This window comes from Schistocerca gregaria, chromosome 1, assembly GCF_023897955.1.
Source record: "Schistocerca gregaria isolate iqSchGreg1 chromosome 1, iqSchGreg1.2, whole genome shotgun sequence".
In the NCBI taxonomy this organism is placed as follows: domain Eukaryota; kingdom Metazoa; phylum Arthropoda; class Insecta; order Orthoptera; family Acrididae; genus Schistocerca; species Schistocerca gregaria.
In genome coordinates, this window is record NC_064920.1 from 302,900,204 (window position 1) to 303,161,349 (window position 261,146).

General features: G+C 40.0%; 2 protein-coding genes and 2 non-coding genes across 5 annotated transcripts; 1 reads left to right on the top strand and 3 right to left on the bottom strand.

Moving 5' to 3' along the window:
* Positions 1-22,225: 22,225 nt before the first annotated feature.
* On the bottom strand, positions 22,226-22,300 carry Trnas-cga (transfer RNA serine (anticodon CGA)). Its single transcript has one exon. It is a non-coding gene; the product is annotated as a tRNA-Ser (tRNA).
* A 2,030-nt stretch (positions 22,301-24,330) lies between these two features.
* On the bottom strand, positions 24,331-24,405 carry Trnas-cga (transfer RNA serine (anticodon CGA)). Its single transcript has one exon. It is a non-coding gene; the product is annotated as a tRNA-Ser (tRNA).
* A 52,667-nt stretch (positions 24,406-77,072) lies between these two features.
* Positions 77,073-216,871, bottom strand: LOC126342343 (lysophospholipase D GDPD1-like). Of its 2 annotated transcripts, XM_050001847.1 has the most exons (8): positions 216,824-216,871; positions 214,547-214,701; positions 214,333-214,375; positions 166,757-166,938; positions 158,711-158,931; positions 93,486-93,628; positions 92,649-92,763; positions 77,073-77,716 (listed from the first exon to the last, which is right to left on the bottom strand). In XM_050001847.1, exons 2-8 carry the CDS (start codon positions 214,686-214,688, stop codon positions 77,588-77,590), a joined length of 975 nt encoding a protein of 324 aa, XP_049857804.1. In that variant the 5' UTR covers positions 214,689-214,701; positions 216,824-216,871; the 3' UTR covers positions 77,073-77,587. The 2 variants fall into 2 exon arrangements, with proteins under 2 accessions (XP_049857804.1, XP_049857805.1); XM_050001848.1 differs by lacking the exons at positions 77,073-77,716; positions 214,333-214,375; positions 216,824-216,871 and adding an exon at positions 83,491-84,441 and having other exon boundaries at positions 214,547-214,634.
* Positions 216,843-239,000, top strand: LOC126342281 (tRNA (uracil-5-)-methyltransferase homolog A-like). Its single transcript, XM_050001842.1, has 11 exons — positions 216,843-217,167; positions 217,478-217,825; positions 224,462-224,632; positions 224,836-224,982; positions 230,181-230,373; positions 230,970-231,097; positions 231,527-231,777; positions 236,021-236,252; positions 237,213-237,405; positions 237,503-237,838; positions 238,113-239,000. Exons 2-11 carry the CDS (start codon positions 217,499-217,501, stop codon positions 238,811-238,813), a joined length of 2,679 nt encoding a protein of 892 aa, XP_049857799.1. The 5' UTR covers positions 216,843-217,167; positions 217,478-217,498; the 3' UTR covers positions 238,814-239,000.
* Positions 239,001-261,146: the final 22,146 nt, after the last annotated feature.

Genomic DNA, 261,146 nt, shown 5'->3' on the forward strand with positions numbered 1-261,146 from the left:
TTAGCCATGCGGTCTAACTCACTCCTCTCCGGGCGGGAAGGCGTGCCGGTCCCCGGCACGAATCCTCCCGGCGGATTAGTGTCTAGGTCCGTTATGCCGGCCAGTCTGTGGACGGTTTTTAAGGCGGTTTCCCATCTGTCTCGGCGAATGCGAGCTGTTTCCCCTTATTCCGCCTCAGTCACACTATGTCGGCGATTGCTGCAAACACTGTCTCCACGTACGCGTACACCATAATCACTCTACCACGCAAACATTGGGTTCACTCGTCTGGTGAGAGACGTTCTCTGGGGGTCCACTGGGGACCGAACCGCACAATAACCCTGGGTTCAGTGTGGGCGGCGGTGGGGTGCGTGGACTGCTGTAGCTTGTGGTGGGGTTGTGAACCACTGAGGGCTGCGGTGGGGACGAAGCCTCTCCGTCGTTTCTAGGTCCCCAGTTCCATACAATACAAAAGAGCAGCTTCGGTATTTCTCGGTGACGCTCGGCTGAGTGGCACTTGGCGGTGCACTCAAATGATCAGCAGCACAGATGCACTAGGCTCGGAAGCGCTTTGCCGTGGCTTTTGTCACGTTATCAGTCCTCTTACACTTGTTTTTGTTTTAAATTGTGTACTTGATACACTCGAAAAATTTTACGTAGGAAAACAAAAATTATTCGAGAACTAGTTCCCTGTTAATGGTTTCTGTCATTATCTTTCGCGTCCATATTTTACAAATTAATGCTTAAATATGAGACAAATAATTTGTGTTAGGGGCAGCACAGCCAAGTCAGCAGACTTTATGTATCTGAAAGTTCCGCTGTCGCAGGACACAATGTTTTCTGTCATCTAACCTACTGCTGACATACTATTAGTAATCTGCTACTAGTAACGATTTTAAACACTAAGCCGCAACAGTGATAGGACTAAAGTTGGAAAAAATGGAGTATCGTTTCGAATTAGATGTCGCTGTTTGAACAGAATGATGCTGAGGTAATCGTCGAGCTGTCAATGCCTACAAATGGCAGACGTTTCAAAGCCACATGATGTCACCATTTCCTAAGCATTTTGTAACACTACGATTACCGAAATAGTTATCTACCGGTGTAGGATCAGTTTGGCGAAGTTACCTCAACTGAAACCTACATGCACAAGATTTGATATGCAGGACGCTCACAACTGAGACAAATGATAATTTAGAGAGATTCGCTTCAGCTGTACTAATTAATTATTCAAACCACAACTGCATTTGGTAATACATAACATACAATCGGGCCAGTCAGTGCAAGGTCTCCAGTCACTGCAGATTGAAAGAAACTGTCAGTTACCAGGCAGCTGCCGGGTAGGAACGCCAACTGTGACTGAAAACTGTATGTTGTCTGTGGTCTATGGGCAATCATGATAAGAATTTGTTTTCATTCCAGTGTCTTATTTAAACGTATTTCTTTGGTTTGCTCTGCCTAGTGTGGTGTCATATCACTGACAAAGGGCAGGCCACCAGCATGGCCAGCTGATCCACCTCATATTTGGCAGGTCACTTGTATACAAGCTAAAACGCTAGACTAAAAGTTATTTTGGCTCAACATTCGCCCCATCCCGTTCCTGGGTGGACCACCACTAAAGTTCATGATATGCAACACAAAAGCGGCCCTACTATGAGAAGAAATGGCACCCCAGACCCTCAGTCCTGGTTGTCGAGCCGTATGGTGGGCGACAGCCTGTCTGGTATCCCACCACTGTCCAGGTTGTCTCCATAAACTTCTTTGCTGGTCGTTGTGGCTCAGTTTGAAGCAGGAATCATCACTGAAGATAATTCTCTTCCAGTCAATGACATTCCAGACCGAAGACGTGTCTGGAGACGCCGCAGACAGTGGTGGAATACCAACCTGACTGTCGCCTTTCGTAAGGCCTGACAACCAGGAGTTGGTCTGGGGTGCCATTTCTTTTCGTAGCAGGTCCCCTTTGGTTTTCATTCACGGCACCCTTACAGCACAGTAGTACGTCAACGACATTTTATGCCCGTTTTGTTGCCCTTCATGACAAACCATCCTTATCTTACATTTCAGCAAGATAATCCCTGCCCACACACAGCGTGAGTTTCTAGTGCTTATCATAGTGCTTGGTTAACCTTACGTTGGCCACAAAGGTGGTCGGATCTCTCTCTAATTGACAACGTTTGGAGAATTATGGGCAGGGGCCCCCACCACTTGAGATTTTGACAACCTAATGCGTCAGTTGGACAGAATTTGGCAAGACATCCCTCAAGCGATCATCCAATAACTCTACCAATTAATGCCATGCCGAATAACTACATGCATGAGGGACAGAGGTGGACCGATACTTTATTGACCTGCTCAATTTGTGAGCTTCGTTCTCTTGAATAAGTAATCCAATTTTTCTAAAATTGTAATCATGTATGTACGTCACATATATATATGTACATCACATCTACCGATTTCTGTCCCATTCGCATAACTCCCTCGCGCTGCATCGTTTTTTTCTCTTCGAGTGCATGTTTTGTAAATTTTGTTTGTCCATTTAATGTATTTGGAGTAACAGATATAAAAATTTTTTAATTTCATTATTTTCTTATAAGTACTGGGAAACCTTACGCAACAATTTCCCAGAGGCTATGATGGAATATTCCGCCGCATAAAAATGCATTATTTTGTTTATCCTAACATGTGCGACAAGGATTCGTTTTTCTCCCTTATGCGATAACGTGCATCGAATGCTCGGCTTTGCAACACTCTTAGTGGAATTGTTTTCATACAACAAAGAGTAAAATTTTAATTCCTTACTGAAACAAATACTTCGGGGAATTTATTTGCCTACCTTGTTCATTATTCATTATTCCTTACTCATTTACTTACCTTATTAACCCTCCTACTCCCATTAATTTCGAAACGAAGAAGAACATAAATGAAAAAAGAGAATGCATTTGGGACTCGAATACAGGTTCATTTTTTCCCAGGGCAGATGTATTGGTCGCTACACTATCGGCGCTTTCATTGCGCGCTGTTTACGTTATGGATACATAGAGTCAAAAAGGTTTCTTGCCTTGATTTCTATGAAAGTACAGTATACGTTTGTGGATCCCATATACGATTATAAAAATGCTCAGTTTTCAGTTTCCTTAGGATATCGTCAATGATGAGTCGACTGCACATCATGAGCTAATTTAGGTGTGGTTTTCTCAAAAATGATTCATTTTAGGTTGTACACTAACTATATGCCCAATGTGAACTGAATCGGTTGGGCGTGTCTGAAGCCTTCTCCTTGTGAGTAGCTGGCAACATTGCTATAAAATGCGAAACGCTCTGAGTTCGATAAAATAGTTTTCAGATTTTTTGGATCTGTACCCCAATGGGCACTGAGGAAAACGGTATTTTGCGTAACTGGCGGACCTCACATCCAAAAATTTTTAACTGCAAACACGGCCAATACAACGAGCTGCAAATCAAAAAGATTGATGGTTTCCTGATTGTTTAGTGATATGCCCAGATTATTTATCCAGTGAAGAGCAAAAGAGAGTCGTACTTCGATGTTGGGAAGTTACGTGCAATAATAATGGACACAAAACCAAGTACACAGCTTATCATATATTTCAAAAAAGACTCAAGGACGCCAGCAAATGAACATTTCGTTGTAAACAAGAAGACAAATATACGATAATTAGCTTAGTACTTGGCGTCGCCTATGTATATTTTCTCCACTCTTCTATTAGTTCATTCCCTCCCCACCCCCTCCCCTCTTTCTGCCCATCCACTCCCTCTTCCTTTCCTTGTCCATCTCCTCCTTTTCCCATTCTGTGTCCATTTACTCCTCCACCTCACCCCGTCCATCCTACATCCTAACTCCCACAAAGAATCGATACTATTTTGAAAATTTATTATTTAGAATTTTATGCCTGTGTATTTTCTAAATCTACATCTACATATACACTGATCAGCCCGAACATTATGACCACCGCCTTACTACCGATATAAAGCAGTCCAGGCGATAGCACCGTCACCTGGCGAGTAATGTCTTCTTCTCAGACTAGCACAGTGAAGTAGTATCAATGGACTTCCCATCCATGTATAGAATGAGGAATGTGCGTGATCTATCTGAATTTCACCAGAGGTTGCATGAGCACTTCGGAAACTGCAAGACTTGTTGGAGGAGTGCTGTGGTGTGCCTATTCAATACGTGGTGAACCTAAGGTAAAACCACGTCCAGATGTGGCCACCCCTCGTTACAGATGTTGGACATTGTAGGCTGGGCAGACTGGTAAAACAGGACAGGTGGCGAACTGTGGTGGAACTAACATCAGACTTTATCTCAATACAAAGTGCACTGAACGCTCCTAACGATGATCTTCCACAGCTGACGACCCATGCAGCTGCCAATGATATCACCACAACATCAGCAACTGTGACTGAAATGGCCACATAACTACCGGCACTGGACGTTGGCGCAGTGGCAAAGTGTTGCACGGTCTAATGAATCCTGATACCTTCATCATCATGCTGATCGCAGGCCGCAAATCTGTCCAGGGAACAACAGCTCCTTGACACCTGTACTGCAGGCTGCAGACACCGTTATGCTCTGGGGATCATGCAAATGGGCATCCACGGGTCCAGTGGGGCTCGTGTAAGGCACCACTGTGGCCAAGGATTATCGCACACTGGTTGCAGACCACATACACTCCTTCATGAGGTCCATATTCCCCGATGGCAGTGACATTTTTCAGCAAGATAACACTCCATGACACAATGCCAAGAGTGTGATGGAGTGGTTCAAGGAACTCAGTGGCGAGTTCCAATTGACGTGCTGACCCCTCAACTCGCCAGATCTGAGCCCGATCAAACACGTGTGGGATGTGATTGCAGGTGGTATCAGAGCTCATAACCCCCCCCCCCCCCAGAATGTATGGTGCCTAGGTGACTTGTGTGTGCAGATGTGCCAACTCCCTCCAGCGACCTACAGGACCTCATTGCTTCCATGCCATCACATGCCGTCACTGTTACCTGTGCCAGAGGTGGACATACTGGCTGTTGGGTAGGTGGCCATAATGTTCTGATTGATTAAAGTATATTCTACAAAGTACCGTGATGTGAATGGCAGAAGTTACTTAGTATGGTAAATGTGGGAAGACCAACTGCTTAAATGCTCCGTGTGTTCTGTAATTGTCTAATCTCGTCTGCACGGATCCAACAGGAGAGATACGTAGGAGGCTCAAGAATGTCTCCTAGGCTCTTCACTTAATACTGGTTCTTGGAACTTTGTAAGAAGGCTTTTGCGAGATAATTAGCGTCTAACTTCAAGTGTCTGACGTTTCACATGTTTTAACGTTTCCATGATGCTCTCCCGTGAATTAAATGAAACTGTGACCATTCATGCTGCACTTTTTCTCAGACATTCAGTATGCACAGTTAGTCCTGTCTGGTATGGGTCCGACGCAGTTGAGAAATATTCTAAGATGGAACATGCAGATTATTTCCCTGCTGTCCAATGTATAATTTGATCCGATTTTCCCAGTATCTTGCCAATGAAATGAAGTCTGCAAACTGAGTGACTTACTATTAAGCCTATGTGATCGTTCAGTTTCATACCACTACAAATTACAACAACCTGTTAATTGTAAGAGTCAGCTGATTCCAGTTGTGCATAATTGATATTGTAGCGATATAGGCACAGACCACTCGAGATGGATGACAAAGCAGAAGAATGACGCCATGGAGAAGGGAGCTGTTGACGACACACAGTGAGGCAATAACACCTATGTCATACGCAAGAATGACTTAACACCACGCTTGACTGCAGAAATAACTAAGCTGAAAGTGTGAAAGCATGAGTTGCAACAGTGCAGTGTGGTATAGACCGTTGGCAGAGTTAGAAAACTATAGCACATTCACTCATTCTTGCCACAACATAATGTCATCTGCATAATCAAGTTCTGTTTTCTGAAAAATTTTATATTAAACTCTAAATGTACATTTATACTGCTTCCTGCTGAGCTGACTAACTACTATCGTTCCAGGGGAGTGCAGTAGCAGCCACCTCAACCTAGATCTGTAAGCAGACTCTGGTGTTTTGGGCTGTCTTCTCTCAGAAAGGTTGTGATATAATACTTCAAAACTATGGCTACTTCATGTAGAGCTGTTCAGTGCCTTTTTTTTTCAGGGCACAGTCTACGATGTCAACAAGAGGGGCCCGGTAATCTGCTAACTGAGTTGCTGGCCACGAGGCTTTGCACACAGAATCAGGTCGACAAACACTTGTGACATAGCTGCCACTGCACGAGCAGACATGCTGCAGTCTCACCAAGACCACAAAGACAACCAGCATGTACCAGCCTGGCACGCACTAAATTGTCCTGCCAGCGACCTGGGGCGGATAGTTGTGTATTTGTGATTAATAAATGTGTATTATGATAACAATGTTTCTTTAGCACCTTCGGAAACACATCAGTTCTTCACCTCTGGACTCTGCTATCCTGACAATTGTAGAGGCCACTGCCCCAGCCCTCTTTCCTATGAATACTCTCTGTTATGCCACTAACATACACAACATGAAAAGCAAGGCTCCCAACACGCTCCTTGGGACACCTGAAGGTACTTCAACTTGTATTGATGACTCGTTCTCCAAAATAACAGACTTTGTTCTCCCTGTCAAGAACCTCAGTCAGTCTCAAGTTTTGTTTAATAGTAGTATTCTTGCAAATAAACGTTAGTGTGGTATCAAATTTACAGTAAATACATCTCGTTCGGCATGAAATAGGATTTGCCTGCTAACGCTGATTGGCAATACTAGCAAAACATCTTGTTCTGTGATGCGTGTATCACAGGCCACAAAAAGCTGTGTTAGATGGGTCGAACGGAATGACTAAGTTAATAAAACTAAAGAAATGAAACGATAACGAATCATGTTTTGTGTTTGGAAAAACTCTATTAAACTATACCAGTTACCGGTTTCCCTAAGGGTATATTTAACCCGCACTCTCACTGCTGGCAGATCACACCTCGCTGCTTGCCGAAAGCTTTGTTATATGCTGCAGCCTTGTTGTTAGCACATTGCTGTTCACTTGTCGTGCAGGCATCTTCCAGACAGGCTTTACCCTGTGGCTGTCCACATCGCTATTTGAGTGCATTACTTGAAGTCTGTGAACCAAATACAATGTTCTGTGCATCATCTGACGACAAAAACGTGGTTATTGACAACGAGGTATGAAAGTTCACTTTGAATATAGACTGTCCACACTGCAGATACTTTCATCAGTTCTAAGAACAGCTCGAAAATTATCCAGAGCTCTTTTTCAGGCAGTTACGAATATCGTAATAAATTTTCTAGTTCATTTTAAAAATCATTAAACCAGAATCCCCCCTATGAACCATGGACCTTGCCGTTGGTGGGGAGGCTTGCGTGTCTCTGTGATACAGATAGCCGTACCGTAGGTGCAACCACAACGGAGGGGTATCTGTTGAGAGGCCAGACAAACGTGTGGTTCCTGAAGAGGGGCAGCTGACTTTTCAGTAGTTGCAAGGGCAACAGTCTGGATGATTGACTGATCTGGACTTGTAACAATAACCAAACCGGCCTTGCTGTGCTGGTACTGCGAACAGCTGAAAGCAAGGGGAAACTACAGCCGTAATATTTCCCGAGGGCATGCAGCTTTACTGTATGATTAAATGATGATGGTGTCCTCTTGGGTAAAATATTCCGGAGGTAAAATAGTCCCCCATTCGGATCTCCGGGAGGGGACTACTCAAGAGGATGTCGTTATCAGCAGAAAGAAAACTGGCGTTCTACGGATCGGAGCGTGGAATGTCAGATCCCTTAATCGGGCAGGTAGGTTAGAAAATTTAAAATGGGAAATGGATAGGTTAAAGTTAGATATAGTGGGAATTAGTGAAGTTCGGTGGCAGGAGGAACAAGACTTCTTGTCAGGTAACTACAGGGTTAGAAACACAAAATCAAATAGGGGTAATGCAGGAGTAGGTTTAATAATGAGTAGGAAAATGGGAATGCGGGTAAGCTACTACAAACGGCATAGTGAACGCATTATTGTGGCCAAGATAGATACGAAGCTCACACCTACTACAGTAGTACAAGTTTATATGCCAACTAGCTCTGCAGATGATGAAGAAATTGAAGAAATGTATAATGAAATAAAAGAAATTATTCAGATAGTGAAGGGAGGTGAAAATTTAATAGTCATGGGTGACTGGAATTCGAGTCTAGGAAAAGGTAGAGAAGTAAACGTAGTAGGTGGATATGGATTGGGGCTAAGAAATGAAAGAGGAAGCCGCTTGGTAGAATTTTGCACATAGCTAACACTTGGTTTAAGAATCATGAAAGAAGGTTGTATACATGGAAGAACCCTGGAGATACTAAAAGGTATCAGATAGATTATACAATGGCAAGACAGAGATTTAGGAACCAGGTTTTAAATTGTAAGACATTTACAGGGGAAGATGTGGACTCTGACCACAATCTATTGGTTATGACCTGTAGATTGAAACTGAAGAAACTGCAAAAACGCGGGAATTTAAGGAGATGGGACCTGGATAAACTGACTAACCCAGAGGTTGTACAGAGTTTCAGGGAGAGCATAAGGGAACAATTGACAGGAATGGGGGAAAGAAATACAGTAGAAGAAGAATGGGTAGCTTTGAGGGATGAGGTAGTGAAGGCAGCAGAGGATCAAGTAGGTAAAAAGACGAGGGCTAGTAGTAATCCTCGGGTAACAGAAGAAATATTGAATTTAATTGATGAAAGGATAAAATATAAAAATGCAAAAACTGAAGCAGGCAAAAAGGAATACAAATGTCTCGATAATGAGATCGACAGGAAGTGCAAAATGACTAAGCAGGGATGGCTAGAGGACAAATGTAAGGATGTAGAGGCTTACCTGACTAGGGGTAAGATAGATACTGCCTACAGGAAAATTAGAGACCTTTGGAGATAAGAGAACCACTTGTATGAACATCAAGAGCTCAGATGGAAACCCAGTTCTAAGCAAAGAAGGGAAAGCAGAAAAGGGAGATACGATACTGCGTGAAGAGTTTGACAGGGCACTGAAAGACCTGAGTCGAAACAAGGCCCCTGGAGTAGACAACATTCCATTGGAACTACTGACAGCCTTGGGAGAGCCAGTCATGACAAAACTCTACCATCTGGTGAGCAAGATGTTTGAAACAGGTGAAATACCCTCAGACTTCAAGAAAAATATAATAATTCCAATCCCAAAGAAAGCAGGTGTTGACAGATGTGAAAATTACCGAACAATCAGTTTAATAAGTCACAGCTGCAAAATACTAACACGAATTCTTTACAAACGAATGGAAAAACTAGTAGAAGCTGACCTCGGGGAAGATCAGTTTGGATTCCATAGAAATACTGGAACATGTGAGGCAATACTGACCTTACGACTTAGGTTAGAAGCTAGATTAAGGAAAGGCAAACCTACGTTTCTAGCATTTGTAGACCTAGAGAAAGCTTTTGACAATGTTGATTAGAATACTCTCTTTCAAATTCTAAAGGTGGCAGGGGTAAAACAGAGGGAGCGAAAGGCTATTTGCTATTTGTACAGAAACCAGATGGCAGTTATAAGAGTCGTGGGACATGAAAGGGAAGCAGTGGTTGGGAAGGGAGTGAGACAGGGTTGTAGCCTTTCACCGATGTTATTCAATCTGTATATTGAGAATGCAGTAAAGGTGAAACGTCCCCTTAGAACAATTATACAGGACTGGGCTCAAACTGACACACAATATTTTTAGCGCAACGCAATCTGACTTTCAAAAATCCCTACGAAAGAATGGCCCTGACTAACATTAACCTATACGTTTCACAAATCACTTACCTCACAAAAATTTTCCTTACTCAAGCTACTGCAATACAGCGAGCGCCACTACTGCCAGCTAAATAAAAGATTCAAACTACTGAAGGCGCTAACTACTGAAAGGCATAGTTAGCAAATGAAAGATTTTAATACAGAACAAACAATGTATTTACCTTAATAGTCAAAATATATATAGCAGTTCATGACATCCAGTCTTACAAATTTCAAAACTCCGCCATCTCTCTCCCCACGTCCACCACTGCTGGCGGCTCACCTCCAACTGCGCAACGCTACGCGCTGTTAGCATCCAGCTGCCGCTGCCCAACACTACAATGGCGAGTATTACAACAATGCCAACCAGCCACAGAGTGCACACGGCACAGCCAGTGATTTTTATACAGAGCGCTACGTGGCGGCGGCGTTACCAATAAAAAAAAACTAAACAGCCTACTTACATAGCCTTCATGCTCCCCACGAAAAATTTTTACTAATTGTTTTGGGCAGTGGCCAATAATGATTTGATAAAATTTTTCATAATTACTATAACAAAGATATCAAATGCACACACTTATTGATACAATGTTGGTCAGAAGCTAAAATTTTCTCACAGTCCATAAAGACAGTCCTGATCGTTCATCACAGTAAAATTGCAGTGCTTTTTTCAAAGTCTGAGCAATAATAGAAATTGCACTTGGAAGTAGTGGATTTCTAAGCAGTCTTGAAGAAGTAGTGTTGTCCTTCCAACGAAAGACAGTGCTGACCCTTGACATGCAGACAGGTAATGGGCCACAGCAGAGTCAGTCGACGTTGAAGACTATCGGTAGGTAGGTCATCATAGAGCAGACCCACTGTAGTCCTGGTAGGATTACTATTGGTGGGCCACCAGAGGTGGAGACCCACTGCAGTCCTTGTAGAAATAATGGTATTGGTGGGTCATCAAAGGTGTAGACCCACTGTAGTCCTTGTAGAGATGGCCAGCAGCCATCTGTTTGACTGTGCAGGTGCACAATCACCATTGAAGAGTCTTGCAGATAATATAGCAAGTCCATGAACCACCACTTGTGCACTCACAAAAATTGTTTTTGAAATGTCCTTACAACCAGCAATGCTGTTATCCAGTCCCTCACTGAATTATTAACACACGTGCAAACACTATCAGTCCCTACTTTCTCACATATTGTCCATATACTATGACCAACAGAAACGTGTGCAGTGAAATGTAATTTACAAGTTACTTAATTTGATGAACTGGTGTCAATTACAATTTTATAACATAAGAATACAATAACAAAGGTACAAAATACATCTTTAAAGAACATAACAATACAGATAACATTTGCAGTAGTACAGGCTTTACAAAAGAATCGAAATAGCAAATACATCAGTGTTACAAAAATTACGACATAAGTACATACATAAAAGATCAGAATAACTTTTGAAACATCAACTTCACACATGAGCATTAGAACAAAACAGAATAAATAATGTGTTAACATCTTTACTAAGTAAATAACATGTTATTAATGCAAATTATATTTGAGGATAACAGTATTCCTCATCATAGTGAATGTAGCTTAGTATTAGAAGAGAAAAAATTCTATGAAACAGTACACAGAGACAGGAAGAAAATAAATACACAAGGGTACACAAACACATAGTGGGATAACACAAAAGGAAAGGACAGGGTTTGTTTTCAGGGTAACATTTGGTACTGGAGTCCAACCCAAAACTTCATTCCATAGATCGCCCCTCTTATTTCAACATTTGCTCCAGCCAAAAAAAAAATCCTATCCAAGCATGCTTTCTGTATTCTGTTCTCATCCACTTTCAAAAATAGTTTTCCTCCACTGTACACTACTTTTTTGGCCAAACCATTTTCTTATATCTTCCCAATGCTTTTCTTCCAATTCATCATAGTTAGTTTCTTATATAGTCTACCCCCTCTTAAGCTAACTTAAACCTACTGAGCTCAGATGCTAAACTAAGGGACGACGCAATACAGCAGCACAAAACAAATTAACACAAACAGCAATGACCCAAAAAAATGCAGATTTGCAAAGCAAGAGGCAGTAAATGTAATAACTTATATCTAAACATGAAAAAACCCACAAGCAGAAAAAATAGTGTACTAAAGACAACAATGCAGATAAGGGAAAGTTATAATCACATCTTAATGTCTATGTAATTAAAGTGGTGCACCACAAAAACTAATGCTACAACAAATTACCAAGTACTTGAAAAGAAAATTATATATACAGTTACTGTTATTAGTCGCTTCTTATTGCTCTTTCCATTCCAAGAGCTCCTTTTTCGAAGAATGTGGATCATAAAATAATTATTTAATAGAACTGTCGACAGAAAGTGTTCACATTAGCAAATGCATTTAATTTTATAAAACCAATGCTGCAACACAGCTGGAAAACAGATATCAAATGAAACAAGCAACTATGGACAAAGCATAAAAATATCATTCAATAGTCATGTGACATTTCATAAGTTAGTAGAATTCTCTCAACTCTCATAGAAAGACGTTTGTTATAATCAGGTGTCAGATGTAAGTATCTTTCTCAGTAATGAGCGTGTCGTATTTGCGGTGCTTTCTACAAAGGAATGTCAATAGCGAGGACAATGGCCTCCTTTTTTTTCACCTGTGCCTCTGAAAGGCACACACTAATGGCTTTCTTTTGTCAGGTGGTTGTCGCGCAGCTGGGTGCCCACGACGCATTACGTGCAGGTGCTCACTTAACTGTCTTATCGAAATATTTACGACACCAGTTTCCGCTACAGTGACAGTCTCATATAAAAATATTTTCAAAGGTTGAGAATTTGCGTTACAAATGTGTAGAAAATAAAATCCTATAAATATAACAGTGTCCAAAAAAATTTCGTCGGCATTGTAATACATTCACGCACTTACATACATTTCATAACTCTTAAAGTACGATTCTTGGTTTCCAACAACCTTTTTCACAAACCAGAGTCCCTAATCACTACTCATTATTCCTTACCTTATTCGTCGACACTTCTTCAATATTTCATCATAACAGATACATAGCATAATCAAATAACTCAAATAGCGTCAGCTTATTGATCATAAACATACAGCAACAACATAATACATATCGTCATCATAACATCATAAAACCTCAGCTAAATCTCAAAATCGTCGTAGCTTCCTCCAATAATTTCAAAACCTAAAAAAAAAATTCTCTGCTCATGTCAAAAGTGTCATTTGCCTCAAACGTACTTTAAAAATCATGATCCCATACCAAATACATCATTCAAACCTCTCATAGTATCACAATGGTTCCAAAAAAATATGAACATTTCACAAAGTACAGACAAAATAGAATTTCATAAGTGTGAAATTATCCAGCTGTGTAATTGCGTAAACATGTGTCACTGACGTAGTAAAAATAAATATTTGTCTCTCTCAGTTAAATGATCACATAGCTGTGTAATTCTGTGATAGAGAAATATGGTACCAATGTGTAAAGTTGTATAAGCAAATACCATATTAGCTAGGGCTCCTTGTGCTTGCCACACACATGGTACACAAAGTAAGCGTGTACCCCACTGAGGATTAATGCAATTATATCCTCAGGTGTTGCAGATTACAGCAATGGAATGAAATGTATCACGGAAAACCTTTGTATCATTGTACTTCAAATATCTTTAAAAATAAATGTTTTAAGTACAAAATTAATCACTCAAATACGTGTACTGTAGCGCTAAACTGTGCGTCTTGTTGTAAGATAATCTCTGTGGAAGTGTCGTAGTTATCGTCCTCCGAAAGCTAAGTTCTGCAGAAGTCAATGTACTTACCTCATGATAAACAAAAGTGAAATGCTTTGCGTATAGATATCGTAGTTACTACGCTTATTGCCGTGATGAAGTAAGTACTGTACTGTAACGTATTGTTGTGCTACGATAAAGGCTGTCTCATTGTAGCTATACCCAAAAAGTTACTACTAAAACATGTTTTACTTTCCAGAATAATACAGAAAAACTGTGCAGATATAAAACAGATACACCGCGAAAGCAACAATGTAAATCGTGTCACATATTAGTAGCGTCGTGATATAATCGTATAGCTATCAGAGAAACCAAATGCTAAGTCATCTTTAATCTCACCGAATGTACTTCAAATAAAGAATGTATTTTCAAGTAAACCAAAATGTTGCATTACAATCTCATTGGCAGTACTGGTAAATGTTCTAAGTATGTAAGCCTTATAGTCGTTACGTAATAGTGCAACTAACAAGCAAGAATGTACACACACAATAACACTGTGACGTCTGTTCACTATAACAATGCACTCATAAATACTGTCTAAATAAGTTCTCTAAGTTCTAGACTGGATAGTTAACTTCAAAACATTGTTGCATGTTAACAGATTCTAAGTCTGACAAAAATACTAGTGACGTGAAGTGAACAGCTTTATGGCAAAGACAAAGTTAAAAAGCAGATTATCTTTCAATAAACGGTTTTACATGTGAAATGTGGTGTACACCTTTACTCTTCCTAGTACGCAGAGTTTCAACTTCAACGCAAATATCATGTGGTATACGTTGGATTCTGTAAGGTCCTTCGTAAACTAGAAAGAATTTGTGACTCAAGTGTTTCTTCTTATGTGACAATGAATGAGCATTAATGAGAACTTTCTGACCAATATATAGTTTCTTTGCATTTGCTTTACCGTGTAATTTTCTCCTTTTGTCTGCAGCAGAATTTATATTTTTAATAGCCAAATCAATTATGTCTTTGTGTCGAAGTTTACGTGTATTCGGAAAAGGTACAAGCTCTCTGATTCTGTTCGGTGGTTCTTTATTCTTCAGTACAAGAACAGGTGGTAAAGCAGTGGAGTCATGAGGCATTTCATTCAGCACGTTTTGAAATAAGTGTAAATATCTGTCCCAAAGCTGATGCTTTCTGTGACAATAGAGTCTGCAAAGCTTATTGATTTCTTTCATAATCCGTTCAGACGGGTTACAATGTGGTGAGTACAATGAAATAAAAACAGATTTGATTTTATGGTTACGAAGCATGCGTGACCAAACAGCAGATCTGAATTGCGGTCCGTTATCTGAAATGACTTTACTAACGTGTCCAACTTCACGTAAGAAATTTTTAACAAAGGCGTTGGATACAGACCGTCCAGTGGCTTTACGTAACGGAGTGAAAGAAACAAATTTTGAAGTAAGTTCAACAGCGACTAGAACGTACGAAAATCCATTAGATGTTCTGACAAGCGGTCCCAAGAGATCAACACCACCAAATTCTTTTAATTTAGAAGGAATGATAGGAAACAATGGAGCACGATGCGAGACAGTAGATGGTCCTTTTGACAAAGTTTACAAATAGACAAGACTCTTCGAATTCTCTTTTCCATATTGTTAAAATAACAAGTCGTTCGAAGAATATGATAACATTTTTGTGAACCAAAATGTGCATAGCTGAAATGAATGTACCAAATGAGCTTATTAACGAAATCGTCTGGAATGCAAAGTACCCATAGCTTGTCATCAACAGTGCATCGTTTGAACAGTATGTTGTTTCTAACCAGATAATAGTGCCGAATCTGTGTGTGTGTCTTTTCATGCCATTTACTTTTGATGTCCTTCCAAATCGGATCTTTATCTTGTTCATGAGCAATGTCCTTTAAAGATGTGGTGATGAAGTTATCAAAGGCGACTTTCTGAATGTAAAGAATACTGAAATTTTTCTCGGGGTTGCTTTCTGTGTTACTTTTCTCACGCCCAGCCAGTGACAGGACAGTGCGTCCTTGCCGGGAATGTAGACTATTGTGAAGTGGAATTCTTGCAGAAACAATGCCCAACGTTTTAACCTGTCATGATTTAATTTTGAAGACATAAGAAATTGTAATGCACGATGATCACTGTATACTTTTACGTGCTTACCATAAAGAAAGAAATGGAATTTGTTAAATGCCCAAACGATAGCTAAAGCTTCTAATTCAGTAACGGAATAATTTTTTTCAGATTTTGTTAGCACTCGGCTAGTAAAAGCAACGGTTTTCTGAACGGTAGTGTCATTTTCTATGGCTTCTTGAAATAAATGGGCACCAAGACCGACTTTAGAAGAATCTGTGCTAAGGCAGAAATCTTGTGACAGATCTGGATGAGCTAGTATTGGCGCGTTAAGTAGCGATTCTTTCAAAGAATTGAATTCCAACTGTGCTTGTTCGTCCCAGTTCCAAATAGTATTTTTTCCAGTGAGGTATCCTCGGCTAAGGGTCGACATATGAAACGTCCCCTTAGAACAATTATACAGGACTGGGCTCAAACTGACACACAATATTTTTTAGCGCAACGCAATCTGACTTTCAAAAATCCCTACGAAAGAATGGCCCTGACTAACATTAACCTATACGTTTCACAAATCACTTACCTCACAAAAATCTTCGTTACTCAAGCTACTGCAATACAGCGAGCGCCACTACTGCCAGCTAAAAAAAAGGTTCAAACTACTGAAGGCGCTAACTACTGAAAGGCATAGTTAGCAAATGAAAGATTTTAATACAGAACAAACAATGTATTTACCTTAATAGTCAAAATATATGTAGCAGTTCATGACATCCAGTCTTACAAATTTCAAAACTCCGCCATCTCTCTCCCCACGTCCACCACTGCTGGCGGCTCACCTCCAACTGCGCAACGCTACGCGCTGTTAGCATCCAGCTGCCGCTGCCCAACACTACAATGGCGAGTATTACAACAATGCCAACCAGCCACAGACTGCACACGGCACAGCCAGTAATTTTTATACAGAGCGCTACGTGGCGGCGGCGTTACCAACAGAAAAAACCTAAACAGCCTACTTACAAAGGAAACAAAAGAAAAATTCGGAGTAGGTATTAAAATCCATGGAGAAGAAATAAAAACTTTGAAATTCGCCGATGACATTGTAATTCTGTCAGAGACTGCAAAACACTTGGAAGAACAGTTGAATGGGATGGACATTGTCTTGAAAGGAGGATATAAGATGAACATCAACCAGAGCAAAACGAGGATAATGGAATGTAGTGATGTTGAGGGTATTAGATTAGGACATGAGATACTTAAAGTAGTAAAGGAGTTTTGCTATTTGGGGAGCAAAATAACTGATGATGGTTGAAATATAGAAGATATAAAATGTAGACTGGTAATGACAAGGAAAGCGTTTCTGAAGAAGAGAAATTTGTTAACATCGAGTATAGATTTAAGTGTCAGGAAGTCGTTTCTGAAAGTATTTGTATGGAGTGTAGCCATGTATGGAAGTGAAACATGGACGATAAATAGTTTGGACAAGAAGAGAATAGAAGCTTTCAAAATGTGGTGCTACAGAAGAATGCTGAAGATTAGATGGGTAGATCACATAACTAAAGAGGAGGTATTGAATAGAAATGGGGAGAGGGGGAGTTTGTGGCACAACTTGACTAGAAGAAGGGATTGGTTGGTAGGACATGTTCTGAGACATCAAGGGATTACCAATTTAGTATTGGAGGGCAGTGTGGAGGGTAAAAATCGTAGAGGGAGACCAAGAGATGAATACACTAAGCAGATTCAGAAGGATGTAGGTTGCAGTAGGTACTGGGAAATGAAGAAACTTGCACAGGATAGAGTAGCATGGAGAGCTGCATCAAACCAGTCTCAGGACTGAAGTCCACAACAACAACATAAACCAGAATAGTTAAAATAATCCACCCCAGCTAGAGGAGTGACATAAGTCAAAAAAACGACAGTATTTAATTTACCTCACTGACATGTAGGAGTGAAGTGGCCCAATGTGCATGAAAAATGTATTGGAATTTGCTGTCAACAGTATTTCATTGAAATTTAAAGGAAGCCTGTACGATTTCAATGTAAGTTTTATTGATTTGTAAATCTGTTCTCAACCATCACTAGTTGTAATTGTTTTTTCTGATAAAGACAAAGATAGTCAGACTCGAAAATAGGTCGTTAAATCTTGTTGCGACTGGTTAGTTGTATTGTACAAATCATAAAAGTTTTACAGAATTACTAAGTTTTAATTTCTCAAGTACTGAATTTTTAAGTTGTGTTACTGTTCTTTCCAGGTGCAATATGAAGGCTCAACCCAAAATTATTAAATTAATTCCTGCTGCAAAGCAATTCGTAGGCCTAGTCTTTCTGAGGTAATATTTCATCAGCCTTTATCCACATCCACATTCGTACACACATACGCAACTGGCAAATTTTCGTGTTGGTATTGTAACGAAAAATAAACGATAAATTAGATGTAATAGAGGAAATAATAATGTTAGCAATAATGAAACAGCTATGGTGATCTGTATGCCTTTGGTTCCAGATAGATTTGCATAAAAAATACCTGTTTAAAATCGTCACTTCTAGTTCTCACAACATTACTTTCTTCATATGGTGGTTTCATTGGTAGAATACTGGGAAAATGAAGTCAGTCTACAAATGGGATAGCTTATAAACTCTTTCTTGACCCATCCTAGAATATACGAGCTTGTACTGAAAAGTAATGTCTCCAAAAGTTTTATTCTGTTCTTAAAGTCGATTGAGGTGTCATGCATCTTAATTGGTGGCCTTTCCATAACACAAGTTGTAAAGAACTGCCACTAGAGGGCTCTTACAATGTGTGCCAGGCAAGGTCGTGAGGGCTGGAAAAGACCCACTATGGCTCAATAGACATCTCAGAAATTTACTGAAAAACGGAAGAGAGATATGTCTCTGGTTTAAATGGAGTCAAAGCCTGATGGACAAACAAAAGTTACATGAACCCGAAATGTATGTGAGGAGAGCTACAAAGGTATCATCAACATGAGTTTACAAAATACCATGTGAATGTGGCCTTTCTTACATTGGACAAACAACCCATTCTGTCCAAGAAAGATGTACAGAACACCGGAGGTACACACGACTTTTACAATCTAACAAGTCGGCAGTGGCAGAACACTGTATTGACCCTGGTCACAGTATGTTGTATGACAACGTCGAAATTTTGGCAACTACATCATATTTTTGGGACTCGATAGTCAAGGAGGCAACTGAAATTCGCTTGACGTCGAATTTAATTAATATAGGTAGTGGTTTCAACTTTGATAAATCATGGAATCCGGCACTTCTTGTAATAAACTCACAAAGATGCCGTCACAGTGCAGCTCACAATGACATTTCAACATGCCAACACAGCTCGACTGCGAAGTCATGGATGTAACTCGCGCATTGTGCAAGTCTCTGCCGCCGACCAACGCCTCTCGCGCGTTTTCAACTGTGGCCGCATGCGCAGTTGCGCGGTAAACGAGTGCAAAGGGGAGAGGCGAGCACTGGAGCGGCAGTTTTGCGGCTCACTCTGAAGATCGCTGAACGTTATACGGTCGAAATATAAGAAGAAGAATTCTTGCGGCTGCACACTTAATGGAACAGTCTTTAAGCCGCCAAAACCTGAAGATTCACGTGGTTCGTGTTGATTGACAATATCATGGATAGACATGTCATATGCAATGATGAAGCCAAACTCGTGTGCCTCATAAACCACCTATGCGAACATATAAACTTGATCAGTGACTTGATTTTGACCCATCTGTCCCCTCCAAAATATGCCAATATGCACTTGATTATCACTGAACGCTTGTCTCACCTCCCCAAGGATGCTTTGTGCCCCATCATCCATGACGAGAACCTATGAGACAACTCCCCTTCACAGCTCTGGCAGAGGTTAAGTGCTCTTGTGGACGTGGAAGTGATGCCTGATTTTGCTCTGTAGACATGGTAGGTCAAACTGCCTAATAACCTCCAGTTGTAGCTACTGTCACATTCCATGGAGTCATGGAACACTTGGCTCTGGCTCAATTATCGTGCTTACCACATCATTCGCAATTGTCAACTCCCGCCTGCTACAAATCGTCTCAGACTGACAAGGGTGGTAACAGTGGTTCAACTGCCACCCTGCGTCCACACTTGTATGGCAGAAGTTGCATGAGACCTCACGCAATGCCCCTGACGGCGTCGTGCTGCTGTCTGGGGGGAGGGGGGGGGGTATCAGCCTGTGGCACATCTCCTGCTTCCCACTGTTTCCAGCTGCTAACACACACTCTGCCACTGCTAGTCACCAGCATGTCCCAACAGATGGTGTGGGCACGACACCAACCTCATCTATGCACCATGCCAGCTTCACATGAGTTTAAGTGATGCTGTAAAAAGTGTTGACCGCCATGCATGTGGCAGTCCAACTTGGGCTGGTTTGGGGGCCTTGTCCCACATTGCTGCACAGGGCGCCATCTCCAGAGACAGTCATCATCCTCAGGATCTCGTTCCACTGGCAGACTTTATGCACTTTATCGAGAAAATAGTATTCAGTTTCTCATCAACATGCATGCAGTTTCGAGTGCTCTCCCTCCCTTCTAGGTTGGTTCTTCGAACAGCTAACAGATCCGATATCACCATGCACGGCGCTACAGATGTTCAGCTTCAGTTTATATGGCCCTTTGGTTCCCTTGGACATTCTATATGGCGAGCATGGTGGACCCGGTCCTTGGGATCGAGTTTCTTAAACAGTTTGGTCTCTAACTGACCTAGATTCTGTTGACTTACTCCACCATGCATTGGACATGTGCATTCCCAGCTCCTTCACCTCCTTTCAGTACCTCATCTGATGTTCAGTGTGAGCCACTTGTTCACACTACTTTTGAGTGCTCCTACTTGACAGCTAACCACGTCAACTCATTTGTGGAGCTAGTCATGCGCTCAGTGCCAACAACATCCTCCATTCGCTGATTGCTGATGTGTCAGCCAACCTGGCGCATGCTCTCTGCACAGTCAACGACCTCGCCCCTGCACGACCACTGCTTGTTAAGGGTTACGACTGCACATCTGCCACTGCCTCATCGCCGTCTTTGCCACACACATTTCAGGTCAGTGACTCACAAACTATTAATGTGTCATGTGAAGATTCCCTCCTACCTCATGCAGCTATAGTATGGCGCTACCAGCGAACTCTAAAGCTACCTGCCGTTTCATGATAGAAGATCCTCCCCTCTTCCTTCTGGTTTGAAGAATGCTGTCCAAATGTGACAATATATTATCGACTATGTACTGTCTTCTATACCTTTTTGCTACACTTACTTAGATGATATTCTCATCTTCTCCCCATTTTCTACCTCTGCTGAAGAGCATGAGTGGGACTTATCTCAGGTGTTCAAAGTCTCTTGGACCATGACATAGAGATCAACCATGACAAGTCACGACTTCGACACCATATTGTTACCTTCCTCGGTCACACCATCACTTCAAAAGGAGTCTGTTGTCCATGTAGGTCTCTACCCGAAACTTCTTATGATCACAGGCGGTCTTGGCATGATGAACTTTTTCTGACATCATGTTCCTCGCGCTGCTTCACTTTATCCCCCCTGACAGACGTCCTGGCAAGCAAACGATTTTCAGTGTATGGAAGGTGCAAGGGTCCCAAGGTATGAAGTTTGTGTTCAACGACCTCAAGATAGCTCTTAGAAACACCCTCACTCTCGGACACCCAATTGCAGATCCTCACACCTCCATCACTATAGATGCAAGCGAATCTTCGATCGGTGCGGTTTTGCAACAACATATTGGTGACACCTTTCAATCATTATGCTTCTTTTCCAAAAATCTCTCCTCCTCATTACACAAATGGTCGACCTGTGATAGAGAATTGTAAGTGATCTACAAGACTCTCCATTACTTCTGGGAGGACATAGAAGTGCGAAAGATTATGGTTTTTACCGATCACTGGCTGCCTGTAGATGTGCTTCATATCCCTACAGCTAACTTCCCACCACGCCATTTCTGGAACATGGATCTTGTCTGCCAATACGCCACAGACGTCCATTATAGTGAAGGAGCTGACAATGTTGTGGCTGACTATATTTGATAATGCACGTTATTTTCTCCTTACTCGAATTAAATGAACTAGATCATCTGCAAGTGCAAGACCCTGATGTCCAAAACCTGTACATGATATCTCTTCATCTTTGCCTGTGCAACCAGGTCACCTCCCCAGTTCTTCATTGCCGATTTTGTGCAACACATCTACCTGTGTTCACCACATCTCTATGGCATAAAGTTTATATAGCCATTCGTGACCTGGCATACCCCAGCATCAAGTCTACCATGTGCCTTGTGACCGAACGTTTCATCTGGCTAGATATTAACAGACACTGTCGTGCATTGGTTCGTGCATACTTACCCTACCAACGCAGCAAAGTTGATCGACATACCCAACCTCCTCTGGGACATCCTGAGATCCCTAAAAGTCGGTTTCGTCATGTACATCTAGATCTCGTAATCCCCTCCCCCCCCCTCTTCGGATGGTTTTACATACATTCTCTCCATAATTGACTGCGGCCAGAATAGGGGTGGTAGTAACGCCCTTGAAACTTCCTGGCAGATTAAAACTGTGTGCCCGACCGAGACTCGAACTCGGGACCTTTGCCTTTCGGGGGCAAGTGCTCTACCAACTGAGCTACCGAAGCACGACTCACGTCCGGTACTCACAGCCTTACTTCTGCCAGTATCCGTGTCCTACCGTCCAAATTTTACAGAAGCTCTTCTGCGAACCTTGCACAACTAGCACTCCTGAAAGAAAGGATAGTGCGGAGACATGGCTTAGCCACAGCCTGGGGGATGTTTCCAGAATGAGATTTTCACTCTGCAGCGGAGTGTGCGCTGATATGAAACTTCCTGGCAGATTAAAACTGTATGCGCGACCGAGACTCGAAATCGGGACCTTTGCCTTTCGCGGGCAAGTGCTCTACCAACTGAGCTACCGAAGCACGACTCACGCCCGGTACTCACAGCTTTACTTCTGCCAGTATCTCGTCTCCTACCTTCCAAACTTTACAGAAGCTCTTCTGTGAGCCTAGCAGAACTAGCACTCCTGAAAGAAAGAATACTGCGGAGACATGGCTTAGCCACAGCCTGGGGGATGTTTCCAGAATGAGATTTTCACTCTGCAGCGGAGTGTGCGCTGATATGAAACTTCCTGGCAGATTAAATCTGTGTGCCCGACCGAGACTCGAACTTGGGGACTTTGCCTTTCGCGGGCAAGTGCTCTACCATCTGAGTTACCGAAGCACGACTCACGCCCGGTACTCACAGCTTTACTTCTGCCAGTATCTCGTCTCCTACCTTCCAAACTTTACAGAAGCTCTTCTGCGAACGTAGATGAACTAGCACTCCTGAAAGAAAGGATATAGCGGAGACATGGCTTAGCCACAGCCTGGGGGATGTTTCCAGAATGAGATTTTAACTCTGCAGCGGAGTGTGCGCTGATATGAAACTTCCTGGCAGATTAAAACTGTGTGCCCGACCGAGACTCGAACTCGGGACCTTTGCCTTTTGCGGGCAAGTGCTCTACCAACTGAGCTACCAAAGCGCGACTCACGTCCGGTACTCACACCCTTACTTCTGCCAGTATCCGTGTCCTACCGTCCAAACTTTACAGAAGCTCTTCTGCGAACCTTGCACAACTAGCACTCCTGAAAGAAAGGATATAGCGAAGACATGGCTTAGCCACAGCCTGGGGGATGTTTCCAGAATGAGATTTTCGCTCTGCAGCGGAGGGTGCGCTGATATGAAACTTCCTGGCAGATTAAAACTGTGTGACCGACCGAGACTCGAACCCGGGGCCCTTTGCCTTTCGCGGGCAAGTGCTCTACCATCTGAGTTACCGATGCACGACTCACGCCCGGTACTCACAGCTTTACTTCTGCCAGTATCTCGTCTCCTACCTTCCAAACTTTACATGAGTTCTTCAGCGAACCTTGTAGAACTAGCACTCCTGAAAGAAAGAATATAGCGGAGATATGGCTTAGCCACAGCCTGGGGGATGTTTCCAGAATGAGATTTTCACTCTGCAGCGGAGTGTGCGCTGATATGAAACTGCCTGGCAGATTAAAACTATGTGCCCGACCGAGACTCGAACTCGGGACCTTTGCCTTTTGCGGGCAAGTGCTCTACCATCTGAGTTACCGAAGCACGACTCACCCCCAGTACTCACAGCTTTACTTCTGCCAGTATCTCGTCTCCTACCTTCCAAACTTTACAGAAGCTCTTCTGCGAACCTAGAAGAACTAGCACTCCTGAAAGAAAGGATATAGCGGAGACATGGCTTAGCCACAGCCTGGGGGATGTTTCCAGAATGAGATTTTCACTCTGCAGCGGAGTATGCGCTGATATGAAACTTCCTGGCAGATTAAAACTGTGTGCCTGACCGAGACTCGAACTCGGGAACTTTGCCTTTCGCGGGCAAGTGCTCTACCATTGGAGCTACCCAAGCACGACTGACGTCCGGTACTCACAGCTTTACTTCTGTCAGTATGCCGTCTCCTACCTTCCAAACTTTACATGGGCTCTTCTGCGAACCTTGCAGAACTAGCACTCCTGAAAGAAAGGATATGGCTGAGATATATCTTAGCCACAGCCTGGGGGATGTTTCCAGAATGAGATTTTAACTCTGCAGCGGAGTGTGCGCTGATATGAAACTTCCTGGCAGATTAAAACTGTGTGCCCGACCGAGACTCGAACTCGGGACCTTTGCCTTTCGGGGGCAAGTGCTCTACCAACTGAGCTACCGAAGCGCGACTCACGTCCGGTACTCACAGCCTTACTTCTGCCAGTATCCGTGTCCTACCGTCCAAACTTTACAGAAGCTCTTCTGCGAACCTTGCACAACTAGCACTCCTGAAAGAAAGGATACTGCGGAGACATGGCTTAACCACAGCCTGGGGGATGTTTCCAGAATGAGATTTTCACTCTGCAGCGGAGTGTGCGCTGATATGAAACTTCCTGGCAGATTAAAACTGTATGCGCGACCGAGACTCGAACTCGGGACCTTTGCCTTTCGCGGGCTAGTGCTCTACCGACTGAGCTACCGAAGCACGACTCACGCCCGGTACTCACAGCTTTACTTCTGCCAGTATCTCGTCTCCTACCTTCCAAACTTTACATGGGCTCTTCTGCGAACCTTGCAGAACTAGCACTCCTGAAAGAAAGGATATAGCTGAGATATATCTTAGCCATAGCCTGGGGGATGTTTCCAGAATGAGATTTTCACTCTGCAGCGGAGTGTGCGCTGATATGAAACTTCCTGGCAGATTAAAACTGTATGCGCGACCGAGACTCGAACTCGGGACCTTTGCCTTTCGCGGGCAAGTGCTCTACCAACTGAGCTACAGAAGCACGACACACGCCCGGTACTCACAGCTTTACTTCTGCCAGTATCTCGTCTCCTACCTTCCAAACTTTACAGAAGCTCTTCTGCGAACCTAGAAGAACTAGCACTCCTGAAAGAAAGAATACTGCGGAGACATGGCTTAGCCACAGCCTGGGGGATGTTTCCAGAATGAGATTTTAACTCTGCAGCGGAGTGTGCGCTGATATGAAACTGCCTGGCAGATTAAAACTATGTGCCCGACCGAGACTCGAACTCGGAACCTTTGCCTTTTGCGGGCTAGTGCTCTACCATCTGAGTTACCGAAGCACGACTCACCCCCGGTACTCACAGCTTTACTTTTGCCAGTATCTCGTCTCCTACCTTCCAAACTTTACAGAAGCTCTTCTGCGAACCTAGAAGAACTAGCACTCCTGAAAGAAAGGATATAGCGGAGACATGGCTTAGCCACAGCCTGGGGGATGTTTCCAGAATGAGATTTTCACTCTGCAGCGGAGTGTGCGCTGATATGAAACTTCCTGGCAGATTAAAACTGTATGCGCGACCGAGTCTCGAACTCGGGACCTTTGTTTTTCGCGGGCAAGTGCTCTACCAACTGAGCTACCGAAGCACGACTCACGCCCGGTACTCACAGCTTTACTTCTGCCAGTATCTCGTCTCCTACCTTCCAAACTTTACAGAAGCTCTTCTGCGAACCTAGAAGAACTAGCACTCCTGAAAGAAAGAATACTGCGGAGACATGGCTTAGCCACAGCCTCGGGGATGTTTCCAGAATGAGATTTTAACTCTGCAGCGGAGTGTGCGCTGATATGATACTTCCTGGCAGATTATAACTGTGTGCCTGACCGAGACTCGAACTCGGGACCTTTGCCTTTCGCGGGCAAGTGCTCTATCATCGGAGCTACCCAAGCACGACTGACGCCCGGTACTCACAGCTTTACTTCTGCCAGTATGTCGTCTCCTACCTTCCAAACTTTACATGGGCTGTTCTGCGAACCTTGCAGAACTAGCACTCCTGAAAGAAAGGATATAGCTGAGATATATCTTAGCCACAGCCTGGGGGATGTTTCCAGAATGAGATTTTAACTCTGCAGCGGAGTGTGCGCTGATATGAAACTTCCTGGCAGATTAAAACTGTGTGCCCGACCGAGACTCGAACTCGGGACCTTTGCCTTTTGCGGGCAAGTGCTCTACCATCTGAGTTACCGAAGCACGACTCACGCCCGGTACTCACAGCTTTACTTCTGCCAGTATCTCGTCTCCTACCTTCCAAACTTTACAGAAGCTCTTCTGCGAACCTAGAAGAACTAGCACTCCTGAAAGAAAGGATATAGCGGAGACATGGCTTAGCCACAGCCTGGGGGATGTTTCCAGAATGAGATTTTAACTCTGCAGCGGAGTGTGCGCTGATATGAAACTTCCTGGCAGATTAAAACTGTGTGCCTGACCGAGACTCGAACTCGGGGCCTTTGCCTTTCGCGAGCAAGTGCTCTACCATCTGAGTTACCGAAGCACGACTCACCCCCAGTACTCACAGCTTTACTTCTGCCAGTATCTCGTCTCCTACCTTCCAAACTTTACATGGGCTCTTCTGCGAACCTTGCAGAACTAGCACTCCTGAAAGAAAGGATATAGCGGAGATATGGCTTAGCCACAGCCTGGGGGATGTTTCCAGAATGAGATTTTAACTCTGCAGCGGAGTGTGCGCTGATATGAAACTTCCTGGCAGATTAAAACTGTGTGCCTGACCGAGACTCGAACTCGGGGCCTTTGCCTTTTGCGGGCAAGTGCTCTACCATCTGAGTTACCGAAGCACGATTCACACCCGGTACTCACAGCCTTACTTCTGCCAGTATCTCGTCTCCTACCTTCCAAACTTTACATGGGCTGTTCTGCGAACCTTGCAGAACTAGCACTCCTGAAAGAAAGGATATAGCGGAGACATGGCTTAGCCACAGCCTGGGGGATGTTTCCAGAATGAGATTTTCACTCTGCAGCGGAGTGTGCGCTGATATGAAACTTCCTGGCAGATTAAAACTGTGTGCCTGACCGAGACTCGAACTCGGGGCCTTTGCCTTTCGCGGGCAAGTGCTCTACCATCTGAGTTACCGAAGCACGACTCACGCCCGGTACTCACAGCTTTACTTCTGCCAGTATCTCGTCTCCTACCTTCCAAACTTTACATGGGCTGTTCTGCGAACCTTGCAGAACTAGCACTCCTGAAAGAAAGGATATAGCGGAGATATGGCTTAGCCACAGCCTGGGGGATGTTTCCAGAATGAGATTTTAACTCTGCAGCGGAGTGTGCGCTGATATGAAACTTCCTGGCAGATTAAAACTGTGTGCCTGACCGAGACTCGAACTCGGGGCCTTTGCCTTTTGCGGGCAAGTGCTCTGCCATCTGAGTTACCGAAGCACGACTGACGCCTGGTACTCACAGCTTTACTTCTGCCAGTATCTCGTCTCCTACCTTCCAAACTTTACCGAAGCTCTTCTGCGAACCTAGAAGAACTAGCACTCCTGAAAGAAAGGATATAGCGGAGACATGGCTTAGCCACAGCCTGGGGGATGTTTCCAGAATGAGATTTTCACTCTGCAGCGGAGTGTGCGCTGATATGAAACTTCCTGGCAGATTAAAACTGTGTGCCTGACCGAGACTCGAACTCGGGGCCTTTGCCTTTCGCGGACAAGTGCTCTACCATCTGAGTTACCGAAGCACGACTCACGTCCGGTACTCACAGCTTTACTTCTGCCAGTATCTCGTCTCCTACCTTCCAATTTGCTAAGTTGGTCGAGGATTCTGCTGCCTTTCTCCACCTGAGCTTCCAACGCTAGTCGAGTGTGTCCACTCTTACATCACCCACATATGTATCTCCTCCACATGGTCATTTCTGTGCCTCATGTGTTCTTCCATAAGGAACTCAACTGTTGTGAGTTTGTTACACTCTATGATGACTCAGTTCAGGCAGCTTTGTAGCCCCTGTACTCAGGACTGCACAGAGTACAGCAGAACCCCAGTAATTCAAGCCCCAGTATTTCGAGGTTCCATCTACATTTTAAGCGCTTTCGAATGTGTTATATTTTGAAATTTCTTCCAATTTTCCATGTATAATACAGGTAAAATTGTCTCGCATACGGTTTTTTTTTCATAATGCACAGAAATAACCTTTGCTGAAGACTGCTAATACATTTCCATTACAGATGGGCAAGTATCATTTGGTTTCGATGAGTGACTTGCTCTCTCTTTGTCGACCCTTCGCTAATTGTTTCTCAGAAGATGGTGCGACAATCTACTAAAAAACTAAGCTTTGTTTTAAAGCAAAAGAGTATTGACAATTTACTTAATATTTAACATGTATTTTTGCGACATGGACATGTGTGCCCATATATTTACAAATAACACATGTATATAATATATTGGTTTTTGCTTATTTTTAATTATTGCTGTGGTCATGAAACTTTTATTCATGATTTACCCACTGGTCAAGTGATATTTCTGTATTATACGATTTTTTTGTAATTTAAGATATTGTAAGCCCCAATTAGTTCGAATTACCTGAGCTATACTATACTTCATTGTCGGTGATCAGACAATACGATGAACATTTACGTGGACGCCAAGCGCCAAACTGTATCACTCAGTAGAGTCAAACTGGCATGGACACTCAACGAGGACCCTCTGCGGCCTCTGGTCTGGGCGATCTTGTTCCTAGTGCCTCCTACTTCGAGTGTCTCAGCCTGGAGTCACCCATGTGCGATTTAGAGAGTGTGGCCTCAGATTCGAATGTTGTAGCTGCCATGTTCCTCCTAGTGCTCTTTCTTCTGAGTGCTGTAGTCCAGAGGCTCCTCCACTCTTCCGCCACATGTGCTCATAGATACAAGTGCTGCATGAACTGCCTTCTCCCCTGGTACCTTCTTCAACAACATCGCTCCCCAATCCATTCACTGTGGCGACTTTTTGCATCGGTGTTTCATCATGCTTCACCAGGGACCTCTCCCTCCAATTAACGATGGCACACTTTTTGTGCACTTGATGCCTACCCCTGCGCTTTTTCAACAACCCATCCATCAGCCATGGTATGCTCCTCTGTTATTATCACGTTCCACCTGATGCTGGTGATAAGCACATTTTGGCTTCGATCGACGCCAATTGCGACTCTATGGTCTTCATAACCCTCATCTTGCCCCCCTCCCCCCCATATATGGTGTTCAACCAAATGATTCCACTTTCCCGTATGGGCCGTCTGCTACACTCACCATGTGCCTTCATCGTCTCGGTCTTCAGCATTGAGTTGCCACCGCACTCTAGAAGAAATGGTCCAGCTGTGGCTTCCCTGGGGCCAGCCATGACCTGACCAGTCACACAGACATTCCGAAGCTCTTTGACTGCACGTTACTTGGCTCCATCTTGCTCATGTGTACTGCAGCGTATGTCTCTTGCATCAGTGTATTGTGTAATAAAATCTCAATCGTACAAGCATCCTATTCTTTAGCAAGTATAGGACCCAATTTCCCAAGGCGAAGAAATCCACTATTGTTACATTACATTCGTGACAGCAAATAAGTGAAAACTAACCACCATAATGTACCTAGGAGTAACCACCCAGAGTGATTTACATTGGAGAGGCCACAAAAATAGAAGAAAAATCAGATGCCAGATTGGGATTCATTGGAAGAATTTCAAGACAGTGTAATTCATACACAAAAAAGTAGCATACAGAACACTCGTTTGACTGATTTTTGAATAATATCCGTCAGTCTGAGAACCTTGCCAGATAGGATTAAAAGAATGGGTGAGAAGATCCAATGAAAAGAGGCACGTTTCGTCAAGGGATTTTTTTTGTATTAGGGCGTTACAGAGATGCTTCACAAAATGGCAGACATTACAACAGAGCCATTTCGGATCATGGAGAGGTTTACAGACGAAATTTCGAAAATGAATGTTCGAAGAAGAGTTGGTTGACATAGTACTTTCTACCACAGACGTCTTAAAAAATAACAACGAGAAAGTTAGAGATATTATATGCAATATGGAGCTTCACAATAACAGTCTCTCTCACGCATCATTCATGAAGGCAACATCTAAGAGTGGGTAGTACAGTTGTACCGGAAGTACCCTCCACCACACACTGTAAGATGGCTTGTGGAGTTTAGATGAAGATGCATTGATTTATTATTTTCTTCACTGAGTATATCAAGGAGTGGCACACTTATCTTTTTTGGGAGCGGGTCTATGCCTTTCATTTTACGATAGATCAAATTGAAAAATTAATTTTATTGACCTGTACTAATTTAAACATATTTCATGTCCAAAATTATATAAATAAAGAGTGTCATTGGTTTATAGTTGTTAGAATACTAATGACGTTACGAAAACGATTTATTGAGGTTATCAATTACACCATGAAATCAGTTTTATAAGGTTATGATGCCGGAATAATTTCAATAAAACATAATCCACTTGCTATGAGAATTTTCCGCACCGATTCTATTAACTGCCTATTTTGCAGTCTAGGCCCAGGTTAATTTACTTTGAGGAGTATGAAAGCTGCTTTTGTGTGATGCTTTAACCCACATAAATAGAACAAATGATTTAACTATTTACTAGAAATTTGAATTACGAAAGAAGACGGCAGTCTGTTTGCAGTATCACTTACCACAGTTTGAACATTAATCCCTTATTCTCGATGAATTGGCGAGTCCATTCAGACGTGCCTCACTATTTGTATTCCTTAGGTATGTGTTTATTCTGTTAAGGGCAGGAAATAGTGACCATTGTTACTAGTAGAGTTGTCAAGAGTTATAGAGATCGAAGCACATTAGGATAGATCTGTCAGTCCAGACAACAAAAATTCCATTGTGTTTTGAGGCAACTGCTCCAGTCGACTCAGGAGTTAACGAAAATATTTCAACTGAGCCATTATAGTTGTCAAATCGGTGACTAATGGATCTGAAGCATAATGAATGATACTTATGTCTTCTTTTTGTGGTAGAAGACAGTTAAAATAGTTTAAAAGTTCACAAGACGATACGAACCAGTCTTGCTGTGAACCAATGAATGCACCCAGAAAGAATATGAACACAGACACTTTGTAGCAACCCTCCAATCAACACCAGTATTCTGATTTGTACCATGTTTTTCTTAGCAGAAGTGCGTGTTTGCTTGGTTTCAACTCCATTGGCCAAAGGTAATTCCTTGGCTTATAAGAAAAGCTGGCTGAAAGTATCATTAACATTTTCTCTCATTGCCAGCAGTTCCTTTTTGAGATCCCTGACAATGTTGATTAACTCTGCAAAATGTATATTTTGGCGCTGCAGTTGACAACAGATGGACTCATCCGGTGAAAACACGTCAGAATGTATAATCGAGCAGACGAAAAAAATCTCCATTAGTGATGGCTACTGAGAGAATCACGGTATCGTGGGATGTGGTCTTGTTGTCGAATTCTTAAATCTTCCCCAGAGCTAAAACAAGACAACCATGTATTTTATTGAAGTGTTGTGTGCTGCAAAGACACTCATTCCGTCTAGTACGTGTCGTATATTTCAAACTCCTGATTCGGATTTTGTTTAATTATTCAGAGCAATGTTTTCATATTTGCCCAGACTTCGATGGCCCAAATAGTTATGTAACATTTCCAGTGTTCCTAATGAATTCCTGAAAAGTGTAATCTTGTATGTGTCAGTGACTATCAAATTGAAATAATGAATTGCAAAATGAGAATTTACAGCTAAAGGGTAGTCCTGTTGTATGAATGCATGAACCCCATGGGCTTTTCCTGACATGGATGCTGCACTGTCATAGCCCCGTCCGCATAAAAATGACACATCAAGACCAAATTTTACCAAGTTATCAATAATTATAGATCCACCCTTGCTCGCATGGACGTTGAAATATTAAAGAGCATGGTCCCATGTCCCAAACTTGGAGGTTACTAGGGCCCCAACATTTTGATGACTATCTTCACCCTACTTGTCTTAGCGCAGTATTTACAAAAGTCACTGTTCTCTTTGGGAGGGTATATTGATCAAAAATATTTCTCCATCCAACTTAGGTTAAATCTATTATATTGGCCACTTTGCAAAGTGATGGGATGTGTCATGAACGAAAAGGTTTTGGAAATGTTGTAGCTTCATGTGGTCACCAACTTTTTTATTATTTGGTACCAAACGATCACTTATGTCATACTTACAGCGTGGTGAACGATTGTCAGAGCTTGATTTGTCAATGAAAGATGTGATTTTGTCTCAGGAGTCAACAAAGGTGAGTTTGTATTACCAATAATGCTTCTGTAGTTTGGAAACGGCAGTGGCGGCAACTGTGGCATATCATTGAGTTCCTCGGCCTGAGAGGACAGAATTTCATCTGCTCATGGTGTTTTGGAGAAGTAGTTCAAAATGTTTTCACTTTTTGTTTTGTGATGCTTTGTCTTAGCTCTCAAAATCAAGATATCACTATAGAAGCTATAATAGCACTGGTTTTTGCAACACTATCATACCAACAATTTAACAACTGGCAACACAGAGAATTGTGTACAAAACAAGCTAGGACATTTCCTGGTCAACACATGCACCAATAATGAGTCCACCACTTCTATAACACTGATTGGTTCTGTATTCATTAACGTTCATTTACAAGTATTGTAATATACTGAGACTGAGCTCATTAACTTTGTATTTAATTCACCATTGATGTTTTAATTGATACATGTTACTAAAAGAACCAGGAAACATGAAATGTTACTATGCAGTGGAGCATTTTTTTAATAAATAAGCCTTATTGTTTAAAAAGCTCTATTTACCATTAACAGTCACAATGTACAACCACACCAGTTATGCATGATTGTCTTTTGTGTGAGATTCGTTCGGAAGCCGTCTGCTGTTGGTATTTTGCAGCAGCACACAGCTCACATTTTCACACACTGAAGCAGAGATGTTGTTAACCCTTGTTTTCTACCCTTACTATTACGATATTGTGTGCGGAGATGTAAGATAAACATATGTATAATTCCACATGTGGGCAGGGGAGGCATAAGCCCAGAAGCCTACTCCCCCCCCCGCCCTCCCCACCCTTAAATACAGGAAGAATAATGGTCAGAAATTGTTAAATAGTTTCTCAAATTCTTCAGAATAAGAGCTGCAACAGGCACGAAAGACAGTTTATTAACACCATTCTTGTGATTCGTCTCAAGTTATTCACATGTAAATTAAAGAAAATAAATGAAAACAGATTTAAAATGGAATATGATATGGAATTTAAAGCTTTTACACAATTGTAGCATGAATAAAGTTGACTTAAAAAGACGTTAGTAATAAGCGAAAAAAAAGTTCACTGATTTGGGAATGATACTATGAACTTGGCATTTGGAGTCTCACATGCTACCAGTTATGTCGAAGGTGATATTGTGTTGCAAGTGCTAAGTAATGAGATATATAAATTAATTGTTACATAATCCGCAATGAAGAAATGTTTATATATCTCAACTATTCCGGCAGACTTGTATGGGAATGAATCTTTCCTTCCAGTTCAATGTGGCCATATCTTGCACCTTTCCACAATCCTTTTGCCTAGTGAAATTTGAGAAGAACTTCTACCACCTTCTGGCCTTGAACAGCAATTTATTGCGCAACACTGTGGCATTCTTCACATCCAGAAAACTTGACATGTTTTGTTAGGCTCTTAATTTAATATAAAATGGGTCTGTATGTTTCACACACCTCCATATACTAAGATAATGGCTAATTAGATCAATTCTCCCATTTACTCTCAGGTAATACTTGGGTCCTAATGGCTGCTTTGTACCATGTGATGTTCGGCTGACCAATCCACACATAAAAGGCTGTCACTACTTCCTTTATGCAGGGCTTTACCATGTGTTGCTTCGTATCAGCCACACTGAGCTGCTCCTCACTACACAGCCTACACTGTGAACTGCCATTCACAGAGAGGTCCTGAGGACTCGAGGGTGACCAAAGCTTCCCGTCGCTCTACAGTTCCATGACACAAGCAGCAGTTGGTAATGAGAAGTAGCAGATGTTAACCAGAGAGTCATAGAAGAAATGTGTGGGGATCCTGTAGAGTCCTTAAGCTTGTGAGAAAATTTGCACTGTTACCTTCATAATATGAGGTGAAAAGTGCAAACTGTTGTACTTTCATAATACAAGGAGTAAATTACAAAATGTTGAAAATTTATTTATTACGTTTCATGCAGTGTCAAAGAATAAAACTACGTCTTATTCTACCAAGTGGACCATATGTCATTGTTGCTATTGACATATGGAGAGCATTTCCTAAAGACAGAGCAGATGTGACATATGGAACTGCTTAACAAGCAAGGCTGGGTTAAGCCATGTGGATGTCCATTACTAGAAACATATGTGCGGCCCATGCCGACTTCATGTACGCCTAATACATTTATGGGGAAGTACAGTAAGAGAGTTAAGGGAATACACATAGATGGTATTATATGTAATGGAACTTTCCAAAAGCTTAAATAGACACACAAATTTACCTTATTATATATAAAAAGAGTTCTTTTCTTCTCACACAACACAAAGAATATGTAGACCAGAAACCTACATATGCAGTGACGCCATATGTAGGAACAATATCACACAGAGTAGTGAAAATATTCAGGAACACAAGTGTACAGGTAAGATTTAGGACTGAAAATCATCTGCAGAATAACATCCTACATACTACCAATACTTCCTCACCATTTGCGCAATCCGAGACATACAAAATTAATTGCAATAGCTGTAATAAGTTCTACGTAGAACATACAGGATGGAGTTCAAGGTACAACGTAAAAGACACACTAGTGAGGGGAAAATGCGTTCTGGGGCACTTTGTAAGCGTGACTTGCATACATTTAGGGACGAACTTGACTGATTTAAGACCTCCTCCTACTCCCCGTACCTACTGTTCTGCTGATTGATTTATGACACCTGGGGGTTGATTTATCAGCCCCTGGGGATAATCTGTCCTTCTGATAAACCCCCACAGTCCTCCCACCCCTCTGGGAAACCTCCTTGGGGATACAAGCACACCTTAAATATCAAATTTATTGATCAATTAATCAAATCAATGACTTAATTAATCGCTCCTCCTTTGAGGAAACCCCCAGCTCTTCCATCCTTCACTCACCCTTTCTCCCTCGCCCCCTCTGGAAATTGGCAAGAAAAGGACTCAATCTGTGCTGGAGAGAAAGGATCTCACGACAAGTAATTCAATTACGTAGCAAAGGATATACTGTCTGTTTATAAAATTCAATTCCCAGGGGTTGGAACTCTTATTTCCTTGGTGGGAAAAGCTCATCATTCTTTCCTGTTTCGAAAGATGCCGGTCTTGTATAATACACTGTAAAGAAGTAATTAAAAAGATTGCTTTTTTTCCCGATCGCGCAAGGAATACTGTCACGAAATCAACGTCAGCATAACTCTGTTGTGGCCTAACCACAAAAGCCTGAACGAAGAGGCGGAATGCAAGACTAGAGATGGCTGTGAGGAAACGGCGGTCAATGGTGCGCGGAATCAGACCGCGGCGCGCCAGCGTACCCCCTGCAACAAGTGCGTATAAACGACGCCCCTGCTAGCCTCGACCGTTAAAGATCGGCCCGAGTCTGCAACGTGATCCGTATCAAGTGTTTCCTTGGGCTCTGTGTATGGCAAGAACTGTACTGTTCTCATGTCGCCTCTCGCTAGCAACATTTGCTATAGTGAAGTTTACTACGGTCAATATGCTTTCTGGAAATAAACTGCTAATGTTACTCGATTGAATTGCTGTATAGCATTCCGAGAACGCTGCATCCCGTAGCAATGAGTGGGCAAGACTCCACATACTCTAGACACGCAATTACACTGTTAAAAATCTTCCAACTGCATCTTTACACCTACTGCAGGACAGGGGGAGAGCCTCCACTACACCTGCTTGCAACCGAACGGCTGTCGGCTGTCGCACCGTCAGCTACCTTGCATATTACTATGCATTCGTGTCAGCAGAGAGGCACGCAGACAGGAAGTCACATTAATTCCCAAACAAAGTGTAAGTGATGGGACCCTTTGATATTGATACCCATTAAATTCCTGTCGAAACACATGCTCTCTCTCCTTCTCCCCTCCCCCCTTTCTTTCTCTCTCTCTCTCTCTCTCACACACACTCGCTCAGTCTCAAGTAGCCAGGTCCCGTTGTGTAGCACTTCTCGGCATGCACCCACCATCAGAAGTGGCCGGACTGAACTGCAAGCAAAGTAGCTTTTGCCTGGGAAACTCCAAAGCCTTCTAGTGCTACAACGATGAAAATTAATATTAAGACGATATCAAACCTTATTTTCATCATTTAAAGAAGTATTCTTGATATTAAAAATGTAATTATAATTTTATTATTTTCATTTTTGTGCTCAGTGTATCAAAGACTTTCTAGTGCACGGAATACATTAGCATTGTTTGTACTACGAAACTATATATGATTGTTAAGTGTTAAGCATGTAATAATTCGATGTGAGGCATTTAGTTGAGTCTGAATTTTGTTCTCGTACTGGTCGGTAGAGAAGGAAGAGATCCTTAATCGATGTGAAGGTATAAAGGCTGTAAAAAGGAGAGAGAGAGAAGGTAAATACAAGCTATTCAAAACAAATATCTGTAAAGTGTAACGTCTTGTGATTTCCTATAACTAAAAATTGCACGGTTTAACCTGAGCCTGTCCTGAATAACAGCGAAGAACATTTGTGTTATCATATATTTTCTTCGTTTGATCACGGTTGTGATTCGCATGTTTCTTTTTGTTACGCGACGTGTTATAAATATTTTCATTATACGCGCAAAAGTGCACACAGCTTTAATCGAACCTGCGTCTTTCGGAAACGATAACTTTTAATCAGTACAATTACGCGAATACCGTCTAAATCGCAACCGTGATCGCAAAAGTGTTTCCTGGACCAAATAATTCTTATTAAATGTGTATTCTCCAAAGCGAGCAGCATTGCACTATCGCTGACTCGCAACAATTGAAAGAGTAAAAACAGTGCTTAAATAAAATTGCCACCCTTTAATAATTATTATTATCCCATTAAATAAATAAATAGCAATTCAGTGGCTATCCAATCAATAAACAGAGAAAGCAATCCAGTGGCAACCTATTGACAGGACTAGCTTATATGTGTGTGCTAATGTGTGTTTTTTCTATTTGTTTCATGCTGTAATGAGCGGAAATCTACGACGACCCTAAGCACGATATTTTTGCTGTACCATTCCATCCCAGTGGCAGCAGAACGAAGCACTGCATAAGGTAGGCACAACATCTTCTTCAATCTGGTGCTGTATCTTACTAAAAAAAATTACATTTTGTGAGTGTGTCCTCTTAGGAAGCTATAAGATTCAATTATATTTAAATAACTGCCAGAAGAAGCAGTAAAATACAGCATCAAGTGTTTTCAGTAGTGGTTAACTGAACGAGATTTGAACTGAATTTTAATCAAACGAAAGTGAACATTTATAGTACTGATTCCAATCTGGTGCAGTGTAGTAATTATTTTATGTTTTGTGTGACGGAATAATTGATGTGTTGCGTGTGACGTTTTCCCGATTGGACTTGCACCCAAACATTTGCAAAAACATGGTGAAAACAGTGCGACGTGTAAGAAAAGCTACACCGCAGGAAGTAACTGTAGAACATTCAGAGGAGGAAGGAATAATTAGTGATAAAGAAATTGATAATATTTTTTTCAGATCAGACAGAGGATATAGAACTGGACACTAATATTACAGTCAATGATCAATCTGCTGTAGAACACTCAGGCAGAATACAGACAGTAGTTCAAGTGAATACTGAAGCAGAACCACAAGAAACACCAGCTACAGTCGATTTACCACCGGTAGAGCCAACGCAAACAGTAATGGATCTATTTTCTCTCTTAATGATGAAAATGGAACAAATGTTTAAAATACAGGAACAATCACAGATACAGCGTGAACAAGAAACTGCCAAACAGCTTGCGACTGAGATTAATAATAATTTAGATAAACGTATTAGCAGAGTAGATGAACGGATTAGGACCTTGGATGAACGCATCAGTCAGTTAGACGAGCGTACGCAGTTGAACTTTTCACAATTCTCAAAAAGAGATAGATCGAAAGCTTGAAAACCGGTTAAAAGAACACGATCACCACTGCAACAGCAAATAGATGCCCAGTTGTCTGCTGTACAGAACAACATTTCAAGTATGCAACAAACATACCATGACTTACCAGAGAGTGTAAAGCAAGTAACCCAGGATGTGGACAAATTACAACAAACACACACTTCTTTGGAAGCAGAAACACGCAACATAAGTACACGTGTAGAAAACCTTATGGTTGATAATCAAAACGTAATAGAACAAAAATGCAAAGAACAAGAAGAGCGCGTTGTGACCACATTCAACATATGGCTAAATGCCAACGACAAACAAATTAGCACTGTTATACAGAACGAACTACCTGTGATGTTACAACGAGCAGAACACAACTGATACATGCGAACAACACAAAGATTCATGAACTCCAGATTGAATTACAAAACGTGCAGAAAGTGCTTAATGAAACACGTATGCAGACAGCTCATAACAGTTCACCGGAGTGTGTTAGTATCACAGAAACACCCTAATCATTATGAAACGCCTTTAACTGAAAGAAGGGGGCAGACGGGCAATAATTTTAATCCAACACGTGGAGTAACATCCGTTTATCAAGACCATACACAATCATTGGTGAGTCAGGAGGCTTTAGTGAAGAATTCACAGTTTCAGAAGTTTACCAATGATAAGAACGGACCCCATCCAATTGTGTTTATCAATGGGACCCGCGGAATAATGACAAAGACTTGGAACGAAAGGGAGAAAATTGTCTTTACCATTACCCATATTCAAGGTGAGCCAACGTTGTTCGCGACAAAGAAAGCTGAACAATGCAGCTCCTTCGATGAATTTGAACAAACTTTTCTAAACAAGTATCGGTCGCGTGGGGTTCAAGAACGATTAAGAAAAAAAGTCCTGAGCCATTTAATAGAAAAGGCGGTACTTTGTGGAAATATTTCGAAAAGTATCTGGCCAAAGTATAATTCCTGAGTGTGATGTTTTAAAGATATTAAAGGAGAAGTTACCACGTGCTCTAAAGGAGAAATTGTTTCATATTCCTGAAGACAACGTGCAACATTTTCTATCTGTACTGGACTCTTTAGATTTGGTTATCGAAGAGGACAGACAACATTATGGGAATAATTCGTCGAATAATGGTAATGATAATGGTAATGGCAACGGGCGAAACCACAAGAACAATAGTAATAGAAACACCTACTATGGGAATCAAAATCATTGGAATAGTCCGAATTACTCAGGATGGCAGAACCACAATATGAACACAAATGGACAGCACGGTAATGCACCGAATCACAATTATCATCCACAGATCAATAGTGGACAAAACAATAACGGAAACTTTTCAAAGAAACTGAAACGATATTTTAGAGCTAATGCCAATTACAATAACGGTAATTTTTCAAATAATCAGCAAAACATGCAACCACCACATAACTGGTCAACACAGAATTATGCACAACAGTAATGGCAGCAGCCTAGGCCACCGCAATATCACAACTACAATCATGTACAACCCCCGTACAATACAAATATGTCAAATAACATGCAGCATCATATGAATGCGTAGCCATGGCAACCACCGAATTAAAATATCTAGATCATTGCGGTAAGTGAACCGCAACCATCAACCAGTACCAGTCAGTCAAACTAGATGCGACGACATTCTGCTCCCGTGTGTCAGTCACAGGGTGTCTAGGGGGCACTTGCATGAATGATGTTAGTAATAACGAGCAACCAAGCGTGCAGACAACCAGCTGTAGTAACAATGAGAGTGTGTGTCGCAGCCGGCCGTTATGGCCGAGCGGTTCTAGGCGCTTAAGTCTGGAACCGCGCGACCGCTACGGTCGCAGGTTCGAATCCTGCCTCGGGCATGGATGTGTGTGATGACCTTAAGTTAGTTAGGTTTAACTAGTTCTAAGTTCTAGGGGACTGATGACCTCAGATGTTAAGTCCCTTAGTGCTCAGAGCCATTTGAACCATTTGTGTGTCGCATAGAATCAGCAGCGATCGGGTCGAGCGACGCAAAAGATGCAGTGTGTAGGAATAATTCTGTTGATGTTGCTCAGCAACGTAGTTCAACTATGCAGATGTTAAGATATAATGACGGAGTCGATATACGAGAGGAATTATGTTAAGATTTTCGGAAGAAGTATAATTTGTTTGAGCGGGAAGTTGTACAAGCAGCTATAGTTTGTGATATTTATGGTATTCAAACTACGGTGATTTTAGATACTGGAGCATCTGTTTCTGTGCTGAATGAATCGTTCTTTCTTCACTTAAAGAAAGATTCCGGTTTTTCCAGTCACTAATTGTCGAGTTACAGGAACCATTAGTCAGAAAGCCCAACTAGTTCGGGAACAGACAGGGATTTGTATTAATTTTGGAATGGGAGCCAAAGTGTGCACCTTCCTTATTGCAAAGAATTTAGCCGTGAACTGTCTCCTGGGATCTGATATTTTGCGAGAGACGGAAACTATAATCGATCTCGCAAAGGATGAATGCAGCATGTGCTTCGGTGACACGAGAGTCAGGTTAGACTTGGTAAAGACCAAAGAATTGCATGGCAAATATTGTCAAATTTTAAAGATAGAACCGATTCGCGCACATTTATGGCGGCTTCAAGATAGTTTCAATTGCAGTACATTCCCGGTCATGGAAGATGTGAAGGACGAGGAGAATATCCACCTCTCTGAAATAGTAGAAAAAGTACAACAGTCCTCTGGTCTTGACAGTCTGCAACAAAATCAATTATTAGACACACTTACTAATTATCGTAAAGTATTTTTGAAACAACCTGGACTAATTAAAGGTTACGTGTACGACATGCAAGTGTTTCCCCATGAAAATTTACTGTCATCAGACGTACTCAGTACCCGGCGCGAAAAGGGAAGCAGTAACAAAAGAAATTAGACGAATGCTGGAATGGGGAATTATTGAGACCTCGTTATCACCATATAGTAACCCACTTTTACCGGTAATGAGAACGATGGAAGCGTAAGGTTGGTTCTCGACGCTCGCCGGGTTAATCAAGTTATTATGCCTGTCAGGACGCGGCCTGAGAATTTAGAAGAACTATTACAGAAGTTCCATGGGATAAAGTATCTATCAAGCCTCGACCTCCGCGTGTCGTATTGGCAGGTGGTCTTAATGCCAAGATCTAGGAAATATACAGCATTTATTTTATAGAGCAAGAAGCTATCAATTCAGAGTATTGCCATACGGATTGAATGTCAGTGCGCTTGACACTGTCCTAGGCCCGGACTTGTTAGAGCAAGTTACTGTATATGTGGACGATTTATTGATTGCTTCACCAACGTGGGACGAGCATATCTAACTAATTAACTTGGTGTTACACAAATTTGAACTTGCAGGTGTTATGGTTAACCTTAAGAAGTCCAAGTTTGGAAAGACGGAGATAAAGTTCACATCTACATCTACATTCATACTCCGCAAGCCAACCAACGGTGTGTGGCGGAGGGCACTTTACGTGCCACTGTCATTACCTCCCTTTTCTGTTCCAGTCGCGTATGGTTCGCGGGAAGAACGACTGTCTGAAAGCCTCCGTGCGCGCTCGAATCTCTCTAATTTTACATTCGTGATCTCCACGGGAGGTATAAGTAGGGAGAAGCAGTATATTCGATACTGATTCAGACATTAGTCGAGTCCATTGCGTGTCGTGTTGCCGCACTTCTGCGTGCGCACGGGGGCCCTACGCGATATTAGGCATGTATGTCAGTTTCTTTGGCTCTTCAGTGTATTTGTTTGTTGTAAAGTTAATTATTTGTGATTCTGTGAGATTGGAACTTACTGTTTACTGCGAGCCAGTCCAATGCGTAATTTGTTATTCTCCTAGATACGTCTGGTAAGAATGTGAGCGCTTAACCAGAATACTGCCATAATGGGTAAACATCACTAGTTTTGATACGTCCTCTAGTGTCCCGGCTATAGGACTGTTTCCCTAACATCTCCACTTGTCAGTATCATCTGAGTTTCTTATCTTTCTGTACGTCCACGAGCTTCTCCCATGGATCCCCACACAGTTTATGTACATTTATGTATATTTATGTCACATTTTACAATAGCGTATACTCACGTTCGACTTGGTTCTGTTTCAGAACTCGGACGCAGATATTGTGCTAAGTCGCAATCGCCATATTTGACACCTTAATGAAATGATGGGGACTGTCGCTGTTTATATCATATATCGAGTATGTTTCTGTTGCACACTCCCAGTAGCTAGTTTATTAACTGGCATATTACATTTTTCCATAGGCCTACCTCATTTCAGGGCACATCCTAAAATAATATAAATATGCTGTAAAATTAGGCAACTGTAGATTCCGTAGTTTCAGGTTCGTTCCGTCGCAATGAATCATTGTTGTGATACCATACAGGTTAAGCGGGCGTCAAACGTTGCCTTTACTGTCTCACATCCCTGACAAAAAGAAAAAAAATGTCTCTGAGCACTATGGGACCCAACATCCACGGTCACCAGTCCCCCAGAACCCAGAACCACCCAAACCCAACCAACCCAAGAAGTTTCTAGGACATATAGTATCATCAGAAGGAATCTTCCCGAACAATACGAAACTCGAGGCTATCAGAAATTGTCCATATCCGGCCAACAAAAGACAAAGGCATATATGTGTCTTGTATCCTTTTTCCGAAAGTTCGTGCCTAATCAATGGCTTAACAGCGAACATCTATTGGGGCTTCTGAAAAAGAATGCTTCGTGGGTGTGGACTGACCAGTGCGCACATGATTTCGACACGATCAAGCATTGCTTGTTAAATTCTGAAATCTTGCACCATCCAGATCTCAGTAAGGATTTTTGCATAACCTCATATGCTTCATGTACTGGATTAGGAGCGTGTTTATTTCAAACAGAAACAGTAGACGTACACGAGCAAATGAAAATAATATCTTTCGCAAGTCGTGTATTATCGGAATGCGAACGTGCATATTCCACTACAGAGCTTGAAGCTTTGGTAGTGGTATGGGCGTTTCGAAAATTTCATTATTATGTTTATAGTAGACACGTTCGGGTATACTGTGATCAGGCTTTGAGTTTCCTGCTGACCTGTAAACTTCTCCATTCACGTTTGGCAAGATAGACATTAGTGTTGCAGGAGTATGATTTCCAAATTATTTACGTCAAAGGAAGAAATAATATTGTGCAAGATGCTTTGTCTAGGCTACCCCAAGGTCTACCTCAATTTAGTGAACTCACAGAGCAAGCATCGGAATTTAAAGTGTTACTAATGGGGGACAATGCTAATCGTAAATATTTTCTAGACATGTGTAAAAATATGGCACAAAAACAGGATACAGATAATATTTGACATGAGATCAAGAATCAACTGAGGACAGATCCTACTTCGAAATTGCATAAATATTACATGTTACATCAGGATGTGTTATTCTTTAGAAGACATGAGGATTCACGAAACTGGCTAGTATGTATTCCGCAGCAATGTGAGCAAAAGTTAATAATATATACACATAATGTTTGGGGTCATTTCGGTTCAAGGAAGTGCCTGGCGAAACTAAGAATGTGTTGTCATTTTAATAACATGTATAGAAAGATCCTACGGATGACGCGAGCATGTGACATTTGTCAGCGTGTAAAGCCGTGTGCTTTATCATCGCAAGCCATTAATGCAGTCAATTGTTCCAACTGCTTCGCGCCAACTTTCAAGTATTGACATCGCTGGACCTCTGCCAACTGCCAGAGGAGGGGTCAAATACATCGTAGCAGTGCTAGATAACTTTACTAAGTTTGTAAAGCTATTTGCTACAAAAACAACAGCCACGAGAATGATAATAAACCGATTGGAAAATGATTACATACCTCATTTCGGAATGCCAGAAATATTACACTCTAACAATGCTTCAAATTTTACGAGTGGTACCTGGAAGAAATTCTTAGAGAAACATAATATAAAACCAATTTTCGTTTCGAAGTTCCACCCCTAAGGTAACCCCGCGGAATGTGTGTTCCGCGAGTTTAATAGCTTTGTGAGAACGTACTGCTCAGCTAAACAAACTAAGTGGGTAGAATACATAGAGCCGTTTGAAAGTGTTGTAAACTACATACCACATTTATCGACAGGTTTTACTCCAGCAGAACTCACATTAAAAACAAAAGAGAACAATAGTTGGGTCAACCCACTTCCAAAACTAAATACCAAACATTGGTCACACTATACGAGAATGCACAGAAACAGCAAGAATCACACAACCGGAGACTACAGAATACTCAACAATTTAACGTGGGAGATATGGTGTTAGTAAGGAATTATCTGAAGTCGTCATTATTAAAGAGAAAAATAAAGAAGTGGTTTCCGTTATATTCAGGACCATTTGTGATCTTAGGTACACCACATAAAAATAGTTATTTCTTGGTCTATCCCAACTCAAATAGACAGAAAGGACTATACAATCACAAAGACTTGGAAAGATATGTATCTTAAGTACAGTAGATGACCTTTTACGTGTGTCGTAATGAGGTGAAGTCAAACATCAAAGACTCAAGTACTGTGCGAGTAGGCTAAGTGACAATTATTAATTAATGGACTAGTGTGTAAGTATTTCATGGACACACTGTGATGTGGCGTGTGGGAGAATAGGAACATACAATATTGGAAGCATTAGTACTGCTTGGAGGAAGAGACTCTCAGAATACCAATTAGTTGTAAGAAAATTTCAGCTCCAGTTCAACGGAGAAGAGGACGCCGAGCTGCAGCAAGGAAAAGAAGAATTGCTTCAAGATGATTCCACCCTAAGACACTTAATCAAACATAATACAAACTTGTTGAGATTTAGTAAACTTTCAGGAACTTATGCGTGTGAAACTACGAACAGTGAACAGAACTGCATATTTCACACAACAGTAGGATATAGTGACTTTAGAAAATAAACGTTTCATTTTGTTGATTGTTTACTATTTTAAACCCACTAGGCTGAGCAGGTTATGTTCTTTTGTTTTTCTTTCAGACTGTGTACAGGATACACTTACAACATGTGAAATTTACGCGAGTTACGTATAGGTTTAACAAATTTTCCACCGTAAATTAGTGCTCGGACTTGCATGAGCTATAAACCAGGTCGAACAAGATGTTGTCCATGACTGAACAGATCATTACACAGACAAACATATACAGACTTGTGTTTATCACTGCAAAATTCTTTGTAAGTCCAGGAACACCTTTTCGAGAAAATATATGACTTAGGATTTGCTTTTATATTGTAAATGACTACAATTATGTACTTCATTTGATAAGTACAATCATTCAGTTATTTATCATTATGTAACTAGACTGTGCAAAGACATTCTTATGGGTAGCACAAGGACTTTACCTTGTCAGACTTGATAACTGTGATCAAGTGACTACGTGGTAGAGTGAACATGTCACAGATGACCTATGAACAAAGACTTCCTGTGAACATTATCCTCTGCGCATACGAACTTAATTTCACTGTCGAAAGAGTGGAATTTAACACAAAAGTGGGCGCTCAATGAGTGCGTTGTGTTAGCATGATTTCGTTTTCAAATTTTGTGCTACGAGTGTTTACTAATGCCAAGTATTCAGAGTGTTTTTGGGACCACATGCGTGGACGTAATATTCCAGGCAAACTAAAACTCAAGAGCAAGTGTTTTTATCGATAAGTCAGCAACAGTGGTGAGTCGTAACAGTGTTGGGAACTGCTACTGACTATATCATTAAACCCGTTGCAGAACTGTATCAATGTTGGAACGTAATTACACGAACCTTTAATTGCAGATAGTCAGTTATGGACGAATGGACTTACATCATGATAAAGAAACTCACAAACAGTCGAACACCTCACAAAAAAAAAAAAACACGTTCTTCTTGTTGAGTGAAAGAGTGCGTGCAATATGATGTAATTTAGATGTTAATTTAAGGAACTGATACTGCTGTTTGAATTTTATGTGACTATATACTGGGATGCTGAGCACATGTGTCATGAGGGCAGCATACTACAGTGACATCATCCGTCATCCCTTGCCGCACCCTGCCACGTCATCGCAGTCCATCACAGACTTACCTGATGGGGCGAGACATCGGTGTTGCAGTACACCAAATCGCCAGCCGTCGTCACCAGCAGCACTATCACGAAACTGTACCATTATTAAATGTCATACGAAGTCAATATTCAAATATTGAAAATTAAAAAAGAGGGTATGGAAGATGTGCTCGCATCGCCATCGTTTTTTACCGGGATTTTTCCCATTGGCCTTTGCCCGAATGGAGGAGCGTAACTCAAAATCCCTGAGACTTAAAAGTAAACAAAGCACATGCTTTCAAGTGAAAGAACACGGTGAACTTTAAACAGAACAGACAAGGAAAATAAGCCTGCTTGGGTGTCCAGTCAAACAAGTGTGACTGTACATCCAAAGGGGGCAATATAGTGCTACAACGATGAAAATTAATATTACGACGATGTCAAACCTTATTTTCATCATTTAAAGAAGTATTCTTGATATTAAAACGTAATTATAATTTTATTATTTTCATTTTTGTGCTCAGTGTATCAAAGACTTTCTAGTGTACGGAATAAATTAGCATTGTTTGTACTACGAAACTATATATGATTGTTAAGGGTTAAGCATGTAATAATTCGATGTAAGACATTTTGTTGAGTCTGAATTTTGTTCTCGTTCTGGTCGCTAGAGAAGGAAAAGTTCCTTAATCGATGTGAAGGTATAAAGGCTGTAAAAAGGAGAGAGAGAGAGAGAGAGAGAAGGTAAATACAGGTTATTCAAAACAAATAACTCTAAAGTGTAACGTCTTGTGATTTCCTATAACTAAAAATTGCAAGGTCTAATGTGAGCCTGTCCTGAATAACAACGAATAACATTTATGTTATCATATATTTTCTTCATTTGATCACGGTTGTGATTCGCATGTTTCTTTTTGTTACGCGACGTGTTATGAATATTTTCATTATACACGCAAAAGTGCACACAGCTTTACTCGAACCTGCGTCTTTCGGAAACGATAACTTTTAATCAGTACAATTACGCGAATACCGTCTAAATCGCAACCGTGATCGCAAAAGTGTTTCCTGGACCAAATAATTCTTATAAAATGTGTATTCTCCAAAGCGAGCAGCATTGCACTATCGCTGACTCGCAACAATTGAAAGAGTAAAAACAGTGCTTAAATAAAATTGCCACCTTTTAATAATTATTATTATCCCATTAAATAAATAAATAGCAATTCAGTGGCTATCCAATCAATAAACAGAGAGGGCAATTCAGCCTTCCCTTGCTGGATACCAGTGCACGGCAAATGCCTAACTGGGAATCTATTGAACTGGGTGTCCGCATGTACAGATCAGTACAAAACCACCGAAATACTTGACAGACAGGTATAAAACATGTTGTCCAGGCATAGAACCAGTTGTTTGTCGTTGCAAGTCATTCTGCATATCGATACCGTCGAAAAAGTAACTCCCAATCATATTGCTGACTGCCACGTAAATCACTGTGCACAAGGAACGTCGCAGCTGCAGAACCACACTAATCCTCTCCTAACACATCATCAGGTAGTGACATCCCTCTGAAATTTGATACCAGACCCACTTCCTGCCACACTCTCTCCCTCTCTGTACCTCAAGTGGTTCCTTCCTGTTTGTGTAAACCAACATAAGCAAACACACACAGACCAAGATGTCCTTCCACCTCTCCTCCTTTTCATTCCTCTCCCCTGCCCTCCTCGCCTCTTTAGCAGGCGTTAGTAGCCGGTACATCCCTTTGTTCTCACACTTCCACTCCTATGGGAACTCGTAGTACATGGAATAAAGGCATTCAAGAAGAAATAGGTAGCATGTGTCACGTGCTACACTAATCCTACATTTGTCCTGAACAAACTAGAGGGCACCTGGGAAATCCCCAGCTATGGCTCTCTTGGAAATATTCCCTCACTCTGTCAGACTGGTCGACTAATTAACTAATTAAATCGATCCTCTTTGTGTGTGGGCAGTTTTCCGTTGCATCCGATTGGTGGATATTAGGACTGGTTTATGTGGCAGGATTCCTTCCTTCAACCGCCCCTTTGCCAAACACTTCCAGACTTTCTTTTCCTTGCCTGCTGTTGATGTATAATGCCACATTGATGTCATCAGGCAGTAGGTCCATTACGTTGGAGGTAGCTGAGAATTTCAAATTTCAGCTCAATTGCATGCCATGTTCTTACACAATCTGCTGAGAGGTTTGGTTGATGTGTGTGCTCTCAGTAACAGTATTGGAAACAATAAATTGGCCAATCAGAGTTTTGAAGTCTTGATTGGAAACAGTGCTGTATGAAATGATAAGTGGAACTTCAAACTTCGGCGTGAATTTATACCGTCATGGTTGTGGAATTCCCGATCACTTTATGTCTGCTCAGTAGTTGTCATGGCTAGATGCCTCGGATCACTGGAAACTCGTGTACATACAGCCCACTCACTCACCAGATGTCCACATGCGTCGTGCCGGTGCCCTTGTACACCATCCGTACCAATCCTCAGAGTTTGGGGAAAACATCCACCAAGACTGCAGTCATGGGCGCGTGTGCATGCCACAGTACAATGCACCAGCCATGGAGGACATCTGGGGATGATTGGAGTGATAGAAATTCGAATGTTATCAGTATGTCCAACGCCAACAATTGGCAGTGATCGATATTAAATTGCTCAATTTCCCACAGAGAATACATGCAACACACACAATCACAGACGCAGCCCAATTACTACTGAATATTGGTCCGCTGTTTAGCTACCCAGAGAGCGCCGTGAGGGCCACCAATGGGACTTGCCACAACTATGGGCAAGAACGGATTATCCGGCCAGGTGGAACTTGTCTTTGTACCCACCGCTCATGACAGTTAAACCTGAAATGTCATTTTGTTCTGGCCACAAACCTGAACAGTCGTCCTAAGAAATCCAGCCACATATTTATAACTGTAATTACAATCAAATATTACGATTGGAGCACCTATCTGGTGATATTCGACAATGAGTGAAGTATTGAAAATACCTCCTCCTGACAGTTGTGGCTCTGGGACGAGTCTCACGTTGAAATATCACTGTCTATATCGTCCTTATGACTGGACATAATTTCCATGTAAAATCTTTCATCCTCCTCATGGCTATCGATGGGCTGAAATCGCAGTTTTCTACGTCATATCCATACCGCCCTTACGACTGGAGATAGTGTTTTTCTTGGCACGTGTCATAATACACCACAGTAACTTGACACCTCAACAAACTCTTTATAAACTTGCCAATCACAGCGAATCTATCATATATCCTCTACTAAATATAATACTTTCTGGATAACTGACTACTGGAGATGCAGTTAGGCTTCTGCCGCCGAGCAGTGTGTCAGGAGTGCGCAAGTAGCAGCAAGTGGTTTATTTAGCGTTCATATAAGTGTTGTAGTCAAGTTCAAAATTTGTTGAGTGTTCTTAATGCACTTGTAGCATGGATAGGAACTTCAACTGCTGTGTTCAGATGAGGGTTGAATTGGCATCCCTTTGCTCCCAGCTTCAGGCAGTGTTGGATTCGGTCACACAGCTTGAGGCTGTTGCCAATGGGCATCACTGTGGGGGTCCGTACGGGGGTTTGTGGGGGACGGCCAGCTCGTCCCATGCATCCCCCAATCGGACTACGGCTGTGGCTGCCCGGGATACTGCCCACATTGAGGCTGACCCTTCACCTGTGGTAGAGTGGGAGGTCGTCTTGAGATGTGGGAGGGGGCGAAAGACATTCCGGAAGGCTGAATCGAAGGCCTTTCCAGTTTGTCTGACGAACCGATTTCAGGCTCTGTCTCCGGCTGATACTGATCTTTGGCCAGACATGGCTGCTTGTCCTGTTCCAGGGTTGTCCCTCAGTCTACAAGATCTGGGCGGTCGCAGAGGGTGGGCTTACTGGTAGTTGGGAGCTCCAACGTCAGGCAAGTAATGGGGCCCCTTAGGGATATAGCTGCAAGGGAGAGGAAGAAAACCAATGTGACTACTAATGTGTTTTGCATTCACGATATCGAGAAGAATAAAGCCAAAATATACATTTATCATAAGGGTATTGCCAGGAAGGGATGCAGTGAGGTATGTTCTTTCTTGTATAATTACCTGCAGGACATTCCTGCTGAAATTACAGAGCTACATTTGTATTCCATTAACTGTGCAGGGCATAATAAGAACCACGCTTTAGGAATGCTGCTTATTTTTAACAGACACTGGCCAATTTAAACAAATTGAGCAGTCAGAGGTCATTCTTTTCTGCCCTGTGACAGGGATTTTGATACAATCAAAAGCACCCTTTGAAGGTATGGTCAACTACATTGTGTACATGAAATAACCAAACTGATCATAGAGAGTACCACATCAGTGAAATTTAAACTATGTGACGTGAAAACAGAGGATATCATGGATTTCAAGAACTGATGGCGAATTCTTTATAAAAGAAACTGCATATCAGAAGAAACTATACTGAAGTCAGTACCATGAGACCAGAAAGTACACTTCGGAATCAGTACAATGATGTACTTTTCATACAATAGCCAACTCTGTCTATGTATAACAGCATCTCAGTGTATTGATGGTAATGTGAAACACACATTCCGTCTGCCTCAACCTGTCCATATGTCACATTCTACTATTCCACCCAAATGTGCAAATCCCATGGGGAAAGCTCCAATAAAAGCAGCAAAAATAAAGGAAATTACTAGATTACTACCTTATATACCGAATGAGCATTACGAATTCTACCACAAAGTGACACATTGGCCCACAAGGGACGTTGTTAACAGTGAAGAGCAAGATGACTAAAGAAACTCAAAATGATGTATTGAATTGTTTTTCTTCTCAGTTATTTTCTTAACAAATATTAATTGAAAACCAGTTGTCTTGCTTTATCTAATGCTCATGATCCTTCCACATTCCTAAACTATAAGCATATCCTCAAAGTAATAAAGGAATCATTATATTTTCTTCAATAAACTACTAGAAGCATGAAAATCTATTTTGGTCCATGCAGAAAGGACTTAAGTCCATCACCAAAAACATTTTTTTCCTAAATTAAAACACTTTACATGCCTGATACTCAGTCGATAAACAACATATATTTTTTCTCTTAGCTTTGATCTCACACTCTAGAGTCTAGATTTTTTTTTCTCGAAACGAGGTACAATGGACTGAGGCCCTCTCTGCATGGAGTGTTATTTCCTGGTAAAGCTACAAATCTATTTTACACTTCAGATTCACTTTTATGATACATCATTTAATCTCTGGAGTCCTCCTCTACTTCTCAACTCCTATACGATTAGTATGTACTATGTCTACCTACAATTCAAGTCTCACTATCCTACTATTCATCAATTTATCGGAGTAATTGCTACACTGACTTTTCTTAAATAAGCATCATGATTAGATAAGATGTACGTTATTGGAAACCACGGAAAGCAGGAAGGACTGCTGCGATAGAAGTAGATGAATATGGGAAGAGGGAAAAAATAGATAGGTCCTCAAACGAGAAGTAAGAAAGGAGATAAATAGAAACGGTTATTAAGATCGAAGAAGAGAAAGAAGATAGCCCCAAAGACAGGAAACCCTTCCCAGCGCCCTTCCCCAGGATCCCTACCTTGTAGGTACTGGAGTGAGACACTGCAGGAGGTTTGGTGTTAAATTATCTCCTACAGAACAGACATTCCCACCATCACCCTTGAGGTCCCAGAAAGAAATCTTAGCAAGCCTACGGAAACGGCAAGTGATGAAGAACCAGGCACCCTTGTTTGTGAGGGTCGTTTGTAAGGTGCAGTGTGTGTTTTGTGTTAGTCATGATTTATGTGTTCTCATAAATCATGTTGTTATCCACAGTACCCAACCCTTTCAAAACTGATATAAACCCTCCCATCTACAACACATCTCATAAAAGGTATTCTGTACAAAGCAGAAAATCTATATACAGTGTTATCACAGTTGTTTAATTAGTCATCCAACATTATACGTTTTGCTAACTTATATTTCCTTCAGTTCACTACGAAAAATATGCATCAAGAAATATAAATTGGAACTCTGGCCTGATTATATTACATTCAGTATGAGAATAGTATTCTCATGACTTCAGAAATTACTTTGAAAGTTATGCACCAGGACACGTTTCTCCATATTTACCTAGAAATATGTGACCAATGAAGGGATTACCCAGCATCTTTCAAGGAAATCAGTGTTGAAGTCATCGTAATGACACCTTATATCAATAATACGTAAAAAATTGATGACACTTATTTACCAAGACCTCTACAAACAGGTTTTCAAAGAAACTGGTGAAGAGATTATGTATGAAGATCATTCCAAGGAAAAATATGACTTAATTATACGTGGAGACCACACCAGTCAAAACCAAGGGAGATAAGAGCTCACCAGGCGCACTTAATATATCTTGTCCCAAGGCTGGCTGTGCCAAATGACAGAGATTGGAGACAACATGTGTGCAAATTTCCACCTCATGCTGCACCTGAGCAAAATTGGGACAAATCTGGATTGGGGACAGTTAGGTGCGAATACAGTGTGCAAATCCCTACCTCATGCATACATAAGAGTAGTACCAGAAACACATATGCAGAAGCTTCTTGAGTTCCCCAAGTGATTTTATAGGGGGTCAGAGGTTGTTAGTAGTCTGACTGAATGGAACAAGGAAATCCCCCACCAGGAATCATTGGGGATGACGTAATCACAAATGCTATTTAGTGCTTTTTCTTCGTAGTATCTTTGAGTGTGGGATGGTAGAGTAGCTTAAAATTTTGAAGAAATTCGGTGCATAAAAAATATTATAGAAGAAACACCGAAAACAACTCGGGACTCGACGGTCGTCACTCCGCCCGTTAACTCAGAATGTTAGCGTCCCTGGGGGATATATGACTCCGCCTGGGTCCCATTGATCTGATATTAACTTTTCTTGTGCACTGGCAGATCAGTATTTCTCTTCAAATTTCCCTAGTTAACCCAACATTAGGTGAAGATACTCTTTTTTCTAAACGTTCCTGGATAACTTAGACTTCTCTCCAGAGTTCATCTATGCTCTTCCTGGTATCAGTAAATTCAGAAGAAGCCATAGGCAATGCATTCCCAGATGTTATTCTCTCTGTGACTTTGCAGTCTATAATTTACTCTACCTGCTCCTCCAGACTACTCACATTTATGATATCAGAGCTTGCTATCTTCTCTTTGAAGCTTCTTTCTACACTGTCTACTCGTGTATTTACACCTGTAATTTGCGACTGAATGACAGGCATTAATTTGCTATGCTTATAAACACAAGGCCCTGGGAGCAGACAAAATTCCATTTGAACTACTGATGGCCTTGGGAAAGCCAGTCCTGACAAAACTCTACCATCTAGCGAGCAAGACGTATGAGGCAGGAGAAATACCCTCAGACTTCAAGAAGAATATAATAATTCCAATCCCAAAGAAAGTAGGTGTTGAAAGATGTGAAAATTACCGAACTATCATTTTAATAAGTCACAGCTGCAAAACACTAACGCGAATTCTTTACAGATGAATGGAAAAACTGATAGGAGCTGACCGTGAGGAAGATCAGTTTGGATTCCATAGAAGTGTTCGAACACAACTTATCTTAGAAGAAAGATTAAGGAAAGGCAAACCTGTGTTTCTAGTATTTGTTGACTTAGAGAAAGCTTTTGACAATGTTGACTGGAATACTCTCTTTCAAATTCTAAAGGTGGCAGGGGTAAAATACAGGGAGCGAACGGCTATTTACAATTTGTACAGAAACCAGATGGCAGTTATTAGAGTCGAGGGACATGAAAGGGAAGCTGCATTTGGGAAGGGAGTGAGACAGGGTTGTAGCCTCTCCCAGATGTAATTCAATCTGTATATTGAGCAAGCAATAAAGGAAACAAAAGAAAAGTTCGGAGTAGGTATTAAAACCCATGGAGAAGAAATAAAAACTTTGAGGTTCGCCGATGACATTGTAATTCTGTCAGACACAGCAAAGGACTTGGAAGGCAGTTGAATGGAATGGACAGTGTCTTGAAAGTAGGATATAAGATGAACATCAACAAAAGTAAAACGAGGATATGGAATGTAGTCGAATTAAGTCAGGTGATGCTGAGGGAATTAGATTATGAAATGAGGCACTTAAAGTAGTAAAGGAGTTTTGCTATTTGGAGGGCAAAAATAACTGATGATGGTCAAAGTAAAGAAGATATAAAATGTAGACTGGCAATGGCAAGGAAAGTGATTCTGAAGAAGAGAAATTAGTTAACATTGAGTTGATGGTCATTCGAATGACCAGCAACAAACGGTCCATTTGGATGAATGGACACAGGCAGACAGTGTTTGTTGGTAATGAGGATCACCCTGTGGCTAAACATGCCTTGGTGCACGGCCAGCACATCATGGGACAGTGTTACACCGTCCGCATTATCTGGATACTTCCCACCAACACCAACCTATCCGAACTCCAGAGATGGAAACTTGCACTTCAATATATCCTCTCTTCTCGTTATCCACCAGGCCTAAATCTCCGCTGATTTGAAGTTGCCGCCACTCATACCTCACCTGTCATTCAACATCATCTTTGCCTCCACACTTCCGCCTCGACTGACATCTCTGCCAAACTCTTTGCCTTTAAATATGTCTGCTTGTGTCTGTGTATGTATGGATGGATGTGTGTGTGTGTGTGTGAAGATGGCCATTGGACAGATGGAGGTCAACGTCAAGGAAAGTAGCATGGGATTTGGAATAGGACCAGGTGAATCTGATGGAATCAAAGGAGTTGAGGTTGGAGAGGAAATTCAGGAGTTGTTCTTCACTGTAAGTCCAGATCATGAAGATGTCGTCAATAAATCTGTACCAAACTTTGGGTTGGCAGGCTTGGGTAACCAAGAAGGCTTCCTCTAAGCGACCCATAAATAGGTTGGCATACGAGGGGGCCATCCTGGTACCCATGGCTGTTCCCTTTAATTTTTGGTATGTCTGGCCTTCAAAAGTGAAGAAGTTGTGGGTCAGGATGAAGCTGGCTAAGGTGACGAGGAAAGAGGTTTTAGGTAGGGTGGCAGGTGATTGGCGTGAAAGGAAGTGCTCCACTGCAGCAAGGCCCTGGACGTGCGGGATATTTGTGTATAGGGAAGTGGCATCAATGGTTACAAGGATGGTTTCCGGGGGTAACAGACTGGGTAAGGATTCGAGGCGTTTGAGAAAGTGGTTGGTGTCTTTGATGAAGGATGGGAGACTGCATGTAATGGGTTGAAGGTGTTGATCCACGTAGGCAGAGATACGTTCTGTGGGGGCTTGGTAACCAGCTACAATGGGGCGGCCGGGATGTTTGGGTTTGTGAATTTTAGGAAGTAGGTAGAAGGTAGGAGTGCGAGGTGTCGGTGGGGTCAGGAGTTTGATGGAGTCAGGTGAAAGGTTTTGTCGGGGGCCTAAGGTTCTGAGGATTGCTTGAAGTTCCGCCTGGACTTCAGGAATGGGATTACCTTGGCAAACTTTGATTGTAGAGTTGTCTGAAAGCTGACGCAGTCCCTCAGCCACATACTCCCGACGGAAAGAATGATGAAGGATCGGTCAGCTTTCAGATCACGGATAGCCTGGGCTTCCGCTGTGGTGATGTTGGGAGTAGGATTAAGGTTTTTCAAGAAAGATTGAGACACAAGGCTGGAAGTGAGAAATTCCTGGAAGGTTTGGAGAGGGTGATTTTGAGGAATGCACCCTGCCACCACCACCTACTCCAGTCCCGTAATCCGGAAGGTGTACACGATCAAAGGCAGAGCCACGTGTGAAAGCACCCACGTGATTTACCAACTGACCTGCCTACACTGTGACGCTTTCTATGTGGGAATGACCAGCAACAAACTGTCCATTCGCATGAATGGACACAGGCAGACAGTGTTTGTTGGTAATGAGGATCACCCTGTGGCTAAACATGCCTTGGTGCACAGCCAGCACATCTTGGCACAGTGTTACACCGTCCGGGTTATCTGGATACTTCCCACCAACACCAACCTATCTGAACTCCGGAGATGGGAACTTGCCCTCCAGTATATCCTCTCTTCTCGATATCCGCCAGGCCCCAACCTCCGCTAATTTGAAGTTGCCGCCGCTCATACCTCACCTGTCTTTCAACAACTTCTTTGCCTCTGTACTTCCGCCTCGACTGACATCTCTGCCCGAACTCTTTGCCTTTACAAATGTCTGCTTGTGTCTGTGTATGTGCGGATGGATTTGTGTGTGTGCGAGTGTACACCTGTCCTTTATTCGCCCTAAGGTAAGTCTTTCCACTCCCGGGATTGGAATGACTCATTACCCTATCCCTTAAAACCCACATCCTTTCGTCTTTCCCTCTTTCCTGAAGAAGCAACAGTCGGTTGCGAAAGCTAGAAATTCTGTGTGTGTGTTTTATTTATTGTGCCTGTCTACCGGCGCTTACCTGCTTGGTAAGTCTTGGAATCTTCTTTTTTAATATATTTTTCCCATGTGGAAGTTTTTTTCTATTTTATTTACATCATTAATTTGAACCCAACAATTACGTTTGTTATTGTCTCTGTTGCATTTCAAAATCTTTTCTATCGTCTTACTTTCTCTTTTTGTTTGTACAAGTACTTTCACTTTGTATTCATCTTCCCTTTTTCCGTAATCTACCATACATTTTATCCTGCCTAATTATACTCAATAATACGTAATTTACTTCCAAACCATAACCTAAAAACTTTTAACGCTTTCAACATTACCGCTGCTATAAAATCCACTGTTCCAAGTTTACAAACACTTCGTGTAAACTCGTGAATACTATTTCACAGCTTCAGTTCCTTTCACCCATTAAACAACCATCTCAGCTATTTCCAACAACTTTCGTCTTATTTCCATTCCCGTTTTTGCCACATAACCGGTCATTTTTTAGCAGCTTCCCACAGGTTTAAACGTTATTATTTCTTCATCAAACAATTGTTAGCCTCATTTTCATAACCTGCCAGTACATAACCAGTCCTTTGAATATATTTACACGCATTTTTTCGAAATTTTCCTGAGTTTCCTCACCCTTTAACGTGTTTTGGAGACAACACAACTACCTAACCTTTGCACCCATTGTTGTTCACCAACCTAAGTTCAGCACAAACTCATCTCAAACCAACACTTCTTCGACTTTTTTCACACCTTTATCTCTCCCTATATATATTTCTATTTATTTTCACTTTAACCTCATATTACCCTTTCCACCTTCTAATACCATGTCAACCTCACAACGTCCCTACAACAACCCCATTAAATTTTATTTACATTCCCTCCGCAAACATGCCTTCACCCTAGCCAGATTACGCTCCCATATTTTATTTACTCAGGCTTGTCTGACATTTGGCATTACCCTCAAAGGCCTCACACTTAAGGTTCCCATCTCTGGCTGCAATCCTTCTTTCCATCAGTCCTTATACTAGTTCCAAACTACACAATCCATAGCCCTCACCCGCCTAATCCTTCACCTATACATCGACTCGGCCAATGAACACACCCGTCAACTCCTATCCCAAATCAAAATCCTCAATCTTTCCTCTCCCACATCCACACCGGCTGTTCATAGCATCCTCCTACAGGCCAACCGCAAATTAGAACAGCATGCCACCCTCCACCTCAAAAAACTATCAAATCTCCTGGTTTCCCACCTCTGGAAAGGCAACTCACTCACCCTCCACAACCTTTCCAACAAACCTCAACCTCCACTCATTGCACACAGATCCAGTCTCTCCCATCTACTCAATCTCCCACTTCCAGCTCCACTCCCCCCAGCACCTCAAAATTCTTGTCAACACAATCTGGAACCACAACACCCCAATTCAGTAGTTAACCTTTCCTCCAAACCTCTCTCCCAATCCGAAACCTCTGTCCTATCCAAAGGCCTCACCTTCAGCCCAACTCCCAGGTTCAACCAAACTGCCCTTGTCAAAGATTTACTGTCCCCTTAATCCTACTCCCAACATCACCACAGCCGAAGTCCAGGCTATTCGTGATCTGAAAGCTGACTGATCCATCATCATTCTTCTGGCTGACAAGGGTTCCACGACCGTGGTACTTGATCATCGGGAGTATGTGGCTGAGGGACTGCGTCAGCTTTCAGACAACTCTACATACAAAGTGTGCCAAGGTAATCCCATTCCTGAAGTCCAGGCGGAACTTCAAGCAATCCTCAGAACCTTAGGCCCCCTACAAAACCTTTCACCTGACTCCATCAATCTCCTGACCCCACCGGCACCTCGCACTCCTACCTTCTACCTACTTCCTAAAATTCACAAACCCAAACATCCCGGCCGCCCCATTGTAGCTGGTTACCAAGCCCCCACAGAACGTATCTCTGCCTACGTGGATCAACACCTTCAACCCATTACATGCAGTCTCCCATCCTTCATCAAAGACACCAACCACTTTCTCAAACGCCTCGAATCCTTACCCAGTCTGTTACCCCCGGAAACCATCCTTGTAACCATTCATGCTACTTCCCTATACACAAATATCCCGCACGTCCAGGGCCTTGCTGCAATGGAGCACTTCCTTTCACGCTGATCACCTGCCACCCCACCTAAAACCTCTTTCCTTGTCACCTTAGCCAGCTTCATCCTGACCCACAACTTCTTCACTTTTGAAGGCCAGACATACCAACAATTAAAGGGAACAGCCATGGGTACCAGGATGGCCCCCTCGTATGCCAACCTATTTATGGGTCGCTTAGAGGAAGCCTTCTTGGTTACCCAAGCCTGCCAACCCAAAGTTTGGTACAGATTTATTGACGACATCTTCATGATCTGGACTCACAGTGAAGAACAACTCCTGAATTTCCTCTCCAACCTCAACTCCTTTGGTTCCATCAGATTCACCTGGTCCTACTCCAAATCCCATGCCACTTTCCTTGACGTTGACATCCATCTGTCCAATGGCCAGCTTCACACATCTGTCCACATCAAACCCACCAACAAGCAACAGTACCTCCATTATGACAGCTGCCACCCATTCCATATCAAACGGTCCCTTCCCTACAGCCTAGGCCTTCGTGGCAAACGAATCTGCTCCAGTCCTGAATCCCTGAACCATTACACCAACAACCTGAAAACAGCTTTCGCATCCCGCAACTACCCTCCCGACCTGGTACAGAAGCAAATAACCAGAGTCACTTCCTCATCCCCTCAAACCCAGAACCTCTCACAGAACAACCCAAAAAGTGCCCCACTTGTGACAGGATACTTCCCGGGACTGGATCAGACTCTGAATGTGGCTCTCCAGCAGGGATACGACTTCCTAAAATCCTGCCCGGAAATGAGATCCATCCTTCATGAAATCCTTCCCACTCCACCAAGAGTGTCTTTCCACCATCCACCTAACCTTCGTAACCTCTTGGTTCATCCCTATGAAATCCCCAAACCAGCTTCCCTACCCTCTGGCTCCTACCCTTGTAACCGCCCCCGGTGTATAACCTGTCCTATGCACCCTCCCACCACCACCTACTCCAGTCCTGTAACCCTGAAGGTGTACACGATCAAAGGCAGAGCCACGTGTGAAAGCACCCACGTGATTTACCAACTGACCTGCCTACACTGTGATGCTTTCTATGTGGGAATGACCAGCAACAAACTGTCCATTCGCATGAATGGACACAGGCAGACAGTGTTTGTTGGTAATGAGGATCACCCTGTGGCTAAACATGCCTTGGTGCACAGCCAGCACATCTTGGCACAGTGTTACACCATCCGGATTATCTGGATACTTCCCACCAACACCAACCTATCTGAACTCCGGAGATGGGAACTTGCCCTTCAGTATATCCTCTCTTCTCGATATCCGCCAGGCCCCAACCTCCGCTAATTTGAAGTTGCCGCCGCTCATACCTCACCTGTCTTTCAACAACTTCTTTGCCTCTGTACTTCCACATCAACTGACATCTCTGCCCGAACTCTTTGCCTTTACAAATGTCTGCTTGTGTCTGTGTATGTGCGGATGGATATGTGTGTGTGGGCGAGTGTACACCTGTCCTTTTTTTCCCCCTAAGGTAAGTCTTTCTGCTCCCAGGATTGGAGTGACTCCTTACCCTCTCCCTTAAAACCCACATCCTTTCGTCTTTCCCTCTTTCCTGAAGAAGCAACCGTCGGTTGCAAAAGCTAGAAATTCTGTGTGTGTGTTTTATTTATTGTGCCTGTCTATCAGCGCTTTCCCGCTTGGTAAGTCTTGGAATCTTTGTTTTGAAATAAGTAGGTACTTTTATTTTACTGTCGGTGTGTTTCAACTTCCATAAAGAACAAAATTATCTTTTGTCACATAAACATTAGACTTCTTGTAAAGTCACCCGTGTCATCTCACATACATTTACCAAATAGTTGATTCGTCAACCACAGATGTTCCTTGGGGCTGCTGTGTTCTTTCATTACAACTTCCTTGGTGCGATCAACAAGTATCTGTTGGTGCCATTCGACCACCGTGTCTACAGTCTTCTCACTACACACATCAAAACTGTACATAAAGACAGGTGATGCATGCAGTAGATAGTCTCTCTCACACTTATATTTAAAATATTGTGTGTTCGAGACGGCAGAAGGCCGAGCGGTTGTAGAATTTACACAGAAATTCTCGAAACACTACACCCTCACCTGTGGTTGAGTGGGAGGTTACCTTGGAAAGTGGCAGGCTGTGAAAATCTTCCGGGGGAGGGGGGGGGGGGGAGGTAATGTCTCCTCCGTAGTCTGACAAACATGTTCCATGTGCTATCTCTGTGTCTGACAATGCCCCTGAGGCAGATGCAGTCACTTGTCAAGTCTTAGAGGAAACCTCTCAGGTAGCAAAATCTAGCCAATCATGGAGGGTGGGATTACTGGTAGCTGGGAATTCCAATGTTAGATGCGTTATGGGACCCCATAAGGATGTGACTGCCAAGGAGGGGAAGAATGGCAGTGTACACTCTGTGTGCATACCAGTTGGAGTCATTTGGGACATGGAATGGGCCCTTCCAGATGCCATGACGAGCACAGGGTGCAGCCAACTACAGGTGTTGGTACATGTTGGTGCCAATGATATGTGTCACTTTGGATCTGAAGAAATCATCTTTGGTTTCAAGCAGTTATCAGAAGTGGTAAAGGCTGCCAGTTGCTTGCAAGATGAAAGCGGAGCTCACCACTTGCAGCATAGTTGACGCGACTGATTGTGGTCCTCTGGTACAGAGCTGAGTGGTAGGAGTGAATCAGAGGCTCAAATGGTTCTGTCAGTGTAGGCTGTAGATTCCTCACTTGCACCATAGGGTGGTGGGGTTTCGATTTCTGCTAAATAGGTCAGGAGTCCAATACATTTAGGAAGTGGTTACATGGGTAGCAGGGTCAATGTGCCATGAACTGGGCAGTTTTTTTCAGGTTAGAAGGCCTTGGGGAGACCAAGAAGGGTTCAGTCTCAAAGGGTGCAGGTCAAATGCAGCAAGAATCTAAATCTGAGAACCACCAGTATAACAGTTGTAAATTGTTGAAGCTGTGTTGAGAAAGTATCAGAGCTCCAAGCACTAATAAAAAACATCAGTGCTCAAATCATTAAAGGCACTGAAAGCTGGTTAAAGCTGGAGATAAATTCAGCTTAAATTCTTGTGAAGGGCTTGACGGTGTTCAGAAAGGGTAGGATAAATACAGTTAGCGGTGGCATGTTTGTTGCTGTTAGTAGTAGTTTATCTTGTAGTGAAGTTGAAGTAGATAGTTCCTGTGAGTTAGTATAGGTAGAGGTCACTCTTTAACACAGTTGTGCTAGAGGCAAGACTTGTTCACAATTTCCGTGGTTGTTGAATCAATTATGTGGTAAGTGTATCTTAATTTGTGTCTAATGTGGGACGACATGGGTGACTTACAAGAAGTCTAATGTTTATGTGAGAAATGATAATTTTGTTCTTTATGGAAGTTGAAACACACCAACAGTGAACTAAATGTATTCTTTGAGTACCTACTTATTTCATTAGTAGAGAGAGAGAGAGAGAGAGAGAGAGAGAGAGAGAGAGAGATCATATATATTCCTTTCACTAGCATCATTCTTCGGAGAAGAAGTTTTTGGAGACTGACGTAGCCGGCTATCCAGAGAAGAAGATGGGCTGTGCATATCAAGTAAGTATACACATGTAAAATAAGTGAGAAGGTAGCAATCCAACATTTCACATTCTTGTAGTCAAAAACATTAGAACCTGGCGACCGGTGCGAGAGGACCGAGGAATTTTAAGACAAAAATGAGAGAAAAAGCTGTAAAGTGGTGTTGTAGCAACCGAGCATAACAAAAGAACCATTTCATGGAACTGGATTCTGCCTAAATATTCGATGGAGAAAATTTGTAAATGTAAATAAGGGAGAAGTAGTGAAAAAGCCAAAATGAGAAAAACCGGAGAGATGATCTTGACATATTAGACTAAGAACAGATATGCCTAAAACGATATGACTAAGATGATCTGGTATGAGGAGTGTACTGTTCTCACACATCGTGGGTATGCAGACGCAGAAACCAGCATCCGATGCTGCCGGCACCAGTTGCTGTTCACTGGTGCTGATCACACATCCACTCAATGACGCAGCCCAAATTCTATGCCGGGTGAGTGTAAAACAGAACTTTATTGTATTAATACAATGTGGTATAAGCTGTTGAATGAACATTATTAGTGTAGTTATTATACGTATAAGTTAATTTTTAAATGCTCACTAGGGCTAAACCTTGTAAAATTATGGATCAGGAACAGCATGTTGGAGAAAATTTAGAACTAGGCGTGGCTATGAAAATTACTAAAGAAGGGCCAGAGTTAGTAAATCTAATCAAAACTCAAAATGCTACTTTAAGAAACGAACTGAGTCTGACTTTAAGTATAGTCTTTAGTTAGACTCGGTAAATGTTCAATTAAATATTAATTAGATTCTTTTACTGACCTCACAACGCAGATGATAAAATTGCTGAAAGGTTCAACAAAACTTGAGTCTAATTTCAAAGACGAACCCAACTCATACAATTATAGTTGGTGGTGACTTCGATTTACCCTCGATATGTTGGCAAAAATACATGTTTAAATTCAGAGGAATGCATCAAACATCGCCCGAAATTCTGCTAAACTCATTCTCTTCTAATTATTTTGAGCAATTGGATCATGAGCCCTCTCAGGTACTGGCAAAATTGAAGCTGTGAGGACGGGTTGTGAGTTGTGCTTGGGTAGCTCTGTTGGTAAAGCATTTTCCTGCGAAAGGCAAAGGTCTCGAGTTTGAGTCTCAGTCTGGCACACAGTTTTAATCTGCCAGGAAGTTTCATATCAGTGCACACTCTGCTGCAGAGTGAAAATCTCATTCTGGAAACATCTCCCAGGCTGTGGCTAAGCCATGTCTCCGCAATATCCTTTCTTCCAGGAGTGCTAGTTCTGCAAGGTTCGCAGGAGAACTTCTGTGAAGTTTGGAAGGTAGGAAGCGAGGTACTGGCAGAATTGAAGCTGTGAGGACGGGTCGTGAGTCATGCTTGGGTAGCTCAGTTGGTAGAGCACTTGCCCACGAAAGGCAAAGGCTTTAGTCCATGTCTTGGTCTGGCACACAGTTTTAATCTACCAAGAAGTTTCATCTCAACTACTATTTTTCGTTATTATTCTTATGACTCTTTTCTGGAGTTTGAAAGTTGTGTTCATGTTTTGTGCATTTGTTCCCCAAAATGAATTATACTATGGCTGGATCTGTATTTTTGCCTTTTCAGAACCCAAACTGTGATTCACTTAAAAGATTGTATTTATTCAGGTAATTCATTAATCTGTCTCTCATAATTGCTCCTATTATTTTTGAGAATGGTGACAGCAGGGAAATGGGCCGGTAATTTTCTGTGTTTTCTGCATTACCTTTCTTAAGCAAAGGTACAACTATTGCCTGTTTTAACTGCTCTGGAAATGTCCCTAGTGTTAAGGATACATTTATTTTACTTGTTAAGGGGCCTTGTAAAATATCTATGCATTGTTTCATGACACACATTGGTACTTCATCTAAGCCTAGTTACTTTTTTTTTAGTTTTTGACCAGTTTTATTGACTTCATTCTCTGTGGTTGGAAGTAACATCATTGTATTTAGTGCAACATTATTTGCAGGTGTTATATTTGTTTTGGGGAATTTTTGTAACTTCTCTGCAATACTTGAAAAATGCTTGTTTACATAGTTTGCTAAGTGTTGTGGATCATTTATTACCTTATCTCTCTCCCTTACCAGTATGTTATTCTGCATTTGTTTGCCTCTCCCCATTTCCTTTTTTATAACATCCCAGACTGCTTTGCTTTTATTCTCTGCAGTATGTATTATCTTGTCATTAAATGACTTTTTTACAGCAATCAGCTCCTTCCTATAGATCTTTTTATATCGATGATAGAAATGTAAGAATTCTGGATCATTGCTACTCTCTTTCATAGAACTGAGATATTTAAGTGTTTGTGAGGACTTCTTAATACCTGCTGTTTCTGTGAGATGTTGATACAGACATACATACTTCTGGAAATAATTTAAATAATGTGGAAAATTTAGAGAATTTCATATTCACATTGGTTTCCTTATACACTTCATCCAAGCTTTGTTTTGTTAGTTCTTTTGAAAAATCTTTTATCTTGATTTATGATAAGATGTTGTTTGTAGGCTTGTAGTTTAGGGAATGATCCAATGCCTGATTTTACTGTTGTTATTTGACAGAGATTATGTGATAGTCCGAGATCTTTTACAGCTACATCAAATTCTTCCCTGACCCTATTTGTGGCCACATGGTCAATTACTGATGCAGTCATTGCAGTAAACCTTGTAGCACTACTGACCAATAGGGACATGCCAAAACTTTGAAGGATATTTATGAGGGTGCTACTGGATTAATTTATGATATTAGTGTTGATGTTAATGTCCCCACACAGAATTACGTTGATGTTTGTACTTGAGACTTCATCTAGAACTTCTGTTAATTTATTGAAAAAAATGTCCATGTTACCACTGGGAGATCTATACACACACACAAAATGATTAATTTCGTGGTGATATCAAGCCCTGATATTTCAAAGTGTTTGTCTTCACTTACTGTACTGAGGTCATGTCTTGATTTGAATTGCATTCCTTTTCTCATATAAATGCATGATCCTCCAGCCATTGAAGTAGTTCTGGCAGGAAGAGTTTGCCCTTTCATACAACGATAATACTACATGTTGGATTTCTGTGTCTCTACACCATTGCTCAGTAACACAAACTAATGTGCAGTTAGAAGATTGGAGCTCAACTTCTAATCATTGTATTTTATTTTTTATTGATTGCATGTTTTGATGGAGGATTGTTAAGTGTGTGAAATGCCCCATGTTACTCTTCCCAGTTTTTTTCTTTTTGACATCTGGCATGTGTGATATTTGTAGTGTTAAAATCTGCCTTGTGAGTCATTGTTTCAGTATTTTTTAAACTGCTGGAGATACTCTTTAGGCAGGGGAACTTATTGTCTGGATTTATCCTAAAAAAGACTAAGTTTTCCTATCCATGACAACAGGTATTTGACCATGTCTGGTCCAAGAATCCTACTATCATGAATCAGCTGCTCCAATCTTCCCTTCCCAGTCCTGTTTAGGTGTAGGCCACACCTACTGATACCCCATCTGTTGATAGCCTCGATGGGCACCATAGAAACATGAACAAAGTCGGCTGCCCTCAGAGCCATCCCCAGCCCCACATTGATTCACTCACAGCTCCATCAAGGTGTGGTCGATCATGATGCCAGAACAGCTCAACAAAGTGTACGTTGGTGCCATGAGTTAGGGAAGCTGTATTGTCCAGGTCACCACCTATGTCATATGCCCCATCCCTGTCCAAACTGTTTCCTGCCCCACCAACTATCACTACATGGTCCTCTTTTGTAAAGTCCTTACATGAAGACCGTAAGTCCTCTATTGCTTGACTTAACCCTGCATTTGGCTTGTAAATACTGATGGTCTGGAACACTGTCCCTAAACTTTCCTGTAACTGAGGGTCTACACCTCACCCATGGCTACTACTAAGCAGCAGCACTTTCTTCTTCCTAACACTTTGCACATTCCTAGGCTTCTTGGTCTCTGTTGAAGTGTGTTGCACATTTCCTGCTCCTCGTTCTACCTGAGGTGCTTCTCCACTTAACTCTTGTAGTGGTAGATACCTGTTTTTGGTGTTGTTGATAAAACTGTCAGATCACGTTTTCTTTCTTCCTATCCTCCTATCAGCTACCAGTTCCCAACCTCCCCTCCCCCCTCCCTCAATCACCCTTTTGATACCATACTTCACAATTGTCAGTGAAGTCATCAGAAGATCAAAACAAATTGCAAACTGATTTACATATCTGTATGGTGCAAAAACTGGCAGCTGACCCTAAATAATTAAAAGTGTGAGGTCATCCACATGAACGCTGAAAGGAATTCATTAAACTTCAATAAAGAGACTGCCACCACTATGTTGTCCATCCTCTTTTGGAGCACTGCAGCATTGTATGGGACCCTTACCAGATAGGATTAACAGAGTATATCGAGAAAGTTCAAAGAAGGGCAGCATGTTTTGTATTATTGAGAAATAGGGGAGAGAGTGTCAAGGATATGATACAAGATATGGGGTGGACATTACTAAAACAAAGGCATTACTTATTGTGGTGGGATCCTCTCATGAAATTTCAATTATCAACTTTGTACTCCGAATGCTAAATTATTTTATTGACTTACTTAAATGGGGAGAAACAATCATCATAATAAAATAAAGGAAATCAGAGCGTTCTATAGATGTTAGTTTTTTTCCATGTTTGAAAGAGCAACAACAGAGAATTATTGTAAAGATGGTTCGATGAACCCTCTGCCAGGCACTTAAATGTGATTTGCAGAGTAGCCATATAACAGCACATGGATATAGGATTGTCACCATATGAGGTAGTATATGGTCATAAGATGCCATACTGTATGTTAAAATCCAAAAAAGGTAAGACAGAAGAATTGGCTGAAGAGTTCGTGAGACTGATAAAGGAAATATGGAGCAAGGTCCACAAAGCTAGTACAAAGGCGCTGGAAAAGCTGGAGGAAGCAGTGCGCTGTACAGCAAGGGTGCTGCAATGATGGTCAAGAGGCAATGTTATTGGCTTTTTACACTCAAAAGGGGAAGATGAAATAGTTGTTTTACAAGGATCAAGGGACATACCAAATTGTGGAAACTATTTCACCATTGAATGTCAAGATTAATTTGCTAACAAGGATGAAAACTGTACATGTGGAACATCTGAAACCATTTCAGGGGAGTCTGGAAGTTACCTGATGAATTGGGGAGTCAGAACAGAAAAGAAAAGTGAAAGAGAAGGCACAGAAAAGTGAACACCAGGTTTTGGACAAACCAATAGGAAGTAGTCTCTTCACATTAAGACCTTGGAGACAAGAGTAGAATTATGTTTTGCGTTTGTTAGGTATAAGTATAGTGAAGGCATAGTGTAGGCAAAATGAACTGCAGCGGATCAGCACCAGACTTATTGGAGAGGAAAGGGTAGTTGGTATCGCTGTCCTCCGGTTAGGCACACCTTGCGACAAGGTGTAGTGTAATAAATATGTGATGTACTGAATCGACTGTGAGAAAGCTAATTGGCAAAGACGTAATCTGAGAGACTCTATGATAATTATATCGTTGACTCGGAATATTACTCTCTCTGTGGTTTACTCGTAACTAACGGTAACTAGAGTTTTCTGTTCGCTTCTTTTGATGCTATGTGGAGTACAAGAGACACAATAAACCGTTATTATTTCATGAGAACAAAGGTGAGCATCACAACCTTTATTAGTATTTTTGGAAGTATTGAAATAGCAGAATTGTTTCAGATTGAATGCGACGTGTACGGGAAGAGACGTGGACAACAGCACTCGAACCTGCAATCTCATGTATGAATATTCCTAAAAATATCCAGCCGTCTCTCCCAAGACTCTTCATACGCACAACAAACAGTAATTCTTTTAACAGCACTATCAGAGACAATTTTATCACGTTGTTACGACCTTTTACTGAGAGCATAATACATCGACAACAGACAACCAAAAAAAATAGACAAACACATAAAAGAATCTACCACAAAGGAGGAGTGGGATCGATGTTGGGGCTGACTTCTGAAAGGTGCGTTTGGAGCAGCTGACGAAGACACATGGAAGATGAATGACACAGTAGAAGAAATGAAACACTGGATAAAAGGAAACAATGCAGAAAGTGAGTGGCACACCACACAGATTGCAAGTTTGGACAAAGATGTTTTAAAACAATGTTTTTAAACATGTGTTTTTCATATTAGGTACATTGTGCTGCCACCTACTGCCCCACGTACTATATATCAGCGACCTCAGTAGTCATTAGACATCGTGAGAGAGCAGGGGGGATGGTCTGTGGAACTCGTTGACTTCGAATGTGGTCAGGTGATTGGGTGTCACTTGTGACATACATCTGTACACAAGATTTCCACACTCCTAAACATCCATAGGTCCACTGTTTATGATGTGATAGTGAAATAAAAACATGAAGGGACATGTACAGCACAAAAGCGTACAGGCTGACCTCGTCTGTTGACTGACAGAGACTGCCGACAGTTTAAGAGGACCGTAATGTGTAATAGACAGACATCTATCCAGACCATCACACAGGAAATCCAAACTGCTGCAGGATCTACTGCAAGTACTATGACAGTTAGGCGGGAGGTGAGAAAACTTGGATTTCATGGTTGAGCTGCTGCTCATAAGCCACACATCACACTGGTAAATGCCAAATGACACTTCATTTGGCGTAAGGAGCATAAACATTGGACGATTGATCAGTGGAAAAACGTTGTGTGGAGTGACGAATCATGGTACACAATATGGCGATCCGATGGGAGGGTGTGGGTGTGGCGAATGCCCGGTGAGCGTCATCTGCCAGCATGTGTAGTGCCAACAGTAAAATTCGGAAGCGGTGTTGTTATAGTGTGGTAGTGTTTTTCATGGAGGGAGCTTGCACCCCTTGTTATTTTGCATGCACTATTGCAGCACAGGCCTAAATTGATGTTTTAAGCACCTTCTTGCTTCCCACTATTGAAGATTAATTCAGGGATGGTGATTGCACCTTTCAACACAATCAAACACCTGTTAATAATTCACAACCTGTGGCAGAGTGTTTACACAACAATAACATCCCTGTAATGGACAGGCCTGCAGAGTCCTGACCTGAATCCTATAGAACACCTCTGGGATGTTTTGGAACGCCGACTTCGTGCCAGGCCTCACCGACTGACATCGACACCTCTCCTCAGTGCAGCACTCTGTGAAGAATGGGCTGCCATTTCCCAAGAAACCTTCCAGCACCTGATTGAATGTATGCCTGTGAGAGTGGAAGCTGTCATCAAGGCTATGGTGGGCCAACACTATATTGAATTTCAGCATTACCGAAGGAGGTCACCACGAACTTATAAGTCATTTTCAGCCAGGTGTGGGTTGAATTGGGCTGTTTGGGGGACAAGACCAGATAGCGAGGTCATCGGTCTCATTGGATTAGGGAAGGACAGGAAAGTTGGCCGTGCCCTTTCAAAGGAACCATCCGGCATTTGCCTGAAGCGATTAAGGGAAATGACGGAAAACCTTAAACAGACCATCGTCCTCCTGAATGCAAGTCCAGTGTGCTAGCCATTGCGCCACCCTGCTCGCTCAGCCAGGTGTCGGGATACTTTTGATCACATAGTGTATGTAGTCCATGCATACCCCATTATGTGGGGTATACTGAAAATGTTTGTCATAGTGAAGGTACAGTGGTTTGTACTGATTGAGGATGATGAGCAGGCATATGAAAATCGAAGAAATGGAGTTGCAAAAGTATTACAGGGGTGAAGTTAGAGTTTGCCCAAACAGAGCAGTTACAGAAGGTCAGAACCCCTGTACAGGGAAGTTACTGGGGAGTCAGAAAATTGGAAATGATTGCAAGAAAGATGTGATTAGGCCTGAGTTCTATTTCTAGCATGTTGAGGCACACTGGTTGTACTCCACTTTTCATAAAGTGATAGTAGTAGCCAGTTGTTTTGAAAAGGGGAAAAAACATGATAACAAAATGATTGGAGCTGAATCGGAGTGGATTGTTAATGAATGGGACACCATTTGAAATAGTGGGATCTCCTTTTCATCTGCCTGCCACAATTTCAAAAATAATCCATCTATGCATCCTGCAGCCTCAATTGTATTGGCCGGAGGAACCCGTGGATGAGTTACCAGCCACAAATCTGACTACATTGAACCAGACATTAGGACCCAACATAATTCGGTCCATAGACAAAATCATTAATGAGCAAGAGGGATAAATCTCTGTGGAGACATTGGTGCAGTATGTGACTCAGTACTGGAAAATCAGTACCATAGCGAAACACTGATCACTTCCATACCAGGTGCCACAGTGACACTTACTTGCTAAGCATAGCCTTTATATACATGTACAAGAAGCAAAACAAAAGGCAAAGTTTGGACCCGGCCACTGTTCAAATCCTGATGGATTGGATTCCCAGAGCCTAGGAGGCAGAAGAGGAGACTGTAACTGCAAACTAAGTGAAACTAAAAGGAAATAACAGAACCTAGGATAAGTAGTGCTTAACAGAATGTGATGGTAAAAGTAATCTTGAATAGACAGCAGATAGTGCCAGTTGCAGCAGCCACCACAGAACTTGTCATTCTAGTTACATAAGAGTAACTTAGTTTAAGGTGATTCGAAGGACCTGGTCTAGGACTTAGGTTGCATCAGTATCAGCCACAGGCTAGCACAGATGCTATACCTTACAAAATATAACACAGCCGTCATAACATTGCAAAGCTAGCTGGTCTGGTGAGGTATGGAAACAGTCTCTCAGCATTGATGGATGCTGTGCACATAGGAGACTGTGGAATGCCACAGCCACACTCACACTGACACTGTCTGTAATGAATCATGGTGAGAAGCCACAATCAAGTCATTTGGAATTCCTGGCTGTCTGTCTGGCATTTTCCTGCTCCTCCTGACTCCATCAGTACTTTGTACATCATTTTGGCACAATATTCATAAAATTGTAAAGCAGAGAAGTATAATGTTTCAAATGCATTTATCTGAAAATTTGAGAGGAAGATTTGTCAAGAAATTAATTTAAGAATTGTAATCATAGCAAACTCTCAAGAACTTAGACAACATCGCAGTTTGTGCGTTACAAAAGAGAAGTGTGCTACCAATAGTATCAGTACTTGACTTTGTGCTACAACTGTGGACCCTGGTTCAAAGACTATGTTTATGTGAGCACTTAACTGTAGGGGAAAACTATTTCTTTCATACATTTACACTTGAGTTTGTGAAGTCAGTCTTTCTCTTAGTGGATGTCTAGGGTAATGTCCCTGACTAGTAATCAAAACATCTTGGGTCCAGACTGTTTGAATTTCGATTAAACACCATAAGCAATGATGGCCAAAAACTTCCAGTTTTGTAGTCACCTTCATTCTACAAATAGCTTTGGTAAAGAGCTAGGGGGAGCTAAAAAAGGTTCGGTGTACCCTCTTACCTTTGGGACGGGAAACTGCCACTAAAAGATGGAAGAATCAGCAATGATCGATAGCATATTGATTCAGAAGGTAACGGAAACCACTGCATTGAAGAGATACAATATGTATCCACAGAGCCAGTGGCCTGTAATTGAAAAGGTGTCATGATATCCTTTCCATTGCTGAAAGTTCTAGATTAGCACCCTATCTGAATCCCTGGGAGATGACTGCCAACAAGCGGACAACCATGAGAAAAAGGCTGAATAATTAATGGAAGGGTGCTGTATTGCAAATCAAAGTGTGGAATGTCAGATGTCTTAATGTAGTAGGCAGGTTAGGCAAGATGAAAATGGAAATTAAAGGCTCAGTATAAAAACAGGGGAGGGGAGGGGGTGGAGGAGGGAAGTTAGTGAAGCAGAATGAAAAGAAGATAAAAGATTTGTGGTCCAGCAAATATAGGGTACTATCACCAGCAGCAGAAAATGATGTAACAGGAGGAGGATCATCATGAATATGTCGGTAAAACAGATAGTAAGTTGCTGTGAACATTCCAGTGATAAGATAATTCTCATCAGAATTGAGAGCAAATCAACACCAACACCAATAGTTCTGCATACATATTGATGTCAGAAGCAGTAGATAAGAGATGGAGAAATCCATAAGCCAAGTACCAAAAATACAATCACTGGAAAAAATGAGTATTTTTCGTCCAATAGAGACACTAGTGTAAAAAGTGAGGTACATTCGCAAGCAACAAATGATATCTTCCCAGTGCCTAATTTTAAATTGCTCCATCAGAATGTTCAATTGCTGTCCAATAAACTTAATGAAATAAAAATAACATTAAATTATCTGAATATTTCTGCCCTATTCTTTACCAAATACTGACTTAAACAAGGTATGTTGGACCTCCCTCAGTTCAAGCTTGTAATGTGTAATGTAGGAAAATATCTAGTCATGACAATTATACTTGGTACACTACTTTTTTGTGATCAGATGCTACAAGCAAGATACTTATTACTGTACATATGTTAAAGAAAATACAGAATTCAACAGTGTAACTGAATACCATAATCTGTCCAGTGAAGAAGATACATAACTGTTTATAGCTGAATTACCAAAGTAAAATACAATTATTATTTGTGTGTAGGGGTCACCAGATGGAGAGAGAGAGAGAAGTATTTTATAATCATACTGTAGCGTACCGACCAAATTTAGTCAAAATTGTGCAACGCAAAGTAGGAAGTAGATTACAGCAGAGCCAGATACAGATGACCATGGGTATTTAGCCTTACAAAACATAACACAGCTGTTGCACATTGCGAGGCAAGCTAGACAGCCTAAGTGTGGAAATAGTTGACACAGCAGCACCTAAGTAGAAAAAGACAGAAGCCTTTCCACTCCAGCAATCATGGAAGTGTTTAGTATACTTGCAACAATGCATAGCAGAGTCAAAGAAAGTGGAGCTCATGAGCATGTAAATACCTAGCCATTTTTGTACTGAAATCATTTTGCATTAGTATTGCAGCACTACCACCATGGGGTTGTGACACTTCGGGTCCCATACTGAATGCTCTACAGGATCCACAGTTTAATCTCGCATCAGAGCACCCTTCTCTGAGAGACGAGATGCAGAGCCACCACTACCATGGTGGCAACTGTAGATCCACATCTGCTGCCAACCTCAAAAAATAACTGTGCTGTAGTCACTACCAAATGCTGTGTTTTGTGAATTGTGCATGGTTTTCTTTTCTTATTTGAAAATAAGTGAACAGACTAATCCTGCTCCATCATGAGGTTCTCGCGCAGCTCTCATTACACCAGAAGGAAATGGTCATTCCCATGACTGTGTGCCAGTCCAGCTTCTGCAGGAGTGCAAATCCTACTGGCCCAGCGAGAGGAATGCAGGGCTTGTTTCCCAGCATCACTCCTCACCACTCAGCTCTCCACATTCTTACTTGTTTATGCTTGGAGCTGACTGCTTCTGTTATCTTTTTATGATCTGAAAGTTGACTATGTAGGTAGATGAGGGTTGCTTATCTATTTATGGTACATTCAAGAGGATTAGTGGTCAAATTCCCATATCTGCTCAAAATTTAAGGTTCATTTATGAAAATGCTTATATGGATCCTTTAAACCAGTCACTGTTGATTTCATTCCCTTCATTGGCCAAGTGGGATGTCGTCCGTCTCAAATGAGCAGCAGGTGTCAATGAGATGTCAAACTAAAGTCTTTGTTCTCTTGTTCCTTGTTTCAAATTAAGCATTACACTAGGCTATTGTAATCGTTTCTATTTATAACTTTATTTTCTAAAAGATGTCTTGTAGTTTTGGTTTTATATTTCCCCTTTCTTAGTTTCAGCTGACTTGCACAGTATTTTGTAATTAAATAAGCAATAATTATCATAATAATCAGTACAGAAAAACCTGTTACCCATAGCATGGAAATTATACTTGGTACACAACTTTTTTGTGATCAGGTCCTACAAGCAAGATACTTATTACACACTTGAATGAAGCAGTAAAACAAACAGAAAATTCATTTCATACTTTTTTTATTAACTGCCATTACAAGTGATAGATTAGGAGGAAAGTTGTGTGACACGAACAACATGTGAAATTCCATATCACAGGACAACAGTTTCAAAATAGTTTCAAGGATCACATTTTGTGAAAATCAGTTTATTACAATACTTTTACTATAGTACTATCACACACTTAAAGAAATGAAAGATGAATAATTTAATACACAACAGCACAATGTACATTATGGATGATGGAAACTTGAGTCAGTTATAGTCTTGGACGGACTGATCATTAGAATTGCAAATATAATAAAAGCTGTGCTTTGTGGTTGGCAATATTCTGCCACATTAGTAACAAAGACTGCAAAACGATAATTTCCCTAATCAAAATATCATCATATATCTGAAAAAAATATATAATTATCCCCATAAATTAATATTGTGCTTTCCAAAGCAGCTGAATAATGTCATGCACTTTATAAATTGTGTACATCTATACCTCTCATATAATATTTACATGTACAACAAAGATGGGAATGAAAAGTTAAAGAAAATGAGTGAAATGAGGGAATGTGGGTTAAAAAGGAACAGCAGAGGTGAGGGAACAGAAATATAAGGTAGGTTGAAATAAGTTCCTGGTTTTGGGGTGCGGGAAGGGGGGGGGGGAGGGAGAGGGGAGGGGGTATGATGAAGAACTTCCAAGATGAGAAGAGAATGGCTAAAACAAAAAAAATTGAAGATATGAGATTTGGAAAAAAGAATATGAATGGGGAGCAAATAAGGTGAAAGGGATAGTGTTGTGCTTAAAAAGGGGAGATAAGTGGTGAAGACAACTTGAGATATACCCATGAAGTCACTGACGTATTAAAGCTTAGTCTTACGTTTATTCCTAATCATGTTGTAGAGCAGGAGCACCTACTGAATAAGTTAATACATGAAAAGTGAAGCCCAGTTTTAAAAGCAATTAAATATCTTCCTAACAGACATTTGTGCTTCCAGCCAAAAGATCTTCCCGTTAAGTAGAAAACATCCACACACACACACACACACACACACACACACACACACACACAAGTACAACTCACACACATGTGACCACTGTCTCTGGCTGCTGTGATCTGATTCCAGAGATAGTGTTCATTTGTATGTTAGTTGTACTAATGTGAATTTGTGTGTTTTTTCTACTTCAAAAGAAGGCCTTTTGGCCACAAGTTAAAATGCATAGAAAACTTTTTGTTGTGCTTATCTGCGACTCATCTTCTCTATATGGTGAGTAGCAATCTATTCTTTTCATAACACTGTTGTTATTCCATCCTGGACCTGCCAGTGTTTAACTGACATTTGCATCACATGATTTCCTACTTATTAGTCAGTGCAGATTCTTTGGTACCAAATGCCAGGAAAGATTTCTGGAACTGATTGCCGCTGTTTTACAAGTTCATAACAATAACAATAACAGTAATAATAATAATAATAATAATAATAATAATAATAGTAGTAGTAGTAGTAGTAGTAGTAGTAATAATGGACCAGAACAAAAAAATCACTGAATGACTAGAACTGTTAATAATGAAAAAAAGAGAAGAGTGATCTCAAAACCGATTAAAAAATTGTGAACATTAGTTTGGCATTAAACATCAGGCAGTTATGGAATATGCAATTCAGAAATTCTAAATGTTTAAGTCTGACATTGTAATACCTTTTATAACTAGCTAGAAGGAAAAAATTGCTCTTATTCTCAAGAGAAAATATAATGTACTATTCAACAAAAAATAATCTAGCTTTGCACAGAACTAACAAACTTTGTAACTGCTATAGACACATTGTGCATGAAATAGTTGGAGAATATGAAAGAAGAGCTATGACTCAGTAATCAAATTACTTTGTCAGTGATACATTAATAAAATTTATAGAGACATTATAAAGTACATACTACAGAGTTTCCTCCTTTTTAATGAGTTAAATTGTCAATATTTGCTGTGTGCTAGCACTCAGTACCTCCTAATGTAGATATTGTATAGTCTATGTAAATCTTTTTCTAACAACTTCTCCTACTTGGTGAATTGTGGAGAACAAATTTTTATTGTAAACTGTAATTTTAATGAAGTAGCTATTTGAGAAAATTTAATACAGGACATATGGTGCAAATGCTAAACAAACTGTGGCCTCTACTTCTAATGTTTGTAAGTACATGTGTATTTTAAATCAATCAATATTACTTGTTTTAAGGTCACTTATGCTAACAAAATACTAATTTGTTTAAACTACTGATACTCTTCCATAACAGTCTTTACTAAAAGCCACAGTACAAATTATCAGCTGATCTATCCTGTCTGTGAATGGAGTAGGAAAAAAATAGGACAAGCAGTGGGTACAATGACTCAGGAAGCATTAAACAACAAGGTTACTCTTGTGTAAATATTTCTGATTGATAAAATGAAAACAAGCAATGAGATGTTAAGTGTTGTATCAGTGAACTGTGCTTGTACAACATATGTGTACTACACATAAAGAATTAACTATATCACTTTATCAATACTGCAAACAAAACAACAATATAATATGAAACTTCCTGGCAGATTAAAACTGTGTGCCCGACCGAGACTCGAACTCGGGACCTTTGCCTTTCGCGGGCAAGTGCTCTACCAACTGAGTTACTAAAGCACAACTCACACCCGGTCCTCACAGCTTTACTTCTGCCAGTATCTCATCTCCTACCTTCCAAACTTTACAGAAGCTCTCCTGCGAACCTAGGAGAGCTTCTGTAAAGTTTGGAAGGTAGGAGACGAGATACTGGCAGAAGTAAAGCTGTGAGGACCGGGTGTGAGTAGTGCTTTGGTAACTCAGTTGGTAGAGCACTTGCCCGCGAAGGCAAAGGTCCCGAGTTCGAGTTTCGGTCGGGCACATAGTTCTAATCTGCCAGGAAGTTTCATATCAGCGCACACTCCACTGCAGAGTGAAAATCTCATTCTGGAATAATGTAATATACTGTCTGGTCCCTTGAAAACAAGTATCAGAACAATATTTCTTTCATGGCAGCTCTTTCTGCACAATAGACTACTGAGATACCAAATAACACCATTATCTCAATAAGTGGCATTATCTTCCACAACCATAAAGGCACCTTTTGTGGAAATAAACTACTAACAGTGACTAGGAATGAGGCACATTTTGTACATTATTTGTGGAAATATTGTAAAAATATAGACTACCAAAATAAATTCTGATGATAAGAAACAAAATTCTCAGATGCCAAGAATGTACACGATGATAATGATAATGATAATAGTAATAATAAAGATAATTACAAAAATTACTTGAGGGCATTTATATAAATTAAACACAAAAATTGTGTAACAGGTATGGCATAATGGAATGACGAGCAACAAATATCACTGATACTGTGGGTTTTCTTCAAGAAACTTCTTGAGCTTCGATGGATAATCTGTCATAACTCCAGATGCACCCAGTTCGAATGCTGTTCTGAATTCATCTTCATAATTCAGTACCCAGAGGTATGTCTAAAACGAAAAAACAAGATAATTTTCTATGTTTCATGTTTCTTAAGAATGATACCAATAAGTAACATCTGTAAAACTTGTCTTGATTATGTAAGATACACACTGACAGATAATGTACTGTACATTACAGTAAACTACATAATTTTTTTGCTATTCCAAAACTCATTTTGTAAATGGAGAGATGTGAGATCTCTGCCCATTGTTGCTTTCATTTCCAGTGATTATTCTCCATAGCTAGAACATTGTTGTACCATTTCTTTAGCCTGAGTCACAATGCTGGAGGAAGAGGCACCATTATCTGTTGTGCTACACATTATAATCAAGTTTCTCACCACAGAAAGCATAAAACCATCCGAATTTTTTTAAAGACTTGCAGTACTGTTCGGGGCAACACCATGAGAAAGACTCAAGTGCGCTCATGGCAAAACCAGCTTTTATGAGGACAAGAAACAATTTAGAATGCAGTATACTGACATCACCAAAAACCATATCTCATGGGAGGGGCAAGGTTTTTGCTAGAACCTTTTTTTGATTTCAAAGGAATTCTTCATCAACTTTCTTCATGAAACTTGGGCTGTGAACACTGCATACTAATGCCAACTTTTGGGCCAGGAAAACATGTTTATCAGAAGAGATGTGCATTTCCAATCTGAGATGTGTCATGCATCCTGAAAGTGCTGGACCCCCTCACAGCTGCCCGAACTTAACAAACAATTTAGGAATTGTTATGGACCACACAATAGAACATCCTACCTACAGTCCACACTTACTGTGCTGTGATTGTCATTTGTTTGGCCCCCTAAAGGAAGCAGTCAAAGGACACAGATCTGGTGATGATGGCACTGTCGAAGTGTTTGTGTACAACCGGCCGCTATCACAGAAATGTTCATTTTACAGAAAGTGGATGAAGAAACTGCCTGGGAAAAATGTGTTTCTTGTTCAGGAGACTACATAGAAAAATAGGTGTGTGCGTGAATTTGTCTGAATTTTTTTTTTTAATGTCTAGTTTGTACCTGATTCATCCTTGTACCCTGTCTGAATTCCACTCCATTAATTGAGTTGGCATCACTGTTATTCGAAGTATAGCAATAAAGTTTCACAATGTCAGTGCCACTGAAATTGAGAACAGATTTTGTGCTCAGTTTGGAGAGATCTTCTTTGCCTGGGTGTTGACCAGTGGATAAAAACATTTTAGATGTGATGTGACAGCCATGTATGTCAGGCAATAAGATAACAATTTATGTCTGGTTTCAATGACCAAAGGCACTTTTGGGCTTTAGCCTCAAAACTAGTTGTGACTAAATAAATATAGAAATAAAGTGTAGCAGTGGAAAAGTTAATTCCTAAAGCTCTCGAATACAAACTTTAAATTTTCACAATGAGAAATTTGTGAAGAGATATAATTCAAAATGCAAGTCACAAACACTGAACAACCTCAATGTTTGTCATATTACTGAAGGTGATTGTTGCTCAGCTCTGATAGATTGACTTTTTTTCCTTCTTCGCCAAGGGATTCGTTATGAGAACAGCAGGGGTGTTCAAGAATATGAAAACAATAGAAACACAATACATTACCAAGCCTAATATGGTGTGGAAAAACACTGGGTTCGAAAACAGCTTCCAGGCTTCTCAGAATATATAAATACATGTCTTGTGTAGTTTTCAAGCGAATCTTGTACCATTCTTCCCGCAAAATAGTAACAAGTGCAGATAACGATAAGAGGCCTCTGTTGAGTCAATCAAAAAGGCTCATAATATGGGCATCTGGTGATTGTGGTGGGCAAGGGAAATGTGACAATTCACCCTCAGGGTCATAAAAACAGTCCTGGATGATGTGAGCAGGGTCCCAATTGTCTTGGAACATGGTATACCCATTGGGGAACTAACAGTGTACCTAGGGATGGACCAAATCAGCCAAGATGGTCATGTTATCCTTGGCAGTAATGCGACCTTGCACACTAACCATGGGGACCATAGAATACCAAATATAGCTGTCCTGATCATCATCGAACACCAGCCATATTTCACTCTTGGGATGCAAACTTGGCCAGAAGTTGGAAACAACATGAAACAAGATTCATTGGACCAAATGATTTTGTTTCATTGCTCCATAATCTAGACTTCATGGCTATGGCACCACATTTTCTGGTTACAGGCATTTGCATCATTAATGAGTGATTTAAAAAATTCCAGCTCACTCTACAATTCCCTGCTTACAGAGCTTCCTTAGTGTTATTTTGGTGCTGACAGCGTTCACAAGGCTGCATACAATTCTGTAGTGGATTTTGAAGCTGTTGTCCTCTTATTTTTTGTCACAATCCTCTTCAATCACCATCTGTCGTGATCACTCAACATGCACTTTTATCCACATTGTGACTCAGCAGATGACTTTTTCCACTCTCCACGTATGCAATATAAATCTTCAATACTATGCCTTTTGAGACGCCAAATACTTTAGCTACCTTAGTTATGGAAGTACCCATCATAAAAATACTGACAATCTGCCCATGTTTGAATTCACTTAGCTCTGACATAATGCACTCACAACTACACAGAACACTCCATTAAATGTCGGGCATGCAGCTGAGCAAATAAAATTTCCTCTACTGATATTTCGGCCGCGTATCGTCCGGCCATCTTCAGAGCGAGTCACAAGACTGACTCGCTCTGAAGATGGTCAGACGATACACAGCCGAAATATCAGTAAAGGAAATTTTATTTGCGCGGCTGCATGCCCGAAATTTAATGGATTATTCTTTACGCCGTGAGAAGTTGAAAATGCACGTACACAGAACACTATTCTGACCACAGCTGACACTTGCAATATATTGAAGACGTTTCACAGGTGCCATTCATGGTCAAACACAACAGTTCAATCTGCAGGCTTCCTAGTTGCATTTATGTTGAAGGATGTATTTCTTCTGGTGTTCCCAAATTTTTGAACGGACTTTTTATGTGACCACAACATGTCTAACTCAAAGAAGGTGGGAGGAAGGTATAACAAAGATAAAAATCTGTCAACTGTCATGTGGAAGGAACGACTTTGAGGATTCTAAAGGTTCTCTGCTAGAAAATTTTATCCTCGGTTGCAACTGATGACACCTACTACTGCAGTCTCCGGGAGGAAGCTTTGTTGACCAATCATTCCAATACATGTGCTTTCCTCATTCAGATAAGATACTGTTGCAATGACTGAAAATAAGATTAATGTGCACTAGGTGGAAAATTCAAGGAAGAGATAAAAGGAAGAAGGACGAATAATTGCAATTCGTGTAAACAAGGGCTCATTGGGCTTCAATGGGTTGGCACGACATTTTCTGTTCCTGTAAATACAAAGAAAAGCCTCATTTCAGAATGGTTCAAATGGTTCTGAGCACTATGGGACTTATCAGCTGAGGCCATCAGTCCCCTAGAACTTTGAACTACTTAAACCTAACTAGCCTAAGGACATCACACACATCCATGCCCAAGGCAGGATTCGAATCTGCGACCGTAGACTGAAGCATCTAGAACCGCTCAGCCACATTGGCCAGTGCCTCATTTCATTTTAAGCAATATCTATAGTTATCAGCTGTGTAATCTGGAATAAAGGCTCTAGGCATAGTACAGAGAGACCCAAGCATTCCTTACAACACAGATAACATAGAGCATACTTTATTTCTCATCAATAGCAGATAGTGATTACCACGACAAACTACCAATGTACCATCCATAAGAGTATTTCAGGCTCTAATTTGTGAGGAAGGACTCATGTTACATGTGTTAACCACTAACCTCTGTGAGATGGCTGCCGAACATTTTGGTGGACATCCCCTCACCTTCTTCGGTCATTTCACCTTTTCCCTTTTTGTGTATCTCTCAGTTGGAATGTTGACTTCTTGCTGTGAAGGCGGGGTGCCAATTGCACTAACTGACCATTGGTAAGTTCACAGTAAACCAGCCCTGATGTCTCGCAAATGCACAACACAAGCTGTGCAATTATTATTCTAAGACATGTTTATCAACATTTCATGTTTATTGCAATGAGTCTGGTGTAATACTGTATAGTTATTATTAACTGTGTTTCTTAATTAATTTGCACAATGTGGAGACTCTATCAGGTCCAGCTCAACTTTCAAATGCATTTGGAAGAAATTAATGAAGTTTTTGGTGACAGTCATATTGGTCCAGATTATGACATAGAAAGTGATGATGATAGGAGTTCAAAACATAAAGTGGATGAGGGTGATGGAAATGGATATATAATGGATTGCAAACGGTGGAAAACTTTGACTCAGGTGGGGCCAATTATTAATGCCGAGAGTAGTATAAACTGCCTGAGAGAAATGGGCATTCTGTGCTACGGATGCATCTCTCTGGAATAAGAAACCAAATATGTATATTTGAGGACTCTGTGTGAAGTGGTTACGGAGATCGGGTGTGTTTTATGTTGGAAAGATTTTGCTATTGTTGTGCGATGCTATTAATGTTTAGTTAGTCGATGGCACAATAAACACAATTGAAGAAAATAATATGCATTCAAGGTGTGTATTTATCAATTTATAAAGATTTGACAAAAATCCTTCAGATATCATCCAACGTAGATCGATCGGAGGTGCAGTGTGGAATGATAGCGCGAACCTGCATCTTGTCACGGTCAATATTCTTCGAGAGAATATCTCAGCAATAAACTTTTCATAGATAAAAAAGTTAGACTCATCATACAACATAGAACCTAGTTGTATGAATGATCTTCATAGCAAACTAAACATTTAAGAGATTTCAGGTGGAGCTATTCCGACTAGGAGTATCAGCGAGATCGACGCTGTGGTATTTAAAACCAAAAGACTTTTATTCTTTAGCTTTTAAAGGACTGAAGCTAAAAACCTAAATAAAACCACTGAAAATCATAACTAATATCCCAAAAATAAAGAAGAAGCAGATAATTTTCTTAAACAAAATGTCTTAAATAAATAAATAAACAAAATTAAAATAAAATATAATAAAGATTGGAGGATATATAAATTGTTGAAGATGACCTGAGTAAAACAACAGTAATGTGACTATGATTTCTACTTTTATGATAGGTGAAACTCCACTTTTATGATATGTGAAACTGATTCAAATGAGGAAAAGCACAATCACCAACTAACAATCAGAACAAGACAATGTAACGTAGTGTTGCATAGTGCTGAAGAACTATGGGGTCTACTTTTTGCTTATAACATTTTAGATGAGATTCTGCAATGATAAAAGAATAAAAGCAGTCAAATAAAAGTTCTCAAAAGAATATATCATTTCTACAAGATATTGATGTTCTTGAACTGAAAGGTTTTATAGGCTTATTTGTATTCACAGCCATCTCCAAATCTGGTAACAAATCCATATATAAGCTTTTCTCAGTATGTGGAACAGAATGTACTATTTTTCATAGTACTGTAACAAAAAGTTTTTGTTCATATTGGTAGCTCTTCTATTTGCAGTTGCATATAAGGAGTCTACAATACATACATTAAGAATGTGTATGAGGAGGAGGAGGGGATTAATATTTAACGTCCCATCGACAACGATGTCATTAGAGACAGAGCACAAGCTTGGAGTTGGGAAGGATGGCGAAGGAAATTGGCCATGCCCTTTCAACAGAACCATCCCAGCATTTGCCGGAAACGATATAGGGAAATCACAGAAAATCTAAATTAGGATAGCCAGAGGTAGGTTTGAACCATCATCCCCTGAATGCGAGTCCAGTGTGCTAACCACTGCACCACCTTGCTCGGTTTCTATTTGCAAACTCAGATGGTAGGGCTGAAAGGAAAAAGGGTAATGTGAATGGCACAGTGCCAAACATTTGTAACAGATTTGTTGTTAACTATGAGTAGTGTTGCTCCCCAGGCTGTACTATGTGCATTGACAAAATACTTGTGCCTTTCCCTATTTGATGTAGATTTCAGGTTTAACAGAAAAAAAAAAACAGTGAAATATGTGTTCAAGATTGTGTGTATGTCAGACAGCAGGACCCAGCCTGCACTATGGCCTGAAAGTTAACATCAAAATGTGAATTTATACTTGAAATTTTCAGTACTTTACATCTGTTTCTGATTCTTGGTCATTCAAGAAAGACTGGCATAGCATTAGATTAACAACTAAAAGTTTTATTTCTATATTTTCAAGAAACTTAGGGCAGTCCACTTTTTTTGGAACATTGTTTGCATATTTTCTTTGTTTTCTTCTTGCTTATTAATCCTTTCACTGCGCATTTACTCTCAGCGACTCCCGCCCTGTGTGCGTTATTTTCACCCGGTGCATATATATATGACTGCAGCAGTCTACTGTTATTACTGAGATAAAAATGATACGCAAAATCCAGTATTGTCAGTGTAAATCGTTTCCTTTTTTTTAAATCTTTGTTCAGACAGTCTTATTTTGTTCAAAAAAGGTACTTTATTAAGTGAAAAAAAAAATAGAAAGCATTACATTAGTAATACTTCAAAGTGTGATATCTCTCGAAACAAAAATTCAAACATAAAGCCTAATTACATTTTACACAAATGTATCTTGTGTCACTTCGTTTATCATGTTTTGCACATACAATACACCTTCACTGGGTGGCCTCCTTCTTTGAAGCTCCTGGGATTAGCGAGATGAAGTGGCGCTCGGTGAGGCATAAGGGGATTGTCACCATCAGCCGATCTCCTTCCACGACGTCCCTCTGTTTGCTTTTGGTGGTGAATCTCCTTGATAAGTTTCTGTTGAAAATCAGATAGTGAAATATTTCGTCCTGTTTGAGTTTTATATAATGCATATGCATTGAGCAGAGACAGATCCACCATTTTACAGTTTTTCGTACACATTCTACTGAACTTAGCATCATGTCACTCCTGTCGACAGCCCCCATATTTTCAGTGGTTTTGTTTTTGGTTCATTCGTGGCTCTGTCAATTTTGTCAGTCGCTGTAATTTCGTTTTTATGAAAAATTGGTAGTATCCTCACTTCCAGGTTGTCCTGCCACTTCAGAGCAAGAAGTTTGTGTGTTGACATGAACTCGATCTCACCTTTTCTATGTTTTTTTGATAAAGCAGGCATCCCTTTGCAGTTTGTTCTCACAGTTCCACAGGCATTAGTCACTCTGTCAAGCAAATAAGAAAATAATGTTGGGCTAGTGTACCAATTGTCAACATATAATGTGTGACCTTTACCAAGGTAACGTTCAATTAAAGTGAGAACAATGCTTCCAGGTATTCCAACATTTACACTAAAGTCAGTTTCTTTTTTTATGTCTGCTGCTGCACCCGCATAAATAATAAAGTCAAGAATATAACCAGTTTCACATTTACATAACACAAAAATTTTTACACCAAATCTGTTGCTTTTGGAAGGAATGTACTACTTGAAGACGACACGACCTTTGAAGAGAACTAAACTTTCGTCAGTGTAGAAATTTTTAAAAGGATAGAAAGCACCTGGAAATACTTTTCTTAAGTGATCCACAATTCGACGTAATTTCCAGATTTTGTCATCTCCAGGGCCCTTACTGTTATCAGCAAAATATAACATTCTAAGTAACAGAAGATATCTATCTCTCGGCATGATTTGCGCAAACATTGGAGTAGACAATAACTGATCATTGGTCCAATAACTGTTTATTTCATGTTTTCTCACTTGAGCCATCAGAAAATTTACAGCAAGGAAACAGTAAACTTCGTCACTGTTTATGTTTTTCCAACGTCGCAGTCTTGATTTTTCAATGGCATCATTGCAAAGGTGTTCATAATATAAATTACATTACTCAGCTACATAGCTCACGATTTCTTGGCTAAAAAAAAAACTTGGAAGCAGTCGTATACAGTACATAAATCATCTAAATTGACGATTTTGGAACCAGAACCACTGTTATCGAAATTATACACTTTAGGGTCCAAATCAGAGCCTTTCCATCTAAAATCAACTGTTGTGTGTCTCTTAGGAGATTTTTCAGGCATACGCTCAGGCTCTTCTTCAGAATCAAAGAAAGAATCGACGCTAACGTCAAAATCTGGATCTGCATTTACTGGTTCAACGTTTGTTGGTTCACAAATATTTTTTATATTTGTGGTGAAAGACTTATCTGCCAGCTCGTCGTCGTCATTATCTGTCCACCCATAATCAGCTGGGTTTGGCACGATGATGTCCTCGTCGTCACTTTGGTTTAGAATACTCAGCAGCTCATCATCTGCAAACGGACGGTAACATCGTGTCATTTTACTCGGTAACGCGGACATGGCCACATGCAAACTAGGTAATATAGCGATAAGAATGAACTCAGCAGAAAGAGAATTCAGCAATCAATAGTCGTTCAGGTATTTCCTAGTATTCCAACGATTAAACTGCATACTTGCGCAACAATTGCCTCCAACTCACTGGCCCGATTGTCGGCGTTATAACTAACTATACGACAGTAGCAGGGAACCGATGTAAGTATTTTTTATAGCAAATAGTATGTATACGTCTGGAGCACTGAAATGATGAGCATATATTTATGTCTGGAGCAGTGAAAGGGTTAATATTCTTTGTGATATTTCACTTTCATATGTTTGAAAATACATGATATGACTAGCAGAGGTCAATAAACAAATAATAAGTTAAGACAATGTATATAAACTGACAATAAATTTCTGAAGTCTGACAGACAATGTGATACCAATTACGTTACATAATTGTATGATATGTGTAACGAGTTAAGCAGGGTTATAGTGTGGTTAAAGTGACATTGATGAACTGCACACTAATTCAGTGAAAGTTAGGAGCAGTTAATGACAAATTAGTCCAAGAAAGAATGAAAAATACTGTAGATTACAGCAAACACATTTATAAAGGTTCACTGAATGACCAGATACAATGTAAAAATACTAATCTGTTAACACATAGCCTAAGAAGGAAGGAATGTTAGATTAAACATCCTGTTGACACTGAGGTAATTAGAGACTGAACACATGGTACAAATGAACAAGGATGGAGAAGGAAATAAAGTGTGTACTTTCCAAAGGAACTATTCTGGCATCCACCTTAATGTAGGAAGCCCATGATTCAGGTCATATTCCTACACTTTTGGTGTCTCATGGAGTCCATTTTTGCAAATTAGGTTGTGTAGATTATATTTAATATATTTATTTATTTATCACAATATTTCAGTTACTATCATCATCATATCGAAACTTAGAACTTGTAAAATAGCAATAAGGATGAGTCAGGCAACAGTGAGTTGTTGTACAAAGAGCAAGGTAGAAGGATTTTTGCCAAACACAGATACATCAGTAATATTTATGAGGTGGTACCTAAACTGGAATTATTTTTTTAAAAGCTATATATTTTCAAATTGTTTACAAAACAATCTTATCCCATTCAAAATATTCTCCATTTTAACTAATACATTTGTCCTATCAGTGCTTCAATTGTCCAAAACATTTTTTGTAGTCATCTTTAAAAATGGATGACAGCTCCTGCCTTGTCCCCCCCCCCCCCCCCTTGACTTGTCAAATTGGTGTCCTTTCATGCCCCTTTTCATGCATGGAAATAAGAAGAAGTTGCATGGAGCCAAGTCCAGCGAGTAAGGAGTGTGGGGCATGCCATTTTTAGCCAAAAACTGTCCGACAGCAATGGCAGTGTATGCAGTTGCACTGTCATGGTGGAAGAACCAGTCTTCTATATGCCACAAATTGGGTATTTTTTGACTAACACTGTTGCGCAATCTACTTGAAACTTCCAAATAAAAGGTCTGGTTGATGGTCTGAGCTAGGGGAACAAAATCTGAATATTTCCACTGATTTTGGCAGTTGATGGGTGTCCAGAACGAGATTTGGCATCAATCGTCATGTTTCCATGTTTAAATCGCACAAACCACTCGTACATTTGAGTTTTTCCCATAGTGTCATCTTGATAAGCTGTTTCCAACATTAAAACAGTTTCAGCAGCATTTTTACTGAGCAGAGAACAAAACTTCACAGCTGCGTCTTGCTCACTTAAACTTGCCACCATAAAAAACGAAACAGCACTAGCAAAGACATTCACAGTAGATGAACAGAATAAATGGCACTGAACTGGCAGTGAGTTGTGCTATGCATGCCCATCTGCAGAAGGGTGTACTATGCAAGCTCCACCCACAGCAATGTTATTCAGTTTTTTTTGAAGGGGGGGGGGGGGGTGTACCACCTTGTATGGACATTTCTTTCTGTTATTTTGGTACATGTCACACACTAAAATTATGAACTAACTATGAAACAGATACATACAAAATGGTAATCATGCATTGACCATAAACAAAAACGTAAACAAATTTCTGGAGTACTTTAAAGAGAATTTATTTTGTGGGCAGTGGAAGTGTTTGAGAAAGAAGTGGAGGTGAAGTAAGAGATGGAGGTCCACTGAGAGGTGGAAGTGGACAGAGAGATAGAAAGTGGAAGTAGAGGTAAAGGTACAGGTAGAGATGAAGACAGATACAGAAGTAGTGCGATATAGATCAAATCAAGAGGATGCGCTAAGTTTTGTATTTGTCACTGCACACACACATAGGTTCGAACGCAGCCACTGCTTGAATTTTGAATACATATCATCAGCAATGGCAGCCAAAGTCTTCTGGCATAAGAAGACACACTCATTGTGCCAATTCTCTTGTCAAAAAGGGTACAGGATCAGACAGAGGTTTAGGGTACTCTCTTGTCTCTGGGGTGGGAAAGTGCACCTTCAAGGTGGAAGAATCTGCAGTGATCATTGACATGAGGAGGCAGAAAACTATGGAAACTACTACATTAAGAACACATAATGTGTATCCAAAGGAAATGTGGCCTGTGAGTGAACAAATGTCATGAGGATCTCTCCAATCACAAAAGATCCCACACCATTCCTCCATTCAGATCTCTGGGAGGGGTTGGGATGGCCAAGGATGAGGTGACCATGAGAAAAAGATGGAATAGTAAATGATGGGATAACATTCTACAAGTTGGAGCTTGGAATATAATAGCAAAACTAGAAAATCTGAAAAGAGAAATGCAAAGTCTCTATCTAGATATAGTGGGGGTCACTGAAGTGAAATGGAAAGAAGATAAGGATTTATGGTCAGGCGAATATAGGGTAATCTCAACAGCTGCAGAAAATGGTAAAATAGGAGTAAGATGCATTATGAACAGGAAAGTATGGCAGAAAGTGAGCTACTGTGAACAACTCAATGACAGAATTATCAGATTTTACAAAAAACCAATGCTGACAAAAATAGTTCATGTAGACACATCAACGTTGCAAGCAGAAGATGTAGAGAGAAAGTGTACAAGGGTATTGAACAGGTAATTTTGAATGTAAAAGGAGATGAAATATAATAATCATGGGGGAATGGAATGCAGTTTTATGGGAAGGAATAGGAGAAAGTGTTACAGGAGAATATGGGCTTGGTATTAGGAATGAGAGAGGAGAAAGCCTAATTGACTTCTGCAATAAATAACAGATAGTAACAGTGAATGTTCTGTTCACAAATCAATAGAGGAGGAGGTACACTTGGAAAAGACTAGAAGGCATGGGATCATTCCAGCAGGATTACATGATCAAACAGAGATTCCAAAACTGGATACCAGATTGTAAAGGAATATCTAGGAGCAGACAGACTCGGATAACAATTTAGTAATGATGAGATGTGTTTCACTAATGTTGAGGATACAGCAACAAGGTATACCATGGTACCCATTTCACTTGAGGAGGAGTGTGCACTTCTAAAAAGGGCAATCACAGATGTTGGACAGATAAATGTAGGTATAAGAAAGTTAACTGAAAAGGAACCTTCACTCACAGAAGAAATATTTCAAATGGTTGACAAAAGAAGGAAGTACAAAAATGTTCAGGAAAACAGCAATATAAATCCCTTAGGAGTGAATTTCAGAAATGACCAGCTATTCAGGTTGGTGTGTAAAATCTAAGAGACTGGAGCTGTACCTTCAGACTTTTGTAAAAATATCATCCACACAGTTCCAAAGATAGGATGAGCAGGTGTAAGGACTATCGCACAATTGGCTTAACTGCTCATGCATCCAGGCTGCTTACAAGAATAATATACATAAGAATACAAAATAAAATTGAGGATATGTTAGATGCTGATCATTTTAGCGTTAGGAAGATAATGGCACCAGACAGGCAGTTCTGGCATTGTGCTTGATAATGGAAGCAAGACTGAAGAAAAATCAAGGCACATTCATAGAATATGTCAAACTAGAAAAAGCATTTGACAGTGTAAAATGGAGCAAGATGTTAAAATTTCTGAGGAAAATAGGAGTACGCTATAGGAAAAGATGTGTAATATACAATATGACCAAGAACCAAGAGGGAACAATATGACTGGAAGACCAAGAACAAAGTGCTCAAATTATAAAAAGGGGTAAGACAGGTATGCAGATTTTGCCCCTACTGTTCAATCTATACAATAATGAAGCAATGATGGAAACAAAAGAAAGGTTGAGAAGTGGGATTAAAATCCAGGGTAAAAGTATAAGACACACGGATGACATTACGATCCTCAGTGAAAGTGAAGATGAATTACAGGATTTGTTGAATGGAATGAACAGTATAATGAGTACAGAATATGGATTGAGAGTAAATCAAAGAAAGATGAAAGTAATGAGAAGCAGTATAAATGAGAATAGCAAGAAACTTTACATCAAAGTTGGTAAGCATGAAACAGACAATGTTAAGAGATTTTGATATCCTTTGTAATGCATCATATTACTTTAACGAAGTGACGTGTTGCACAAGCATTTTTCAAACCAAAGAATGATGATCACCTCTATAAAAAGTTTATTTTCATGATGAATTAGATAACTTGCTGTTTGGATGTAACTTTTATTTATGTACATGTATTACAAGTTGGGTGGATGCAATGTATATGTAAGATGGGACAACAATAAATATTGCACCACATTTGTGGTACCTGCTATCTGGAAACTCAGTGAAGAAAGGAACTTATGGAAAACAATGACAAGAAGAAGGGACAGGATGATACAAAATATGTTATGACATCAGGGAATAACCTCCATGGTGCTAGAGGGAGTTACAGAAGTCAAAAACTGTAGGGGAAGACAGAGTTGGGAATACATCCAACAAATAACTGAGGACATAGGGTACAAGTGCTACTCTGAAATGAAGAGGTTAGTGCAGCAGAGGAATTCAAGGTGACCAGACCTAAAAAAGAGGACAGCTGTTAACAATGAGCCAGTTTTGAAACATTCCAGTAGTTATGAAGGAAGATAGCAACTCGAAGAAGGAATGAAAAACCATATAAATTCAAATGGTCAAAATACTGGAAGCTGTTCAAGTGTGACAAGATGGGGGAATACCTGCAAAGCTAATATGTGAAACCCACAAAAAAAAAAAAAAAAAAAATATATATATATATATATATATATATATATATATATATATATATGCTTCTGAGAATTGCTGCTAGAAGTATAAAATTGAAAAATATTATGTGCTTTGTAGGAAGCTTAAGGTGAGGTTATTGTTGTTGGGAGTGAGAGAAATAAGATGGTATGGACACAACAAAAGCAGCAGCAAAAATTAATCAGGAAGAAGAGCTTTAAAGTGATACAATCATGAGGTAGATGATTGACCAGAATGGGATTGAACAGCATACTAGAAGTGGGACTACTAAAGATGAAATATAAACACCTATGTGAGACTGATAAAGAAAAGCAAAAAGAATGCTGCTGTCCTTTTTCTACTGTGAAAATTCATGGTTATTTCCACTACACCTTTTGCAAGTACTGTATTCTATTTAATGTACTTCATATTTTAAACTATTGAAACAAATATTTATTGTCTTTAATGATTTCTTCTATCGGGTTCCATAAATGTTTCCAATTTTTCAGTGAAACTTAACCCAAAAATTTAAGTCTTAGTAGTGGATGTCACTATTCATAAAAAGTATCATATTCATATTTTCAAGTTCATGACCCTTCTTAAATGTAAATATATTTTTAAAAGTATGTTGTGAATAAAAGTTCAAAAATGGTTCAAATGGCTCTGAGCACTATGGGACTTAACTGTGGAGGTCAACAGTCTCCTACAACATAGAACTACTTAAACCTAACTAACCTAAGGACATCACACACATTCATGCCCGAGGCAGGATTCGAACCTGCGACCATAGCAGTCGCGCGGTTCCAGACTGTAGCGCCTAGAACCGCTTGGCCACACTGGCCAGCTGAATAAAAGTCATTGACAATTTATGGAATTGCATCGTTTCAAAGTTTTTGTGATGATCATAGAGAACAACCCCGCCCCCCTCCTCCACAGAGCACATTATAGAAAATGTGTTTGTAATGTTAAGACAGTGCCAAAAGATATTTTCAGGTTCTGGGCACCACTTACACACCTGTATCAATTTAAAAAGTATGTTGTTAATGAAAGCTCAGATCCATATTCTGGAATAACATTTTTAAATTACACTGGTCTGGAGGAAAAATTGTTAAGAATATAAACAGACACAGGACCAAATCTGGGTGTCCCCCCCCCTCTCTCCATCAAATTCACGTAGTACAGTTGCCTCTATAATCGACTATTACACTCTTATTTTCAAAGTCTCTCTCATCATTACATTCATGTAATTATATGTCCACCATTTCACTTTAATGACCTTCAGCATTGAAAGAAGTGCTAAGTCATGAAATTCAACCCAAATCTCAATTCCAAATTCATCTCAGTACTGTGTTTGTATCAGACAGATGCTCAGCTGTTCGATATTACTCATAAAAAGAATCTAACATTGCTTCTATTGATTCTGGAGTATCAATGAATTCACTTAACAACAATAAATGAAAATGCTTAAATAATCAACAAGACATTACTTGGATGGATCATGTACAGAGTAAGTACTATTTATTTACTATTCAATCAATTACACAACTATAGTTATTAGGAATAACAATAAAAAATAACTTACCTGGATTCCACGCTTTTCTAAGTGGTTAAAAAGAATGCGTCTCATGAGAAGCAAGTCCATACTTCGCACAAAGAAAGTGTGGAGAGGTAAATATGAGGTATTATTGCTTCTTTTCCTGAAATGCAACCTACATTATTAGGTGTTTTAACATAGTATGGGTAAATAACTTACATTACACATGTTGCATACACATTTTTGGACTGCCATTATTTATATTTTCTGCACGAGATAAAATTTAAGTAAACATGTAACTCGGGAGGGGGGGGGGGGGGGAGGGGGGGTGGCGCGCTTATGGGCGCCATGTAACTCAGGTATGGTTCTTATGTTTACCCATGCACTTGAAGCACATCATCTGTGTTTTGCATTTGTAGCAATCACATAACTTGTGCGTGAAGCTACTGAGACATTCATAATGTATACAACACTCAAAACAGTTAATACCATTTATAGAAAATGCAGCTATAACTATGAAGCAGTGGTGGTGTTGATGTTGAAGAACATCCAGATCATGCTAAACAATCACAATCTATCTTTGGAGACATTGTTAAAAAAGTTCTGGAAACTGGAGGTGTGGAGAATAAAATATGCCAAGGAAAAAGAGGAGCAACTGATGAAAGAAACGTAACTAACATTTTAGCATAAGTAACACAGAATGCTAATGTCACTAAGAGCCATCTCTGAAGTGCGAGAAGGATCAACTAAATGAGTGTTCTGTGAACACTACATTCCATCACATTTCATGCTCTTCATTTTAAAAGCACAAAATCAGATCCATTTACTTAACATTTAATAACTAATTTTAGATAATGGCAAGAAACTGGTTATAAAATACATTACCTGATCAACCTTAAATAAATAGCAGGTAGAAAAATTTCAAGATGTGTCTCTTTAATGGGCACAAATGGCAAGAGTCCAGTGTACAGCAGCAATACTAGCAGCAAAACCTGTTTCATTGAGAATAGGAGATTGACTCGTGGATTCTGTTGAAATTTAAAACACTGTTACTGACAAAGTATATTACAGCAAATACAACAGGGAAGTTATTGTCAATATCAACATATTACTTCCAAAAATGTCCATAAGTAAATATTAGCGACTTCTAGCCTTGGAAAACATATAGTTGTGAACATTACAAGTTATGTATAGTTACAAGATGCTTCTTAACAGTCTACACTGGCTAGAAACAGAAATGAGTGTTACAGCTGGATAACAAGTGCAAACAAAGAAAACCAACCTGTGTAGCACAGAAAAGTTATAGCACTGAATATATTGTAAATAACATGAAGCAGAATGAGCTGTAATAATGAATAGATAACACACACACAGCTGTTACCACAATCACTATTAACAATCATTAAAGTAATCACTGAAACATTACTAATCCTATGTTTTTACAAAATTGAAAAAAATATACTGAAAATAATAGGGCAGTTCTAAATGCCACAAAAAGAAAGTGGAACATGAATGTCCTGCTATTTTAGAATAAAATGTTTCTGGATTTTTCAACCATAAGTGTCTAAGCTCAAAAACTTTTGAAGCAAACACATTGTGTCTCAGGTAATTACTTTTATCTTTAGAGGACTTTCACAGCACTCCTAAGCAAAGTACATTATTTATTGAAAACTAAATGGATCTGACCAATGTTAGGCAACATTTGCGCAATATATCACATTGAACAAAACCAAGAAATGAATAGGCTGAAACAACAGACAAACAAATGAAAGAAAAGATCTGCTAAGATTATATAAAAAGATACAGCACAGAAATGTCCACAGGTGTGTGATCACTTCAAGAACAACAATTGTCACAGAATAGACAAAAAATATCAGTATAATATTATGCTGTGGCAACAAAATAAATTAAACTGAAAGACAAACCTATAAACAACTTAGGAAAAGATAAATTGCTACCTACTGTAAAGATGTCATGTTAATTTGCATACAGGCACAATTAAAAATACACTTCCACAAAGGTTTTTGCCACAGCATTTATCAGCAAAAGAGAAACACACACACACGCCATGCATATACACAAGCAAGCACACTTCATGCACACATGACTGCCAAGACCAGCAGCTCAGGCCAGAAAGGAATTTGGTCTGAGCTGCCAATGTTGGCAGTCGTGTGCATGAGGTGTGCTAGTGTCCATAGTAAGACAAATCTATAAATCTGTCAATACAAACCTGATACTGATGGGTGATACATGTTCTTATTTGGAATATTGCTGATGGTCAAACACACTTCAATAAATCATTTCTGAACAGCAAAGTGAATAGTTATTTTAGTGACTCACTCAACGGTGGATAAAGATTCGACTTAACACAATGGTCGCATGCCTCCTATGTGACTTCATGTAACACCTTAACTTACTTTAGAAAGTGTGTAGTACAAGATATTTATTGATCTGGAGAATATTATGCGACTTAGAGAAAACAAGTTACCCTTCAAAAAAGCAATTTACTCTTTGACTTTTGAACTTAATCAAATTTGTAAAAATACATTTTGTGGTTGATATGTTCTACGTACAGAAACCAGATGGCAGTTATAAAGAGTTGAGGGGCATGAATGGGAAGCAGTGGTTGGGAAGGGAGTGAGAGAGGGTTGTAGCCTATCCGCGATGTTATTCAATCTGTATATTGAACAAGCAGTAAAGGAAACAAAAGAAAAATTTGGAATAAGTATTAAAATCCATGGAGAAGAAATAAAAACTCTGAGGTTCGCCAATGACATTATAATTCTGTCAGAGGCAGCAAAACACTTGGAAGAACAGTTGAATGGGATGGACATTGTCTTGAAAGGAGGATATAAGATGAACATCACCCAAAGCAAAATGAGGATAATGAAATGTAGTGATGTTGAGGGAATTAGATTAGGAAATGAGATACTTAAAGTAGTAAAGGAGTTTTGCTATTTGAGGAGCAAAATAACTGATGATGGTCGAAGTAGAGAAGATATAAAATGTAGACTGGCAATGGCAAGGAAAGCATTTCTGAAGAAGAGAAATTTGTTAACATCGCGTATAGATTTAAGTGCCAGGAAGTCGTTTCTGAAAGTATTTGTATGGAGTGTAGCCATGTATGGAAGTGAAACATGGATGATAAATAGTTTGGACAATAAGAGAATAGAAGCTTTTAAAATGTGGTGCTACAGAAGAATGCTGAAGATTAGATGGGTAGATCACGTAACTAAAGAGGAGGTATTAAATAGAAATGGGGAGAGGGGGAGTTTGTGGCACAACTTGACTAGAAGAAGGGATTGATTAGTAGGACATGTTCTGAGGCTTCAAGGGATCACCAATTTAGTATTGCAGGGCAGCGTGGAGGGTAAAAATCGTAGAGGGAGACCAAGAGATGAATACACTAAGCAGATTCAGAAGGATGTAGGTTTCAGTAGGTACTGGGAGATGAAGAAGCTTGAACAGGATAGAGTAGCACATGGAGAGCTGCATCAAACCAGTCTCAGGACTGAAGACAACAACAACAACAACAACAACAACAACAACATGTTCTACGTAATATGATTCAATGTAACGAGTACAATGGTTATGCTATCCTCAATGTGTTAACCCATACTTCCATCCTAATATTATTAAATGCAAAAGTAACTCATGTTTTCATGACTAAACCACTGAATCAATTTTGATAAAATTTAGTGTGAAGATAGCTTGAACACTGAGGAAGAACATTGGCTACTAAAGAGAAGAAGGTGAGAGAGAGAAGAATCAACGCCTGAGAAGGCAAAGTAGAGAATGGAACATACTTTTTTTTTAAAGTTATTATTTTTACATAAACCCTGTTGCATAATATATATGTTGTATAATGTATAACTAATTCAATACCACAATACATAGCTGTGTGGTGGCTGCCATCTCCCTCCGCACACAAGGTTTGGCACTGATGCTGTACATATTGCTGTACTGTGCATTGCATTCAGTTGGGGTGAGGGGGAGGAGGGTGCACATCACAAGCTATGCTTACTCAAATAGTTAGACACATGAGGGCAGCTGATGACTGCACATACAGCGACTTGCTTACTCACAGTCACCCATCATAACAAAATTATGACATGAAAGGGCAGCCACAGATAATGATTACTTCAGTATAAATTAACGGGTGTCGTGTATTTAACAAATTCTATAAGAAACTGTAAAAACTTCAGAAAATTTGTTTCTTTTGGATTAATTTAGTAATTTTGTCAGTTGATGTTTGTCAAATTTTATCACTACAAGTGATATGTTATTCAAGTGATTTTTTTACTTCAGAGATTCTCAACTAATAATAAATTTCATGTACAAAATGTTTGTTGTTTATATTGCTGCTTAAATAAATGTTATGTCTGTGGTATAAAAGAGGACACACAATTCTGAAGGTGGAGGTAAGTAATTCTTTTTGTAGCCGTTTTTCATCATATTATGTCTAAATAAAAGTAGAAATCCTAAATGTAAGTATAGGGAAGGGGGGAGGGGGGGGGGGGAGAGAGAGATAGAGAGAGAGAGAGAGAGAGAGAGAGAGAGAGAGAATACGGAGATTTTGTGAACATTCTTCAGTAGAGGTTCCAGAATCTACAATGTCAACCAAAATAACATACGTTGTAAATCTATATCGGTTATGTATCCATTGTAGGTTGCGCATTCACAGAAACTTTAAATTTTCTGCAGGGGTGTAACTGGCCTGACAGTTTATTTACTGTAACTAAGGGGGTACACCATTCACTTGATGCAATAGGCTGAACAATGCCAGATTCCTTGAGGCGAACCAATTCATCTTTGACTTGTTCCCTAAGTACCACTGGAATCAGATGGGCCCGGAAAAAATGAGGCCGAGCAGAATGTTTCATGGTAAAGTGTGCTCGAAAATTGTTGGAACACCCAAATCCAAGAGTAAACAAAGAGGAAAACACAGAATATAATGTATCGCACAGGGTATAGGATGCATGTTCAGACACTAAATTCACTTCATCTGAAATGATAAAACCAAACAACTTAGAATCATCTAATCCAAAAATATTCTCTGTACATTGTCTACAACAAGAAATGCAAGTGACCGGACCGATGACTTGTACTGGGGCAGAGAACTTGCTAAGAATAAAAAATACTTTGTTTATTGTAATTAACTAACTTTCGTGACAGAGAGAGAAGTGAAGGGGAGCCCAAGTCCGTATAAGTTTGTGAGTTTAACAAGATAACTGCAGCTCCTGTATCCCCTTACACGTGCAGAACATTATGAAAATCCATAACATCAATGAAAACTTGTTTGGTGCAACAGAAACAGTCAATAAAATGTTTATGTCTGTATCTGCATCAGGGTCTTACGCTGAATTTTTACATTACAAACAGAAGCAATGCGACCTTTTTGCTGCTATTATGACAGATAGCCCAGCATTTTGTGCACTCTGGGTGCTAATGGTTAATGAAACAGTAAGGGCCGGACAGGAGTGTGGAACACGTATGAAGTTGTTTGCAGACCTATTTACTTTGTTGGTATGGCTGCTGTTGGAAGCGAAGCCAGCCAGCTTTACACTGTGATCGTGTGTGGACTGCCACAATCATGTCTTCTCCCTGCGAACTACTTGAAGCTTGGTGTGTAGAAGAGGATTCAATTGCTGATACCTCACATCATGACTAAATATGGCTATCCATAACTCGCGACACCTTGAACGACTGTGCAATACCTAAAATCTTGGAGGGTGATGAATTTTCACACTGCAGGGTAACCTCTCGCACCTCACAGTCTGGAGCTAAACAAATGATAGCATCTCCCACCATCTGAGTAGCATTCGGCTCTTTATGCACATCGGATGCAAAATGACAATGACTTGACCGATGGAGTTCAGCCATCCATGCTCAATACGACTGATATTGTTGCTTCCTACAGTGGTAAAATCCAATATGGAATGCAATAACATGGGTACACTTACAGCAGTAATTTGAAAGTTGTTTATACTTTTCGTCATAAGTTAAAGAAGATGGATCCTACAAAAGGATGAGTTGACGTTAGGATTCGATACATTCTTGGGGATATCCATGAAAGGAAGATAACACGACATAAAATTGCATCAGTAATTCCAAAAGCTGGAAAGTGCTGTCAGAGACATTTCTCTTATGTGTCCCATTCCTCAATGGAATATGTAGAAAAGGGGGGGGGGGGGGGCAGGCGACACAGACTGAGGAGCATAACAAATACACAAAACGGAAGCCAATGATTGAAGAACCCAAGTTTGATTGTTCAGCACCTGTGATTACTGGTGCAACGCCATGGTGAATTTCTTGCTGTCCATCCAACCAACATATAATGCCCTCCATAACACCATCCTTTCCGTAACACCATCCTTTCTGTAACAACATCAGCCATCATGAGAATAAATGGAGAACCAAGTAGAATAGAAATTTTTGCAAGGAGCAGGACCACACTCGTAGCCAGTTGTGTTGTAATTAGATATACAACATGACCAGTAGAGTGAACCCAACTTTATTCTATGGAAGCATTAACAACTTGAGCACAGTATTAAAGTAACATTCAGCAGGAAACAATTACGTACACACAGAGCTGTAGCAATACACATGCAGAACTAATGCCCCTTCAAACAAACAAACAAACAAACACACACACACACACACACACACACACATTTACCCAAGTAATACTAGTAATACTCCATTTTGGTGACCATCACAGGACACGAGTTAGAGGTGCAGGTGTAGTAATAATAATAATAATAATAATAATAATAATAATAAGAAGAAGAAGAAGAAGAAGAAGAAGAATCTTAATGAAGAAATTGGAAAAAGATATGGCATCACCCACAGCAACACAAAATCAATAACAGAGAGAATATAAGTGGGCATATGCAATGGTGTAGCTGGGATGCTTTTGATTAATTATGAAGATTTATGTTTATTTTGTGCTAAAACTAAAGAAGTATTAAATATTTTTAAAAAGTTGGACTACAGATGCTAGTTGGCCACAGCAATGGGGCCAACAGCGAAAGATATAAACATGCTTAGTAACTTTTGGCACGTAAGTCAAGAAGAATCTCATTGATGGCCTGAAAGAATTCCACTTGGTGATTTTGTGACTACAGTTGTAGCAGCAATCTCTGATGGCATCCCTGTTTTAGCCAGCCATGATGGCTGCAGTTCAGGATAATTTTGCAGTGCAGCAGACAGTCAGCTGGTTATACTACAGCTAAGCAGCGATTCATCGCTGCATAAGTTCACACATGTGTGATCCATTAGCAGTGCAGTAGTGTTAGCAGTGTGCCTGATTAGGTGAGCTGTAAATAGAACCAACCTAAGATTTTGTTTTTAAGTAATTATTCTGTGAAGAGTTGCAGAATCACATTTTATTGGTTTTATGTAGTGGTGTTAAAACATAGTAACATTATTTAACGAGTGGTAGGTGATAATTGTTGTCTATAGTGTATGCCATGTATAGACCCTCTATATATTCCTTCCACCTTTCAGCTCTCTACTTTCCTTTCTTTAGTTAGGACTGGTTTCTCATCTGAGCTCTTGATATTCATAAAGCTGCTACTCTTTTCGTCAAAGGCCTCTTGAATTTTCCTTTAGGAGGTATCTATTTTTCCCCTAATGAAATATGCCATACATCTGTCCTCTAGCCATACCTCTTAGTCATTTTTCACTTCCTGTCTACCTCATTTTTTAAACATTTGTATTCCTTTCACCTGCTTCATTTACTGCATTTTTATATTTTCTCTTTTCATCAACTAAATTTGATATATCTTTTGTCAACCAAGGACTCCTGCTAGGTCTTGTCTTTTTACATATCTGATCCTCTGCTGCTTTCACTATTTCATCTTTTAAAGCTACAATTACTTTTCTACTGTATTTCTTTCCATCATTCTTGTCAACCATTGCCTAATGCTCCCTCTGAAACTCTCAGCAACCTCTGGTCCTCTCAACTTATCAGGGTCCCAGCTCCTTAATTTTCTACCTTTTCCCAATTTCTTCAGTTTTAATCTACAACTCATGATCAATAAATTGTGGTCAAAGTCCATATCTGCCCCAGGAAATGTTTTAAGATTTATAACCTGGTTTCTAAACCTCTCTATGAATCCTGATGTTTTCAAGTCTCTTCCATGTATACAACCTTATTTTATTATTCTTAAACCATGAGTTTCCCCCCCACCCCACCCCCCCCACCCCCAAAAAAATATCACTATTAAATTTTTGCCTCCCGTAACTATCTCAATAATTTCTTTTATCTTCTCATACATTTCTTTAGTCTTTTCATCATCTGCAGAGCCAGTTGGCATATAAACTTGTACGACTATTGGTGGATGTGGGCTTTGTGTCCGTCTTTGCTAGATTAATGTGTTCACTATGCTGTTTACAGTAACTCACCAGCAATCCTGTTTTTTGTTATTAATTATTAAACCTACTCCTGCATTATCCCTATTTGATTTTGTATTTATAACCTTGTATTCACCTGATCGGAAGTTTTGTTCCTCCTGCCATCGAACTTCACTAATTCCCACTGTACCTGACTTCACCTGACCCCTTTCCCTTTTTAAATTTTCTAACCTACCTCCCTGATCAAGGGATCTAACATTCCACACTCCGATCTGCAGAATGCCACTTTTATTTCTCCTGATGACAACATCCTCCTATGATCTCCGTGTCCGCAGATCTGAATGGGGAACTATTTTACCTCCGGAATATTTTACCCAAGAGGATGCCATCATCATTTAGCCATACAGTAGAGTTGCATGCCCTTAGGAAAAATTATGGCTGCAGTTTCCCCTTGCTTTAATCTGTTTGCAGAACCAGCACAGCAAGGCCGTTTTTGTGGTGTTACAAGGCCAGATCAGTCAATCATCCAGACTGTTGTCCCTGCAATTAATGAAAATGCTGCTTCCCCTCTTCAGGAAGCACATGTTTGTCTGGCATCCTGTGTCATGAACTGTTTGAAAGAGCAATTTTATCAAAGTACTGGTCACACTGTGTAAAAGAGTGACTGAGAAAAGAAGTAAAGTCACGAACAATGCTCATGGGACCATGGAAATGATATTCTTACAGCAGGGTTTGTGACAAAGCAAGCTGGGATCTCTTTCCTTTCTCTCTTGTTTTACCATCTGCCTCCTTAAATTCATTTTATTTTCACTTTTGCCTAATTACCATTAACATACATGAGTATAATCTGCATTTCCATACAAGAGGGAGGTTGCCCCTGAGTCTTGGAATATAACACCAGACCTAATTTTGTGCTTAGTTTTATGTATGTAATTAATTTCCCAATTTATTTGACTATTCCTAGTTAATATCTGTTGTTACTGGGTGAACTCAGTAACTGTTTCATGACTAAATTCTATTGTTGACTTATTAACAAATATAAATTCTGTACAAATTGTAAACATTTGGAAGAAGAGCTACTAGGACTCTTTAAATATTTATTTGGCTCCATTCAAAAACATCTTAGTAAAGACAGCCCTTATTTAATTCCAAAATAATTACCACATTTATCAAAAGTATTGTTTGCGTAACTATATCTGTTGGTTTTCATTATTAAACAAATAATTCGGCCTAACCTTTGTGGTAGAAGAAACTGTTAAAAAGAAAGAATTTTTCAATGTATTCAGTTAACTGAATGAGTTATGTTTTAATTGTAATGTCTGTAGCTTAAACATCGAACAATGTATAGTTTCAGTACCTATTATTGTGAGGATATATAAAGGCCCGAGACAGTCAGTCCACGGCTGATTTTCAGACAGGAAGTCTGTATCAGTTTGAGTAACACTAATGCATTAACTTAACAGTGAAATTAGTGTAACACAAATAGGCTGTGTGTTAAAACAATGACAGTGTCTGTTCAATTTATTTGAGAAATAGTGTCATACATACCTTATTATTATGCAAGAACTGTGAAGTATGTGGTTAGGTATTTACTGCTCATAGATGTTCAATAGCAAACTATTGTAGCAGTATGCTGATGTTTGTCTGCAAACTAGTATGAGGCATAGCTTTTACCAATACTGAACTGGCCATTTAACTGTGTAATATTGGGGGGTTGTGAACAGTGAAAGTAAAGAACTGTGGAATGCAACTGTGCACCTGTCGGCTGCATCATTTACAGCAGTCATCGTTGAACTTCCAGCCCCCATTTTTCAGCCAGTATAACAATGCAGTACGTCGGCAGTAACAAGTACATAAAGGTATTCTCAGAAAAGCCAGGGATAACTAAAGGCTATACATATGATGTTGAGGTTATGCCACACAAAACATTTTGTCATGAAACTTACTCCATTCCATGGACAGAAAAGGAAGCAGTTACAAAAGAGATAAGAAAAAAATGATACAATGGGGAACTGCACAGACTTCTCTTTTGCCATATGGCAGGCATTTACTTGTGGTGGTGAAGCCAAGTGGAAAAGTATGATTATTTTTGTCATTAGAATGTAAGTAACTGAAAATTCTTCAGCTTACAGTAGTATTAAAGTAAATAAAGACAGATATCTACTATTTGTAGTGGAAATGCCATATCTGTGTATAGAATTCTGTGCATTGAGTGAGATGAATGAGAAAACTTTTCCTCTGGAATAATTATTTCGCATAGGATTAGTAAGTTATTTCATGAAAGCAAACTTTAAGAAAGCCGGTTATGAACATAAATAAAAAGTGATTGTGTGTGTCTGTGTCTGTGTCTGTGTCTGTGTGTGTGTGTGTGTGTGTGTGTGTGTGTGTGTGTGTGTGTGTGTGTGTGTGTGTGTGTGTGTGTGTGTGTGTGTGTGTATACCTATTATTTATGATGCACCGTAAGTCATCTCATTTACTACAGGAACTAGAAATAGGTGATTGGTTGGAAAGAAGTTAAATGTTTATGAGCATCTCATTCCTTCACACATAGTTTGTGAAAACAGAAGACTTTTTGAGAGACAGGAGTGGGTGCTTGTGATTTAATGATAATGCAGGAACTTGCACTGCAATCCTAAGATAATTTCCAGATCTAAAGAAAGATATTTTATTTTAAATGGAAATATTAGTTTGATGCATACATTCATAGCATTTTTGTTTTGCATGTTGGTATTGTCATTTTTTATTTGTAGTTCACTGTTGCTATTTGAGTTTTCTTATTTTCATTTTATCACCTGGAGATAGTGAATGGAGCTGTGGATGCTAGAAAATGGGGTGCCAAGTGGAGAAATCAGATCATTTCCAACACATTCTTCTGTTTGAGAATAATGCCGTTGGACAGAGCATGCCTAGAAAATGGTTTTCTCATTTTAAGGATGTTCGTTTTAACATTAATCACTTTTTACATTCAGGAAGACCTATCTGAAGAAGAACGTTTAGACACACTATTCACCAATGATCCACTTTAGTGTACTTGGGAAATATCAAATGTAATGAACTGTGATCATTCCACCATGGTGTGACATTTGCATGGAATGTGGAAGACTCAAAAACTGAATGTATGAGTAAAGGAAGCTCTAAGCCAAAATCATAAAAATCTGTGGGAGCTCATGATTTAATGATAATGTGCGAACATGCACTGCAGTCCTAGGAACATTTCCCGACCTAAAAAAATATATTTTATTTTAAATGTAAATATTGGTTTGTAGCATCTCACTATCAATTGGCTCATGAACAACACCAACCATTCCTATCTTGTATCATTACTAGTGATGAGAAATGGGGTTTTTATGCTAATAAGGGAAAGAAATGAATGGATGAGCCCATAAAAGTAGCAAGTCCCCATACAAAAACCTGTGCACATCTGTAATAGATAATGTTATGAATCTGGTGGAACAGTGACAGTGTTGTATGCTACGAACTGCTTCCGTTAGGTGTAACCACCACTGCTGACATTTATTGGCAACAGCTAAGATGTCTGGCAGACACAATACATGAACAATAATTGGGAAAATGCATGAAGTGATGCTACTCCATGATAATGCCTACCTGCACTCTGCTAGACTGACAAAACTACACAGGAGTTGGGTTGGGAAGTCATTCCACATCCACCTTATGCATCTGATTTTGTGACCTTAGATTTTTATCTTTTCTGCTCTCTACTAAGTAACCTTCAAGGAATCTATTTCACAGATGACAATGCTCTCCGAACATGGTTCGATGAGTTCTTTGCCTCAAAACCACATGATTTCTACAGTCATGGAATCAAAAAGTTACTGCAGCATTGGCAGGCTGTTGCAAATAGTGAAGGAGAATACATTATTGATAACTGAAGTCTCTGTCATGTGTATCTTGTTTGTTTTGTTTTAGGGCACAAAAGTGAACAGGATCATACACACCCAAGTCAAAACTGTGAAGCAAGAACACAAAGAGAGGAGTTAAAAATGACTATACGTCAATCCCAATCGACAGAAGATAAGGCAGCTAAAAACAGGGATGTGGAGAAAGGTGTATAAAATACACCATAGAGAAATGGAGGCCCAGAACTAAAAGTTAAATGGCCTTCACAATATTGCTACAACAGATAAAAAGTAAAATGGGGTTGACAGCTCACGCATCTTTCACTAAAATACCTGATAAGTAAGACAGCGAACCCAAACAGGAATGTAACTGGTTAAAAATATATATATATATATAACTAAATAAATAAATAAAAGAATAAAATAAAAATAACAACAGCATTCCATCAGGAAATGGCGAACAGTTCAAAGTTGGGTGCAATGTTCACAAAGTGGGGGACACCACTTAACAAATAGCGATGGCTAAAATGACCTACTCACAGCAGGAGGAGTGAGAGGAGGTCGTCCAGACTGCTGGGGGAGATTAAAAAACCTGGAGCTTATTCCCATGAACAGAGGGCCAGTGGCAATACCAAAGTGACACCATCTCCTCACAAACAGCAACACAGAGATCATCAGAGGGAAAATAAGAACTAATGGGCTGAGGTGTGAGGACTGCAGCATCAGCAGCCTCGTTTCCTGTTAGACTGACATAAACATCACAGTGGCTCCATCAAGAGAGAGCAAGTGACAGTTTTCCTGGACCCAAAGGGATGGGCAGTGTGCAGCACACACAAGCTTTGAAAGGCACTCAGAGAGTCTGAGCAGATGATGCCTGTGTTGCAACATGTACTGTGTGGTCTGATAAAGGGTGAAGAGCTCTTCTGTAAATACTGAGCAGTGTGCCGGGAGCCGATAGTGAAAAATGTCAGTGCCAATAACGAAGGCACACCCGACACCCAGGTCAATCCAAGAGCCATCAGTGTACACAAAGAAACTATCACAAAATTCCATGTGAAGGTTGTGAAACTGAAGGCGATAGAGCGAGGCTGGAGTAGTGTCCTTAGGAAGCCAAGGTGAACACGGGCTACCACACGACGCCAAGGTGGTGAAACATTCACAACCACCTGGAAAGTTGCAGGAAGCGTGAAGTTAATCTGCCAAAGCAAGAGCCGAACGCAAACTCCAGGAGGTAAAAGAGAAGAGGGATGTACCCCATACTGGCAATCAAAGGAGTCATCAAAGGAGGAGGCATAGGATGGGTGGCCATGCATGGCAGATAAACGGCATGCATATCTGCTGAAGAGAAAGTCATGGCAGTAAGACACCAGTAGTTTGGGCTGCTTCTGCTTACAGACTCTCAACCAGGCTAGCGTAAAAGGTGCCAGTAGCCAAACGGATGCCACGATGATAGATAGTATTGAGATGGCGTAAGATGGATGGACGTGCAGATGCATATACAAAGCACCCATAGTTTAGTTTCAAATGGACAAGGAACCATTTCAAATGGAGGAGGATGGTTCGATCTGCACACCAGAAAGTACAATTGAGGACACATAGGACATTAAGGTACAACGTACAGTGGGCTGCCACGTAAGACGTGTGGGATGACCAAAAGAGTGTTGCCTATCGAGCATGAGCCCCAGGAATTTTTTATGAACGGAAGGGCAACAGGCCCAAGATATAAAGATGGTTGGAGAAACCAATTGCGCCACCAGAAATTCATGCAAACAGTTTTGTCAGTAGAAAAACGAAAGCCACAGTCGATGCCCCATGAGTAAAGACAATCGAGACATCGCTGAAGATGCCGCTCAATGAGCCAAGTCCATGGAGAACTGCAATAGGTGCCAAAATCATCAACAAAAAGGGAGCCGGAGACGCCTGGTGGGAGACAGGCCATTATAGGGTTAATGGCGATAGCAAAGAAGCTCAGGATGGAACCCTGAGGCTCGCTGTTTTCCTGGATAAAGGTGTTCGGCAAGGCAAAACCCACACTTATCTTGAAAACTCGTCCCACACATATCTTGAAAACTCAGTCTTTTAAAAATTCCTCAAGCAAACAGGGCAGGCGGCCACAGAAGCCCCACGTGTAGAGTGTACAGAGAATACCAGTCCTCCAGGAGGTGCTGTAGGATTTCTCCAAATTGAAATACATGGCTACAGTCTGAGATTTCTGCAGAAAACTATTCATGACATGGGTGGGAAAAGTGATGAGATGGTCAACTGCAGGACAGTGTGCTCGAAATCCACAGTGTGCAGTGGTTAGTAAATTGCAAGACTCGAGCCACCATACCAGCCGGACATGAATCAGATGTTCCATCACCTTACAAACACAGCTGGTGAGAGAGACGGGGCAGCAGCTAGAAGGAAAGTGTTTGTCCTTACCAGGTTAGGTATGGGTATAACAGTGGCTTCATGACAGTGTGTGGGAAAAGTGCCATCTCCCCAGATGCGGTTGTTCATATTAAGCAGAAAGTGCTTGCCCACAAGAAAAAGGTGCTGCAACATCTGAATGTGAACAGCGGCTGGCCATGGACCGGAGGATTGGGATGAACTGAGAGCAAGATCTAGCTCCCTCATTGTAGAGGTCGCATTGTAACACTCAGAAATCAGAGAGGAGAAGGGTATGGCCAGAGCTGCCTCTACTCGTTTCCAATGGAGGAAGGCAAAAGTGACATTTCCACAAAATGGCGGCCCAAGGTGTTGGAGATAAGAACAGTGTGCATGGTGACATCAATTGCTACTGCAGACCGGAAATTGGGGAATGGATCTTGGTCACAGGGATCTGTCAGAGGTTGGCTCACGTGACAGAAGAGGGAGTGGAACTTTTAAAAGAACTAGTGGATGAAATCCAGCTACCTTTTTTGCTATTCAGAAGAACGTGAAGGTGCTGTGCATGTTTCTGTTTATAAGGAATGCCATTATAGGTTGATGGCTGAAAACATGGGAGGGCATGTCTTCATGCATGAATTGCGTCACATCTCACACACACACACACACACACACACACACACACACACACACACACACACACACACACTAGCGACTGCGGTTGGAATGCACCCGCTGGCCCCGCCACTGTCACTCGATGCCCCTCAGTCCACCAAGGGACTGGGACACAGCTTGGTAAATAGGAAGGGCGAGGAAAGAAACATTCTGCAGTGGTGAGGTCAATGTTTGTGAGATATTCCACCAAACCGTCACAAATGGGAAAATCTTGTCCTTTGAAGGTCGCCAGGGAGGAGTAAAGCCTCCAGTTGGCCTTAGTAAGCTGCCATTTGGATGCGCATGCAGGTGGGGTAGGAGTGGGCAAACAGGTAGCACACAGGAAATGGTTACTCGAGTAGGTTTCAGAAAGGATGGACCACTTGAGGTGATGGGCAAGCTGGGCAATACGGAAGGATATGTCCAAATGGGAATAGGTGTGCGTGGAGTCTGAAAGATGTGATTGCTCCTGTGTCAAGACAGAAGAGGTTAAGTTGATTAAGAAGGTTAGCCAAGAGGGCACCTCTCAGACAGGTTCTGGGAAAACCCCAAAAGGCATGGTGCGCAGTAAAGTCACTGAGCAGAAGAAATGGGTGAGATAGCTGACCAATAACCTGAAAGGAGTCTGCCCTGGTGACTTTCAATGACAAAGGGTTGTAAACAGTACAATGGGAAAAGATCAAGTGAAAAAGGAAAAGGGAAACTGCAACAGCTTGCAGATGAGTAGTCAAGGAAAGTGGTTGACTAGAATGTCATCCCCTATGAGCAGCATGAATTCCCCGTGAGATGGGATGCCGACATCGGGGGGAAGGTCAAAACAGACCACGAAAGCTCAAAGTGGTCATTAAGATGCAATTTTGCTTCCTGAATGCAGATTACAAGTGGACACAGCAATTCTAAAAGCCGCCATACATCCTCTTTGTTGGATCAAAGGCTGCAAACTTTCCATTGGAGGTGTCACCTCGGTGCCTGCCAATGCCAGCCTGCGAATACTCGCTGCTACAGGTGCAGAGGCAGAAGGAACCTGCTCCACAAGGTCCATAGAAGCATTACTGTCAGTCTGTGGAGCCTAATGCAGAAAAATTGTTGGTGGTGTGATCCAGTGACACGGAGGCCAGCCAGGCGAGGGTATGACGTGGTAATTGGATGTGTCTATAGGCCCCGGGCTCAGCAGCTGTTGTGGCTGAGCACCTGAATGATAATTTGAAAAATATTTCAAGTAGATTTCCCCACCACATTATAGTTCTGGGTGGAGATTTTAATTTGCCGGATATAGACTGGGAGACTCAAACGTTCATAACGGGTGGCAGGGACAAAGAATCCAGTGAAATCTTTTTAAGTGCTTTATCTGAAAACTACCTTGAGCAGTTAAACAGAGAACCAACTCGTGGCAATTACATATTAGACCTTCTGGTGACAAACAGACATGAACTATTTGAAACAGTTAATGCAGAACAGGGAATCAGTGATCATAAAGCGGTTACTGCATCGATGATTTCAGCCGTAAATAGAAATATTTAAAAAGGTAGGAAGATTTTTCTGTTTAGCAAAAGTGACAAAAAGCAGATTACAGAGTACCTGACAGCTCAACACAAAAGTTTTGTCTCAAGTACAGATAGTGTTGAGGATCAGTGGCCAAAGTTCAGAACCATCGTACAATATGCGTTAGATGAGTATGTGCCAAGCAAGATCGTAAGAGATGGAAAAGAGCCACCGTGGTACAACAACCAAGTTAGAAAACTGCTGCAGAAGCAAAGGGAACTTCACAGCAAACATAAACATAGCCATAGCCTTGCAGACAAACAAAAATTACACGAAGTGAAATGTAGTGTGAGGAGGGCTATACGAGAGGCGTTCAATGAATTCGAAAGTAATGTTCTATGTACTGACTTGGCAGAAAATCCTAAGAAATTTTGGTCTTATGTCAAAGCGGTAGGTGGATCAAAACAAAATGTACAGACACACTGGGACCAAAATGGTACTGAAACAGAGGATGACAGACTAAAGGCCGAAATACTAAATGTCTTTTTCCAAAGCTGTTTCACAGAGGAAGACTGCACTGTAGTTCCTTCTCTAGATTGTCGCACAGATGAAAAAATGGTAGATATCAAAATAGACGACAGAGGGAAAGAGAAACAATTAAAATCGCTCAAAAGAGGAAAGGCTGCTGGACCTGATGGGATACCAGTTCGATTTTACACAGAGTAGCGAAGGAACTTGCCCCCCTTCTTGCAGCAGTGTACCGTAGGTCTCAAGAAAAGAGCGTAGCATTCCAAAGGATTGGAAAAGGGCACAGGTCATCCCTGTTTTCAAGAAGGGACGTCAAACAGATGTGCAAAACTATTGACCTATATCTCTAACGTTGATCAGTTGTAGAATTTTGGAACACGTATTATGTTCGAGTATAATGGCTTTTCTGGAGACTAGAAATCTACTCTGTTGGAATCAGAATGGGTTTCGAAAAAGACGGTCGTGTGAAACCCAGCTCACACTATTCGTCCACGAGACTGAGGGCCATAGACACGGGTTCACAGGTAGATGCCGTGTTTCTTGACTTCCACAAGGCGTTTGATACAGTTCCCCACAGTCGTTTAATGACCAAAGTAAGAGCATATGGACTATCAGAGCAACTGTGTGATTGGATTGAGGAGTTCCTAGATAACAGAACGCAGCATGTCATTCTCAATGGAGAAAAGTCTTCCGAAGTAAGAGTGATTTCAGGTGTGCCGTAGGGGAGTGTCATAGGACTGTTGCTATTCACAATATACATAAATGACCTGGTGGATGACGTCGGAAGTTCACTGAGGCTTTTTGCAGATGATGCTGTGGTGTATCGAGAGGTTGTAACAATGGAAAATTGTACTGAAATGCAGGAGGATCCGCAGCGAATTGACGCAGGGAATGGCAACTGAATCTCAATGTAGACAAGTGTAATGTGCTGCGAATACATAGAAAGGTAGATCCCTTATCATTTAGCTACAAAATAGCAGGTCAGCAACTGGAAGCAGTTAATTCCATAAATTATCTGGGAGTACGCATTAGGAGTGATTTAAAATGGAATGATCATATAAGGTTGATTATCGGTAAAGGAGATGCCAGACTGAGATTCATTGGAAGAATCCTAAGGAAATGCAATCCGAAAACAAAGGAAGTAGGTTACAGTATGCTTGTTTGCCCACTGCTTGAATACTGCTGATCCGTACCAGATAGGGTTGATAGAAGAGATAGAGAAGATCCAACGGAGAGCAGCGCGCTTTGTTACAGGATCATTTAGTAATCATGAAAGCGTTACGGAGATTATAGATAAACTCCAGTGAAAGACTCTGCAGGAGAGATGCTCAATAGCTTGGTACGGGCTTTTGTTAAAGTTTCGAGAACATACTTTCACCGCAGAGTCAAGCAGTATATTGCTCCCTCCCACGTATATCTCGCGAAGAAACCATGAGGATAAAATCAGAGAGATTAGAGCCCACACAGAAGCATACCAACAATCCTTCTTTCCACGAACAATACGAGACTGGAATAGAAGGGAGAACCGATAGAGGTACTCAGGGTCCTCTCCGCCACACACCGTCAGGTGGCTTGCGGAGTATGGATGTAGATGTAGATGTAACACTGTCAAAGAGGATCTTCAAGGTAGTGAAGGAGAAGACCTTTCGCCTCTGTTGGACTTCTTCGAACCTTTTCAGTTATCATAGGAAGATGCAGGTGTTGATTGGCTGGAGGGATGTAGGAAGTCTTTGTGAGAGTATTCCTTCTGTCCTTTCTGACCTGCCAGTGGTATAGCTGGTGACTTCGCCCCATGAGGCAAAAGTCTGATGACTTGTTGCACAGCTGGACGAGGGGACAGCGATGCTAGCATGACACTGAGTGATTTCACAACCTCAGAGCTGAATCTGAGGTCACGTGTCCGCACAGCCATGTCCTTCATGGAGTGAGATGTAGCAAGAACAGTACTGCAAGTGCCAGATGGTAGAACACAGGGTTCGTGACTAGCCATTAACTTGCGAGCAACGGGTAAGGTACTGTTTTCTTTACCCAGACCTCCTGGACATTCCGCTCATCAAGATACTCAGGACAATCTCGAGAGGCAGTGGCATGGTTGTCATTGCAGTTGATACAGCTTGGAGAAGGAGACAGACAATAGCTCTTGTGCGCATCCCTACCACACATTTGACCAGGTGTTGACAAGAAGGTCGAATGTGGTTGAAACGATGAGACTGGTAGCAGCACCACGGGTTCAGAATGTACCATCAGCTGTGATAACTTTGTAGCCTGCTATGGTATTAGACGGAAGTACCACTGTATCACATGTGAGAAAAAGTGTGCAGGTGGGCACTAAGGAGGCACCTACCTATTTCATCTCCCGATGGACGGCAATGATACCATGATCAGAGAGGTATGTTTGCATTTTGGCCTCAGTCAGACTGTTGAGTAGCCTAGTCTCAATAACACCACCGAAAGGATTCAGAGTTCTATGGGCCTCGACATGAACAGGACAGCCATGGAGAAACAAAGTGGCAAACAGTTGGTGTGCTTGAGAATCAGAAGTAGTCACCAAAAGCAAAGTGCCACTCCATAAACAAGAGCAGGAGTTCACAGGGCTGGCAATTGTACCAATACCTTTCTGAACAATAAACGGGATTTACAGTTGCGAAGGACTGACTGTCTTCAGTAAGTGAAACAATGAGGAACCGTGGTGCAGCTGGGGGGGTCTTTGAATTGGGAGCTTCATTCCATCTACATTTAGTAGATGTGGACTGCAAAGAAGATGGCTGGCTCATTGCGAGGAAATCCCCCATCTCCAGTGGCGCGCTCTTTCCAATTGGGGGCCCCCTTCACAAGGAGGGGCACCCACCTTAGGTGACTGTTCTCACATCAGCTCACATCTCCTGAACATCGCATTACCCAGTCACCTGTTATGCATCAGATGCGTGGTGTGGCGATACCTGTAAGACACCGCTAGCCCACGCCTCTCGCGGTGTGCGTTTAACCCCATTTAAATGACGCGCCAAGCGCGCGCCCAGCGGCTGTACGATTAATTAAATAATCGGCGTGCTAATTACAGTTGAAATCTCTGGTCCAGAGGGACGTGAAGAGGCTGTGGTCCAGAGAGAGAGTAGAGTCAGTCGAGTCTTGTTCAGTCTTAAGAGTCAGTCGAGCTAGAAAGTGTCTTGTGAAACGATCATTCTGTGGATAATATTAGTGTGATGATTTCTTTTATATGTGTTGTGTTGTCTTCTTCGATGAGTAAAAAAAAAAAAATATAGGTAAAATAAATTTTTGTGATGTCCATCAATAAGTTCATTCCGGTAAAAATAGAACCACTTCCCTTCACCTTTATTAACCCTTTTTTCTTTCTTACCCTACAACAAAAAAAAAAAAAATTACCACCCTCTCCTTTTTTTTTAATTCCGGACATCACACTGGCGACCGTTTACAGGACGCCAATCTTCGGATTTTACTGGAATGAACTTAACAAGGGCAAATTAAAGTAAAATCATGGTAGATATCAAACACTGGCTAAAAAAACTGTAATTTTCTCTTTCATGCCCAATATGAAAACGAGAGCTAACGTTGTTTCAAGATTAGCAAGATTTCTGCAAGCTTCAACGCAGCGCGGTGAGTAGTGCAAAAGCATTTGTTCTGCTATGCCATTGTCCAGCGTGCGCCTCCCGCCTATGCTAACTTTTATTCCCATTTCCCATGCCTTTCCCTAAACAAGAATCATACCCTTTGTCAATGGAATTTCTATTATTGTAACATTGAAATTCAACAGTAAGATATGCAGAAGTCATTGTTATGAGTCAATCCTGTTTGTTACGTCATGTCACCACTTTCAGATTAGCTACGCGAATACGGTTACAACCACAATAATAATTCAGACATTTTTGGAAATTCTATCAAGTAATAGTTATTACCGTCTAACTATTTAAATTTTATTTATCTTTTGTACTTTGCAAGCCATCGCCATTCTGGTAATTCATCAGGTGACACACCCAATAATCCTGACCCTATGGAAAACGATAGTAGACGTGTCCAACTAGGGATTTCCCACTCCGATCCTAATTTGCACAACTCTAGTGAAAGGAACAATGATCCAAACATTGATCCGAATCAGTACGGAATTTTAATACAACTTCTTACGCGAAGTATGGATAGCATCCTTAATGAAAGGTCTGATAAACTAGACACTAGATTTGATAAACAGGAGCAGAGTACAAAAGAATTAAACAGCAAAATCGATCAATTGTCTTCTGAGGTAACATCTACTTTGGAAAAACAGGCTAACCAAATCTCAGAACTTAATTCAAAAACGACACAATTGACCGAAAGTTTCAACGAATTGTCATGTCGTGTAAACACTCACGAAAATTCCTTTGTTAAATATCAAACAGTGACAAATTCCGAAATGCAGTCATGTAAAACCAAGTTGGATCAGGTCACGAACGCTCAGGCTCAGGTCAATGATCTAGTTCAGAATTTCGTGCAAAATCAAACCACCTCACAAAATAAAATTTCGATGGATATCGAAGGTATTACTCAACAAGTTAGCGTAGTATGCTTACAACAATTAGAAATGAAAGAAAAAATTTCCCATTTGGAGGAAAAAACAGAATCGCTTTCTTTAGAGTGTAACGCAAACATTGCAGAAAAATTAGTGCACGAATGTGGTATTTGCAACAAGCTCATTGAGCAAAGGGTAGAAACCGCTACAAAAGAGATTTTACACCAGGCCATGTCGCAGGTGCAAACCGAGACCAACACTTTAAAAAACCAAATTTCTCAGTTATTAACTCCCGATTCTAACGTAGTTACTGTTCCGCCTACAACCCCACTCACAACGAGTTCACCGCCTAATTTCACTGTGCAGTTTGTTCCACAGTCTAACAGCGAATCACTTGCGAGCGAAAAACATCAAACAGAGCCGCTCTCAGTGATCGCACAAAACAGTAATTCTCAACCACCCTTGTGCCATGAAGTTTCACCAGGGAACAATAGTTCAGGCCCTATAGTGCCTGCCGGTATTGTTGACGGTAACATGATTAAACATGCCTATTTTCCAACGTTCAGTTCCGATGATACCCAAGCGGTGCACCCGATTATTTTTATTAGGTCTTTTGACGGAATGTTTCCGCACAACTGGTCAGATGCGGAAAAGATTTTTTTTGTAAGTAATCTGTTGAGGGGGCGAGCATCCAGATGGGGAGCTGAAATAAAAAGGCAAAATTTAACTTTCAAGCAATTTGAAGAGGCTTTTCTGCAGGAATTCTGGTCAGAACATGAGCAAAAATAACTTCGACGTGAAGTTCACAATCCCGAACCATACAACCCTCGTAAAGAAACTTTGCGTCAATATTTTGAAAGATACCTGGACAAAACACTTTATTGGTCAAAACCGGCCGATCTTGCCGATGTGATTAACACCTTAAAAAGTCATTTACCCCTGCATTACCGGACACAATTAATTGGTGTTCCGGAAACTAACATCAAGAAATTTCTAGATTATTTGAATGAAGTAGACCTTGTGTTTAGAGGAGATTCAGGGAACACTCCACATATTTATAATGCTAATTCCAACTCTCGCCAAAACAATTGCCATAATTTCAATCAAAATAACAACAGCGGTAACATGTGGAATGCAAACCCGCTTCCTCAAAATCAGGGGCAAAAATCACAACAGCCCAACTTCACACAATATTCGCAGCAATCTTGCGATCCCCGATTCCAAAATTCCAACAATTACAACAGTTTTGGTAATGGTCAATTTTACCGAAAAAGTAATAGTAATGGCAACAGACGCAATGGTAGTTTCAACAACAATTAGTACTCCAGAGGCAACAACAACCGTAACCGAAACAACAACAATCAAAACAGACGTCAGGAGGGAAGATACAACCCTGGTTATTTTGAGAGAAATTCGCCATATCAGCAGAATAATTCAAATTGTCAAAATTCTAGAGTCAGTTATCCACCCCCGCAGTGGGGAAACCCGAACTATACACCACACAACTACAATTATATGTTTTCGAATGCACGACACTTTGTACCAACAAACAATGCTAATAATCAGGACTGCGGTAATCAGACTCCACCGAATACCAAACATGTCCATGAACAAAGGATAAATATTATTGAGGTAAGTGATGACCAAAATGCGTCGCCTAATAACGCGGCGGAAAACATGAGCAGACCGGCGTAAGCGCCCAACCCCTGGTCGAGAACGTGAGCACGGGCGCAAATAATCTTGCAAATTGTTTTTTGAGATTCTAAGACGGACACACTATGGAACATGACCTTCTTGCCGAGAATAATAAGTCTAGTAATAACGACAAAGTAAAGGTAACGGTTCAGGCAACTGCTGTTTTATCGTTAGAGAAATCCATTGTAGAAGTGTTATTCGACACTGGAGCGTCAGCAAGCGTGATTTCTAGTTCCCTGTACTTGGATCTAGATAAAGGTTCTAAACTTCCGACGTTTCCAGTGCAGAACTGCCGAATCATCGGTGCCACTGGAAACAAATCAAAACATGTCAAATTACAAGCTCTTCTAACTTTTGTTGTTTCCAACGTGCATGTTCGTTATCATTTCCTTGTTGTGGATAATTTAACAGCTCCATGTCTTTTCGGCATCGATTTCTTAAATCAGTATCGAGCAGTGATTGACTTAGGGAATGGTATCTGTCAATTGACGGTTGAAAAGCAAAGAATTTTGATACCTTTATCTAAAACAATTAATAACAACAATTCTTATCGGGACGTACGTCACTTGAAAGTATAATCTGTGCCCATCACTAATTTTTCTATGACAAACAATTGCAATTCTTCTTACAATGCTGATAGTAAAACTCTGTGGGAAAAGTGTGCCGAAGCCTACCATCTAACTGATTTGCAAAAACAGAATCTGTTTCACCTTCTTCAACAATTTTCAGTAGTCTTTTAAGATAAACCTGGTATCATACGTGGGTATGTGTACAAGATGGATGTCAAACCCCACCTAACATTTTGTCGTACACACTACAATATACCGTGGTCTAAAAAACCAGCGGTTATGCAGGAAATTAACAGAATGCTACGTTGGAAAATCATAGAAAATTCGCACTCGCCGTATTGCAACCCTTTGTTGTCAGTTTCGAAACCCGATGGAAGCGTGCGTCTTGTTCTCGATGCACGCGAAATCAACAAAATTATTATACCGGTAAATACTCGCCCTGTAAATCTGGACGAACAACTCCTGAAATTTCACAACGCCAAATTTCTGACTAATATCGACCTACGATCGTCCTACTACCAGGTTCTTCTACATCCTGAATCACGTAAATATACCGCATTTTTGTGCGAAGGACGATCATACCAATTCCGTGTTTTGCCATTCGGGTTACGAATAAGTGCAGGAATCTTTATCGAGGCGCTTGACGACGTCCTCGGGCCAGATTTACTTTCACAAATCACTCCCTATGTGGATGATTTAGTTGTGGCGACTGCCACCTGGGAAGAACATGTCGATCTTCTAAGACAAATTTTGATTAAATTCGCCGATGCAGGCGTGACAATCAATTTGGAAAAATCAAGGTTCGCCCGACAACAGATTAAGTTCCTTGGCCACATCATCACGCCGGAAGGCATCAGACCGGACTCTAAAGAAACTGAAGCAATTCGCAACTTTCCTGCACCCCGAACCAAAAAACAACTTAAAGCATTTTTGGGTCTTTCGTCATTTTTCAGAAAGTTCGTGACACAGCAAGCTCTTAACAGCCCACATCTTCTAAATCTTCTAAAGAAAAATTCCCTTTGGCGATGGACTACAGAATGTCAAGCCGATTTTGAAAAAATTAAACAATCATTAATCCACGCACGACTCCTCTGTCATCCGGACATGTCAAAAGACTTCTGCCTATCGACCGATGCGTCATCTTATGGACTTGGGGCCTTTTTGTTTCAACTGTCTGTTGAACATGATCGAACAATAGTAAAACCTATCAGTTTTGCCAGTCGCACCTTAACTGAATGCGAGAGATCGTATTCAGTTACGGAACGCGAGACCCTTGCAATTATTTGGTCTATGCGAAAATTTCAATATTTTCTCTGGGGAAAACATACACGCATCTATACAGACCACCAAGCTTTATCATTTTTACTGTCTTGCAAATTACTTCATTCCCGGCTCACTCGTTGGTGTTTGTCGTTACAAGAATACGATTTCGAAATTATTTACATCTCCGGCGAAACCAATATTGTTGCGGACGCTCTTTCTCGTCTTCCGCACGATGCGAAAAATCTTTCAGATTTGCATGAGCAAACTTCCGACTTTCAGGTCATGTTAATGTATGACGAATCCTACAACCGCTGCTATCACCGAATCTGCAGGGATTTTGCACAGTTACAAGATGCCGATCCTAGGTGGTCTACAGTAATAACAAAATTATGTCAGAATTCAAATTCTAATCTTCAAAATTACTACAAGATCAACAATGGTGTACTGTTTCATCGTTCCCATCTCGTGTCAGAGCGTTGGTTGGTATGTTTACCGGAAGCTTATGTTGACGACTTCATTTTGTTCACCCACAAAACCTGGGGACATTATGGCATTAATAAATGTGCCGCCAAGATCCTACGCTTCTGCTATTTTCCTAACATGCGACGTAGAGTCCTGCAGGTCATTCGCAAATGTATCATTTGCCAGAAGGCAAAATATTTGAACAAACATGCATCAATTGAATTGCATCCCATTCTTCCAAAGCAACCGCTTGATTTGATTTCCGTAGACATTGGCGGACCCTATCCACAATCCCGCGGTGGTGCTAAATACATTTTGGCTATATTGGACGTTTTTACTAAGTATGTGAAATTGTACGCCTTGCGCACAGCCACTGTTGCGGCTATCATTCGACGCTTTTCGGCCGACTACCTAGCCCGCGTCGGAAAACCTGTCGCTGTCCTAACGGACAATGCATCGTACTTTACGAGTGCAAAGTGGAAATCATTTCTGCAAGATTCCGATATTAAACATGTTCTTACTTCCCGATTTCACCCACAGGGTAACCCCGTTGAGCGAATTTTTAAAGAATTTAATCAATTTATGCGCATCCATTCTTCTACAAAACATTCCAAATGGATAGAATACCTCGCTCCGTTCGAGTACATTGTGAACAATTTGCCACATAGTTCAACCGGATTCTCACCTGCCGAGTTATTATCAGACGAACCAGAAAAAAACTCATGGTCAAGTCCCCTGCCTAAGTTGTCTTCGAACGATATTTCTTTGCAGGAAAAGGTAAGGCAAGCTGCCATTACCCTGGCAAACACTGCGGAGCTCCGGAAGAAAAAATTTGATAAACGGGTCAGACCGACACGTGTGTTCGAAATTGATGATTTGGTATTGCTCACAACCCATCCCAAATCTACGAGGCTAAAACGTTTGCTTAAGAAATGGCAATTAGTTTACTCAGGTCCATACCGGATCGTCGATATTCCTCACCCTGGATGTTATTTATTAGCATACCCTACAACACAGAAAGTTAAAGGACTTTACGCCCACCACCACTTAAAGCAGTATGTAAAGTAAGAGAAAGAGAAAGGATGTGCTAGTTACAGCTAAAATGTTAGTGTTAATTGTTAGTCAATGCAAAGAATCATAACGCATTAAACTATAGCAAATCTACGTTAAACATTACATGCAATCCAAGAACTATTTAATCTACGTTATATTTACTATGCTACGAATAATTTGACTACTAGCCAAGGACAACGAAGTTAGCGACCAAACTTACTCCTTAAACAGGCATTTTCTAGAACAGGAAACTATGTACAAGAAAAAAGATTTTATTATGTTAATAACTGTGATGAATTTGAGAGCCACCAGAATGCTATACTATACGCCAGCATGAGTGAATGATTGTGCTGAAATGAGTGTGAAAGAATGAATGTGAATTTTAGTTTATAAGGTAGTTTTTATGATGATGATGAGGATTTCGTTGTGTGTGAGCCAATGATGCCACCACGTAGTATTATTTGATGATTTGCGATTTATATTGAAGCTGTTCTATGAGAAGAAAGGTGAATATTAATTATATGAAGCTGTATGAATGAAAACGATACGTGTGTATGAATACTGATAGATGTTAATGAGAAATGATTCGCCGTGTAGGCAATAAAAAAGGAGAAAGAAAAACTTATTTGGTATGTGCCCTATTTAAAAAACCATTATCTCACGCTTGGCATAAAGAGTTTGTGTGCTCTCCATCGTAACAAACGTAAATTTTGTACATAGGTCATTGTGGAGGAAAAATGTTTATCAGCCACAGCGAAATAAATAATCTGCTTACGTAGCGAATAAAAATTGCTGTCGTTATAGAATCTCATTCTTTACACAGGCTAATTGTGTAGTACCATGCATGCAGGCTGCCTTCGTAAGATTCGTATTCTACATTTACGAAGGTCGTGTTTAATGGTTACGAACTTATGAACTCACTAACATTAACACCATTTAAAAAAATGTTTTTATCCTGTGAAGTAATTTAGGTGAAATCTAGCACTCATTACTTGATACTGTGAGGACATGGACATATGTATTTGTGTAAGTGGGATAGTATATAAGTTATGCAATTTTATGTCGTTCTGTCTGGACCAGAGTTAAGAAAATGCGACATAAAACATTTGCTAGGATACGAAGTCTCCCGCGCTCTGCTCATGTTCTCGACCAGGAAACAAAAACTACACGACTACCGGTACGACGTACAATTCACGATTACAAGAAAACATACTTTAGTGTATGAGATTTTTCTTTCTCTTTCAGCAAAGTGGATAAGTTTTTGAAGATTTGTGTGTGAAGCAGTACGACGCAGCTGTCTTCGTGGACACAGCGATTTTCTTGTCTTTATGGAAACTAAGGCGCATTCATTTTCCTTTACCTACAGGAAATTCATATATTTATTTTACTACGTGATACTCACTAAAGTACACCTCTTATGGAAGGATCCTATAGTCATTTATTAGTACGTTTACTGACCGATTTTTTTTCAGGAATATAAACTACCGTGTCATTAAGCGCGTATTTACCTAAACATCACTGATTCAACGAGTGAATTAAACCATATACGGTACTCACATTGATTCTTGCAAAAATCTTTGATTTACAGGAAGCGATTGACAATGATCATTGAATTTCTTTTTTGCTTAAACAGCAATTCGGATCAACTTTAAAGGATGAAACTGAATACAACATGAATGGGCTTAAAGTCAGTGACACTTGCGCAATGGCAAAGTTTATGATGCATACGTTACGCAAACAGATACACTATTCGTCGCACACATGTGTGAAAACACTACTGTATTGATGAAGATTTTGTAAATATGAATATAACCCAATCCTTCTATCTTGATCCTACTCCCACCTCCTTGCCCACTGCTGGACGATGGATAGTGGGGTAGTGAGGTTTTTGCACTATTCTTTTGTATATTTTGTCCATTCATAATTTGCAGCACTTAGGGTCTCTCGTCGAGTTTTGCAGAATTCTTGATGGCAGATGCCATAGATTTCAATATTCTGTAAAGAAGGAGATAGTACTCCGTTAGTGCTCATGCACAGCAAGAAATAGATGGCACAACCTGAATTTTCGTGTACATAAATATGTCATGTCATGTCTAATTGTAAAATTTTGTAAATGTAAACAACTAGCAATCTCAATATAAATCTGAATTTTGTAAAGTTTCACAGGACACGACTAGCAAAACATGTCTAATTGTAAGTTTTTGAAGATGTAAACAACTAGTATTCTCTATATAAATATGAATTTTGGGAGAGTTTCACAGGTCACGACTAGCAAAGTATTTCAATGACTATGTAGCAACTTAGCTACGAAGAAGTTCATTTGTATTATGTATATGTACATGTCCATTTTTTCTATGTAAATTTGAACTTGCCTATTCAAAACTTAAATGTCCTCTTGTGAAGGCTACACGCAAAACAGTCTTACTATGTGCACCTAATATAAAAGGAGAAAAGATGCAAAGTGTAATTTTGCTCAAAAGTGAAGTGTCTGTGAAAATGTGTTCTCAGAAGGAACAGGACGTTGAACCTCCCTTCTGAACAGTGTAAAAAAAATCAAATAGTGTTGATAAAGAGAAATCAACCAGTCAAGAGTAAAAATATGATAGAAAAGTGTTTTCCGTACAAAGTGATAAGTTTAATCTCAAATTCTACGATAAAGTGCAATGATGCTTTTCACAGTGATCCCTACCTTGGAAAGTGCTTGGAAGTCTGCGTTGTACGGTCTTCGGATGCGGCTACCAGTACTGTCGCGTCCGTCGTAAGGGGTGGCGCCGCCAGACGTGTCACCGCCTATTATACCTCAACAGCGGACCCGAGCGCGAGGCTGTACGCAGTGCCGCGGTGCGTGGTGGATGGACCACTTTATAAAAATTACTGCACTCGTGCACGCACAGCCACTCTTAAACACCAACAATACTGACATGAACTTTGTTGTCATCGACAACTTAAAACCAAATTGTATGACCTTTTGTGTTCTTTTGTTGTAAGCAGATTCATTACCTATTGTCCTGATGTGCAAACTGTAAAGTAAACAAAGTTGTGGTGCTGTGACTTTTACTGTGCTTCGCACGACCCACCACACTGAACTGAGGCAAAGCATAGTGCTCACTGGTCGACACAATAAGAACTGTGAATACAGGGTAGCAGCTATTGTTTTAATAACAGGACTGCCAACGGTGCAGGCATCTTGTGATGTCCGGAATTTAAAAAAAAGGGGAGGGTGGTAATTTTTTGTTTTTTGTTGTAGGGTAAGAAAGAAAAAAGGGTGAATAAAGGTGAAGGGAAGTGGTTCTATTTTTACTGGAATGAACTTATTGATGGACATCACAAAAATTTATTTTACCTATATTTTTTTTTTACTCATCGAAGAAGACAACACAACACATATAAAAGAAATCATCACACTAATATAATCCACAGAATGATCGTTTCACAAGACACTTTCTAGCTCGACTGACTCTTAAGACTGAACAAGACTCGACTGACTCTACTCTCTCTTTGGACCACAGCCTCTTCACGTCCCTCTGGACCAGAGATTTCAACTGTGATTAGCACGCCGATTATTTAATTAATCGTACAGCCGCTGGGCGCGCGCTTGGCGCGTCATTTAAATGGGGTTAAACGCACACCGCGAGAGGCGTGGGCTAGCGGTGTCTTACAGGTATCGCCACACAGCCCCCTCTACTGGTGCGTAAGTTTTTCAAACTTCGCGGCAGTACCAGATTTGAGTTGACGAACAAGGTTGTGCAGTGTTTGCACCAGCATTATACAACATTTTCAAACATATGACAAGTACATACATATATAAAGAATTATAGCCTAAAGTACAAAGTTTAAGTAAATATACATAAATTGTTGCACATTACAAAATAGCCACTTTGAAATTGATCAATGGCACCGTTGGCAGTCCTGTTATTAAAACAATAGCTGCTACCCTGTATTCACAGTTCTTATTGTGTCGACCAGTGAGCACTATGCTTTGCCTCAGTTCAGTGTGGTGCGTCGTGCGAAGCACAGTAAAAGTCACAGCACCACAACTTTGTTTACTTTACAGTTTGCACATCAGGACAATAGGTAATGAATCTGCTTACGACAAAAGAACACAAAAGGTCATACAATTTGGTTTTAAGTTGTCGATGACAACAAAGTTCATGTCAGTATTGTTGGTGTTTAAGAGTGGCTGTGCGTGCACGAGTGCAGTAATTTTTATAAAGTGGTCCATCCACCACGCACCGCGGCACTGCGTACAGCCTCGCACTCTGGTCCGCTGTTGAGGTATAATAGGCGGTGACACGTCTGGCGGCGCCACCCCTTACGACGGACGCGACAGTACTGGTAGCCGCATCCGAAGACCGTACAACGCAGACTTCCAAGCACTTTCCAAGGTAGGGATCACTGTGATACGCATCATTGCACTTTATCGTAGAATTTGAGATTAAACTTATCACTTTGTACGGAAAACACTTTTCTATCATATTTTTACTCTTGACTGGTTGATTTCTCTTTATCAACACTATTTGATTTTTTTTACACTGTTCAGAAGGGAGGTTCGACGTCCTGTTCCTTCTGAGAACACATTTTCACAGACACTTCACTTTTGAACAAAATTACACTTTGCATCTTTTCTCCTTTTATATTAGGTGCACATAGTAAGACTGTTTTGTGTGTAGCCTTCACAAGAGGACATTTAAGTTTTGAATAGGCAAGTTCAAAATTACATAGAAAAAATGGACATGTACATATACATAAAATGATTACCTACTATAGACATGAAATTCAATATACATAATACAAATGAACTTCTTCGTAGCTAAGTTGCTACATAGCCATTGAAATACTTTGCTAGTCGTGACCTGTGAAACTCTCCCAAAATTCATATTTATATAGAGAATACTAGTTGTTTACATCTTCAAAAACTTACAATTAGACATGTTTTGCTAGTCGTGTCCTGTGAAACTTTACAAAATTCAGATTTATATTGAGATTGCTAGTTGTTTACATTTACAAAATTTTACAATTAGACATGACATGACAAACAGGATTGACTCATAACAATGACTTCTGCATATCTTACTGTTGAATTTCAATGTTACAATAATAGAAATTCCATTGACAAAGGGTATGATTCTTGTTTAGGGAAAGGCATGGGAAATGGGAATAAAAGTTAGCATAGGCGGGAGGCGCACGCTGGACAATGGCATAGCAGAACAATTGCTTTTGCACTACTCACCGCGCTGCGTTGAAGCTTGCAGAAATCTTGTTAACCTTGAAACAACGTTAGCTCTCGTTTTCATATTGGGCATGAAAGAGAAAATTACAGTTTTTTAGCCAATGTACAAGACAATAAATATTACTACACGTATGATTTTACTTTAATTTGGCCTTGTTAAGTTCATTCCAGTAAAATCCGAAGATTGGCGTCCTGTAAACGGTCGCCAGTGTGATGTCCGGAATTAAAAAAAAGGAGAGGGTGGTAATTTTTTTTTTTTTTTTTTTTTTTTTGTTGTAGGGTAAGAAAGAAAAAAGGGTTAATAAAGGTGAAGGGAAGTGGTTCTATTTTTACCGGAATGAACTTATTGATGGACATCACAAAAATTTATTTTACCTATATTTTTTTTTTTTACTCATCGAAGAAGACAACACAACACATATAAAAGAAATCATCACACTAATATTATCCACAGAATGATCGTTTCACAAGACACTTTCTAGCTCGACTGACTCTTAAGACTGAACAAGACTCGACTGACTCTACTCTCTCTCTGGACAACAGCCTCTTCACGTCCCTCTGGACCAGAGATTTCAACTGTGATTAGCACGCCGATTATTTAATTAATCGTACAGCCGCTGGGCGCGCGCTTGGCGCGTCATTTAAATGGGGTTAAACGCACACCGCGAGAGGCGTGGGCTAGCGGTGTCTTACAGGTATCGCCACAATCTCTCTAAAAAAATGAATCATCCATTGATCAATTTCAAAGTGGCTATTTTGTAATGTGCAACAATTTACGTATATTTACTTAAACTTTGTACTTTAGGCTATAATTCTTTATATATGTATGTACTTGTCATATGTTTGAAAATGTTGTATAATGCTGGTGCAAACACTGCACAACCTTGTTCGTCAACTCAAATCTGGTACTGCCGCGAAGTTTGAAAAACTTACGCACCAGTAGAGGGGGCCGTGTGGCGATACCTGTAAGACACCGCTAGCCCACGCCTCTCGCGGTGTGCGTTTAACCCCATTTAAATGACGCGCCAAGCGCGCGCCCAGCGGCTGTACGATTAATTAAATAATCGGCGTGCTAATCACAGTTGAAATCTCTGGTCCAGAGGGACGTGAAGAGGCTGTGGTCCAGAGAGAGAGTAGAGTCAGTCGAGTCTTGTTCAGTCTTAAGAGTCAGTCGAGCTAGAAAGTGTCTTGTGAAACGATCATTCTGTGGATAATATTAGTGTGATGATTTCTTTTATATGTGTTGTGTTGTCTTCTTCGATGAGTAAAAAAAGAAAATATAGGTAAAATAAATTTTTGTGATGTCCATCAATAAGTTCATTCCAGTAAAAAATAGAACCACTTCCCTTCACCTTTATTCACCCTTTTTTCTTTCTTTCCTTTCAACAAAACAAAAAACAAAAAACTACCACCCTCCTTTTTTTTTTTTAATTCCGGACATCACAGTGGGCAATGACACCCAGATAAGAGAGGTATATTTGGATTTTGTCCTTGGTCAAACCATTGAGGAGCCTAGTGTAAATAACACTTAACACTACAGGAAGAATTCAGAGTTCTACGGGCCTCGACATGATCAGGAACTGCGAGGAAGAAGACAAAAGAGGAGCCTCAAATGTCAAAGTGGAGGAAGGATAGGAGAAGGTGAATGAAGAAAGGAAAAAGGAATGAGAAACATTGATGAGAGTGTTCATATGTCAGCTACAGAGAGTGCAGAACATTTCCAAAAACGCACCAGACATGTTCCCCAAGAGGGGAGAAAAAGAATAGCAAGAGGACAGACATGCCGCATGGAAGGTAAAAGATGATGCCAAGACTGGGGCCCTGTGGTAGCCAAGCACAAACCCGACAAAGAGTGGCAAGGCACCAGCCCAATAGAATAAAGAGAGATTATTGTTAAGTCAGGCCAGGGTCTGGATACATGTCCTGAGGATCAACTGATCCAAGATGTAACATAAAGTGCTCTGTATGTAAAGAAGATGTGTACACACTGCACACTGACACTGAAAAGCTCAGAACATGTACAAACATGTAACTAATTTAACGCCAAAAGAACAAAAAGTAAGTGCTAACATGAAATTTAAATGAAGTGTGTTAATAACGTAGAAGGTGATAAACATCTGTGCTAACTGTGACTGTTGATGAACAGCAGTTGATAAATTGTGTGCAATATTGATCGTTGACCAGTACAGTGTACTGACTACGGTGATACGTCGACATAAGCCTGAGAAAAACTAACACAAAAGGAACTGTGTGTCGATATATTTGAATTGGACATGACTTACAGCACAGCAACAATGCCAATTCCTTTCCTCACGGTGGATGCTACAAAACAAACAGTGCATGATTACGGAAAGAATGTGTTTGAAATGTAGTCTAGTATGCAGTTAGCTAGCTGTAGCAGGACACTGAAAATACTGCCTACAGGCACACGAAGGCGTGTGTGAATAAAACAGGACAGTGACTGAATAAATCTGTGATGAACTGTTTAAGCAGTGTCATGTTTACCACAAAAAAGCAACCAAATCACAGACTGAGGATAATTACAAAACTGATACAAAATTTAATGAGTGCATAATGGCAGAAACTGGCTCTGTTCTTAACAATAATCATGATTATGTAATTTCATTCCACAGACGTAACATCTGTCATTGACAAAATTTTGTTATTGCTATGTAAATGTCATTCCATGTTCACATACTGATGAGCTGTCATGCCAAGCAGACCATCATTGTGGGTGAGGACGCCTGCACGACTTCGGCCATCAGCACACGAGCGAAGCAGGCACAAGACTGATGGCCCTGGCATCAATAGCCAATGTCGTGTTCCCACCAGGTGTACCTCAACCACTGTGATGACAAGTTTCAGATGGTGTATGAGGGGTTACTCAAAAGAAACTGAAGTCAGTTTTTGGTGGGCAGAGCTTTCACAGTATCATGTTTTGCTGCTAGGAACAAATGGGGTGAACGTTTCAGAGTCAGTAAGCTGAATGCTGTATCTGGAGGAGGTCAGGACTAGTTTCGGTAGAGTATATAGTGGCAAATGTCTTGTGTGGTGGTCATTTTTGCACTGGCTAGTATTCATGAACAGAAAGTGGTAGTGAAAGTCAGCTTTTTACTCAGAAAATGTGGAACAGAAACTCCTGAACCGTTAAAAACTGCATACAGGGACGATGCTATGGGGAAAACTCAAGTGTTTGAGTGGATTTCCTGTCTCAAAAAAGGTGAAATGTCAATTTATGATAAACTTCATTCCAGTCATCCCTCCATGGTCCGAACACATGTAAATGTTGAAAACATTTGTACAGTCATCAATGAAGATTGACAATGGACCACTGAAGAAACTGTGGAGCCAATGGGAGTGACTTGGAGTTCAGTGCAGCGAAATTTGACAGAAGATTTGGGAATGAAAAGTGTGGCTGCCAAATTCATGCCATGACAGCTAACTGCTGAACAAAAATGAGGCCTCATGGAGGCAAGCTGTGTTTTGAAAGAAGAGTTGCAAAATGATCCAAACATATTTCTCAAAAATTATCACAGTTGATAAAACTTGGTGCCACACTTACAATCCTGGATCAAAGCAATAACCAAGCCACTATAAGACTTAAAGTTTATCTCGCCCCTATGGAAGAACATCAGGTGAAATCAAACAATAAACAAAACTGATATTTTTTTTCAATCTAAGAGGAATAATCCACTTATTCCATAGTGTCAGTAAACCAGGATTTCTACTTGAAAGTTTTGAAAAGATTGTGCAACAGCGTGCGGCAGAAGTGGCCTGATTTGTGGCAGCCAGGTGCCTGGTTTTTCCATCATGGAGGATGTACACGCAGACAAGGAAAAAAACTCCCGGATTATTCCCGGATATCCCATTTGAAAAATATACTTTTTCCCAGGTGAAAATACACTTTTTCTGTGCTAATTGACAGTAGGTTTTCCGCAGATTTTTCCCTTGGAGTTGTAAAACATATCAATCCTTTGAATGGTTAAATGTTTCATACACTGATGTAGAACTTCCCAGAAGGGGGGAAAAAGGAATAAAGGGAGAGAAGTTTTGGAACGATCTTTGATGTGCAGCAACATATAAACAGCATATTTTCGTATTACAAAAGTATAAATTTGAACTGCACCAAACACAGCACGTTAATTTCCGGAGCATTAAAATTGAGACTGCGACGTACTTTTGTATCCAGTCATATCTCATGCCACGTGCTCTCGCCGGCCGATGACAGCAGATATTCAGAGCATAGGACTTGTGTTATAGTCAGTCAATAGCAAAAAAAATCACTTATGTAGCGCGAACACATAAAGAGGAAAAGTTAATGGTTTATATTAATACACATAGTACGGCTACAAGAAAAGCTAAGCTTTCAAGTATAATATTGGTCTCTAAGATTAATAACCTACAAGAGAAGCTAAGCTTTTGATGTAATATTGATCTTTTTTTACGTGTGTTATACTTCAAGATACATCACACAAATGTGCCAGTAAATTTAAAATAATGACATAAATGTCTGGTCTTCTGGGCTCGAAATTCTTGTGAGTGGCTGGTCCTCAAAATGTTCTGTTTTATACACTCTGTAATTTAAGAAATTCATCCCATTTTCTCAAATGTAACATAATTCATCTTGTGTAAAAAGAAATTTACTTTGATAGTAACGCTTTTCGGACCACCATTCACAATACTGTCTCGAGACTCTTAGAAATAGGTTCAATTTAGCAGTTGCAAGAGAGCTCCAGAAAACAGGCATTACTGCGCGCACACAGCTGCAGTGGTGTAGGAAGCCTGCATGTCTGCATGGTTGTATGTATAAAGCACCAAGAGAGCTTACATTACGCCATAAAAGAAGCAAGATATCAGAGGATAGTCCAAGAGCACTGGAGTTTCGTAAACCATACTAAAATACATAATTCGGCTTGAGTGCATATTGTTTTTTTCCAGATTCACAAAGTAGTAGATCCCATCTGATATTAAGCTTTTCAGTGTGGTTTTTGGGATGTGAATTTTCTTGGAGTACCAGTACTGTACTATCTCATAACTGGTTCTTTACTATGGCATAATGCCATACATGGCAGAAGATGAAACTGTGCGCTTGAAATTTGGCAAACAGCTGGCACTAGCCAATACTGTGGAATGAAACATTTCATTTCAAATAAATTGATTGTCTCAGCAGAAAGATTAATAAAGCTAAGAATTGATTGTCTCAGCAGAAAGATTAATAAAGCTAAATTACTTTAGCAAACTGACAAAAATAACTTCATTATTCTGCAAGGCAATTAATGCTTGATTGCTAATAACATGGAAATAAAATAAAATCAGAAAACTGAAACTAGTAATATATTTTTTGCCTCCATAATTATGTGAATGTATTTTAATTCACTTGATAGCACCCAGCCACAGAAATCTGTTTTGTTTTCATTTGATGTGGGAGCTGTAAACGAAGAGGAAACAGCAAAATCACTTAACGCAAACATGGGTCACATGGAGACTAACCCCCTCCCCACTACAACTCAGACAACTCTGCGAAGCCCGCATCTCGTGGTCGTGCGGTAGCGTTCTCGCTTCCCACGCCCGGGTTCCCGGGTTCGATTCCCGGCGGGGTCAGGGATTTTCTCTGCCTCGTGATGGCTGGGTGTTGTGTGATGTCCTTAGGTTAGTTAGGTTTAGGTAGTTTTAAGTTCTAGGGGACTGATGACCATAGATGTTAAGTCCCATAGTGCTCAGAGCCATTTTGAACTCTGCGCATGTGCAAATCTGGCAGCTAGGGCATGCGGGAAAAATGTTTCTCATTAGCATTTGGCTCCTTGCAGCTACTGCCGATACAGCTAACAGCCACACATCAAGTAGCAGGAAGTGAAATGCACATTAGCCCACTGGCAACTGTGACGTCATGCTCATAGGAAGCAGTTTATTGTTATGAAATATTACATAGTCTTCGCCTTAAGGCCTTTGACATATTTTTGCTGTTTGCAGATGTTTGTGCATGCACGGTATTTGTTGCTGTAAATGGCACATTTCCTTTGCCACTAAAGTTTTATTTTTCCCTCTCGTTTATGTTTTTTTGCTGCAGTATCATACACCAGTAGCAGGATACAGTAACATTCTTTGCTAGAGAATCAATTCTTACAAGTCAAAATTACAAAAATCTAACTGAAAGCTAAAACAATGAAAAATTCCCGGAATTCTGAAAAATTCCCTGGTTTTCTCCTGGATGAAAAACTTCCCAGTTTTTTTTCCAGATTTTCCAGTTGTCTGGGTTGTATACACACTGATCATGACAATGTCCTTGCTCAAAACTCCTGTCTGTATGACAATTCTTGACCAAAGTGGTGTGACCCCTGCCCCTCCCCTCTTACACTCATTGGACCTTGCCCCCATGTGACTTTTTTGTTTCCTAGAATGGAAAGAGACATGAAATGAAAGCATTTTGCTGATGTTGCTGAAGCACTGTCGAGCATCACAACAGATGAACTTAAATAATGTTTTCACAAATGAAATAAAAGATGAGACAAGTGCATTAGTTCAAGTGGAGAGTACTTTGAAGGGGATTGAAGGTTTGTGCTTCCGATGTGAATAAATAATTTAAAAATCACAGGAAGTGATAACAGTTACTGAGAATGACTAAAATTGCTTGTAATACCCCTTGCAAAAATCTTTAACATATTTTTTCTGTATATGATTAAAAAATCAGATATTTACTGATGATGAAAAGTGTACATGTAACATCAACACAGTTAAAATATTTACTATTCATGTATCAGGTACTATCTGCAAATATTTTGTGTGTGATGTAATACAGTTTAATATCTGAACTTTGCATAGTGATCAACAATCATTAATTGGAAAAACAAACATTGACACAAATGTTCTTTTTCTCAAACACATAATGATAAATACTTTCAAGATTTGTGCAAATGATAAAAAAATGCTAAATATTACGAAATTACAATTTTGTAATTGAAATGTAAACATGCAAAAGTCAAATGGCATAGTCAGTCTGTTCTGTCCTGGTTTGGTTTAGGATTTTCCACTGACCTAGCCCATATGGGACAGCATGAATAAAGTAATTTGTTCCAAGATAGTGAATAACAATACTGTTGGGTTAAAATGAAGAAATGCTGCATGTAACAGAACTTAATATAAGGACAAAACATAAAAAAACCTGATATAAAAAGTGAGAAATGTGTAATATTTTTTGTTTAAAGGATGTATGCATATGAACCCTAATATGTGAAGGAATACATTAAGACTGGAACTAAGATGAAAAAGAATATAAATCAAAGTAAAATACATACACTATCAATGGAATTCTAGTCACAAGTATTAGTAAAACAAACATATGCTCGTAGAACTCCTGAGAGCTTTATAGTGTCTCCATTATTTGAGGTGGGTGGGGGTGGGAGGGGGGGGGTGGGGGGGGGGGGGGAGGGAAATAAAGCACGAAATAATTCAAATAAGACAATAAGCAATTTTGTGGTGTGTTAACATGTGAAATGAGTAAAGACATTCTTTAATGAATATAGAAATACCTTTTGATATGTCGACATGGAATAAGCAGAAAACTGTGTAATCTGTGAAAAAGACAAATTCTAATATCACTTGTCTTCTTCATCAGGAGAACAATACAGAACACTTATTCTCTGAACTGAAGAGAATACAGTTTTATTGTATACTGATTGGTTGCAAAGGTGTCAATAATTGCTTTAAAGTGAATATATGTGTTAAACAGGTTGTTTGTGTTTATTTAAGTAGCGCTAGAAGACCTGCTCCTTGTCACATAAATAACATAACCACTGCAGAGTAACAGATATAATTATGGTCAATATTAACCACATATCTGATGATGTAGTTGTACAACAAAAGCACCAGAATGCGACAACCTAACAAATTGGTAGTCATAGAACATTGCCTGTTGAAATTACATGGAATGAATTACAACCACACTGAAGTTCTTACATTGTGAGTATGTCATTACAGAGTCTATTGAGATTCAAGTAAGGAAACTGATGATCAGTTGTGCAGTGGCTACATCCTTAGTAATCCCTGGGAACCAGCAATTATTTTGATTAAGACAAGAAAGGGAGGTATCCCACAATGAATTGACTTTGGGGGGCAGGCAGAGGGGAGGAGGGGGGAGGAAATGTTGAGTGCAGAGAGTGGCCAAGTGGCAGGTCAAACAGAGGGGTGCAGGGTGAACGAGAAGAGAGAGAAGCACCACATCAGATGATGGTAACATGATTGCTTGCTGAAATATCGAGCTCATTGGACATGGGCCTTTCACCAGCAAACTATTTCATCATGGAATATAATATTTTTAACTTAATGATTAGGTCCACAGACATTTACTTTGCCCATTACACTGATATGTGGACAAAAACACAGCAGAAGAAATGGAAGAAAAGGATTAAACTAAAAAAATGTGTAATGCAACATTTCTCACTTATCTGTATGTAACTGGATACACAAAGTTTGGAAACATACCTCTTGGAAATTCCCACACATGGTTATCGCATAGTCAGTTTTATAGGAAGTATCCACAGTACATAACATTGTTTTTTTTATTAAGGTTTGCAGACATGACAATTAGTATTTTCAGGTTTGATGATTATTATTGACTTTCTGTTCTTGTGATTTTTTTTACAAGATTTTTCCATATCATGGGAAAATAGGTTGTTTCTCATCAGTGTTTTGGAATTCAACTGGGATCTATAGAAGCCCCAAGTTGACTGAGTGTAAATAGAAACCTTATTAATTTTGCCAAAAACTTGTTTTTTCTTTGCATTTTGCTTGCTGGATTAGTTACCTGTAAGGTGACCAATTGAGATTACAGATTCTATTGTACCACAGTAATTTGAAATCATTAGTGATTTTTTTCTGTTGCTGATCTTGATATAGTGGTGCAATGCACTCACAAAAATCAGAATCTTCCATTTCTCTTTGGGGCACTACTGAGAAGACTACTGTCATCTTTTAAATGAAATAATGGCCTTCAAATTTTATTGCTCCAGTCGAAAGTCTGTACTGATTTTCCGCATGATGCTTAGATGCCATTTAGTTTTAGAGGCAGCCATTTCGAGTTGAAAAAACAAAATAAACTGCCACATATTGCTTATGAGACTTTAAACTCATTCGTAAGACTGAGAAACAATGTCCTCCGTCTGTTTAATTCTGATATTTTTCCTGATTATTTTTGTATTAGTGCTTGCTATTCAGGTCTTAAGCCTTTTGGGTCAAATTGAAATCAGTCCACAACCGATTATACTGAGATACGAAAACAATGATCGGAAAATTATATTTATTTTGTTATAAGGTATTAATGAGTTTTGTATCCTTGGCTGAGGGTCTCCCTCGGTATTTGTCAGGATAACTATGGGCCTCAGGTCCATGAGGTACAGAAATACATGAATTACAAGTTATCAGCCATCACCATTTTGTTTCTATGAAGACTTATAATAACATGCTCGCTACACCAGCTCGTCGTAACTGTGTCTGATGTTCTACCATGAACAAATACAGATTTGTCAATATTCCGTTGTGAGTCCAAAAAGGCATTATTCCGTGTATGCTGACACCATAGCCCCAAGCATTCCACGAAAACACCAGCTCGCACTTGTACCCGCACTTGGCAGCTGTGTCCAAGCCTGTGACTACAATCCCCAAAGAAGATGAGCTCCTGAATGTGGCTCAAGATGACCACCTGGACGTCATAAATCTGTTTCACCAGTTGCTGCATCAAAAGGCATTGCAACGTTGGTCTCATTTGCAGACACAGTAACGATTGGTACTGATGAGCAGGCTTTCAAGTCACAAATTGGTACATGACATATGCTGTAGACACAAGACACACTGATAAAAATAAGAAGAATACAATACTGACAATTAAGTATGGATTAACATTATTTGAAGATTCAAAAGACTTAATCCTATTTGCTGCTTGATTGAATTTCAACTCATTGTTAGGAGTTGTTATATCTTCTGGGATAATCATAATTAAATCATTATCCATGGGAATACTGGACTGGGAATGATTTTCATATGCTAGTATGTATGATACATTATAATAAACTGGTAACATTCTCGTTAATGGGAGCTTTCCAGCTGCAAAGCAGAAGGCATATAAAACAGATCACATGATAAATCACAATGTGTGTCATTTAAAATTAATCCACTAATGTTTCATTTGAGTGTGATAGGTTGATCCTGCATACCAGAGGCTGTACAACTAAATGTGATACTGAGAATTGAATTGAAAGAGTAAATTATACCTTCAGAACATCATTTAAGAAATAGTTGATGCAAATGCATTAACTTCCTTGAGCAATCATCTCTCAGAGAATTATTCATAAACAATTCTTTCTCACAGCTATTCACTCTACTGTCTAAAAATACTGTTGATCCTGAGCAAATTAACTTATGACCACATGTATGTAAAAACAGATCTTGCTCATCTACAGATAAAAAATACCTTCGATCCTTACTGATCAGTAAATAGTCCTTTACCTGATACATGACACATGAGGGTTCTTTGCACATTCCTTAATACACTTATTTCATTAGACAGGCTAATTGAATTCATACTAGGCTGTTGTCCAAGGACTACAATTTTGTCTTTAATGTCCAGTAGATCTTGGCTTGTTTAAGTGCCAAATACAGTATGAAGGACACTTCCTCAAAAATCAAACCAGGCACATTTGCACATAATCAAGATATTGTGTGGTAAAAGGTTTAAGAAACAGTTAATCTCTTTTTCATAATTAGAAAATGTAGACTCTACCTGCATTCTGTCAGTCTTCCAACTGTTATACCAAGACATTCCCATTTCCAAAACAGTGTCATTATCTTTGACTGAACAAATCAAATTAATTTGCTTCTTAACAGAACTGAATTATTGTTGAATCTCACTCAACTTGTATTCAAATGCAATCTTAGCATTATTCGTTGGAACTACCATGTCTGTTTGTGATTCAAACAAAACACCTGTTGTCTGTGGTACTATTTCTATAGCATTAATGAAACACATTGTCATAGTAAAAATTAGAATTGTGGTAAACATGGTTAATTATTTCTAAACACTAGGGTTACACAATGAATAGAATACAAATGTGTCTTGTGTGGTAACCTGTGGAAGAAGATTTTGTTAAACTTGCGCATTTTATGTAACAGCTGCACTCTATATTTGCACAACACATTTGTATATGTACATGGTTGAGAAATAAAACACAAGTTTTACACTCATTCACACTACACATCTCTACAAAGATTGCACGGATGTCTGGGATTGGATCACTCAGTGTATAGTGACAGCTTGTCCTCAAAGTCTCGACTGCGACCTTGCGCTGCTCATGTCCTGGATTTAGGAACAGCTTGTTGGCCCCTAGCTTGGTCCTCACCGTCCTCTCACAATGCTACAGTAAGTCTACCTAGAAATGGCTTTACATAATTGATATGAACGACTATTGAATGAAAAGGCAGTTGGAGCTTAAGAGTGACTGGCAACAGCACCTCCAAGATCAGTTATCCTTTCCAAAACTTATTAAACTTTTTAACCTGACTCTTCTTTAACACCACGTGCTCAGATAGATAAGATCTCTGACTTGGTACTGTCGTGCAACTGCTTCATGATCGTGTTGTTTTACTTGCTGCAGAAAAGATTGATGATTCTGCCGTTTACTGCCTTCCATGCCTCCTTTAGCGTTGCATGCTAATTCCTTTACGTGCTCATTGCTGATTCCAGCAGTCAATCGTACAAAGTCCAAGAGTGAATGCATCCTTCTTCCATATACAATTTTGTACGGGCTTAGGCTATTTGATGAGTGCATTTTTGCATGTAAGCACTCACGACGTATGGAAGACACACATCCCAATTGTCATGCTTGCTACTTATGTAGTGGCTACCATCTCAATGATTGTCTTTTGAACTCATTTAACATGTCCATTTCCTTCTGGGTGTGCCAACGTAGTTCTTAGTTGCGTTATTTGTATTAGCTTACAAGTCTGTTCAAGAAATTCCCTCATGAAATTTGATCCTTGGTCACTAATTATGCTTAATGGTGATCCAAATTTTAAAATCTACTCTTTTACAAAAACCTAGCCACAGTCTCAGCACTCTGATCAGGTATTGGTATCTTGAGAAGATTTCAGGAGAAATGATCTAACATATGTATTTATTCCCATCTTTAGTCTTAGACAAAGGTCCAACGACATCAAGTCCAACTCTTTCAAATGGTTAACTAGTCTCTGGCAGTCATGGTAACAATGCCTTAGTTTTTCCCAAATTATTGCATCTGTTGCAGGAACAAATTGTGAAACAAACTCAGTAATGTCAGCTTTATGCCTTGGCCACCAATATAAATCAGCTATTTTAATGTTTGTTGCTTTCTTGCCGCAGCGCCCAGATAATAAATAATCATGTTGCTCCATCATTATTTGCTCTCTCATGCTTTCCAGAATAAGTAGGTGGTTTCCTTTTGCTAGTGATCTTGTACAGCACTCCATCTATTTAATAAAACATTGATTATTTTTTTCAAAGTTTGTATTGTGGATCCTCCTCCTGGCCTTCTTTTAACTCTTCCTTGTGACTTATTGTAACACAAACGTACCTTTAGGTCATCATGTCAGCATTTACAATGATAACTTTAAACTGAAACTCACCCAGTCTCAAAGCCTACCTTGTTCGTCTGGAACTTGAGTCCTTTAAGCTCAATAGCCATTTAAGTGTGGCAAGGTCTGTCATCACTGTGAATTCTCTTCCTGTCAAAAAACATGTTATGTGTTATACCATAAACCAAAGCACAAAGCTACTTTTCTGTTGTTGTGTAATTACATTCTGCTTTATTTAATTGTCTGGAAGCAAATGATATTCGGTATTCTTGGGCATCAATCTCTTGAGACAAAATAGCACAGACATCAAAATTTGAAGAACCATCTGTTGAACGACTGAAGGGCATCATGAAATCGGGATAGGCTAACATTGGAGCTGTTGTTACGGCAGTTTTAAGTTTTTCCACTCGCTTCATGCATTCTGTTGAACAACTGAATGTAGTTCCCTTTTTCAGCAGCTGTGTCATTGGGTGTGCTATATTTGCATAACCGGCTATGAAACACCTATAGAAATTTGCCAATCCCAAGAATGATTGTAACTTCTTTAAATTATGTGGTTCTGGAAAATTCTTGACAGCTTCAATTAATTTTGGATTAGGACAGATGGCTTCACTAGTTATAAAATTTCCAAGGTAGTTAACTTGATTTTATACTAAGTGACATTTATCTATTGACAAGGACAGATTTGTGCTTCTTATATGCTTGAAAACTGGTTGAAGTCTCTTAGTATGCTGCTTCATGTTTTCACAAAAAATTATTAAGTCGTCGAGGTATAAAAGAGATTGTGTTGGTTTGGTAAAACGGAATCCATCAGGTGTTGAAAGGTGGCTGGTGTATTGTGGAGTCCAAATGGCAAACACAAGTATTTATACACTCTTGTAGTTGTAACAAATGGAGTTTTCGCAAGATCATCTGGACGCACTGTCAGTTGATGATATCCACATGTTAGATAATAAACTGAAAAAATTCAATGTCTGTGCAAGTAATCCAGGGTTTCTATCAGGTTCGGTAAGGAGTAAATGTCAGGTGTGGGTACTGAATTCAGAGCAAAATAAAACAAGCAAAAATGGAACTGTGGTTCTCCGGAAAAAGATTTCTTCTTAACAATGATAACCGGTGAACACCATGGTTGATCTGCAGGATCTCTTGGTTCGATAATTCTCGCTTCCAGTTGTTCTTTAACCATTTCTTCTATCAGCCTTCTCTTACTGAATGGTATTATGTAAGGTCTCTGAGTGATCTGTGCTGCATTACCAGTACGTATACGATGCTGAACCAGATGAGGACAGATAAATTTGAATGTTCTTGGAAAAGATCTGCATACTCCAAAAAACAGGCACTAAAATCTTCTGCTGCTGTCAAATGTTCTATCTTCTGCCAAATCTTGCTCTTTATTTCATTATTAATTTTGACCCCCAACTGCAATTTTTCGGTACCACTAGAAAAATCTGTCTTCGTAACTGTGACATTTGAATCTGTATGATATCAATTTTACTTATGCTCAACACTTCAGCAACTTTATTTCCTCGCAGCAATATAACATCTTTTTGCTCCTGTTCAGTATTGTTATTGGGACTCTAGCTACATTCTGCCTCACTACTATAGCTACTCTAATGCTTCTGGCAACATAACAACACATTTTGTCCAGTAACTCACATTTATCCAACCACTCAGTCAATAAAGTTCCTTCTTTGCACCGGGGTGACTTGACTTCGACATAGATTGTTTTCCCTGTTCCCTGGCAATTTTGCTGAGGCTGATCAATCTGTACATCGACTTGGAGGCGGTTGGGTTTGATCAATCCCACGATGTCAGTGTTGCTGCTCCTTTGAGTATGATCTGAAGAATGATTTCCTAGGTCATAGTTTTCATGGCCTAGTTTGATCCTTCTATCTGTGACAAATACCTCTTCCCCCTTAGTGGACAAGAAATCAAATCCAAGTACACTGTCGTATACATTTCATTATTTGTAACTACTTGCATCCTAGCCATGTATTTTTCTATGCTTGTTCATAATTCTATGTCATCCTGTCTGTGGTTATGTAAATTCCCATCATTTAACCCACGTATCTTTAGCTGTGGATGTCTTAACATACCCGTTTTGTCAATATAACACCACATTAGTGAGGTCTGCACTCCCATGTCAATAAGTTGCTTGATCTGTCGTCCACGATATACAGCTCCCATCACAAAGTCACTATCGATCTGATTTTCGGTGAAGCTGACAGGAATCACTATCTTGGACAGAGGGTGGACAATGTGATAGCCCATATGACCCCGTACTCATTTAACGTTCTGCCAAGTTGTCTGTTGCTCGGATTACCCTTCCTTTTATTGTGTCAATCTTTCGCTATGTGGCCCTGTATCCCACATTTGTTGCAAAGTCAGTTTTCCTTACAGCCTCTAGCTTTGTGACCAGGCTTGTTACATCTGGCTCTACATTTGTGTTGAATAAGTGATGCTCTTCTTTTCGTACATCATTTGGCTGTCTTAATGCATCCACAAAGCTAACAGCTGCTTCCTGAAAAGTCTTACATAGTGCAAATCTGACAGCTTTGCTTACTTCCTTGCCATACAACCCACAAACGAATGTATCTTAAGCTCTCTGATTGACTTTGAACAACTGAATGCGACTCTCATTCTCGTCTTCGAGCAGCTCATATGTTTGAGTGTTAGTGTTTCGAATTCGGTCAGAAAACTGATCAATACATTTGTCCCGTCACATCCGCAGACTATGGAGTAGCTTCCTGTAGAATCTGATAGTATTTTTGTGATTGAATCTCTGAACAGCATCAGTTCACAGCAATTGTAGGGCTTGGCACACAAAGCCCAAAATTACATAACTTAAGAACTTTCACACATTTTCCCCGAAAAGCTGTGTAGAGGAAGGTGTTTATCAACAAGTTACTTTTATTCCAGCATATGATTCCTATAAATGCTGTGACAAGCAATATTTTGAGTTCTTCCAGTGACATGAGTGTCCAAAAAATATTCTAGCTAGCTTCCTTGTCATAAAACTACTACTTTACCTTTGAGTATAGTATACTTTGTGTAACTTTGTGCTACTGTGCCTTTTCTCATCCATGAAGAGCCAGGCACACTTTGCACCATTTTACTACAGCAGCTGATGCATGAAGATGCAGCAGACCGCAGTGTTCCCAATCATTTAGCAGATGAGCCATGCCTGCCAAAGGTTGGTCTACCTTTACATGCCACACTAGTATGACAAAATTGTTGGCAATTGATACATCATGCGGGATTGCCTATATTTGGATAAACATTGAGGGTTATAAACTTGATGTAATGTTCTGGTAATTTTGGTGGATTAAAGTAGTTATGAGAGCAGTAGTCTTTTCTAGTTCTCCGTTTATCTTCTTCACAACGTTTCTCAGTTCAAAAACACCAACTTCTCCTCATGCCCGCCCGTTGCAGCTCTTTTGTACCAAGTTGCATAATAACTTGGCAGCTGTCAATGGCTTTGCTAGAACTTAATGCAGTGTACACTTCAGTGATGGCACATGCTCCTCAAGCTTTTATGTATTTAAGCACTTAGTCACTTGGATAGCACTCATTATTTATATTAGATGTTATGTACACGAATACTTGATTGAAAAGGAGACACTCCAGTGGTTCATGACTGTGAAAGAAGAAGAAGAAGAAGAAGAAAGGTGAGATTTGTGAACGGTTCAGTTGCATCTTTTAACAATTATAAATGCAAGGTTAGGCACAGATTGTTGTCTATTACTACAATTTACCACTCCAGTTTGTTTATTCTGTAGGGTGTGATTACTCACCAGCAGGCACCTAAACTGCTGGAAGCATTTCAGTTAGAAACTGTACACCCCATAAAATTCACATGAGTATTTGGAGGAATAGTGTGCCTATGTAAGTAAGTGGTCAACATGCCTGACTGCTGTGCAGGGGAAAGAGGTTCCATTCCTTGTAGTGCTGTAGATTTTTTGTTGGTGGGAAGATTGAAATGGAGTGCATTCATCTTCATGATGCCAACTGAGGGTGTACTTGAATGAGAAGTAGCTGGTACAAGGTCTGGGACTATGACAATGGTCATGAGAGCAGCATGTTGCCTCTGTCGCCCCCTCCATTCTCCCATACTGATTCTTAATTACGTCACTGCCAGAGGATGACACAGTGGCTAATCGGTACTGATTGGCCTGCTAGGATGATTAGCAGTTCTGGTATCTGGGGAATTCAAGGTCAATCCAAAAAGAGTTCCACATTATCTGTACAAATCTAATACGATTGTTGTAGGTGCACCAGAGGTTACCCACAAACAACTATTTAGCTTCAACAACCACCCATACCATCAGCATAAAGCACACTTTGGAGATGAGTTTTTTAAGTTGAGAACAATCATAGGTAGTTAAGCCAGAACCCTGTGACACACAATGTTTTGCCAGTGTACTTCATTGCAGTCACCGAATCATGCCAAGACACTACAATTATAGTGCACACTAAATCTCAGCCCAGAAACTTCAGGTTCACTAAACTCGTATCCATCCAAAACTAGCTAACATCCCTCAGCTGCTCTCAGCTTGGCTAAAATAATGGCAAAAAATTTGATGCTTACTAGGCTCTCTGGAACAACTGTGGAAAAATTACAAAATGGAGGAAAAATTAGTTTCTTAGAGACATGTGTTAGTTTCAATTATTAGAATGCATAAAATACTTCCTTCTTCAAAGGGATCATACTGTAGTTCATGATTATTTGCCAACAATGAGTATATTTCATTTTTGTATATAACATAAAATTAATTAAAAACCAATATTCAAGTGAGACTGACAGGTATGATATCCCAATCCATTTAGGCACCTCAGTGGAGGACAAAATCATACTTTGAAGCAAAGATAAAGTGTAAGTGTACCCATGTACAATGATGTTTACATCCTTTCCCTCTAAACTACAAAAGACAGTGTAACAAACATCAATTATAGCAGAAAAAAGAAAATGAAAAAATTATAGTTTGGTAATCCAGAGCATCATAAGAAAAGCTGAACAAGAAATATAAAAAGAATTGTTAGAAAAGAGGATTGTTCTGCTCCTTCCCAAATAAATATGATAAAGATCTAACCAGAAGAATTACATTGCTATCTTGAATGGGAAATGTTCGAAAAGAAACAGCCAACACCATGCAGAGCCCTGTCCCACAAACACCTTCATTCAAAACTTATTGTACTCAACCTTTAATTCTGGCAAAATTAAGTCCTGTGCTTCACTGATCTTTGCAGGGGTCTTCTGTATTGACTTGACAATGCAGTGGATGTGGTAACCAATGCTGGAAATAATGATTGCAAAGTGATACATACATCACAGTCTCACACAACGCAATAATTTATATCTCTGTTAGCTTGCCACTCCTTCAATCACTTAGTGCAGGAAACTATTTATTATACTTGTGTTGATGCTCCCAAATACATCTTTACTTTTTTATTACTGTGCAAAACTACTTCTGCAAGCAAGAAACTATACTTTTTAAACTATTTTCTGAAGTTCTAGGATACATTAACATAAAATTCTGCCTTCTCAATAGTATGACACAGATAAAATGCCAACTCACTCTTCTGTCTTAAATCAAATCCATCCAGAAAGCATCTACATCTACACATATACTCCACAACCCACCGTATGGCCTGTTTATGGATGATACACTAGAACAATTACTGCAAATGTCAAATGCATTTTGGAAGTGAAAAGTACGAACATGATCATATCACTGACATTTTATCAAACAGATAATACAACAGTTTATTTACTTCGGATACTACACTCCTGGAAAAGGAAAAAAGAACACATTGACACCGAAGTGTCAGACCCACCATACTTGCTCTGGACACTGCGAGAGGGCTGTACAAGCAATGATCACACGCACAGCACAGAGGACACACCAGGAACCGCGGTGTTGGCCGTCGAATGGCGCTAGCTGCGCAGCATTTGTGCACCGCCGCCGTCAGTGTCAGCCAGTTTGCCGTAGCATACGGAGCTCCATCGCAGTCTTTAACACTGGTAGGATGCCGCGACAGCGTGGACGTGAACCGTATGTGCAGTTGACGGACTTTGAGCGAGGGCGTATAGTGGGCATGCGGGAGGCCGGGTGGATGTACCGCCGAATTGCTCAACACGTGGGGTGTGAGGTCTCCACAGTACATCGATGTTGTCGCCAGTGGTCGGCGGAAGGTGCACATGCCCGTCGACCTGGGACTGGACCGCAGCGACACACGGATGCACGCCAAGACCGTAGGATCCTACGCCTCCAGTGGTGTCGTGACAGGCGTGAATGGAGGGACGAATGGAGACGTGTCGTCTTCAGTGATGAGAGTCGCTTCTGCCTTGGTGCCAATGATGGTCGTATGCGTGTTTGGCGCCGTGCAGGTGAGCACCACAATCAGGACTGCATGCGACCGAGGCACACAGGGCCAACACCCGGCATCATGGTGTGGGGAGCGATCTCCTACAGTGGCCGTACACCTCTGGTGATCATCGAGGGGACACTGAATAGTGCACGGTACATCCAAAACTGTCATCGAACCCATCGTTCTACCATTCCTAGACCGGCAAGGGAACTTGCTGTTCCAACAGGACAATGCACGTCTGCATGTATTCCATGCCACCCAATGTGCTCTAGAAGGTGTAACTCAACTACCTGGCCAGCAAGATCTCCGGATCTGTCCCCCATTGAGCATGTTTGGGACTGGATGAAGCGTCGTCTCACGCGGCCTGCACGTCCAGCCTGAACGCTGGTCCAACTGAGGCGCCAGGTGGAAATGGCATGGCAAGTCGTTCCACAGGACTACATCCAGCATCTCTACGATCGTCTCCGTGGGAGAATAGCAGCCTGCATTGCTGCGAAAGGTGGATATACACTGTACTAATGCCGACATTGTGCATGCTCTGTTGCCTGTGTCTATGTGCCTGTGGTTCTGTCAGTGCGATCATGTGATGTATCTGACCCCAGGAATGTGTCAATAAAGTTTCCCCTTCCTGGGACAATAAATTCATGGTGTTCTTATTTCAATTTCCAGGAGCGTATTTCAGAAAAAGAAAAAAGACAAGAAGAAAGCCTGGGTAATTTGAACAAAACCTATGTTTTGCAAGAAGTGGTTGTATAATATTAGATACATTACAGATCATAATCAGATAATGTTTTGTCTGATCTCCATTTTAAAATTCAGAGTTATAGTAATTAATTTAAATTTCTTGTCTATGATCCATATCAACAGGCTTTTATCTCCGTTGACAATATAGATAAATATTTTAATTTATCACATGAATTTGTTAATGCAATTTTAACAACAACAAAAAAATCAAAGCGTTGTCTCTTAAAACTGTTTGACTGCTTGACCTTCAATACATATACCTTTTCCCCTTGGATGCATCCAAACATAAAATGAGTGGGATATCAACTTTCTGAACAGCATGGATCTTCAAGTAACTCATCACTACAAATTTTCAAAAAGGAAGAACTGATTAATTACTGCATATTCATACAGTGCAGGCTTTCGTGGTAATAAGGCTGGGACAGCCAGAGGCAGTGGTCAAGCAAGCAAGAGGTGTGCTTGCTTGTGTGAATGCGTGTGCGTTTTCCTTTCCGAAGAAGGCTTTGGCCGAAACTTCAATGTGCTTGTCTTTGTTATGCCTTTCTGTAACTGAACGTGTCATCTTTATGATGAGTAGCAATACATCCTTTTCATAATATTTTTTTCGACTGTTCTGCTACCTAATTTTACTTTTGATTATGGACATCTTACAACCTCTCTTCAAGACACTATCAGTCCCATTCAAAAGCCCTTCAAATTCCTTTGTCATCTCTGACGGAATTAAAATGTAATGGAAGGATCACAAAAATTTTTATTCTCTTCCCTTTACAAATTTCTCCTTAGTTCCCTTCACAGCTTGATCTACGTACAGATTGAATAACACTGAGGATAGCCCACAGCCCTGTCTCACTTCCTTCTCAACTATGGTTTCCCTTTTAAGTGTTTCAGCTCTGCAGTCTGGTTGTTGCACAAGTTGTAAATATCATTTTGCTGCCTGAATTTATCCTTGGTATCTCCAGAATTACAAAGAGACTAGTGCAGTTAACATTGTCAAAAGCTCTCTCTAAACCCACAAGTGTTATAATACACACAGATTTACCTTTCTACAGTTAATCTTTTAAAAGAAGTCATAGGGTCAATATCGCCATGCATATTTCTACACTTCTCCTGAACCCAAACTGCTCTTTCCCATTGGTGCCTTCAACCAGCTTTCAAGTCTTCTGTTTTTCTGGAACTAGAATTATTACATTCTTCCTGAAGTTTGAAGGTATTCCCCTGTCACCAGATGGAATAGTTCTGTTATGGATGGCTTTCCCAAGGATATCAGTCATTCTGAGGGAACATCATCTACTCCAAGGCCCTTGTTTCGACTCAGATCTTTCATGCTCTGTCAAATTCAGCTCACAGTATCATGTCTCCCATTTTCTCATCATATATTTCCTCTTCCCATTCTGTTGTCTTAATTTCTCTCGTAGAGCCTTCTCTTCTTTGTTTAATATTGGCTTGCCATCTGACTGTGAGTTGTTAATATTCATACAGCTCCTTTTTTCCCAAAGATCTAGTATTTCTATAGGCAGTATCTATCTTTCCCCTAATTATAAATGCTTCTGCAGCCCTGCATTTGTCCCCTGTCCATTCATCCTTAGCAATTTTGCATTTACTGCCAAACTCATTTTTTAGATGTCTGTATTCCCTTTTGTCTACTTCATTTTCTGCATTTTTAATAATTGGAATATTAAGTAAATTAGTAAAAAGATAGTTACTTTAAAAAAAACTCTGCTCTTCTTCTTAAGCTATTTTGCTGCTGTTTTTATAAACGACTTCATATATATTAATCATCTATGTAACTTAGAGACTTCAGAGTATTTGGCTGTTTAAATACTGGAAAAGTTAAAAACTAATTAATTAGTTAGTTAGTTACTTTCATGTTCCATGACTCATTTTTCATGAAAAATCATTGTGATATGGGATGAATCATTTAACATTCATACTGCAAATTAATTTGTACATCTGTTTGTACTCTAAACATCACCATATAACACCCCTCTCCCCCCCCCCCCCAAACGAAAACAGAACAGAAGGAGTTGTCAGGGAGAAACTTTTTCAATTTATTTTCAAATTTTACCTTGCTGCCTGTTAAACATTTTATATGGGTAAGTGGTCAAAAATTTCTGTTGCAGTGTTGTGTAATCCTTTCTGTGCTTAAGACCACCTTAATAATGAGTAGTGAATGTCATTTTTTCTTCTAGTATTGTAATTATGTACCTCATTGTTCCTTTTGAACTGTAGTGGATTATTTACAACGAACTTGATGAGGGAGTAAATATACTGAGAAGCAGTAGTCAGAATGCTAAACTCCTTAACAGATGTCTACAAGATGATCGTGGGTGACCACCACATATTATTCTTACAGCACGTTTTTGGGCAATGAAGGTCTTTCTTAAAGATGAGTTACCCCAGAACATCATTCCATATGACATTACTGAATGAAAATAAGCAAAATATGTCAACTTACTGATTTCTCTCCCCAAAATTGCTGATTCTAAGTAGAAATCTGACTGACCCAAGTTGTTTTAGAAGTTCCAATTTTTTTTTCTTCAATTTAAATTCTCATCAATATGGACACCTAAGAATTTTGAATTTTCCACCCCTATGTATTATTTCATCACCATGTGTTAAAATTATCTTATCAATTGGCAACATGAAGTCTGTACATGAGTCCATGATCATTTTATTTTTAGCACTTTTATTTTCACAAGTACGTCTTTATCATATAGATTTCTTTACACTTTATGACCGGTTTCGGCTTATTGCCATCTTCAGATCTGTTGTAAATATAAATATTGTGTGAGCAACCAGGTTCAATTACTTAAGATTAAATCTATACAAGTCTTAGTGATGCATGAAGTATAAAATATTTATAGCAATGTATAGCAGCCACACATATTGTTAAAATATTCTGATATAAATCATCGTCAAGTTAAACATGTGCATGCTAATACTCAGATTGCACCAGCATTTATACAAAAACCTAATGCCAGCAAAGGGCACTTTAGCCAGAGTACATAGTAAAACAGTGTTGCCAATATAAAGATTAAAATGATGTATGCAGTGTCTTTAGTTAAAAAATTTTCCCCCTTGGCTAAACGAGTGTCTGTCATTAAACACATATACTGATTTACTATATGTGAAACTAGACTCACACTCGAAATCCATAGGAAGTACAAATAATATACAATACAGCCCTTAGCCTGGTCAGGTAATATGAATTTTTATGAATGCCAGTAAAAAAATTATAAAATTAAAATTTAAAAAATCACAAAATATTCTATCCTTTGATCAGTTAACAGTGAACGAAATCATAATACAATTAATAAATTAGTGACCCTTAATTAAAAATAGAAAACTGATAATCGTTATTATATTAGAGTGCAGTATTGATAGCGAATATCCCGTAGTTTCTCTGCATGACTTCCTTGTTTTCCTGTGGTTGAGCTCATGGAGGACGGTCCAGTCTCCTCTTCGCTGGCAGCCGGCACATGCCAATCTGCTGGGATGCTCCACACTACTCAAACTATTAGGTCTCTGAATATACAGTGTAAAAATTCAGGTTAAACTCGTTCTGTTAATTCAGCAGTAATTCCAGTTGTTGTTTCCTGTGCACAAATCTCCAGTTCTTCGAGCAGGTTCATTAACTGTCCCTTTGGTGCCCTATGCAACACTTTCATATTACTATCTATACATCCTACCGAATGTCTTTCTCTGTCCAAATGTGTACCAAAGCTCTCTTATTTTGATTATATGTATGTTCTCTAAAATGAGGCTGGAAATTTCTTCCTGTCTGACCGATGTAAAATCTTTCGCAGTCCTGGCAGCTAAAAACTTACAAACACCAGATACCATATATTTATTGCTGTCATTGTCAAGTCATTCAATGGGAGGAATAGTTACTGGGTTCTTTTGCCATCATTAATCTATATACTAACATCCCAATAAATGATAGATATGTTGGATATTATAAGGAGGAACTTGCTAACACATACGTAGATTAGCCAGGGTGAAATAATAGAGCTGTTGAAAATTTTGGAACTTGTCCTGTCATTTAATAATTTTAAGTTGAGCAACAAGATTTTTTATCAGAAGGAGAAGCTCGCAATGGGCAACAGTTTGTCTTGTACTTTAGCTGAGATATTTATAAATGAGCTAGAAAATTAGTTTTTTAAACAAAATGCTGATGTCTGCGAGAAAATTGTCTATTACAGATGATATTATACTACTATACAAAGGAGACGAAAGTGAAATACACGGGATAGCAGAGAGAATGGATGGGATGCACGAAAAAATTAAATACACAGTGGAATTGGGAGAAGGAAGTATAAGTTTTTTGTATCTTTGGTTAACTAAGAGAGATGGAAGACATAAAATTAGCATATTTAGGAAGACAACGACCACTGACACTATAATAAATGGAAGGTCCTTTTACCCAGTAAGCCTAAATGGGCATACTTCAGAGCTATGTTTAACAGGATGCTAAAACTGTCACTTACCCCTAATGACGAGATAGAGGAATTTAGTGTGATTAAACAAGTAGCCAGAGCAATTGCATACAAAGACCATGACATAATGAAACTTTATTATATACTAAAATCAAACATATGTGACAAGAAGCAGCCCATAGAACCAGAGGGCAAGAAGTTTGTGGTTGTGTCATACAATGTTTTGTTTTCAGACAGAATTGTACAGGCCTTCAGAAAAACGAAAATAAAAATTGGGTTTCAAACGAAAAATACAGTTGGTTGTAAGCTACGGCACAAAGTTGGCAATGACAGCAATAAATATATGGGGTCTGGTGTTTATAAGTTATTAGCTGGCAGGACTGTAGCATATTTTACATTGGTCATACAGGGAGAAATTCCCAGACTAGTTTTAGAGAACATACATATAATCAGAACAACAGTGCACTTGGTACACATTTGGACAGAGAAAGACATTCGGTAGGATGTATAGATGGTAATACGAAAGTGTTGCATAGGGTGCCAAAGGGACAGTTAATGAACCTGCTCAAAGAAATGGAGATTTCATGTGCACAGGAAACAACAACTGGAATTACTGCTGAATTAACAGAACGAGTTTAACCTGAATGCTTACTCTGATATATTCAGAGACTTACTAGTTTGAGTAGCTTGGAGCATCCCAGCAGATTGGCGTGTGTCGGCTGCCAGCGACAAGGGGACTGGGCCGTCCCCCATGAGCTCAACTACAGGAAAACAAGGAAGTCATGCAGAGAAACCACAACATATTTGTCAACAATACTGCACTCTAATATAATATCGATTATCAATTTTCTATTTTTAATTAAGGGTCACTAATTTATTAATTGTGTTATGATTTCGTTCACTGTCAACTGATTTTAGGATAGAATATTTGTAACTTTTTTTATTTTTTATTTTATACTTTTTACAGTGGCATTCATAAAAGTTTATTTTACCTAACCAGGCTAAGGGCTGTATTGTATATTATTTGTACTTTTTATGGATTTCAAGTATGAGTCTAATTTCACACATACTATATCTGTATATGTTTTTAATGACAGACGCTCATTTAGCCAAGGGGAAATTTTTTTAACTAAAAACACTGCATACGCCATTTTAATCTTTATATTGCTGACACCCATTTACTGTGTACTCTGGCTAAACGCATGAAGTTTTTGTATAAATGCTGATGTGATCTGAGTATTAGCATGTACATGTTTAACTTGACGATGATTTATATCAGAATATTTTAACGGTATGTATGGCTGCCATACATGCCTATACATATTTTAGACTTCATGCATCACTAGGACTTGTATAGACTTAATCTTAAGTAACTGAACATGGTTGCTTACACAATACTTATATTTACAACAGATCTGAAGATGGCGATAAGCCCAAATCATCATAAATTGTAAAGAAATCTGTGTGTTACACTTATCATTGGTGCAGTACCCCTAGAGGTGCCATCATTTCTTCCATTTCTGTATGTATAGTGGGAGTGATTAAAATACTGGTGTCATCTACAAAAAGAACTAATTCTGCTTATTGTAAATTAAACGGTAGATCATTTACATATATGAGAAAACAGTAGTGGACCTAAGATTGAGCCTTAGGGAACCCCATACATGATTTTTTACCCCAGTCAGAATTATGTTGCTGGATTCTGTTGGTTGAATTACTACTAGGCACAACTTTCTGCATTCTTTTGGTTAGATATGACATGATCCATTGGTTGGCTATACCATAAATCCCATAAAACTTCAAATTATCCAGGCATATACTATGATTCACACAATCAAATGCCTTGGATAGGTAACAGAAAATACCTACAGGTGCTATTTTGTTATTTAGTGCTTGTAATATCTGGTGTGTGAACATGTAAATGGCATTCTCAGTAGAGCAACCCTTCTGAAACCCAAACTGTGATTTGCTAAGGATACTATTGTTGCCAAGGTGAGATTCTACGCTAGAATACATCACCTTATCAATAATTTTGGAAAATGATGTCAGCACTGAAATAGGTCGGTTGTTACTGACGTCTCTTATCACCTTTCGTAAAGAGGGGTTTAACAATGGTGTATTTTAGTACCTCTGGAAACATGCCTTGAGTTAGTGACGCATTACATGTTGCGGACAATGCTGGGCTTATTATATGGGAACAAATCTTTAGTAATCTATTGGAAACACCATCAAAACCAGAAGAGCTTTTATTCTTGAGAAAATGTATGACCTCTCTTAATTTCAGAAGTAGAAGTTTGTGGTGCATTCATATGATGTAATTTTATGATAGTTACTTATTCAACATATTGCTGTGATCTTTCTCTTGACCTGTTAGTCCCTATGCTTTCTACTACGTTTAAGAAATGATTATTACATACATTTGCTACCTGTGACTTGTCATTTATAACAATACCATTCAATTCAATAGTAATGTTATTCTCTTCTGAGGGTGCTTGTTCTGTTGCTTGCTTCCTCCTCCTCCTCCTCCTCCTCATGGGCCAGCTAAGGACCACGATATTCAACTTTTCAGCCTGGAGAGGGACTTGATGTTTGCCCAGTTGCCCAGTGAGCCCGCATTCTCTGGCTATGTTTCTCCTCTCTCTCCTTTGTCCAAAGGGTGCCAGTCATATTACGGGGTGGTCTGTCCTGAAACCTCTTGTCTTTTAGTATCCTTCTGAGAAGTGTTCAGTTTCTAATGTCACTTTCAGTTATGTTCAGTTTCCAGATGCCTTTGTTGATTTCTATCAGCCATGGTGTCACAGTCTTCCTGCTCTTCCAGTAGTTGAAGAGTTGGGTTAGTCAGTCTTGTTTGGTCCATCCTTGTGATATGTCCATAGAAAGTGAGACATCTCTTCCTGGCTACATCTGTGATTTTCTCAGTATGATTGTATAGCTCCTGGTTTTATTGACTTCTGGACTCACGATCTGTTCTGATCGGTCCCAGAATTTCTCTCGGGATGTTCCTCTCCTGAATCTCTAATCTGTCAAGCCTTTCCTGCTCAGATTCAAGCATTCTAAGGCATATAGGGCTTCAGGGTGGATAACTGTTTCATAGTGTTTTAGTTTGGAATTGCAAGATGGGCATTTCTTATTATAAATGTTCATGGTTAATGATATGCTAATTGTAACTTATTAATCCGAGTTGTTAGTGCTGTTCCTTCTGGTAGATTAGGTTCAAGCCACTCTCCTAGATACTTGAATCTGTCAACTTTCTCAATCTGACCTTGTTCCAGCTGTAGTTCACTGGGTGTATCACTGATGTGGGGGAGGTATTTTGTCTTTTCTAATGACAACTGAAGTCCTACCTTGGCAGCCTGCATTTTGAGCATACTGATTTGCTTTACTGCTACTTCCACTGAGCTTCCTATAACAGGGTGAATACCGGATTTCCCAGTTAAGTATACATTTTCTCCTGGGTGAAAATACACTTTTTCCGCATTGAGTGACAGAATAATTTTCCTTGGAACAGTAAAACTTATCAATTCTTTGAATGGTTGTGGTTTCATACACCGGCGTAGGATTTGCCGGCCCTATAAAAAAGCAAACTCAGAAAAATAAATAAACAAACACATTTTGGAAAGATCTTTGATGTGCAGCAACATGTACGCTGCATATTTTCATATTACGAAAGTATAAATTTGAATTGCACCAAACACCACATGTTACTTTCTGAAGCACTGAAATCAAGATGCAATGCACTTTTGTAAGCCAGTCATAGCTCATGTCATGTGATCTCACCAGCCGATAACAGCGTATATTCAGAGCATAGGACATGTGACATAGTCAGCCAATAGCAACATCACTGTTAAGTAGCGCGTATACACCAATTGGAAAAGTTAACAGTTTAAATTAATATACATAGTGTTGTTACAAGAAAAGAAAAGCTCCATACATAATATTCGTCTCAAAGATTAATAAGCTGCAAGAGAAGTTAAGCTTTCACATATAATGATCTTTTTTGTGCATGTTACACTTTAAGCTGCATCACACAAATGTGACAGTAAAATTTTTAATAACGACATAATTGTCTGATCTTCTGGGCTCGAAATTTTTCTAAATGGTCATCATCAAAGAGTTGATTTTCAAATGAGAGGTAAACGCTCTATGATTTAAGAAATTCATTGTACACACTCACACATAGTTCAGCTTGCCTAAGAGGAAATTTATTTTGAAAGTAACGCTTTTCAAACAACCATTCACAATATTTTCCTGCGACCTGTTAGAAATAAGTTCATTTCAGCAATTGCCAGAGAGCGTCAGGTAACAGACGTCACCGCGCTTGTGCAGCTATGATGGCGCAGGAAGCCTGTATGCTCGTACATGTAAAACATTAAAAGATCTTACATTATGTCATAAAAGAAACAAGATATCAGAGGATACTCCAAGAGCATCGGAATATCGCGATCCATAGAAATTTGCACAATTCGGCTTACAGTGCACATTTGTATGTCCAGATTCGGATGTAAATTTTCTTGGAGTATCAGTACTGTATTATCTCATATTTGGTTCTTTATTATGGCATAATGCCATATGCGCTACAAGATGAAGAGATGCACTTTTGAAATGCAGCAAACAGTTGAAACTAGCCAATAGTGTGGAATTAAACATTTCATTTCAAATGAATTGACTGCCTCAGCAGAAAAGATTAATAAAAACCAAATTTCTTTAGCAAACCGACAAAAATTGCTTCATTGTTCTGCAAGGCGATTAATGCTTCACTGTCAGAAAGGTGGAAATAAAATCTGAAACTAATAACATATTTTGGCCTTCCATAATTATGTGAATGCATTTTAATTCACTTGATAGCTGCCGGCCACAGAAATCCATTTTGTTTTCATTTTATGTGAGAGCAATAAATGAAGAGGAAGCAGCAAACTCACTAAACGTAAACATGTGTCACGTGGAGATTACACACCTCACCACTACGACTCGGACTGTTCAGTGCATCAGCCCCGGATCTATGATATTTCTGAACTGTGGCAATACTAAATAGTGGTTCCCTCCCAACCCTCTCCCTTCCTCCCTTGAGTGTTTGAGATAGGACTCCAAAACTGGAAATAAATAAATAAATAAATAAATAAAAAATAATATCGGCTTTTCAAAAATTTGTTCATTTTATAGCACACACCTTTCTCAAGAGTCTGATATATACAGCATGTGTTCAAGAAAATTTAAGTGGTCTCAAGTGCATCAAAGTGCAGTGTCATGTCTCTTCACACAGCATTCTTCTATCGCAAGTCATTGTACTTTGCTCTGTGGAATTCAAATGTATAATATTTTGTAATGGATGCCATCAAACTATATTCAGGAGAGTGGAAATTAAAATGTCCTGTGGTGTCTCTCCTGCTCTCAGTCAGCCAGTTTGACATCCATCTGATTACATGTATTTTGTCACTGTCTGGTAGATAAAATGAAATAGGTCTGTCTAATATTGCAACAACTGTAACACACACCAAATAAACAGGCTGTTTTAGCACAAACGATCACTTTCTTTTAACATCACAGAATATAATTCATGACGTACCAACATCAAATGCCTATTAGGCCTACTACAAGCAAAAAGCTTTATGTTTGGAAATAGTTTCACATTTCATTCATACGCTCCAGCTTCTCAAGCACGAGATCGAAAAGTAGTAGTATGAATTTTTTTATATAAATTTGGAATCGTCATATTCTTCTATAATGTGTGATGTCCTCATTTCTTCTCCTCCCTCGTTCTAACAAACAATCTTGTCATCACTAATTCAGTTAACTATTCCTGCCAGTGTCAAAACTTATTCTCTGGTTAATTTCACTAACCCTGCCACAATCAACCGCTTAGTTATCCTGCGTTTATTCTCCGGTTAGGCATTATTACGTGTCCGTACAATGCGTTTTCTGCACTATTCCCAGAATAGAACTTCGGCAGCTGCTAACGGGCCATTCGGCTTTATTCCGTTCAGCTCGTATAGCCTCGTCCCCTTCTGTCGGCAGAAAAGCTTATTTCTAGATGTGATGGGGATTCCCCTGGCAGAGACATCATGTACACTATGCACGCATTCAAAAATCAACTTGTGATCCATTCAGAAATAAACTGAGAATATGTTAATAAATGTTCAAAAACCAACAGGGACGTGTTTCAAAATCCTATGTATAATCAATAGACCAATGTGCACTGGACACTAGGCGCTTTGTGAAAAAAGGCTGTTTCCTCAAGAATATGAATTCTTGCCGCGTGGGGCAGATATCCCAGTTTGCCCTCATTGAATCTGGCAGCTTGCGTGCACCAGTAAAATTTTTACGGGTAGCATCTTGCTACTGCTTGTACGGCTAACAGCCACACTGCTGTAGCCAGAAACGGGTGAAGGTACTACAGATGCGCAACTCAACTGTGCATGCGCATGAGTCGCTCACAACTGCTCAAACGAATCTAACGTCATGCTCATCAGAGGCAGTTTGTTGTTATGAAGTATTGCACAGTCTTCCTAACACCTTTGACATATTTTGCTGTTGGCAGACATTTGTATGAGCACTGTGTTTTGCTGTTGTATATGGCACATTTCCCTTGCAACTTAAATTTTACTTTCAGTTTTTTTTCTCTCATTCATGTTATTCTGCAGTAGTGGGATACCGTAATATACTTTGTAAAGTACTGTTTCTTATCAGTCAAAATTACAAAAATTTAAAAGAAAACTAAAACAAAACAAAAAATTCTCAGAATTCTAAAAAATTCACAGGTTTTTCCGTTTTCTCCCGGATGAAAAATTTCCCAGGTTTTCCTCAGATCTCCTGTCTGTCCCAGGTCGTATATACCCTGTATAAGTGCCAGATCATCTGCGAAAGCTACACAATCTACTACTAGCCCCTTCCATATGTGTCCCAGGTAAGTACCGCTTGGTATATTTTGTAATTCCATTTCTTTCCGCGACTCTCTGATCACCTTGTCCAGTGCACAGTTGAAGTGAAAAAGTGAAAGTCCATCTGTCTGTCTCACTCCTGTCTGCATCTCAAAGCTTTCTGGAAATGTTCCTCGAAACTTTACTCATAATCTGGTGATACTCAGGGTCTTTTGGATAAGGCTGTGGGTTTTTTGGTCCAGGCCCGTTTCCTGCAAAATTCTCATAAGAGTATGTCTGTCGATTGAATCGTATACTTTCTTGAAGTCAACGAAAGTAACTACATACTGTTTATTCACTAGTTTAATTTGACTTAATACTGACTGTATTGCATATTGCCTTAAAATTGTTATTAGCTGTACTGGTTTCTGACATTGTGTGCATGTTTCTTGACTTTTTAATAACCTTGCTTAATAATATTCATTAGTTTTTATAGTCTGCAACTATGGCAGCGTCTCTACTTGTTCTTGCCAAAAGATACATTTCCCTTTTCCTTTCACACAATACTTTAATCCCCTTAGTGATCCATGTTGTTTTACATGGCTGTTTAACATCCTTTCTGATTAGCTTAAGCAAGAAGCTACTTCCAAATGCTGATATGAATTTATCATGGAATAGATTAAATTTTATATTGGCATTTGGTTCTTTATAAATTTCATCCCAGGTTGTTTCTTGTAAACTACTCTTAAAAACATTTGCCCTGTAGTCATTAATGATTCTGACTGACTTCCACTGAGGTGTACCCACACTGTAAAGCACTATGTCATTTATCCTGACTAAATGTGCATCATGATCAGAGACAGCTTTTGTTACTGGGTGAGCAGCTATTTTTCTTGCTCTGTGCCTCATCAAAGAAAACATCAATTAGGGACCTAATGTCTTTAACCACCCATGTTGGAAAGTTAACTACTGAGAGAAAATTGTAGGCTCCAAATAAGGTTTCCAGATCATTTTTCCTATCAGAATCTTTTAGAAAATCTACATTGAAGTCGCCACAGACTATTAACTGCTTGCTGATAGACAGCACAGTAATAAATCCAGATTCCTCATAAATGATTCAAAATTTCCCACTGGGGATCTATATACTGTTACAATTAAAAGTGAACTGTTTTTCAGCATTAAATCACTATCACACATTTCTATGTGCTGATCACTACAAAATCTACTTGTGCCAATGCTTTTCAACCTGTGTTCTGTCTTAATATATGCCACAACTCCTCCTTTTCCCACATTAGTTCTGCATGAGAAAGCTGCTAGACTGTAATCTTTTGTATGTAACTTATCTAACCCTGTGGTTACGTGGTGCTCAGGATGTCTATCTTTTCCTCTAAATTTTGCAAGCAGGCAAGAAGCTTTTCTACGTTATTACTCAATCCTCTAATATTTTGGTGGAACAAGCTAACCTGACATTTCTGTGCATTCTTGTGGGGCTCTTCTGTTATAGTGACTTCTTTCAAAACAGGATGCATGAAACTGGATTCTTATCTAAAAAAGGTGCCCATCTGACACCAGTAACCAATCAACTTAAACATTAGTCTTAAACAGAATTTGCATCACTGAGTCGAAACACACTGATAAATTATAGAAGGGGTGGGCAATACACTATGATTTATCTGAGTATTTGAAATTTACTGTAAAACCTACTGAAGATCATTACAGCAAAATACAAATCTCCACCCTGCATCCTAGACAGAGATGCAAAGTGAATATGAAAGTTAATGTTACTTCTAAAACTGTGGCAGTGACTTTGACAATACATCATGAGTTCATTCTTATTATTAATCACAAATACTGTTAAGAACAAAAATTAAAGGCAGGTGTGTCTCTGAATGGGAAGGTCCCTGAAGAGGCCCGAAGATTCAAGACATACAGAAGGAGGTACTAAATTCCCACATTCAGGTAACCAAACAAACACAAACAAACAATATTAATTGAGAAATACCTAATCTACTGACTTACCACAAGAAAGCAAACTGACGTACCCATAAAATGTTAGGGAGTCACAAAATAATAATGAGCAACAGTTACAATAAAAGGACTGTATGTTTAGGATGTGAAACAGTGATGCTTTCCTAAATACTGACATCAATGGCCCACATCCAAATTGTGATATTTGATCAGCAAGACAGAAGAAATATGAAATTATTTTCTCGGCCTCAGTATATGAAAATTCTAAAATAAAGTTTAGTGTTCTGTCTAGTATCTTCAAATACTACTGACTGTGAATTTTCTTTTGACTGATTTTAAGCCTTAGCAGTCTCTCACCACAGGAACGGTTTACACGCCAGCAAGAGAATTAATTATCTGTGTGTTCTTGTATTGCTACCAATTTTTTCTGTTCATACCAAAAGCAAACTTTTGTAAAGGGTGTTATGTTATACTCTTAAAAGTTATCTACTGCCTGTACATACTACTATTTATAAAAGAAATGGAATGCATGGAGTAAATGTGAAAGAAAAACCTTTCATTTCAGTAAATATACATTCTTCTAGGGATATTCTTATTGTTAAGGGCTTCAAAAATCTATTATTACATGAGAAAAATATATAAGACACACAAATGTTGAAGAAAAACAAATACAAACTAATACTTAACACATATGAATAAAAATTAATAGCACACATACATGAAAATTTGTACAAAAACATGAAAAGAAGAGAATCAAAGAATCTGAGCTTGAGTGTTACAGAAAGAGGATGAAAATTAAGTGGAGTGACAAGAAGCAAGGAAATTCTCTGCAGAATTGATGAGGAAAGGAATTATGGAAAACACTGATTAAAAGAAAGGATAGGATGACAGTACAGTAAACTTTCTTATAAGTACATGTTCAGTGCAATGTGTAAGAGAGGCTATGCAACAGGAGGAAAGTAACTGAGATTAAACAACATTTAGTGTAATGCTGCTTGTTAAACTGAGCACTCCTTTGCTTTACTACTGAAAAGGTGAAAACTGTGAATAGATCACATTCAGTGTAAGAAGACTATGTAAACTGTGAGCATACTGCAGCGTAACTACTATTTTTTGGACTTGCCATTGAATAAAGTTTCCTTGTAACTTTGTCACTGAAGTTACCCCAGACTGTGTATTCTTCCCTATTGTATTGAACAATCAATCTTTCAACTTCTTTCATAAGATTCTCATCATCAATCTTGATATCTACATTTATAGGTACGTTAGGGAACATCTGAAATACTTCTTCCAAAAGTACAATTCTTCTCTCCTCTTCTTTCCCTGAACCAACAAAAGTGTGACCTGCAAAAAGCATTCCTTATGACCAAATAACAATAACAACAATAATGTAGCATGTCCATGTCCACAGCCATAATATTATTAAACTACAAAAGTAAAGCATTACACGACTATGTTTATAAATAAATGAAGCTACCACTCTCAAAAATAAATTAGTTATTTAGTTCAATGTTCCGCAGATCATTTTGTACGACAAATCATAATGATGTGGAACGAGTCATTTTACGTTCACATCATGAATTAATTTGAATGTATGGCTATATTCTGAACATTTACAAGTTACACGCACGCACGGGCGAATGCCCCTCCCCTGCCCCACACCGTAAAGTGTATTTTTCACACAAACATACACTTTTTTTAAAGTGGAACTGTGCCTATTGACATTAACAGACTAAAAGTAGGGTGTATGTTAATGGTGTTTGTTACAGGATTCTAGGGTGAGTCCTTTATGATATACTGTATTTTGAAAAGTTCTCACGCCGACACTTGTACAATACATATGATAGCCGACACTAAAAAGAAAAAAAAAAAAAAAAAACCACAAGTGCATACACTAGTTATGTGCATCCTGACCAGTAACGAGATAACTAATGATTGCAGGTTGTGTTCGAAGTGACCACTGTCAGTGGCAATACACGCTTCCAGCCTGATATGAAACAATGCTGCACATGTGCTAACATTTCAGCACAGATGTCCGAGCCGGCTGCAGTAACAAATCATTGCGTTTAATTTGGTGTAATTGGTGTGTCCTTGCAATAGCGTCTTTCAGCTTTCCCCAAAGAAAAAGGCCTACAGCAATCAAATCTGAAGACCCAGCCACGGAACAGGTCCAGTGAATCCAATCCAATACAATCAAATCAAATGATTTGGAAACAATTTGTGAAGACAACTACAGGTTCCTCCTAATCTGAAGAGGAATTGGGGGGGGGGGGGGGGGGGGAGATTAGTGTTTAACGTCCCATCGACAACGAGGTCATTAGAGATGTAGCGCAAGCTCGGGTGAGGGAAGGATGGGGAAGGAAATCGGCCATGCCCTTTCAAAGGAACCATCCCGGCATTTGCCTGAAGCGATTTAGGGAAATCATGGAAAACTTAAATCAGAATGGCTGGAGACGGGATTGAACAGTCGTCCTCCCAAATGCGAGTCCAGTGCGCTAACCACTGCACCACCTCGCTCGGTCTGGAGAGGAATGTCTTCCAGCATCAATGAGAGGTGGTCTTTTAGTAGGCTGCGGTACCTGCGCACCTTCAGTGTTCAGTCTACGAAAAACAAGCCTATGAGCCTATGGTTTACTATCCTATACCACACATTTACACTCCATGAATAGTGACATTCCATCTGATGAAGTCAATAGGGATTATAGAGCAAATTTGAGAGATTTACCTGGCCATGATTGGTAAATGTGGCTTCATCACTACACAAGATACACAATATGTTTGGAGTATCCTGTCTTAATGCCCATGTACAGAAGGTAACACGATTCTCATGATTGCTTCTATGCAGCTCTTGATGGAGAGAGATGCAATAGGAATGGAACTTATGTTGATGGAGAATCCATACATCATTTGCCTGGCTCTTGCTATCTCCTCATGCAATTGCATGGGAGCAAATGTGCAGATCAATTGCAACAGCAATAAGAATATAAATTTCCCACTTTTTGATTGTTTTGTTCTGTTTTGTTTTGTTTTAGGGTGCAAAACCAAGTGGGGTAATATACACCCAAATCAAAACTAGAGAATACGAAGACGGAGTTCAAAAACGACTATACGTCAATCCTAATTGACATAACAGAAGACTGCTAGAAACAGGGACGTGGAGAAGAGGCTACAAAAGATACCATACAGAAATGGAGGTCCAAAAGTGAAAATTAAATGGCCTCTGCCACATTGCTTTGACAGATAAAAAGTAAAATGCAGTAGACAGCCCCCGCATCATTTGCTAAAACAGCTGATAACTCAGATGGCAAACCAAAACTGGAATATAAACAATTAAAAAAAATTGGCCTTCCCTCAGGAAGTGGCGGAAAGTTAAGACTTGGGCACAATGTGTTCAAAGTGGTGGGGGAGTACCACTTATCAAATGATGACAGCTAAAAAGGTGGTGCCCAATATAATACCTAGTTAAAATGATCTCCTCCCGGCGGGAGGGCCGAGCGAAAGTCATCAAAGCCACTGGGAGAGGCTTAATAATCCAGAGCTTATTCCCATGAAGGGAGGACCAATGGCGATGCCAAGGGGACACCACCTACTGACAGATGCAACACAAAGACCAGTAGAGGAAATATACGAAATCGTGGGCTGAGGTACGAGGACTGTATGTAGCCTTAGCAGCAGTCGGCAGCCTCATTTCCTGGCAGATCAACATGACCAGAAACCCACATACACATCACAGTGGCTCCACCAAGAGTGAGCAAGTGTCAGTTTTCCTAGACCTGTTGCACTAAGAGATGGACAGTGTACAGTGCACAGTGCACATAGACTTTGTAGGGTGCTGAGTGTGTCTGAGAGAGGACACAACTGAAAAGTCTGTGTTGTCAGATGTAGTCTGTGGTCTGGTACAGGGCGAAGAGCTCAGCTGTAAAAACTGAGCATTGTGCTGGAAGCCGATATTGAAAGACATTGGCGCCAATGACGAAGGCACCCCAACACTGTGGTCAGTCCGAAAGCCATCAGTGTACACAAAGGTACGACCGTGAAGTTCCATGCAAAGGTCCTGAAACTGAAGGCGACAGAGCAAGGCTGGAGTAGTCTCCTTAGGAAGCGATTTTGGCCGAAGTTAACACAGACCACTTAATGAAGCCAAGTTTTCTATCGAGCAGGAGCCCCAGGAATTTCATAGTTTCAATGAATGGAAGAGCAAAACGCCCAAGCTGTAAGGATGATGGGAGAAATCAATTGCTCCACAAGAAATTCATACAGATGGTTTTGTCAGTGGAAAAGCGAAAGCCACTGTCAGTGCTCCATGAGTAAAGACGATCAAGACATCACTGAAGATGCCACTCAGTGAGACAGGTCCACGGAGAAATGCATTAGATAGCAAAATTGTCAACAAAAAGAGAGCCAGAGATGCTCAGTGGGAGACATGCCATTATAGGGTTAATGGCGATAGCAAAGTCAACAACCGAACCCTGAGGCACACTGGTTTCCCAGATAAAGGTGTCCGACAAGACAGAACTCACACGCACCTTAAAAACTCGATCTTTTTATAAATTCCTGAAGTAAACAGTGCAGGCGGTGACCAAAGGCCCGCATGTAAAGAGTACAGAGGACACCAGTTCTCAAGGAGGTGTCGTAGGCCTTCTGCAAACGAAGAACACGGCCACAGTCTGGGATTTCTGCAGAAAACCATTCATGACATGGGTGCACAAAGTAACAAGATGGTCAACTGCAGAACACCGTGCTCAAAATCCACATTGTGCAGTCATTAGTAAACTGCAAGACTCAAGCCACCATACCAGCTGGGCATGAATCATACGTTCCATCACCTAGCAAACACAACTGATTAGAGAGATGGGGCATTAGCTTGAAGGAATGTTTTTGTCCTTACTGGACTTAGGTATGAATATGATGGTGGATTCATGCGAACATCCGGGAAATGTGCCCTCTGTACATATTAAGCAGAAAGTGCTTGTCTACACAGAGAGGTGCAGCAACATCTGAATGTGGACAGTGTCTGGCCCTGGGGCGGAGGATCAGGATGAACTGGGAGCATGATCTAGCTCCTTCATGGTAAAGGCAGCATTGTAGCACTCACAATTCTGAGAAGAAAAAGGTATCACCCGAGCCTCCTTCATTAGTTTTCGATGGAGGAAGGCAGTGTGATAGTGAGAAGAGCACAAAATTTCCGCAAAATGATGGTCCAAGGTTTTGGAGATAGCAACAGGGTCCACAATGACGTCATCTGCTACTATCAGGCCAGAAATTGGCAAACGGATCTTGGTCCCAGAGAGCCATCGGACGTTGGCCCACATGACAGAGGAAGGGGTGGAACTATTAAAAGAACTTGTGGATGGAATCCAGCTAGCTTTTTTGCTATCCTGAAGAAAGCGACGACACTTTGCACACATCAGTTTATAATGAATGCAGTTTGCCACTGAAGGATGGTGGCTAAACAAATGGAGAGCACATTTCTGCATGTAAATTGTGTTGCGACGTGCCTCAGTCCACCAAAGGGCTGGGACATGGCATGGTAAAGAAGAAGTGCAAGGAATGGAATGTTCTGCAGCAGTTAGGATAATGTTTGTGACATATCCCACCTAGTCATCATAACTGGGAAAACTTTGTTCTTCGAAGGTCACCAGGGACGAGTAAAGCCACCAGTCAGCCTTAGTAAACTACCATTTGGGTGTGCACGTAGGTGGGTTGGTTGGTTGATTGGAGCTGATGGAACCAAACAGCTAGGTCATCAGTCCTTTGTTTCATGGTCGTCCATTCGGATGGATTTACATCTCAGAAGAGTCAGAACAATAAAAGGCAAAAGACTAAAAAGCATAAAAGTACAGTCGTGTTGTCAATGGTGAATACAAAAGGAGAGAAGTCAGCAAGTGGGCAACCCCAATGCTATGCTGGAGGCAGGAAATATCTCACCTCTGACGCAGTGCAGGCAAAACTACCTGCTTTTCAAAAGTGTTCAACCGCTAGAATGTAAAAGTGCATACTGTAAAAGGAGACTAACCAAATTTGAAAAGTGATAAAAACAGAGTAAAAGCGAGGAAAGAGGATCTTGACCAGGGAGGGGAGTCAGGAATCTCCAAACACAGCTTACAGTGGGAGACACCCCAACCCTCCCGCCCTGCCCCTACTCCTAAAGGAGATCAATAACCTTAGAACTCAAAATAAAAATGACTGTCACAGAGGAAATGAGAACCAGTTCAACCATCCGAGAATCGTCTGCCAATATTGAAGGTAAAGTGCGCGGAAGTCTATACTTAGTACACAGAGCCAAAAGGAGCGGGTATTCCACCAAAATATGGACTACTGACTGGAAGGCTCCACAACCAAAAAGTGGGGGTGGCTCATTATGCAAAAGAAAACCATGGGTCAGCCTGGTATGGTCGATGTCGAGATGACACAGGGATGGGACAGTCATCACCTTAATAGCACGAAGTTTATTAGACAGATTCGGTCCATGATTGTGCAAAGTGGGAAGGGTTACAGAGAAGGGGGTGTAAGTGACTACTCCCCCAGCCAAATAATCAGCACGCTCATTACCTGGGATACCCACATGGCAACGGACCCAACGGAAGTCAACGGAACAAGCAGCATGGTGAAGGTCAGTGAGAAGGTCATGGATGGCCAAGACCAAGGGATAGTAGGCAAAATACCGATCAATAGCCTGAGGGCCACTCATTGAGTCCTTACATAATAAAACAGTTGTGTTGGGACTGTTTAATAAAGGTAAAGGCCTGGGAAATTGCCATCAATTCTGCAGTAAACACCCCACACGCAGTTGGCAGGAGATGACTTTTAACAACTTCATTTATCATGTCTTTTGTTTCTGCATGTATGCTTGGATTGATTACGATACCAGTGCAATCTGCAAAAATAACTTATTCTACTTGCCTATTAAATGGGAGATGGTTTACATATATGAGAAACAACAGTGGACTTAAGATTAAGCAATAGGGAACAACTTATGTGATTTCTCCTTAGTCAGAATTATGTCCCATGCTATACTGGTTGGATTACTAAGTACAACTCTTTGCAGTCTTTTGCTTAGAAATGACACTATCTGTAGGTTGGCTATACCATGAAACCCAAAAAACTTCAATTTATCTAGGAGAATACTGAGGGTCACACAGTCAAATGCCTTAGACAGATTGTAGAAAATAACAACTGGCACTATTTTATTATTTAATGCTCATAAAATTTGGCGAGTGACCAATTAAATGGCATTCTCAATAGATCAACTTTACTGAAACCCAAACTGTGATTTGCTGAGGATATTATTGTTGCTAAGGTGGGATGCTAATGTAGAATACATCATCTTCTCAAAAATTTTGGAAAATGATGTCAGCAGTGAAACAGGTCAGTACTTATTACACCTTTTTTTAAAGAGGGGTTTAACAGTCACCAATTTCAGTCTCTGTGGAAAAATGCCTTGAGTTAGTAATGCATTATATAATGCAGATAAGACTAGGCTTATTAAAAAGGAACATATCTTTGATGCTTCCATATGATTGAATTTTATGAAATTAACTTTTTCAACATATTGCTGTGACTTCTCTCTTGAATTGTTTGTCCCTATACTTTTTACTATATTTAAGAAATGATTATTAAATACATTAGCTGCCTGTGACTCATCATTTACAGCACTTCCATTCAGTTTAATTGTGATGTCACTTGTTCTGTGGATGATTGTGCTGTCTCTAATGTCACTACATTCCATATAGCCTTAAGTCTGTTGTCGGAATTACTGGTTTCTGACATTATGTGCAAGTTTCTTGATTTTTTAATAGCCTTTCTTAGTAATTTTGAGTAGTCTTTATCGTGTGCAACTACTTCAGAGTCCCTTCTTGTTCTTAAAAGATACATTTTCCTTTTCCTTTCACAAGATACTTTAATCCCTCCAGTGATCAATGGTTGTTTACATGGCTGTTTAGTGACCCTTCTGATTAGCTTATGCAGAAAGTTATTTTCAAACAATGATATTGATTTATCATGGAATAGATTAAATTGGTTCGTTATAAATTTAAAGACAGTACTATATTTGGAAGCTTTTCCATTACATATGGCACATAGTGACAGAAACCAGACTCCCTCAAGTGAATGAGCAACTTTAATTGTAATAGAAACATGCAATATTGAAACTTCATTAAAATAAATTGTATCTTAAACATATCATTCTAGAAAAAGAGGTATTCTAGTAGTACTGTTTTCTTCGTATCAATTGTGAAAATGTCTTTTATGAAATTAAATAGTATAACATATAAACATCACAAAATATCAGTTACCTTGTGGTTCTTGGAAATACTGATGTTGGTTGCAACTGTGACAAACTACACTTCAGGAGAGTTAGCTGTAGAGGGTTACAGTTGCCTGTCACCTTTGAACCTACTTTGTAACTATCATGAAAGTACAATGGCTAGAAGATGGTAAGTCTTTATCCCATGTAAACATCACAAGACATTAGTCATAACAGGCAAAATGAGCAAGGTTTAATGAGACACTACATAACTGTGCAGTTCCTATTATGTTTATACGTAGCACTGAAATTCCAATATGATAAAAACAAGTTCTTTACACTAACATTGTATAACAACCACCATGCACTATCTCCATTACAGCACTAGTGCAAAGTTACTGACCTCTGCTGTATGTGCTGTAAAATTAAGGGACTTAGACAAAGTAAAAAAGCATATGCCTTTTAGAAAGCAGAATCCTATGTCTGAGTCGTAATAAAAAAATTCTGATTTTTAAGTAGTATTTGTACTTTAATTTGCTCATGTTGCAGCTTCTGAGAAGTGACACGATAAAAAACAGTTCTACTTCATCCCTAAAATTCTTTCATCTACTTCCAGCAATTGTGTGGGATCAGAATGTATTGATCTGTATTTACTTTTTTCGTAGGGGAACAATAAGTTGTGTAATGTTATTTTGCCAATGACATTTGTGTCATATCATCACAATGATAACAACAAGCTATGCCATTGGCAATACTAATCAGTGCACAAAAATACCCCAGTTTGGATAAATTAACTTTTGTTCGTGACTCTCAAAACATTTTGCATTCACACACTTCCACAGCAGCAATAAAATAACTCCTTACATTCTATTATTTTCTGGAACCATATACTACATTCATAATGGAAAGAAACAGATTTGATACCTGGGTCAAAATCAACAGGTAGTTCTGGTTTTAACAGAGGAAGATCACAGTAATTGAGTTGGGAGATATTGCAATCAACACCAGTGCTGCGTAGCAAGTTTTGATCATGTGAAACAACTACTTTGCTGTCTTTTGTAATTTGACAGTCCAGCTCCAACATATCAGTTCCCAAAGCAACAGCCCTGTAACACACAACATAATCAACTATGAAGTTTCTTTAGTTATTTTCCATGAAGAGATATATACCTGTGGTATTTTAAAGTGTGTCTATACCTTCCAATACTTTGAAGAACAGTTCAGGTATATTTCTCATGTAATCTAAATAACAAGGTTAAAAAAGGGAGTAATTAAACACAGAACAAAAGTGGAGTGTCTTTTTACCAACAGCTGGGGAAAAAAAAAAAAAAACTACAAGCACATGGAAGAAGAAAAGCCAGTCTGAGCCCAGGATCAAAAGATAAAAATAAGGTAGAGAAATTAAGGAGATGACTATAGATTATGGACTATTGGTAGTTCACTGGCACTCTGGAATTTGATTCTCAGTTATTACAATTAATTGTACTTCTGAAAATTCCTGGCAGATTAAAACTGTGTGCCCGACTGAGACTCAAACATGGACCTTTGCCTTTCGCGGGCAAGTGCTCTACCATCTGAGCTACCGAAGCACGACTCACGCCCGGTACTCACAGCTTTACTTCTGCCAGTATCCGTCTCCTACCTTCCAAACTTTACAGAAGCTCTCCTGCGGACCTTGCAGAACTAGCACTCCTGAAAGAAAGGATATTGCGGAGACATGGTTTAGCCACAGCCTGGGGGAAGTTTCAAGAATGAGATTTTCACTCTGCAGCGGAGTGTGCGCTGATATGAAACTTCCTGGCAGATTAAAACTGTGTGCCCGACCGAGACTCGAACTCGGGACCTTTGCCTTTTGCGGGCAAGTGCTCTATCATCTGAGCTACCGAAGCACGACTCACGCCCGGTACTCACAGCTTTACTTCTGCCAGTATTTGTCTCCTACCTTCCAAACTTTACAGAAGCTCTCCTGCGAACCTTGCCCGCAAAAGGCAAAGGTCCCGAGTTTGATTCTCGGTCGGGCGCACAGTTTTAATCTGCCAGGAAGTTTCATATCATCGCACACTCCGCTGCAGAGTGAAAATCTCATTCTGGAAACATCCCCCGGCTGTGGCTAAGCCATGTCTCCGCAACATATTTTCTTTCAGGGGCGCTAGTTCTGCAAGGTTCGCAGGAGAGCTTCTGTAAAGTTTGGAAGGTAGGAGACGGATACTGGCAGAAGTAAAGCTGTGAGTACCGGGCGTGAGTCGTGCTTCGGTAGCTCGGATGGTAGAGCACTTGCTCGCTAAAGGCAAAGGTCCCGAGTTCGAGTCTTGGTCGGGCACACAGTTTTAATCTGCCAGGAATTTTCATATCAGCGCACACTCTGCTGCAGAGTGAAAATCTCATTCTGGAATTGTACTTCTGTCAGTCCTTTCTTACCCATTCAGTAACTCTTGATAAAAAGTTCACAGAGAATCACCTTCGTATCACATCTACTTCTCTTCCAATATCATCATAAGGATTAGACAGTTAACAATTATATTGTTAATTCGCAAGAAAGACACTAGTAGGAGAAACGGCAAAATTTTTTTCTTATAATTATCTCTCTTCAATATCTCTTTGAGAGAGATGGGATTTTACCCTTGACCCTATATTTTCAATAAGACGTTACCACTCTCTTCCACAACTTTTTTGAATGGACTGCTATGCTATGCTTCTCTCTCTCTCTCTCTCTTTCTCTCCCCCCCCCCCCCCTCTCTCTCTCTCTCTGCATCCACCTCTCATCTGCTATTGTTCCACAATCAAAATTATGAATTTACAAACTCTGAGGAGAACTGACAAACATTGATAAAAAACTGAGATTGTGACCTGAGTGTCAATCTCCTTTTGAGGAGGACAGGGGGCACATCACATCACTTGAGCACATTTCACATGTACTGAATACACCACACATCTACAGACTGAATCCTGCCAATTCAATACATTACAAGGAAGTAAACATGTCAAAGTACACACAAGGGGAAGACAGTCCACATCACTGACGCCACCCATGCCCCCTGGTCCATGACCCCAATTTGGGTTTTCAGCTTCACGTTGTCGACTGCCTGCCTTTGTCAAACAGTCAGTAACATTCTTCTCACTTGTGATGTATTCCAAACTTAAGTTGTTGGCTTCCACCTCCTCATGCACAAAGAAAATCTTCAGATCCATACGTTTTGTCCTTTCAGAAGCCTCACGATTTTTAGCAAGTTTCTTCGCACCTAGATTGTCGATGAAAATCTTCATGGGTTGGTGCAGAAAACAACCTTCACCAATTTCACCAAGAAAGCTATTCATCCACTTTGCTTCTCTTACGGTTTCACTCAGTGCAACAAACCCTGCTTCAACAGTGCTTAGTGCGACAGTTCAATGTTTCCTGCTGCTCCAACTTACAGCTGCAACCCCCAAATACTGTCAAATATCGACTAAAGGATTTATGGTGGTTTGGATCAGCTCCCCAGTCTGCACCAGTATACATCACAATCTTCTTAGCAGTCTTACGGAAAACTAGTTCATCATTCATTGTATCACGCAAATAGCGTAGTGTATGTTTGACAGTACACCAGTGCTCCTCACTTGGATTGTTTGCTGAACTGGTTCAAGTATGTCACTGGGCATGCTAAATCTGGCCTCGTACCCATATGCAGTTACTATGAGTTCACGTTGTATAGCATAGTACACACATGGATCAGCTATTGATCACAGCATCTGTTGCTTGCTCAGGAACTCTTCAAGTGTTTTGTTCCATCTCCTGCCCGATTGATTCAACCCACAGATGCACTTTCCTAATTTGCAGATCCACTCACCATTGTGCAGTTCTTCTTGATCTAGTATGCCACTAAATTTTCTTCTTAGTTTGTCAGTGGTATCTGTGAAACCCATGGGTAGTTCCACATAGACCTCATCTCTGATGTCAGCCATCAAATACGCTACAACATCTAAATGGTGAACTTCCCAGTCTTGTTCAACTGCTGTTCCCATCAGTAGTCACATACTTTTCATTTTTACTACTGGACTGTAACTTTTTCAAAATCTATGCCTGGTCCTTGCTCATTTCCTAAAGCTACCACTCGTGCTCTGCGCCTAGCAATTCTTCCGTTTCATCATATTTCCATTTGAAGACCCATTTTGTTCGTATTGTTTATATTGGTGTGTGTTATTGGTATGTGGTACAAATGTCCAGGTTTGTTTTTGCAGTAGTTTTTCCAATTCTTCTAACATCGCTTCTTGCCATTTGTTTCTACCTTCAGCTGATATGACTTCCCGTACACTTTGTGGATCATTTTCTCTTGGTGTACTCTCATCCGCTATTGCATATATCTTCTTTTCTTTTGTCTCATAGTCTGTAGCCATTTTGGTGGATTGACTTGTCTTCCAGAATGTGTTCTGTGGTTTTCATTTATTTCAGATTCTTGAAGTTGATAGTCATTATCCTCTGTTGTGGGGTAAACGCTTTCAGCACTCTCATCCTTGTCAGCACTCTCCTTCTCAATGTCAGTGTTTTCAGAAGGCAAGCACGTTTCCATAGCTTCGCTTCGTTCAGTTTCAGGCGCCTCTTCTGTTTCCATAATATCCATATTCTGTAATGCCTGTTAATCATCTGTGATGTTAGTGGTCTTCAGGTCAATCACCTTTGCAACACTTTCGCTGTTTTGCAGGAAAGAGTCTTTTATCAAATAGCATATCTCTGGCAATAGTTGTATTCCCTGTCATTGGATACCACAGTCTGTAGGTCTTTACAGTTTCTGAGTATCCAATCATTACATAAGGCTGTCCTTTTGGTTCAAATTTGTCACACTAGTTTTTCATTTATGCCCAAGCACGAAATCTGAATAATTGCAGATGATCAATTTTTGGTTCCCATCCATGCCAACATTTGTAGGGACTTTCTCCATCATTTTCTGTTGTTGGACATCTATTTTGCAAGTAATTTGCTGAAGCTATTGCTTCACCCCAGAAATTTTGTGGCAATCCACTCTCTAATAACAAATATTGCACAATATTTGAAAGTGTTTGGTTGAACTGTTCTGCCACACCGTTTTGTTGAGATGTGCCAGGGACAGTCAACTGCCTCTCAATACGTTCTTTTAACAAGTGTGTTTTGAATTCTTTATTCATATATTCATCTCCACTGTCTGAACGTAATGTTCGTATCCTACTCTGTTGACAATTTTCTGCATATGCTTTATATTCTTTAAATGGATTAAACACTTCACTTTTAGCTTTTAATAAATATATCACTGCATATCTCGAGTAATCATCAATAAATGTGACAACATATTTTGATCCACCAAGCGACTGTGAGCCAGACACACACATTACATCACTGGATATCAAACGTAGTGGTTCATTTGTTCTGTTTACAGTCAGTTTGGGGGAAAACTTGGCTTTCATCTTGCCTTCGATGTACACGCTACACATTTCAGTTATCTGGTCATCAGATGCTTCAAGAGTAATTCCACTGCATTTGACTTTTTTTTTTTTTTTCAATGTGAATGTGACCTAGTCTTCAGTGCCACAAATCTAGTTCCTGACTAGTGTTAAGATTTGCTGTATGGTCACGTCCACTCACTGAAGGGCTCGAGCTGTCTTCACAAAAGTGATACAAATTGCCTTTTCTTGGTCCTTTCGCAATTATTTCCCCACATTGTTTCCTCACAATGCCAAAGCCAGAACTCAACAAATATCCACCACCAGCTACCTTTACTGATTCTTCACATTCGGTGAAAGTGATGAATTTATCCCATTGGTAAGTCATGTAGTCTGTTGCTCCACTGTCCAGAATCCACACATTGTTTCTTTTGTTTTCACGGAAAGTGGGGCACATCGCATGTGAATACACAATAGTGCCCAACAAGGACACACTTAATTCCCTTGTAGCATGAAATTTCATGTTAATGTGTTTCACTGTCAGTAATGCACTTTTGTTAGTGGTTAACGCAACAGAATTTGAGGATGTTTTACCTGCTTCCTTTCGCTGGTTTACTTGTTTGTCGTTTTAAACATTATCGCCAAATTGTGGGAAGTTTCTTCAAATGTGTCCATACTCCTGACTATGAAAACATCGTTGACCATGGTCATATGTTTTCTCATAACTGCTGTGACTGTTATCACACTGGTTGTTTCTGCGGCCTCGTCCCCTTTGAATATTTCTGCCACACTTTGTGAGTTGTGGTTGTCCTCTTCTGAACGCTGAAACCTTTAAGGCTCTCACTTCACTTTTGCATTTCATGTTTGTATGTCGTCTTTCTTCTTTTAAAAGACGGCTTTTGAACTTCTTAAGTGAGAAATCCGACTCGACACATCGTCACATATTTCTTGCAAAAGTCTTGTACTTTAAAGGTAGACCCATCAAGGTATGCACAGCTGCTTGCTTGTCTGATAATTCAGCGCCAGAACCCCGAACTTTGAACAGAAGTGCATTGCATCTTGTAAGTTAATCTAACATTGATTCATCTGCTTTCTTTTCAATGTTCACGTATTCCTTTAATGCAAGCATTCCATCACACAAATTAAAATGTGTATGGGAATCTTTCAGCACATCCCATATTTCTTTTACTGTTTACTGTATACAGTCTTGTATATTGTTAAGTGAATTATCATCTACTGTTGTTAGCAGAATACCCATCGACCTTTCATTTGCTTTCTGATTGTCTGCTGTGGGTGTATTTCCCATGCCAGGATCGATAGCACAACAACACTGTTTGCTTATGAGAATCCCCTTAATTCTTTGTGACCAGTGACAGTAAGTATCTGCATTCAACAGTTCGATTTTATATTCATCCACCATGTTAATGCTTTAAATATATTGTGCAGCAAATAAAGACCCCCCGCTCATAACCCTGTGCCCATCCTCAAAGAATTCAGTTGCGCCCACCGCCCTCACACCGATTTCGCAATTTCGCCCAAAAATCCTCTTCGCAATCTGCAGAAGGGAAAAGTCCTCAGTACTCACAGTTTCTGAACATCTTGAACAACTCCACAGCTGAGATGTTACCCTCACACACTGCTGCTTCAGATTGGCGTTCCCAGACCCATAACCTGTTAATCTTCTTTTGAGGAGGGCATGGAGCACACACACTGATGCACATCACATCACTTGACCACACTTCACTTCTACTGAATCCCGCCAATTTCAGTACATTACAAGGAAATAAACATGTCAAAAAACACACAAGAGGAAGACAGTTCACATCAATGACACTGAGGTCATTCTGCTTTGAAGGAGACCTATGGTGATCTGGATACCCAAGTAAACTGTAGAATCCACTGTCTTGGACACAATTTAACTTGTATCCTCTTGTAGTTTTTGAGATTATATCTATCATAAGTTCTATTGTTTATAAGTAAATGTAGTGTAATAGTTAACTTTTGAACATAAAAGGGGTGATTTAAGTTACATATAATAAACTGATATGTTAAAAAGTAGTAGCAGTAATGTAAAAGATGCCTGAGAGTACAAAAGATAAGAAATAAAATATATCTAAAAGAAACACTGATATAAAGAGAGGTAGCTGTCCTAGATGATGTCAGTTGTCTCACTGCGTGGGTAGTCAAACAGCGTGAAATAGCAGTAAAACAGGCAGTGTCACTAGTTGTACATCAGATTACATTTTACTGGGAGTGCCTAACTCGTGTCTATATCGGTGTCCTGTGCAAATATCGTGTAGCTCACAGAATCAAGATGGAAGCTTAACAGGAACTAAACTGTGACTTGATACCCCCACAATGCAATCAATTATAACAAATCTTTGAAAATGTGAAAGTAGGCAGTTTGTGATGAAATTCACATTGTCCATAAAGGAAGTTCTCACAATTATTTTTCAGGTTAGCATATAAGGCGTGTGAGAGAAAAGTAATTAGACTGACTTTTTTTTATACGCCAAAGTTTTTTTCTTTTTTCAAACAATAACACTGACCCCCTGAAAGTAATTCCCTTTGGCAACTTTACACCAGCAGGGTTGTTCCCACTCTTGATAGCATTGATGAAAGGCTTGAACTGGTAGGGCCTTTAACATGTTGGTCCCATTGTTTTGAATGTTCTCCAGAGCCCCAAAATGACATTCCTGTAAGATATTTTTCAATTTTGGGAAATGGAAAAAAATCACAAGACTCATATTAGGTGAATATGTGGGCTGTAGAACAACAAGAATTCCTTTTGAGACCAAAAAATCTGTGATGGAGTGGACATAGGGTGGTGTTATGACGCAGCATCCACTTGTTTGGAACGTCCGGTCTCACTCAATTCACCCATATGTAAAACACTTTAAGACAGTTTGTCCTGGAGGAACACATTCAGAAGAGCATGCACACATTCGATGTTTTTATTGGTTTTTGAAGTTGAAGGTCTCCCTGAGTGAGTCTCATGTTCAACATGTTCTCGGCCTTCCAAAAATGATTTGGGCCAGCGAGTAACTTGTGCTCTTGATAAGAAATGTTCCCCATGGGCCCTCTTCAACTTTTCAAAGGTTACACTCACAGATTCCCCAAGTTTAACACAAAACTTGATGACATAACATTTCTCTTAATACCGCTGATCCATTTTTGTACCACACCTTCGCTTATCCCTCTCTAAGAAATCATGTAATGGCTGTACAGCGCATTTGGAAGGGATGAACACACTAGTATACAGAAGCAGAACAACTCGGCGTTGCCAGATGGCTCACAGTGTTGTCAGTCTCACAACTTTTCTACACAACTCGTATTTCAATTTTTTCCAGTATATGAAGTAAAATACCTTCTTCATCATGTTGTTGTTGTTGTGGTCTTCAGTCCTGAGACTGGTTTGATGCAGCTCTCCATGCTACTCTATCTTGTGCACGCTTCTTCATCTCCCAGTACCTACTGCAACCTACATCCTTCTGAATCTGCTTAGCGTATTCATCTCTTGGTCTCCCTCTACAATTTTTACCCTCCACGCTGCCCTCTAATACTAAATTGGTGATCCCTTGATGCCTCAGAACATGTCCTACCAACCGATCCTTTCTTCTGGTCAAGTTGTGCCACAAACTTCTCTTCTCTCCAATCCTATTCAATACTTCCTCATAAGTAATGTGATCTACCCATCTAATCTTCAGCATTCTTCTGTAGCACCACATTTCAAAAGCTTCTCAAACTATTTATCGTCCATGTTTCACTTCCATACATGGCTACACTCCATACAAATACTTTCAGAAATGACCTCATGACACTTAAATAAATACTTGATGTTAACAAATTTCTCTTCTTAAGAAACGCTTTCCTTGCCATTGCCAGTCTACATTTTATATCCTCTCTACTTCGACCATCATCAGTTATTTTGCTCCCCAAATAGCAAAACTCCTTTACTACTTTAAGTGTCTCACTTCCTAATCTAATTCCCTCAGCATCACCCTGCTTTATTCGACTACATTCCATTATCCTCGTTTTGCTTTTGTTGATGTTCATCTTAAATCCTCCTTTCAAGACACTATCCATTCCGTTCAACTGCTCCTCCAAGTCCCCTGCTGTCTCTGACAGAACTACGACGTCATCGGCGAACCACAACATTTTTATTTCCTCTCCATGGATTTTAATACCTACTTCGAATTTTTCTTTTGTTTCCTTCACTGCTTGCTCAATATACAGATTGAATAACATCGGGGAGAGACTGCAATCCTGTCTCACTCCCTTCCCAACCACTGCTTCCCTTTTATGTCCCTCGACCCTTATAACTGCCATCTGGTTTCTGTACAAATTGTAAATAGCCTTTCGCTCCCTGTATTTTACCCCTGCTACCTTCAGAATTTGAAAGAGAGTATTCCAATCAACATTGTCAAAAGCTTTGTCTAAGTCTACAAATGCTAGAAACGTAGGTTTGCCTTTCCTTAATCTAGCTTCTAAGATAAGTCATAGGGTCAGTATTGCCTCTCGTGTTCCAACATTTCTACGGAATCCAAACTGATCTTCCCCGAGATCGGCTTCTACTAGTTTTTCCATTCGTCTGTAAAGAATTCGCGTTAGTATTTTGCAGCTGTGACTTATTAAACTGATAGTTCGGTAATTTTCACATCTGTCAACACCTGCTTTCTTTGGTATTGGAATTATTATATTCTTCTTGAAGTCTGAGGGTATTTCGCCTGTCTCATACATCTTGCTCACCAGATGGTAGAGTTTTGTCAGGACTGGCTCTCCCAAGGCCGGCAGTAGTTCCAGTGGAATGTTGTCTACTCCGGGGTCTTGTTTCGACTCAGGTCTTTCAGTGCTCTGTCAAACGCTTCACGCAGTATCGTATCTCCCATTTCATCTTCATCTACATCCTCTTCCATTTCCATAATATTGTCCTCAAGTACATCGCCCTTGTATAGCCTTCTATATACTCCTTCCACCTTTGTGCTTTCCCTTCTTTGCTTAGAACTGGGTTTCCATCTGAGCTCTTGATATTCATACAAGTGGTTCTCTTATCTCCAAAGGTCTCTTTAATTTTCCTGTAGGCAGTATCTATCTTACCCCTAGTGAGATAAGCCTCTACGTCCTTACATTCATCATATAAAACCTTTAAATGAAATTTGAAACTGGTTGTAGCATCACCAGTGATGATAATGTGTTCATCACACATTGCACTTAAATTCACTGCAAATCTTGGGGAGAGAGAAATAAGTACGTTGACATATTTTGCATACACCCCCAGGCTGCAGCTGAGCCATGACACTGCAAATATTGTGAAAGTTTCATAGGAGAACTTCTGTGAAGTTTGAATGGTAGGAGATGAGGTACTGGTGGAAGTAAAGCTGTGAGGATGGGTTGTGAGTTGTGCTTGGGTTGCTCAGTCAGTAGAGCACTTGCCCTTCAAAGGCAAAGGTCCTGAGTCTGAGTCTGCGTGTGGAACACAGTTTTAATCAGACAGGGAGTTTCATATTTTGCACATTTTCATTTAATAATGTCATGTGGAATAATGTTCTGGGGTAACTGTTCTTTAAGAAAATGAGACTTCATTGCTTGAAAACATGCTTTAAGAATAATATATGGTGCTCACCAATGATCTTTTGTAGACACATGTTTAAGGAGCTGAGCATTCTAACTATTGCTTCACAATATATTTATTCCCTAACAACAAACTTACGTTTCTAGCATTTGTAGACTTAGAGAAAGCTTTTGACAATGTTGACTGGAATACTCTCTTTCAAATTCTGAAGGTGGCAGGGGTGAAATACAGGGAGCGTAAGGCTATTTACAATTTGTACAGAAACCAGATGGCAGTTATTAGAGTCGAGGGGCATGAAAGGGAAGCAGTGGTTGGGAAGGGAGTGAGGCAGGGTTGTAGTCTCTCCCCGATGTTATTCAATCTGTATATTGAGCAAGCAGTGAAGAAACAAAAGAAAAATTCAGAGTAGGTATTAAAATCCATGGAGAAGAAATAAAAACTTTGAGGTTCGCACATGACATCGTAATTCTGTCAGAGACAGCAAAGGACCTGGAAGAGCAGTTGAACGGAATGGACAGTGTCTTGAAAGGAGGGTATAAGACGAACATCAACAAAAGCAAAACGAGGATAATGGAATGTAGTCAAATTAAATCGGGTGATGCTGAGGGAATTAGATTAAGAAATGAGACACTTAAAGTAGTAAAGGAGTTTTGCTATTTGGGGAGCAAAATAACTGATGATGGTCGAAGTAGAGAGGATATAAAATGTAGACTGGCAATGGCAAGGAAAGCATTTCTGATGAAGAGAAATTTGTTAACATCGAGTATAGATTTAAGTGTCAGGAAGTCGTTTCTGAAAGTATTTGTATGGAGTGTAGCCATGTATGGAAGTGAAACATGGATGATAAATAGTTTGGACAAGAAGAGAATAGAAGCTTTTGAAATGTGGTGCTACAGAAGAATGCTGAAGATTAGATGGGTAGATCACATAACTAATGAGGAGGTATTGAATAGAATTGGGGAGAAGAGGAGTTTGTGGCACAACTTGAGAAAAAGAAGGGACCAGTTGGTAGGATATGTTCTGAGGCATCGAGGGATCACCAATTTAGCATTGGAGGGCAGCGTGGAGGGTAAAAATCGTAGAGGGAGACCAAGAGATGAATACACTAAGCAGATTCAGAAGGATGTAGGTTGCAGTAGGTACTGGGAGATGAAGAAGCTTGCACAGGACAGAGTAGCATGGAGAGCTGCATCAAACCAGTCTCAGGACTGAAGACCACAACAACAACATTTGTTGTAAATAATCCACTATGATTCAAAAGGAACAATGATGTATATAATTACAATACCAGAAGGAAGAATGACATTATTATCTCCACATTAAAATTGTTTATAACAGAGAAAGGGGTGCACAGTGCTGTAATTAAAATTTTAAATCAGTTAACCAGTGATATAAAATGTCTGACAAACACTAAAGTAAAATTTGAAAACTAACTGAAAGCGTTTCACCTTGATAACTACTCCTATTCCATAGAAACATTTCTATTATTTTAATGCGTAAAAGGCAGTAGGTAGAAATCACTAATTCACATCTGTATATTTTTGAATTGCCTTGCAATTTGATCCTTGGAACACAAACCTAACACACTGTGTTCATATATATAAAAAACAAAGATTCCAAGACTTACCAAGCGGGAAAGTGCCGGTAGATAGGCACAATGAATAAAACACACAAACAGACACACACACAGAATTTCGAGCTTTCGCAACCAGCAGCTGCTTCGTCAGGGTAGAGGGAAGGAAAAGGAAAGATGAAAGGATGTGGGTTTTAAGGGAGAGGGTAAGGAGTCATTCCAATCCCGGGAGCTGAAAGACTTACCTTAGGGGGAAAAAAGGATAGGTATATACTCGCGCACACACACACACACACACAAATATCCATCCATACATACACAGACACAAGCAGACATATTTAAAGGCAAAGAGTAAGGGCAGAGACGTAAGTCGAGGAGGAAGTGTGGAAGCAAAGATGTTCATACGTACATTAATTGCATTACACAGTACAGTTTCAGCCTATCTGTCTGATATATCCATTTGCCTGCTGTACATCTATTACAATTACCACACTTTCACCACCTGAACTTGAATATTTGTCATTTCTGTCACAATATTAATCCTCCTACTTATTTGTGTGTCTGTGGCTTTAAAACTGGGAAGACATTGTGCTATTCTGTCAGGATCATGTCCTTTACAACATAATTTGCATTCCCTTCGGTTCACTAATGTTGAAAATTTTGTGCAAAAGCATCCCCTCTTATATAGGTAGTTGACAATATTTGAGTAATAATTGTTATTTTGAACAACCTACACTATTTGATCAAAAGCATCTGCACAGTCCCCGAAAAACACGTGGTTTTCATTTTTGGTGTATTTTGCTGCTATGTACTGCCAAGTACTCCATATCTGCGACCTCAGTAGTCATTAGACATCGTGAGAGAACAGAATAGGGTGCTCCGCAGAACTCACGGACTTCGAATGTGGTCAGGTGATTGGGTGTCATACGTCTGTATGAGAAATTTCCGCACTCCTAAACATCCCTAGGTCCACCGTTTCCAATGTGATAGTGAAGTAGAAATGAGAAGGGACATGTACAGCACAAAAGCGTGTATGTTGACTCACAGAGGCCGTTAACAGTTGAAAAGCGTCATAGTGTGTAACAAGCAGACATCTATCCAAACTATCACGCAGGAATTCCAAACCTGCATCAGGATCCACTGCAAGTACTATGACAGTTAGGAGGGAGGTGAGAAAACTAGGATGGGCGGCTGCTCATAAGCCACACATCACACTGGTAAATGCCAAACGCCACCTCACTTTGTGTGGAGCATAAACAATGGACGAATGAACAGTGGAAAAATGTTGTGTGGAGTGACAAATCACAGTACACAATGTGGTGATCTGATGGCAGGGTGGGGATGTGGCAAATGCCCGGCGAACATCATCTGCCAGCGCGTGTGGTGCCAACAGTAAAATTCGGAGGTAGTGGTGTTATGGTGTGACCATGTCTTTCATTGGGGGGGCGGGGGGGGGGGGGGGGGGGGGGCGCTTGCACCCCTTGTTGTTTTGCATGGCACTATCACAGCACAGGCCTACATTGATGTTTTAAGCACCTTCTTGCTCCCCACTGTTCAAGAGCAATTTGGGGATGGCAATTGCATCTTTCAATACAATCGAGCACCTGTTCATAGTGCACAGCCTGAGGAGTCACGATACTTTTGATCACGTAGTGTATTACAAAACTCAGTTTCTTATTGACTTCCATTTCTTGTAGTGTCAGTCTTAACATACAGTTAATCATGCCTCCAAAATATGTCATCTTGTACTGCATAAATCACTACATCAGTGGTAGTTGGCTTCCGTAAACTCTCGAAGTAGAAGATGTGAAGTTTGTCATAGTACCTATTTCAACATTTTAAAAGAGTCACTCGCTATTGTGGTGGTATCTAGCCACAGTCGGGTTCCCATCATAAACCACCTCCATTCTTTGAGATGCTCAGGTTTTGACACCTGCCCCTCAAATATCAACATGAGTCCGTGGTTCCTTGTACACCATAAACTGTAAAACAGCCTGCATAACTGCTTGTTCTATGGCTACCGCATGCTCATGTACTGCCCATGCAATGAGACAACTTTTTTCATCTCATCAGACAGCCACCTTCTCTTTCATTACATGAGGTGTGCATTTTCAGCAAGGTCCGCTTAGTTGTAGACACTAGTAGTTCACGCACATACCGCAATGAGTGCATGTGTCGTGTAACGGCAAGTCTCAGAAACAACTGTGCTCACTTTCAGCTCTGTAGCTAACCTGTATGGTTCTGTTCTGTGCTTTCAAAATGTTTAAGACTATCAACTCGCCCACTGCATGTGAGATTTGCTCAATGATACGGTTTTTGTCAGCAAGGAACCTATCTGGAGCAGACAGATTTGCAAAGTATACGGTGATAGTGTTATGAGTGAAAGCAAAGTGCATAAGTGAATGCGAGAATTCAAAGATGGCCGTGACAATGTCCATGATGAGGACCCCTCCAGTCACCCTTCTTTGATTACAGATGATTTGATGGCTTCTGTTGAAGCAAGGATTCGGGAGAACAGGTCCCTCAAACAAATTTCCTGACGTGTCAAGATCAGTGCTTTACAACATTGTTTCTGAACACCAAAAGTTTAGGAAACTGTGCTCCCGTTGGGTCCTGAAACTCCTAACAGAGGACCACAAAAACCAAAGATTTGAATGTGCGATGACTTTCTAGACTCATTATCACAAAGAAGGTGATGTCTTCTTGAGTCAGATCGTAACTGGAGACAAAATATGGGTTTTGCATATTTGTAAAGGTGAAGGCCAAACAGACTCTGTCCCAGCACAAAAACATGGTGTCGGTGTTTTGGGATAGGCATGGTGTTTTGTTGGTCGACTTCATGCAACGAGGAACCACTATCAATGCAGAAGCATACTGCCAAACCCTGAGAAAACTATGCAGAGTGATTCAAAACAAAAGACGCAGCATGCTGACAAAGGAAATTGTCCTTCTCTATGACAACGCAAGACCTCACACTGCAGGTCAGACCCGCGATTTATTGGGCAGTTTTGGCTGGAGTTTTAGACCACCCACCCTACATTCCTGATCTTGCGCCAAGTGATTACCATCTGTTCCTCCACCTCAAACAACACCACAGTGGCAACCGTTACAATGATGACGACAATGTGAAAATGGCAGTTAACGCTTAGTCATATGAGTATGCAGAAAAGTTTTTATGAAGAGGGTATTTTAAATTTGGTTGAGAAGTATAATATGTGTTTGAACAAACGTGGCACCTATGTCAAAAATAGAGTGAAGTATGTACTTTCTGAAAATAAATTTACTTTTTTGAAATAACCTTTCATTGTGTACTTATGTTCAAATGGACCTTACTTAAAAACAAACCTCATACCTCTGTTTCCTTTAAGGGGAGTATGCAAGGTGAAATTGGTCAAGAAGTCACATTTTCTAATTATTATCTCTTAATATAATTTGATCTCTCCTGAATAATTTGAATGCATCATTTGTTGATTAATTCCTATTGGAAGTGTACTTTTTATTATTTCAAAGTTAATAGTGCTAGTATAAAAAAATAAGGTCTTTCTGCATTGAATTGCTATCTCTGGAACTATTCAATCTACAAGGCTGTGGTTTTCAGCTATTTATTCCTTGAATTCATGTTAAGAGGTTGGATGCACTGTGTAAACAGAAATGGCAGTATTGCACATGCATCTTGTGGACTTACTTTATGTGTGTGTGTGTGTGTGTGTGTGTGTGTGTGTGTGTGTGTGTGTGTGTGTGTTTTATGCCTCTTTTCAAAGTGACTAAAAGAAAGAGTTTTTTTAAGAAGTGACATTTCCATGGAAATCAGTGTATAACTGGATCTGAATGCAGTGCTCATTCTGAAATAGATGTTTCACAGACACACGAAAAGGACACACCTAATAGTGCTTTGAGGAGGAAACTTGGAAACCATAAGGATTTATTTATTGACAAAAGAGATCATGTAAGTAGTTTAGGTTATGTTTTATTAGATTTGAGAGTGTCAGGACAAGTTTTACAAGCTGCTGTATCATGTTAGGTTTGTGGTGGGTAAATTAACATCTTTGAGGACACATCTGCAAGGACTGGACTAGGTAACAAATTTGTTGTTCAGTGAAAAGTTTGCAGGCTCTCTACGTCATTTTGGACTTCGCAAAAAAGATCAATGTTAGTTTATTGTACGGAATGAGGTGCCTAGGTAAAGGAGTCACTGCACCTTAAGTATTATGAGCGACGCTGAACTTGTCAAACCCACCAACCACATCACGTAAGTACATAGAAGTAATTGATGAACGTGTCAAATATGTTGCTTCTATGAAAGCTGCTGCTAAAGAAGGAGTACAATTAAATAACACAACAGACTTATCTGTTGCAGTTGATGGTACATGGCAGAAGAGAGGCCACCCATCTAAAAATGCAGTTGAAACCATCACTAGTGTAGACACAGGTAAAATTTTAGACATTGAAGTGCTAACTAAATACTGCCATCAGTGTAATTCAGTTGACAATGAAACAAGTGAAAGTCATAAAACAAATTGTGCCAAGAATTATGAGGAAACTAGCGGCGGTATGGAGGCTACACTGAGTACACTGAGTTCTTGGGAGATCGTGATTCAAATGCCTTCAAATCAGTCATGGAAAGTCAACCTTATGGTGAAAAGCATATTTTGAAGATTGAATGTGTGAGCCACATTCAAAAACAGATGGGAACATGCCTTCGAAAATTGAAGCAGACTAAAGGAAAAGAGAAGTTACAGGATGGAAAGACTCTAAATGGTAAAGGAAGACTTACAGATAAAACCACTGATGAACTCCAGGAACATTATAGTATAGAAATAAGAAATAACACACATGACACACAAGGAATGAAAAGAGCAGTGTGGGCTACATTCTTCCACAAATCATCCACTGATGATAAACCTATACTTGGTCTTTGTCAAACCTTTTGCTGATTCATGGTGCAAATACCACAAACCTCAGGCAGTGGGTGCAGAGGAACAATTTTGGCCCAAAAACAGATTCCCATCTGCAGTGATGGAGGTAATTAAGCCAATGTATAGAGTTAGTTCATGCTCATTTCTTTACAAATGTCTCCATGCTCGAAAAGAAAACCTAAATGAGTCTTTCAATAACGTCATTTGGACCCAAATACCAAAAACTGTCTTTGTAGGCATGAAAACTCTATGCTTGGGTGTTTTTGATGCTGCGACAAAGTTTAATGATGACAATAAAGGAAAAATTAGGGTACGCTCCAGGATCCAACACACTGCAAGCCTTTCAGCAAATGGATTGACTTAGGATCATAAAAGAGCAGCATCTGGCAGAGGAAATGACCAAAGACGCAAGAGGCAGCAAAATAAGGAAGCTTCTAGGTTTGCAGGATGATCAAGTACACGATCCAGATAATGCTGATTATGAGCCTGGCTGTTTCTAGGAGATGGCATGAATCCATATGTGAGTTGATATCAAATAAAATAATTAAACTTGATTTCCTGGAAATGACATTTTTTTAAATATTTGGCCCATATCTCACAAACTATTATGGATACATGTCTTACATTACACTATGTAATATCTTTGTGCACTGCACCTGCTGAACCACCAAAAGATCCCTACTTGTGACAGTTTTTACTTAGAGAAGAAACTGCAGGGTGGAGGGGGAGTGGTGTGGGATGGGGAATGGGGTGCGGGTAGGATAGGAGGAGTGGGTGTGGGGCGAAGATAGGGGAGTGGCACTGGAGGGGGAGTGGGGGTGCGGGAAGGAGGAATGGGGCAGCAGCGCAGGAGGGGCAGTGGGGCGGGAGAAAGGGGGGAGTCAGAGGTGAGGGTGGCAAGGGGTTGAGCACGCATTGGGATAGGGGAGGAGGGCACAGGGTGCATGAGGGAGGGGACCGGGCTGAGGGGCCGTGTCGGGGTGGGGGTGGGGGTGAGGGTGAGGGTGAGGGTGAGAAGGTGCGTGGGTGAGTGGGGAAGGTGAGTGAGGGTGTGAGGAGAAAGGGGATGGGGTGCATGGGTGAGTGGGGAGGCAGAGAGGGTGAGGGGGTGCATGGGGGAATGAGGAAATGGAAAGAGCACATGTGGGGTAAGAGGATGGGGTGAGGAGCTGCGTGGGGGAGTGGGAAAGGGCAAAGAGCGCATGTGGGGTAAGAGGATGGGGTGAAGAGCTGCGTGGGGGAGTGGGAAAGGGCAAAGAGCGCATGTGGGGTAAGAGGACAAGGTTAGGGGGTGCGTGGGAAAGGGGGGAGGGTGTGAGGGGGTGCATGGCAAAGGGGGGGACACGTGGGGCGCGTAGGGAAGGGCGTGAGGGGGCGCGTGCAGAAAGGGGAAGGGCGAGGGTGGGCTGGAAAAGGGGAGAGAGGGTTGGAGGGCATGTGGATAAGAGGAGAGGGGTGGGATTGCACAAGGGGGAGGGGGTGAAATGGCATTAGCGATTGAGGTTCGCACGAGCGGCTGAGGTTCGCACGAGCGGCTGAGGTTCGCACGAGCGGCTGAGGTTCGCACGAGCGGCTGAGGTTCGCACGAGCGGCTGAGGTTCGCACGAGCGGCTGAGGTTCGCACGAGCGGCTGAGGTTCGCACGAGCGGCTGAGGTTCGCACGAGCGGCTGAGGTTCGCACGAGCGGCTGAGGTTCGCACGAGCGGCTGAGGTTCGCACGAGCGGCTGAGGTTCGCACGAGCGGCTGAGGTTCGCACGAGCGGCTGAGGTTCGCACGAGCGGCTGAGGTTCGCACGAGCGGCTGAGGTTCGCACGAGCGGCTGAGGTTCGCACGAGCGGCTGAGGTTCGCACGAGCGGCTGAGGTTCGCACGAGCGGCTGAGGTTCGCACGAGCGGCTGAGGTTCGCACGAGCGGCTGAGGTTCGCACGAGCGGCTGAGGCGGCACGAGGGGATGAGGCGGCACGAGGGGATGAGATCACATGAGGGCGGGGTGAGAGGGTGAGAAGTGGAGGGGCGGGGTGAGACGGCGAGAAGTGGAGGGGCTGAAGGGTGTGAGGGGCAGAAGGCTGGAGAGCGAGAGGGGGAGGAGGCTGGAGAGCAAGATGGTGAGGGGAGTGAAAGGCAATGAGGGGGCGAGGGGGCGCGTGGGCGAGGGGGCGCGTGGGCGAGGGGGCGCGTGGGCGAGGGGGCGCGTGGGCGAGGGGGCGCGTGGGCGAGGGGGCGCGTGGGCGAGGGGGCGCGTGGGCGAGGGGGCGCGTGGGCGAGGGGGCGCGTGGGCGAGGGGGCGCGTGGGCGAGGGGGCGCGTGGGCGAGGGGCCGCGTGGGCGAGGGGGCGCGTGGGCGAGGGGCCGCGTGGGCGAGGGGGCGCGTGGGCGAGGGGGCGCGTGGGCGAGGGGGCGCGTGGGCGAGGGGCCGCGTGGGCGAGGGGCCGCGTGGGCGAGGGGCCGCGTGGGCGAGGGGCCGCGTGGGCGAGGGGCCGCGTGGGCGAGGGGCCGCGTGGGCGAGGGGCCGCGTGGGCGAGGGGAATGGGGTTGGGGGCATGGGGGCTTTATAGTGAGAGGACACAAGAGGGAGTGAGGGTGGGAGTGTTGATTGGGAGAGCGAGGGGGAGTGAGCGGGAGGGATGACGTGGAGCGAGGGTGGCAGTGGAGGGGGGGAAGGACGGAGGGGAAGTGTGGTGGGAGGGGCAAGTGGTAGAGAGGGTTAGAGGGCGGGAAGGGCGACTGGGAGAGAGGGTTAGAGGGTGTGAGGGGCGAAGAGGAGAGAGGGTTAGATAGCAGGAAGGGCGAAGTACATAGAGGGCTGTAGGGGCCCGGGGGAGAGAGGGCGGGAGATGTGAGGCGAGAGGATGGAAGGGGCGAGGGGGAGAGAGGGAGGGAGGGGCCACCGAGTGGCAAGGGGGAGAGGGAGGGAGGGGCGAGCAGGTGGTAGGGGGGAGAGAGGGAGGGAGGTATTAGAGAGGTTGGGATGGGTGAGAGTTCCAGGGTCATAGGAGAGAGGTTGGGAGGGGCGTGGGGGAGAGAGGGCGGGAGAGACGGGGAGGGGCGTTGGAGAGGGAGGGCGGGAGGGAGAGGGCGGGAGGGGTGTGGGGGACAGAGAGAGGTAGGGGCGTGGGGGGCAGAGGGCGGGGACGGCAGGGGCAGAGGGCGGGAGGGGCAGAGGGCGGGATGGGCAGAGGGCGGGATGGGCAGAGGGCGGGATGGGCAGAGGGCGGGATGGGCAGAGGGGCAGAGGGCGGGAGGGGCAGAGGGCGGGAGGGGCAGAGGGCGGGAGGGGCAGAGGGCGGGAGGGGGTGGGGGGAGGGGCGGAAAGGGAAGGAGGCGGGAGGGACGGGAAGGGAAGGGAAGGTGGCGGGAGGGGCATGGGGGGCAGAGGGCCGGAGGGCAGAGGTCGGGAGGACCGTGGGGGGGAAGGGGAGGAGAGGCGGGAGGACCGTGGGGGGGAAGGGGAGGAGAGGCGGGAGGACCGTGGGGGGGGAAGGGGGGGAAGGGGGGGAAGGGGAGGAGGGGCGAGAGGCCCGTGGGGGGGAAGGGGTGGAGGAGCCTTTTTTTTTTTTTAAATTGTTGCTTAATTTAATCTGATATACATGCTGATTCTTGAATAAACAATTAGAATGAATAATTCTATTTTTTGCATGATGTGTTTCATTATTTCTTAATTTGTGTATATTTTCATTCTGTATGTCATTATAGCAGTGCATACTTAAGCAGCATACTTGGGTGAGAGCTACATCAGGCCACTTTTTCTGCTTCTGATTCTTCCTAGTAGAATTTTTTACTTCAAAACTATTTTCTAACAGAATACTTGGCATGTATGTTTTACATCACCTGTAATGAACACTGAAGTGGGTAAGTATCCTCACCATACCTAAACTAATATGAAATTAATGTCAAAGTTGTAGACAGGCCCAAGTTCGCACTGCAGGTAGGTGCAGCAGAATGATGCAACTGGCTGTGGAGTGATGTTATACACTGCTCCTTGCCACTGTAGATTGCCTCCCTCACCCACTTTCTTATACGCGCACCACTATTTATTACCACTTGAAATTCTAATGGGCGTTGAGACCATCACATTCTGTATTATTTCTTGATTATGTGACAAAAAATATTTATCTCATTTTTAGTTCCATTTTGCCATTGTTAAGATCATTTTCATTTTTCTTCTGAAAGAATGTTACATATTGTTCTTCTTCACAAAGTTTTGTTAATAGATGAGTGCTGTCATTTCTTTCCCACTGAAATACTAGTCTTTAATATTTTCCTGCTACTGCATTAAGATTCCAATTATCTTCATCACAGTGAGTGAAGCCAAAGCAGATGTTTATGGCACAACTGAAGCCTCCAGCCTCGTGTCCCAGCCGACGATCACTAGAGTCCGTTAGCTGAGCACCACAGATTGACAGCAGCACCAGAGGTCACAGCAACAACCAAACTATTTTTTTATGCCACTCACATGATTGAAAATAGTCCCAGAAGATCCATCCGCCAACCAGCCTTATAAGCTGGCATGATGCCAGCCACCTGGACTTGTAGAGATCTGCCATCCCACTAGTGACATCTGCACACCTCATCTGCTGGTAGTCCTGGATTGCCAGGAGTGGTAACTTTGGTCTGTGACTCAAGAACGGTGGTATGGCCTCGCTGGACAGCTTTGTGGTAATCCTGTGCTGACCACACACTAGTAGTCTCGCTTCCATCTTTTCTATCTTGGTGGACCTTTTCGAGCAAGAGACTTGTGAGGAAAACTTTTTGTTTTGTTATTCTTCTGTTATAAGATCTGAAGTAGGACCATACTTTGTTTCTTGCTTAAATTGTGATTTGTTTTGACTACACTGTTCACACCAGCAATGTTTCTTATTTATTGCTTTTCCCAATAAAAACAGATTAAAGAATAATGTTCGTGTTTTGTCTCTGCCACTACAAATACAGCACACAGTGAATTTGTTTAGTGAATTCATCTTGTTAATTTGTGTTATCATAGTTTTTTTCCTATCCATTCTACTATATATTTAAATTTTTCAACCCTCTTGTAATGCAAAGTGAACACGTCTGATCATGTATGGATCAGTGTAACTCTGTAAAACACCCTGCAGTGGCTTTGCATTATGTGGTGTGGTAGAAAAAACAGGGAACCGCCTGTTCGCTGTTCATTTTGCAGACCTATGAAGGAGAGCAGTGCATGACAACAATCTAGCAATCTGCCTAGCAACACAAAAACTATCAGACTTACAGAAAAAATGAACAGAATCTTTTTTGTGGGAAATTTAATTTAGTTTAATTTTGTACTGAGAAGCATTTTCGCTAGAAACTGCTGCTTTGGAGATGGTGAACAGAAACTATAAAAAAGTGAGTTTTAAACTTCCATTCCCTCCCATGCTCATATCCCTCCAGTCAGGATTTTTAGAATGTTATTCATTACACTCGCACCAACAACTGAACAAAATTTTGTGACATCAATTTTTTCCCCTATTTTCCTTCACTGTCTGTACTATTGTGTTGGATAACGTCTTTTTGCTCAGCTCATTGAATTTTCTGTCATAATCCATAGCATTAAAAACTTTCAAGCACTTGTTTTGCTAACAAATTGCTAATGCTAGTACAAAATTCTTGCTTCCCTGTTTTTGAAATGAAGTTACTAGCTTCAGATTCAAAAAATGTTCCATGCATGATTTGCCCTTCCTGGTATTCACCAGTTTGTGAATTTTGTTAATTTCCCACTCTGTTCATCAGTGCCCTTGAGCAAATCATTATATATTGCTAAGTCAGCAATATTCCTTTGTAGTTATCCGCTCTAAATAGTCTCCTTTCCTGTGCAGATCATTTACTAGTGAAAGCATCCACACTGCTGAAAACTATTATCCTTCCCACATTTTACATATGAGTAAGCTCAATGAATGCTTTCGCAACAGGAAATTTTTAAGAGCTCAGCAATGTACAGTCTTCCCCAGTAGATTTATTTTTCTTTAGGGTGTTTATGATGTTCACAAGCTCTTCCATATTTTATGGTTCTGAAGCTGGCTTTTGCTATTTCTGGTTATAACTGAATGTATCAGATGGTAACAACATGCAAGCACAAAAGCATATGGATATCTACACTCTTTGCCAGAGTTTCCTCAGTCCACTACCCCAAATGCTATTTCACCCAGATCAGAATACAGACCTCCCAGTCCCTGGATGCATCACAGTAGTGGCTGCATGAGACCTATCAGTGATTCAGCTGTAAGCCAGCACCCTGAGTTTGGCAAAACTCATGAAAAATGCTAAAGGTCAGCAGAGATATCCTCACAGCAAACGCAGTCCATGAACGAATGCTCCTGAATATCAGAGCCTGGGGTCAACAAAACCAATTCACGTGCTGATACTGCACCAGTAAAAATCCCTCATTTCCCTACTCAATATCGTTATTTAGCAGTTGGACAACGTTAGTAGGTCTCCGTACGCATTCCAGTCTACTGTGGAAATAGGTAGTCACTGAAAGGTATCTATGAAGCTGATTATCTTATTAGTACTAACAAAAGCACAGAGTGAATGTCTAGACCGTACACTGAAATCTAACAAAGTTAGTTTCCTCACACATCACAAATATGAAATTGGTAGAATCACTTTTTGCAAAAGACCGTGTTCTGAACCTGCATCACAAAGCACAGATAGGGATATCAAAAGTGGGGATAGATGGCAGTTGGCCTTCACAGCCCAAATGTTAGTACTGCTCATGGTGTCTGAGCAACTAGCATACTGCATGACTGTGCAGTGCATCATCTGATTTTTTATTCACGAAAGCACGAAATGGTTGGAAATTTTATGGAAATTGAAAGAACAGTTTGGTGAAACAGGCTGCTTGACATAAGGGGTTCAAGGAAGGCCACACACAGGTTGAGAAGTAGAGCATGAGTGTTGTCTGTGTACAAGCATTACGGGCAAGAACATTAGCACCACTTTAGATCTCATTGTAGGTGGTATATCTGATGGTATCAGAAAATGTTCCTCAGGTTGGATTAAGTTATGGAAACTATTAGGCCATCATAGGAACTAGGTCACTGTACAATGAATTCAACTTTGGAGCGAAGAACATAAGTTGAAATGCATGCCAGTTAGTGAAAGGATCTCAGCAATGTCTGCAAATCAAAACAGTGCATTTCTGAGGTGCATCCTGATCTGTGATGAAACAGGGTATACCATTACACACCAAAAACAATACACCCCAGTAAAGAGCAGGTGAGGTAAGGATAAAACAACCACAGTGAAAGCCAAGACTCTATAGTAAGCTGGCAAGGTGTTTGGGACTGTCATTTTTTAACTGACAGTCTTTTTCAGACTGAGTTTTGCATTTGCACTGCACCAACCCATCACAGTACTGTAACCTTTTGAGTGAGATTACAGATCTGCTTACCCCAGCAAACAACATGGTCAACCAATACAAGTCAATCTCCTTCACTTTGCCTGCCCCCATATTGTGCTCTTACACAACATAAACAGGAAAAGATGGGATGAACATTGTTTGACTACCCTGTTTTACAGCCCATATTTGACCCTGTGATGTGCAAACAATTCGAGGATGAATCGGCTGTGGAAGACTTTATACGCTGTTGTCTAGCAGTATGATTCCGTTCTTTCAACAGTGATGGCATGAAGAAGCTGCCAGCAAACAGGACTAACTGCACAGCTAATCACAATATTACATAGAAAAGTGTTGTGTAATTGGTTATGTTGTTACCATAGACAAAAATATTTAAAAACGAAGGGTCTCATCTATATCTGCTTCGCTCTTGAACATATTTCTTGTTTATCTCATGTCATCATCGTTTGAATATAATACAATTTGAACAGATACAAACATTTTGGAAAAATCCTGCTTTCCTAGTTATACTATTTGCTTAATATCTCCACGAATTATGGACAGTTATTAATAGAACTCAGTAATCATAACAGTCTCAGGACAGAATGCTATTTGCAGTGAACATTATTACATTGCATAGTATCAACAGGGTGTTTTGATCCCAGAATCTAAATAATGACATGTTTTGTAAAATGATTGTTAATAAGGTACGTCTTTAGTTCACTTCTAACATAGATGGTTTTCCCCAGTTTCCAGTCTGTTGCCAAGTGACGTGTTACAGAACTATGCAGTTCATTATTTCTATATAGTCCAAAAGAACTATGGAATGTGTATGATACTTAAACACCAAGGAATTTCACACAAAGAATTTAACTTAAAAGGAGAGGCCATGCTGTTGGGCTCATGGATTTACTTCAAGCTTTGTACACCTTTAGTAAGCCATTAAAACAGCATAATGTTCAAGCAATACGTTAAACTACTATGGCAATTCTGATAAAATTGGAAGAAAAGTTTTACACATTTATTATGTGACTGATGTATCTGTGCATAGGTGCCAGAGGTTACAGTTCATGGTGGTCAAGCAGTTAGTGTCCGAGCTTCATAAAATGAACATTCATGAAGCGACGGTTTGACTCCCACTCAAGCCTTCATTTGTGTAATACAACTGTAAATTCTGTGATATTCACAAAAATTTTCGCCTACAATATTCGTTCTTGCTACATTAGCAATGTCTCACTGCTGCACATGTTAACTGCCAAGTGGAACCTGCCTCTGTGCCTGCAGCTCAAAGTGTCAAAGTGCATAGTAGTTCTGGGTACCTCACCATATTGTACGTATAATGGATTTTGCAAATCGCAACAAGCATACATTTTTCAGGGAAACTCTATGTGTTTCTTCATTTACTTGTTGATAACTATAAACATGTTTGTTCTAATAATTACATTTAATTAAAAATAGTAAGTAGTCAAATAACATGAAATTCACTAAAACTTCCTGCAAATATAAGTGGTATTTTTGAAATTATATTACTTCTCAAATGTCACATAAATTAAATTAAATGAACAGTGATGGAAAAAATATAGATTAAAAATGGAGTTTGGATGGGAATTGAATCATCACTTCATACATGCTTGTGTTATGAAACTCGAAAATGAAACTCAAACGCTGAAACTCGAAAGTCTGTGATGAAACAGGGTATACCATTATAGGGCAAAAACAAAACAACCCAGTAAAGAGCAGGTGAGGTAAGGATAAAGAACCACAGTGAAGGGCAAGACTCTATAGTAAGCTGGCAAGGTGTTTGGGACTGTGTAGTGCTTCGAGAATTTCAGTATAAGTTCTAGAGACACTTGGCTTTTCGTCGTCTCAAACACCGGCATTTTAAGTACGAGGGGCCGGTTTCTGTGTGTGAAGGATGGACTTGTATCAAGAGAATACTGCAATAGTGATGGTTGATCAGCGTAGACAAGTGTTTGCTGCTCGTGCCATAGAAGCTGTATGTCCAGCACAAGGAGCAAGCATACTTTATTCCTTGATGGTATAATGACTGTATTTGTTGTGAACAAATGAATTATGTATTGAACTAAAGACACATTTCATTTTATGGTGTAGGACTTAATAGGAACCAGAATCGGTTTTATAGTGGTTATTAAACCAAACATTGTTAGTATCTAATGGTCCAAAATGGGGGTTGAGTTGCAAGAGTTGAACACTATGTGAAACTTGTGAAGCTGTGTTTTATTGTGGAGATGAAAATACAACAGAGTTGAACAAAAAGTATCCTGAAAGTACAGAATCATTTCAAGAGTAGAAAAGAAGTCTATTCTGAAATTAGTTTAACCAGCTATAGCCTTAGGAGAAGAAGAGTTTGTGAAGACTGATGCAGTCGCCTGACACGAGAAGATGCACACAGTACGTAAGTCAACTGCGGGAGACATGTGAGTCTTGCACCCCAGTACCACACTGTCTCATGTTGTCCAAAAAAATGTTAAAATGTGGCGACCTAAGTGACATGACCCGAAGAAAATGGGAATTTTAAGACAGAAGAAGATGATGTGAGTTGCCATAGCAACCAGGCCTAACAAGATGTGAGAACTGTTTAAAGTAATGTATTGAGTCAAATAAACGGATGGGAGAAAAAGGTGAGAGCAACATAGTAAAAGGCGTGAGAAAGTAATAGCGAAAAAGAAAAAACAGCAGAGAAGATCTCAACCTTTCAACTAAGAAGACTGGGTGTGGAGAGTAAGCAGTTTTCACACACATACATCATGCTGACGCAGTAACCAGACAACAATGCCAACTGCACCAGCTGCTGCTCACCAATGCCGACTCCGTGTCCGCTCGCCGCCGCCTATGCTAAAGCGACATTCGACACCGCCGGTGTCGGTGCTGTCCACCTGTGCTGATTACACATCCGCTCACCACTGCAGCTAGAGCTCTATGCTGGGTGAGCGAAAAACAATAATTGATTGGTAAAGTTGAAGGAACTGTTGAATGATAAACTGTTAGTTTAGTTGTTGTACTCAGTGGTGAATTTTCTTTTAGATGATTACTAGGTCTAAAATCAATAAAGTTATGCATCAAGAACAGCAACTAGCAGAACCAGCCATGACTACGACAGTGAATAAGGAAATGCCAGACTGGGCTGAAGTAGCAAATTTAATCAGAGAACTAAGTCTAAAGTTAGACTCAGAGAGAACAGAGACGAATGCTCAAAATACTCAGTCGAATGTTACGTTGGATGACCAGAAGGCTGATTCAGCCACTCTAAGGGAAATTTTAAGTAATCAAAGTGAAATCTTGAACTGTCAAACAGAAAATACAGTTTTATTAAAGACTGAATGTGACTCTTTAAATAATAAGGTAGAAAATCTGAAGTCAGATTTAAAGAGTGAACTCACTAGTTCTTTGAATACTCATGTTAATCAACTATTTACAGAATTTAACCAGAGACAGGAAAAGTAACTTCAAGATTTAAATAAAAAATTAGAATTTGACATTGAAGATAAATGTAATAATGTAGAATCGGAATTTAGTGAAAAATTAAAATTTTGTGAAACTGTATGTAATGTTAAATTTAATTCCGTAAGACAGAAAATGAATACTTTGAAACAGAGCAGAGATGGACCTAAGGAAGTAATGTCGATTATTCAATCAAAAATCCCACATTTTACTACACGCATTATTAGTTTGCGAATAGATAATATAGGACAAAGTTTAAAAGGAAAAATAGCCAACTTTGATGTTATAAATGTAAGCAGTTTGGTGGAACTAATTGAAGATTGAGAAGTTACGGAGAGTATAATCTCTGGAAACATTTCGACAGTTGCTTTTCCCGAACTTAGTGATGCTAGCAAGGTTATGGACGACTTGTGCGAAGAATTCAAACTTGTCTATGACAAAGTAGAAAATAGAATAACTTTACTTAACGTTGTGTTTCCTAGTAAAGTGGTAACTTATGTTGTGGGGAGGCTTTCACTAAGAATTTAATGAGAAGTACTGGTTTGCACTTGCTCAACTGAGGTTACGATAAGACTCATGGGCTCTGGGTGGAGTCACATCTGTTTCCCAGGGACGTTAACCTTCTGTGTTAACGAGCGGAGTGACGAGCGTCGGATCCCAAGTAGTTTTTGGTGTTTCTTTTGTACTATTTTCCCTGCACCGAATTCCCTTAAAATCTTAAACTATTCTGTCATCTATTCTTGAGTTCTTAAATTATCCTATAATTTTAGTATGTAGGAAACTGGATATGACTTCAAGATTGAGACCAATTTAAGAGAATCACCGATGAGCAGTGAGCTCTAGACATGAAGCAAAAGGAATAGAATGTTATATTAGTGGGAAGTATAATATGATGGTACTATTTAAACCAAATGATGTCAAGACAACATAAACTGAATAGCGGATTTTGTGTGTGTATAAAAGTATAGTATAAACTGAATGACTAAACAACTATGTTAGCGTAGTGTACAATTTCTATTTTTTATAGAACATTTTATACCTTATATGAGATGTGATGTATAAGGGTTTGTATTAGTTTCGGAAGAGGTGGGTAGTGCAAGCACAAGCGTGACTAACACTAAACACACACCACACCTTTCAGACAACCCTTGCAGACAAGTGTGACTGTTTCTTCACCATTTGCCGTTCCATAGGGGTTGCTAAGATTTTACTTTGGGGACTTCAAAGGTGAAGGTGGGAATGTCCATTCTGTAGGAGATGTTTAACATCATACCTCCTCCCGCTACTCACTCAAGTACCGGCAAAGTAGAGATCCTGGAGAGGGGATGGGGGGGGGGGGGGGGGGGGCTGGGAAGGAATTCCTGTCTTTGGGGCTATCTGCTTTCTCTTCTTCGATCTTAGCAACCATTTCTATTTTTTCATTTCTTACTCCTCATCTGAGTACCTACCTATCTTTCCATATTCATATACTTCTATCGCAAAAGTCCTTCTGTTTTTCCGTCGTTACAAAGTACCTACAACTTATTTCACATAAGTAGGCTGAAGAATCAGGCTGCACAAACACTCATAGACATACACACAAAGAGAAACTTATACACAAACATGAAAATTACGGATTAGAAAACTGAAGATGTCCGAATCACCAAGGGATGTAGGGGGATAAAGACATATGTACATCTGAGTTGATGCAGATATTACATTGTTCATATGTGACAGTTCTGCATTTTTTTTTTTAATTGCTGTCATATACATTCATCGTTATTTTTTTATTGCTCTCATATAGAGAGGATGTCGTTATCAGGAGAAAGAAAACTGGCGTCCTACGGATAGGAGCGTGGAATGTCAATCCCTTAATCGGACAGGTGGGTTAGAAAATTTAAAAAGGGAAATGGATAGGTAAAGTTAGATGTAGTGGGAATTGGTGAAGTTCAGTGGCAGGAGGAACAAGACTTCTAGTCAGGTGACTACAGGATTATAAACACAAAATCAAATAGGGGTAATGCAGGAGTAGGTTTAATAATGAAAAAAAAAAAAAAAATAGGAGTGCGGGTAAGCTACTATAAACAGCATAGTGAACGCATTATTGTGGCCAAGATAGATACGAAGCCCACACCTACTACACTAGTACAAGTTTATATGCCAACTAGCTCTGCAGATAACGATGAAATTGAAGAAATGTATGATCAAATAAAAGAAATTATTCAGACAGTGAAGGGTGACAAAAATTTAATAGTCATGGGTGACTGGAATTCAGTAGTAGGAAAAGGCAGAGAAGGAAACATAGTAGGTGAATATGGACTGGGGCAGAGAACTGAAAGAGGACGCCGCCTGATAGAATTTTGCACAGAGCACAACTTAATCATAGCTAACACTTGGTTCACGAATCATAAAAGAAGGCTGTATACATGGAAGAAGCCTGGAGATACTGACAGGTTTCAGATAGATTATATAATGGTAAGACAGAGATTTAGGAACCAGGTTTTAAATTGTAAGACATTTCCAGAGGCAGATGTGGACTCTGAACACAATCTATTGGTTATTAACTGTAGATTAAAACTGAACAAATTGCAAAAAGGTGGGAAATTAAGGAAATGGGACATGGATAAACTAACTAAACCAGAGGTTGTACAGAGTTTCAGGGACAGCATAAGGGAACAATTGACAGGATTGAGGGAAAGAAATACAGTAGAAGAAGAATGGGTAGCTTTGAGGGATGAAGTAGTGAAGGCAGCAGAGGATCAAGTAGGTAAAAAGACGAGGGCTAGTAGAAATCCTTGGGTAACAGAAGAAATATTGAATTTAACTGATGAAAGGAGAAAATATAAAAATGCAGTAAATGAAGCAGACAAAAAGGAAAACAGACGTCTCAAAAATGAGATTGACAGGAAGTGCGAAATGGCTAAGCAGGGATGGCTAGTGGACAAATGTAAGGATGTAGAGGCTTATCTCACTAGGGGTAAGATAGATACTGCCTACAGGAAAATTAAAGAGACTTTTGGAGATAAGAGAACCACTTGTATGAACATCAAGAGCTCAGATGGAAACCCAGTTCTAAGCAAAGAAGGGAAGACAGAAAGGTGAAAGGAGTATATAGAGGGTCTATACAAGGGTGATGTACTTGAGGACAATATTATGGAAATGGAAGAGGATGTAAATAAAGATGAAATGGGAGATACGATACTGCGTGAAGAGTTTGACAGAGCACTGAAAGACCTGAGTCGAAACAAGGCCCCCGGAGTAGACAACATTCCATTGGAACTACTGACGGCCTTGGGAGAGCCAGTCATGACAAAACTCTTCCATCTGGTGAGCAAGATGTATGAGACAGCCAAAATACCCTCAGACTTCAAGAAGAATATAATAATTCCAATCCGAAAGAAAGCAGGTGTTAACAGATGTGAAAATTACCGACCTATCAGTTTAATAAGTCACATCTGCAAAATACTAATGCGAATTCTTTAGAGACGAATGGAAAAACTAGTAGAAGCCGACCTCGGGGAAGATCAGTTTGGATTCCGTAGAAATGTTGGAACATGTGAGGCAATACTGACCCTACGACTTATCTTAGAAGCTAGATTAAGGAAGGGCAAACCTACGCTTCTAGCATTTGTAGACTTAGAGAAAGCTTTTGACAATGTTGACTGGAATACTCTCTTTCAAATTCTGAAGGTGTCAGGGGTAAAATACAGGGAGCGAAAGACTATTTACAATTTGTACAGAAACCAGATGGGAGTTATAAGAGTCGAGGGACATGAAAGGGAAGCAGTGGTTGGGAAGGGAGTGAGACAGGGTTGTAGTCTTTCCCCTATGTTATTCAATCTGTATATTGACCAAGCAGTGAAGAAACAAAAGAAAAATTCAGAGTAGGTATTAAAATCCATGGAGAAGAAATGAAAACTTTGAGGTTCGCAGATGACATCGTAATTCTGTCAGAGACAGCAAAGGACTTGGAAGAGCAGTTGAATGGAATGGACAGTGTCTTGAAAGGAGGATATAAGATGAACATCAACAAAAGCAAAATGAGGAAATGGAATGTAGTCGAATTAAGTTGGGTGGTGCTGAGGGTATTAGATTAGGAAATGAGATGCTTAAAGTAGTAAAGGAGTTTTGCTATTTGGGGAGCAAAATAACTGATGATGGTTGAAGTAGAGAGGGTATAAAATGTAGACTGGCAATGGCAAGGAAAGCATTTCTGAAGAAGAGAAATTTGTTAACATTGAGTATAGATTTAAGTGTCAGGAAGTCATTTCTGAAAGTATTTGTATGGAGTGTAGCCATGTATGAAAGTGAAACATGGACGATAAATAGAAATGTGGTGCTACAGAAGAATGCTGAAGATTAGATGGGTAGTTCACATAACTAATGAGGAAATATTGAATATGATTGGGGAGAAGAGAAGTTTATGGCACAACTTGACCAGAAGAAGGGATCGGTTGGTAGGATATGTTCTGAGACATCGAGGGATCACCAATTTAGTATTGGAGGGCAGCGTGGAGGGTAAAAATCGTAGAGGGAGACCAAGAGATGACTACACGAAGCAGATTCAGAAGGATGTAGGTAGCAGTAGGTACAGGGAGATGAAGAATCTTGCACAGGATATAGTAGCATGGAGAGCTGCATCAAACCAGTCTCTGGACTGAAGACCCCAACAACAACAACAACAACAACATATATTTACATCTATATAAAGATATAAGAATAACAATTAACACATGTGCCTAGAGAAGCAGTAGCAGGAGAACTGGGGCAATAAGTACAAAACAGGGATAAGTTCATTGGAGTGAGTTGTGCGAGTCTTTGAGAAAAGGCATAGTATCTACTGGGAGTTGATAAATACAGGTAGACATAGCATCTATTATATGTAGGCATGATATCTGTTTATATAGTAGGAGTGAGGAGTGAAAGAGGACTCTAGGGTATTAGATGGAGTATTGGAAAGTGGAGTTGAGGTGTAAAGTAGATTTGTAATTTTATCAGAGAATACTTTTTAGATTAGATTAGATTCATTATTCATTCTATAGATCCATAAAAGAGGGAATCATCCTGGGTGTGAAAAATGTCAGATAAACACGATCCTCAGTCGTAGTAAAATTATGTACATGAATTAAATTTAAACTTCTAATATTTACAGGTTTAATGCTTACATCTGCTTTCATTAAATCCATCATTCAGACATTTGCTAGTTTCTTGGCTATTACAACCAACAATAAGAATAGTATACATAAAGATGTATGCTAGAGCAATGAACCAGGAGGCCTACTCAAGAAGAATACGGAGGGAGTAATGGACATTTATTGGATGAGAAAAATGTGAAAGGCTAACATATACTGTGCAGATGGGGGCACCAAGAAGGGGAGAACTGTACCATAGGAGGATAAGAAAGGTACGTACTTACCAAAATGGAAGGAGAAAGGGAACTCTTTGGATCAACCCATGTAAGATATAGGTACTGTTCCCAAAGGGAAACAGGGCAGTATTGTGACAGAAGTCACACGTTTAAAGGGATAAATCTGATAGGTTTGAATTCTATACAGCACTAGCATTTTTACGTTTTAGATTTACAAGTGTCAAAAGAAGGGAACACTTATTTTACCCACAGTTCCTCCAGATTACAATAAGTAATGAATAAGTACATACTTAGGAAAAGTAGTACAGGAAATAAGAACAAAGTAGTAGAGTTATATACACATGGAATTTACGACTGGGAAAAGGCAGAAAACAAAAATTTGGTACACACAAATTGCCAGAGAATTGAAAAGGGCTAACTCCAACAGGGATACAAAGATTCACATCTTAAGTTAAAAAAAGAGTAATAAGTAATGAGAACAGGCATGTTCACTGTTATTGATAGAAAAGATACATTGTTGAAAGATGAAGAGTTGTCCTATGGTTCAAATGGTTCAAATGGCTCTGAGCACTATGGGACTCAACTGCTGTGGTCATTAGTCCCCTAGAACTTAGAACTACTTAAACCTAACTAACCTAAGGACATCGCACACATCCATGCCCGAGGCAGGATTCGAACCTGCGACCGTAGCAGTCGCACGGCTCCGGACTGCGCGCCTAGAACCGCGAGACCACCGCGGCCAGCGTTGTCCTATGTGTCCTTACTGTATGTATATGACAATTATGTATAAAATATTGCGTGTTCAAGCTAAAGGGAGGGATATGTAGTGCCTTGAGAATTTCGGTGTAAGATCTAGAGACACTCGGCTTTCCAAAGTCTTGAACACCCGATATATTAATTACAAGGGTGAGAAAGTGAGGGTGTGTCTACCTCGCCGTCGGTTTCTGTGTGTGCAGAATGGACGTGTACCGGGAGAATACTGCTATAGTGATGGTTGATTGACACAGACAAGTGTTTGCTGCTCACACCATAGAAGCTGTATGTCCAGTACAAGGAGCAAGCATGCTTTACTCCCTGATGCTGTAACGAATGTATTTGTTGTGAACAAATGAATTATGTATTGAATTGAAGACACTTACATTTGATTTTCTGGTGTTGGACTTGCTAGAAGCAAGAACTGGTTTATATTGGTTATTAAACCAAACATATTGTAATTGTATCTGTTAGTATCTAATGGTCCAAGATGGGGTTGACTTGTGAGAGTTGAACACTATGTGAAACTTGTGAAGTTGTTTTATTGTGGAGATAAAATACAACAGAGTTGAACAAAAAGTATCCTGAGAGTACACAATCATTTCAAGAGTAGAAAAGAAGTCTATTTTGAAATTCCTTTAACCAGCTATAGTCTTTGAAGAAGAAGAGTTTCTGAAGATCGACGCAGCCGTCTGACCCAAGAAGAAGATTGGCTGCACACAATACGTAAGTCAACTGTGACAGACGTGTGAATCTTGCACCCCAGTGCCGAACTGTCTCGTGTCGTCAGAAACCATTAGAACTGTCATACATTTATCACAACATAGTATGTATTACAAATGCTCTCCAGGCAGCATGACTGTTGTGCTGTTCAATGATTTTCAATATATGATAAGCAATGAACATTTGCCGTGACTTTGTTGTTGTGGTCTTCAATCCTGAAAGTGGTTTGATGAAGATCTCCATGCTACTCTATCCTGTGCAAGCTTCTTCATCTACAAGTAACTACGGCAACCTACATTCTTCTGAATCTGCTTAGTGTATTCATCTCTTGGTCTCACTCTACACTTTTTATCCTCCAGACTTTCTTCAAATACTAAATTGGTGATCCCATGATGCCTCAGGATGGATCCTACCAAACGACCCCTTCTTTTAGTCAGTTCTTTTCAGTACCTCCTCATCAGTTACATAATCCACCCATCTATTGTTCAGCATTCTTCTGCAGCACCACATTTCGAAAGCTTCTATTCTCTTCTTGTCTAGACTATTTATTGTCCATGTTTCACTTCCATACGTTGCTACACATCATAGAAATACTTTCAGAAAAGACATCCTGGCACTTAAATGTATGCTCAATGTTAACAAATTTCTCTTCTTCAGAAACGCTTTCCTTGGCAGAGTCAGTTTACAGTTTATATCCTCTCTGCTTCAACAATCATCACTTATTTTGCTCCCCAAACAGCAACTCATCTACTACTTTAAGTATCTCATTTCCTAATCTAATTCCCTAGAATCACCTGATTTAATTTGACTACATTCCATTTTCCTCATTTTGCTTTTGATAACCTTATATCCTCCTTTCAAGACAATGTCCATTCTTCAACTGTCCTTCCATGACCTTTGCTGTCTCTGACAGAATTACAATGTCATCAGCAAACCTCAAAGTTTTTATTTCTTCTCCATGGATTTTAATTCCTACTACAAATTTTCCTTTTGTTTCCTTTACTGCTTAGTATACAGATTGATTAACATGGAGGATAGGCTACAACCCTACCTCACTCCCTTCCCAACCACCCACTGCTTCCCTTTCATGGCCCTTGATTCTTATAACTGCAATCTGGTTTCTGTACAAATTGTAAATAGCCTTTTGCTCCCTGTATTTTACCCCTGTTGCCTTCAGAATTTGAAACATTGTCAAAAGCTTTCTCTAAACCTACAAATGTTAGAAATGTAGGTTTGTCTTTCCTTAATCTATCTTCCAAGATAAGTTGTAGGGTCAGTATTGCCTCATGTGTTTCGTTTCTACGGAATTCAAACTGATCTTCCCAAAGGTCGATCTACACCAGTTTTTCTATCTGTCTGTAAAGAATTCGTTTTAGTATTTTGCAGCCATGACATATTAAACTTATAGTTTGGTAGTTTTTACATCTGTTGACACCTGCTTTCTTTGGGATTGGAATTATTATATTCTTCTTGAAGCCTAAGGGTATTTCACCTGCCTCATACATCTTGATAATCAGATGGTAGAGTTTTGTCATGGCTGGCTATCCCAAGACTATCAGTAGCTCTAATGGAATGGGTATTTCACCTGCTCATACATCTACCATAGTTTTGTCATGGCTGGCTCTCCAAAGGCCATCAGTAGTTCTAATGGAATGTTTTCTACTCCCAGGGCCTTTTTTTGACTTAGGTCTTTCAGTGCTCTGTGAAATTCTTCACGCAGTATCATACCTCCCATTTCATCCCCATCTACATCCTCTTCCATTTCCGTAATATTGTTCTGAAGTACATCGCTCTTGTATAGACCCTCTATATACTCCTGCCATCGTTCTATCCACTTACTACCTTTCCTTTTCTTCCTTTCTCTACTACTGAATTCCAGTTCCCCTTAACTATTAAATTGTCTTCCTTAATTTCTTTTATCACACCATACATTTCTTCAATTGCATCATACATTTATTCAATCTCTTCATCATCTGCCCAACTAGTTGGCATATAGACTTGTACTACTGTGGTAGGTGCAGACTTCATGTCTACCTTGGCTACAATAGTGCGTTCACTATGCTGTTCATAATAACTTATCCATGCTCCTAATTTTTTATTCATTATTAAACCTACTCCTGCATTATCCCTATTTTATTTTGTACTTACAACCCTGTGTTCACCTGACCAGAAGTCTTGTTCCTCCTGCCAAAGAACTTCATTAATTCCCACTATATCTAACTTTAACCTATTCATTTCCATTCTTAAGTTTTCTAACCTACCAGTACAATTACGGGATCTGACATTCCACTCTTCAATCTGTAGAATGCCAGTTTTGTTTCCCCAGATAACGACGTCCTCCTGAGTAGTCCCTGCCCAAAGATCGGAATACGGGGGTACTTTACTTCCAGAATATTTTACCCAAGAGGACACCATCATCATTTAACCATATAGTAAAGCTGCATGCCCTCAGGAAAATTACGGCTATAATTTCCCCTTGCTTTCAGCCGTTCGAAGTACCAGCACAGCAAGGCCATTTTGGTTAATGTTACAAGGCCAGATCAGTCAATCATCAGACTGTTGCCTCTGCAACTACTGAAAAGGCGACTGCCCCTCTTCTGGAACCACCCATTTGTCTGGCCTCTCAACAGATACCCCTCTGTTGTGGTTGCACCTATGGTATAGCTATCTGTATTGCTGAGGCTTGCAAGCCTCCCCACCAACGGCAAGGTCCATGGTTCAAGGAGGGGCTTTGACTTTATACTGAAGTTAATAAAAAGAAAACAGTTAACTAAAAAACACAGCTCTCACTGAAAATGCTCCAGACACACGTGAAGTACAAATAATAATCATTCTTTTTAAGCCACAATAATTTTGTATCTTCCCTCAAGCAATTTTAACTCTTGTTTATTTTGTTGCATATACATACCTGATCGTGCAGCAATTGTTTCTCATATAATTTAACAATGACTCTTTTTATTATAATTACACATAAATTCTCACCAACAGCTAAGGTATACACGGAGTGCAAACTGCTGGAAATAGTGGCTCATGTAGGAGCAAATGACACTTTCTGTCTGGGTTCCTTTAGGAAGTTGGCTGGCTTGGTGATGATGATGACAACAACATTTATGATGACTGGTTTGTGGGGCACTCAACTGCATGGTTACCAACACTCGTACAAATATTTACACAGTTCAATCTTGTCACTTTCACGAAAGATGATGAAATTATGAGGACAGCACAAACACCCAGTCCCCAGGCACAGAAAATCCCCAACCTGTGGCTGGATTGGTGAGCGCACATAGTATTTCAGGTAGTGTGCAAGCATGGCACACCACTTGCTGTGTCATACCTAAAAGTCAATCATGACACACTAATATGGAGCTGAGTGCAAGTTCTGAACTAGAGGCTTGGGTAATTCTTCAAGGATCTCCTAAGCGAATTTCTCAGCCTCCGCTATTGGATGGGGAATTGTTGGACCCACACTCCCTAACAAAATGATCAAAAGTACACTACATAAATGAAGCAGCTATCAAGTAGCACAATCTGTGTGTTGTCCACATGGGGCTTTTTTCATTAGGGAACCCATTCTTGTAAAATTTCTGCAGAAATAAAGAGACAGATCATCCACATTACTCTCACAGGAGACTATTCCACCTTGCAGATTGAAACAAGAATATTTTAAAATGGTGTTAATAAACTGCAGAAGCATTTATGGTAAGGTCCCAGAATCAGTCTCATTTATTTAAGGTAATAATGCCCACATAGTATTAGGAACAGAAAGTTGTCTTAAATCAGTAATTAGCAGGAAAATTTTAAATTCAGATTAGATATATCCTTCATGGCAAAAAGTGACTCACCCAGATGGGGAGGAGGAAACGAAATGAAACTTTACAGACTGAGAAGGTATGTGATGTTATTTCAGTGATTACAAAATCAAGTCAAATTAACAAAGAACTTGGCAGTGTAAGCTCACTTACCAGTATGTCATCACACCCTGTCTGACATTAATGTATGCACTGATTAGAATGGGATAGGTGTCATGAATCTTAGTATTTTCCCTTGGGGCTATCTGGTCCACAACTGTTGTGATTCACCACTGATATCCACGATACTGGCACTGGAATGGAACTGATGTCCATTCTGATCCCACATGTTCTTTTTGGGACAGATCTGGGCATCTTGCTGGTCACAGGAGTACCTCAAAATCATACAAACAGTTCATCGACAGCAGTATTATTTGTGGATGAGCACTGTCTTGTTCAAAAATGGCACCACAATATTGCCAATAAGCAGTAACATATGGACGAGCATTGTCCTATCCAAAAATGGCACATCAATACTTGAGCAGTAACACACAAAGAGACAGGATGTTTGTGGCATACCGTTGAACCATCCGAATTCCCTCTATCACTACCAGAGGCATGACCTTAAGTAATACCCAATAACTCCTCACACCATGATGGCAAAAGTAACACTACTGTATCTCTGCAAAGCATTGGAATAATGAGAACTCTCTCCGAGTTGCTGCCATGGTCATCTAGTGTGGTGCAAAACTGTGACTCATTTCTGAACACAATATAATGCCATTCATCATCAGCCCATGCCTCCCAGTCATGGCACCACTCCAAGCACAGGTGTTGCTGCTGTGGCATTAACAACAACCTACATATGGCACACTAAGTCCGTAGTCCAGCTACTGGTAGTCTACGAAATGGTGCATGATAACAGAATGCTGCAGGGAGTCCATTATTTGTTCTCATATGGCAGGTGCTATAATGTGCTTGGTGCACAATACAGCAGGCCCCCCTTGTGGTGGGCAGAAGAGGCTGACTATACCCGGGCTGCTGAAACATGTCACTTCAAGGTCACTCCCCAAGCGCCGTAGAGTTGGTAGTATAACTAACAAGTGAGGAACAGGAGGCATCATGTCTATTGAACCAATAACAGTACCGAACAAAAGCCGGTTCCGGCGTCGACACTACCACATTGCCGGCTTCCATGTAAATATTGTATGTTAGAGCGCGAACACCTGCTGTTGTGTTGTGTTACCGCCTCGACTACAGTTTTTGTTTGTTAAACAATGTCTCCAAAATGATGTCGTTCACCAAGCGACGATCCATTGCACCATGGAGTGCCATTAAATAGTCAGGCTTTGAAATTACTATGGAGGACGCGTGAGTTTTATGAGCAAGAAAAAGAATTTTTTTCCGTTCATGGGCATGCATTGATTCCTGCCGATAAAGTTTTAGAGTATACCTCGAGAACTCTAGGACTCAGTGAAACAACAGTTATAAGGAAACAGGTGCTACTTCAAGACTTACAAGACAGTGAAATAAACAGTGTGGAAGAAAGCTCATGCGGAAGAAACAGTGTGTTTTTAAGTACTCCGGGCAAGAAAAAGTAGATATTGGTTCTTTCCAATCCAATGCAATTCGTCGGCACATATACAGATACCATAAAAGGAAAGAATACCCCACAATAGCAAAGTTGCTAATTTCTTTAAAAGAAAGCAAACTATTCTCAGGAGGCAAATTTCACTTAAAATGGTATTAAAAAGTATGGGCTTCTGTTTTAAAAAGTTAGATGGACGAAAAATGTCACTAGAAAAAGCTCATGTCATTGCAGCTCGTGCCATTTTCTTACACAAAATTGTAGGAAAGGACATACACTGAGTCATATGGTTAGCCACAGTTTCTACAGTGGTTTAAAAACTGGTTGCCTCAGTTTAGTATTCCAACCATTTTTGTGATGGACAATGCACCGTACCATTCCATGATTTTAGATAAAGCTCCCACCACTAGTGACTGTAAAGAAACTATGGTGCAGTGGTTGCAGGCGAGAGACATTGCTGTGGACATGAGCATGACAAAACTGCTGTTATACTTGCTCGAGAAACAAAATGAGCCTGTGACGCTTAAATACGTTGTAGATGAAATTGCAAATGAACAGGGTCACTTGGTAATTAGGCTACCACCTTATCACTGTCATTTTAATCCAATTGAATTGGTTTGGAGTGAAGTCAAGGCGTACATTAGAAGTAACAACAAGACTTTTACAGTAACAGAAGTGGAAAGACTGCTACGTGAAGGTCTTGCTACGGTAGACGCTGCCTCATGGAGGAAAAAAGTAGACCATGTAGCTAACTGATAAGAGAAACACAGACTATAGATGGCATTATAAATAAAAACAGTTAATGATTTCTCTTAATAATAATGATGATGATGATGACAAAGACAACAGTTTTGGCGCCTATTCCGATGACAGTGAAGGAGAACTGGATGGAACTCCACTAATGACATTGTAAATTGGTGAGTGTAAATGTATACAGAATTAATTCTTTTTCTCTCTGCAATTGGTAAGCTATGTATGTTTTGCTTTATTTCTTTCTATGAGTGTGGATAGCGTGTTATTTTGTATGCTTAGATTTGCATTATTATACCACATTTTATATGCAGTTATTACTGTAACAATTTGGACGACTTTTCATAGGTAGGTCATTAACTTCAGGTGGTTTTTTTTTTTTCCGGTTTAATATACTATCAAACGCTTGGTCCCCATCTTCGTTATCTCCATTGTTAAAAAAAACGTACTTTGTTGCACTTATGTATAAACGTTGATTGTAGCTTACATTTACAAAACGTACTTTGGAGTTGTGGGCGTGTGCAGTGGCAGCTATTGCAACCTCGCAATTGAGGTGTAGCCAACCACACGCGAGCTGTCAAGTGACATGTTTCATTGGCCCAGGCCCCATATGATGTGTGTGTGTGTGTGTGTGTGTGTGTGTGTGTGTGTGTGTGTGCGTGCGTGTGCGTGCGCGCGCGCTCGCGAGTATATACCTATCCTTTTTTCCCCCCTAAGGTAAGTCTTTCCGCTCCCGGGATTGGAATGACTCCTTACCCTCTCCCTTAAAACCCACATCCTTTCATCTTTCCCTCTCCTTCCCTCTTTCCTGAAGAAGCAACCGTCGGTTGCGAAAGCTAGAAATTCTGTGTGTGTGTTTGTGTGTTTTATTTATTGTGCCTGTCTACTGGCGCTTTCCCGCTTGGTAAGTCTTGGAATATATATATATAAGATAAGTAAGGCTAGTCGGAGATGGGAGATTGCAAAGCTTGGGGACCAAAGCCTGCCATGCACATATTCACAGAAGAGTTACAAGTCCTCTGAGGGGAGATCACATGAATGAATTTACTCCCATGCTGGCAGTGGTTTATCTTAGGACACTGTAGCAATGAAGGGCACCTAGTGATTGGAAAAAGCATTCAGAAAGGGGCGATAAACATAATGGGTAGTTATAGACCTATAACTAGACCTATAACATCAATCAGTTTTAAAATTGTGAAACATTTTCCATGCTCATGCACTGCAATGTTTCTAGCTAACTAACATCTCCTCTACAAAAAGCAACATGCATTCCATATACTGAGATCTTGGGGAAAAAAAAAAAAAAAAGATCACTATTTGTGCATGAAGACATTTAGTACAGTTCTGCACTGTCATTGATGCAAAAAAATACTGACTTACTGAGTACTAAATCAGATTTGTGAATGGTTTTTTATTCAATGTTATTCTTAACAGAAGAAAGTCAAAAGAAATGGGTGGATGTAACTTTGATTATCCAAATGTGGTGTCATAAGGCTGTCACAGTTTACAAACTGAATTAATGATTTAGTGGATAACTTTGGAGGCTGCACGGCGATGATGATGTCTATAGAAAGGTTGCAATGCCAGTACACTGCATCGAAGTCAGGAAGGTCTGCAGAGAATGAACAATTGTTACAGGGGCTAGTAGTTGCTCCTGAATGTAAATAAATTAACATATTGCATACAAACAGGCAAATAGGTCCATTTGTTTTCACTGTATGGGAGAGACAACTGGAAACAGTAAAAATAACTTGGAATAACCATGCAGAATGGAATGACAACATAAAACAAATTGTAGGAAGAGTAGATGTTAGGGTGATATACACTGGGCCAATCTTAAGGAGAAATATAATTCATCCCCCAAAGAATTGGCTTACAAAACACTCCCTTGGCTATGTCTTATGTCATCAGTACAGTACAGGACTCTTGCCAGGTAGGAATAAGGAATACTGGAAAAGAGAGAGAGAGAGAGAGAGAGAGAGAGAGAGAGAGAGAGAGAGAGAGAGAGAGAGAGAGAGAGAGAATGTGTGGGTGGTGTGTGTTCTTTTCTTTTTCTTCCCCCCCCCCCCCCCCCCCCCCCACGCCTAATCCTTGTCACTTCAGGCAGCATATGTTGAAATTCAGGAGTAAGTAAGAAACATGTATTTTTTGTTATCTCAAAAAAAGTTCCTGCCCCAAGATACAGGCCTTCAAAGATGACACTGAACACCATTTGGAAGATGCGAATTTCAGAAAAAAATTTTAAAATGCTGTATGTCTGTAACAGTTCTACATATTTTGTTAGGGGGTTTTCTTTTATTTGAAAGGTAATTGCTTCATGATTGCAATGGTATCCTCCACTTGGATTTATCTGTCAAAGTTCTTTTTTAAATTTTTTTTATAAATTACAGATTATTTTTTATTTATTTATTTTTTTCAATAATGCCAATCCAGGAAAGTTAGATTTGTTTTCTGTTGTTTGGAACCATGTAGTACTATATTGTCTGTAAAGGACAGCTTCCACTCTTAAATTGGACAGGTTTTATTTTAAAAAATCATTTTTTAACTTTTAAGGGTAATGTATGTCTTCACTGGAATTGTTTCTTACTATTTTTTTTTTATTGCAGTGTTTATTTCTACTGTCTTTAATGCATTTATTTCTTAGCACTTCCTTAGTTGTAGTTATTTCTTTTCACTTTCATTGTTGCAGATATTTCTCACACTTAGTTGTAGTTTCTTGTCAGTTTCTTTGTAATGGTTGTTCAGTGCTAATTTGTTTACTAAATAGGCTTCTGAGAAATCTGAGACCATACAGTGAGTTTTTGTGAGGAATTTGCCAGTTGACACAGTTGCGTGTTTTGTGAAAAGGATTGTTTGAAATGTCTTCTGACTGGGAAGTTTGCTGACTATTTGCATTTCTATAAAAGAGCAATTTATAAGACAAACAAAACAAACACTTTGTACAGATTGGGAATAAATGTTCCGGGTGACGACTTTTTGTGTTCTAAATGTTTTCACAGAATAAAAACAATGATAGTAACTGAACAATGTGAAGCCTCCCATGCTGCAGATGATGCAGATTTTGCATCAATAGAGGAAGAATTAAATACCCTGGATGAGTCAACTATAGAGGGTCCTGCTAAGAAACCGTGGTCAGTGAAGCCGAGTTACACACTCTACACATCAAGAAAGTGCAGAGAAATTACTAAAGCTATGGATGAATACACTACAGCAAAACTGACCACACTCTTCAAAGTTGAACTTCCATCTTCAGAAGAAAATTGCCAGGAATTTTTCACAAATATAAATTCAGCTGTTGAATATTGTGCATCCTACAGTGGAAAGGTGCAACTTTTAACTATTATTCCAGAGACATTTTCAAAGAAAACAAGTTTGAACTACGTTCCATCAGCATCAAAGTACATGGTAGACACACAAAGAAATAAGAGGTCTGTAAAAGGAGTCTTTGGAAGACCAGATCCCTATTATGGTCATCCTGTAGAAGCAGCTCAAGTTCAAATAGTGCAGTCGGTTTATCTGGAAGATAAATGGGACTGTTCTCACCAGAGTGCCAACAAAAACATACACTATAAATGTAACAGTCGAAGGTCAAAATGTTGTGAAAGTGAAGAGATACACGACTCGCAGTATTAAAGAAACGTTTGCAATTCATAAGAGCACCTATACAACTTCGCATATTGAAATATCAAACTCTTATGCACTATGACCTAAGTGGATAGTTCCACACCCACCTAGAGACGTCTTTTTATGTGTGTACTGAGCGAATTTTGCATTTCGTGTGGTAACTTTGAAGAACTTAGTGGAGCATGTGACACCTTGGTTGAGCGTGTGAAGTCATAAGTAGTCTGTGATGAGAAGCGAGAGACTTGTTTTGTTTCAAGAATGTGGTGATTGCCCTGGAAAGGGAGGACTGTCTTTACAGACACTTAGCATGGAAGCGTGGGGGAAGGGGGGGGGGGGGGAAATAAACTAATTAAAATATTTGGGAAACTTGTGGAAAGGACACACACACACACACACACACACACACACACACACACACACACACACACAAGGGAGGACTCTAATGTCCGAGCCGTGCGGACCGTAACAACGCCTCAGACCGTGCGGCTACCCCTCGCTGAGAAATGGTGTGTAATTCTCCCACAAGAAGTACAAGGGTATCATTGGAGTAATGACCAGGTTTCAATTTTTACAGGAGTGACATATTTTCGAAACAAGTGTTGCAGTTATTAAGTGATGACACAGGACATGACTCAGCACATGCTTTGCTAACAATACGCAAAATTCTTCAACTGCAAACAGGGGCAGAGCAGATCATCATCATTTCTGATGGTGCTCTTAGGCATTTTAAAAATCATTACCAGCTGTTTGAATTGAGTAAGTTGCTTGTGCCAACTGACTGTGCTACTGGTCATGGGAAGGGGCCTTGTGTAGGTGGCCTGCCGAAGCACCATACTACAAAACTTAATCTTTCCAGACCAAATACAGCTGTGATTCAGAATGCTGAGGATTTTACGAGAGTCATCAAATCTTACACATTCATAGCCCTCATTCTTTTGTCCAAAAAGGAAATCGAAGAATTCCGCACCTCAGAAACAGCAAGATAATATTGAGTTTCACAACCTGCGAAGCAGGATGTTTGTGGCGCGTGTATATGACTGTGACTGATGGATTGCAGAGATTATAGACACCAGTTGAGTTAAACAAAATTGTACTAAACTTCTTCATGCTATCACATCTCAATGACTGCTTCACAGCCTGTGCCATATGGATTCTTCCCACCAACACCAGCTTTTCTGAATTGTGCAGGTGGGAACGTTCTCTGCAATACATCCCACATTCCTGTAACCATCCTGCCCTCAGCCTTCGTTAGATCCAAAGAAGAGTGGCGCGTTTCATCACAGTGTTATTTGGTAACCGTGATAGCGTTACGGAGATGTTTAGCAAACTCAAGTGGCAGACTCTGCAAGAGAGGCGCTCTGCATTGCGGTGTAGCTTGCTCGCCAGGTTTCGAGAGGGTACGTTTCTGGATGAGGTATCGAATATATTGCTTCTCCCTACTTATACCTCACAAGGAGATCACAAATGTAAAATTAGAGAGATTCGAGAGCACATGGACGCCCGCGAACCATACGCGACTGGAACAGAAAAGGGAGGTAATGACAGTGGCACGTAAAGTGTCCTCCGCCACACACCGTTGGGTGGCTTGCGGATTATAAATGTAGATGTAGTCACTGTCCTCACTCATCCAGCCCTCTCTCTGTTCCCATTCCTGCACCATACAGCAGTCATTTCACCATCACGCCCATTCTTTAAATTTCTTTTTATTTCTCTCCTTTCCGCTACTTACCCCCCCCCCCCCCTTTCACTCCTGCCCTCCACCTAAACTGCAGCACTTCAATGTCCCCCACCCCCACCATATTATCCCTCCACACTCCAGCTTCCTCCTTACCCCCACCCAGTTGCCACAACTTTCCTTCTCTAACATTGTTATATTCCATCCTGGATTTTCCATTGTTTGATTAAAACGAAAATTATGCTAAATTTAGCTAGGCTTTGATTTTTATGAGTCTTATGTGATAATGTGGTAAAACAGGTTTCATGTACGCAAAAAATTCAATTATTTATACAACCTGTTCAACCTAAAAGTGGAAGCTCTCTTTCAGGGAATGTTGAACTATAAGGTACTAAAAAATAAAAAAATATTATGGAATGGCATTTTTGAAAAAAAAAATTCCAGAAATTGTAAAAAATTTCAGAACCCTATAGTAAAATAACTTTGACAGATAAGTCCTAATGGAGGATTTCTCTGTAATCATAAAGGAATTATCTTTCAAATAATAATTTAAAAAACCAACAAAATATCTAGAACTGTTCCAGAGATACAGCATTTTAAATTTGTTTTTCCAAAATTTGCGTCTTCAAGATGGTATGTGCAGTGTCATCTTTGGAGGGCTGTATCTCAGAGCAGAAATTTTTTTTGAAGGATACAAAAAAAAATATATATGTACTCCTTACTTAGTCCTTCCTTCTAACATATGCTAAATTCAATAACATCTGAGACTATGAAGATAAGATTTTTTTTTTCCTAGCCTGCCTGAAGTGATATGGACTATGCCTACAGTTAAAGTCAACTGCTGGCAGTCATCTGCACGAAGTCAGGAAACCTGGGTTCAGTGCTACCCAGGTTGGAGCAACTGAATATGTTCTCTGCGTAGGTTTTGACTACCCCTTCCAACCCTTTGCTCTGTGGCTCATATTGAGATGCAAGATCCGTCCCATACATCCTCCCACTACCATATAACCCAGGTCTGTCACAGGCATTTCATAACCCCTCAGAAGCAGGAGCACCTGCAAAAGCAGCCATGTAATCTACCAACTAACCTGCAATCACTGTGTGGCTCTCTACATGGGCAGAACCACTAACAAGCTGTCTGTACACATGAATGCTGGCCAAGGAACAGCTGGACAGTCCAGTTGCTAAGCATGCATGCAAAATGATATGTACTTCCAGTGACTTATGATCTCCATGCCACAGCTTTACTGAATGGCACAGGTGGGAACTCTCCCTGCAATACATGCACTGTCAGATCAATTTTGATTTTGTGGGTTTCCTATTGTCAAACTGATAGTATTAATGTTTAGACTAAAGCTGTGGCTTTCATTGTCTCCCAACTCCAACTTTGGCACCTCTACTAACCCAAAAGCTTCATCCACAGGAACTTTCTCTGCTGAGTAAATGTGCCAATTCGAATGATGGCCAAGTTTTAAATTACAACCTGCATATAATGAAATAAGTGCATTTTAACACTCTAGAAATATATGTAACAATTATGGTGTATTAGCTGCAATCCTGATATGTTCTTCAACCTGTATGTCAATTACCATTGCTCCTGGTAATTAAAATACAGCACCAAACAACAATTGTGTAACCGTAGCCACAATAACAAAACAAACTACGAATTTCTGGCAGTTGTATACCGATAGCAAAAAAAATTACAGCTCTCTCAGTGAATACTATAAAGCAGTCTGCTACAGATATTTCTCTCTTTGAAGAATCCTTTGATTCCTCACCTTCCTGCGGGCGTCAAACGGTCTTCCACCTCAACCTTTTTTCTGTTGTTAAACAAGCCAAAATGAAACGTGCAGTACACAAAACCGAATGTGTGGGGCCACAATTTGCAAGGCAAACGCGTTAACAAAGGACTATAACATGGTTCTAACTGTTTGTAACTGATACATTTGCTGCAAATCTCTACTGCGTAACGCATAAATTAATTACAAATTGTTTAATTACACACCGTTTAAACGCCGTCATTGTGTTTTCATAGTTTTCACCAGCTCCTGAAATAAAATATCAATTCTGAAAACCAGTAAGCAATAAAGCAGGATACGCCAAAGCTTTATTTAGGTTCTCTAAATTGCCACATAAAGAGAGCGACAGATCTCTCATAAAGCTTTGTCATCTCTTGGTGCGGAAAGTTCATTTAAATTCATGAGTTGATGTATATTTACCTCCACGATGGCTGATATGTCTACATTTAAATTTTAACTTTTTTCGATTGTGAATTAAATTCGGATATTTCAACAATATCAAGGACGTCATAACGTATCCTCCTAGTACAGCAACAATTACCATGACTAATGCTAGTAACATACACTAATATGACTATACCCCCGCCGGCGAAACATTGCACTTGACAGTTCGCTTTTTGTCTAGTTAGGTTGGCTATACTGTAATAGCGATGTTGCAACAGCAGCCTCTATACACACAGCAGACGATACAGTTTTCCGTCCCGTCTCGTAAATGCAAGCGATTGAGCAATTACAATGTATATAAAAACTCGTTTTTAGTTGTACTACAATGACAGGAAGTAAACAACCGTATAATAATGCATGTAAAAGCGTAACAATGCGCACCCTTTCGATAACGGAGCAAAGAAATACAAAAAACAAGCATCTGACGACTGGTACTTTAAAATCAATAATGTACGTAGTTTACAAAATAAATAATAACCGAGATTGCAATAAATAACCAATATTAGAATTTTTTCACTCACCAATTTACAGCGACAATGGCGCAATTCCATCCAGCTCGCCATCGTCACTGTTGTCCGCTAAAACCGTCTTCATCGTCGTCATCGGCAAGACAAATCATTAATTGTTCATGGCCACTGTTAATGCCTTCTATTGTCTGTGCTGCTCGTATAAGCTTCTCGACGTGCTCTACTTTTTTTTCTCCATGAGGCTGCATCCACAGTCACAAGAGCTTCACGCAACAGCTTTTCCACCTCTGTTATTGCAAAGGACTTGTTGTTGTTCCTTACATACATTTTTACGTCACTCCATACTAACTCAATAGGGTTGAAATGGCAGTGATATGGTGGCAGCCTTATTACAGTATGACCCTGCTCCTTGGCAATTTCGTCTACTACGTATGTAGGTGTCGTAGGCTTATTTTCTTTAACAAGAGAATATAACAGAACCTTTGTCATACCCATATCCGCTGCAATATTTCGAGCCTATAACCACTGTACCATAACTTCTTTCCGATCATTTGTAGTTGGGGCTTTGTTCTGTATCACCGAATGATATAGAGCATTGTCCATTACAATTGTTGTAGGGACAGGAAATTGTTTTAAAAGGTTCCTGAACCACTCAACAAATCGTGCGTGATCCATATCTTCATGGTAATCACCAGTCTTTTTTGATCTAGAAACTAAAAGTGCGTCAGGGACAAAACCACTGGAGGAGCCTGCATGGACCACAATTAATCTAGCTCCTCTTCCCGTCGGCTGATGGCCGCTACTGCTGGGTGTGTTATCCGTCCAACATTTACTGACAGCTTCCCCGGCATTAACCCACGTTTCGTCTAGCCAAATTATGGAATGAATGTCTCTGCCCACAATTTTGTGCAAGAAAATGCTATGAGCGGTAACAATATGTGCCCTCTCTAACAGTACTTTGCGTCCGTCTAGCGTTTTGTAACGGAAACCCATATTTTTTAGCACAATTTTTAGTGATGTTTTACCACCCCTGAAGAGTTCACTTTCTTTTAAAGAGATTAATAACTTAGCTACAGTCGGCTTACTCTTTTCTGCTGTAGTAAGCATAAACATGCCTACGAACTGCATCAGTCCGGAAAGAATCTAAATCTGTGATAGGACTACACCGCTTTTTCTTCTTTCCCGGGGTTGATAAAAATGTATTATTTGATCCAGACAGCTCGGAATCATTACGGCTCACTTCAGTATCTTCCAAGTTTTGTAGTAATACTCCCTTACTTACTACCGTTCTTGCACTAATACCAAGAGTTTTCGACTTACATTCCACCACTTTGTCGGCAGGAATTGATGGCTGTCCATGAATGCTTACGTAGTTTTTCTCCTGCTCGTAAAACTCACGAGTTCTGCGTAGCAACTCCAGTGCCTGGCTGTTTAGCGGCACCCCTCGACGCAAAGGATTGTCACTAGGTGAACGAAGTCTTTTTGGTGTCATTTTCCAAGTACGTAAACTCACAACGTAACAAAAGTCACAACGATATACCACACAGTACAACGAAAACACGCGGTAAACAACACACAACTCACGTTGTATACACATTCACTAAACAAAGCCGGCAACGCGGGAACTTTGACGTCACAGCACGTGAGTAACAGCAGTGCTCACTGCGCTGTGATTGGCTGGCGCCCCACGCTGAACGCCTAGCGCCTATCGTTCTTCACTTGTTACTCTGTTACGCTGCCAACTTCATACGCAAACGTCAAGTGCAATGTTTCAGCGGCCCGGGTATACAGAAATTTAGTATCATTTATCTGAATTCTCGTCCTGATGACTTTCTGAAATGGCGCCAAAGTTCAGTGGTATGGGCTACAGAGCAAAGCCCACACGCATGCGCCACTTTGCTCATAGTAAAATTTTATATTAGTTAGAAATTAAAGAGTTTGTTTGAAAATTATGGACTGAATTTAGCATGTAGTTTAATTTGTTTTATAAAATTATTATTTAAAAGTGAAATTAAAGAATATATAATCTTTGACACAAATCGATATTTGGTTACGACGCCATTGGTCGTGCGCTGTTGCAACTCTTTGCTGGCGAACTTTTGCGCGTAGAGTGAAGTGGGAACTGCGGTGGTAAGTACTAGAGGCGTTATTGGTGGTTCTATTGAAATTTTGTAGTTAAGTTTGTTGAATTCAACCTACAGATCAGCATTTATTTGCGTAGTATTAATTAGTTAACTCGAATACCTAATTGAAACATTATTTAGAGGTGTGTAAAGTGCCGGTGCTTGAGATCGGGCGTTGTTGTAGAGTAAGTGAGAAGTTATAAGTTTTATGGAAATATAATACATGTTTCCTTGCATTACTGTGGCTAATTGTGGACATATGAATTAACATATGGTTGTAGTTAATAAATTTATATACTTTTCGTGTTGCGGCGTAGCTTTGTGACGATTCACACAAAATGGCTGCTGCAACCATTAAAACGGAGCCAATGGATGTGGATGAGGGCGGAAATCAAACTCCGGCTCAGCCAGCATCTGAATCAGCCCCAGCAGCTAATGGGGAAGTTGAAATGAAAACTCCCAAAGAAGAATCTAGCTCAGAAAAGGAAAAACAAGCCGGCACTGAAGAAAGTAAAACTGGTGATGAGAAGGAAGCTGAAGCAGCCAAGGTTAATGGCGAAGGTGACGCCGACGGGGAAGTCGATAATGAGGATAAAGAGCCTATGAAAGTTTCGGGCACTTACAAAATTAAAGTGAGCGGTCTACCAAGATTTTGTCCGTTAGGGGTATGTATATATTTATACAGATATAATTAATTGTAAATTCGATTTGATCACGGAGTCTTACGAACGTGTTCTAGTTATTGATTTGAAATGTAACAAGGCTCTTCTTTTGTTTGTTGCGTGCACCACATTTATTCAATATTTTTCACGTTTAGTTGTAGCAATTGTTAATAAATTAACATCGTGCTAGGTTATGTTTGACTGTTGTAGCATTCTGAGATTTTCGATATTGCAATTACAATCAAATGTTAAATTTTGAATGTTCAAGCAGGTATGAAAATGTACAGTCAGATCCTTTTGTCAGATTTAAGTAATACATAGATTGAACCTGATGCTGTAGGGAAACTATTTTACATCAGCCAGCTTTAGTCATACAAGGGTATTGGCAGTAAGAATTGAAGTGCAATGGAAAGCGTCAGTTATTGATGAATGTTTAACCTGGAAATGGTTTTTTTTTTCCTAAGTTAAATTTGCTGAGTGTGTTTGACCTCATCTGGAGCATATAAGTATGAAAATGTTAAATTACAGGCAGTTTTTCCTGAATTTCTCATCAGGATTCTGAAATAAGGTACACAAGGAAAAGTATGTGTTTTGACCCTACAAATTTTGTTTCCAGTATTTTATTTGTATCTGTGCATATTAATTTGAATTTGTAGCTTGACAAACTTGTGTTGGGGAGAAATTTCCATTATATCATTCAGTTTATTTGGGCTGTTTTAATATTTTGCAGAAATACATGGCTAGTCTATTCATTACAGGGTTCAAAGACCCTTCTGCAATTGGAAAGGTATGTTAGAGCCCTGTTATGAAATACGCGAGTCTTGTCTAGCCATCATAGTTGACATATTTTCTGTTGACATTGCTCATTAATTGCAGTTGAGTAATGCTTAGGTTTGAGTGAGTCAGTGTCTTAAAAGGAAAGGTCTCATTTTGCAATCAAAAATATTACTTAGCAGTTACACTAACGTGTCTTTGGCTCTGTGGCCTGCATGAAAAGTGTTGAGCACCACACAAAAATTACAGAAATATGTTAATTTGGAGTACAGTGCTGCTTTTTAAAGTCAGATACATAACTTATAGAATAGCTGATAAGCAATTGAACCTAAAATTTGTAATCATATCTAGATAAATACAAGAAAGGCTAATTCCATATGAGATAAACTTTGGCCCCGACTCAAATTGTCATTGTTGATGCTGTTACCAAGCTAAACCATGCACAAGTTTTCAGTGGACAGTGAGTTACTTAATAAGTTCGTATGAGCAGTTTGCAGCGGGCTCATGCGCAGGGCTGAATTCACGTATGAGCAGTGCCTTCCTCCCACTTCTGGTTACTTGAAGCATGGCTGTTTGCTGTATGAGCAGTAGCGGCAAGTAGCCAGAAGCTACCCGGAATAATTTTTCTGGCGCGCCAAGGCTGCCAGATTCGCACATGCACAGGGGAAGCTGAGTTATAGTGGGGGCGGGAGGGTGGTGGTGTCCTTCCCCTCGTGACCTGTGTATATGTTTCGTGTCTTTGTTTACAGCTCCCACATCAAATGAAATCAAAACAATTTGTAGCCAGGAGCCATCACGTGAATTAATATACGTTCTCATACCGAAATAAGTTAAGAGTTTCAATTTTCTGATTTTGTATTTCCATGTTACTATTGGCTACTTTCATCCTCATTCAATTTAAATTGCAAATCTTCATTTTCTGGGACGAATAACGTTATACCATAATAAAGAACCAAACATGAGAATACAGTACTGGACCCCCAAGAAAATTGGTATCACGAATACCCCATGAAAAGCTGAATATCAGGTACTTGAGAGTGCATTTCGACATAGAAATGTGCAATTAGAGCGGAATGAAGCATTTTAGCATGGTTTATGAAATTCTTATGCTGCTGGTATAGTCTCTGATGTCCTGTTCCTTTTGACACTGTAAGATCTCTTAATGCTATATACGTACGAACCTATGTAAACATTGACTTAAATCTGACCAAGTAGGCAAATTTGGTCAGTAGTTTTGTACTAAATATTTTGTTTCAAATATGACAGCTGTAGCAGAATTGTACAAAACTGCCTTCTGTGAAAGTGTTTTTCGATCGCAAAGCACATGTCTAGTACTTCCTCCAGGCCTGAAGTTATTTAATTTGTGTTTATGTATTTTTATAGAATGCCATTCTATGCTAAATTTTAGACTGGCAGCATACCGTGTTTTATAGTTTTAACTCCCCACATGGCTTCATATTTATTCCTAGAGTAAAATAAAAACTGTCAGTTGTACAGTGTTTGCCTCACAGACAACCATGTTAATTTTTTTCGCAATTTGAAGTAGGCATGTAATTAATTGTCCTTTATTCTGATGTAAGCTACACAAAAAACTGTCTTTACTTTTTTTCAAGAATTTTGAATTCCATCCTACTAGCTTTTTGCAGTGCTGTGTAGATGTAAACCTGTTGGAAATGCTACATAACAATATTGCAGATTACGAATTGAAAAAAGTCTGTCAGTCACCTCTTAGCAAGATGTTATGGTACTTAAAGCTGTGGAGTCCAATTTTGAAATGATAGTTTGCCAAGAACTGCTTCCTTATTTGCATCCTTTATCTGTGTGGGATATGATAAAATGATTGCAGTAAGTACAACTCGGTATGTCCTCTCAACATGCTGCAATTGATGCCCCACCTCACTTGAAGTTCCATCAGAAATATGACGAAAAGTGTATGAGCAGAGCAAGCACGGGCTGCCTACGTCGTTATAGCTGTACATGCGCAGTATGGCCTGTTCTCTGGCGCTTTCTGGTAACTGCTTGTGTGAGTAATGGAATCTATGCATCTTCTTGACATAATAGAAATTTTCTTCAGTCCCTGTAGTTCACAAGTTTCTTGATGTCCATTTCGCTATTGTTCCAAATCAGTAAACCTCCGCCTATTGTGTTGTTGTCTTCAGTCCTGAGACTGGTTTGATGCAGCTGTCCATGCTACTGTATCCTGTGCAAGCTTCATCTCCCAGTACCTACTGCAACCTACATCCTTCTGAATCTGCTTAGTATATTCATCACTTGGTCTCCCTCTACGATTTTTCCCTCCACACTGCCCTCACAATACTAAATTTGTGATCCCTTGATGCCTCAGAACATGTCCTGCCAATTGGTCCCTTCTTGTCAAGTTTTGCCACTCTTCTCCTCCATTCTGTTCAGTACCTCATTAGTTACGTGATCTACCCATCTAATCTTCAGCATTCTTCTGTAGCACCACATTTCGAAAGTCTTCTTGTCCAAACTATTTATCGTCCATGTTTCACTTCCATACATGGCTACACTCCATACAAATACTTTCAGAAATGACTTCGTAACACTTAAATTTATGCTCGATGTTCACAAATTTCTCTTCAGATACGCTTTCGTTCCCATTGTCAGTCTAAATTTTATATCATCTCTACTTCAACCATCATCAGTTATTTTGCTCCCCAAATAGCAAAACTTCTGTACTACTTTGTGTATCATTTCCTAATCTAGTTCCCTCAGCATCACCCGACTTAATTCGACTACATTGCATTATACTTGTTTTGCTTTTGTTGATGTTCATCTTATATCCTCCTTTCAAGACACTATCCATTCCACTCCCTGCTCTAAGTCCTTTGCTGTCCCTGACAGGATTACAATGTCATCGGCGGACCTCAAAGTTTTTATTTCTTCTCCGTTTCCTTTACTGCTTGCTCAATATACAGATTGAATAACATCGGCGACAGGCTACGACTCTCTCCCTCCCTTCCCAACTGCTGCTTCCCTTTCATGCCCCTCGACTCTTATGACTGCCATCTGATTTCTGTACAAATTATAAATAGCCTTTCGCTCCCTGTATTTTACCCCTGCCGTCCTTAGAATTTGAGAGAGAGTATTCCAGTCAACATTGTTGAAAGCTTTCTCTAAGTCTGCAAATGTTAGAAATGTAGGTTTAACTTTCCTTAATCTTTCTTCTAAGATGAGTCGTAGGGTCATTATTGCCTGACGTGTTCCAACATTTCTACAGAATCCACACTGATCTTCCCCGAGGTCGGGCTTTTACCAGTTTCTCCATTCGTCTGTAAAGAATTCGTGTTAGAATTTTGCTGCTGTGACTTGTTAAACTGACAGTTCGGTAATTTTCACATCTGTCAGCACCTGCTTTCTTTGGGATTGGAATTATTATATCTTCTTGAAGTCTGAGGGTATTTCGCCTGTCTCATACATCTTGCTCACCACCTGGTAGAGTTTTGTCAGGACTGGCTCTCCCAAGGCCATCAGTAGTTCTAATGGATTGTTGTTACTCCCGGGGTCTTGTTTCGACTCAGGTCTTTCAGTGCTCTGTCAAACTCTTCACGCAGTATTGTATCTCCCATTTCATCTTCATCTACATCCTCCATTTCCATAATATTGTCCTCAGGTACATCACCCTTGTATAGACCCTCTATATACTCCTTCCACCTTTCTGCTTTCCCTTCTTTGCTTAGAACTGAGTTCCCATCTGAGCCCTTGTTATCCATACAAGTGGTTCTCTTATCTCCAAAGGTCTCTAATTTTCCTGTAGGTAGTATCTATCTTACCCCTAGTGAGATAAGCCTCTACATCCTTAGATTTGTCCTCTAGCCATCCCTGTTGCTCTAATTTTTGAAACATTTGTATTCCTTTTTTCCTTCTTCATTTACTGTGTTTTTATATTTTCTCCTTTCATCAAATAAATTCAATATTTCTGTTACCCAAGAATTTCTACTAGCCCTTGCCTTTTTACCATGTGCATCCTTGTTTTAAGAAACTAATTTTTAAGCATCTCGTGTTAAGGGTGTCATATACTCTTACTACATCATAGGATTTAATTTTGTTGGTATATTGTGGTGTGGTGAGATGTCTTAAAAACTGTGGAAGGATGATGTACATCGTCTATACATAAAAAGTATGCACATCACAAATGTTCTAACTTTTCACAATTTCTTGTGCCCTACGCCGTACACTGCTTGGTGGCTAGTGGACTATAGATGTAGATGGATGTGATAGTGATCTAACATTGCTTGCTCTGATGCTTAAAATGTAAGTTTTGTTCTCCTGTGTTTTACTCTGCTGGAACTTGAATGGTAGGGGTACTTGGACGTTTAGGATATTTGACTCAAGCATATGCCGTCATTGAACGATACAAGAGAGCTTTGTGCTCTTGAGGGAGCTTGCTCCTTTCAGCTGTTTAAAACACCCACACCATGTTGCCTAATGTTAAAAGGGCAGATAAATTGTAGGTTGGTAGTCTCTCCAGGTAACCTGCATTATGGATGTACCTGGAAGGAATGAAAGCCACTCTATCTTGGCAAGGTTCATGTTTATAATTATTCTAAGAAATTAGCTGCATTTTCCCTCCAGAACGGGAAAACACTGATATGGAACAGAAAACTGGAAGCTAACTGGAATGATTCATGTTAGTCTATACAGTATAACATTGCCAGTAAACAATTGGCAGTGCACATGTGGGGAAAGTGGTACCAGTGTGGTTACTGGCAGGTGCTGGAGGGGAAGTGCCAGTTTAAACTGAAACCTGTGCTCGCATTTTTTCTAAGTATTGAAATGGAGCCCCTCCACACCTGCACTTGCTTGTTCACCATTCGTAAGTCACCTCTGGTTTAGTTAGTATATGAAAATAATTCTGCTGTAAATGAAGATATTTATTTTTACATGTCTTGTTACCCATTAATAGCTTTCAGAGAAGTGTTGGGTGGTGAATTTTGAGTTAAACCTGAAATTTTTGAGTGAGGAGCTCAGGAAAAGGAAGATTCGTAGGTAGCTTATGAAGAAGCACACACTTACTACAAATTATATGTGAGAGTCTACACTTCCATTGTTCCAAAACCCATAGCATGTCTTGTTTCACCAGATATCGATGGCCCTTAGAATTAAATTTTCATTGAAAGTCAGTGGTTGGAGTAACATAGTAGGTAATAACTATATGGTAAAATACTTTCCTGGTTTTGTACTATAATTGCCAAAATCTCATTTTGATATTGCAAACCATTTATGAAACATTGGAATGTTGAGTATTTAACTGTGGTGTTACTGGTGCTTCATGACAAATGAGGGTGCTAAATCAGATTTTCTCCAGCTTGGTGACAACGACCTCCACCCAAGTCTACAGAAAAATCCAGTAAATTCATACACAGCTAGATATTGTGTAATACACGCCAAATTCCGGTTTAATGCTATCTTTCATTTCTAACTATTCAAATTTCACATAGTACCTTAGTTCCATGTAAAAATCACAATACCTATTACCATTAAAAAAATTATTATGAATTATGAACATGGCATAAAAATTAGTGCAAAAATGAATTTTTTAAACAGAATAGTTCCAGTCAAATCTTAGAAAGGTTGCAAGATATGCATCTGTGGACTCTAGCTGCATCTGTGAATGAAAAATTTTCCTTTTTGTCAGTTTACCCAATCATTGACACATTGCACTAGTGTGAATAGATTAGAAAACAGTAGTAGAGGTGCAAGAAAATTCAGCACAATATTTTTAAAATTAATTTCCATTAATGGCTGAGGATATGCTTTTTCATGTTTGTGCATATGGAATGGAAAAGCACTTTAAGCATAACCTTCACTTTGAACTATCTCAATAAATAATTTTTTCTGCAGGAATTCAAGAAGTTGGTAAAAGAAGAGCTTGGGTTAGCTCTGAGTTATGTGAGATGTCCTAAGAGAGGAAATCCATGGCTTCACCTTACATTCAATACACCAGAAGAGCAGCACCGAGCACAGAAGGCTTTGCATAAGTATACATGGAAACGCAAAACGTTAACGTGCAGTGTAAGTACTCTTAGACCTTTAACAGAAGTTTATAGCTTTAATTTGTGAGTATACTTGCAATATAGCTAAAAGTGAAGATTTGCTACTGATACGCATGTGGCACAGTGTTTTGTTAAGAAATTTCAGGTAATGAATGAATCAGAACTATACACAAAATTAACTTTTTGTGGCCAAGTTATAAGATGAAATACTTTGTTTTGCAGATTGTTACAACAGATGCTCAAAAAAGAAAACCTGAAGATAGTACAGGTGATGACAGTGATGCTAAAAAAGCAAAGCTTGATCTGTCTGTTGAAGAACGTGTGTTAATGGCAACCATTCCCTATCACAACATTCCATATGAGGAGCAGGTGAGTTACAAAGTAAACTTATGTTTGGTGAGTGGTGCAACAATTCGTTGGTAGTAATAAACAGTGCAAGAGGAGACATCTTCTGCATATATTGTGATGGAAAATTTAAGGGCTACTTCTGTGGCTCTGAGTTGAGACTGCTGCATATGCATGCATTTAAATAACTTGTCAGTTTGGTTCTATTGGTCAGCAGTAAAAAATTCCCAACACCTGACATTATTACTTAAATTCCTTCTGGCCATCTGCGTTGAGATTTTATCTATGACAAGGAAAGCACTGATACAATAATCTCGGATAAAGGGGCCACTCACCTAATTGTAGAGTCGTTGATAGGCAAACAAAATAAAAGAATGAAAATGCTGTCTTTAAGACCAATTCTTTGGACTTCAGTAGGCATTCATACACCTAACCACATATAGACCACTACAGCTTCTGTGTGGGGGGGGGGGGGGGGGGACTTGCTAAAGGATTTGTTAAACTTTTTGTTTTGTGACCATCAACTCATCACTTCTACTATTTGGTGAATTGTCCCCTTTACTCCTCAGTTCTTTTAATGTTTCTTGTGCTGAAGTGGGATGTTCCGAAATTGTCACCAAGAGGGGTCTTGTGATTTGTTACTATAGTCTTATTCAGGAGTGGACTCAGCTGAACCTACTGATACCAGGTGTAAGTTTTGTCCCATGGCATAATGATGTGGCATTTGACGACTTAAATGGGCAAACAGAATTCAATACTGACAATATTGCTTTTGCATATAGGAGTTTTTGAAATGTAGGTTGTTGGTTGGGTGGTCTGTAGTATAAAATGAGGTCTGACTGGTTGATACTAAGAGTTCGTAAAACCAGTGAATGTGAATACTATTGCCAATCCATATCTACTCTGTAAACTGGTTTGAAAGTTTTTTCCCATACCATTCATATAGGGAGCACAAGTAAAGATTCTGTATGGGCTGTTACTAGCCTGAGCTTCTCTCCTAGATCCGTGGGATTGATTTTCAGGGTGTTCCACTGTGTTCTTAGTCCAGAAACTTTCTAAGTAGGCTATCATGGGATGGTTTGCCTGTCTTAAAGTGAAACCTCTTTATAACATTTGTCCATATATTTTCTTCTGTTATGTCCATCTTTCCTGCTTCCAACAAAAAGCCCATATGCACAATGCTGAAGTTTCTATGTACAAAAATTTCCTCAGCATAATGCTTGTATTTTTGTACCCTAACCAGTTATTTCCCTCCTTATATCATTTATCACTGGTGTAGATAATTTTTTTTAGAGCAAATGGTAAGCATCTGTACAGTGTGTTAACGTTGTACCCCTATTACACAGTACACCTGAGATGCACACAGTGTTCATGTTTGGAACTGCACTCTTTTTCAAATTGACCAATTAATGCATGTGGCAATATTCCTGGTGTGAATCAATCTGTGCATGCTCATTAGATGGGATAATGGTTGAAAATGGAAAGGAATGAGTGGTTTTTTGCAAAGTTGTTCATTAGAATTAAGAATTTCTGACAAGTGAGAACTCAAGGCTCCTATTTTTTAAAGTAGTTGTTCTCTTACATAGCTAGCACAGAATTGTGTTGTTATGAATTATGGCTCAATGGTTTTTTGTATGACGACACTTGTTTGCTCAAGGATATTTTATCTAAATAATGGAAATTCTGGGATGGAACAATACGTAGAATAACGGAAAGGCAGGTACTCACCTAAGGTATAAGGATCAGTGTGGAGCATAGAAACATTTAAAAAGCAGTGGTAGCACACATAACCTCACAGACCTTAAGTGCATGTTTATACAGTGTTTTGTATGTGGTGCTTAGTTTTTTGATTACTTCCCAGATAGTGTGCCAATAAACAGATATTTGTGAGATTTTGAATTTGTATTTTACAACTTCATTATTGAAGCAATTGTTTTCAGCAATTTATTTAATCTTTACCATTTGTTGTGGTTTTCTGTAGTGAATTGTCAGTAGAATTTGGCTACTTTTATAATTATCAATGGGAAGTCTTCCTCTTTAAAGTGTTTTCCCTCATACAATGTTCCAAATTCGTAGTGCCTTTAAAAACATTGTGTATATAAGTTTCACAGTATATGTTTGCTATCCCCTGTTCATCCTATTTGATAGTCCCACACACTTGCACTATTCCAGAAAGGGTCACGTGTGCAGGTGCACACTAGTACTCTACCAATGAAGCAGTCTGGCAACTGCTTTACATAGAATTGAGTCTGTAGTCATTAGTTTCATATCTCTAAATACTGTTACACCTAGATATTTGAATTGATACTGTAGTCATGAGGTACAGTGTGTTCAAATTGCAGTTGGCAGAGCACTCACTAATCCTGAATTGTAAGTCAAATTGCTTCAGCCTTTAGTCATTCATTTTTTGCTTTAGCCAACTTCAGCTAGCTAATAATACTGTTCCAATTAGCCTTGATTGTTTGCAGTTAATACTGTTTCAATTAGTCGTAGTTGTTTGCTGTGTTACTTTGTTGCACTTAAATGTTGTTCAATTTCAGTTGTATGAACACTGTTGAGTGATTTTTAGTGCCTTGTGTGAGTTTCACTTCTGTTGAAGTGCTGTTAATAGTGCAAGTGCTGCAGGGGACAGGTGCTGCTTGCATCCTATCCCTTGCATGGCAGTCAAAATGAGTGAGTTGCCAGTTTTGGCATTATTTTGAAATCTTAAGATCTGATAATGTGCACAGTTAGACAGCTGCATCATCCATGGAAACCTGAGCTTAGTATTGTCTGTTGTGTCATTTGTATAAAACTTGACAAAGGGTCTGATCACTCTTTCCTACCCTCCCCACTTCCCCCCACAGGAATACTCAAACTAGTCACAAATCTCCATTTCTTTGTCCCTGAGCTTTTAGTTGTAAATGCTTCAGCTATCTGTCTATGCCACTGGCATTGATACCGGTTTCACTTATCTTCGTAGTAGTAGTAGTGTGGCTGGACACTTGGTGCCACTTGACCTTATTGCTTATGCATGTGTAATTTAATGAACATGTAAATCTTTCTTCATATTTGTTCTTCTGTACTGTGTTAATCATTGTTACAACTACTTCAGTGCCACTGATGCAAGTTTGTGTGTAATTCGTCATGTGATCTTGTGATTTGGTCCAGTTTAATTCTTTTAAGAGTGGTATGTTCTTGGTAAGATGAGTGGGATGTTCTAAAGTGGTATGTTCTTGGTAAGATGAGTGGGATGTTCTAAGTAGTTGTCAGAAGAGGCATTTAGTGCAATGCTTCGCAGGATATCTTCTCTCTCCCACCACTAAGAAAACTAAGTATCACAGTTAAATGGTGGTAAGTATTCGGTTGAATCAGATGGCAGTGGTGGTTGATTGGATCCAGTTATACCTGTATCTGACACTGAGTGTTGGTCTCACATGTAGCTTCAGTTTCCATCTTCATGGATTTCTTTCCTTCTTTTGATGTACATTGTATCCATTTTCCAGTAGCCTAACCTAACACAAGGTGTTATTTTATTCAGTTCTTCCCCTCAGTATTAAAAATTAATTCAAATGCTATTACCCAGTTGTGTACAAGAAAAGACCACACTTGGAATTTGTGGAATTATGTTCATGTGGATAAAAATCAGAGGCAGTTGATGGGTAAGAGAGAGTGGATGCATTCTAGGATAAACTAAAACCTTCAAAGTAGTAATTAAAATAATAAACTTTTAGACCTTGCTAAAACTTCACACCTAAACCAGTTACTGCCTCTGTCTTCTACACAATTTAAATATCTAAGATACAACTTCACTTTGTAATGTGGAAGTGGTATTTTTTCTGGCTTTAGGGTTGTTCATATTTGCGATTGCTGTCATTTACAGTAACCTAACTGTAAGCAGTAGGAAATATTACTGTATAACTGTCAGTATTTTGAAATGGATTATAATTTAAATCAAAATTGTCATTATTTGAATGATAAGTCTTACTGAGGATGCTCAAAATTAATTTTCTTAATTTGAATATCTCTCAATGAGGGGTCATGAATGTGCATGTTGGGGAGGTTTTGTCCTTCATGTATGGAAACAGCAGCTGTGCTCTAAAAGCTGCTGCTGGTGGTGGTATACGTCTGTGTTTACAATTAAAAGTTGATGAGAGGGAGAAGATCTTGCAGCGGTGATGGTGTGAGGCCAGATCATTGTTTATGCCCTTGCTTATGAAATGTCCAAGTTTGAGCCCCAGTGCAGAACAGTTGTAATCTGCTAAAAAGTTTGAATGTGGATAAACCGCTTAACTGCAAGATACGTTTAGTAATTGGACAAACTGACAAAATGAGTTTTTAGTGGTTTTGTGATTGGTATTACTGGGATGAGTTAGGAATGATTGGTATTACTGGGATGAGTTAGGAAGTGGTGATGGGTAAAATTGGTTTCATTAATGTCTGTATTGTATTGAGCGATGTCTACCATAAGTTTTTGTATTAGTTTAGTATCATTCAGTGATTGGGTTTTGTTTTCTGATTTGAAAAACTGGAGAAAAGCTGTTGTCAGGCGATTAATATAGTGTACTGTGTGAACTATTGAAATTTTGAAGTGGGTAGAACACTTCAGTTGAACTAGTGACAGATGAGCTTGCCAGTTAAAATGTCAACTCCTTCTCTTGAAATTTATATTCGCCTAATTATTCATGAAGAAACTCGTGGTAAAACTTGAAGTAATTGCTATCACTGTTCATAATGTTTTCTCTAACAAGCTTCAATACACAAACAAGTGCAAAGTGTCTAAAAGAACTGATGCAATGGCACAAAGACAAGCCAGTGCAGGCTTAAGAAAAATCTGACATGTAAGGTGATCCTTGTCAAAAAAAAGTTTGACATATGCTTGAGGAGGTATTATGTGGAGAAAAGTTTAACAATGAGGTCCAAGAATTTGTCGGAAAGTGGCTCAAACACCACTTCTTTGCATAAAGTATAGAAAATACTTGTCTGAGAAAAGTGTATTGATACTGTTGGATTTGTAAGTATCAAGTCTCCTTTTGTTAAAAATAGTTTTTTCTAAATCAGTTTTTTCATTACTGAAATATCCTTGTACCTTTTAAATGTAAGGGCCGTCCTTTAGGAGCTGTCACAAAATTTTCCTGTTTTTGTCTGTATGGTGCTTGTGCTCAGTCTTAAGTATTACCAGTCACATTAAACCAAGTGCTCCTTTATGCTGTGACGTTCATTTGAACAACATGAACTTTCAGTTAAAAAAGAAGACTGAAGAGTTGAAGGCAATGGCAACTAGACTTGGGGACCTAATTGTCCGGCGCAACCCAGAGCTGGCAGGCTGGGCTGAACAACAGAGGGAGAAGCATGATGGACTCGTCTTTCAACTAGATGAAATTCGTCCTTCACCTGTTACAGATGCATACCGAAACAAATGCGAGTTCCGTATTGGTAAGTATAGCTAATTACCAAGTAATGTCTGTGGCTCCCATTCATACTCAAAACTTTATACATACTTGGAATTCCTTGAGCCAAATACTAAAGCTAAAGGATTCCTTCAATAATTTTACAGTAGTTGAACTTGAAGAGGGAATTATCCGTATGTTGCATTTAAACAAGTTTTAAAAATTCTTGTTTGATCTCATCAGCACACTTTAATCGAAGTATGAACATCATATATTGTGTGCAATTGATGTTTTAACGGTAAATTTTTTTGTAGATATTGCAAGTATCGAAGTGTGGAAAACTTCAGTTTGATTCAGAAATTGTAAATTTTTTTCCTGTTGGCTCATTTTTAATGGGCTGCTGTGATTATTAAGACAATCGAAATGTGAAATATCTTTCTTTGTGTCATTACAGTATGTGTATCATGAGATTTGGTCCACCTAATGTGGACTTTATGTATTTACCAATGTGAAATGAACATTTTGTTGTAAGTAAGTTGTCCAGGACCGGCTCCTTTTTGTTTACAAAAATTGAGCCCGGTCTTGTGCCAGTGCTCGGCTAATGGACATGCTACGTGCTTGCTTGCACCTGTCACGGTCTAGGGCTAAACCCCGACACGCAAGAGCGCACGGTGGGGTGCCGTCTGGAGAACTACAAGGACGGCTCTATGGGGGTTGGACCAGCAGATTCGCTAAAACATTTGCCTGACCAAATGAGAGAGGCTGTTAAGGTAGGAGTCTTAAGCATCACCGAGCAGCCAGGCTGTGGGGGTGTATTCTCGAAACAGCCCGCTCCTGGTCTCGTGATGATCAATACATAAATATCGCCTTTTGTAAAAGTACTTAGCTGCTGTGTAAATCCACATGTTGGAGTTGCAGCATGTGTATATTTTGCAAACATAGGGACAATTAATTGTTTTGCATGCAACCAGATCACTTTGAATGGTTGTTTAATATAAGATGCTCATTTTGATACAGAGCTGTTTTCAGCGTGACTTCTGAACGGTACTATAGTTCTATTTTAAGTAGTAAAATGTAATAGTAATGGTAGAATTTAAATTAAAAAGTAGTTGCTGCTACATTAAATTTCATTAAAATTTTGTGCATATTCTTGAATAATGAAACCTAATCGGATTTTTTCACCCCTCCCACACTACCAGCTGTTCCAAGATTATATTCGCAAATCAGATAAAGAACCATTTAGTATTGAACAACGACAAGGTTATTGGAGACACCTTGTTGTAAGAGTGACAAGCAGTGGTGAGATGATGATTGTTGTTGTGGCTCATCCCCAACAACTTAGTGAAGAGGAGCTAACAAAGATGAAGGATGACATCCGTGACTACTTTGTCAATGGAGAGGGACGAGCTTGCAATGTTACTTCATTGTATTTTCAGAAGTTCACTGAGAAGTAAGTTCATATTAACCATCTTTCTGATCTAATATGAATATTATTGTGTGGCACATGTCACTGCAATGTAAGCTGTTTGAAGCACAGTTAATGTGGCTGCTTCAGTTACTGTTGTATTAAAGCTTGCAGTATATATAGAGTCCATTGTAAATTTAGTACAGGTGCCAAAATTAAGCTGCGTGATCATTGGTGTGTTGAGTACAGATTTGATATATTACTTAGGAATGTTGGCTTTCACATTCTTTGTTTATACTGATTTTACTTCTCTCTTGATTTTTGTTGCCAAGATTGTCTTCACACAGCAATATGAGGCATTGTTCAGTTCAGTTGGGGAAATGAAATTAGCATTTTCTAAAAATAACTTGTTCATCTTTCATAGTCCTTTTTAGTCAAAAATCTAATAAGCCCCATCCATAAGTTTAAAATTGCTACTTGTATGTGTGATAATCTTCTGCCTTTGTTATATCTTTTGTGCCAAGACAGGCCAACAAGTGAAGTTCATCTTAATTTTTGCGATGATTAATTTTTGCATCATGTTTATTGATCTGCACCTAATAAGGGTAATCGGTTTTAAATTTCTAGTCCAAATTTCTTCATTTGGGCAGATAACAAAACCATCACAAACTTAATCTACTATGCCACTATTACATCTTATGATCTGATGATGGATGTGTGCGCTTGTATAGTACTTCTTGGAAGGGTGAAAGAGGTGAATAGGGAAGCATTTTTCACATGATAACTTTTAGTATTAAAAGTTAATAAATATAATTGGATAGATAAGAAATCTACTTGTCAGATGGTGGCAGGAAAACACACACATAATGTATTAATGTTTGCAAGCTTTTGGGGCCAGTGGCTCCTGGCAGAAGGGTTGAAGAGAAGGAAGAGGGTAAAGTGAAAGGACTTGTGAGATTTATTGAAAGAGGAATTTGTGGAAAAATCATCCCAAACCATGTCAGGGAGACTTACTGGGCAGGATGAGAAGGAAAGAATTTTGCTTCTCATCCCATCCCGTAAGCCTCCCCTGTTCTAGGTGGTGGTACTGAATTCTACTTGTTCCTCCTAAGCCTCACCAATCCTTTTACTTCATCCTCTTGCTTCCCCTTCAACCCTTCTGCCAGGAGGATCCAGTGGCTCCTAAAGCTTGCAGGCTTTAATAATTTTTACACGTTTTTAGCTGCTGTTTGGTGAGTACATTTATGTTTAATTAGATTTTCAGAAATTAATTCTGATGGTTTGTTACTGTTGCATGTATTTTGTACCAACATTGAATGAGATTAGGTAAAGTAGTATTAGGAAAAGCATTTATGCTTATTCTACCTTCAGTACCTTTCAAACTGTGGTAAGCTGCTGTCACTTATAGTCTGTGCTAATCACAATGAAAAGATCACGATTACTTTGGAGAGGCTTGGTGTATATTGTTGGAACCCTTCTGGAGATACATGTAACTTACAAATCTTAAAGAAAATCATCATAATTAAAAGATATGACAGTTTAAGTACTTTCAGAAGAACATTGAGCTGATTCCATCCTCTGCACCCTTTGTGAAATCTTCCTTACCTTGGCACTGTTGAACATGGTTGTTGCAACTTTCTTCACTTGGCTATTCCCTAGCCATTTGTGGCTAAGTGTGCCATGATTGAAACATGCAGGTCTATATTGCCAGGTCAAAATTTTATTAAGATGACCCCCAGGTATCTTCTAAATTTTCCATCTGCAAATATCTCCCAACAAAGTGCTTCGTCTGTATTTCAATATCACTTCATCTTTCATTAACTACACTTAGAATGGCCTTTAGTTAGAAAGCATAATGTAGTTTGGAAGAATTGCCAAGCTGTTTGTGGTTAAACAGATAAATGTTAATGTCCCTACTTATGTTCGAATTTTGAAGTGAAAATTATAAGACTTAAATTCACATTAAATTTATTCACCCTTGTTCATCAGCCCAATGAAATGTAAGTTAATGTGAAGTAATCTTTGTAGATTTACACATCCAAACAGTAATTTAGTACAGCAAAGGAAATGGGCACTGATTCGGGATTTAACTCTGGGCAATGACTTACAGTATGTGTTAGTGGAATTGTTTTGATGAATCATATTTTCTGGTTGGTTAGTAACATCCCTGACTTCATACTGGCTGTGGGCCTCACTTGAAATGTTAGTAAACATATTTTTTGGCCAGGAGAAGTCTGCAGTGCTTGTGGTGCAAAATATAAGGTTTTTGTTATTGATTTCCAGGTCCCTGTTAAAATACTTTATTTCCTTTTTGTGCTGGGTTTGGACTGTTCATTTGTGTTATTAAACTTTCTGCCCATTAATGCACTGGACATGCATACAAAATACAGCAGTTATTTGTGCAATCAGTATGAACAGAATTTCTTAAAAACCTTATATGATTTTTTGCTTTTAGCTGAATAAACGAGCAGCTTCTCCCACAGTGCCTAACATGTCAAGATGCTATAAACTCAACAGATAGAACAGGGGAAGCATTTATCAGTGAGGTCTGGAATGGGGAATCACAAAAATGGCAAAAGCATTTTTTACGCAGTGGACTGTAAAGAACATAAAGCATTAGTGGGCTCTTTCAGTAGCATTGCTCAGTGTGTGCAATTCCTTAATTTGTTTATTTACATTTGGGTTGAACTAAGGGTGAATGGAGTACAACCAGTGATTACAAGGGCATATAAATGGGTCTGTAGCATGTTTTTTGCTTGTGAGTTGTCTAGCAAGCCTACCAGTTCATAATATACAGTAAGCTGTACTTTATGTGCTTTGAATAAATTTCCATTTTAAGAATGTCACTCGGATCTGTGCAACATGATTGCTATATGAATTTAATGATGTTCCTTGTTTGTCTAATTGAGCACACCATTTACATTGCCTATTAATGCCTACCATTCATCTAGTGTAAGGGACTGCCTTTGCTATGGAAACTATATCTCCGTAACAGAAAGCAAACTGTAAGCTACAATGGTCAAGTCAGTTACTGAATGTCACTAGAGGTGTTCCCCAAGGATCAGTGCCTGTACCATTACTGTTTATAATATTTATAAATAACCTGCCCAGCAATATGCCATGCAAATCTGTGCTTTATGCAGATGATGCAACTTTCATCAATTCAGAGGACATTAAGTGGAAGAGCAAAGTAAAGATTTTCTTTGATTATCCAATATGTGGTTCGAAGCAAATGATTTTGCTATTAACTATGAGAAGACTGTAAATATATCCTTCAGCTTATCCAATGCTGATATTGAGTGCACTTCTACCAAACTTCTTGGCATATTTCGATACGAAATTAACCTGGCAGTCACACAGACATCATCTCGAAAGCTTTCGTGAGTTATCTATCTACTAAAAAATTACTCGCCTGTGTTTCTGAAAGCCTGATGCATAATTCCTATTATGCATTCTTTTATTTGCCATATTAGCTATGGTATTCTTCTATTGGGTAATTCTCCATGGTCCAGGAAAATTTATATTTGATAGAAGAAAGCCATCAGGAGCATCTCTGGGATTACCAAAAATATCATGTAGATCATAATTCAAAGAATTACAGATAATTGCAGTCCCTTCTCTTTCTATATACAGCTGCCTTTTGTACATAAAAGAAAACTTAAGCAGTTACAAACTCTTCAAAAATAGACCTGACTTATGAAACAATTTGTAACTTTGTTTGTACCTCATCCTGAGGTTTTTGTCTCTGTAGTTCCACATTTAAGTGCTAAACATGTGGAGAAATCCTTATATATGAAATGTATTCTTTTATTATGCACATTCTTTAAAATGTACACTTTAGTTATGTGGGATATCTTTGCATCAAATGTATTTCTTTATTATGTATGTTCTTTTTAAATGTATACTTCAGCTTTGTGTGATACCTCTCAATAGTTACATTTCTTAATATGTAAATTGTACATTATTTATGACATTGATTGAGTGTAATTGCTTAAAGATGGGTGTGTGTGTGTGTGTAAAATACACACACACACACACACACACACACACACACACACACACACACACACACACACACACACACACACCATTAAGTTGGTTGGATAGGATGTTTGAAGCTATGTATTTAACATAAGAAGAAAATTGTCTGCAAATGAGATATAAAGGCAGTTTGGAATGCAGACTGCTATTGCTTACATGACAGTAAAATGTAGAAGATACTTGAGTAAGAAAAAATGGTCCTGAAATCTTTAACTGAACAACAGTAAACAAAGTATCTCCTCTCTAGGTTAATTGGAGTGCCACTACCTGATATGGACCACCTTTATGGCAAGACACACCTGGAGGAAGTAATGCTTGATCTAACATTTCGTTTATCACCCTCTTCGTACTTCCAAGTAAATACAAAGGGCGGAGAGGTGTTATACTCTGCTATCATAGAACTTGTTGAACCCACTGAAGAGACAACTGTTTTGGACCTTTGTTGTGGAACTGGTGGCATTGGTTTGTGCATTGCAAAGGTATGTACTATAAATTACTATTGTAATGTTGCTAAGATTCTGAGTTTTATACAGAATATTGTATAGCTGAAGAAAATTCTAATTTTGTATCGACTTGGTTATTTGTTTTACTTATGGAGAAAGTAATAGCTATTTGTAGAGAAAGGAACTGTCAGGAATGTTAAGCATCCATTGAATTTCCTTCGGTGATTAAGTGCTAAATAGATGTCTTGTTATTCCTTCTGAATAAAAGTTGACTGTATCTGAAATAAAAGTTTTTCTTGTGGAATTTATATTGCAGCTGCCACTTGCTTTACATTGGCTATATACCTACCTTCTTCCACATCAAGCTCATTGTATCTGTATATTACCTCCTTCCACATCAAGCTCATAACTGTATCTGTATATTGACTTTAAATAAGGATATTTTGCTTATTGTCTGCAAACTGAAGCACATTGTATGTCGATTTATAGCATAATTTCTCGAGCACTTACGAAGAAAAAATATTGCTAGTCTCTCACGTGGATCTTTGCCTTGCACACACAAATGTTGATACCCATGTGCTTTTGTATGTTTATCTGAAAAATTGCAACTGTATTTCGCAGATTTGACATGTAGTGTGTGCACTTCCTCAAATAAAGGTTATCAATTTCAGAAATAAAGTAGTTGATTAGTGAAGGGGCAGAATTCAATAATTTTCCTAATAAATGCTATTGGCCAAATATATTGGTGGAAGTGGTGTTCATAGTGTACCAAATGTGCAGGTAATAGAGAAACATAACTGCTTGCCAGAGCTTAATATACTGAGTGTGAAGAGAGATTTCTTTGAAACAAATTGCTCATACGAAAATTCATACCTTTAGAATAAAGCTGCTGAATGGGTGTGGTTTTGAATGTATTACAGGTTTGGCTATTATTAATTTACTTTCGAATTTTGTTACATGGATCTAAAAATCTGTACACTTCATTTTTGTTTTCAGAAATGTGGGCAGGTGTTTGGCATAGAATACCTTGAGCAGAATATTGAGGATGCCAAAAAGAATGCAGAAATCAATGAAATTACAAATTGTGAATTTATTGCTGGTCGTGCTGAAGATGCGTTACCTACTCTGGAACCCAAAATAACTGGAAAACATGTTGTACCGATTTTGGATCCTCCAAGAACTGGATTGAGTTAGTACAATAATATTTAGAATGGTTTCAGTGTTCGTTTTTAGTTTCTTGTCTATTTGTGAAGCATATTATAAATAATGCATCTTTTGGGTTTCAGATCAAAAAGTTATGCAACAACTAAGGAAGATGGAAAATGTGCAGAAGCTTATTTATGTGTGTTCCAATCATAAGGCTCCAATACGCAACTTCCTTGACCTCTGTTGTCCAGCGGGGAAGAATGGTATGACAGGACATCCATTTGTGCCAACTCGCACTATTCCAGTGGACGTAGTTCCACATACTATGCATGCTCAGATGGCAATGTTGTTGGAACGAGTTGATCCTGCCACTTTACCTAAGGCAAAACATCCTATTCCAAGAGGAGTGCGTAAACCTTTGCGTGGTCGCACAGGCCGTGGTGGTCTGAAAGTTGGCATGATGGGACGAGGAAGAGGTGAGATTTTCTACTTTCCCTGTGTGTACGCATACTTGCATGGTTTGCTAAATGTGATGTGCACCTTTTCCAAGGCAAGACTTGTTTTTAAATAGCTAGTTTTGTACGTAAGGTGCAGAGAACAAGTGAAGATAAGCAGAGCTTCATGTGGTTGAAATTTACTTGAAGCTTTGAGTTCTTCTACAGTTTTCATTCAAATCTTAATGGGACATTTTCTAAGATATTAACATAAGATACTGTCATTATTTTTTTTAAAAAAAATCCTTTTATTTAGGTGGAAGAATGCGTGGAGGCATGCCCGGCATGATGCCAATTGGTGGCCCTTCAATGCGTGGCATGAGGGGAGGAATGAGAGGTGGTATGCGGTCTGTTCCTGTTGCCAGAGGCATGGCACCAAGACCTTATCCATCAGCCCCTGGATTATTGGATCATCCTCGTGACTTTGGGCGCCCTCTCCGTGCTCGTGACATGTATGACGATGGGTATGGCCCAACACCGTTGCTGGAACGTGATTATCTGCCCCCACCGCTAACACAAAGTGCGTACCATGGTGGCAGGAGAGGTCCTGACCCTCGACGTGGGCTTGATTTTTCTTCAGATGAGTTGACCTTGAGTCGATACTCAGATTTCCGCCGTGATGTTGAGGATGCAATTGACTCCTCCTTTTCTCCTCGTATGGGAGGGCGTAATGTCCGTCCACTGTTGGCTGGAGGCCCTGCTGCAGTAACAGCAGCAACCATGTTAGAACGAGAAGAAATGGCTTACAGAGCTGGTCTTACTCGTGGTCTTGTTGGGGCAGCTGCATTTACTCCACAGCCATTGTATCCTCAGTACCATAGCGCACAATCAACTAGCAGTGGAATTCCTTTCAAAGGTAGTAGAAGTGGCGGCAAGAGAGGTGGTCGTGACACAAGAGGTCGCCGTGGTAGTAGAGGTGCTGGTGGAAGAGGGGGAGGCAGAGGTGGTAGAAGATGAATACAGTTAGATGTATCTTCTGGTAACGAGCACTTAGCTGTGCAATATTTGAGTGTTTAAAACCGATGAATTTGTTTTGTATGATATTTGTAATGTTTTCTTTTAATGTCATTGATTTGTGTCAGTTCTTTCTGTCCCTGTGGCCCAAGATGTATCACAAATTTTTAATAAATGAATGTGAAAACAGTTAGCGTTTGCCATTTATTCCGTCAGACACATTTATTTGAATGTGACGTACTGTATTAGTAGTACTAGAAATATTAATTTATTGTCCACGGGGTGCAACTTTCTCTAAAAATTTGAGTATGGTATTCACTTTGGATAAATAATTTTAATCAAAGTTGGTGGGTGCTTGAGCAATAAATTGTATGCCTGCTTAGATCAGGATCAGAGTTTGTATTGTCATACCGTATATGTTCCTAGCGGAGATTTCGCAGCCTCCTACCATCATATTTGTTCCTGAGATTGCTTGGATAATTGCATAGCTCATCTAATTTGGTGAATGTTCAATGTTGGAAAGCTAAAATTATTGAAAGTGTGCAGTTTTAGTTACTATTATGCACCATACTCAAGGGCTGTAGATGTTTATTAAATGAGCAAATTTGAATGATGGGTGGTTTAATTTAGTGGAAGTTAATTTAGAAGATACCATTACAAAGTTTTATAAACTGATGGCAATCATCATCCAACAGTAAGAACTAGACAGTAGATAAGATGTGAAGAAATTAGTTTTGATGGTGAGATTTTTGTTTGTGGTAGGCTATACACTACAAACAAAGTATGGAAGGCTTCCAAAGTTTTAATATGGGAGGGAATGGATGTCATTAAGCCTACGTGAGCTTTGACAGATATCCAAACACTGCTTCAAGAAAAGTGAATTAGCCAGGGCATGTAGTCCTAGATTTCTCAGTAAAAGGAAAGTGCAGTAACAGTTAATACTGTTAGCAGTAGGTACATTTTAGAAACACATTGCTCGAGAGTGAACCAGCACACCAAAATACGTAGGTAAAAGGTTGCAAGATGGTACACTAGTTTTGTTATTTATTTGTCCCGTAGATCAAATTAGTACTGTGGCTTGTACAACTGATATGGGGTCTAACACTCCTGCTGAAAGTGCCATTTTCAGAATTCCTTGTGAAGTATCAGATGTAGTAATATGAAATATTCAAAAGTATGGCAAGCTGGAAAAATAAATGCTAAGAACAAAAGCATATTACTAGAGAAGACAGCTGCTTCCATACATTTGATTGTCCAGTACTGGATTGTATGAAAGTAGAATGTGGTCAGTGCAATGCCACCTGGGTATATATTGGTGAAGACATAAGACGGGCAAGTTAACATATGAAGCTTGAGTGGAAAGTGTGTGAATCTGCAAACTTGTACATCCTTAGCATCATTTACCCCTAATGCATCTATATGGACCAAGGAGCCAGCCTAGGCCTGGGCTACCAGTGAGCATGCCTTCTTGTGTGCTGAATGGCTGGAGTTTTGCAGTCTGTCGTCACTGAAGCTTTGTCACTGCCGAGAGGAACATTATTATGGGTAAAAACTAGTTATTGACCGAGATTGTATGTGCATTAATGGTTACTGAAAATCCAGAGATATACAAGGATGGCTTCTGAAAGTGATTTAGGTAGTTACTTGCCCATATATATCAATGTTCAGAATAACTAAAAATTACTAAAACAGTTTTCCCTTTGTGAAATAAATTTGCTTTTTGTTATATGAATATTTTTGAATCCCAGATCATTGCTTACTTTGTGTGTAGATGATAAACTTCTTGTGTGTTGTAACATAGTTCACACAGTACTTCCATAAACAATTTTATTATTTTTGTCTCGTGCATTATATGCTTTATTTTTACTTTTGAGTACTTCATAACTAAAGTAGACATTACAGCATTTCAAACTGCCAGTTTGTTTTTGTCAGCATAATGCCAAAATATGAATGGCAGGATGCCTGGATTGTTCGCTATATGATAGTTGGGTGCTGAAGGAAAATCATCAAATTTGTGGATAAGTAGACAGTCTTTTCCTTTAGCACAAAATTTGACATTAAATTGTACTTTGTTTTATCACTTTCGGATTTGAATGAATGAGCAGTTAGATCTAGTATTGAAAATACGACAGTAGTGTTACACCTGTTGTAGACTGCTTAAGATTATTGCTTTCAGAATCTGTAGTGTAATCACTTCATTCAATAATTCACCCATAGTCTCAATGTATCCCCCACACAATTCCTCAGTAAAGTAGATACTAACATTATGATGCCACCGAAGAGGTGCAGTCATTGTCACTATTGTGACTATGCTGATAGCAGATCTTTCCGAATTAGTGTATCTGTGCATGCACGGTCTGTGTAGGTGATCATAATGAGGATTTTAATAGCTTAAAAATTTATGGAAACTAAATTTGTGTTTAAATGAGAGGTGGTAAGTCAATTTTGATGCCTAATGTTGCTGTAGAGGGACTGATTTGCTGTTGTGTGGATTGGTCCTCCCCAAGTCCTCAGGCAGTGAGTGCTTAGTGGTAGGTTGACAGGTGCTGCACTGGAACCTGTCAGCCAGGGGGCTCTACAACTGCTTGAATGATGGCCATCTGCAGAAAACCTTGGAACTTTTTGGGTTGGAAGGAGAAACACTTATCACTGAGAGAAAAAAAGAGCACATTTCCTATAGGGATGTCTCCAAACATCTGGGAGAATGGCAGAGCACTTCACTTGAATTACTACCACCGATAGATCCTCTGCCTCATCTGTGAACTGGGATGGAATGGAGTGGGGAAAGAGTTTAATTTTAAATCCAGCAATACTAGAGTTTTTACTACCACCGATAGATCCTCTGCCTCATCTGTGAACTGGGATGGAATGGAGTGGGGAAAGATAATTTTAAATGCAGCAATACTAGAGTTTTTAACTGCTGCCCTTCCTCTCTGGGTGGGGGCTAGATTCATCAGGCTGTGTCTCAATAATGTTTTAACCATTTAAGCCCCAATGGTTTCTGCCCGAAACTTTCCCTTTTGCATTATATCGCCGAGATAGTTCCAAGACAAGACTTATAATAGCACACTGAGGCACGGTATGAATGTAGTGCATTGTAGTAGTGTGTATTCAAAACAAGTCAGTGTGGAACTGGGCAACGTTATAACTTACATGCTGTATTTTATATGGCCTCATTGAGATCATTGACAGTAAAAGTACTTGTAAGTTATGGAAATGTAAATTTGAGTTTGTACTACAGCTTTCATTAGTATTATTGAAATGGAGACACTGTGACAGTATACAGTTCTGGGACAAAAGTTTTTTTTTTCTAGGAAAAATGCGAATTTGCTTCAGATATCACATGACATGGATGGTGGAAAACTGTTTAAGTGATTCAAACATGCAACCACTGCCTTATATCAATTGTTTACTTTCTGCCAATTCGTTGCATACCATCGTCAAAAGTTAATTGTGTAGATAGATTTATTTTTAGCAAGTACTGAAACTGTTGTGGGTCTAACAGTCTGAAATGTTGCAAAGCTTTTACATACTTGGCGTGGACTGCAGTAGGCTTGTGTTGTTGAGTCTGCTGCTGTCACCAGTAAATAAACGTTTGTACACTAATTAGATTATCTACTTTGGTGTTTTATCATAAGGTTGTGAAAACTGTGATGGAGAAGAAAAATATAGTTTTTACAATTTTTTAAAATTATTTTTTTCTCAATAGTGAATTACTTATTTTTTAATATGTTCTTAATGTTAGTTTATAGTGTCACCATACCTTGTAAAGTTTGTCTGGTTGCTTGAGCTCCCTTGGTTGTTCTCTCAATTCATTGGCAGAATCGTGAAAGTTCGGTAGCTGTAAGCACTGCTGCCTCCAAACGCGATTTGCAGTGTCAGATACTATAATGAACAGATGTTCAGTGTGCAGTGGACACGTAGTGATTGATTGACTTGTTAATGGTCAGATTGTTCTGAGGATTAAAGTAATTATTACATGGTTTGTCAGTATCTCGCTCATTGAATAATTCTCATACCAGGATTGACTTTTTTACATTCATTGATATACAAGTGTTCCCCATGTTAGGTTAATGCTGTCACAAAACGTTTTTACACTTTCATGCTGTTAACACCACAGCAAGCGAGGACTACAAAGCGCAAACAGTGCACATTTTGGTGATACTGCGAGGAAGCAAGCCATTTTCGTGTTACGCAGTGGCCTTCCATCAGCCCAGGCGACTAGTAATACTTAACAAGGTGCGTTCCTTAGTTTTATATGCGTGCAATATATCTCGAAGCTGTAATGTGCGTTCAGATTGTTTTAACTCTCATCATTATTATTCGCTTGTTACTGACAATGGAAAAGAAGGAACAATATTTGAAAGACTGAGAGTCTTCTATTTAGACTTTTCAAAAAAATCTCAAATTACCCTGTTTAATCTTTACCGTAGAAAATACATACAGTAGAGTCTAGGTTATCCGACCTAAACCAGCCGCGGCAAGGTTGGATAACACGGAAAATAATACAAAAAAACCACTAAAACTAAAGTAGGCAAAAATGAGTAAAATATTTTATACAATAAAAATCAAATAAGACTGAATATCTATTTACTGTGTGAAGAAGTTAGTAATTACCTTTTTTTGGTCACTAAATCATGTCTCCTCTTAAGAAGTAAAACCTCGATAGACAATGTTTCCTCCAGTTGCTATACGTATTTTAAAGCAGTTTTCATTGTGAGAAATCGTGGGGCACTTTCCTCAACTACATCTGCTTCTTGGTCTCCTTTTTCGTTTACCATGTTGACCATTTTTTCATGTCACTTCAAATTCTTCGTGGACAATCCATTCATTGTTATCTTCTGTGGTGTCAGCACATTCTGGAACTTTTCGTAACAATGAAAGCAGGGTAGCATTTTCTGGTTCGGTTTTCTGATGAAAATCTACATCATCTGGAGAATTTTCATATAGCAAAATTTTTCCGGGATTTTGCGATTGTATTTGCTCCAACACTCCCCCGATTGGGCAGAGTCGTAAGCTACGCCTTTCAAATTAATATGGCGCAACTGCTCTAACATGTCATCTCCCTTGTCCATAGCATTAGTTAAAGAGGAAAGCGAGTTTCTGCAGTAGTTTTTCAGTGTCTCGAAGGTCCCTTGGTCCATAGGCTGGCATAAGGATGTGACATTTGGAGGCAAAAACATGGTCTTTATATCTTGAAGTTCATCTTCATTAGGATGACAAGTGGTATTGTCTAGAAGCAAGTGCTTTGCGGGGTAAGTTGTTGGCTTTCAAAAACTTTCCAGTTTGTTGCATGAACTCACCAAAAATCCATTTTTAAAAATGTCATAGCTCATACAAGCATTATCTACATCAGGGGCGGGCAGGAATCCTGCACGTGTGCGGTGCACTTGCTTGCGTGCAGGTAACAAGTGTTGTGCGTGCACGCAGGGCCAAGCTGGCCACCCGCTTATCTCCCCTCCCCATCATACCTTCTGTCCGCTCCTTCTGTAATGCGTTTTGTTTCCTAGCTTGCTTTATTGAATGAAGGAATAAGGTTAGTAGGAGGAAAGAAATCATGGTTTGAAAGAGTACCTATGATACATTTTACTTATCACAGATGGAGTTTACAATACGTTTAATATCTCGAACAAAATTTCTACATACAGACAAATGCAAACAGTTATGTAAATCTTCATCACTGATGTTTGCTCTTAACCGAGACTTATTAATTCAGCAAATGGTATTCCAGCTCTAGCTATATTAAGCGCAATCTTATAAATTGCACGTACCGCTGGGCTGTTGTTGTAGTCCTGAAAAATTATAAACAGTGCTCCATAAAATGTTACATCAGTTCAATGAGAGACATGCCGAAAGAGTCGCAGATCTCGTGACAACAGCAACTACGACAGATTCGTCTAGTATCGTCAGATGACTCTTCTTACGCTCAGTCAATTTCCCCATCCGCTCAGAATCCGACAGTAAATTGTACTCTTCCTTGTGAAATTTATTACAATGGCCTTCAATACTAAACTTCCGCTGACCAGCGAGAATACTGCCACATATTAAAACATTTCGAATTTTCACGTTTTTGCACAAAGAAAAAATGATTCTCCCATTACTTTTTACAAGATAGCAAATCTCCACTTTTGTTTTCTTGTTTCACTCTGCATTTTCTGGTTCTTGAAATACGTTTACTACGTAGTGGTCGCTTGGCATCAACGTCCGCAGCTTAGCCAGGGTATATATGATCCGGGAAAAACCCGGGAATTTTTTAGAATTCCAGTAACTTTTCCTTGTTTTAGTTACCAGTTAAATTTTTGTGATTTTGGCTAGTAAGAACTAATACTCTAACGAAGGATATTACTGTATCCCGCCTCTGCAGAATAATGCTGCAGCAAAATAACATGAGATAAAAAAAAAGAAAATAAAACTTAAGTCGCAAAGGAAATGTGCCATATACAACAACAAAACGCAGTGCTCATACAAGCGTCTGCCAACCAAAGTGTATCAAAGGTTTTAGGAAGAATATGCAGTGCTTCCTAACAACAAATAGCCTCCGTTGAGCGTGACATGACAGCTGTTTACATTTGAGCAGTTGCGGGCGGGCTCTTGCGCATGCGCAGTTGTCGCATATGAGTAGTACCTTCTCCCGCTTCTGGTTACAAATGTGTGGCAGGGCACAAAGAAATTGCTCCGATTCGGAAATATCGTAGATCCAGGGCTGATGCACGGAGCAGTCTGAGTTGTGGGGAGGTGGATAGTCTCCTCGTGACCTGTGTTTACGTTTAGTGATTTTGCTGTTACCTCTTCGTTTATTGCTCTCACATTATACAAAGCAAAACGGATTTCGATGGCCGGGAGCTACCAAATGAATTTGTTTTATTAACATTTTGCGCTGAGGCAGTCAATTTGACACTGTTTAATTTCACACTGTTGACTAGTTTCGACTGTTCGCTGCATTTCAAGTGCACGTTTTCCTTCTAGCTCGTATGGCATTATGCCATAATAAAGAACCAAACATGAGATAATACAGGACTGGTACTCAAAAAAATTTACATCCGAATCTGGACATACGATTGTGCACTTTAAGCAAAATTATGCATTTTAGTATAGTTCACGAAATTCCGATGCTCCTGAAGTATCCTCTGATGTCTTGTTTCTTTTATGACATAATGCAAGATCTTTTAATATTTTACACGTACTAACATGCAGGCTTCCTGCGTCATCGTAGCTGCACAGGCGCAGTGACGCTTGTTATGTGACGCTCTCTGGCAACTGCTGGCAAGAACCAATTTCTAAAAGGTCACGGGAAAATATTGCAAATGGTGGTTTGAAAAGAGTTACTTTCAAAGTAAATTTCCTTTCACGCAAGATGAACTATGTGCGAGAATGTACGATGAATTTCTTAAATCGCAGAGCGTTTGACTCTCATTTAAAAATCAACTCTTTGAGGGCGACCATCTAGAAGAATTTCGAGCCCAGATCAGGCATCGACGTCATTATTAAAAATTTTACTGGCACATTTGTGTGATGTATCTTAAACTTCTCTTGTAGCTTATTAATCTTCGAGACCAATATTATTTGTGAAAGCTTTGTTTTTCTTCTAGCAAAACTATGTATATTAATCTAAACCATAAACGTTTCTTTTTCTGTGTTCGCGCTACTTAAGAGTGATTGCTATTGGTTGACTACACTACGTGCCCTGTGCTGTCAGCTGCCGAGATCACGTGACATGAGTGTGACTGGCTTACAAAAGCGCGTCGCAATCTGCGTTTCATTGTTTCGGAAAGTAACATGCAGTGTTTGGTGGAATTCGAATTTAAACCCCCCGTAAAATGAAGAAATGCAGTGTATATGTTGCTGCACATCAAAGGTCTTTCCAAAACGTCCCCCCCCCCCCCCCCCCCGGGTTTTCTTTTCTAAAGTGGCAGCAAATTCTACATCTGTGTAGGAAACCATAAACATTGTAAGGATTGATAAGTCTTACAGTGCCAAGGAAAAGTATACTGTCATTTAACACGGAAAAAGTGTATTTTCAACCGCGAAATCCGGGAATTTTTTTTCCTTGTCCATGTATACACCCTGTTAGCCTGGTACTACCCTGCCGGAACGTGCCAGCTGTCACCACTGCCCCGGTCAACGTTTGCACGCGAGCAGCACACGTGCAGCGCTGTGTGCTAGGAGCTACGTGTAATGTTTACCCGTCCCTGATCTACATCTACACGATTACTTTGCAATTCACATTTAAGTGCTTGGCAGAGGGTTCATCGAACCACAATCATACTATATCCTTACCATTCCACTCCCGAACAGCGCGCAGAAAAACGAACACCTAAACTTTTCTGTTAGAGCTCGGATTTCTCTTATTTTATTTTGATGATCAAAATGGCTTTCCTTTAATGACTTCCATTCCAACTCTCGTATCATATCTGCCACACTCTCCTCTATTACATGACAATAAAAAACGAGCTGCCCTTTTTTGCACTGTTTCAGTGTCCTCCGTCAATCCCACCTGGTAAGTATCCCACACTGCGCAGCAATAGTCTAACAGAGGACGAACGAGTGTAGTGTAAGCTGTCTCTTTAGTGGACTTGTTGCATCTTCTAAGTGTCCTGCCAATGAAACGCAACCTTTGGCTTGCCTTCCCCGCAATACTATCTATTTGGTCTTTCCAACTGAAGTTGTTCGTAATTTTAGGACCCAGGTACTTAGTTGAATTGACAGCCTTCAGACTTGTACTATTCATTGAGTAATCAAATTCCAATGGTTTTCTTTTGGAACTCATGTGGATCACCTCACACTTTTCGTTTAAGTGTCAACTGCCACCTGCAACACCATACAGCAATCTTTTCTAAATCGCTTTGCAACTGATACTGGTCTTCGGATGACCTTACTAGACGGTAAATTACAGCATCATCTGCGAACAACATAAGAGAACTGCTCAGATTGTCACCCAGGTCATTCATATAGATCAGGAACGGCAGAGGTCCCAGGACACTTCCCTGGGGAACACCTGATAACACTTAGGTTTTACTCGATGATTTTTTGGTTGTAATATTTCACCAGTAAAGCATTTTTAGATAAATTTTTAAATTCTCTCGGTATTTGCTTACCTATCGTAGAGTTTCGTTTTCAAATTTACTGCGATGCTGCTGCATGCAAGAATTGTCACTCTTTCTTTACTAGGTTTGTAGCCTGGCACTGCCTTTTCAGCCTATGACGCTAATGTTTTTTCTGGTAACATTTTGTAATTGAGACCAGTCTTGTTGCAGTTGAAAATTTGATCGCCTGTTAAGTTTTCCTTGACCAATGCCTTGTGAAGTTTATTCTTATACAATTGAACAGCTTGAAAATTTGCTGAAAGCTTTTTACCACAGACATTAAGTTGTTGAATTCCATATCTTTTCTTCCATCTATCAAGCCAGCCTACACTAGCTGTGAAATCAGGTTCACCTTCATTTAGTTCGTTACTAAACTTGAAGGATTTTTCCTGCAAAATAGGTATTGACATGGGGACACCTTTATCTCTGAGTAAACCATAGGAATAAAGCTTCACTTACTTTTTCATAATCACATTTTTTCATGGTTTTCCGATCTTCCAAAATGGCTGAGGTTGCTCACTGAGAACACCACTTCTCAATTCATTGTGGTTCCTTTTCCAGTCTCCAACTGTTGTTTTCCTGACGTTAGAATCTTGTGCCACTTTTAATAAAATTTCACTATTGTCTATTCTTTTTAAAACTTTCAAGTTTTCTTCCATTGAAACGGCCACCTTTTTCCGTTTTGAAGCCATCACCAAAGATTTTTACAATAAACAAAGTGCAACACATCCGATCCACTACAGATCTAAGTGAGCAGTGAGGAGTAGCAGATGGCTAGAAGTGAGTATCAACAAACAACACGTAAGTCGCTGACCTGTAGTCGGCTGGCACATGGCCGGTGCGGTGAAAGGGTCGGATAACCGAAGACAAGATAATCGAGACTACTGTAGTAGTACTTGTACTGTTCAGATTTTTCACGTGGCCAGCACTCGTTCCTCGCACTGGGGTAAAGTTAAAGTTATGCAAGTAGTATGTGCATTTTTTAAATTTTCAATGAAAGTAATCTCAAGGAGGACTACCCAATCTGTATCATAAAGTACACATATCAGCATTCTAAGTGCTAAGACTTTCTTGTGTGGCCGGCATTCATTGTTCATAACCGATATCTACACATCTTGATGCATTGGACCCTGCGAGTCACCCACTGATGCACAAGAAATCCACACTTACCCATTTTTATTTATACTTGTCTTTCAGTTCAAGGTCAAAGCTATTAACGCATTGCTGTTGGCCCTGACACTAAAGAAACTATTTATGCTGCTTTTTGGAACCATAATTTTTGATTTATTGTGACTTGTTCACAACTGTTCTGCAATCGTCACTACATTTTATATTCTATTCAGTTTCTGAAAATAAATACATTTGTATGTAAGAACTGCTCAAAAATATTCTTCTTGGGTCCCTTATTCATTTGTGTTGCGCAGTTAGGATCTTAATCACTGTTCCCTTTAGGAATGAAGAGTTTTAAGTCTTAATAAGTCATCTGCAAACTAACAAAAAAAATGGTTAATTTTAAACCAAAGAGCATTTACTTCGTTAGAAGAGGGCTTGCAACAATTTTCAAAGCAAACTTAGTCCTTGAGTGTATAATGTACATAATTATACAGTTACATCACTCACTATGAAACATGTCCCTAATTTTTAACTGTCACTATGATATGTGACTGTGGCATGCATTATCACGCAACCACTTTACAAGGATTACATCGGTACTGCATGTATCTGGTTGTTGCACAATTTACTCCAGGAAGACCTCAGCAGCTTCAGCACCAGCAATGTGAGAAATATTCATGCGCTCTCCTCCTGGGGCTTCTTCTTCATCATTACTTTCCTGCACACTTTAGATTATTTCTTCATCTATTAAAGTTTGGGCTGTATCACAGTTGTCCTTGTTCAGACACTTAGTAACATAATCAATTTCTCCTACTCCTGGAAGGTTGCAGAACATATCAGTGTACAATGTACTTGATAATTCCGAATTGACTGGCTCATTGCTGTCACCAACTACTGGATCCAACTCGGCACTGATGGATGGCCACAGTTTTCTGCAGCTCTTCATTATGGTAGCACTCGCCACTTTATCCCATGCTTCAGCTCTTTCCTCACTGCTGGTACATACGTTTCATGGAACCACCGAGAGAATATTTGTCTGTCCATTCACACTTTCTTCTGATCGTAATACTGCACTGGTAGAGTATTTAAGTCAGTGTGTTGAAAACGATGTGGATGTTGGGATTTTTGAATCACCATAAGTGGTAGTTCATGACTCCCATTTGCATACAACATGCCATTAATGTTACACACTGTTTCTGTTGCTTGTAACCCTGAGCTTCCTTCTCATTTTTGGCAGCTTATGTTTTTGAAGCAAGCACCTTGTAAAAGAGTTCTGTTTCATCAGCCTTATACAAGGCATCAGCAGTTAAATCTTTTTCCTATACTATTTTCCGTATCTTGCTTACAAACTCATCAGCATACTTATTGTTAGCTGAGTGACTTTCCCCGGTGATTGTCAGCTACCAAATGCCATGTAGTTTTTGCCAGTTTGATAGCCAATCTGCTGCAAACAAGTTACTACCGCCAAGTTGTTTGTTAAATGCAGCTGCTTTTTCCTTTATAATTGGGCCACTGGCTGGACTGCCTGTACTGCAATGTTGTATGAACCATCTATACATCCAGTTCTTCATTCTCACTCTTTCGCATTACCTTCTGTTTTTCCAACTCACTATCCATTTGTGTTGAGTACTGTCGATTCCCCCCCATGAACCATGGACCTTGCCGTTGGTGGGGAGGCTTGCTTGCCTCAGTGATACAAATGGCCATACCGTAGGTGCAACCACAACAGAGGGGTATCTGTTGAGAGGTCAGACAAACATGTGGTTCCTGAAGAGGGGCAGCAGCCTTTTCAGTAGTTGCAGAGGCAACAGTCTGGATGATTGACTGATCAGGCCTTGTAACAATAACCAAAACGGCCTTGCTGTGCTGGTACTGCGAATGGCTGAAAGCAAGGGGAAACTATGGCCATAATTTTTTCCGAGGACATGCAGCTTTACTGTATGATTAAATAATGATGGCGTCCTCTTGGGTAAAATATTCCGGAGGTAAAATAGTCCCCCATTCGGATCTCCGGGCAGGGACTACTCAGGAGGACGTCGTTATCAGGAGAAAGAAAACTGGCATTCTACGGATCAGAGCGTGGAATGTCAGATCCCTTAATCGGGCAGGTAGGTTAGAAAATTTAAAAAGGGAAATGGATAGGTTAAAGTTAGATATAGTGGGAATTAGTGAAGTTCGGTGGCAGTAGGAACACGACTTTTGGTCAGGTGAATACAGGGTTATGAATACAAAATCAAATAGGGGTAATGCAGGAGTAGGTTTAATAATGAATAAAAAAATAGGAGTGCGGGTAAGCTGCTACAAACAGCATAGTGAACGCATTATTGTGACCAAGATAGATATGAAGCCCACACCTACTACAGTAGTACAAGTTTATATGTCAACTAGCTCTGCAGATGACGAAGAAATTGAAGAAATGTATGATGCGATAAAAGAAATTATTCAAGTAGTGAAGGGAGATGAAAATTTAATAGTCATGGGTGACTGGAATTCGTCAGTAGGGAAAGGGAGAGAAGGAAACATAGTAGGTGATTATGGATTGGGGCTAAGAAATGAAAGAGGAAGCCGTCTGGTAGAATTTTGCACAGAGCATAACTTAATCATAGCTAACACTTGGTTCAAAAATCATAATAGGTTGTATACATGGAAGAATCTTGGAGATACTAAAAGGTATCAGATAGATTATATAATGGTAAGACAGATTTAGGAATCAGGTTTTAAACTGTAGGACATTTCCAGGTGCAGATGTGGACTCTGACCACAATCTATTGGTTATGACCTGTAGGTTAAAACTGAAGAAACTTCAAAAAGGTGGGAATTTAAGGGCGTGGGATCTGGATAAGCTGAAAGAACCAGAGGTTGTACAGAGTTTCAAGGAGAGCATAAGTGAACAATTGACAGGAATGGGGGAAAGAAACACAGTAGAAGAAGAATGGGTAGCTCTGAGGGATGAAGTAGTGAAGGCAGCAGAGGATCAAGTAGGTAAAAAGACGAGGGCTGCTAGAAATCCTTGGGTAACAGAAGAAATATTGAATTTAATTGATGAAAGGAGAAAATATAAAAATGCAGTAAATGAAGCAGACAAAAAGGAAAACAAATGTCTCAAAAATGAGATCAACAGGAAGTGCAAAATGGCTAAGCAGGGTTGGCTGGAGGACAAATGTAAGGATGTAGAAGCTTATCTCACTAGGGGTAAGATAGATACTGCCTACAGGAAAATTAAAGAGACCTTTGGAGATAAGAGAACCACTTGTATGAACATCAAGAGCTCAGATGGAAACCCAGTTCTAAGCAAAGAAGGGAAGGCAGAAAGGTGGAAGGAGTATATAGAAGGTTTATACAAGGGCGATGTACTTGAGGACAATATTATGGAAATGGAAGAGGATCTGGATGAAGATGAAATGGGAGATAAGATACTGCGTGAAGAGTTTGACAGAGCACTGAAAGACCTGAGTCGAAACAAGGCCCCCGGAGTAGACAACATTCCATTAGAACTACTGACAGCCTTGGGAGAGCCAGTCATGACAAAACTCTACCAGGTGGTGAGCAAGATGTATGAGACAGGCGAAATACCCTCAGACTTCAAGAAGATATAATAATTCCAATCCCAAAGAAAGCAGGTGCTGACAGATGTGAAAATTACCGAACTATCAGTTTAGTAAGTCACAGCTGCAAAATACTAATGCGAATTCTTTACAGACGAATGGAAAAACTGGTAGATGCGGACCTCGGGGAGGATCAGTTTGGATTCCGTAGAAATGTTGGAACACGTGAGGAAATATTGACCTTATGACTTATCTTGGAAGGAGATGTTCCAAGGCATCAGGGGATCGCAAATTTAGCATTGGAGTGCAGCGCGGAGGGTAAAAATCGTAGAGGGAGACAAGAGATGAATACACTAAGCAGATTCAGAAGGATGTAGGTTGCAGTAGGTACTGGGAGATGAAGAAGCTTGCACAGGATAGAGTAGCATGGAGAGCTGCATCAAACCAGTCTCAGGACTGAAGACAACAACTACTACTGTCGATTAACATCTTTCTTTTTGATGTCATAAATAGTTGCTCATACAAAACTGAACTTGGCAACAATGGCTTTCTGCTTGAGGTTTAGTGTAACGTGTTTCCTCTAAGAAGACATAATTCCGAACTGTAAAGAAAGCTACAATTTCAAGTACAGTATATAAAGCATTGTGTAACTAATCATTAGCTGGCCGCTGTGGCTGAGCAGTTCTAGGCGCTTCAGTCTGGAACCGCGCGACCAATATGGTCGCAGGTTCGAATCTTGCCTCGGGCATGGATGTGTATGTCCTTAGGTTAGTTAGGGTTAAGTAATTCTAAGTTCTAGGGGACTGCTGGCCTCAGATGTTAAGTCCCATAGTGCTCAGAGCCGTTTGCACCTCTTTAAACTAATCACAGTCGCACGCAATAATTCATTTTGCGTGTGTTTTTATATGTGCACCGGATTAGCGAGAGTCTAGTGCTGTAGAACCAAAATACAAAGTTTTGTTTTCCTTCATATTTACATAAGTATATGTTGAAGACAGTAGATGCTCGGATGTTACATTTTTTCATTGTCACATCTGAGCAGTACGTGAAATGGCTATTTGTTATTCGTTCGCATCATTTCTTTCTGAGAAAGTGTTTCATTTAAACATTTCTGGCTGCCGTTATGAGAATTTTAGGACCAACAATAAATTCACAAGACATGCAAGCATGTCCTTACAAAAGGGGCAGTCTGGGGATGTAATAATAATAAAAAAATATTAGTAATAACCGTAAATTAACATTTCAAATCCCAGAGAAATATGTAGTCCCGTTGTGAATTGCTTTGCCTTTATTAATCTGTATTTTAGCGTAAAACTTGCTTAAAAAAAAAAAAAAAAAAAAAAGGTTCTAGAATATCCATTTTGTAGACCACTTTCACTACGCGAAGTGAACATACAAAAACCCACGTATTCAAACAATATGGTCGGAAGCACTGTGACCACCTAATTGGTCGATGTATGTTGAAAATAATCTGATGACAGATTTCTGTTGCACTGTGACCATACCCTTATATGTGCATGGATTATTTTTTTAATTAATTAAGAATTTCATATCCGCAGCCTCTCTAGTGTAGTGGTCTGTGTTCCAAACTATTAAGCATAGTGGCTGTAATTAGAATCCTATGGGTAAATGTAGGTGTGATGAGCCTGAGCATTTATACCAATAGCGTGAATTTTTCTATGTATTCAAGCATGTTTATTATGCTGTCTAGTCGCCATAGTACCAGCTACAACTTAGTTTGGAGCTAGCGATGATTTGTGTCATTTGTGAAAGATTTATTTGTTATCTTTTTAGGTTGATATTGACTTGTTGTGGTCTTAAGTCCTGAGACTGGTTTGATGCAGCTCTCCATGCTACTCTGTCCTGTGCAAGCTTCTTCATCTCCCAGTACTTACTGCAACCTAAATCCTTCTGAATCTGCTTAGTGTATTCATCTCTTGGTCTCCCATTACGATTTTTACCCTTCACACTGGCCTCCAATGCTAAATTTGCGATCCCCTGATGCTTTGGAACATCTCCTACCAACTGACCCTTTCTTCTGGTCAAGTTGTGCCACAAACTACTCTTCTCCCCAATTCTATTCAATACCTCCTCATTAGTTATGTGATCTACCCATCTAATCTTCGGCATTCTTCTGTATCACCACATTTCGAAAGCTTCAATTCTCTTTTTGGCAAACTATTTATCGTCCATTTTTCACTTCCGTACATGGCTACAATCCATACAAATACTTTAAAAAACGACTTCCTGAAACTTAAATCTATTCTCGATGTTAACAAATTTCTCTTTTTCAAAAATGCTTTCCTTGCCATTGCCAGTTTAAATTTTATATCGTCTCTACTTCGACCATCATCAGTTATTTTGCTCCCCAAATAGCAAAACTCCTGTACTACTTTGTGTCTCATTTCCTAATCTAATTCCCTCAGCATCACCCGACTTAATTCGACTACATTCCATTATCCTCGTTTTGCTTTTCTTGATGTTCATCTTATATCCTCCTTTCAAGACACTGTCCATTCCGTTCAACTGCTCTTCCAAGTCCTTTGCTGTCTCTGACAAAATTACAATGTCATCGGCAAACCTCAAAGTTTTTATTTATTCTCCATGGATTTTAATGCCTACTCCAAACTTTTCTTTTGTTTCCTTTACTGCTTGCTCAATATACAGATTGAATAACATCGGGGAGAGGCTACAACCCTGTCTCACTCCCTTCCCAACCACTGCTTCCCTTTTGTCCCCTTTGACTCTTATAACTGCCTTTCCTTAATCTTTCTTCTAAGATAAGTCGTAAGGCCAGTATTGCCTCACGTGTTCCAACATTTCTACGGAATCCACACTGATCTTCCCTGAGGTCGGCTTCAACCAGTTTTCCATTCGTCTGTAAAGAATTCGCGTTAGTATTGTTCAGGTGTGACTTATTAAACTGACAGTTCGGTAAGTTTCACATCTGTCAACACCTGCTTTCCATGGGATTGGAATTATTATATTCTTCTTGAAGTCTGAGGGTATTTCAGCTGTCTCATACATCTTGCTCCCCAGATGTTAGAGTTTTGACTTGACTGGCTCTCCCAAGGCCATCAGTAGTTCTAATGGATTGTTGTTACTCCTGGGGCCTTGTTTCGACTCAGGTCTTTCAGTGCTCTGTCAATCTCTTCACGCAGTATCGTATCTCCCATTTCATCTTCAGCTAAATCCTCTTCTATTTCCACAATATTGTCCTCAAGTACATGACCCTTGTATAGAACCTCTATATACTCCTTCCACCTTTCTGCTTTCCCTTCTTTGCTTAAAACTGGGTTTCCATCTGAGCTCTTGATGTTCATACAAGTGGTTCTCTTATCTCCAAAGGTCTCTTTAATTTTCCTGTAGGCAGTATCTATCTTACCCCTAGTGAGATAAGCTTCTACATCCTTACATTTGTCCTCCGGCCAACACTGCTTAGCCATTTTGCACTTCCAGTCAATCTCATTTTTGAGACGTCTGTTTTCCTTTTTGTCTGCTTCATTTACTGCATTTTTATATTTTCTCCTTTCATCAGTTAAATTCAATATTTCTTCTGTTACCCAAGGATTTCTACTAGCCCTCGTCTTTTTACCTACTTGATCCTTTGCTGCCTTCACTGCTTCATCCCTCAGAGCTTCCCATTCTTCTTCTACTGTATTTCTTTCCCCAATTCCTGTCAATTGTTCCCTTATGCTCTCCCAGAAACTCTGTACACCCTCTGGTTTAGTCAGTTTATCCAGGTACCATCTCATTAAATTCCCGCATCTTTGCAGTTTCTTCAGTTTTAATCTACAGTTCATAACCAATAGATTGTGGTCAGAGTCCACATCTGCCCCTGAAAATGTCTTACAATTTAAAACCTGGTTCTTAAATCTCTCTCTTACCATTATACTATCTATGTGATACCTACTAGTATCTCCAGGATTCTTCCGTGAGGCATTACCCCATCTGGGAATATTTCTGGAATAACAATGATGAAGCAACTTGGAAAGTATATAGTAAATCACTGTGCCTTGAGAGTACTTTACCAAAAAGACAGACCATTATAAATATTACAAATCATTTGTCGATACCTTATTAAGTGAATGGGTATCTTATTATAAGACAAATGGAAAAACAGTAGAGTTTGATCCAAAAAGAACCAGACACACGTAACTCTTCACAAGACAAAATGGTAGCCAAACCCTCTACTTCACCAGATATACATCTACATCTACATGACTACTCTGCAATTCACATTTAAGTGCTTGGCAGAGGGTTCATCGAACCACAATCATACTATCTCTCTACCATTCCACTCCCTAAAAGCGCGCGTGAAAAACGAACACCTAAACCTTTCTGTTCAAGCTCTGATTTCTCTTATTTTTATTTTGATGATCATTCCTACCTATGTAGGTTGGGCTCAACAAAATATTTTCGCATTCGGAAGAATAATTGAGAAAGTAGTTCCCCTGTGGCCTGATAATCATCTGATACTGTATCGAATTGATGAATGTGTTATGGATTTTATTATCGTCGATATGCTGCCATAAAACGTTGTTGATGTATTTTATAGGCTCAAGTTGACTGACACTGACCCTGACCCTGACCCTGACACTCCATCCAGGTACAGGAAAAAGTCTGAGAAATACTTTAGAGTGACTTTAATGCCAGCAATGTATGCAAAATTGAAAATAATAGTAGTAATCCTTTTAGAAAAGGCTGAATGCTTCAGCTTTATTACTTAACACATTGAGTAATCCAGGAAAGGCGTCCTTACTGCTAAGTTGCACAACCAACTTAAAAAAATCTCCCAAAGGAAAAAAGCTATTGTGGCAGTCAGTGACTTGGAACAAGATCATACAGAGAAGCATATTACAGAGAAACTTAAGCAAATTATTTAAGAAATAAAATCCACGCAGGTATCTACAACAATGCTTTTAATGTGCAAGCTGCCATGCAGTGTGGAAACTTTGCTTATATTGGATGTATAGCTCATTCACTGCTGGTACTTATTCGTGATGTTATAGCCAAAGAAGCTGCTGTAATGGATGTAATTGTAAAAAATGTCCCAAAATTGTAGGACATTTTAAAAGTGAACAAGCTTCCCAATATTTCTACAAGTTTAAAGAAACATGCGACTTACCCAAACACATTTTTATTCTTGATGTAAAAACCCACTGTAATAGTATATATTTTACGTTGGAAGACTCCAACAAAAAACTGCTATCAATTGTTGCGGCCACATGTAGTAAGCATTGCTTCACGCAGTGGAGAATGGCAAAACAGAGGCACGCTGGCAATCGAGGCATTGCGAAATAAGCACGCACAGATAGCCTTGCTGACAGCAGCAGTCTACCAACAGACTGACACAAGGACGCACACAGACTGTGCACCAAGCGAAGCCTGGGGTGTGCTGAGTAAGGGGAAGTGGGGCCAGCACACTAAGTTACACTTCAATATACTGCGGGAGTAATAACAAAAAGCTACCACCGAGGGTAAAAAATGACGTCCTGCCGGATATAAATAGTGGAGCGCACGCAGCAACAGACAGAAGTTATTAGGAAGCACAAATTATAAAGAAAGTTCAATAAATAATTGTAAACCTCCACACCGTCTCAGTCTTTGGCTCAGCCACTGTGTCTGCTGCTAACAAGTGGTCCAGAAGCCATAACAAGTGGTGTCAGGTGCACCCACGCCACGACTTTGACTAGCGCCATGCGGAGCAACCGAGAAACTGAATAGGGTGAGTCCAGCAACTGCCTTCTCTCTATGTTTTCTGTGTAGCTAGACATGACGACGGTAATGTTAAGGGATGTGAGAGTGTCATTTGAAAGGCCTAACAGCCCTGTTGACTTATCGCAGTTTTGTGGGAATGATAGTAATGTTAACTTAGTACCATCTAAATGTGTAGTGTGTGGATTAACAGTTCAGTTGTACCAAGCACTTGTGATGTGTGTGGCGTCTATGGTCATGTAACGGGGCAATGTGGTAAGTCTAGATGGCTTGCCATTGGCCGTGCTAGGAATTAACTTGCTTCTGGGTAATATAATTTTATTTTTGTGAGGTGAGGTATACCACACGGAAAATGCCAGACACACGTGTAACCGGGACAAGTGACGCCGTAGTTGCATTGAAAGAGCAAGTTAAGAAACTGATTGAAGAAAATAAGTTGCAAAAGCAGCACATGCAGAGGATGGAGCAACAATCGTTGCAAAATACTCAATCAGGCTCGGGAAGTGATAGTGTAGAATGCAAGGGTACTGTCTTTTCTGGTGTGGCAGATTGTTCAGCGGCTAATTTGATACCTTCCTCTCGGATAAAACATTAGAGGATGTGAATGTTTTCATTGGTGATGTACGCAGTACGGTCAGACTGTGTGGCTGGTTGGATGAAATGTGTTTGCAAATAGCGAGGTTACGGTTAGTAGGTGGCACAAGGACTTATGTGGCATACCAAGAAGGGTTAAAGGATGCTACTACGTTCACAGAGTTGGCTGAGGGATTATTGCAAAGGTTTAGGAAACAAAACAGTGCCACATTTTTAGAGAAAAATTGGGGAGGATGATGCAAAATACGGGTGAAACAGTAGAAGAATTTTCAGACAGAATTAGGAGAATGAATGCGCACACGTATGAGTTAACACAAGATGCGAGTGCAAATGGAGTTCTATTGAAAGAAGCAGAGAATAGAGCTTTAGACTCATTTTTGCGAGGGGTCTCACTGGATTTTTCACACTGGATACGGATGGAAAATACAAGTGACTTAGCAGCAGAATTGCGCATAGTTACACATTTGCAGGAAGAGGATAGCGCCACTAGAAGTCACAATGACAAGAAAATATTTTCGTCTTCCAAAGAGTGTTACCATTGTGGGGAGCTAGGTCATTTTAAGGGGGGTAGGGTGTCAAACAATTTCTTCGTCTTCCAAAGAGAGTTACCGTTGTGGAAAGCAAGGTCATTTTAAGGGGAGCAGGACGTCAAACAGGCCGACTTGGAGCAGGTGAGGCATCACAGGACATTTTAATTTCCACTGTCTATACTTTCACAAATAAAATCATAAAACTGTGTCAGCATGACCAGGAAGGATTCCGAATTTACACTCACAGCAGTGGAAGTTCGAAAACATAACAAAATAATTTTTTTTCTACATGTGTAATTTCATGATTTTTTTCATAAATTAAATAAATTCTAGGGTTTCATACACCTGTAAAGTGTGGTTTGTATGCTGTGCAAAATTCATCGAAGAATCTCTCTTACTTATGAAGAAAAGTGTGCCTATAGCAACAAATGCTGCCTTTAGTAAGTGAAAAAAATGATGAAATTTCACATGCAAAAAAAATTATTTTGTTATGTTTTCGAACTTCCACTGCTGTGAGTGTAAATTCTGAATCCTTCCTGGTCATGCTGACAAAGTTTTATGAATTTATTTGTAAAAGTATAGACGGGGGAAATTAAAATGTCCTGTGATGCCTCTCCTGGTCCAAGTCTGCCCGTTTGACGTCCTACCCCCGTTAAGGGAGAATGTCAGGAACCGCAGTGTTTCAATTATCAGAAATTAGGGCATAAGGCACGGCAGTGTAAAGCCAAAAGACGGGTTAATGATATAGCAGGTAAAAAACTGTTAAACGAAAAAGGGAGTGTTCCTACCGTCAGGAGACATTCCCAGTAAAATGAGGTACTCAGAGAGTGCACGAAGCGGTGGATTGTAGTTTCATGGTTTGGATAAAAGATAAGTGGTGACAAGTTTTAGTGGATACTGGAGCGCATGTATCAGTTGTCAGCGTGGACCTCGTTGGCAAGAAAGGATTGGAAGCTCCGAGATACAGATTGCGCGCAGTAGGTGATAAAAAATTAGATGCACTAGGGACAGCACAGATCAAATTTAAGATAGGGAACATGTGGTTCTGGGAGCAAATGGAGATGTTGTCAACTGTGGGGCAGGGGTTTTCAGCGATACTTGGGTTGGACATTCTGATTAAACATCATGCCAAAATTTACCTTTTGCAACATACGCTGGAACTCGATGGGAACTTGTTCTCAATGGGTACAGCCATTGCAAATGTTTCAGAGTTGCAAGGTGCACCGATAGCTGAAGTGATACCAACTAAACTATTTACAAGTGCATTAAAGGTGATTTCATGTGACAAAGTACGAACAAGTACAGGGAAGTTGATCTGGGTACTGGTGGATGTCGATGTGCCACAGCAGGGGTTATTCTTGGTAGAGCCACTACCGAGTAATAAGGTTTTAGACGAAAAGCATTGCTTTATTCATAGGAGTGTATCACGGGTAACGGACTTAAGCGGGCAGTTTATGGTTCTGGTGAGTTTAGATAACTTCGGGCGGGATGATGTCGATCTGCCGAAGGGATTAGTAATAGCCACAGTAGAGTTAATGGATGAAGAGGACATCAATAGTTCGAGGCTAGACTATGATGTAAAGCAAACAGTCTGCACTTCGTGTCAAGGTAAATCATTTGAGAGGAAATGATTGTTTGGTTATGGAAGCATTATTACTGAAGTATAAAGCATTGTTTGAAGCACAGGGTATGTCACCTGCTACACTGATAACACAGCATCATATTCTGACAGGGAATTACACTCCAGTGTATC

Excerpts from the sequence above, each read along its gene's own strand:
- LOC126342343 (XM_050001847.1), bottom strand. The coding sequence starts at position 214,688 with ATGTTACTAGCATTAGTCATGGTAATTGTTGCTGTACTAGGAGGATAC. Across the intron at positions 93,629-158,710 it reads CAAGGAAACTTTATTCAATG|AATCCACGAGTCAATCTCCT; the intron begins GCAAGTCCAAAA and ends AAATTTCAACAG. Across the intron at positions 77,717-92,648 it reads TAGAAAAGCGTGGAATCCAG|ACATACCTCTGGGTACTGAA; the intron begins GTAAGTTATTTT and ends TTTTCGTTTTAG.
- LOC126342281 (XM_050001842.1), top strand. The coding sequence starts at position 217,499 with ATGGCTGCTGCAACCATTAAAACGGAGCCAATGGATGTGGATGAGGGC. Across the intron at positions 224,633-224,835 it reads GCAAAACGTTAACGTGCAGT|ATTGTTACAACAGATGCTCA; the intron begins GTAAGTACTCTT and ends TTTGTTTTGCAG. Across the intron at positions 237,406-237,502 it reads TCCTCCAAGAACTGGATTGA|ATCAAAAAGTTATGCAACAA; the intron begins GTTAGTACAATA and ends TTTGGGTTTCAG.